This window comes from Amblyraja radiata, chromosome 22, assembly GCF_010909765.2.
Source record: "Amblyraja radiata isolate CabotCenter1 chromosome 22, sAmbRad1.1.pri, whole genome shotgun sequence".
Lineage (NCBI taxonomy): Eukaryota > Metazoa > Chordata > Chondrichthyes > Rajiformes > Rajidae > Amblyraja > Amblyraja radiata.
Genome location: NC_045977.1, coordinates 15,770,611 through 16,058,968, shown reverse-complemented (window position 1 = coordinate 16,058,968; position 288,358 = coordinate 15,770,611). Strand labels below are relative to the sequence as shown.

Here is a 288,358-nt window from a genome sequence, read left to right as displayed (position 1 = left end):
TATGAAAATGAACATAAAATAAAGGCTAATCTTTGTTTCATAGGTGAAATCCATTTGATCCTCCGACAAAGAGATGGCAAAGTTGGATCATGCTGAACTTTGGCTGAGTGCTGATATTCATATCTCTGAGTCAGATGGAGCCCTGCCTGACACCAACATCTCTGATGCCTCTCAGTCAGACGGTTGTGTGTTCAGAGATAGACACAAAGAGTCCCTTGGGTTAAAAAAGCTTACAAGGTGCTTTCCTTTATTAGCTAAAGCATAGAATATAAGAGTTGGGAGTTAATTTAGTTTATTGTCACGTGAACCAGTACAGTGAAAAGCTTTGAAATAGGAGGTAATGGAATCACTGCAAACAAAACCACTTGTACACTTGTACAAAACTACAATTTGTGTTTATAACGATGGTAGACACAAAATGCTGGAGTAACTCTGCGGGTCAGGCAACATCTCTGGAGAAAAGTCCTCCATGTTCTCCAGGGATGCTGCCTGACCTTCTGACATACTCTGGCACTTTGTGTCTTTCTGGTGTCGACAAATGTCGTGGCTAACAAAGCAGTGACGTTCTAAATTACTACATGAAAGAGAAACGCTTCCAAACTGTAAGAATTGAAAGAAATAATTTGAAAAGTGAATTACCTTTTTTTTAAAAATAAGTACAATTAATAAAAAAACATTAAACAGACTTCTTTAAAAAAATAACCTTCTCAAGAGTCACGAGTGTTTAATTGACGTATACATACGACAATGGAACAATGCAAATCCTGCTTGCAGTAGCATAACATACCTTTATTAGTAAGATTAAACGAGAACTTACCAGTTCGAAGTTTGATCGTTATTTTATGAAGAGTACGTTGAGGGTATACGTGCCAGGACGCATGCGTGTCATTCTTCAAAGCAGCGGTGTGAAATCACAGATAACTGTAATGACTAAACATAGTAAGATTAGAGAAGAAGATACCAGTTGAGTATATGATCAAGGGTGGGAGCGGAGGGCACGTATTCCCTCAACGTACTCCTCATAAAATAACAATCAAACTTCGAAATGGTAAGTTCTCGTTTAATCTTACTATTTTACTTCGGAGTCACGCGAGTGACTACATGAAGATTTTAAAGCTCTGTGATTTAATGCCATGGAAACGAGTCCATGCATCACATCTGCCTTGATGATTATGGGAAGAATAGTGTTAACAACATGAATTCGACGTTGAAATCAACGATAAATTTATTAACACCAAATTATAGCCCCTATTCATGGGGTAAAATTATATTACAGAACTTAAAATTGTTTTTGCAAACGTTCCAGCTTTAATAGATAGATAGATAGATAGATAGATAGATAGATAGATAGATAGATAGATAGATAGATAGATAGATAGATAGATAGCCTTTATTGTCATTCAGACCGAAGTCTGAACAAAATTGCAGCAGTCATACATATAATACAATAAAAACAACAATAAACACATATTAACATCCACCACAGTGAGTCCACCCAGCATCTCCTCACTGTGATGGAGGCAAAAGTCTTAGGTCTGCAGTCTCTTCCCTCCTCTTCTCCCTCTGCGCTGAGGCGATACCCCCCGGGCGATGTTATAAATCAGTCCCGCGGCTCAAACACCGCGGCCCGGGGTGGTCGAAGCTGCCGCCCACCAGTCCTACAGACGCAGCCGCTGGCCCGCGGCCGAACCCCGGACTCAGGCCACCACCGCCAGAACACCGTCCCAGCCACCCTCACGTGAGTACCGTACCGTCTTCAGCCTCGGGCTGGGCCGCCCCCGACATGGGCGCCGAACCTCCCCCGGGCCGGGCCGCCCCGACATGGGCGTCGCTTCTTCCCCGGGCCGGGCTGCCCCGACTTGGGCGTCGCTTCTCCCTCTGGCCGGGCCGCCCCGACTTGGGCGTCGCTTCTCCCTCTGGCCGGGCTGCCCCGACTTGGGTGTCGCTTCTCCCTCTGGCCGGGCCGCCCCGACTTGGGCGTCGCTTCTCCCTCGGGCCGGGCTGCCCCGACATGGGCGCCGAACCTCCCTCGGGCTGCGAGCGCCGGTTTACTGGTTTGTGATAAAATCGTTGGAAAGTTTTCTCCGTTGTCCATCCTGCTGTCTTGAGGATTTGGTCCATCGGAACATCCAACTGCATAGCTGCCGATGTAGCTGCAGCCCTGGTGGAGTGAGATTTAAAAATGTTAGTATCCACTCCAGCCTTTATTAGAACCTGTTTCAGCCATCTCGAGATGGTCTGGACTGTCACTTTTTTGTGTGGTTGTTTGTGGCTGATTAAAAGTGCCATTTCTTTGCATCTGATGATTTTTGTATACTCCATATATAATAGTAAGTGTCTTACTATACAGAGACGATCATCTGTCGGGTAGGCCCTAAATTCTTTTTTTAGGCCTGCTGACCCCTGTCTGTTCTGCTTGACTAATTCATTGATGTGAAAAGTTAAGTTTCCAGATGAAGAAGTCATGTTGTCCAGTCTTAATTTATGTAGCGACTGTACCCTTTGTGCCGTGACCAAGACCATCAGCATGACTGTTTTCAGTGTCAGTTTCTGTAGGGACAGAGCTGTAGCTGGAGACCAGTTCCTTAGCATGGTCAGTACAATGCTCACATCCCATATTTGGGAGTACCTGGTTCTCGGGGGATTGACATTAAAAATTCCCCTCATACGTTTAGTTACCAGGGGGTGTGGCCCAACAGAATGCTGCTCTGTTGCTTGCCATAGGTATGTTGACAGAGCACTTCTGGCGCAGTTGATGGCACTATAATTGAGCTCCTCATCGTAATGGAGGCCTGCCAGGAATTCCAGAACAGACGGGATGTTCATTGATCTGTGGTTGATGTTGTTGTTGTGACAGTACATTCCCCATTTCCTGATGTACACCAGGTACTGTTTTTTGGTGGACTGTCTGTGGGCCGCTGAAATAATGTCCACTGTTCGGTCCGTCAGTCCCAGATGCAGTAGAGGTGCTTTTAAACTCTACAAATTAATAAGTTCATATGGTTATGACATGGGTGGCTTTCCCTTGTTACGGGATGAACCAGTAAATTTGGTCTATGCCGGATGGTGATGCATGGTTCTAATACCATGTCGAGTATCACAGGGAACCATGGTTGAGTAGGCCAATCGGGTACTACCAAAATACCAGACGCAGAGTCTTGCTGTATTTTCCTTAATACCCGACTGATGAGGCAGAAAGGAGGGAATGCATAAATAAACAATCTCCCCCAATGCAGCGAAAATGTATCTGTCGCCGCTGCCCCAGGGTCTGGTTCCCATGAAACATAGTTTGATAACTGGTGATTAAGCCTCGATGCGAATAGATCGATATCTGGTGTTCCATACCGTGCTGCAATATCAGCAAATACTTTTTTATCCAACATCCATTCGGTGTTTTCATTAAATTTGCATGACCTGGTGTCTGCCACTAAATTTAGTTTACCTGGTAGGTAGGTAGCTGATATCCAAATATTTTTCTGGATACACCATTGCCAAATTGTGTTGGCCAGATTGTCATATGATGTCGATTTGTTTCCACCCATGTGGTTGATATATGCTACCACGGTGGTATTGTCAATTTGTAATCTAACATGCTGGTGATATAACCCAGAACAATATGACTTAAGGCCATGGAATGCACCCAACATTTCCAGGTAGTTTATGCCCAGTTTTGTAATAATGATGCCTCCTGTGCATTCCATCTACCTCCACAGCTGGAGATGGAATTGGTAGCACCCCAACCAAGTGCACTGGCAGTTTGTAGTACCATAGACGGGTTGCTGATAATGATTGGGTTGGAACAATGCCGAATGTTATCTTTCCACCATTTTAGTTCCATTATGGCCTCGGTTGGTAGCTTCATTGGTCTGTCAAAATGACCACTATTAATTTTGAGTGCTCGTATTTTTGCCTTCTGTAAATTTTGATAATGTAAAGGTCCAAATTGTGTGGCTGGAAAGGCAGCCACTATTTTGCCAATTATTCTTGCTACCAATCTGATGGATGGTTTACTGATGTCAATGAGGTTACTGCAAGCCTCTGTTAAGGCTGTAACCTTTTCCTTAGGCAAAGTCACTGACATGTGAACTGAGTTAATGGTGAACCCCAGATAATCCATTGTGGTAGAAGGCGTTAATTTAGATTTAACTGGATGGATGATAAAACCCAGTTTTTCAAATAATTGTTTTGTGGCTGTTACCGTTTGTTTAGCCAATTCCAAAGTTTTGCCCTCAATAAGTATGTCGTCTAGATATGCCATCACCATGTGTTTTTGTTTCCGCAGAAACGCTAGGGCTGGTTTCAAAATTTTTGTGAACAGCCTGGGGGCTGATGTTAGTTCATTAGGTAGTGCTCTGTACTGCCAAAGCTGACCCATCCAGTTGAATTTTAAATAACATCTGTGGTCACCTCGTATAGGTACTGAATAGTAAGCATCTTTTAAATCGATGCTTGCCATGTAGTAACCTTTGGAAATCAATTGCTTAGCAGTAACAAAGGTTTCCATCTTGAAATGAATATATTGTACGAAAGTATTCAAATTAGTCAAATCTATGATGATGCGACAACCACCATCTTTTTTGTATTTGATAAAGATATTGGACACGAATTCCATTGATTCGTGTTGGGTTTTTTCAATTACCCCTTTTTCATAAAGCCGCTCCAGTTCAGCGTGTGCTTTTGATTTTTCTTTGCCTGAAAGCACGAACTTTCGTTTCGGTACATGCTGAACTGGAGGGTTATGTTTATGTATGAATTCTATGGTATATCCCTGGATACTGCTTAAAATATAAGTGTCGGTAGTTAACTTATTCCATGCATCCAGATAGAAGTGTAATCTCCCACCAACCTCCATGCTCCCTTTAATTCGTAAGGAACCAGACCCACCTACCTCCATGGTTACCAGTGGTAGGTTTACTTCTTTCTCGGTATCCTTCGTGGACGTTGAGGCGCCGGTGTCTGGGTCTGTGGTTGGGTTGGTATTGGGGGTTTGCGCATTTTCCAGGAAGGCCGGTCTGGGCCATGGCCTAAAAAAGACCGATGTTCAGTGTACCTTCGAGCTTTCACCAGTTTGTTTTGTTCGACTGGTGAGTGCGTAAGGGTGCTGTTTGTGGCCTAAGTAGGTTTTAGCTGATGTTGCTTTGATGAGCCCCAGGGTTTTTGCCTCCTCATCGAGTTCTTTCACTTGTTTGGATAAATTACCTCCAAATAGTAGAATTGGTGGTTTAGGGGTTCCAGGTTTGCACAGACCTGCAAATTTAGGGTCTAAAGCGGGTTGGATGGCACTCTTCCTAATACTGTTTATTTCGTATTGGGTGTTACAGAATAAAGCAAGTGCATCCTGTTGATCCTGTGACATGTCTTTTTCATCTATTGTGCGGGCAAAAGCTGTAATTCCCGTTGTTAGGACCTTCAGTACTTTTTGGAGTTTCAAGTCCCTGGCTCTAATTGCTACTCCAACGTGTTTCCATATGCACTGGTTTACAACGGGAACATTCAGTGATGTACAGTTCCCTGGTGGTAAATGTCTTGTCGTGGTGTCCATTAATGCCTGTCCTTGTAGCTGCTTAAATGATATATAGTCAATACTGGCAGCTAGTTTTGGTTCCAGGTTTTGGCCAGTTAGGTCTGGTTGTATGAATTGGGACACCATGTCCAGTAAATATTCGTTTTCTTGCACCCCTCGCACACTTGATGATTGTTCTGCAAACCCCTCTTCAGGGTCAGCCCAGAAGTGACCCCCAGTACTCCCCTCTGACGAGGGAGAAGCACTGTGCAGCCCTACAAGAGGTACTGCCGTAGGACTTACAAATTGCCCACAGTGACTAGCCTCCATCTCCCGGAGCCTGTCACGTTGGAGCATTTGCTCCATCAGCCGCTCAAACCGGCTCCAATGCTCATGGTCACTGGCCGCTCGCGGCTGCTCCCTAAGCCGCTCCAACCGGCTCCAATGCTCTCGGTCACTGGCCGCTCGCGGCTGCTGAAAGTCGGACTCATCGGAGTCAACGACTCTATCAGATTTTTGCTTTGCCTTACCGCCCGGCCGCGGTGTAGATCTGGCCGGTGCGGGGGCGAAGTCGGGCACAGCTGTTCCCATTACGGGCGATTCGTGTGCCGTTGGCCACTGCTGGCTGCCCGCATCTCCGCGGTCCTCCCTCGCCAGCTTTGTCGCAGCCTTCTTATTTCTCTTTGTCCTGTCCATTGGCTCCACCTGTAACACAGTAAGTGGAACAAAAAGAACGCAGAGTATTTCTTACCTGCAGTTTCCGGCTTTTAAATTCTGCCGTTGAGGGGGAACGTCATTCCACCTGCATGACTGTTTCGCAATGCGTGTAGCGATATGACATGCATGTGTCCTGGCGGGGTTCTTCATGTAGTCACTCACGTGACTCCGAAGTAAAATCAGTATTCAGTATTTATTTAATATCATTTTAACTGAGTACTTGCATACACAGAGGAAACGAAAAAACGTTGCTCGATCAGTTTCCATTCAGTGTAGTTAATAAAAAAGGATAAATACATAGAGCTTTAAAAACAAATTAAAATTACCATGTCTAAAAGTAGGCCTAAAATTTACAATAGAATAAAAACAGACATTCCGACCGACAGTGGCTTTACTTTAACAGGTGCCTAGCTGTAAAAGTATGGACGAGGTTGAATGTTTTGGTGGGCGATATTTGGGGAGGGGACACAGTCCGTTAATCAGTCTAATTGCCTTTGGGAAGAAGCTGTGGAGCATCCTGCTGGTTTTGCAGCTGATGCTCCTGTACCTCTTCCCAGATGGCAGAATGGAGAAGATGTGGTGTGATGGATGGTAGGGGTCCTGGATGATGGAGATGGCTCTGCTGATGCTCCGCTTCTTGTAGATCTCCAACAGGAAAGTGAGTGGGGCACCAATGATCCTGCTGGCTGTCTTCACTATCCTGTTGAGTTGATGTTGTTCGTAAGCCTTGCAGCTCCCAAACCAGGAAGTGATGCCGTAGGTCATTATGCTTTCGATGGTGCCCCTGTAGAAGGTTCTTAGATGAGCAGTAGGGAGACCTGCTTTCCTTAGTCTCCGGAGAGGGTGGAGCCGCTGCTGGGCTCTTTTGACCACTGCTGTGGTGTTGGTCGTAGAGGTCAGGTCATCCGCCAGGTGGAGTCCTAGGAACTTCACACTGCTGACCCTCTCCACAGCAGCTCCATCAATATGCAGCGGAGTGTGATGTTGTTTTCCAGCCCTCCTGAAGTCGATCACCATCTCCTTAGATTTTTCCACATTGAGAGTGAGGTTGTGGGATCTGCACCATTCTGTGAGCAGCTCCACCTCCATCCTGTACGCCGACTCATTATTGTTGCTGATGAGACCCACCACTGTTGTGCCATCAGCGAACTTGTTGATATAGTTGTTGCTGAGTCTAGCAGTACAGTCATGTGTAAGCAGACTAAACAGCAGGGGGCTTAGGACACAGCCTTGCGGTGAGCCAGTGCTCACAGCGATGGTTCTTGATGTCCGACTGCCCACCCTGACTGTCTGCTGCCGTTGTGATAAAAAGTTAAGGACCCAGTTGCAAGTGCCAGTATCCACCTTTAATAGCTTCAGCTTCTCCACCAGCTGCTGTGGGATGATTGTATTAAAAGCGGAGCTGAAGTCTATAAAGAGGATCCTGGCATAGGTATTCTTCCGGTCGAGATGTGATAGTGCGAGGTTGAGTATTGTGGAGACTGCGTCCTCTGTGGACCGGTTGGCTCTGTAAGCGAACTGCTGTGGGTCTAGGGCGGCAGGGAGACAATTTTTAATATGCTGCATAAACAGCCGCTCAAAACACTTCATTAATATGGGTGTGAGAGCCATTGGACGAAAGTAATTGAGACAGACTGGGTTGGGTTTCTTCGGGACAGGAACGATGGTGGCACTTTTAAGACAGTTGGGCACTACTGCCTGGCTGAGTGAGATGTTAAAAATGTCTGTAAAGACATCTTTTAGTTGCTCAGCACAGTCCCTTAAAACGCATCCAGGGGTGTTATTCGGCCCTGCAGCTTTGTGTGGATTGATGCTGGCAAAGGCCTTTTTAACTCCGGCTGTGGACAGCCTGAGTGACTGGTCGCTGGGTGATGGCAGGAGTGCTTGTATCTGGGTGGTATTTTTAACCTCAAACCGTGCGTAAAACTCGTTCAGTTCATCTGGTAGAGAGGGGTCGTTTTGGCTTATCCGCAACGGGGGGGGGGGGGGGGGGGGGGGGGGGTAGCATAACATACCTTTAAACAAAATACATAGAGGTAATATATAATAAACTAAAATATCAATTAATTAATGACGCCCAATTACCAATTCAAATTAGCCCAAAGTTTTTAGTGCATCCAAGGATAGTCCATGGTTCATCGGTTTGTGTAGGAAGGGACTGCAGATGCTGGTTTAAACCGACGATAGACACAAAAAGCTGGAGTAACTCAGCGGGACAGATAGCATCTCTGGAGAAAAGGAATAGTGACATTTCGAAGAGTCTCGACCCGAAACGTCACCTATTCCTTTTCTCCAGAGACACTGTCTGAACCGTTGAGTTACTCCAGCTTTTTGTGTCTATCGTCGGTTAGTGTTGTGTAACGTACAACAGCCTGATGGTTGTTGGGAAGAAGCTGTCCTTGAAGCAGGTAGTCATGGTTTTCAGACTCCTGTGCCTTCTTCCAGATAGCAGGAGCAAAATGAAGGCATGGCCAGGGTGAGGTGGGTCTTAGATGACAACACCATTGTGGTTCCTCCTTTCCTTTCCCCCATCAGTCCTGAATCAGCTGGGTTACACATCCTGAAGACACAAGGAAAGGCAGTTGGTGGGTTACAAAAAATACAAAGTGCTAGAGTAACTCAAAGGTCAGGTAGCATCTCTGGAGAAAATGGATAGGTGACTTTTCTTAGGACCCTTCCTCAATTACCGAAATTGGTTTGCCCAACTCTCTCCCTTCCCCATTATACATCCAGAGGTATTTCTGCATAATTAATCTCCAGCGCCATATTGCATGGGGTAAACTGATTCATAATGTGCTCACTCTATTTTGCTACCAACATGGAGAATTCCACAAATTTACCAGAAAAAAATTGAATTAGTATGTTCCTGCTAATTTATAAAGTTTCATTCAGGGCGGCACAGTGGTAGAGTTGCTGCCTCACAGTGCCAGAGACCCGGGTTTGAGGTGCTGACCTCAGGTGCTGTCTGTACAGAGTTTGTACCTTCTCCCTGTGACCACGTGGGGTTTCTCCGAGTGCTCTGCTTTCCTCCCACACTCCAAAGACGAGCAGGTTTGCAGATTAAAGATATGCAGGTTTGTAGGTTAAATGGCCTCTGTAAATTGCCCCTGGTGTGTAGGATGAAACTAGTGTATGAGTGATCATTGGTCGGCGCGGACTTTGTGGGCCAAAGGGCCTGTTTCCACCCTGCATCTGCATGAAACTAAAAAGTGAATACTTGGAGACACCAGTGCTGCTACAACCCTGAAAGGGTTAAGAAAGATTTATTCCTGTAGTTCATGTCATGAAACTCCTGAACCAGTTCACCCAGTAACAAGGCAAGCAGATGTGTAAATAACACGAGAGAGGCTTACAGCTTAAACTGCATCACTTAGCAGATTGGCAGTGTTATCAAGTCATCCACATAGCAACCGAACTTCGCCCAGTTCAATGAGAAATGGTGCAAAAAGCCTTTAGATCAACAGGCTGCCCGTGTACCTCTGTATAATGAGGCTCATTCAAGGGATTGACATCAGTGGAAGATCGGGAAATGACTGGTGTCTCGGAATAAAGGCAGAATCCGTCTGCATTTTAAAAAGGAATTTGCACCTTATGTAGCAGAGTGTGACATCCCATTTGTAGCAAGAAAATAAATTCAGCACACAAGTCAGAATCTTCCTTGAGTTAATAACAAGAAGTTACTGAATATAATAGGGGCCCAAGTCTATAAAGCACTGTTTATATAAATAATTTTAAAAGAAAATTGGAATACTGTAAAATTGTAACAGGGATTATGTTCCTAAACAAAATAATTTTTCTTTCCATCAGACGAGGCGCTGACTTACAAGTATTTCTGAAAACATCTAATACTCAAAGGAAAGACTGCAGGCACAGTGGTGCGATTGGTAGGGCTGCTGCCTCATAGCATTAAGGACCCAGGTTCTGATCGGGGATACTATCTGTGTGGAGTTTGCACGTTCCCGTGTGGAGTTTGCACGTTCTCCCTGTGACCGCATGGGATTCCTCCAGGTGTTCTGGTTTCCTCCCACTTCCCAAAACCATGGAGGTTTGTAGGTTAATCAGCCTTTGTAAAATTACCCCTAGGGAGTGGACGACAAAGTGGGATAACATAGAATGAGTGCGAACGGTTGATCGATGGTCGGTGTGGACTCAGTGGGCTGAAGGGCTTGTTTCCATGCTGTGTCTCTAAACTAAGCATAAAACCAGACTGTGCTGGAAATAACCATCAGGTCAGGAATCGTCTATCGAAAGAGAAGTAGAAATTAACAGTTTCAGTTAAAAGGACATCAGTCCTGGGAACAAATGAAAATAATTGGTCTTATATTGCAGAGAGATTTGGGGTGGATGGATGGAGTCGAGCAAGATCTACCCTCTCCACAACTTAAAGCTACTCTGTTTCCCTATTGCAAAAATAAACTGCTGGAGGAGCAGTTCAGCTCAGTGGGCCACGCAGGGTCTTTGGGGGAAAAGTATTGTTGATGTTTCAGGTCGAAACCTTGCAAATTCCTTTACCACACACAATGAAGGGGGAACCCGATGGAGGGGGATGGGATGGGGGTGCCAAGATCGAAGGGGGGGGGGACTCGGTGGGGGGAGGGGGCTGCTGAGATCGAAGAGGGGACCCAGCGGGGTGCTGTCCGCTGCCACGTGCAGCGGCAGGCTTGGTTCACCGCTACTAGCAGAAGACAAGACTGTTTGATGAGCTCTTTGTAACTTTGTCAGCGCCAGAAAAGTGGCGACTATGGTGTACTGCCTAGCTTAGGTCTGCTGTATGATTCTACCAGGTCGTATGCAAAACAAAGCATTTCATTGTACCTAGTATCATTGAATCATTGAATCATTCAGCTGCGCCACTGAGTTCCTCCAACATAGGAGCAGAATTATGCCATTCGGCCCATCATGTCTTCTCCGCCATTCAATCATGGCTGATCTATCCTTCTCCCTCAAACACACTCTCCTGCCTTCACCCCATGACCCCTGACACTGGTACAAATCTAGAATCTATCTATCTCCATTCATTGGCCTCCACAGCCGTCTGTGGCAATGAATGCCACAGATTCACCACCCTAAATAAGCAGTCAGGGGCATGAATGGAACTATTGAGTCCAAGAACTTGAGTGAAAGAGTTACTTGTAGGAAGGAACTGCAGATGCTGATTTATACCAAGGATAGACACAAAATGCTGGAGTAACTCAGTGGGTGAGGTAGCATCTCTGGGGAGAAAAAAAAAAGGTCAGAAGAAGGGTTCCAACCCAAAACATCACCTATTCCTTTTCTCCAGAGATGTTGCCTGAGTTACTCCAGCATTTTGTGTCTATCTTGATAGTAACTGTCTGTGAAGATGAGGAAATAAACCTTCCGTTCCTGTTGTAGTAGAAATGACTGCAGATGCTGGTTTATACAAAAGATAGACAGGATTAACTCAGCGGGTCAGGCAGTATCTCTGGAGAAATTATTTCATATTCACATTTTCTCCAGAGATACTGCCTGACATATTGAGTTACTCCTGCGCTAAGTGTCTACCTCTCATTCCTATTGTTGAGTGAGTGCGATAGAATATGTAATGGACTGGGTATTGTGTGCATTTAGCAGGTGCGAGTCATGACAGCTTATTGTGGAATCAAATATATGTTCATTTCCTGATGAGAAGTTATTATCAGGACTCAGCAGAATAATAGACATATCACTATTTTTTCCCACTGGAGTGCAGCGATCTGTTCCAATTGCTGTAGGAAACAGATTAGAGGCAATAAAAAGATTACCTGCACAGCAATACATTTTCTTTCTTCGAGGAACGGTGCTGGTGAGCGGGCTGTGGGCTCACCTCTCGTGCCCACACTGACCTTTCTGTACTGGGCTTCCTCCATTGTCCGAGTGAGGCCACACGCAAACTGGATGGGAACAGCACATATTCCGCTTGAGTAGCTTGCAACCAAAGTTATGAACATTGAATTCTCCAATTTGAACAACCACCCCCCCCCCCCCACACCTTTCTTCCCCCACACTTGCCCTGTGCCTTACCTAGATTTGCATCTTTCTCCCCTCCCCTTTCCCCTCCATCTACATTCCTTCCTCTGACTTCACAATTAATAACTACTCAATCCTTTTGTCTCATACTTTTTAGTTCCTGCCAAGCCTTGTCCTGCCTCTCCCCTCCTCTCCTCCAGCTTTCATCCCTCCATACAATGTCTGAAGAAGGGTCCCGACCCGAAATGTCACCTACTCCAGAGATGTTGCCTGACCCATTGAGACCCAGCACTTTGTTTTTTTTTTTTTTGTGTCAGAATGGCAGGTAGTGACTAGTGGGGTACCGCAAGGATCGGTGCTGGGACAGCAGCTATTTACAATATACATCGATGATTTGGATGAAGGGATTCAAAGTAACATTAGCAAATTTGCAGATGACACAAAGCTGGGTGGCAGTGTGAACTGTGAGGATGCTATGAGAATGCAGGGTGACTTGGACAGGTTGGGGGAGTGGGCAGATGCATGACAGATGAACTTTAATGCGGATAAATGTGAGGGTTGGTAGCAAAAACAGGAAGGCAGATTACTATCTAAATGGCGTCAAGTTGGGAAAAGGGGAAGCACAACGGGATCTGGGGGTCCTTGTACATCAGTCTATGAAAGTAAGCATGCAGGTACAGCAGGCAGTGAAGAAAGCGAATGGCATGTTGGCCTTTCTAACAAGAGGAATCGAATATAGGAGCTAAGAGGTCCTTCTGCAGTTGTTCAGAGCCCTAGTGAGACCACACCTGGAGTATTGTGTGCAGTTTTGGTCCCCTAATTTGAGGAAGGACATTCTTGCTATTGAGGGAGTGCAGCGTAGGTTTACAAGGTTAATTCCCGGGATGGCGGGACTGTCATATGCTGAGAGAATGGAGCAGCTGGGCTTGTACACTCTGGAGTTTAGAAGGATGAGAGGGATTCTCATTGAAACATATAAGATTGTTAAGGGTTTGGACACGCTAGAGGCAAGCAACATGTTCCTGATGTTGGGGGTGTCCAGAACCAGGGGCCACAGTTTAAGAATAAGGAGTAAGCCATTTAGAACGTAGACAAGGAAACACTTTTTCTCACAGAAAGTTGTGAGTCTGTGGAATTCTCTGCCTCAGAGGGCGGTGGAGGCAGGTTCTCTGGATGCTTTCAAGAGAGAGCTAGATAGGGCTCTTAAAAATAGCGGAGTCAGGGGATATGGGGAGAAGGCAGGAACGGGGTACTGATTGGGGATGATCAGCCATGATCACATTGAATGTCGGTGCTGGCTCGAAGGGCCGAATGGCCTACTCCTGCACCTAATGTCTATTGTCTATATAGTCCCGGCTATATAGTTGGGTATCAAGCTGCTACATCACCTATCCGTGTCCTCCAGAGATGCTGTCTGACCAGCTGAGTTACTCCAGCACTCAGTGTGTTCTATTCTGCTTCTGATATCCACCCATTTGCTTCAATTTCAGTGGCCGAGTACAACACACCTGAGTCATAGAGTCATAGAGTCATAAAGCATGGAAACGGCCCAACTTGGCCACACTGGCCAACATATCCCATCTACACTAGTCCCACCTGCCTGAGTTTGGCCCATATCCCTCTAAAACCATCCTATTCATGTACCTGCCTAAATGTTTTTTAAATGTTATACCCGTCTCAATTATCTCCTTCGGCAGCTCGTTCCATACACACACCACCCTTTGTGTGAAAAAGTTACCTCTCATGTTCCTATTAAATCTTTCCCCCCTCATCGTTAATGTTGTCTATTCTTGATCCCCTTACTCTGGGCAAGAGACTCTGTGCGTATTTCCGATTTATTCCTCTCATGATTTTGTACACCTCTATAAGATCACCCCTCATCACCCTGCAATCCAAGGTATAGAGTCCTAGCCTGCACAACCTCCTCCTATAGCTCAGGACTTCGAGTCCTGGCAACATCCTCATAAATCTTCTCCGCACCCTTTCCAGCTTGACAACATTTTTCCTATGACATGGTGCCCAAAATTGAACATAATATTCTAAATGCGGTCTCACAATCATCTTATACAACTGCATGAACATCTTTGACCCACAGCATTACATTTGATATCCCCGTACATGCACAGTTTAACCTGTGTCTGGCCCACTGAATATTCCTAGGATTGTCTGTTTTTGTTTAGGTTTCCTGCATTTGCAGCATTTTCCTCCTCAAACAATGATTATGAGAGGATTCGATCAGGTAAATGCACAGTATTTTACCCACAGCGGGGGAACCATGGGTTTAAGATGAGGGGGGAAAGATTTGATATGAATCTGAGTGGAAGGTTTTTTTTACACAAAGAATAGTAAGTATATGGAACAAGCTGCCAGAGGAAGCATTTGAAGCAAGTACTATCACAACGTTTAAAAAACATCTGGAGAGGTGCGTTGATAGGATATGTTTTGAGGGATATGGGCCAAACGCAGGCATTTGGGACTAGTGTAGATGAGGCGTGTTGGTCGGCTTAGGCAACTTGGGCCAAATGACCGATTTCAAATCTGTATGACTGATTAAGTCTCCATTGTTTAATTGGGTAGGATGGAAGAGTAACTAGTTCACCGGGATCAGGCAGCAGCTAACACTAAATAAACTAAAGAAGTAGAAATCAAAGAAGGATTAAGAGTATTTGAGTAATGTTTTTTAATTATATTCAAATGTTTGCAAGACTTTGCATGTGGACAATTTATCAGTTGTTTGAAAGTAAAATAACAGGGGTTTAGGTAACAAGATAAATGAGAAGCACAAACGCACACTGCAATGGATGTAAATGGAAGTTATTAAAGAATGAGCAGCACTGCTTTCCTGCTTGAACTGTATCTACCACTTCATCCTAACTTGAATCATAACTTACAGAATTGTTAAAATTCTAACCTGGCTACTCAACCCATTGTCTCTCTGCTTGTCATAGTTGACCCCCTGAGATAATCCCACATCCCAACATTAGGTCTGTGGTCCTGCAGGCGACCTGAGAACATTGTCTCTCTCACCCACCCATCTTTCGCCCATGTTGGTACCATGACGACATTTCAAAGACATTTGGACAGGTACATGGATAGGAAAGCTTTAGAGGGACACGGGCCTAACACTGGCAGGTGTAGATTGGGCACCTTGGCTGGCATAGGCAAGCTGGGCCGAAGGGCCTGCTTCCGTGCTGTATGACTCCATGACTCTATGCCATTGATAGGTGTGCATTTACGAAGGCCGGCAAGGTAAGGATGGCTGAAGGATATAAGTCAACTCAATGAGTATATGGCCCATTCTTAGTCACGTGTGTGACCAAACAAATAAGAAAAATTGTGGAATTCATCTCTTCTAATTCTGGAAGCATCACAGGTGTATTGTTTTGTACTGTATATATGATTTATGATATGATATATTTTTTTCAAAGTTTATCAAGTGAAATTTTTATGTTATGCTGACAATGTCACAAATGTGACTGGTCACGTTTGTGACGTCACACGGAAGCATTTTTTTCATCTCAGTTTTATCTTACAAACTCAGCCTGTGAATGCGGAGCAGAACAACAGACAGCCAACCATGTCATCTCTGGGTGCCCGCTCTACCACCCACCAAATGGAGCTCAGGGCCTGGCAGACATTGACGCAGAGTCAACAACCTGGCTGCTCATCACCCGGCTTGAGATCTAACTATTCCTTTGGTTTATGTTTCATTCGCAAGAAGAAGAGATCTTACAAACTGTGAATATAAAAAGCTAGAATATTCATATCTTTAGCAGACATGCATTATAGTTCTGTAGGTAGGAAAAGAGCAATGAATAAGATTAATCTCTTACAATAATTTTTTAATGTATTGAAGTGATTTTGGTTCACTTTCCAAAGAATGGCCCTTGTACAACAGACTAGTAGTTCTGCAGTCTTAATTATTGCTGAACTATTCTTTTTTTTTGGTCAAATTCCAGATTCATAAATGAATTTAAATTCTACAGCTGCCATGGTAGGATGTGAGCTAATGTCTCTGCAAAGTTGGAGCAGATAACCAGTGCAATCTAATTAGTAAGTTGAAATTTAAATGTTTTAGGTTCACGAGTTGGTCTATTTTGATGATACTTCGTCTGTTGTAATTGATAAGCTGGGAACTGAGAATTGTTTGAATTTCTGGTACACAGAGTCAGCTGTTAAAACTAATGAGCAACTTGCTGGGTGATGTATGGGGCAGATCAAGAGCCTGGCTTCATTTCTATTTAAAGTTTCTCAAATATGTAGAAAATGCATGGTTAAAATGTAAACAGAATTCATCTTCCCCAGATTGAGAAATAAATCTACCTGCTTTTTGTCACTCGCGCTTTACTTTCATTATTTTTTCCTTTCTTTCTTTTGCTTTTTCCCCCCCACGGTTTTCGTTACAATTGGGGTTGCTGGACACATAATGTTTACAAGACTTCCTCAGGTTCACTTTCCCTTGCAGTATTTTTTATATCAATTGGCATATTGATGGAGTTGCTCACAACTGTACAGCACCTGCAGGAATGTGCACTTTTTCAACATCAGCAGAAACGGAAAGTGTTGCATGTTTGAAGCTGTCTGTGATGGATGCATGCAGCTTTCTGTCTTGGGGCCTTTGGTTGGTATTGTTCTGCTATCTGAAGTGTGAGACTTCCAGCTTGTCTCTGAGCTCAAACTGTGCTCTCTCGCTCTCTCACTCTCTCGCTCTCTCTTTCTCTCGCTCTCTCTTACTCTCGCTCTCTTTCTCTCTCTCTCTGTCTCGCTTTCTCTCTCCATCTCCCCCTCTCCCCCTCTCCCCCTCTCCCCCTCTCCATCTCTCCCTCCCTCTCTCCCTCTCTCCATCTCTCTTTCCCCCTCTCCCCTATCCCCCTCTCCCCCTCTCCCTCCCCCTCTCCACCTCTCCCTCCCTCTCTCTCACTCTCTCTCCCTCCCTCTCTCCCCTTCTCCCTCTCTCCCCCTCTCCCCCTCTCCCCCTCCCTCTCCCTCCCTCTCTCCTTCCCTCCCTCTCTTCCCCTCTCTCTCCCTCCCTCTCTCTCTCCATCCCTCCCTCTCCCCCTCTCTCCATCTCTCTGCCTCCCTCACTCTCTCCCTCTCTCCCTCTCTCCCTCTCTCCCTCTCTCCCTCTCTCCCTCTCTCCCTCTCTCCCTCTCTCCCTCTCTCCCTCTCTCCCTCTCTCTCTCTCCCTCTCTTCCTCTCTCCCTCTCTCCCTCTCTCCCTCTCTCTCTCCCTCACTCGATTTCTCTGTCTCTCTCTGATTATCGTTCTCTCTTTCTCCCTTTCTTTTTCTCGATATCACTATCCCTTTCGGTCTCTCTATCTCTCTCATTCCTTCTCTCTTTCTTACTCTCACTCTCACTCGCTCTGTCTCTCCCTCTCTCCCTCTGTCTCTCCCTCTATCTCTCCCTCTGTCTCTCCCTCTGTCTCTCCCTCTGTCTCTCCCTCTATCTCTCCCTCTGTCTCTCCCTCTATCTCTCCCTCTGTCTCTCCCTCTGTCTCTCCCTCTGTCTCTCCCTCTGTCTCTCCCTCTGTCTCTCCCTCTGTCTCTCCCTCTGTCTCTCCCTCTGTCTCTCCCTCTGTCTCTCCCTCTCTCTCCCACTCTGTCTCTTCCACTCTGTCTCTCCCACTCTGTCTCTCTCTCTCTCTGTCTCTCCCTCTCTGTCTCTGCCTCTGCCTCTCTCTCTCTCTCTCTTTTTCGATCTCTCTGTCTCTCTCTCTCTCGCTCTCTCTCTATCTCCCTTTCTCACTCACTCTCTTTCGTTGTATCTCTCTCTCCCTCTCTTACACACACACACACACACACACACACACACACACACACACACACACACACACACACACACACACACACACACACACACACAAGCAAGGAATTGTCTAGCTTGTCTGGGTAGGCAGCTTAAAACAAAAACCCGACTCGGTGGCCCAAGCTATAGAGACAGGTTGAGCGGGCTAGGACTTCGTTCCCTGAAGTGCAGGAGGATGAGGAGTGATCTTATGGAGGTGTACAAAATCATGAGAGAAATAGATCAGGTAAATGTGCAGAGTCTTTTGCCCAGAGTAGGGGAATTGAGAACCAGAGGATATAGGGGGAAGGGGAAAGATTTAATAGAAACCTGAAGGGTAATTTTATTTTACACAAAGGGTCGTGGGTGTATGGAACGAGCTGCCAGAAAAGGTAGTTGAGGCAGGTTCTATTGCAACATTTAAGAACCATTTAGACAGGCACATGGATAGGCTTAGAGAGATATGGGCCAAACGCAGGCAGATGGGACTAGTGTAGAAGGAGCATGTTGGCCAGCATGAGCAATTCGGGCTGAAGGGCCTGTTCCCACGTTGTAAAACTCTATGACTCCATGACTCTATAACAGGCCCTTCCGCCCTCACTGTGTGTGCTGAACATAAGTCCTCTACATGATCCACACCCCTCCATACCCTGCATATCCACATGCCCATCTAAAAACCTATAAAACACCACTGACATATCTGCCTTCTCCACCACCGCTGGCAGCACGTTCCAGGCACCAACCACCCTCTCTATATAAAAAAACTTGCCCCACACATTTTCTTTAAACGTAACCCGTTTCTGTAGGTAAACCAGATTCAATTGTGTTTACTATGTAGCCTCTGGAACATAAGCTGCAGGTAATGAAACTACCGGATTGTCTTAATAACCCATTCGATTCAGCCATGAACTTTTAACGTGCTTTTCTTACCTGCTTTGAGCAAATCAAAACTCAGAGCAGTGTGGTTGATTTAAATATCATTTGAAATGGCCAGTAAGTCACAGAGTTCATAAGTTATGGGAGCAGAATTAGGCCACTCAGTCCATCACGTCTACTCCACCATTCCATCATGGCTGATCTATTGTTCCATCTCAACCCCATTCTCCTGCCTTCTCCCATAACCCCTGACACCTGTACTAATCAAGAATCTGTCAATCTCAAACTTAAATATACCTATTGAATTGGCCTCCACCGACGTCAATGAATTCCACAGATTAACCATATAACATATAACATATAACAATTACAGCACGGAAACAGGCCATCTCGGCCCTACAAGTCCGTGCCGAACAACTTTTTCCCCTTAGTCCCACCTGCCTGCACTCATACCATAACCCTCCATTCCCTTCTCATCCATATGCCTATCCAATTTATTTTTAAATGATACCAACGAACCTGCCGCCACCACTTCCACTGGATGCTCATTCCACACCGCTACCACTCTCTGAGTAAAGAGGTTCCCCCTCATGTTACCCCTAAACTTCTGTCCCTTAATTCTGAAGTCATGTCCTCTTGTTTGAATCTTCCCTATTCTCAAAGGGAAAAGCTTGATCACGTCAACTCTGTCTATCCCTCTCATCATTTTAAAGACCTCTATCAAGTCCCCCCTTAACCTTCTGCGCTCCAGAGAATAAAGACCTAACTTATTCAACCTATCTCTGTAACTTAGTTGTTGAAACCCAGGCAACATTCTAGTAAATCTCCTCTGTACTCTCTCTATTTTGTTGACATCCTTCCTATAATTGGGCGACCAAAATTGTACACCATACTCCAGATTTGGTCTCACCAATGCCTTGTACAATTTTAACATTACATCCCAGCTTCTATACTCAGATTCACCACCCTCTGACCAGAGAAATTCCTCCTCATCACCTTTCCTTTCTAAAGGTACATCCTTTTATTCTGAGGCTGTGCCCTCTGGTCCTACACTCTCCCACTAGTGGAAACATCATATCCACTCCATCCAGGCCTTTCACTATTCAGTAAGTTTCATTGAGTTGAAGGGTAACGAGGAACAAGCAATAAATGCATATTCACATCTGTTAGATTCTGTGCAGGAGTCTAAATAAAAATGTTATAATCTTATCTCACACGCATGTCCTGTTTACAAAACTGGGGGATGATGTAAAAGTGACGCATAGCAGCAACACCACTTCTGAGACGGTAGTAGCCTCCATTTAAAGTTAACAAGGCAGCTGCCATTATAAATGTGGATGTCGGAATTTGCAAGGGAAAGTCAGCAGCATGACGCAAGATTGTAGAGAGAGGAAATGCGTGCAGAATTAAATTGCGATTACCTCTCTCGTAAATCTCCTATAGAGCTGCAAACAGGAATTCAAATCCAAGTGAGAAATGGATTAGGAAGTAAGGGATTTGCCAGTCCCCATGTTATCCAGTCCCCAAGTTTGAAGGTATCCCTTCTACCTCAGCTTTCACTCTTAATCCCTGTGTCCGCATTTGTGATAGAATTGCTTCTGTAATTTTGTTGCAGCAGGATTACGTCTTTACAGTTTAAGGGTTGCTCCAACAGTACTGGTGGAGATAATGTACATGCACAATACAGAGTTTGCACTGCCCATTCCCATTGACAAATGTGGCCGTTGAAACCGGCAATGTTGCAGTCTTACAACACAGAAACAGGCACTTCAGCCCAACTTACCCATGCTGACCAATATGCCCTATCTACACTAAACCCACCTGTCGCTGTTTGGCCCATATCCCTCTACACCTTTCCTATCCACATACCTGTCCAAATGTATTTTAAATGCTGTTATAGTACCCGCCTCAGCTACCTTCGGAGGTAAAAAAGTAGCCACTCAGGTTCATATTTGGCAGCACATCAGCATAGCGGTAGAGCTACTGCCTTACAGCATCAGACACCCGGGTTCGATGCTGACTATGGGTTTGTACGAGTTTGCGTGGGTCTTCTTCGAGATCTCCAGTTTCCTCCCACACTCCAAAGACGTACAGGTTTGTAGGTTAATTGGCTTGGTATACATGTAAAATTGTCCCTATTATGTGTAGGATAGTTTTATTATGCGGGGATCGCTGGTCGGTGCGGATTTGGTAGGGCGAATGGCCTGCTTCCATGCTGTATCTCTAAACTAAACTAAAACTAAAATCTTTTCCCTCTCACCTTAAACATATGAACTGTGGTTCTGGATCACCCTATACTGAGTAAAATGTTCACAGTTAGAAGTGCAAATATTTAACTTATTCTATGTGGATCAATCTTGGACATGAAGAAAATTAGAGAATGTCTTTCTGTCTCTTCAATTTATCTTCCTTATCCTTCTTTCCCTCTATAACAACAGCCTTTTCTTGTTTTATACACCAAGGCACAGAAATCGTTCCATATTTCACGAGTGGAACAGCACATGAAATTAGTGGTCCTAAGTAGTCTTTATAACGATGGGTGACACAAGCAACAGTTGGTAAAGCTGCTGCCTCTCAACGCCAGAGACCCTGGTTTAATCATGACCTCGGGTGCTGTCTGTGTGCAGTTTGCATGTTCTCTCTGTGACTGTGTGGGTTTCTTCCCGGATCAAAAGACATGCGAGGTGGTAGGTTAATAGCAGATGGTGCGTAATCTGGTGTCGATGAATGGCAGAATCTGGGAGGAGTTGATAAGAATGTGGGGAAAAGAAATGGGATTAATGTAGGATTAAAGCAAATGGCTGACTGTCAGCACAGACCTCACCAAACGGAGTGCATGATTCCATGGTGTATCTCTCCACCTGCCTCAACTACATTCTCTGGCAGCTTGGTCCATATACCATATACTGTGTTTGGGGCGGCATGGTGGACTTGTGGTTGAATTGCTGCCTCACAGCCCCAGAGACCCAGGTTCGATCGTGACTAAGGGTGCTGTCTGTACGGAGTTTGCATGTTCTCCCTATGACCGCATGGGTCTTCTCCGTGTGCTCCAGTTTCCTCCCACACTCCAAAGACGTACGGGTTTGTAGGTTAATTGGCTTCTGTAAATTGTCCCTAGTGCGTAGGATAGAACTTGTGTACGGTGAACATTGGCTGGCACGGACTTGGTGGACTGAAGAGCCTGTCTCCCCGCTGTATCTCCCTGTATCTGTAACGTTGTAAACTAAAATAAAATCTGTGAACGTACCAGTTTTATTGGATCAAATGTCCTCAGGTCTGACATGCCAAAGATTCATCTGTTCTGTTTTCCACTTTGCCCTACCGTTTCCCTGCCTCTAAGATCAAATGTCTTCATCATTACGAGCTATAAATGCATGGGAGAAAAAAGAAAACAGAGCGGGGGGACTTTTGGTTAATAAATTTCATTTGCCAACGCCATATTTACGTTTGCAGGAATTATCTGCAGGAACAATGCACAGGAAAATGAAACAGATCAGGTCAACCTTTCACTTCACATTCATTTCACACAAGTCTGCAAGAAGAGCTTTGTCCTGTTGGAACAGTTCTAGTTTTCATTAAGTGAAATCAAAGCCCAAGGGCAATATTCCTTTCAATTTGCACTGCTGCTAAGCGGAGCTTGTGGCTCGGCGGATGGTGTGAATTGTTTTTGGTGGTGTTGCCATGATTAGGAACCACACCGCTCTGTCAGCAACAAGGAGCTAGCTGTGGGCTGCACAGGGGGAGATAGTTTAGTTTAGTTTACTTTAGTTTAGTTTAGTTTATTGTCACGTGTATCGGGGTACAGTGCAAAATCTTTGTTGCGTACTAACCAGTCAGCGGAAAGACTATACACGCTTACAATCTAGCCATCCATGGAGTACAGATACATGACAAAGGGAATAACATGAATAACGTTGAGTGCAAGGTAAAGCCAGCAAAGTCTGATCAAAGACAGTCTGAGGGTCTCCAATGAGGTAGATACTACTTCAGGACTGCTGCCTCGTTGTGGCAGGATGGTTCAGTTGCCTGATAACAGCTGGGAAGAAACTGTCTCTGAATCTGGAACTGTGCGTTTTCACACTTCTATACGTTTGCTCAATGGGAGAGGGGTGAAAGAGGGAGTGGCCAGGGTGCGACTCGTCCTTGATTATGCTGCTGGCCTTGCCAAGGCAGCGTGAGGTATAAATGAAGTTAATAGAAATGAGGGTACACAAAATTGCTGGGGAAACTCAGCGGGTGCAGCAGCATCTATGGAGCGAAGGAAATAGGCGACGTTTCGGGCCGAAACCCTTCTTCAGACGGTTGGTTTGTGTGATGTGTAGGAAGGAACTGCAGATGCTGGTTTAAACCGAAGATAGACACAAAAATGCTGGAGTAACTCAGTGGGACAGGCAGCATCTCGCGGGAGAAGGAATGGATGTTTCAGATCACGACCCTTCTTCAGTCTGGAGAAGGGTCTCGACCCGAAGCGTCAACCATTCCTTCTCTCCGGAGATGGTTTGTGTGATGGTCTGGACTGTGTCCACAATTCTCTGCAATTTCTTGCGGTCTTGGATGGAGCAATTCCCAAACCATGCTGTGAAGCATCCTGATAAAATGCGTTCCACGGCGCATGTGTAGAGGTTGGTGAGAGTTATAGGGGACATGCCGAACTTCCTAAACCTTCTAAGGAACTAGAGGCATTGGTGAGCTTTAGTGGCCGTTGCTTCAATATGTGTGTTCCAGGAGAAGTTGTTGGTGATAGGCACTGGGATCCATGCATTCATCAACTGTGCCACACTGCACGTACCGCTAGTGCAACAAATGCAGCTTGCAGCACATGCACTGTTGGCTGTCAACAGAAAATGTTACTTTAAGGACATGATCACACTGTGTCAAACAACTAATAATTTTCTGGGCTGCGGTACTACTTGTAAAAAGTTAGATGGAGTAATCGAGGAACACAGAGTGTGGGAGGAAACCGAAGATCTCAGAGCAAACCCACGCCGTCATGCGAAGATCGTACAAACTCCGTACAGACAGCACCCGTATTCGGGATCGAACTCAGGTCAGAGGAAATCAGAGGAAATCTACACGGAGACAGGGAGAATGGGAAAACTCCACACAGACAGCAACCAAGGTCAGGATCAAGCAGGGGTCTCTGGCGTTATAGGGAGCAGCTCTACCCGCTGCACCACTGTGCCGCCCACTGCTGCACTGAAAGGAGGAACGAGATATAGAGTCAATGTTCCAGGTTGATTATGACTTGCGCAGGCTAGTTAAAAGGTAACATTTCTTTGTCGAAGCTGTCTCACTGTTCATTTGGAGTTTATGCCACACTGCTGCCTACATCTTCCTTAAGGCAATGGATAATGGAGAAGTGGAATTGAGGGGGGTGGAGGAGGTGCCGTGGTGATTGAACCATCAGGAGGCACAGTCTTGTTTTGAAATCTCACCTGAAGCACCTACAAAAATATGTGATATTTGTTTTGGGTTGCTGAGCTTCAGTGCACAATCTTTGTGCCTCCGATCCGTGAACACCACCAGCTATTAAAAATAAACATTTCTTTTGTCAAGCTTTAGACATTAAGATACAGCGCAGAAACAGGCCCTTTGTCCCACTAAGTCCGCGCCAACCTGCGATCACTCCATACATTAACACTATCCTATACACTATGGACAATTTACAATTTTACCGCAGCCAGTTAACCTACAAACCTCTACAAACCTTTAGAGTGTGGGAGAAAACCGGAGCATCCGGGGAAAACCCACTAGGTCACAGGGAAAATATGCATACTTCCTAAAGATAGCACCCGTAGTCAGGATCGAACCCGCAACTCTGGCACTGTGAGGCAGCAACTCTACCGCTGCGCCTGTTAACTGAAGCAATGTGACTGAACTATTTACCATGAGCCTGACTCTTAATGTAAGTTACTGAGAGAAACGGCAGTCATCACTCAAAGATTCAAGGTTGTACTGCGGCAATCAAAGCTCCCCAGTGTCGATGTGCCTCGCCTACGTGTTTATCGAAAACATTTCCACCTTCAGTGGAAAATGTAGAAACTGTAGGTTAATAAAGGAGCAAGCTGGACAAATGATAATCACCAGGAGGAATAGCTCATTCTAAGTAATAGAGAGAGAATAACTCTAAGGGGGAAGATGAATCGGATAGAACTGTATATATGTTGCAATTAATCCAGATATCGTATTTACAGTGGACAGGGATAAACGAGGGTGTTTGCACGTTTTTTGTGCTGTGTGTTCTTTAAGCCATTGCACTGAATGCTGTTTATACATATCCCCTTAAATCAGAATATTACGTTAGCAGACGAGAGAATGAAGAATGTTTAGCACATTCACATGTTAATAACATGGCTGATTTTTATTTTTCCCCAGAAAATTGCCAAAAAGAAACATAAATCAGTTGAGTTGAGACGTAAGATCTCCAGGTGGATTTTGCCTAATTTAATAATGAGAGGATTGGGGAGAAAGAGGTTTGCACTTTATCATGGGGACTAAATGAAACAGAGTAATATGTATAATTCACTCAGCACGCCATCCTTTGAATTGCTCTGCCATCTTTAATCATGCCTTGTCACAAAGACAATTCTTATATTTTTTTAATTAATTGAATCCTTCATAAATCCAAATATTCCTTCACACAGGCTTCCCAAAGAATTAAGATTCACCTTCTCCGTTCAATGTAATTTCTAAGCAGGATTGTTTTGGGGTCTTTGAAATGATAAAATGCCCTGCTTGTGTCTGGAGCCATTATGACAACCATGCGTTGTCTTATATTATTGTGTTCTTTCTCTCTTGTCAAAAATTGATTTGTAACATCAGCCTTTTCTCAAGGTAGATTTTTTTTAATTTTAGCCAGTAAACCGCAAAAAAGAAACTATCAGAATTACGTTAAAATGAATATTCAGTATGGAAAGCAAGACTTTGTTTCTGGTAGATGAAAGGAGTGTCAGTGTGTAAGATATAAAACCTTAGCTTTTCTCCAGAGATGTTAGTCAGAAAATTCATGCAAGAAATCAAGGCTATGAGTACTGAGGTCAGCAAAAATCAAGCATAAACTCAAACTAACTTCAGAATAAAGCTGTTTGTTCTATCTCGCTTACAGTTAGTACTAAATTCTATAAATGGCAAGCATTAATATCTATACACCATAGCAGAAATAGTAGCCTTCTAATAATCAGCCGTGCTGTAAAGTCACCTCTGTCAGACCAAGCTGTGTGTAAGAGCAGGAAATGGTTAAGCCATGTCACACATAGGGCTTGCACTTCTAAGGAGAACAAGGATCCTTAACCTTGAAGGGGATGCTGGTAACAAGCCAGAAAATAGACAGCCAACACTGGAGGGAATATGCTTAATTATTCCTCAGGCATTACTGAAGCTCTCGATACAGGTTGATTTGCCATTTCCCGGGCCTGTCACAGTGCCATAGCATTTTGTCCAAATTGACAATTTAAAAAAATAACGTGAAGCAAGTCACCTCATATCTGACTTGCTATTTCTTTCATGCTTTACTAGCCGCTGTTATCCCACTCTGCAAATTATGAAATGTGTTCTGGCTGAAATGCAAAAGGTTGGAACTGCCTTGCCTAATCCATGCTGTTGAATGTGGTTGTGTTAATCTGCCCCCATTCTGACAGGGGAACCAGGGGCCTATCTGAATAGAACAACCCACTCTGTATCCTGGATGGAATTATAATTCAGATAATATTGCCAGCCGCTGCTTAGTTACACTACAGCCTTCCTCCTCAAAAACTGGATTAAATGATATTTATGTCAGCATGATATTTATGTCAAGGTAAAGTTGGTTTATTTGGAAATCCAAGTATTGTGTTGGGATTCACAGCATCTGACTTTCATTTGAATATTGTAGTGGTTTCAGCATAACTCCTGAATATTATGAAGAACCATGGCCTTTATTATTATTTCAATATGTTATTCAAGAGCACGTTTTTCTTTTGCATTATATTGTGAACCATTTTCTGTACTCTGATCTTTATTGCTTTTTAATGCTTTCACTGTATTTTGGCTGCGTGACTGTGCACCAAAAGCTTCATTGCAGAGAATTGTGGATGTAGCCCCTACCATCACACAAGCTAACCTCCATTCCATTGACTCCATTTACACCTCACGCTGCCTCGGCTAGGCCACCAGCGTAATCAAGGTCGAGTCTCACCCTGGCCACTCACACATCTCCCCCCTCCCATCAGGAAAAAGGTACAGAAGTGTGAAAACGCACACCTCCAGATTCAGGGACAGTTTCTTCCCAGTTGTTATCAGGCAACTGAACCGTCCTTCCAATAACAAGAGAGTGGTCCTGAGCTACTATCTATCTTATTGGAGACCCTCGGACTATCTTTGATCAGACTTCATTGGATTTTATCTTGCACTAAACGTTATTCACATTGTTCTCTTTATCATATATCTGTACAATGTGCATGGCTTGATTATAATCATGTGTTGTCTTTCTGCTGACTGGTTAGCACACACAAGCTTTTCACTGTACCTCAGTACGATAAACTAAACTCAACCCGACTCCATTTAGCAGTTGCAAAGAATTTCATAACAATGACTGTTCACCCATCTGTTCCATACAAGCTTTCTCTCCTCACCCCCATCGTGCTTCATTGAATCCTGTTAATCTATCCTTCTGTTCCTCTCCCCCAGTCACGTTATGTGGCTTCCTGTTAAACATACGAGAAGATAATAATAATAATAATAATTTTATTTATAAAGCACTTTAAACAACTGCAGTTGCCACAAATTGCTGTACATGAGAACTCATGAACAAAAAGCTATTACAAACAATTAAAAACCATTAAAAACCGTAAAACGAAGGACTATAAAAAACACACTAAAAATTAAAAGACATTAAAAGCACTAAAAACAGGAGCAATGCCTCAGCCAGTGTCGAAAGCCAAAGAATAAAAATGTGTTTTTAGGGAGGATTTGAAGATGGACAGTGAGGGGGCCTGTCTGATGTGCAGTGGCAAGGTGTTCCAGAGTGCCGGAGCAGCAACAGAAAAGGCTCTATCCCCTCTGAGCTTCCGCTTAGACCTTGGTACCTCAAGGAGCAGCTGATCAGCTGACCTGAGGCACCGGGCAGGAGCATATAGGTGGAGCAGCTCAGAGATATCTTAGGCTTACAGGATAGAGACATACAGCACAATAAAGCAGCGGTGGAATTGCCACCGTATAGCACCAGAGAACCAGGTTCGATCCTGTGGCTTTTCTCCGGGTGCTCCGGTTTCCTCCCACACTCGAAAGACATAGAGGCTTTCAGGCTTTTGTAAATTGTCCCTAGTGAGCAGGGTAGTGCTAGTGTACGGGGTGATCACTAGTTGGCGCAGATGTAGTGGGCCAAAGATGTATCTCTAAAGTCTCAAGCACAGAAACAGGCCCTCTAGCCCACCGAGCTAACATTGACTATCAAGAACCCATTGGACATTAGTCCTACTCTAATCCCATTTTATTCTCCCCACATTCCCGTCAACTCCCTTCTCCATCAAATTCTACCATTCATGACTCTCCAGAGGCAATTTACAGTGACCGGTTAACCTTGTAACCCACGAAGAAAGCAGAGGACCCAGAGGAAACCCACACGGTCACAGGGAGAACGGAGGATATGCAAACTCCACACAAACTGCTCAAGGGGTTAGGGTTGGACGGGGACAGTCTGTTGGACTTCAGCAACAGACTGGTTCCGCCAAGATGCAGCACAGAATACCACAGGAGATTCTTTTTCCCTGTGGCTATCAAACTGTACAACTCTTCCCCCTTCTGTCGTGTGGTAGAGGAGATTGCTATTCCCGGTAGGTTATTAATGAGATTACTTTGATATATTGGTAGATCTATAGGAAGATACTTGCACAACCGTTCAAGACCACAACTGTCTGTGGAATTCTCCGCCTCAGAGGGCAGTGGAGGCGAGTTCTCTGGATGCTTTCAAGAGAGAGCTAGATAGGGCTCTTAAAAATAGGGGAGTCCGGGGATATGGGGAGAAGGCAGGAACAGGGTACTGAATGGGGATGATCAGCCATGATCACATTGAATGGCGGTGCTGGCTCGAAGGGCCGAATGGCCTCCTCCTGCACCTATTGTCTATTGATATTCACATTGCAATCTCCAGTGCAGAAACCTCCCTCGTATTAAAACATATGCACAAAAAGCTGGAGTAACTCAGCCGGACAGGCAGCATCTCTGGAGAGAAGGAATGGATAATGTTTCGGGTCGAGACCCTTCTTTATATGCTGCGTTTTTGGCATAGGAAAGAACTGCAAATGCTGGTTTACACCAAAAATAGACACAAAATGCTGGAGTAAGTGGCTCAGGCAGCATCTCTGGGGAAAGGGAATAGATGATGTTTTGGGCCATTTCTGAAGAAGGGTCTCGACCCAAAACATCACCTATTCTTTTTCTTCAGAGATGCTGCCTGACCCACTGAGTTACTCCAGCATTTTGTGTCTATCTTCGCTGTGAACCAGCATCTACAGTTCCTTTCTATGCGTGCAGGTAATTGCAGGTTAGTTGGCTTCTGTAAATTACCCTCCAGTATCTTGCGTGTTTCAATGTTCTATGGCCTGGTGTACATAGAAGTAGCAGGGAAATAACTAAGGCAAATGGATTTTTAATTTATTTTACAGTCACTTTCCTTTTTCAAAGTTCTAACTCACCCATCATGTTGATGACACGGATTATGTAACTTGAATAATTGCTCTCCCTCCTTCATTCTCCACAATTTAAACACATCACTGTACACACATTCATGGAACCAGAAATCAAAATCATTATGAGTGCAGATTGCTTCTCAACTTATACAGCAACTAATGGTTGATTTGAAAATGAATTTGAGACATGGAGTGGCGGTACAGTGATGTAGCGGAAGAGTCGATGCCTTACAGCGCCAGAAACCAGCGTTCGATTCTGACTACGGGTGCTGTCTGTACGGAGCTTGTACATTCTCCCTATGATCACGCGGGTTTTCTCAGAATGCACCGGTTTCCTCCCACACTCCAAAGACGTATAGGCTTGTAGGTTAATTGGCTTTGGTAAAAATAGTAAGATTAAACGAGAACTTACCAGTTTGAAGTTTGATCGTTATTTTATGAGGAGTAACGTTGAGGGATTACGTGAAGAACCCCGCCAGGACGCATGCGTGTCATTCTTCAAAGCAGCGGTGTGAAATCACAGATAACTGTAATGACTAAACATAGTAAGATTAGAGAAGAAATACCAGTTAAGTATATGATCAAGGGTGGGAGCGGAGGGCACGTAATCCCTCAACGTTACTCCTCATTAAATAACGATCAAACTTCAAACTGGTAAATTCTCGTTTAATCTTACTATTTTACTTCGGAGTCACGTGAGTGACTACGTGAAGATTTTAAAGCTCTGTGATTTCATGCCGTGGAAACGACTCCATACATCACATCTGCCTTGATGACTGTAGGAGGAATTGTGTCAACATATTTTAGACATGAATCCGACATTGAAATCCATGAATTTATTAACACAAATTATAACCCCTATTTATGGGGTAATGAAATTACAGAACTTAAAATGTTTCTGCAAATGTTCCGGGTTTAATGACTGGTTTATGATAAAATAGTTGGAATGTTTTTTCCCCTGACCATCCTGCTGCCTTGAGGGTTTGGTCCATTGGTACATCCAACTGCATAGCTGCCGATGTAGCTGCAGCCCTGGTGGAATGAGATTTAAAATATTAGTATCCACCCCAGCCTGTGTTAGAACCTGTTTCAGCCATCTTGAGATGGTCTGGACCGACACTTTTTTGTGTGGTTGCTTATGGCTGACTAAAAGTGCCTTCTCATTGCCTCTGATGATTTTCGTTTTCTCCATATATAACGACAAATGTTTTACTATACAGAGACGACCATCTGTTAGGTAAGACCTAAATTCGATATTGAGGCCCGCTGATCCCTGTCTGTTCTGTTTCACTAATTCATAAATATGAACCGTAACGTTTTTAGATGAAGAAGTCATGTTGTCCAGTCTTAATTTATGTAATGACTGTACCCTTTGTGCCGTGACCAATGCCATTAGCATGACTGTTTTTAATGTCAGTCTATGTAGGGACAGAGCTGTTGCTGGAGACCAATTCCTGAGCATCTTCAGGACAATACTCACATCCCATATTTGGGAGTACCTGGTTCTTGGGGGATTGGTATTAAAAATTCCCCTCATAAGTTTTGTTACCAGTGGGTGAGTTCCAACAGAGTGACGCTCTGTTCCTTGCCATAGATAAGTCGATAAGGCACTTCTGGCACAGTTGATGGCACTATAACTGAGCCCCTCATCATAATGGAGGCCTGCCAGGTATTCCAGAACAGACGGGGTGTTCATATCTCTGTAGGTGATGCTGTTTTTGTTACAATACATCTCCCACTTCCTGATATAGACCAGATACTGTTTGTTTTTTTTGGGTTTTTTTGGGTTTTTTTGGTGGACTGTCTTTGGGCCGCCGAAATCATGTTCACTGTTCGGTCCGTCAGTCCCAGCTGTAGTAGAGGTATTTTTAAACTCTACAAATTAATCAATTCAAATAGTTATGGCATGGGTGGCTATCCCTTGTTACGGGATGAACCAACAAGTCTGGTCTATTCGGGATGGTGATACATGGTTCTAATACCATGTTCATTATCACTGGGAACCATGGTTGAGTAGGCCAATCGGGTACTACCAAAATACCAGACGCAGAGTCCTGCTGTATTTTCCTTAATACCCGACTGATGAGGCAGAAAGGAGGGAATGCATAAATAAACAATTTCCCCCCAATGCAGCGAAAATGCATCTGTCGCCGCTGCCCCAGGGTCTGGTTCCCATGAAACATAACTTGATAACTGGTGATTAAGCCTGGATGCGAATAGATCGATATCTGGTGTTCCATATCGTGCTGTAATATCAGCAAATACTTTTTATTCAACATCCATTCGGTGTTTTCATTAAATTTGCATGACCTGGTGTCTGCCACTAAATTTAGTTTACCTGGTAGGCAAGTAGCTGATATCCAAATATCTCTCTGGATACACCACTGCCAAATTGTATTAGCCAGATTGTCACATGATGTCGATTTGTTTCCACCCATGTGGTTGATATATGCTACCACGGTGGTATTGTCAATCTGTAGTCTAACATGCTGGTGATATGACCCAGTACAATATGACTTTAGGCCATAGAATGCACCCAACATTTCCAGGTAGTTTATGCCCAGTGTTAGTAATAATGATGCCTCCTGAGCAGTCCATCTACATCCACAGCTGGTGATGGTATTGGTGGCTCCCCACCCAAGTGCACTGGCATCAGTTTGTAGCACCATAGAAGGGTTACTGACAATGATTGGATTGAAACAAAGCCAAATGTTATCTATCCACCATTTTGGTTCCATTATAGCTTTGATTGGTAGCTGAATTGGTCTGTCAAAATGACCAGCATTGATTTTGAGTGCTTGTATTTTTGCTCTCTGTAAATTTTGGTAATGTAAAGGTCCAAATTGTGTGGCTGGAAAAGCAGCCACCATTTTGTCAATTATTTTTGCTACCAATCTGATGGACGGTTACTGATGTCAATGAGGTTATTGCAAGCCTCTATTAAGTCTATAGCCTTTCCCTTTGGCAAAGTCACCGACATGTGAACTGAGTCAATTGTGAACCCCAAATAGTCCATAGTAGTGGAAGGCGTTAATTTAGATTTAACTGGATGGATAATAAACCCCAGTTTCAAATAACTGTTTTGTGGCTGTTACAGTTTGTTTGGCCAATTACAAAGTTTTGCCCACAATAAGTATGTCATCTAGATATGCCATGACCATGTGTTTTTGTTTCCGTAGAAACGCTAGGGCTGGTTCCAAAATTTTTGTGAACAGCCTGGGGCTGATGATAATCCATTTGGTAGTGCTGTATACTGCCAGAGCTGTCCCATCCAGTTGAATTTTAAGTAACATCTGTGGTCACCTCGTATAGGCACTGAATAGTAAGCATCTTTTAAATCGATGCTGGCCATGAAGTAACCTTTGGAAATTAATTGTTTAGCAGTAACAAAGGTTTCCATTTTGAAATGAATATATTGTACAAATGTATTCAATTTGGTCAGATCTATGATGATGCGACAACCATCATCTTTTTGTTTTTGGTAAATATATTGGACACGAATTCTAGTGTTTCGTGTTGGGTTTTTTCAATTACACCTTTGCTCCATGCATTCAGAAAGGAGTGTATTCTCCCCCCCAACCTCCATGCTCCCTGTATTTTGTAGGGAACCAGACCCACCTACCTCCATAGTTACCAGTGGCAGGTTTACTTCTTTTTGTAAGTTCTTCGCTGATGTTGATGCGCTGGTGTCTAGATTTGTGGTTTGGTTGACGTTGGAGGTCCGCGTATTTTCCAGGAAGGCCAGCCTGGGCCATGTCCTAAAAAAGACATGTTTTGTGTGCCGGGCCTTCGAGCTTTCACCAGTCGGTCTTGCTCTACTGGTGGGTGCATAGGGGTGCTGTCTATGGCTGTAGTGGGTTTTTGATGGAGTCCCTTTTATAAGTCCCAGGGTTTTTGCTTCCTCATCGAACTCTTTGACTTGCTTCGATAGGTTGCCTCCAAATAGTAGTATCGGTGTCTTGATGTGGTGTCCAGTACAGCCTGTTCTTGTAGCTGGTTTAGAGACATATAGTCTATACTGGCAGCTAGCCTTTGCTCCAGGTTTTGGCCAGTCTGGTCTGGCTGTATGAAGTTGGACACCATGTCCAGTAGGTGTTCTTGTTCCTGCACCCCCTGCACACTTGACTTTTCTTCTGCGAACCCCTCTTCCAGATCAGCCCAGAACTGACCCGCAGTGCTCCCCTCTGATGAGGTAGAAGCACTGTGCAGCCCTTCAAGAGGTACTGCTGTGGGTTTGCCATAGAGCCCACAGTGACTCGACTCCATCTCCCGGAGCCTGTCATGTTGGAGCAAATGCTCCACACACCGCTCCATCCGGCTCCAGCGCTCACGGTCGCTGGCCGCCCGCGGCTGCTCAAAGTCGGACTCCTCTGAGTCCACGACTTTGATGGGTTTTTTTTTTGTCTTGCCTTACCGCCCGGCCGTGGAGTGGATCTGGCCGGTGCGGAGGCGACATCGGGCACAGCTGATCCCATTATAGGTGATTCAAGTGCCGCTGGCCGCTGCTAGTCCACCAGCTTTGTCGCAGCCCGTTGGTTTCTCCACCTGTAATCAGCATAGGAAAACACAAAAAGACCGCAGCTCTTACCTGCAGGTCCTGTTTAAATTGTCGCTACGGGGGAACGTCGTTCCACCCCACCTCCTGCCGTTTTCGACTTGTCAAAAGTCGACGGCCCCATTCTGAATAGTCTCCCGCCCGGCCGTGGTGTTCTGGCCGGCGCGGGACCAAAAGTCGGCACAGCTGATCCCTTACGGGGCTTGTGCCTTCAGCTGCTGCTGGCTCCCGCAACTTCACGGTCCTCCCCAGCCAGCTTCACTCGCAGCACTTGTGGACACTATTTTGTCCAGCTTCCCCCCCTGTGTAAAAACAGCGCGGGGACAAAAACTACCGCAGAGTAAATCACTTACCTGCAGGTCGCGGTTTCAAACTTACCGCTGCGGGGGAACGCTCCACCCCGCCTGTCGTTTCACAAGCGTGAAAGCGATATGACACGCATGCGTCCTGGCGGGGTTCTTCACATAGTCACTCACGTGACTCTGAAGTAAAATTGGAGTTTGTCCCCAGTGTGTAGGATAGTGCTAATGTGTGGGGTGATCGCTGGTATTTCAAATGTTGTTATTGCAACTATTTCAACTACCTCCTCTGGCAGCTCGTTCCATACACACACCACCCACTGAAATCTCCAGTATGGGAACCTCCCTAATATTAGAACATTTAAATCTCGGTAGACGTGACAATATTAAACTAAACGTATCTAAACTAAAACTAAACTAATCTTGAAAAAGTTGCTCAAGCTCCTATCTTGCCCCTCTCACCATAACCTACGACTTTAGACTTTAGAGATGCAGCGCAGAAACAGGCCCTTCGGCCCGCTGAGTTCACACAGATCAGCGATCACCAAATACATTAGCACTATCCTACACACTAGGGACAATTTACAGAAGCCATTTAACCTACACACCTGCACATTTTTGAAGTGCGGGAAGAGATCGGAGCACCCGGAGAAAACCCACACGGTCACAGGGAGAACATGCAAACTCTATACAGACAGCACCCCTTGTCAGGATTGAACCAATGTCTCTGGCGCTGTAATACAGCAACTCTACCACTGCGACACTGTGCTGCCCTATGTCCTCTAATCCACAACGGTTACATTAGAACTATAGATATATTGTATATTGAGCCAGCATTTTTACAATTGGATTGGCATTTGGAGCGTTCACTAGAACTATTCCCAATATATTTATTGTGACCGTAGTTCGCAATATTAACATTTATAGTCCATTCCTAATTCTCCTTGAATCAAAGAAGCAATTAAGAGCTAACATTGATGGGCTTGGAGTCAAACATGAGCCAAACGAAGTAACAGCAACAGACTTCTTCTCAGAAAGATGTAAATGAACCAGATAGGACTTTTAAGGCAATCTGTTAGTGTCATTTTGACTTTACTTATTCATTCATGATTGGTTTGAATTTAACATCCCCAGCTGCTATGAAAGGATTCAAACTCATATCTCTAGTTGAATTAGACTTTAGAGATACAGTGTGGAAACAGGCCGTTCGTTCCACTGAGTAAGTGCCGACCAATGATCACCGGTGCTCTAGCACAATCCTACACATTAGGGACAATTCACAATTTACTGAAGTCAATTAGCCGACAAAGCTGTGTGTCTTTGGAGTGTGGGATGAAACCAGAGCACCTGGAGAAAACTGACGGGATCACAGGGAGAACGTACAATCCGTACAGACTGCACCCATAGTCAAGATCGAACCTGGGTCTCTGGCGCTGTAATGCAGCAACTCTACCACTGTGCTGACTGATTGTTCAATTCATTCTTTCGTATTCAGCTTGAATTTGTTCCAACAACAACTCAAAGTTAAAATTCTCACCTTAATTTTCAATTTTGTCCATGACTTCCTAGCTTTTTTCTTAAGATCATAAGGATGAGGAGCAGAATTAGGCCATTCGGCCCATCAAGTCTACTCCACCATTTAATCATGGCTGATCTATCTTTCCCTCTCAACCCCATTCACCTGCCTTCTCCCCGAAACCTCTGACACCAGTACTGATCAAATCAGATAATACTATACATCAATACAACCAAGCCGTACACAAGTATAACAGGCAGATTGAAGAGAAAATTACCAGAATGCAGATGTAGATTTTCAGCATTGTAGCATTGCATTTCCTGAGAAATTTCTTGCAATGAGGTAGGTTGGGCTATGACCTAGCTTATGGCAGGACCCATCATAAGTCTCATAATAGAGGGATGAAACTATTCCTGAGAATGGTGGTAGTTGCTTTAAGCTTTTGTTTCTTCTTTCTGATGGTAGCGGGGAGAAGAGGGAATGGACGGAGTGAAAAATGATCCTTGATTATGTCTGAAGAAGGGTATCGACCCAATATATAGATAGACACAAAATGCTGGAGTAACTCAGCGGGACAGGCAGCATCTCTGGAGCGAAGAAATGGGTGACATTTCGGGTCAAGACCCTTCCATGTTCTCCAGATGCTGCCTTGCCCGCTGAGTTACTCCAGCACTTTGTGTCCTCTTGATTATGTGGGCAGCTTTCCGAGGCAGCGTGAAGTGCAGATTGAGTCAATGGTCGGGAGTCTGGTCTGTGTGATGGAGTGGGCTGCATCCATAATTCTCTGTAATTCTCTGCAATGCGTAGCTGAATAAAACATTACTGAGTTTTACTTACATTGTCCTTCCTGTATTTCTAAAATTGGATGCATAACTCACTAAGATCTGTCTTGCCCTGCCCCTCTTTGCGTATGCAAAATAACCTAATAATCTTTGAAGTAGAATGCAGTGAATGGTGGCCTTCTCCCTTGCTGTCTGTAAATTTTCCCGCGCTATCCCTGCTCAGTAAATCCTGGAATGTCTTGCCAAGACCTGCACAGCATCTTGGAAGAACTGGTCAAAGAGTCTAGTTATTTTCCCAGAACCTTCAACAAGCATCTCAATGCACTGGAGAAGTATTAGCTCCACAAAGTCCCGCCGATAGGCTTGGTGAACAAACAACAATGACTGGGGTATTAGTAGTAGAACGGCACGGTGATGCAGCGGCAGAGTTGCTGCCTTACAGCTCCAGAGTCCCAGGTTCAATCCCGACTTTGTACGTTCTCTCGGGTGGGTTTTCTCCCGCTGCTCTGGTTTCCTCCCACACTCCAAAGATGTACCGGTTTGCAGGTTAATTGGTTTCAGTAAAATTATAAATTGCCCATATTGTGTATGTAAGATAGTGCTAGTGTATGGGGATCACTAGACGGCCCGGATTTGGTGGGCTGAAGGGCCTGTTTCTGCGCTGTATCTCTAGTCTAAAGTCTAGTACAATGGTTGTGTTACTAGATTAGCAACCATATGGGTTTTCATCTCATTTCTCTGGCCCACAGTGCCACACATCTTTTTTACACATATCCTTCACTGAAGGAAATCAGTTGCACTAGTTTCACCAGACCAAGCCAAGAGTTCAATTTAGCTTAGTTTAGTTCTGAGATACAGCATGAAAACGGACCCTTTGGCCCATCGAGTCAACGTCAACAATCCATCAATGTTCACACTAGTTCTATGTTATCCCACTTTGTCATCCACTCCCTACAAACTAGAGGCAATGTACAGAGGGCCAATTCATCTACAAACCCGCACGTCATTGGGATGTGGAAGGAAACTGGAGCACCTGGAGAAAACCCATGCGGTCACAGGGAGAACATACAAACACCATCCAGAGAGCACCCATGGTCAGGATCGAACCCGGGTCTCTGCCGCTGTAAGGCAACAACTCTACCTGTAAGAGGTTGACTCTTAACGGCTTCATCTATTCGGGCTTACCACAAATAGCAGCCTTGCATATCACATTTCTTAAGCCAATAATTAGAAATATTGTTAGTATCGTACCTTTGCTTGGATGATCCTAAAGTGAGCAACTTATGGGGCTTCAGCTTCCTTAGGCTGGAGGCAGCAATTTCCTCTCTCTCTCTCTCTCAGCAAAACAACAGCCAATTCCTGGAAAGCAAAACCTCCTGAAAATCCCGAAGCAGAATTCCGGTTTCGTGGAAGCCCCCAGGTTTTCTTCAAGTTGGCCTTTGCCTCAGTGACCGCAGAAATAGGCTGGAGGGACCGAATGGCCCACTCCTCTTCGCTGGGTCCTAAATGATGTTTCCTGGCCATTGATACTACTTCTCCAGCCATTAAAATACAATACGATCCTTTAATCACAAGCGCAAGGCAGCTTCCCTTAGGATTTACTTGTGAATAGTAAATGGAGTTCAAGCCTTGTCCGATTGTACAGAAAATATCATGCTAATCCAGTTATATCCTCTATCACAGTTAAACAAAGGCACAGTTGATCTTTATTTTTGGCTTGGGAAGACTACTGTGTGTCGGCTCTTGAAAAGCTCCCTGCGCCAGACATTAGTACTCTGCTTAGCCACGTGGCTGTGAGCCCAGATTCCTAATATCCCACACTTGCATTACACCTGCCCTTTCAGCTTGACTGGAAGCCTCCCCCTTCCATACTCTTAGGAAACGTCCTCAGGATGGAGACTGGAGCGGGAGGTGGCAGACCAGCGTCAGATCCACGAGCCACAAAAGGAAGTCATTAACGATGGTGTGGGGTGTGATCATTTGGAAAGGGGATTTGAGAGTGCGGAGATATATTAGTTGATTAATGATTGCAAACACTTCCTCCGCTCCATATGTTCCCAGGCGCATGATCCATTTTAAGTCCCCCTGTGAGATCCCCAGAAGCTAGTCTTCAGCCAGCTTGATTCATGAAATAGTTGGATAGAGCAACGTACTCGGGAACAGGCAATATCAGGGCTGGAGTGATTGAAGACGTGTTGCAGAATTGGCTGTGCTTCTTTCAAAGCTGCTCCATATCATTACAGCATCAGCGTCAACCCAACAAAGTTGTGTAGGAAGGAACTGCAGATGCTGGTTTACCCTGAAGACAGATGCAAAGTGCTGGAGTAACTCAGCGGGTCAGGCAGCATCTCTGGAGAAAAAGAACAGGTGACGTTTTGGGTCAGAACCCTTCTTCAGCTTCTTAAGGCAGTGTATAAGATGACAGGATTAGTTTAGTTTAGTTTAGTTATACACCACGGTAACAGGCCCTTCGGCCCACCGAGTCTGCACTGACCAGCGATCCCTACACATTAACACTGCCCTACACACATTAGGGACAGTTGCACCAAGCCAATTAACCTACAAACATGTACGTCTTTGGAATGTGGGAGGAAACCGAGGATTTCAATAAATCAAAAAACTCAATATCGTGCGAAAACAAAAACAAATCTCAGAGTGCAACCCAAGCAGTTCATAGTTCGCATTTTAGTTGGAAGGTGTAGTGTATAATAGCCTGATGTTTATATGGAAGAAGTTGAACCTAGACGTTACAGGTATCCGCCTCCTACACCTTCTTCCCTATGGCAGGAGTGAAATGAGAGCGTTGCCAAGGTGGTGTGGGTCTCTGGTGATGCTGGCTGCCTTTTATAGACACCCCCTCTTTTATAGATCCCTTCAATGGTGTGTACGTGTTGAAGGACCTTAGCGCAATAAATCTCAGATTAAATTGATTCTCTATAAGTTCTGGAAAGTACTGTCACTGCGATAGATGGATTGCTGGGACTGTTAAATTTACTGTAGCTTTTAGCAGACAGATTATCTGCTGTATTCCGACAGTACATTTGCCACTTCAAAGGTGCATCATTGACTGCATCATGCTTTCAAAGATATTTGAAGAGTGAAATGGAAAAGCAAATCCCTCCCCTTTACCTTTCTGTCTTTCCCAAGTGGTTTTCATTCTCTTTTTTCTTCCTCTGTACCACGGACATGTTGAAAGATCAAAGCTTTAGCCAATTTGCAGCTATTAGTTTGGTTTTAACTTTTTCCTGATTCCCCGAACTTCCTCTTTGTTGCAATGGTTCAACGGTGCTTTTTATTGTCACATGTGCAAAGTGCTAACACAGTGAAATTCTTTATCTTACAAACTGTCCAGTAGAATATTGCCATACCCCCAATCCTCGATTATCAAGTGTACAGAAATAGTCCAGTGAGCCCGCATGCAAGAGAAGCCATGTTTTTGCCACATGTTCAAAGTCCACACTGCGGTTCTTATGAGCGGTACCTGTTCCAGGCAAGTCCCAGGCTGTTGCGGGGGCCTCCAGCCATCGCCTTCCTTGGACACCATGTCCCTCTCCTCGCCCGTCCACCTTTATTCCCCGGGGACACCTCCCGCAGCTGACCTCGAGGGCGCGGTAGGCCAGAGCCTGGTTCCCTCTCCTCTCCTACCAGCCTCGCTCCTCGCCCATCGCATTTATCGTCGTCACCTTGCTCCATCCTCCCGGTCTCTGGTCCTCAGGGGACGAGCAGGGTCTGGCACGTGGGCTCCCCCTCCCAGGCCGCCAGTCGGCCGGGTCCAGCGGGCAGGGGACCGGCTCAGCGGCTTCCTCCGTGATCCGCCGTGATCTGCCGGGTCTATCAAAGATGAACATGCCGATGATCACATAGGCCCAGAGACCCAGCTTCCATTTCTCCCTCTATCCTGCCTCCCTCCCTTTCCCCTCCCACCTATATCTCTTTCTCTGGCTTCACATTCCACTCCTCTTCTCTCCTTATCTTACACCATTTTGTCTCCATTATATCACTAACCTTTGTCCACCGATCTGCCTATCAGCCCGTCACCCCCTTTCACCTGTATCCACCTATCACTTGCCAGGCTTTGTCCAGCTCCACCACTTTCCCACTTTTCTCCCTCCTCTGTACAAACAATCTGAAGAAGGGTCTCAACCTGAAACATCACCTGCAACGTCCTCCACGGTTGCTGTCTGACCTGCAGAGTTACTCGGGCATTTTGTGGGATTTTTTCAACAGTATCTAACATATTTTAGATCAGTAAGGGCCCTAAAAACTTTCAGAAGCAAGGAGTTAAGATACAGATCGACCTCTACTTTCAGTAAGAAGTCTTCCAACCCGAAACGTCGCCTAAACGTTTCTCCAGAGATGCTGCCTGACCTGCTGAGTTACTCCAGCATTTTGTGTCTATCTTCAGTATCAACCAGCATCTGCAGTTCCTTCCTACACAGATGAACCATGGTGTATGCTGATGGTAGATCAAGTTCAAGAAGCCAAATGACCAATTTTTCTATTGCCCCACTGATATAAGTATCTGTTTGGAAAGGTTGTCATTCATGGTATTCAAACACAATGATTAGCTTGACAATAGAACATGTTAAGTGTTTCATTCACCTATCATCTCTGATCTTCCACTCTATGATCCATATTAATGTACACTATGCTGCCACCAATATGAATGCCCAGCCCAGTTTAGAGATTTATTTTAGAGATTCAGTGGAGAAACAGGCCCTTCGGCCCACCGAGTCTGCACCGACCAGTGATCACCGTACACTGGCACTATCCCACACGCTAGGGACAATTTATTTCACCAAAGCTAATTAACCTGCATACCTATACGTCTTTGGAGTGTGGGAGGAAACCGGAGCACCCGGAGAAAAGCCACGCAGGTCACGTGGGGAATGTACAAACTCCATACAGACAGCACCCGTAGTCAGGATCGAACCCGAGTCTCTGGCTCCGTAAGGCAGCAACTCTACCGCCGTGCCGCCCAAAATGCCATCGGGCTGTGAAGTGTACGTTTCCACTGATTCTGAAGCTGAAACCGATCGGATTCCCACAGCCCTGTGTCACCACATGGGGGCAGTTAGCCCGGATTTGCACTTGTCGGAAAGGCTTAATGCCTTATTCCACGTGCCCTCCCTAAAACGTAACAGCCTGCACGATCACACAAGGCTTTTGTGCTGAGACTTGATTTGACTCATTTTTCCCAAATCTTCCTCGGTATGAGAAGCCGCATCCGTCATCCCACGTTCAGTCGGCGAACAGTGGACAGCGGGAATGGGAATTCCTCTCCGGACATCCCCCCTTTGTGCCAGTCTCATATCAGTCGCGTGAAATGTGTAAGAGACTCAACCAGAGGTGAAACCATCTGATTACACGTAGCCCACATTGATTGGCAAGCGTGTAAAGCAGACTTACTTTCAGAATGTACTGCTGCTTCTTTCTGTCATTGTTCGAATTTTTGGAGCAAGACCCCAACGGCATGAGTTGAGAAAACAATCTGTCCGTCCACAGCTCATGATCCCCATAACCTATCTCTTTTACTTCAATGTCCACTTTGCCAGTGGATATAATAATCATGTTAATTAAACTCGAGTGAGTAGCACAAAACCTGGTCACACTTCGAATTCCCATTCTCTCCGTCATCAATGACTGTGCAGATGGTCTCATGCTTCCAAGGTACATTGTTTACTTCTTGAGCATCCGTTCCTAAGTTATTTTCGCGTCCTTTTGCGAGTGTTTCTGCCAGGGGTCTGGCTAAGTAGAGGTTTGCTCATCGCTTGACGATCGGACGAACTGGGGAAATCAATAACACTTTCGCTCGCTCTCGCCGTCACGATACAAATGTTCAGCAACGAAGGGGTTAAGCGGAGAATTAAATATCCATCGCCGCTCGCTGTTTGGTCCAAATCAAAGAATCGTTGACTGGGCAAATTTACAGGGAGCGCAGTACTCCCGCCAGCTACTGTACACTTTCTACAAAGCAGGCGGAACCACTACAAAGAGCGACCCCCAGCTAAGCTGTTCTCTCCACTCAGTTGCCTGCTTCTTGATTAAAGTTAGAGTGACCATAGTGGATTCTAATCCTCTGCGAGTCTCAAATAATTGAGATGAATCAAATCAGTGCACAAAAGGAATACATAACAGAACGAGGCAGGGCAGCGATACTCCGGGAAGAAGCCAGAAGCCGGGGAAGTGAGGCGAGCGACAAGTGCAAATCCCAATCAGCTGCCCCCATGTGGTGAGGCAAAGCTGGAGGAATCTGCGGCTCTTTGCGTCCAGCGCGGTGGCATGCAAAATCAGCAACCCATTTGGCTCTCAACTCCAGTCCTCTTGTTCTTACTTGTTGTGGAAATTATAAGCTTTGCGATTAATGTAATTTGGCATTTACGTCGTCCATTACAATAAATGACGGAACTTGACTTTCAGTTCTTGTCAATCCCTTGAAGTATGCATTTTTTAGATACATCACATGGTTATTTGTAGACATGCCAGGGTCACAACCCGAAACATCACCTATCCATGTTCTCAGGTTGCTGCCTGACTCTCCGAGTTACTCCAACACTTTCTGTCTTTTTTTCAAACTAATCTCATATCCTGCACACGATCCATTTCCCTCTATATCCATGTGCCTATCTAAAAGCCTCTTGATCACCATTATCTTATCTGCTTTCTCCACCAACCCTGGCAGTGTGTTTCAGAATATAAAAAATGTCAAAAGGTTTTTGCTTTGTTTGTAAACCAGCATCTGCAGTTCCTCCTGGTTTGTACTTGGATCATAAGACACAGGAGCAGAATTAGGCCATTCGGCCCTTAATTATGTTGGCTACTTTCCTGAGGCAGTGTGAAGCATTGATAAGATCTGGGTGGAGAAGGTTGGTTTGCACTGAAGATAGACACAAAAAGCTGGAATAATTCAGAGGGACAGGCAGCATCTCTGGAGAGAAGGAATGGGTGACGTTTCAGGTCGAGGCCCTTCTTCAGCGGGCTGACTGCGTTTATAATTCTCTGCAATTACGGTAATTTGGCCAAACATGAAGCAATTGTTTCCTTACGATTCATTTTATCATTAGATTCTGTGTTCATTATTGTATGGAATTATAAGACATAGGAGCAGAATTAGGCCATTCAGCCCATCGAGTCTGCTCCATTGTTTGATCATGGCTGATCTATTTTTCCATCTCAATCCTATTCTCCTGCCTCCTCCCTGTAACGTTTGATGCCCTCAAGAACCTAACAATCTCTGCATTAAAAATACCCAATGACTTTGATGTTTTGACATTGCTATTTCACTGGTTCAGGGATTTCCATGTTTAATTTGCTTTGGAAATAAGGTGTATGCAGCCTTAAGACGGGTGTTGGTCATGTAATGTGCAAGCAAACTTTTGGAAACTGTCAAAGTTCCAGGTACAAAGTGAGTGACAAAATAGTTGGATCAGAGAGGATGTCCCTCCTCCTCTTCCCTCTATACATATCACACTATCAACCTAGTTCAAAATGAGAACTTTATCCCACCATCTGCCTACCAACCCCTCCCCCCCCCCCCGTATTCATCTAGTACCTGTCACACTTTGCCCTGCCCCTCCTCGCTTCCCCCCCACCCCCCACCCCTCACTACAATCAGTCTGAAGAAGTGCCCCAACCCAAAATGTCACCACTCCACGTTCACCGGGACTACTGTCTGACCCGCTGAGTTACTCCAGCACTTTGTGTCTTTTTTTGTCAACCAATATCTGCAGTTTCTCGTTTCTTTAAAATGAGAACTGATTGCTAAAGAAAATTGCTTTTTTAAAACAAAGTATATATACATTTACACACACATATATATATATATTCATTTTATAAAATGATTAGTGTGACTAAGATATTAGGAATGATAAATACCGTTGATAATAAATCAAACAGTGTCATAGGAGACAATTAAAGTGTTTTTTTCCATTTCATTAAACTTTGTAGTTTAAATTTAAGACAACTTCAGTCTGAAGAAGGGTTCTGACCCGAAATGTCACCCACCCATTTTTTCCAGAAATGCTGCCTGACCCACTGAGTTACTCCATCACTTTGTGTCTATCACCTATGATACTACTGATTTATAAACAAAGGCAGCTACCATCTTTAATATCTTAACCTCCCTGATGATTTTTATTAAAATACTAGTCGTTGGGTCCCTGTTACATGGGAGAACTGGTCCCCCAACGCAACCCGTTCCCCCAACGCAATATTCCACCACTCACCCATGCCTCCTACGGGAAGCCTATTCCACCACTCACCCATTCCCCCAACGCAACCTTCCACCACTCACCCATAGCCCTCAACTATGCAGGAGCGGCTCATTTCCCCTTATTCAATCGGATATTACTTGCTGCCAGGACTCAGTATCCTGTGATTGCAACATTGTTGCAGGCAGGGCCAACAATTGGGTTTGGATTATTCACAGAGAAGTTGTGAAAAGTAACTTTTTGAAAGTTTTAAATGTGAATAACTTGTACAATTTACCATCAGTCTGAACGAAACTTGATACACCACACCACAGGACAATGGTGAGTAAGGTGGTCCAAACATCGTAGCGTTATTGTGTACCATTTTGCCATTGTTCAGGCCATGAAAAGCACGAGCACAAACAAACATGCAAACTCACTCACAGACAAGCTGAGAGCTTGAGTAATATATAGATAGATATATACTTGAAGGTGCCATTCCTTTTGGCAATGAGTTCTCATTTTGAGTTTGGTCAATAGCGTGATATCCAGGGCAACACACACACACACACACACACACACACACCCCCCCCCCCCCCCCCCCCCAAGTGGGACCCTGTCACACGGTCCCTCAATGCAAGCCGTTCCCCCAACGCAATATTCGATCACTCACTCATAGCCCCCACGAGAGGCCTGGTCCCCCTACGCAACCCGTTCCCCAAGGCAATATTCCACCACTCATCCATAGCCCCCAACTGCGCAGGGGCTGCTCATTTCCCCTTATTCAACCTCCCTCATTTTCAACTTTAAAAAAATGCAATTGCACTTGGTAGGGCTGGCAGGATTCAGTGTCCTGGGATTGCAACATTGTAGCGGGCAGGGCTACAATCCCATTGTGATGTCATAGCTGTAAATGCCAGTGCAGAGGGAATAAATTTCCTCAAATCTGGATTTTGTAAAGTTAAAAATGTGAATAACTTGTAAAATATGACATCAATCTGAACGAAATTTGATACACCACACCACAGGACAACGGTGAGTAAGTTGGTCCAAACATCGTAGCGTTATTGTGTATCATTTTACCGTAGTTCAGGCCATGAAAAGCACGAGCACAAACAAACACGCAAACTTACTCACAGACAAGCTGAGAGCTTTAAGGTGCCATTCCTTTTGGCAATCAGTTCTCATTTTGAGTTTGGTAAATAGCATGATGTTTGTCGATCTAAAAATTTTTTTTTTATTAAAGTTTATTGGAAGATGAGCAAAAATATTCTCACCAAAAGAATAGTGAGGGTCTGGAGATCATTGGTTCGGAGGGCCATGGGAATAGATATAATTGAATGAAGAGTTGAAGTGCTGTAACCTATAAGGCTATTGCCTAGATGCTAAGATGATGGGGATAATCAAAATAATCCTTTTTGTCTGTCTGGATATGATGGACTGAATGGCCTCATTGTGTGCCATAAATTTCCGTAACGTCATGTTCAATATTTTCTGCTTTATTTAAAATCAAACACGTCAGGATGACACACAAATTTGGCAGCACAGTAGTAGAGTGGTTGCCTTACAGCACCAGAGACCCAGGCACGACCCTGACTACAGGTGGTGTCTGCACGTAGTTTGTACGTTTTCCCTGTAGGTTTTCTCCAGGTGCTCCAGTTTCCTCGTACATTTCAAAGACATGCAAGTTTGTAGGTCAATTGGCTTCTGTAAATTGTCCCTGGTGTGTCAGATAGAACTAGTGTACAGGCGATCGTTGGTCAGTGTGGACTCGGTGGGCTGAAGGACCTGTTTCCACGCTGTATTTCTAAAACTAAAACTAAAACATATATGCAGTGCAGCTCTCTTTAGTAAATCTCAAGTTTCCTGCATGAGAAAGAGAAAACAATATATTTAATTTTCCTCAGAACAAACACAATGGATATCTTTAGTACACATATTAGATTTGGCATTAGAAACAAGGAAACAGAATGCCTACTTGATCCTTCTTATTATAACTGACAGAGAAACAATCAATTAGACAACTCCTTGTTATGTAATATCCCTTATTCATTTTATGGATGTCATCGCCAATTGTTCACACTGGGATTCTTGAATCCAGATCTATTGAAAAGCCCAACTTCTTTTCACATCACCAAGTACTAGGTGCACATCAAGTTAACCCAGCTATGATAATGACTTATATCTGAAGGGTTTTAATTAGCTCATTCAGAACTAATCAGTTGGAGAATTGAAAGACAATTATATCTGATTTTCTGCTGCAGAGGAAGTTTTCTCAAATGATTTTTATAATTATTTTGATCACCGTTCTCACGACTCATTACTGCTTCATTTCAACATTCCCATCTCCACCCACTCCCCCCTCCAGACTTGATGAGATCTTGTACCAGCGGGTCTTCTTGTTTCACAAGTGCCCATTTCTTTTCTTTTCTAGATCTCCAACAACTGTTTCAAATACTTGTAATGTGTCTGAAAGAACTGCAGATGCTGGTTTAAATCTAAGGTAGACTCAAAGTGCTGGAGTAACTCAGCGGGTGAGTCAGCATCTCTGGAGAGAAGGAATGGGCGACGCTTCGGGTCTGAAGAAGGGCCTCGACCCGAAACGTTGCCCATTCTTTCTCTCCAGAGATGCTGCCTCACCCGCTGAGTTACTCCAGCGTTTTGTGTCTATCTTCAAATACTTGTAACTCGTGTTTGTTTAGCAAGGTAAGAGAAGATTGTATTGCAGGTTTAAACTCTGCCCTACATCGCTCTCCTATTACTAACAGTTGTCCGGTTCATTATCATTAATAAGGCTGAATTCTTTATGACAGGTGACAGAACATATCAAATCCTAGACAATAATGGCGGCTGCCAATGATAATATCGGCAAGGGCAATTTTATCTCAAAATCCAGGAGGAACAGAGGTAGAGTTGCTTTCGAACAGCACAAGAGACCCGGGTTCGATCCTGACTACAGGTGCTGACTGTATGGAGTTTGTATGTTCTCCCTGTGACTGCCTGGGTTTTCTCCAGGTGCTCTGGTTTCCTCCCACATTCCAAAGACATGCAGGTTTGTAGGTTAATTGACTTCTGTAAATTGCCCCTAGTGTGAAGGATAGGGTATGGGTGCTCATTGGTCAGCGCGGACTCAAACACGTTGTATCTCTAAATTAGACTAATCTACCTGTCCAGCATGTTGATGGATCTGGTATAGCATAGACCTTCCACCGCACCTGAAAATGCTCACTATTATAATCAAAGGGGTTAAGTATTGGAGGGTAAGTGTTGGGCAAGAATGATGGGGAGCATGCGTGAAGAAAATCAATCCTATGGAATCCTCTCCTTGACAAACTGGGTTAAAATCCCTCTCATCTCAGTACACTAAGTCTCACCAAAGAACTCTGCTGGCAGGAAATGTAAGAAATAGACATGCAGAGTCTCTTAAAGGGCTTTCTCACGGTGCGACCTGAAGCAAGACTTAACAAGAGTTTAAGATCGTGAGAACCTTCTGCGATAGCAGTACGGCATTCGTGGACCACCGAGGACCTCCGTGGCGCTAACGGCAGGTAGTTGTGTAACTTTGTACGGTCGGGAGAAAATTCAAAAAATTTTGAATTTCTCCAAGAGTGACTTGAGCAACGTTGCAACATTGTATGAACGCAGATGCCAGTGCGATATCCGTGCGATATCCGTAATGACTCTTGCGGGTACCGTGGGAACTCCTGCGAACGGTAAACCCGGAAGCTTGACAGAGGGGACATAAGGTGAGTAAAAAAGGTGGTCTCAATATCGCCAATGGACCATGTGTCCATCGAGGACGTCCCACCTAATTGTCATTGTTTGAGAATCTTTTTCACAGTAAGACTTGCAGAGATGCCTCTCAGAAAAGCGCAAAGAAAGGGGTCAAAGAAAGTCAGAAAGTTTTTAGCCATGCAGGTAAATGAGGAGGAGACTCAGCAAGAGAGACAGATGGAGAGGCAAGAGGAGATGCCAGAGATACCACTGCCTGTGGGCTCCTTGGAGCAGGGAGAGGGTGATCAAGGTGGATTTGAGATTGCCTCCCCAGTAGCTGTTGCCTCCCCAATAGCCTCAGCAGACAATAACATAAAGGGAAGATGGCAGAAGGTAAGGCCATATAACTTCAACAGGGAACAAGAGGGGGAACTGGTGGAGTGGTACCAATGCAATGAGATTCTCTATGACAAATCCAGAGAGGATTATAGAAATAGGGAGAGAAAGCGCAACCTGCTGGAGACGAAGGCTGCGGAGTATCCCGGGTGCTCATGTGAGTGGTGATGTGATGCTCATGTTGGTGGCTCCACATTTTATTATATCCTGAAGTGTGATAAAGCTTTTACCTCAGCATTTTGATTGTCATTGCTTGTTTACCTCACTGCTAAATAAATTTATTTTTTACTATCAGCTTGATGGCTGCAAATCGTCATTAATACATCACTACAAGATGAATGTCTCTAATGTTATAATCCCTCTCATGCTGAAACACAAAATACCTTAATGGAGGTGATATAATCACATTTTCACTCATTTACATTTTTGAGTGTGCAGGACCCTGAAATGTTCAGCTATTTAAACGTGTTCTTCACCTCTTGGTAGAAAATGAAATAAGACAATCAGCACGGTAAATGTGATACAAAGTCTTTATTCCTATTTGACAATATAAGAAGACGCATTCTGTCACATAGTGAGAGGAGATGCATCACACAAAACATTTGTCTGTAAAAGGGCCTCGCAAACACGAAATACAACAAATGAGGCACGCGAGATTATTTAAAACACATTATATCCATCAACCTCCGCTACAAGCGTGAACTCAGGCATTTAAAGGGACAATGCAATGTTCTAAACGGCAGGTTTTGCGGACGATCATCTTATAGGAAGCACTTTTCAGAGGACAACACTAGGAAGTCAGCTTATAACATGCAGTAGTGTTCCTGTGGTCGGCTACCCATCAATATAGCTGTCCTGCCACGGCACACTCCCCAATTGTGAATTGTAGTAAGCGCAGAGATGGTCTCTTTGCTCTTTTACACTGGATGTGCCCGAGTTACCTTTCAAACGCTGCAGTGAGACCATTTTCAACTTGTTCGCACCACTTCTCCAAGCACCTAGTGTTACTTCCCCTGTGTCACTGTCCACTATGTCACCGTCCTGGATGGATGTTGCTGATCCAGCAGCTGCACCTCTCATTCGGATCAGGTTGTGCAGAACACATGCTGCATATACTATACTCTCCACATTCTTGGGCCTCTGCTCCATTGTCTTGAGCAAGCATCTAAATCTGTTTGCCAAGATGCCAAAAGAATTTTCTACTACCCTCCTGGCCCTTGACAGCCTGTAATTGAAGATCCTCTGTTCCCTAGTTAGATTCCTCTGTGGATATGGCTTCATAATCCAGGGCCGTAGTGCAAAGGCTTCATCAGCAACCATCGCATATGGGATGTCCGGGCTGTCTTCTCCTGACAGAGGTTCTGGATCAGGCATGCCTGCTGTTCCACCTTCCATTTTCTTTCCAAGCCAGGTTTCTTTCCAAATCCGGCCATCACCAACACTTCCAGGTGTGCCCACATCCACATACAGGAAGTTGTAGTTATAATCAACCACCGCCATGAGTACAATTGAGTGGAATTTCTTGTAATTGAAATAATTTGAGCCACCTCCGGGTGGTTTACGAATTGCCACATGCTTGCCATCCAAAGCCCCACATGTGTGAGCAAAGTTCCACTTGTTTTCAAACCCCAGTGCAACTCTCTTCCACTCATCTAGTGTACTGGGGCATTCCATCACTTCAGCTGAATAAAATTGGATGATCGCCTCACAGGTTTCTCGGACAATACCACAGATGCTGTTGGTGGCGACAAGAAAGTTGTAAGACAGACTTTTATAAGAATCGCCTGAGGCCAAGTAGCGGAGGGTGATTGCTATGCGCAACCCTGGTTCCAGTGCCTTTCTCATTACAGTGTCAGTCTTCTTCAGCAGAGGTCCCAAATTATTCTTTAACTCATTAAAGAGCTCGGGTGAAATTCTGACAAAGTTTTTGAATGCACTTTTATCCTCTTCGCACTGCACATTAAGCAGTTGCTCATATTGTCCAAATTGAGGTCTCCCTTGAAACATGGGCTTAACCCAGTGAGACTTCCTCTTAATTCTCTTTTTAATTAATCTCACCCTTCTGCCTTCACGCAAGCGTTTTCGATGCACATGTTGAGCTAATGCATACAGCGCGTCAATGAAAATAACAACCAGCCTGTACTCGAACCAACTTTGTATAGGCATGTCTGCAAATGAGCCAATTCTACGAACGGAGGATATTTATATAGTGTGTGAAAAAAAGTGACATCATTTGTGCCACGTGATTAACTACACTACAGTCCACGATGTTCATTCACGATTAACGGGAAAGATCGGGAGACGGACAAGTCACTCGCACAAATGACAGAATTGCCGAGTACCGTGGGAACTCTTTATCTACCCCCCGTTATATCGTGCGGAACTCGTGCTGGACCACGACCACTTCACTCTTGTGACATCTTGCGTCAGGTCGCACCGTGAGAACCGGCCATTACTCAGAGTAGTGGTCGAGAACCAGAGGGCATAAGTTTAAAGTGAAGGTGGAAAGATTTTATAGGAATCTGAGGGGTAACTTTTTCACATAAATGGTGGTGGGTGTATGGAGCAAGCTGCCGGAGGAGGTAGTTGAGGCTGGGACTATCACAATATTTAAGAAGCAATTAGAAAGCTACATTGATAGGACAGATTTAGAGGGATATGGGCCAAACGCAGGCAAGTGGGACTAGTGCAGATGAGACATGTTGGTTGATGTGGGCGTTGGGTTGAAGGGCCTGCTTCCACACTGTGTAACTATGATGCTATGACTAAGTCAGCGTATTCTTTGGTCACATTCTTTTGGGGAGTCTCTTACTCAAAACAAGTGGAGATAAAAAATACAAGTGGCACATCCCTACAAACCATGTGGTTTCTATTGGAATGAATGAATCGGTACTTGGTAAATGGTCCCTTTGAGAGACTCTCTAGGTAATAGGGTGATTTCACGAAAGGTCACTGGAGCGTAGATCCCCACTCACGTGACCACAAAATTTAACTGGAGGACATATGTCACTTCCGGTACATGTTAGTGAATGGGAAAACACGCACTTTCACACCCGTTAAAAACATGGAAAACGGCCGATTATTGAGCTGAAATTTTCTGTGCTAGTCGGGGTGACCGTGAAGCACAGCGACCTAAATTTTCAGTCCAAAAAAAAGATAGAAAGTAAGGTAAATTCAAGAGGGAGTTGAAGGTGCAAAAAGAGCGGAAGTGCTTAGCAGACATTTGCCGTGGAGATTTAAAGATCCAAAATATCGGGAATTATCGCGTTTGCTCGCTGCATTTCATCAAAAGTAAGGCATTATTGACTTTTTATCTTTATTCATTTGTTATATGAAAAGTTTTAAAAGTGAAAAATCTGTCATTAAAATTGCTAAATCGAGGAGAATTCCCTGCTATTGATTTGCACTAATTATGCTGATATCTCGGTTTGATGGCGTGTCTGATTGAAAGTCCAGGAACCTGAGTTTGGAGTTGCCTGGCCGCCTGTTACCGAGCCCTGGGGCGGTGTCATCTCCCTCTAATCTCTACACCTCTAATGTGTGTGTGACCAGCCTTGCTCACCCGACTCCCCCGCTGGGAATTCTGCGTGTGTGGAATAAACCCTAGACTGTCAGTGAGGGGTTGTTTACATTGGCATTGGGGACGGGGGGAAGATGCCAGACAGACAGTCCCACTGCAGAGTACATACAGCCCTGTAGTCTGAGTCCGGCCACCGCCGCGGCTCTCACTCAACTCACGCTGAAAGATCTCGCCAGCCCTTTGGCTCGCTTCCACCGCCCTCGCTGCAACAACCAACTCACTCTTGGCGTTTTTGTCCAGTGCTCTGGTATCACCCGCCCGGCAGCCTCACATACAGAGCGACAACTGACATTCTTCACCATCCCTCAGGTTCCTTGACTTTCAATCAGACACGCCACCCAACCGAGATATCAGCATAATTAGTGCAAATCAATAGCAGGGAATTCTCCTCGATTTAGCAATTTTAATGACAGATTTTTCACTTTTAAAACTTTTCATATAACAAATGAATAAAGATAAAAAGTCAATAATGCCTTACTTTTGATGAAATGCAGCGAGCAAACGCGATAATTCCCGATATTTTGGATCTTTAAATCTCCACGGCAAATGTCTGCTAAGCACTTCCGCTCTTTTTGCACCTTCAACTCCCTCTTGAATTTACCTTACTTTCTATCTTTTTTTTGGACTGAAAATTTAGGTCGCTGTGCTTCACGGTCACCCCGACTAGCACAGAAAATTTCAGCTCAATAATCGGCCGTTTTCCATGTTTTTAACGGGTGTGAAAGTGCGTGTTTTCCCATTCACTAACATGTACCGGAAGTGACATATGTCCTCCAGTTAAATTTTGCGGTCACGTGAGTGGGGATCTACGCTCCAGTGACCTTTCGTGAAATCACCCTATAGTAAATTTTTTGTTAGCAAAGTTTCATTGGCATCTTATTCCATGGTGATAGACAGGGCCTTATGTTCAATGACTCACCTCCACGGCGCAGACTGTTGATGGCACCGTTTCAGCTTTGCAAGGTTACTTGGAAAAGAATGTTGCTTTGTGAATTTGAGTTGCTGATTTGCCTCGCTATCTTACATGAAAAACCTTTCTCCTCTCAGTGATGAACTGCTGATGAAATGTTTGCGTCAATGGTGCATTGTGCTCCATTCACAATAACCTGCTATTGCATAAAAGGTAGAACTCATAAACACAGCCACAACAAGAAGGATGGAACAGGTGCTAGTGGATCACATCATCTCCACCTACTAAATTACTATTATAACTTATCCATAATAATATTTGGAGAATTGCAAATGTCTCTATTCCATCCTGTAATTATTTGCAGAATTTTATAGGAATCTAAGTGGTAACTTTTTCACACAAAAGGTGGAATCACCTACATTTGATTCTAACGTAAAATTTGTTCCTGCCGTTTCCATAAGGATTTATTGTGTTTAAGACTCAGGAAGAAAATCCTCACCACCTTTCCAAAGATTTCACATCAATATGAACATTCACATTTACCATGAAAAGTTGCAGGTCCATTAATAAACACTGATAAACCACTGCAAAGACCTACTTTAAGATTAGCATTATAATAGCCCCTGCCCATTATATTTGTTTTGTTACGTCAAATTTACTTTGATTTTAATAATGAGTATTTGTTAACGAGGGGACTTGCTGGAGGACCTGTCGAGCTGGTAACAGAGTTGGCATATGTTTAATATTAATATGCAGTTTGAAAGTACAGGTGATTTAATCATTACTAATACAGGGCAGCAGAGTGGCACAATGGTAGAATTGCTGCCTTTTTGTGCCAGAGACACGGGTTCGATCCTGAGTCTGGATGCTGTCTGTATGGAGTTTGCACGTTCTCCCTGTGACTGCATGGGTTTTCTCCGGTTGCTCCGGAAGTGCAGGTTTGTAGGTTACTTGGCTTCTGTAACTTGTAAATTATCCCTAGTGTGTAACATAGATCTAGTGTACGGGATGATCGCTGGTCAGCATGTACTCGGTGGGCCGAAGGGCCTGTTTCCACACTGTATCTCTAAACTAAACTAAACTAAACTAAATTATTGGGTAGGTAACATTGGATAACACCACATAAACTTAGGCTTGTATGGTGCATTTATGCAGTTTCAAGAAGTTTCTCCACGCTGTTCTTGAAGGTGCCAGTTGTTGGTGAGCATGGTGTGGTCCATGAGGAGGGGACATGAAGGCCTCTACTTCCTTAGTAGTCCAAGGAAATTCGGCATGTCTCCAATGGCTTACAATCTTTCACAGATGCACCATAGAGGGCTGAGTATAGAAGTTGGGAGGTCATGTTGCAGTTGTGTAAGACGTTGATGAGACTGCATTTGTGTTGAGTTCTGGGCACCGTGTTATAGGAAAGATATTGTCAAGCTTGAAAGGGTTCAGAAAAGATTTACGAGGATGTTGAGGGTGTGAGCTATAGGGAGAGGTTGAGTAAGCTGGGTCTCTATTCCATGGAGTGCAGGAGGATGAGGGGAGATCTTATAGAGGTGTAAAACGTCATGAGAGGAACAGATCAGGTAGATGCACAGTCTCTTGCCCCCAGAGTAGGGGAATCGAGGACCAGAGGACATAGATGAAGGAGAAAAGATTTAATAGGAATCCGAGGGGTAACTTTTTCACACAAAGGGTGGTGGATGTATGGAACAAGCTGCCAGATGAGGTAGTTGAGGCTGGAGCTATCCCAACGTTTAATAGACAGTTAGACAGGTACATGGATAGGACAGGTTTGGAGGGATATGGACCAAGCGCAGGCAAGTGGGACTAATGTAGCTGGGACATTGCTGGCCAGTGTGGGGAAGTTGGGCCGAAGGACCCGTTTCCACACTGTATCTCTCCATGACTCTATAGTGTTGGGTTGGGTCACACAGACATAACTCCCCACAACTCACTCCAAATTCCCTTCACGATGTCTCAAAAAAGCACCCAATATAATCCCATCCTGGTCATTCCTTCTTCTCCCCGCTCCCATTAGGCAGAAGATACGGAAGGTTGAAAGAGCACACCACCAGACTCAGGAACAGCTTCTTCCCGTCTGCTATTGGGCTACTGAATGGTCCTTGCATAGGCTAGGCTACTGTCCGATTCCCTTGTATTTTGTCTCTGGAAATAATGTGCAACAATGCTGAGAACTATATTCTGCACTCTTTATCTTTCCCTTTGCTTTACCAATTGTCCTTGAGTTTGACTTGTATTATGTATAGTATCATCCAAGGAGATTGGACAGCATTCAAAACCAAGCTTTTCACTGTACCTCAGCACACGTGACAATAATAAACCTACACCTACACCTAATGCATGCCTGAAAACTGTGTATAGGTTTTCTCCAGCATTACCTCAGTCGCCGGTGGAAAATCAACTTGGAGAGTTGGCGGTTCCCATGCACATAATTCCACTGCACATTACTGGGCATCCCAGGTAGTGAACATTTCATTATCCTGCCCCTTGAGGTAAATGTAAATAATTCTCTACTCACATTTGGCGAAGATGTAAGGCGTTGCCCCAAATGTTCAAGCCAATGTTTATCAAATAATAACAGGGCGCAGTGGTAGACCGTAAGATCATGTGATAAGAGTAGAATTAGGCCATTCGGCCCATCTCATCTACTCTGTCAATCAATCATGGCTGATCTATCTCTCTCTCCTAACCCCATTCTCCTGCCTTCTCCCCATAACCTTTGACACCAGTACTAATCAAGAATCTATCTATCTCTGCCTTAAATATATCCACTGACTTTGCCTCCACAGCCTTCTGTGGCAAAGAATTCCACAGATTCACCACCATCTGACAACTAAATAAATTCCTCCTCATCTCCTTCCTAAAAGAACATCCTTTAATTCTGAGGCTGCAACCTCTAGTACAAGACTCTCCCTTTAGTGGAAACATCCTCTCCATATCCATTCTATCCAACCCTAATGCCAGAGATGCTGTTTTTCAGCGCCAAAGACCCACAATTGATCCTGACTATGGGTGCTATCTATATGGAGTTTGTATGTTCTCTGCATGACCTTCATGGGTTTTTTCCGAGTGCTCCGGTTTCCTCCTGCACTCCAATGACGTACAGATTTGTAGGCTAATTGGCTTGGTATAATTGTAAATTGGCCCTAGTGTGTGTTGGATAGTTGGCGTGTGGGGATTGCTGGTCGGCGCGGACTCAGTGGGCCGAATGGCCTGTTTCTGTGCTGTATCTCTAAACTAAGCTAAACTAAAAATAAGCATTTCATTTGGTTATTGGCTCGATTGTCACCATGTGTTGTCTTTCCGGTGACTGTGGTTTTACACTCAACAAAAGCTTTTCACTGTTCCTTGGTGCACATGACAATAAACTAAACTATGCTATACTAGTTATATAAGTGTTCTTTCTGGGATCATGCATTACACAAATTGTCCATCACATTTAATACAATGCTCAGTGACTGTGTTTGAAGAACAAATACTTAATTTGATGTAAAGTGATTTGGGAATCATAAGAGCATGTAAGGAGCTAAAACAAAATGCATGTTCTTATTCTTTTTTTGTGTAGACACTGCACTGCAGTGAAGATAATTAACATTACATCCATAATGATGGAGCATGATGCCAAAGCAGTGCAGTGCAATAAATGTACGTTTTTTTAATTCATTCAGGGGATGTGGGATTCACAAAGCTGATCGAGTGCTTAATTACCATTCTTCTTCATTGTTCTTGAGAAGATGGTGGGGAGATGCCTTTTTGATCCAGTGCAGTCCTTCAGCAGTAGTGATGGTAGTAGTTACTCTATTGTCACATGTACCTCGATACAGTGAAATGTTGTGTTTTCCATGCAATCCAGTAAAATCCTACTGTACATAAGCACAATCATAGAAACATAGAAAAATAGGTGCAGGAGTAGGCCATTCGGCCCTTGGAGCCAGCTGATCAGTACCTTGTTCCTGCCTTTTCCCCATATCCCTTGATTCCTTTAGCCCTAAGAGTTAAATCTAACACTCTCTTGAAAACATCCAGTACTTAAGTAAAAGGGTGCAGCTATTGGGAAGGTTTGTTGTGAGGCAGTACACAAAGAGTCACCATGTTTCCGGTGCAATGTGTGGGTGTGGGGACCCTAATAATTGAGACATACTGTGTGTGGGTGGGGGGGACACAATGACTGGGACACACTGTGTGTGGGTGGGGGGGACACAATGACTGGGACACACTGTGTGTGGGTGTGGACCCAGTGACTAGGACACACACTGTGTGTGGGTGTGGGGACACAATGACTGGGACACACTGTGTGTGGGTGTGGACCCAGTGACTAGGACACACACTGTGTGTGGGTAGGGGGACACAATGACTGGGACGTGCTGTGTGTGGGGGCAGGAACCCCAACGCCATCTTGTCACTTTCAAGTATCAAGTTGAGAAAATACCCATAATGCTGTATAGGGTGGGAGTTCCAGGATTTTGACCCAACGATTATATTTCCAGAAAAGAACACCAAGTGCTGGAGTAACTCAACGGGTCAGGGCAGCATCTCTGGAGAACATGGATGGGTGATGTTTCGGGTTGAGACCCTTCTTCAGACTGAATGTCGTGGGAGGGGGGAGCTGGGATAGAGGAAGGGGAAAGAAAACTGAGGGAGACCAGAGCTCTCCTCTCTCCCAGCTTTCTCCCCACCCGAATCGTCACCTATCCATGTTCTCCAGGGATGCAGCCTGACCCGCTGAGTTACTCCTGCACTTGGTGTCCATTTGTGTAAACCAGCATCTGCAGTTGCCTGTTTCTACATTATATTTCCAAGTCAGCCTAACGTGTGGTTTAAAGAGCAACTTCCAGCTGGTGGTGTTTCCATGCTGTTCAAGTTAAGTTCATTGTCGTCTGCACAAGTATGGTAAGGTACGATTAGGGGCTTGTACATTCCACCAGTGACGCCTGGGTTCTCTCCTCGGTTTTCGGTTTTTCTCCCAGAGAAAGGACTGTGCAAAATAATGTTCTACGTTCGTTTAAGACGGCACAGTGGTACAGATGGTGGAGCTGCTGCCTCACAGCGCCAGAAACCTGAGTATAATCCTGACCTCGGGTGCTCTCCGTGTGAAGTTTGCATGTGGGTTTCCTCCAGGCACTCGGGTATCCTCCCACATCCCAAAGATGTGGCGAGCTGGTAGGTTATTGGCCTCTGTAAATTGCCCCTATTGTGTAGGGATTGGATGCGAAAGAGGGATAACATAGAACTAGCGTGAACGGGTTATGGTGGTTGCAGTAGATTCAATGGGCTGAAGGGCCTGTCCCCATGCCGTATCTCTAAACTAAAACTGAACTAGGACATCAGTTTAAAGAGACAACGGTTCGATCCCGACTATGGGTGCTGTCTGTATGGAGTTTGCATGTTCTCACCCTGACCGCATGGGTTTTCTCTAGGTGATCCAGTTTCCTCCCACACACCAAAGATGTACAGGTTTGTAGTGTAGGTTAATCTGGCTTTGATAAAAAGTGTAAATTGTCCCGAATGCTAATAGTAAATAGTCCCAAGGATAGTGCATGGGGTGATTGCTGGTCGGCACGGATTCGATGGGCCAAAGGGCCTGTTTCCCCCTTGTATCTCCAAAATAAACTAAGTCCATGGTAATGCAAGAGGCGGTCAATAATGTTCCGTCACCAAGGTGGGATTAGGGTTGTGCTTTTGCTGCCCTTGACCTTGTAGCTGGTAGAGGTGATGCAACTGGAAGGTGTCATGTGAGGCATCTTGGTCAGATACTGCAGTGTATCCTGTAGAACTGCTATCAGTGTGCCTCAGTGGTGGAGTGAGTGGTGGAGTGGTGGTGGATCAAGCAGGAAGCTATGTCCTGTATTGTGTCGAGTGTTGTTGAAGCTACACTCATGCGGGCAAGTGGGGAGGATTCTATCACTCCCGACTTGAACCTTGTCGATGGTGGACAGGCCATTGGATAGTCGCTGACTATGTTAAGCATGTACATCAGATGCCCACTCAGATACTTTTGTGTCTTTACACAGGAACACAAGCTGACTGGTTTGCCCCTGAAACTGGTATCACTGCTGTATGCATGAGGGAATGAACTGTGGTATAATTTATTTCTGCTTGGTATCAAGAACCTATTATACTTAGAATGTAATACTATGTTACATAAAATTAAAGCCCTGTCCCACGGTACGAGTTCATTTAAAGAGCTCTCCCGAGTTTAAAAAAAATCAAACTTGAGGTAAGCACGGAGAATGAACGTAGCGGGTACGTCGGAGCTCGGGGACGTCCCCTAAATTGAGGGAGTTAGATGTGGCCCTTGTGGCTAAAGGGATCAGGGGGTATGGAGAGAAGGCAGGTATGGGATATTGATTTGGATGATCAGCCATGATCATATTGAATGGCGGTGCAGGCTCGAAGGGCCGAATGGCCTACTCCACCTATTTTCTATGTTTCTATGTTTCTATGTCACTTAGCGGCTCGTAACGCTAACGGCAGGTAAGTTCGGGAAGACTCGTGAAGATTTTTCAACATGTTGAAAAATGTCCACGAGAGCCCCGAATACCGACGAGTGGCCATTACCGTAAATCTCCAAGTTCGAATCAGGGCAAACTCGGGAGAGCTCTTGGAATGAACTCGTACCGTGGGACAGGGCTATTAAACGTGAGGAGTTTCACTTACTTCCAGGTATCTGAAGAAGGTCCCGACCCGAAACATCACCCATCCTTTTTCTCTAAAGATGCTCCCTAACCCGTTGAGTTACTCCAGCACTTTGGTATAAACCAGCATCTAAACTTCTTTGTTTCCACATTTTGAATGTAATGCCTTTGCCATGTTTGGCTCAATAAGTAACAGAACATAGAACAGTAAAGCACAAGAACAGGGTCTGAAGAAGGGTCTTGACGCAAAACGTCACCTATTCCTTTTCTCCAGAGATGCTGTCTGACCTGCTGAGTTGCTCCAGCTTTTTGTGTCTATCTTTGGTTCAAATCAGCATCAAGAACAGGCCATTTGGCCCATAATGTCTGTGCTGAACATGATGCAAAGACCAACTCTCACAGGCCTGCACATAATCCGTAGTCCTCCAATCCCTGCACAACCATGCAGCTATCCAAAAGTATCGTTAATGCCACTTTCATGTCTACCTCCACCACCACCCTATCGGCACCCTATCACACGTCACCCTCTGTGTGAAAAATTCACAACCATTCACAATTTTGTAAACTTCCGCCAAATCTCCTCTCAGCCTTCTTTGCTCCAAGGAGAACAACCTCCAAGAGTGGTTGCTTCAGTCTAAGTTTCTAATTGAAATCTCTCATCACTTGGAGACTGTTTAAAGGGGAGGGGGTTGGAGAGGGGCTGCTTTGCTTCCTGTTAAACTAATGAAAGGAATATTTAATTCCCAATACTTCCTTGTTATGTGAAGACAAACAGGATTTACCATTATGAGAAAATGGTGTGATCAACTGAAAATACATCTCGTTTGTATTGGGAAAATAGTCGTTAAATTGTTGACCTTTGTCTTCATCGGATTTAAGGCTTTAAATAACACGTTGTGAGTTTTCAGCCTTTAGCTCTTTTGCCTTACAAGAGGAGCGAGTAAAAAAGTTTTAAGCCTGCAGAGACTTCTTAACTACACTCAACATTACCATTTAGTTGTTCGGCAAACACACAATTAAAAATTGTCAAGCAGCGTGATGGGTTTAGTAGAATATTTGAAGGTTTGCATTCGAAAAGCAAAGCAAAAGTGTTCCTTACTTTGTTGTGGGTAGCTGGAGGATATATTCCAATGCCTGCTTTGCTGGGTTAGGAGTTTTTGCGCTAATAATAACAATCTCATCGTCTGCTTAATAATTATAGTACAAAGCATGTTGGAATCTTTAATCACTGCTGTGAGTCGGAGAGACAGAGAGTCGTACAGTCATACAGCACGGAACCAGGCCCTTCATAAGTGCACAAGTTACAGGAGTAGAATTAGACCATTCGGCCCATCGAGTCTACTCTGCCTTTCAATCATGGCTGATCTCTGCCTCCTAATCCCATTTTCCTGCCTTCTCCCCATAAACCTTGACACCCGTTCTAATCAAGAACGTGTCTATCTCTGCCTTAAAAATATCCACTGACTTGGCCTCCACAGCCCTCTGTGGCAATGAGTTCCACAGATTAACTACCCTCCGACTAGATGTAGGGGTTTAGTTTCCCTTTGCTCCACTTCGGGCCCAACTGCCAGAGTTATTCTCTCCCTTGTCGGAGGGTCAAACGGCCACCACTCCACTCGAGCGGTTTCCAAGAGAGAGAATTCAACAAAAGGGATTCCCCTAGGTTCTAGACCTCGGAATTATGGTGGGATATGATAAAAGGTTGAATTGATCCCAGAGTGTGCTGATGAGAGAAAACAGAAACCAAGATGGACTCAAAGCAAGTCTAAAATTTACAGGCTTTATTAAACAATGAGAAATCGTAACTCACCAACACTACATAATACGTGGCTAAACTTATGCTTTAAGCTAAGACTATGGACGGAACTCTATCGGGCACGTCGTAAAACTTACTTTACACAATTTTACTTGCAAGTATACTCCCCCTTTCCCTTTTGTCTCTCAACTATCCTATTTCGGGAACTTCACCAGGTCACTGGGATACTTACAGCTAGGTCGATCAGTTGGGCTCATGAGCCGTCCAGCAGAGCAGAAAGAGAGCGAGTTCTGGCTTGACTCCGGCTTTTATACCTGAGTTTCCTTTGAAACCCCCAGGTGGTCCTCTGGATAAAAAGGTTCTTTTGATGATTCCCAGTTTCGACCTGGCATGAACAATAGGCTTCCGATGATAAGGGGTTTGCTGATGTCATGATCCCTCAGCCTGATCGTTATCCCATCGCCAGGATGGGCTCCCATTGTCCCGATGGATGGGTCATCCACGATGGTGATTGTGCTTGCTGCTGGCCTGTTTACCACCGTCTGCTGAGGCTCGGTTCCTTCCTTTGTGTATCCAAGATAATCTCGTTATCTCCGTCTCAGCCTTTCCTGCCCACACCATCCGCTTGGTTGTGTGATGCCCAAGTCCACAGGCCAGACAGGTTTGAAACTTGAAACTGATTCTTTCTTTGTGGATTGGGGTTTTTTCCGTTGCAGCCAGCAAATCTGTCTTTTTAAAATGTCCATGTCCTTATCCGAGTTCTTCCATAATTTTGGAGGATTTGCTCCAATAACTTACATAGAGAAGTTCCTCCTCATCTCCTTTCTAAAAGGACGCCCTTTAATTCTGAGGCTATGACCTCTGGTTCTTGATTCTCCCACCAGTGGAAACATCCTTTCCGCATCCATTCTGTGCCTTTCATTATTCTGGAAGTGTCAATGAGTTCCCCCCTCAATCTTCTAAACTCCAGTGAGTATAGGCCCAGTGCTGTCATACGCTCATCATATGCTAATCCACTCATTCCTGAAATCATTCTTGGAAACCTCCTCTGGACCCTCCCCAGAGCCAACACATCCTTCCTCAGAGATGGGGCCCAAATTTGCTCCCAGTGCTCCAAATGATGCCTGACCAGTGCCTGATAGAGCCTCAGCATCTGTTTATGTATTCCAGTCCTCTTGATATAAATGCGAGCATTAAATTTGCCCTCCGTGCCTAACTTGCCCCATCCATGCTAGTCCCACCTGCCCGCTTTTGGCCCATATCCCTCTAAACCTTGCCTGGCCATGTACCTGCCCAAATGTCTTTCAAATGTTAGACGCAATGTGCTGGAGTAACTCAACGGGCCAGGCAGAAACTCTGGAGAAAATGCATGAGTGATGTTTCGGGTCAGACCCTTCTTCAGACTGAAGGTAAGTGGCAGGGGGGGGGGGGGGGTGTTTTTTCACCTCCAGTTCTTCCCCCAACCCCCACCCCACTTTCAGTCTGAAGAAGGGTTGCAACTCAAAATCCATTCAACCTATCCATTTTCCCAATAGATGCTGCCTGACCCGCTGAGTTACTCCAGTATATAAGCATCTGCAGTTCCTTCTTATTACATTTTGTTGTTTAAATGTCGTTACCCTACCTATGCCCCTTGTGATTTTATACACTGAAATAATTTTATATGATTTTAGTGAGTGTACTACAAGACTGTGAAACGTTTGTGGAGTTTGGGTGACAACATCACTCACATGAGCAATGTTTGTGTTGTTTATTTGATTGATTAAATGCCATGTGTAAGAGAGATGGCTCTGGGTGCATCTTTAAGTCACTGCTTCTATTTTCCCCTGTGTCCTGCAGACTGAACACATACAAAAACAGAAGAGAAATTGAGTTGGAGGATGATCGATGTTTCTGTGAACACCTTTTTTGAGATTTTCAGAGTGGTTCTGATGTTCTGAAAGTTTGATATTGTTGTGAATGTGGTACCATGCTACCATATGCAGATCAATTTCCCTCGCCAACGAAGGGTCTCAGGCAGGCAGGCAGGCAGGCAGCATCTGTATAGGGAAATGGATGATCAAGACCCTATATCTGGGTGGCGCAGCGGTGGACTTCCTGCCTTACAACGCCAAAGAGACCCGGATTCAATCCTGACTACGATAGCTGTCTCTGTATACGGAGTTTGTACATTTTCTCTGTGACCAGGTTTTCTCTGGGTGTTCTCCAAAGAAGTGCAGGTTTGTAGGTTAATTGACTTCTGTAACTTGTCCCTTGTGTGTAGGATAGTGAAATTCTTTGTTTTTGCACACAGTCTAGTTAAATTATACAGCAGATCTCACCGAGGCAGAACATACAGAGTCGCCACGATTCTGGCACCGACAAAGTTTCAAAGGTTCTTAGTATGGTCTTACCTTCTCGCAGCGGCAAACCAGGCCTGTCGCCACACATGGCCGCAAGCAGCCCACCACCGGGTCCCCCTTTGCTCCCTGCGGCCCCCCCACCACGTCCCTCTCTGCTCTCGGCAGCCCCCTCCGCTGGGTCATAGAAACATAGAAAATAGAGGCTCTGACATTGTGAGGCAGCAACCCTAGTGCTGCACAGCTGTGCCTCCTGTGGTTTTTTTTTTCTGTTATCTATACCAATCGATATTTAGAAACATAGAAAATAGGTATAGGAGTATCAGGGTGAAGAAGGGTTTTGGCCCGAAACGTTGCCTATTTCCTTCGCTCCATAGATGCTGCCGCACCCGCTGAGTTTCTCCAGCATTTTTGTCAGTCCTAATTGACCCACCCTTTATTCTTAAACTGTGACCCCTGGTTCTGGACTCCCCCAACATCGGGAACATTTCTCCTGCATTTAGCCTGTCCAATCCTCTAAGAATTTTATATGTTTCTATAAGATATCCTCTCATCCTTCTAAATTCCAGCGAATACAAGCTCAGTCGACCATACTTTCATCATATGTCAGTCCTACCATCCCGGGAATTAACCTGGTGACCCTACGCTGCACTCCCTCAATAACAATAATGTCCTTCCTCAAATTAGGAGACCAAAATTGCACACAATACTCCAGGTGCGGTCTCACGGGGGGCCCTGTACAACTGCAGTAGGACCTCCTTGCTCCTAAACTCAAATCCTCTCACAATGAAGGCCAACATGGCATTAGCTTTCTTCATTGCCTGCTGTCCCTGCATGTTTACTTTCCCTCTTTGCTCTCTGCAGACCCCCCACCGGGTCTCCCTTTGCTCTCTGTGCCCCCCCCCACCCCCCCCCCCCCCTCCCCACCGGGTCCTTCTTTGCGCCCTGCGGCCCCCCCCCACCGCGTTCCTCTTTGTTCTTGGCCTTTGAACTCAGCCAAAACATCAACCATGCCTTTCCCACCACAGATGTTGCCTAACCTGTTGAATTCAGCTTTTTTATGTTTGCTTTGTCATACATTGTCCTGTTGTGGATGAACCATCAGATTCCTGTCACTAAAACTGTCAGGAGAGGGTTCTCTGAACATGGTGCCAACAGCTAGGAGAAAAGTACTTCTATCTGAGAAACAAAAGATCAGCTTGGCCTTGTATGATATTTCTTTTCTTTTTTCGCTCATGGGATGAGGACATTGCCAGTAATTAAGGAGAGAGACACCGAGACATTTCTTCACCACAAAGGCAGTGAATCTTTGGAATTGTCTTCCCACGAGGGCTATGGGAGCTCAGTCACTGAGTTTGTTCAAGGCAGTGTTGATAGAATTTTAGATACTAAGGGAATTGCGGGATGTAGTGTTTGAGCAGAAGTATTGTTTTTAGGGCAAATTATTTAGTTTAGTTTTAGTTTTAGAGATACAGCATGGAAACAGGCTCTTCAGTCCACCGTGTCCGCGCCGATCAATGATCACCAGTACACTAGTTCTATCCTACACACTAGGAACAGTTTACAGAAGCCAATTAACCTACAAACTTGCACGTCTTTGGGATGTGGGAGGAAACCGGAGCACCCGGAGGAAACCACGTGGTCACGGGGAAAACGATACAAACTCCTTACAGACAGCACCCATAGTCAGGATTGAACCCGGGTCTCTGGCGCTGTAAGGCAGCAGCTCTACCTCTGCATCACTGTGCTGCCCATCTGATATTTATTGATTGGCAGAGTTGACTTGAGGATTGAATCATCTACACCTGCTTTCTTTCCTAATAGGTTATTGGTCAATGTTTATTCCGAACTGACTGAAAGGAGAAGATGTAATTAATAGTCAAATACTTTGATGAGCATGGAGTCATATGAAGGCCAGACCACACAAGGTTGGCAGATATCATGGGGAGGCACAGTGGCACATTGCTAGAGTTGCTGCCTTATAGCTCCAGAGACCCGGGTTCGATCCTGACAATGGGTGCTGTCTGTACAGAGTTTGTACATTTTCCCTGTAACTGCTTGGGTTTTCCCCGGGTGTTCCGGATTCTTCCCACACTCCAAAGATGTAAAGGTTTGTAGGTTAATTGGCTTCGGTAAAATTGTAAATTATTCCTAGTTTGTAGGATAGTGCCAGTGTACGCGCTGATAGCTGGTCGGCATGGACTCGGTGGGACAAAGAGTCTGTTTCCGTGCTGTTTCTCTGAGTATTAGTCTAAATCCATTCCTTGCTGGACACTCACGGAAAAGAAACATTTATCTCATAGTTCCATGGTTCCTGTTCAATAGACCAGATTTTCCTTAAAATTCAGGTTTGCTTATTTGAATTTACAGCTGACGTTGATGCCTGTGGTCCAGAACATAGGCCACTTAGCATTAACCTAACCACCACCCCCGATTGTGCCTCTTGGGTGGCACTCTGGTAGAGTTGCTGCCTCACAGCGGCAGAGACCCCGGTTCGATCCTGACCTCGGGTGCTGTCTGCCTGTGGGGTTTGCATGTATTGCCTGTAACCTATTGCATGTGTTTCCTCCGAGTGCACCGGTTTCCTCCCGCATCACAAAGATATGCCGGTTTGTGGGCTACTTGGCCTTTGTAAAATTGTCCCTAATGTATAGGGAATGGATGAGAAAGTGGGATAACATAGAACCAGCATGAACGGGCGATCGATGGTCGGTGTGGACTCAGTCGGGCCGAAGGGACCAAGAGTCAAGAGTGTTTTATCGTCATATGTCCCGAAACAGAAGAACAAAATTCTTACTTGCTGCTGTACAATCCATGCTGAATCTCTAAACTAAACAGAACATGAAGATTCCGTCTGTGGAGGACGGGACTGCAGATGCTGGCGTACACCGAAGATAAAATGCTGGAGTAACTCAGCGGGTCAGGCAGCATCTCTGGAGAAAAGGAATAGGGTCGAAACCCTTCTTCAGACGAGAGTCAGGGGAGAGAGAGAAACTAGAGATATGGAAAAGTAGGAAGAAGAAATGAATGAAAGGTATGCAAAGAACAAATCAAAGCCAGCAACGATGATCAAGCATTCAGTCAGTTGCTGCATTTCTCTCCAGATTTAGATTCATACACATCTTTCACACATTTATTCTATATTTCACAATGTCACCGTCTATATCTCTCGTTTCCCTTTCCCCAGTGCAATGGCAAGGCCTGAATGTCTGACTGAGCACCGGGTGCGACACTGAAGTAGAGCTATCGAGCCATCTGTGTTTGCAAACATTTTTTAATTAATCTAATGACATTGAACAAATACGTACAGAGTAGAAACCAAGATGTATGAAGGCGGGAGGGAATAGGTGACGTTTCAAGGTGAGATCCTTCTTCAAACTCAACCTGAAACATCACCTACATTTTTCTCCAGAGATGCTGCCTGTCCCGCTGAGTTACTCCAGCATTTTGTGCCTATCTTCACTGTAAACCAGCATCTGCAGTTCCTTCCTACACATATTTAAAGGCAAGGTATTAAAACAAAAAATCTGAATTATGAAACACCCGAAACGCACACGTAATTTTACCTGAGAGCAATGAGGATTAATATTCGGCACAAAACCTGAAAACTATTTCCTCAGCCTTCCTGTATTACAGGGAATCTGCACACAGGCACGGGTTGGTTGTGCCTTTTGAAAGACCCCAGACTGATGCCTTCAGTAAAATCTTTCGGAGACTATTTTTATCTGCCAAGACTTCAATCACAGACACTCCAGCCCATTAAAGCAAATGCTACCTGCTTCTGAAATATTTATTTGATTGACTGGTAATTCTGCGAGTGCTTTTCATGAATTTTGATTGAGGTGTAGAAGTGCTATGGCTGGAACACCACATGGGGGATGAGTGTGAAGCAAAACACCTCCAACCTATTTTCTGATTTGCAACCCTTGCGGTTTTTAGAGAATTTTTAATGCCGTAAGAAGAGGATTGCAGCAGGTGGGGCTGGGAGTTTGAACGCACTGCACTGCAGAACAGCAGGGTATGGATCTGCAGATGGTTGCAGGATGGAAAAGACTGCAGTGTTTCAGCAGCCGTTCCTACTCCTTCTCAACCTGCCTCCGCTTCAGAAACCAAGCTTGCCACTACTTAGCCCCTGCTTCCTGACTTATCTCATCCGCGCTTTGCTTTGTTAACGAGCTGCCACATTTATTCCCACTGCAACTATAAGGCCAATATAAGCAAAGACCGAGAATAGCTCCGTCGGTTGCTATTTAAAATATTTGGGAATATTTTTGTCGAAGGCGGACAAAAAGATGCTGGTCCCGGTAATCCTAGCTCACTGCCTGAATGAAGGTCATAGAGGCCTGTCTATGGACTCGCCTGCCAAGCTGAAGCATATACAGCGCATGAAGTACATTATGGAGAATAAAACAGAAGCATTTTGCCTGTGTGTACATGTGTGTGTACATGCATATGTGTACGTGTGTGTGCTTATGTGCGTGCATGTGTGTATGTGTGTGCATGAAATGTTATTCCCTTTATCATGTATCTGTACACTGTGGAAGGCTTGATTGTAATCATGTATGGTCTCGTTGATGACTGGTTAGCATGCAACAGAAGCTTTTCACTGTACCTCAGTACACGTGGCCATGAACTGAACTAAACTAACGTGTGTTTGTGCTTGTGTTTGTGCGTATGTGTGTGTGCGTGTGCGTGCGCATGCATGTGTGTGAATGATTTCTGATCATCTCAATCATATTAGTTCACTGGAAATATATCCCCAGAAATATCACTGAGATTCCAGTCTTCCATCTTAACTGGGAACGGTTAGACAAAACATCTTCCAACCTCTCCCCCCCCACCAAACCAGATAAATCTCTCACACAGCTTGGTCAGCAGATGGAGTCAGGTGAGAGAGGGGCAGGTGGAGAGAGCGACACAGGCTGCCGTGCAATGTGGAGTCAGCCCAGGGCTGAAGATAAGAAAGGACGAGTGCAAGCAAATAATGGGCAGATTGTGTAGGTGGAGGTCGGGGAAAGAAACAGTGGAGGTGGCTGGGGGGGATGGAGGAGTTGTGTGAGAGGACCTGCGTGGATTAGAAGGAGAGAGCAAGAGATAAAGAGGAAGATGGACACAAAATGCTGGAGCAACTCAGCGGGTCAGGCAGCATCTCTGGTGAAAAGGAATAGGTGACGTTTTGGAACAAAACCTTTCCTCAGACTGTGAATCAGGGGAGAGGGAAACGAGAGGTATGAAAAGGTGTGAAGAACAAATGAATGAATGAATGGTATGAAAAGAACAAATCAAAGCAGGTACCGATGATCATAGGTGGAGCCCACAATGGCCCATTGTTGGCTGTGGAATAGATGATAACGAGGGGATACAAACAGTGAATCTCAGCGGGATGGCAATGAAACTAGTAGGGTGACTAGTGTGGGGGAGGGACAGAGAGGGAGGGAATACAAGGGTTACTTGAAATTAGAGAAATCATACCTGAAATTACCAAATTACTGTTGGCCCACTGAGGAGTTTGCAGTTTATTTAATGTGCCAGGCATAAAGGCTGAAGATTCTGGAATATGGAATGGAAAATTCCATCCATTCTGAGGCTTCCCTACTTAAATGTTTGTCTAAATGATTGGCGTAGATAGGGTAGACAGTCAGAAACTTTTTCCCAATGTGGAAATGTCCAATGCTAGAGGGCACAGCTATAAGGTGAGAGGGGGAATGTTTAATGGAGATGTGCGGGGCACGTCTTCTGCACAGGGAGTAGTGGGGGCCTGGAGTGCACTGCCCGGGGTGGTGGTGGTGGAGGCAGAGACGATAGTGTTGGTTACAAGGCTTGGGGATAGGCACATGGAAGTGCAGGGAATAGAGAAATATGGATCACGTACAGGCAGATGGGATCAGTTTAACTTGGCATCATATTTGGCACAAATATGGTGGTTCGAAGGGCCCGCTCCTGTGCAGTACTGTTCTGTATTAAATGTCTCTAAAATATAGAGATTTCACATGATCCTGCCAACTGTACTAGCAGTGTATTCCAGGTATCAGTCACACTCCATGTAAAAAGAAAACTTTCTCCTCAAATCCTCTTTAAAACTTCCCTTCTCCCACCTTAAACCCATACCCTCTTGCTTTTGAAACTCCCACCATGGGAAAAGGATTTGTGCTCCCTGCACCATCTACAAAACCATGGCGAAGCAGTAAGAATGTAGAAACAAGGAACTGCAGATGCTGGTTTACCAAGGAAAAGCACAAATGTTGGAGTAACTCAGCGGGTCAGGCAGCATCTCTGGAGAACATGGATAGATGATGTTTCAGGTTTGGGTCCTTCTTCAGACTGACTGCAGGGAAGGGGGAGAAAGAAAGCTAGTAGAACTAAGCAGTAAGAACTATGTCACGTCTTGGTGGAATTTCCAGGCCTCCACTCTCCGCGTAACTCTGTGGAACAAAGTACTGATACCGCAAATTTAATGGGCCAGGTCCAATCGCCATAACCTGTGATAAAATCCATTAAAAAAATCGTCTCCAAGCCCACCATGCACAGGCTTTCATCAATCAATCAATCAATCAATCAATCAATCAATCAATCAATCAATCAATCAATCAATCAATCAATCAATCAATCAGTTTTATTCATCACATACATATATAAGTGCAGTGAAATGAATTCATCACATTAACCTAACCGTAATTAGTAGGCCGTACTATCTGCATGCCCCCGATCAATCTCCCAGAAGCAACTCCCCCAAGCCCCAACCCCCTCTCTCACCTCCCTCACCCTAGTCATCCCATCAGTTCCACCATTCACATCCTTGTATCCCTGTCGTTATCACACCTTCCCCAGCCAACAATGGGCCATTATGGACTCCACCCGTCCTGAGGTCATCCATTGCAGGCCCTGTTTTGTTCTGGCCTTCTCTATCTTTCAGTTTGTAGATGGGTTTCGACCTGAAATGTCACCTATTCCTTTTCTTCAGAGATGCTGCCTGACCCACTGAGTTACACATGCATTTTGTGTCTATCTTCCCAAAGCAACCTTCAGGCTACTGAATACTATGAATTTCAACCAAACCCTGAACAGCAAACTGCTTTGATTGCATTAGGGACTTGGGGCTTTATTTTTGTTTTGGCCCCATATTGTTTTCGTTCTGCTTTTATGTATTATACTTCTTTTATCTACCATAGTACTATGTTTACATATCTGTTGTGCTGCTGCAAGTAAGAATTTCATTGTTCCGTTCTAGGACATATGACAATAAAACACTCTTGACCCTTGAGCTCCATCAGAGCAAGACATTAGTAGATCAACAGAGAAAATGTTTCAATGATGTTCCCAAAGCTTCTTTCGAAAAAATGTAACCAATTCCCAGGAACGCAAACTCTGTGACTTTACTTTACAGATACAGCGCGGAAACAGGCCCTTCAGCTCACCGAGTCTGCGCCGACCTGCTATCACCCTGTACACTAGCACTATCCTGGGGACAATTTACCATTTTTTATTACCAAAGCCAACTAATCTACAAACCTGTACATTTTTGGATAGTGGAAGGAAACCGGAGAGCCCGGAGAAAACCCACGCAGTCACGGGGAGAACGTACAAACTCCGTACAGACAGCACCCGTAATCAGGATGGAACCTGGGTCTCTGGCGCTGTAAGGCAGCAACTCTACCGCTGCGCCACCGTGCCGCATCTCCTATGCTGGTCTGTGGAACAAAACTACAATCACTCTACATATTTATTTCTCATTGTTTTACTTTAAATGGAGCATGCATACTGAACAGTTAGTGATATCCCATGACCTACAATGACCTACTGATTTATAAGAGACAAAATTATGAATGAATTATAATCAGTATTAGGAATGGAATATGATTGATTCCCATAGCTGCTTATGTATTCCGTCTATACCATCATTAGAATAACTATTTGAAATTATACAACTTAGAAGTCAGTTTTATTTTGAAATGGGAACAGATCTGATTCACAGCTTTCCCGTTCTCTTTGAACCTTACTGCAGCATGCTGTTCTATTCTCCATTTGACATCACCTGTAAGAAATGAGCCATTTTGAAAGCATTTTTCAAAAATCGGCAGGAGAGAGAGAAGGAATAGTTTTTTTATGATTGAAAAGCAGCTTTTTTTATTTCAAGGGAGGGTAGGACATTAAAAAAAGCAGGTGTTTGATTTGCTTGAGGAAGAGGCACAGCAGCCAATAAAAGGAAGGAGCCATTTGGGTGAGTGGCCTTTTGGGAGTGGCTGTATTGAGGGTAAGTAAACTAAAGCGTTGGCTCAAGAGGCTTTGGCAAGAAGGCTGAGGATAGGGTAACAGCAGATCAAGGTATGGTCTATATTCCTGTGTGATTCTTCCTAGGCTTTGGTGTTGTTAAGATAGAAACATAGAAAATAGGTGCAGGAGTAGGCCATTCGGCCCTTCGAGTCTGCACCGCCATTCAATATGATCATGGCTATCATCCAGCTCAGTATCCTGTACCTGCCATCTCTCCGTACCCCCTGATCCCTTTAGCCACAAGGGCCACATCTAAACATTGTAGATTGCTCTTCCTGCCAGGTTTGGGAAGTCAAGGGGATTCCCAGTGCCCTTGAGGACTACACCTGCAGTAAGTGCATTCAGCTGCAGCTCCTTAGGGATTGCATTATTAAGGAACTATAGTTGCAGCTGGATAACAGGGTTATCTGGGGGTGAGCAAGCATCATAGATAGGCATTACAGTGAGGTGGTTACAACCTAAGGTACAGACTGGAAGGGAGCAGACAGAGAGTGTGGGAACCCTCTGGGGTGTCTGCTTGATGACAGGTGAGCTCCTTTGAATGCTGTTATGGGGAAGGACTAGTCAAGGGAGAGCAGCAGTGGTCTGGTCTGTGGTATCGGCCCAGCTCTGAGACAACCAGGAAGGAAACAGTCAGACAGAGCCAACATTTTGTGTGGGAACATTTTGTTTTAAAAACACGGAATGTGCTGCTGGGGTTTGTGGTTGAGGCGGATATGATTTATGAGACTCTAGGAATGGAGGGATATGGATTATGTGCAGGGTAGATAAGAGATGATCCTGGCATCATTTATGGCACAGACGTTGTGGGCTGAAGGGTGTAGAAAGGAACTGCAGATGCTAGTTTACACTGCAGATAGACACAAAGTGCTGGAGCAACCCAGCGGGTCAGGCAGCATCTCTGGAGAAAATGGATCATCCAGAGATGCTGCCTGACCTGAAAGTTACTCCAGCACTTTATGTCCATCTAGTGAGCTGAAGGACCTGTTCTTGTGCTGTACTGTTTTAGGTTCTATGTTCTATGTAAATATAGAACATGTTTCAAAATAGTGAACAATGTAGAGAAGCCATTTTGGTATTGCTGTTGGCCTTGTTAGAAATAGTTCCACAAAGTTAGGCTGCAAGTCAATTAAATCTACTCGCGTTCATTGACCAAAGCTTTAAATATCATGTTAATCATTTTATTATATGGTAATTTTATTGATGGTTTACCAATAGGTTTGCATTGACAAAGCAAGTTTGTTGCATTTATCTGAAAATATGGACATATTGGATAACTTGATTACTCGCTTTCAGCTGTTGTGGTAAATCAGAAAAATCTTGTCTCCCACACTCGAATAGAACTATCAAGTTCAGTGCCAGTGACCCGGGTTATCAAGTTTAGTTACCAGTTTCTCCAACTAATTGATTGTCGTCAGTTTTACCACCCGATAATCTTGAAAAGACCATCAATTCACCAATGACCACCAAGATTTAGAAAATTCTGTGACTGACACCACCAAAAGGGTGGCATGGTAGCGCAGCGGTAGAGTTGCTACCTTACAGTGCCAGTGACCCGGGTTTGATCCTGACTACGGGTGCTGTCTGTACAGAGTTTGTACGCTTTCCCCAAGACTGGGTGGGTTTTCTCCAGGTGCTTCGGTTTCCTCCCACACTCCAAAGACGTGCAGGTTTGTAGGTTAATTGGTTTTGGTAAAAATTGTAAATTGTCCCTAGTGTGATCGTGCTAGTGTATGGGGATTGCGGGACTCGGTGGACCGAAGGGCCTGTTTCTGCGCTGTTCTCTAAACTAAACTAAAAATGTTTGTACATGCATTAAAAAAATTGTGCTTAAATTTTAATTTTAATGATTAATTTAATGAAAACATTTTAACCTCGTGTACCAAATGATCTTTTGACCCTCGATGAAAACCAATGCTTCTGTCAAGAAGTTATCATTCTAATGACATTTTTAAATGTGGTACAATGCATAAAGGGTGACAGAAAAAAGATACTCCATTTTATTTTAATATTGACATTTCAACTTTGGTTATCCAACGCGGTTAGATATTCAAGGGGAAGGGTAAAGCCAAACTAGTCTGCTCAATAATAACATCTTGTAAGATCTATTGCAAAATGTATTTAATTGACACTATTTTAAATAAATTTAGCAGATAACTATTTAAATTGGTTTTAGTAACGTCAATTTATGGTAAGTATTTCTTTCACCTGACTGATTCAAATTGGAAAGTAGGTGTGAAGCCTTCAGCGAGTGACAGTCAAGTGAGATAACGGTGCCTGGACTATGAGGGAAGTAAACCACTGTACAAGAGTCACTGAAATGTTTGACTTATTTGAGAGTATAATTAAGTCTAATAATTACCATAAAATCCAGGTTGTGTCATTGCTGACAACCACTTATTCGTATTCATTTACGCCATTGCCCCGAGGCCTTCATTAGCCTCCCACCTGGATTTATAGCAAGAAAAAACCAGGAGATTGCAGCTTGAAATTTGGGCCCCATCAGATATGTATTTTTGCAGCAGCCAGGCTCCATGAGTAACTTGGCCTTATAGCCATGGGCACTAAGCATAGGCAATCGAGTTGACCATTGGGACATAAAGGGTCTCGACCCAAAACGTCACCTATTCCTTTTCCCCAGAGATGCTGCCTGACCTGCTGTGTTACTCCAGCGTTTTGTGTCTATCCAAATAGACGCGATCATTTTCAACACTTCGACTTTCCCTCGATGAATAATAACCAGGAGTGGGAATCATGTAGGAGCCCACAGATGGATCCAATAAAAAAGACATAACCGACTGGGGCGACACAGTGGCACAGGGGTAGAGCTGCTGCCTTTCAGCGCCAGAGAACTGGGTTTGATCCTGACTACAGGTGCTGTCTGTACAGAGTTAGTACATTCTCCCTATGACCACGTTGGGTTTTTTCCAGGTGGTCATGTTTCCTCTCACGTGCCAAAGAGGTTTGTAGGATAATTGGCTACGGTAAAAATTGTAAATTGTCTCTAGTATGATTGTGCTAGTGTATGGGGTGATTGTGGTTGGCATGGACTCGGTTGGCCAAAGAGCCTGTTTCTGCGTTGTATCTCTAAAGTCTAATGACTATGTAGTTATGGTAGATCAATGGAGAACTGAAAGTGTAAGTTTGTTTGAAGAAGGGTCTCGACCCGAAACGTCGCCTATTCCTTTTCTCCAGCGATGCTGTCCGACCCACTGACTTATTTCAGCTTTTTGTGTCTATCTTCGGTTTAAACGAGCATCTGCAGTTCCTTCCTACACAGTTTCCAATCAGTGTTGGGCCTCTCGCTTAGGAGCGGAGAAGGAAGTAAAAGCTGGGATTGGATTTTAATGATGAGCGTTTACCATCATTACATTTTGAAACCAGTAGCAACACTAGCAATTTCCCTGCCTGTGCAGCTTGCAGTAAAAAATCCATAGGTTGCTGCCTGGGAAACTGCATTCCTCCATTGAATCCTTTTCCACTGTAATCAATTGGTATCACAAAACAAAATCATGTATTTGTAAACTGGAGTCCCCCAAAATTTACATTAATGCTGCTTCAATGTAAGGGACATATATATAGATATTTTAACATGGATATTTATGCAATTGAAAGTCCCTTACATTGAAGCAGGGTTTTCTCATCACGCAAATCCATTGACCACCTTCACTCTGCCTCGGCAAGGCCACCAGCATAATCAAGGACAAGTCTTACCCTAGTCACTCCCTCTTCTCCCTTCTCCCATCAGACAAGAGATACTGTAGACTGAAAACTCACACCTCCAGATTCAAGAATAGTTTCTTCCCGGCTGTTATCAGGCAATTGAATCCTCCTCTCACCAACTAGAGAACAGTCCTGTCCTACAGCAGCCTCATTGAAGACCCTCAGAATCTTTATTTGGCCTTTACTGGACTTTACCTTGCACAAAACGTTACACCCTTTGTCCTGTATCTGTACACTGTGGTAATTGTGTATAGTCTTTCCGCTGACTAAATAATACACAAGAAAAACAATTCCCACTACACCTCGATACACCTGACAATAAACTAAACTAAACGAGTGTGCAGACTTGGGGAAGAAATCTCAAACTCTGGACAATAGAGAAGGAAAGCAATCGGTGTGCACCTGACAGTTATTCACTTGCTCCTTTCAAGAAGTGCGTGTGCTTATGTGTTCTGCGTGGATACTTAATTAAACCAAGCTGTGACATTGCATCAACCCCACCAGCCCCAGCTTCCAACACTTGCTGCGTCACAAATCACCACTCTTCCCTTCTGCTCAGGAGTCAGGGTTTCAAGTCACAGTCCAGAGAGAGAGAGAGAGAGAGTCATAGAGTGTGGAAACAGGTCCTTTCCCATGCTGACCAAGACGCCCCATCTACGCTGGTCCCACCTGCCATATCCTTCTAAACCTTTCCTATCCATGTACCTGTCCAAATGGCCTTTAAATGTTGCTGTAGTGCCTGCCTCAACTGCCACCTGTGGACTTTAGATATACAGCACAGAAACAGGCCTTTTGGCTTGCTGAGTCTGTGCCGACGGAGCTCTTAAAGATAGCGGAGTCAGTGGTGGTGGATGATCAGCCATAATCACATTGAATGACGGTGCTGGCTCGTGGGGCCGAATGGCCTACTCCTGCACCTATTGTCTATTATCAATTGTCTATTGACCAGCCTTCATCCCGTATACCAACACTATCCTATACACTTGGGACAATTTACAATTTTACCAAATCCAATTAACCTACAAACCTGCACATCTTTGGAGTGTGGGAGGAAACCGAAGCAACCAGAGAAAATCCACCTGGTCACAGGAAGAATGTACAAACACCGCACAGACAGCACCTGTAGTCAGGATGGAACCTGGGTCTCTGGCGCTGTAAGGCAACAACTCTACCGCTGCGCCAACGCCCCTCTATGTTGTGACAGGGCTTTTTGAAATATTCTTTAATTATGACGACTTTTTTTCTCTCACCTTGTAATCAGTTTTTAGAGCCATTATTGTTTACTGTGGCTTTAGAACGAGTACAAAAATAAATTAACGTGTACAAAAAAACTGGGAGAAAAATAATCATGTGGGAGAATCTGGATATGGGTGTGAGGGAAGGAAAAGGAACAAGAGGGTAGGCTGTAACATGCTGTTTTATACCAAAGATAGACACAAAATGCTGGACTAATTCAGTGTTAGTTATCTAGTTGTCTCAGTGTTAGGCAGCTTATCTGGAGAAAATTAATAGATGACATTTTGGGTCAGGACCCTTCTTCAGTTTAGAAGGTGCTCCGGTTTCCTCCTACATCCCAACAATGTGCAGATAATTGTCAGTTAATTGGGCTCTGTAAATGACCCCCTAGTTTGTAGAGAATGGGATAACATAGAAATGGGTGATCTACAGTCAGCATGGACTCAGTGGGCCAAAGGACCTACAGTATTTCTATGCTGTATCTCTGCACTAAATTGAACTAAACTAACTGAAGATGGACACAAAAAGCTGGAATAACTCAGAATAACTGGAGTAAGAGGCAGCATCTCCAGATAGAAAGAATGGGTGATGTTTCGGGTCGAGACCCTTCTTCAGTCTGAGAGTCAGAGGGACTAACTCTCTCCCGACTCTGTCTGAAGAAGGGTCTCGTCCCGAAACGGCACCCATTCCTTAAACTAAGATAAGGCTTTGACCTCCATCTGCGCCACATGTTTCTTTGGCTGTCTGTATTTAGTGTTAAATGTTTTCGTGAACACAGAAAAATCCCGAAAGGATCCACACTGAAATGAGAAAAGCTTTGATAACTTGTAAATTCGCTAAACTGCAATAATTTGTCCCATTTCTGATTTAGCAAGACATGCTCAAGATGCAATGATGGGACCTTCATCTGCAGTCAGCTCAGTCTTTTCAAAGCTGCATTTTTCTGCTGATAGGAGGTAAACTGCTTTGCTTTCAGGATGAGAGCTTCTCGTTTCAAAAGCCTTTTTGCAGAATAAAAGATGACAAGAGGGTCTCGTTCTTAATTTCAGGCCTGAAAGGGAATGAACTGAATGCAATCATGTACTTGGCAGCTAATAAAGCCCCGTTTTGAATAGATAAAAAGAGAAAGTGTTTCCTGACCTTTCCTTTTAACCAGAACCATTTTTGAAGTGGCATATTCCTGATCAATCGGATTATTTTGTAATAGATCGCGAGCAAGAATTAAGAATTAAGCGCAGGTTTCAGTTCATTGATGTTATCACTGAATGTCGTGCTACAGTGGCTTCAGTAAAACTGAACAGCCTTCATAGACTGCGCGATGAGCTTTTCCAAGACAAAAGCACAAAAGAGCAAAGATTTCATTAAAAGAAATTGGTTCAAATTTCAGATCTTATTTGCCAAGGACATCAAAGCCTAATTTATTTGCATCCAAAATGGAACTGCATGAGTACTTGGATATAAAAGTGTACATTGTGTTGAAGTAATTACTTAATGCCCTCTTTCACTATTTTTCTTCACTAAAAGATAAAATAAAATTTCTTAATATTCTTTATAATTTGAAAACTAAACTGTTAATCTTTTGCGGGGTTTGATTCAGCTTTGTTCGAAAATCTACACCCAAATGACCACTTTGGTTGTAAGTCGGGCACCAGCAGATCATTTCGTCATGTACAACTCCATAGGGTATACAGCTTGGAAACAGGCCATTCAGCCCAACAAGTCCATGCTAGCATTTATGCTCCACTCAAACTTTCTCCTTTCTTTCTTCATTTACATCTACCAGCATTATCCTCAAATCCCCTCTTCCTCAAATGCTTGTTCAGTCTCCTATTTGCTGTACATTCACTTCAACTAGTCCCCGTGATACCCAGTTGCAGATTGTTATAATTCTTCAGGCAAAGACGCTTCCTCTGAATTCTCCACAGAATTTCTTGGTGACTTTCGTATAATAGTGCCCTCTAGTTATCCTTTAACCAACAAGTGGAACCATTTCATCGGCATCTATTGCATCCAAAACCTTTCATGGTTTTAAAAGCCTCTGTTAAGTTATCGCTCAGCCTATTGTTCTCAAGGGAAAAGAAGACGACCCGGTCTAGAGTTTGAAGATCCAGTATGGAATCAAACACTTAGACCCATTGTGTCCATGCCGACCATTGATCACCTGTTCACACGAGTTCTACGTTATTCCACTTTCTCATCCACTCCCTACACTCCGGGGACAATCTATACAGAGGCCAATTAATCTACAAACCCACACGTCGTTGAGATGTGGGAGGCAACTGGACCACCCGGATTAAACTCACGTGGTCACAAGGAGAACGTGCAAACTTCACACAGACAGCAGCCAAGGTCAGTATTGAACCTGGGGCTCTAACATTGTGAGGCAGCAACTCAACCACTGCATCACTGTGCCACCTGTGGTTTATTTTTTGTTTCTGTTATCTATACCAATCGACATTTAGAAACATAGACAATAGGTGCAGGAGTAGGCCATTCGGCCCTTCGAGCCAGCACCGCCATTCAATATGATCATGGCTGATCATCCAAAATCAGTACCCCGTTCCTGCTTTCTCCACATATCCTTTGATTCCCTTAGCCCAAAGATCTATATCTAACTCTCTCTTGAAAACATCTAGTGAATTGGCCACCGCTGCCTTCTGTGGCACAGAATTCCACAGAATCACAAGTCTCTGGCTGAAAAGGTTTTTCCTCATCTCAGTCCTAAATGGCCTACCCCTTATTCTTAAACTGACCCCTGGTGCTGGCCTCCCGTATCATGAGGAACATTGTTTCTACATCAATCCTGTCCAATACCTTAAGAATGTTATATGTTTCTATAAGAATACCTCTCATCCTTCTGAATTCCAGTGAATATAAGCCCAGTCGCACCATTCTTTCATCATATATCAGTCCTGCTATCCCTGGAATTAACCTGGTGAACCTATGCTGCACTCCCTCAATAGCAAGTATGTCCTTCCATAAATTAGGAGACCAAAACTGCACACACTACTCCAGGTGTGGTCTCACCAGGGCCCTGTACAACGGCAGTAGGACCTCCTTGCTCCTATACTCAAATCATCTCGCTAAGAAAGCCAACAAACCATTTGCTTTCTTCACTGCCTGCTGAAACTGCATGCTTACTCTCAGTGACTGATGTACAAGGACACCTAGTTCTTGTTACACCTCCCCTTTTCCTAATCTGACACAATTCAGATAATAATCTGCCTTCTTGTTCTTGCCACCAAAGTGAATATCCTCACATTTATCCACATTATACTACATCTGCCCACTCACCCAACCTATCCAAGTCACCCTGTGGCCTCATAGCATCCTCCTCACAGCTCGCACTGCCACCCAGCTTTGTGCCATCCACGAACTTGGAGATGTTACATTTAATTCCTTTGTCTATTTCTGGTTTAATTCTTGTAAATGTTAGCTCGAGCCTGCCCAGATTTTCTCCTTCATGATTCAACCCTGCCATCTACATTATGGCTCAGCCGAGAATTCATATTCAATTCAAACTTTATGACTCAACTCCATTATTCACCTTTTCTGAAGAACAGACATTTTGAAAAACCAGAAGAAAAATACTGAAATAATCACCTAAAAAGTATTTTTTATTTAATCTGAAGGGCCCCGACCCAAAATGTCACATTGATGTTCTCCTGGAATGTCTGAAGAAGGGTTACCACCCCTGAAACATCACCTATTTGTTTTCTCCAGAGATGCCTCCTGAGTTACTCCAGTATTTTGTGTCTATGCTGCCTAAAGGGCCTCTCCAATTTACGCAAATTTTTTTTTTCGCCGACTTGCCGGCACCCATCATAGTCGCAGCAAGGCGGCGAAAATTTTCAAAATGTTGAAACTCCAGCGGCGCCCAGAGAAAGGTACAACACTTTGGTCGACTACTCACGACCGTACATGTGTCACCCCGCGACATGTGAGTAGTCGCCCAAAGAGTCGTACCTTTTTCTGGTCGCCGCTGGATTTTCAACTTTTTTTAAATTTTCGGCGACCTGCTGCGACTATGACGAGTGCTGGCAAGACCCTAAAAAAATTGCGTAAGTGGGACAGGACCTTAACCTGCTGAGTTACCTCAGTATGTTGTGTCTTTCTTTTTGTAACCCAGTATCTGTCGGTCGTTGTTTCTACATTTAAAATTAGTACTTTTATTAGTAACCACTTTCAAGTAAGATTAATGAAAATAAACTGATATAAATTAACTTTACTTCCATCTGACCACATGTGTTTTCTCCGGGTGCTCCAAATTTCCTCTCACATTCCTGAGGGGCATCAGATACACGCGGTACATCTATGAAGAGCAACAAGTCCCTCATCTCAGTGTGATGCAGGATTGGCCTGGAATCAGTGCTGAGTCCAAGAAGTTGGGCTTACCAAGAAAAATCACAAAATGCAGGAGTAACTCAGCGGATCAGGCAACATCCTTCGAGAACATGGATGGGTGACGTTTTGGGCTGGGACCCCTCTTCAGACAGGTTTAATAAGCATAATCTGATCTCCAGCATCTTTATACTGCCGTACAGCAGACCACTCTCACAGATGTTTTGGGTGCATAGTGCAACTAAAAAGTATCTTTAATAAAAGTACTAGTTGACCATTAGGACGGCCCAGCCAATTGACCCAATGTCTTGTCTGTTATCTGCCAGTATTGGTTTGGTTAAAATGAAAGGTCTCAAGTGTTATTCAATGACCCAGAGTCTTGTCTCTCAGACCAATGGTTCAGTTGAATAAAAGGTCTCCAGTCTTATTCAAAGAATGGCAAAGTGTTCTCCATGTATCTTGGCTAAACATTCCTCCCTCAGTCATTCATCTTGTTGCCATTTGAAGGACCTTGCCAAGTACTACAGTAACTTCGTTAAATTGCTCACTTATATAACAGATGCACTAACATCCATTACGTACCAATCCCTTATATAAATCCACTATCCTGGCAATGTCATCGACTACTAATTGTCCTCTAAAATTGCTGAGAAAACAAAGTTTATTTGAATAACCAAACAAACCAAAGGTGAAGAAGACTCCAGCCAGGTACCAACAGGATAATTTCTCCAGAAAAATGCAGTGTGGGGAAATGCAGTGAAAGGCTAGTCAAATGCGTGAACAAAGTCATTCTCCGCAGCTTGTCACCAGATTTAATTGACAAGGAAATTGCTCAATCATCTCCACTCAGTCCTGGTTTATTCACCTCCAACAAGCCCTGGAAAAGCAAGATCCATTAGCGTGCCAGTTTTTTCCTGAACAATCACATCTGAAAATAATTTTGTCTGAGTTAAATCATGCTGCCTATCACTCCTGGGTGAAAACACATCCATTTGGAAAAAGATGTCTGGGTCCTTTCATAAACAACTTGCTTTTGAATTGTACACAAAATGGCCCAAACCAATATCCCTGCATCAGTCACCAAACCTAATTTATTTTTAGGTACACAAAAATGCTGTAGAAACTCAGCGGGTGCAGCAGCATCTATGGAGCGAAGGAAATATGCAGCGTTTCGGGCTGAAACCCTTCTTCAGACTAATAATAACTAATAAAATTAAAATGTTTTTTTATTCACTCTTTCACAAGATGCAGATGTTACTGATAACATGGGCATTTATTGTTCATCCCAAATAGTCCCTGGACTCCAGAGCAGTTAGGAAGCAACATTGGTGGGTCTGGACTGGTATATAAGCTAGACTAGGCCAGTAAATTGATTAGTAAGGGTTATGGGGACAAAAGCAGGTGAATGGGGTATAGTGGTAAAGATCGGCCAGCCATGATTGAATGGCGGAGTAGACTCGATGGGCTGAATGGCCTCATTCTGCTCCTAGAATGTATGAACTTATAAACAAATTTCACTTGTTGAATTTTACAACAATCCAGAAGTTTTGTGCGTATTGTTCCTGCAATGAGCTTATATTTTAATTCCACATTTATTGAATGCTCCAAACCTCTAGACTTTAGAGATACAGGCCCTTCGGCTCACCGTCTGTGCCGACCACTGATCCCCTCATGCACTAACACTATCCTAAACACTAGGGACAATTTACAATATTACCAAAGCCAATTAACTTACAAACCTGTCTTCAGAGTGTGGAAATGCAGACCTGCAGATTTGCAGGTTAATGGACCTCTGTAAATTGCCCCTAGTGTGTAGGGATGGATGACAAACTGGGATAACATAGAACTGGTGTGAACGGGTGCTCAATGGTCGCATGGACTCGGTAGGCCGAAGGGCCTGTTTCCATGAAGTATCTCTAAAGTAAATTTAGACTATACATGAATACAACCAAGCCAAACTCATGTACAAGAGGCAGAGTGAAGAGAAAGATATCAGAGTATAGAATGTAGCATTGTAATGTAACATTACCGGAGGAAAAAGTCCAAAGTCCACAATGCAATAGGTTGGAAAATCGGGAATGCACCCTAACTTGTTTAGTTTAGTTTGGAGATACAGCATGGAAATAGGCCCTTTGGCCCACCAAGTCCACTCCGACCAACAATCAGCCATACACTAGAGCTATCCTACACACTAGGGACAATTTACAGAAGCCAATTAACCTACAAACCTGCACATCTTAGGAATGTGAGAGGAAATTTGGAGCACCCGGAGAAAACACATGTGGTCACAGGGAGAATATGCAAACTCCGTGCAGACAGTACCCATGGCCAGGATCGAACTTGGGTTTCTGGCCCTGTGAGGCAGCAAATCTAGGTTACTTTTTAGTACATAATTCTGTGGGCAAACTCCCGTGGCATGTCCAGTATTCAAGATTCGAGATTCAAGAGTGTTTATTGTCATGTGTCCCAGATAGGATAATTAAATTATTGCTTTGCTTCATCACAACAGAATATAGTAGGCACGAATAATACAGAACAGAACAGATCAGTGTGACCATATGCCAATGAATTTATATATACACACATAAATAAACAGATAAAGTGCAATGGGCTATTAATGATCAGAGTTTTGTTTGAGTTGAGTTTAATAGCCTGATGGCTGTGGGGGAGCAGCTATTCCTGAACCTGGATGTTGCAGATTTCAGGCTCCTGTACCTTCTACCTGAAGTCAGCGGGGAGATGAGTGAGTGGCCAGGATGGTGTGGGTCTTTGATGATGCTGGCAGCCTTTTTGAGGCAGCGACTCCGATAGATCCCCTCAATGGTAGGGAGGTCAGAGCCGATGATGCACTGGGCAGTGTTGACAACTTTTTGCAGCCTTTTCCGCTCCTGGGCGCTCAAGTTGCCGAACCAAGCCACGATGCAACCTGTCAGCATGCTCTCTACTGTGCACCTGTAGAAGTTCGAGAGAGTCCTCCTTGACAATCCGACTCTCCGTAATCTTCTCAGGAAGTAGAGGCGCTGATGTGCTTTCTTTATAATGGCATCAGTGTTCTCGGACCAGGAGAGATCTTCAGAGACAGGAATTTGAAGCTCTTGACCCATTGATATAAACGGGACTATGGGTCCCCATCCTACCCCTTCCAAAGTCCACAATCAGTTCCTTCGTTTTGCTTGTGTTGAGAGCCAGGTTATTGTGCTGGCACCATTTGGTCAAACAGTCGATCTCAATTCTATACTCTGACTCATCTCCATCAATGATACGTCCCACAACATTGGTGTCGTCAGCAAACTTGATGATGGAATTCGCACTATGACTGGCTACGCAGTCATGAGTATAGAGTGAGTATAGCAGGGGGCTGAGCAAGCAGCCTTGAGGTGCTCCCGTGCTGATTGTTATCGAGGATGACACATTTCCACCAATACCAACAGACTGTGGTCTGTGAATGAGGAAGTCGAGGATCCAATTGCAGAGGGATGCGCACAGACCCAGTTCTGCGAGTTTGGTAACCAGTTTGGAGGGGATGATTGTGTTAAATGCCAAGCTGTAGTCAATGAATAACAGCCTGACATATGAGTTTTTGTTGTCCAAGTGGTCCAGAGCGGAGAGGAGAGCCAGCGGGACGCATCCACCGTTGATCTGTTGTGGCGGTAAGCGAACTGCAGTTTGTCTATGTTTTTGTCGAGGTTGGAGTTAATTTGCGCCATGATCAACCTCTCAAAGCACTTCATCACCACCGACGTTAGTGCTACGTCGCCAATCATTGAGGCACGTCACTTTGCTCTTCTTGGGCCCTTTTTTGATGCCCTTTTAAAGCAGGTGGGAACATCAGACCTCAGAAGTGAGAGGTTGAAAATGTCCATTAAAAACTCCAAAAAATTATTAAGCTGCATAACATAGTTGCTTTTAAAAGCTGTTTAGTCAACCTCAATATTTGCAAGGGATTGGAATGGCTATAGGCAGCGCGAGACTGGAGTGGGAAAAGTTCTAAATCAATTTTCTAAGCATATGTAATGTATTGGTATTTCCAGAGATATTAAAAGGTACCTGTATATAAAACATAGCGTATTGTAAGCAACTGGATTCTTAAGAGAGTTCTGTGTCACCTCCTATCAGCTCTCAGCAGTTAATTTGCAAGTAAAACACAGTGTTGTAGTAACTTAGCAGATCAGTTTAGTTTGGTTTAGAGATGCTGTGTGGAAGTGGGCCCTTCGGCCCGCCAAGTCTGTGCCAACCAACGATCCCCGCACACTAACACTATCCTACACACACTAGTGACAATCTACAATTTTACCAAGCCGATTAGCCTACAAATCTGTACGTCTTTGCATTGGCAGCATCTGTGCAGGGAATGGACAGTTGACGGCCCTGGTCAGGATCCATCTTTAGTCCTGACCCGAAACGTCACCTGTCGGTTCCCTCCACAGATGCTGCCTGACCTGCTGAGTTAGTCTAGCACTTTTTGTTTTCCTCAAGATTCCAACATCTGCAGTTCCATGTGCATCTGTGTTCATTTGCAAGAATAATTTTTAAAGATAACCGGTCAGAAGTGATCAGCGGTAATTTTGAGAGGCAATTTGCAAGTCGCTACTCAGTAAATCCAATAGTTAACACACCAGAACTTTCACAAAGCAGTGGGAAGCATCAGATTGTTTGCTGATAGTCAGTCTAACCCATGGTTGGAACAGTGGGAGACTAGTCTCTGATATCTACAACTTATTTAATTGTGGGCTGCATGTGAGCAAGGTGCTGACCTCCGGTGCAGTAATCTGAACACTTTTCCTGTTGAATCCATTTTGAGCCTTTAATGAAACAAACAAATGGATGGCATGACAGATGAAAGCACATCTTCAAAGGACTTAGCACATGCCAGAAGCTAGATCCAAAACCTTGCGATGGATTTGTTTAATTGGTCTGAATATTGTGGATGCACTGAGATCAACGGCTTGCAAAACTGACTGGAATCCATCTCTCTTCCACAAGTGCCTTAGGCAAACTTCTAGCTCGTATGAACCCAATGGGACCGTCTTGTTTCAGGTGCGTGCTTTCAGTCTTGCCATCCCCCAACCCCTGCCTGTGCCACTAGTCCCAGCACCTCCAAGCCCTGACAAGGGAAGCTGTTCCTGAGTTTCCTAGGAGGCTGCATCTGTTGGTTAAGGTCGGTGGTGATCTCTCTTTGTTCATCCCGCCGCATCTCTGTAAGGTGTACACTCGCACCACAAAGCTGAGGGCATATGCTGTACTGTACAGGTGACATTTCCCCCGGCTTAGTCTTGTTTTTATTAAAAGCAAAACAACAACGGTGCCACATAAGTGGCAATTTGGTGCAATCCTGCTTTGCGTATTGTGTATTTATTCAGAAGCCTGCAATCCTTGTGTAGTGCATCACGGTGGTCTGCCTGTGAGAGCGAGGGGGAATTGGAACTAATCTGTATGGGGATAAAACTCGTATAGGTTGTTATTTACTGATCGAATGTGAAATGTCAAATTTATAATCTAAAAATTGCATTGCCGAGTGATTGCGTTGGTAAATTACCAAATTGCATTAGTAAAAAAATCACTACATTCAATAGAACTGGCACTACATGTTATAAGTCCAACCACATTGCAGTGAGGATGCAGATAATGGTAATAGCTTTTTGCTTCAGTGATTTACCCTTACACAGTTATATAAATTTTTTTACATATATGTATAAATAAATATAACATTTGGGTTCTGTGGATTGTGACTTCATTATATGTATAATATATATATATAGCCAATAGATCTAATTTACTGTGTGTGTGTGTGTGTGTGTGTATATATGTATAAATGTATATATGTGTGTGAGTGTGTGTGTATATATATGTATACACACAATAAATGAGATCTAATGGCTATATAGTGAAGCCACAATCCACAGAACCCGAACATTTGTGAACCTGAAATAAATCTCATTTACTGTGGTTAGAGCACAACTGTGATTAGGAAATGTTCGTAACCTTGCGTGTGAGCAGTGCCAGCGATATTAGAGGATGTATCACCATCCTATAGCTCAGAGCTGGCAGGTGTTATGAGGGGCTCTAAAGGGGGAAAGGTGAAGGGAAGAAATAAACAATAAATAGTGGTCGTAATCTTTGATCAGTGTTTTGTCTGCAGAGGGTTAGAGAGGAGATGGTACTAAAATACCAAGCACATGATCGGTGGCATTTCACTTGGTTTGTAACACTAATGTATTGGGATGTCAGTAACGTTGTATTTCACGGCAATATCATCCATCATCAAATGATCAATTCCACAAACAGCACAACAACAGTAAAATGGAGCAGCACCTCATATTCCACTTGGGTAGTTTACAGCTTAATATGAGCATTGAATTCACCAATTGTAAGTAACACCCTTCCCACTCCCACCCTCCACACCCCCGTCCACACCCCCGCCCCCCACTCTCTGTCCTGTGCCCCTCCTACCCTATTGCACACTCATTACTTCCCTTGGTAGATCAGCCATGATTGAATGGCGGAGAGACTTGATGGGCCGAATGGCCTAATTCTGCTCCTGTCACTTATGGACGTGAACTATAACACCCCTCTTGCCTTTTCCTATAGGGCACTCAGCAGTTATAGAACTGGGGATCTAGCCATAGCCAGATTCGGGTAACTGAACGAACAAAATAATGCGCCTCCACCCCTTCATCCACTTCCAAGATGCAACAGAACTGAGACAGGAAAATAAAACCGTGGTGAGGGACAATTTGCAGCCCCAGTCTCTTCAAAGGACTTAGTGCAACAGGAACAAATTAACTGTAATAATGAGCAGTCCGCAGACGTTCATATCATCCTTTAGCTCAATGATTCATGCATCTTCCCTGGCTTTGTGGAACCGAATGAATACAGTGACCCATTTCCTATAGGGGATGGGGAGAGTGAGAGGAAGGTGAGGCCCAAGGGAGTTCACATCATCGTGAAGCCTCGGGCAATGAGTGTTCCATAAACGTAAGGTGCTCCTGGCCACTGGAACAAATTTTGTAAACCAGCATCTGCAGTTCCTTGTGTCCTACGTAATTGAAATATTGTCACAGCGACATCAGGTAGTTTTTTTTTAGTTTCGAGATACAGCGTGGAAACAGGCCCCTTCGGTGCACCAAGTCCGCGCCGACCAGCGATCACCCCGCACAATAGCACTATCCTACACGAGAGACAATTTACAATTTTACCGAAGCCAAATTTACCTACAAACCTGTACGTCTTTGCAGGGCTGCCAACTCTCACGCATTTTGTGCAATTCTCATGCTCTCACGCTGATCACAAATTTCTCACTCTCTGTGTGAGAAATTCTGTGATCAACGAGAATTTCAAATAATACCAACTGCGTGTGTGCATGCCTGTTGACAAGACAGCAGCATTCTTATTCTCTCTGTTATTCTCACTTGACTGACAACCGTCACACACCTCCAAACCATGTCCCCATGCAAATTTACATTGAAAGACACGGACCGGGCAGTGTCACCCAGCGCAGCAAGTGAGGCCATGTCCTGCTCCCGGCGGCAGTCAGAATTTAAGGATTTGCGGGAAGCGGCTGACATGAGCGAGGCCGGCGAGCAGCAGGAGAGAGGTGTTCAGACAGAGTGCACTGCCAGACTTGAGCGGGGAACTGAGGCCAGTTGTCCGTGATGTCCGGATCCCAATGCTCAGCTTCGGAGTTGGCTAATGTTATTGATTTGTAATTAGCCTGATTTGTAATTAGTTGACAAAACCTTAATTTATTAATCCGGAATATCCAGGGGGATCGGATAAGTGTAATATTAAAATTACATGCAAGGTGTCCAGCTGTCTGTCACAACATATAGCCCGGATAATCCATTCTTTCCTTCTGTTAAATATTTGGAAGGTAGCACTATTGTCATTTACCACTCAATTATTATGTTTGTATACCTCACTGCCTATTTCTAACCCCCCCCCCCCCCCCCCCCAAATTCCTTTGACAGGTTGAATAGGAATGTCCCCAATCTCATTGTTTTATTAATTGAACACATAATGAACATCCTCAAGGAGTTGGAAACTGATTCAGATGTGATGTTTAAGAGCATGTTTAAAGAAGGGGCATATTGTAAAGGAGTGACAGAGATACTTGCAGGGGAATGTGTGAGGAGGTTATTTTTTGTCTTTAGTTTTAGCTTGAACCAGGACATCTGAAGATTCAAAGTTTGATATAATAATTGTGCTGAAACTGACTCCAACCAACCATGTAATGAATATCATCCATTCCGGAGGTTTTATTTTTCTGATGCCATTTAAACTTCACTTGGATTTCAATCACTTCAATGTAAAAGTAATTGGGAATGGGGAGCATTGGAACAAAAATTTGCCCTCAGTACATATTAACTGTAATATAATAATGTATGCATGTGATAGGTGCAATCAAAACAAAGATCTTTTTTATCTTTTTATCATTGTTGCGTTATGAATACCATGGAAAATATTATGTATTGGATAACAAGGAAGCCAATGGATGTAGCAAATTTTGTTGTACAAAATTTGGTCCGTGAAGTACCCCATTAAAGATTACCGCATTATATAAGCACCCGTGGACTTAAACGTAATACGTTAAGTCCAGGGGGTCAGATATGGGGTTTTATGTGTGGGCCAGATATATTGTCAGAGCAGAGAGGCCAGGGGAAAGGCCAAGTGTGCATTCAGAGTCAAGGTCTGGAATAGTACTAGATGTGCAGTCAAAGCTGGGACAATGGGAGTGTTCAGCACTGGGAACCTAAGCAGGTAAGCAGCTATGATCACGGTCGAATAGGGGGCCAGGTTTAAGGCTGGACTCGGGGTCAGGAATGAGAGAAGGTATGCAACTGGAGTGGGGGCAGGAGTAATACCAGGTGTGCAATGAGACCCAGGTTGGTCAACATGGGCCAAGTACTTGATTATAATCTGATTTCCATACATGAATATACTAAGGTCATTCATGTGCTACACGTGTTGATCAGAGCCTGGCTCTACTGTGTAATGTAATTAGGAATGTAATTTAGCCTAACCTTATTCATAGCTAATTCAATTTAAAGCATAAATGTTGCATTTAAGTGTAAGTTAAAATACTCGCTACAGTATGCACCAGATTGCACAATTTCAAGCTGAAAAATGGAAAAGCTCCATACCATGGGAGGGGTTTCACCCCCCTCCCACACCCTCCCCTCGGGCTTGGTCTCTCACAATTTCTCACTCCCAACTCTCACCCAATGTTGGCAGCCCTGTCTTTAGAGTGTGGGAGGAAAACGGAGCATCAGGGGAAAACTCACACAGTCACAGGGAGAACATACAAATTCCGCACAAATAGCACCCATAATCAGGATCTGGCGCTGTGAGGCAGCAACTCTACCACTGCGCCACCACAACAGAAAAGAATACCTAATTTTGTTTTTAAAAGAACAAACTTTCAAATGTCACATGTGCCCTCTCAAATCTCATTCCCTGACCCCTATCACACATGCCTGAATACAAATTTCCTTTGCATATTCCTCTGCTTTCAAATATATATTTAAAACAAAATATATGGTTCCATATATTAACCTTGCAGAGATACAGCGGTATTAATCGGTGGAATTAATTGCCACAGACGGCAGTGGAGGCCAAGTCATTGGTATTTTTAAAGTGGAGGTTGATAGGTTTGTGATTAGTAAAGGTTACGGAGTGAAGGCCGGAGAATGGGGTTAAGAGGAAAAAAACAATCTCTGCCTGTGATTGAGTGGGCTGAATGGCCTAATTCTATTCCTATGCCATGAGTTGCTGAAATGTCTTGTGGACAGTCCACATTACAGTCGATGAGTTGCTAAATGTTCTTAAACATATGAAGGTAGATAAATCTCCTGGGCCTGATCGACTATATCCAAAGACATGTGAGAATCTAGAGAATAAAATGCAGAGATATATGAATCATCATTAGACACCAGTGAGGAGCTGAAAGACTGTCGGGTGGCTAATGTTGTGCCTCTCTTTAATGGCAGAGCAGACTTGATGGGCCGAATGCCCTATTTCTGCTCCAGTCTTATGTATTATGGTCTTATATTGATTTGTTTGTGAAATATTTATTTTAGTGTACAGAAATAAAACATCATAGGAATTATGTTATAACAATAAAAAAACAGCTCTCCAATCATGTCCAAACACCAAAACTATGTCTCTTTAGAGTGTACAAAGAGACTGGATGAGGAAAATGTTTGTATCTTTCAGAGGCATCCCCAAACAAAGATAGACAATGTTCATAGGTCTTAGAAGCAGAATTAGGCCATTTGGCCCATTGAGTTTACTCCAACATTCAATCATGGCTGATCTATCTTTCCCTCTCAACCCCATACTCCCTCCTTTCCCCATTACTCTTGACACACTTACTAATCAAGAATCTGTCCAATGAATAATCTGTCCAATCTGTCCCGAAACGTCACCTATTCCTTCGCTCCATTGATGCTGCCTCACCCGTTGAGTTTCTCCAGCATTTTTGTCCACGTCCAATATAAGTGTAAGTTTTGCCTCAAGCCATGGGTTCAGATCTGGTATAGAATCATTAAGCTGGGACTTGACCTGCTGAAGGGTTGTGGAGGCAGCTCGGGTGTCTTAGCTACTCTATCCCTCCAAACCCCTTCTGAAAGCTAATTATCCAAACTGATACCTATACCTATGCTGTTCCCAGATCCAAAGTCTATGAGCCATGACTGCGTCTGAAGAAGGGTTTCGGCCCGAAACGTCGCCTATTTCCTTCGCTCCATAGATGCTGCTGCACCCGCTGAGTTCCTCCAGCAATTTTGTGTACCTGCCACATCTTCGTTTGATTGGTAACAGGTTTGAGTTTAGTTTAGTGTCACGTGTAGCGAGGTACAAAGCTTTTATTGCGTGCTAACCAGTCAGCGGAAAGACAATACATGATTACAGTCAAGTTATCCACACTGTACAAATACTAGATAAAGGGAATAACGTGATTAATGTTTAGTGCAAGATAAAGTCCAGTAAAATCTGATCAAGAATGGTCTGAGGGTCTCCAGCGAGGTAGATAGTAGGTCAGGGCTGCTCTCTAGTTGTTGGTAGGATGGTTCTGTTGCCTGATATGAGGTCTGGAGTTCAATACCGCTATTTTCCAGAGGACATCCCACATAACTTTGTGTCATGATCTGATGATGCAGTTGGTGTCTGGTGTCCTGCACTTGCCTCAGAAGTGTTTAATCAACAATGGAACAATGGCATCCTTATTTGCAGCAGCATAACAGGCTGTAACCACAATACATATTGATAATATATAATGAACAACAATTTGCTCAATTAATATCTCCAATACTAGTGCAGAAAAAAGAAACCCAAGTGTACAGTTCATAGTTGAAATTAGTCTTGTGTAGAGTTCAAGATCTTGATGGTTGTTGAGAAGAAGCTATTCTGGAACCTGGTGGCCTTGGCTTTCAGGCTCCTGTTTCTTCTTCCCGATGGTAGAAGGGGAATGAGAGCTTTGCCAGGATGGTGTGGGTCTTTGATGATACTTAGTTTAGTTTTTAGTTTAGAGATACAGCATGGAAACGGGCCCTTCGGCCCACCGAGCCCGCACCAGCCAGTGATCCCCGCACACAAACACTATGCTATACATACTAGGGACAATTTACAATTTTACCAAGCAAATTACCCTACAAACCTGTACGGCTTTTGAATGTGGGAGGAAACCAGAGCACCTGGAGAAAACCCACGCAGGTCACAGGGTGAATGTACAAACTCCGTACAGACACCACCCGTAGTCAGGATCGAACCCAGGTGTTCTGGCACTATCAGGCAGCAACTCTACTACTGCGTCTCCTTTTTGAGACAACGCCTCCAAAAGATCTCTCTGCTACCCCTCTGCTTGGCTGACCCGACTCCCCAGATGCCACTGACTCCTCTGATGCCACTTGTCCAGTGAGGATATACAAGTTGTTGATCTTGACAGATCAAATGTATCCTGTGATGATTCTGCAACTGTCTTTCAGCTTCGGCTAAACATCCAGGAAACAGCCTGTGAAAACAAATTGGCTCCTTTATAACCAACATGATAAAACACTGGAGCATTGCCTGCTTGATAACTAGTATTTGCTCCTTTGAATCTCAGTAAACGTTAAAAGTCATAACAGGATTGGTATCAAAAAGAGATCAGAGATTGTCTGTGAGCTTTTCCCTTTAGATTGTCTCTGAACTCTTCCCTTTAGAAATTTGCATTTAAATCGCATCCTTACCGTTGTAAACATGTTCCATGATTTTTTTTTCCCAAGCATTTTATCAGACCAAACATGATACTGGGATGCATGGCGATATAGATCAGGCAATCGAATGCCTAGACAAAGAAGAGGCAAAGGATTAAATCCAGGCCCATCGTTTGATTAGGATGACACTCTAGAGACATATGGTACTGGTATAATCCACAATATCATTCAAATGACCATAAGTGATAGGAGAAGAATTAGGCCATTCGGACCCATCAAATCTACCCTGCCATTTCATCATTGGTGATCTTTCTCCCTTCTAACCCCATTCTCCTGCCTTATCCCCATAACCCTTGACACCTGTACTAATCATGAATATATCTATCTCTGCCTTAAAAATATTCATTGACGTGGCCTTCTGTGGCAAAGAATTCCACAGATTCACCACCCTCTAACTAAAGAAATATCTTCTCATCTCCTTCCTATAAGGAATGTCTTTTAATTCTGAGGCTATGACCTCTAGTCCTAGACTCTCCTCGACCAGAAGCCCTCCAAAATAACAATACAACTTCTAATTTTCTAAGAGTCATCGATTACAGGTATTGTAATTTCATATCAAAATAACAGGAAATAGGATGTGAAAGACTTATCTGAAATTAGGTCTCTACAATGCAGTTAACCATTTGCATGATCTGTGATCTAAGCTCTGCAACCATACAACGCCTGATAAGGCCACATAACAAGGCCATGTTGCAACATAAACTAAACATTATTCCCTTTTTCCTGTGTCTGTGCACTGGGTGGCTTGATTGTAATCATGGCATAGTCTTTTCGCTGACTGGATAGCACACAACTAGAAAAGCTTTTCATTGTACCTCTCTTCACGTGACAATAATAATGATCTAAACTAAATTAAACTAAACTGTAGACACAAAATGCTGGAATAACTCAGCGGGCCAGGCGGTCTTTTCATATCTTTCATTCATTTGTTCTTTGCACCTTTTCATACCTCTCGTTTCCTTCTCCACTGACTCTCAGTCTGAAGAACTGTTGTGATCCGAAACGTTACCTATTCCCTTTACTCCAGAGATGCTGTCTGACCCGCTACAGGATTTTGTGTTTATCTTCAAACTAAACTGTGGTATTTTGACGGATGTAGGTTAAAAGTTAAGGCCCTGTCCCACTTTCCCGAGTTACCCACGAACTCTCCCGAGTTTTTCCCTTGATTCGAAGTCGGAGAATTACGGTAATAGCCGTTCGTAGGTATTCGGGGCTATTTTTTTAACTCGTGGACATTTTTCAACATGTTGAAAAAACGTCCCGACTTACCTGATGACCCGAGTTCCTACGGCTGGCATTACGAGCCGCTACGAAACATCTGCGGACTCCTACGGGCTCCTACGAGCTCGCTACCGAAATTACTCGACATTCCCCGAGTTCGAATCAAGGGGAAAACTTGGGAGAGTTCGTGAGTAACTCGAGAAAGTGGGACAGGGCCTTAACAATATTAGCCAAAAGCATTTTGATGTGGAAACAATAGCTAGATTAGCATTTCTTACGCACGTGTCACTGATCTTGTAAATGTTAAATAATTATGACTGATATATTCTTTCTTTGTATCTATACGATCTAACATACTTACAATTAATTCGCCTCGAGGCAAAGTCATTTCATACCAATCCATTATTTTTGGTAAAATCTGTAACTGCTTCAATCAGGGGAGGTGTAGCAGTAGAGCTACTGCCTTACAGCGCCAGAGACCCGGATTCGATCCTGATTACGGGTGGTTGTCAGTACGGAGTTTGTATTTTCTCCCCGTGACCTGCGTGGGTTTTCTCCGAGATCTTCGGTTCCTCCCACACTCCAAAGACATACAGGTTTGTAGGTTAATTGGCTTGGCATAAGTGTAAATTGTCCCTAGTGTGGAGGGCAGTGCTAATGTATGGGGATCGTTGGTCGGTGCGGACTCGGTGGAACGAAGGGCCTGTTTCTGCACTGTATCTCTAAAACTCAAACTAAAATGAAACCATCTTAATATAGCTCCAATGATTTAGGCATTTTGTCTCCATCTCTCATGTAAACACACACACTGATATGAAAGGATACAAACTAACTTTTATCTATGCAGCAGCTATCATAAACTCAGGACATTGTCCAGCACCTGACAACCTGGTGTGCCAACAATAACCTCGTCCTCAACTCCAAGAAGACGAAGGAAATTATTGTTGACTTCAGGAAGAACAGAGGGGGCAGACATACCCCCATCCATATAAACGGGACTGAGGTGGAGCGCGTCTCCAACTACAAGATCCTCGGGGTACACATCTCGGAGGATCTGTCCTGGTCCTTCGCAGCAGCGCCTTTACTTCCTGAGGAGGCTCAAGAAAGCTCACCTGTCCCCCCAGATCCTGACCAACTTTTACCGCTGTACCATCGAAAGCATCCTGACCACCTGCTTCACGGTATGGTACAGCAGTTGCACCGTAGCGGACAGGAAGGCACTACAACGGGTGGTGAAAACCGCTCAGTACATCATCGGTGCCCCGCTCCCTGCCATGGATGCCCTCCACCGAAAACGGTGTCTGAGACGGGCCGGGAAGATCATCAAAGACCCCTCCCACCCTAACCATGGACTGTTTGCCCTCCTCCCATCAGGGAGGCGGTACAGGAGCCTCAGGTCTCGTACTAGTAGGATGAGGAACAGCTTCTACAACAACACTATCACATTGCTGAACTCGGAGTCCTGCCGATAGATTTCTCCAGTCTCTCCGTCCACATTGTTTGTTTATTCTGTATTTTTATTTCTATATTGCACTATTACTACGGACTGACGCTAAACTGCATTTCGTTGTACCCATACTTGTATCTGTGCAATGACATTAAAGTTGAATTGAATTGAATTTCCAGCGTGTTTTACAGCCAATTAAACACTATCTGCTGCTTTGAAGTGAGGTCGCCATCATAAAATGAATTGTTTCAGGATATGGACACAGGCAAGGACCATCCCTGACTACAGCTGTGAAATTGGTGTGAACCACTAAAGCCCATGTAGCACAGGTACTCCTAGGGTTTTAATGAGTGGGGAAGTTCCACAACTTTAAAACAGCAACAATGGAGGAACAGCAATTTATTTGTCAAACATTAGTTGCATTTTTGATGGATAAACAACTGGAGAAAATACAAGCAAGATTGAATTGTCTCAACAGAATCTACAGATTAGAACATGATTTTTGTCATAGGTTGATTGAGTTAATTACCATTAGCAGATGTGTAAGAAAGTACTGCAGATGCTGGTTTAAACCGAAGATAGACACAAAAGAGCTGGAGTAACTCAGCCGGTCTGACAACATCTCTGGAGAAGAGCCATTCTTTGGAAAGTGAACCAAAATGTCACACACGTGCCCAGATGGCATCACATAAAGTAATACATTAAGAAATTCTTGTAAGAGAATAATCTTATTCATTGCTATTTTCCTACCTACAGAACTATAATGCAGGTCTGCTAAAGATATGAACATTCTAGGCTTTTTAAAATTCACAGAGTTTGTGAGATAAAACTGTTGTGGAAAAAAATGCTTCCGTGTGAGGTCACACACGTGACCAGACCTCTGACCCGAAACAAACATTGTCAGCATAACATCAAAATTTCAGTTTATAAACTTCAGAAAAGATATGAATCATATAAACAGTACAAAATAAAATACCTGTAATGCTTTCAGAATTAGAAGAGATGGATTCCACAATTTCCCCCATATATTTGGTCACACACGTGACTAAGAATGGTCCAGAAAAGGAATAAGTGATGTTTTGGGTCGAGACCCTTCTTCAGACTCATTATCAGATGTTTGATTAACTGATTTCAATTGGAGATGTACATTTATCTGGCAATTAAGGAAATTGAGGATTAATCGACTTTGTGAATAAGATCCAGTCCCTTTAGTATTGTCTATGATGAAATTAACCTTTATATTTAAATTAATGTTTGTGATTTTACTCAATGATATTCTGAAGTCGAGAAATTCCCTGACAGGAAACGGCGCTCCACGCCCGCTGGTAGGCCACGAGGACGGGTCGACGGGGCAGCCCGGAGAAAAAGCTGCCTCACCGACCAGGTAGGGACCTAGAAGTATAATTACCTCCTTCCCCCCACATTAAAAAGTCCATTCTCCAACAGACAAAGGACAGGACTTACTAAAAACTCCAAAAAAAAAGTGAGTTAAACGGACGGCTGCTGGTTAGCAGCCGTTCCCCAAGATGGCTCCTCCTCCTCCTATGGATAAGTTTTGTAGGAAGATAACAGAAGCTTAAGTTTTACATGCAAGAAAGAAGATAGTTAAAAGTGCCCTCATTGAAGTGTTTAAAATATTCAATAATATGGATACAGAGTAAAGCTAGATTATTACTTCAAAGTAAACCACAAATGTCAGAGCAGAAAACACAAATAACAATTCCTGAAAAATAAATGATTGGACTGGCCTGAAATCAGATCGCTTTAGGCAGAGTACAGTGCCAAGATTTAAACCACTGTCTGGGTGAAAAATGGTTGGTGATTTGCTCTGTACATCAAGCCTCACAAATGCGTTGAGTTCACAAAGAGTGTGAATGACCCAACGTGTTTCTAATCTGGACCTCCTAAAATGGCACTCAACAGCTCTATAGGAAAAGACAAAATATAAATGTGGAAAGAATAGATTATCATTGTAAATGCAACTGACAATAGTTATTAAATCCACAGAGAGGATGAAAGGATTTAATTTTTATGCTGTGCGTTTAAAGCAACATATCAGTATGCAAACCCCTCCTGCAATGTCATAGTTTTTGTTTTAGAGATTCATCGTGGAAGCATGTCCTTCGGCCCACCGAATTTATGCCATCGATCACCCGTTCAATTTTCTCCCGCTTTCCCGTCCACTCTACACACTAGGGGTAATTTACAGAGATCAATTGTACAAACCTGCACAAACTTTGGGACGTGGGAGGAAATTAGAGTACCCTGGGGAAACCGACCCATTCGCAGGGAGAACGTGCAAACTCTGCACCGACAACACCTGAGGTCAGGATTAAATACGGGTCTCTGACGCTGTGAGGTTGCAGCTCTACCAACTGTGCCACCCATAGCTGGGGTAGAGTCTACCACCATTGTGGACATTGGATTTTGTCTCTGGAACAATTGTGCGACCACGTTAATAACTATATTTCGCACTCTGTTTCTTTTCCTTTCCTCTATCTATTGTACATGAGTTTGGATTGATTGTTTGAGATGTTCTTTGCAGTACACTAGTTTGAAATAATGCTCTTTTGGACCAGAGGAGTGTAGAAGATTTCTGGAAAGGTCTTTTTAAAGCCTGCTCACGATTGTCCTAGCTGGCATCTCGTTGAGTCAGATTATGCTCCAGGAATACTTTGGTGCTATTATGCCTGTTGGAGGCTGCATGTTTTGCATGTTTATGCTTTTACTTACTTGGAGAAGCGTTTTGGCCAAAAAACTGGGCCAGTAATTGGGAGCCAAATAATATGTACCATCAGGAATACAGGAAACAGATGCTCAGTTCCAACAGGGGGCCTGAAATCTCTATGATTAAAAATCATTGCAGCTGGTAGAGCTGCTGCCTCACAGCACCAGAGACACGGGTTCGAACCTGACCTCGGGCACTGTCTGCATGGAGTTTGCACGTTCTCTCCGTGACCTTGTGGGTTTCCTCTGGGCACTCAGATTTCCTCCCACATCCCAAAGTTGAGGCCTTCATAATTTCTCTTTCCTGGTTATATCTTATGGGTTTCCAAGAATACTAAAAATCAGTGTTAAATTGTGGATGATGATGATCTCAAAAGGGAGCACTTAGAGGCATACAGTGAGGAAACAAGCCCTTCGGCCCAACATGCCCACGCTGACCATCATGCCCCCATCTACACGAGCCTCATCTGCCTGCGTTTGGCTTATATCCCTCTAATCCAAATGTTTCTTAAATATTGCAATAGTACATGCGGCAGCAAAGCACTTGTGAGAGAGTTCCAGAGCCCTGGCCACAGGGGACAAATTCGACCGCCGTTCTGCCGCGGAGGTCCCGATGGGGTCGAGATCGGCCGCCTCACCCGGCCTAGGTACCACATTTTGGGGGGAACTTCCAAAGGGGATTTCAAGGGCACTCTGGTAATTTTGTCTGGATCAAAGATGGTGCCAGGCCACCAGTTGCCGGAAAATATGTGTAATCAAAATATGAATATTAGCTTGTCCACCCAATAACTAGGCAGTCACACCTCTACCCACAAAGAGCTGGAGTCCCTGTGAAAACATAGATTTTGTTACTCCTTTCATCATTGCCAACAAGGTTCATTAACAGGCCCTCGAGCGATTGCCAGCTTTATCAAGAGTCAAGAGTGTTTTATTGTCATATGTCCCGGACGGGACAATGACATTGTTACTTGCTGCAGCACAACAGAATATGTGAATATGTAAACATTGTATATAATGGGGAAAAAAAGAAAAAGTTCAAGAAATAACAAATATAGTGTAAATAACATATAATAATATAGTCTTTTGCAGTTCAGAGCTCATAGCTTATTCGTTGTGATTAATAGCCTGATGGCTGTGGGGAAGTAGCTGTTCCTGAACCTGGACGTTACAGTCTTCAGGCTCCTGTACCTTCTTCCTGATGGCAGTGGTGAGATGTGTAGCCAGGATGGTGTGGGTCTTTGATGATTTTGGCTGCCTTTTTGAGGCAGTGACTATGATAAATCCCTTCGACGGTGGTGAGGTCAAAGCCGGTGATGGACTGGGTAGTGGTCTCAACTTTATGTAGTCTTTTTCGCTCCTGGATGTTCAAGTTGCCGAACCAGGCCACGATGCAACCAGTCAGAATACTCTCTACCGTGCACCTGTAGAGTGAGATCAACCAACTGACCAAATGGCACCATTTGGTCAGTCGGTCGATCTCACTTCTATACTCTGACTCGTCCCCATCTGTGATTCGTCCAACCACACTGGTGTTATCGGCGAACTTGGTAATGGATTTTGCACTATGACCAGCTACACAGTCATGGGTATAGAGTGAGTAAAGCAGGGGGCTGAGCATGCAGCCTTGAGGTGCTCCCATACTAATTGTTACTGAGGATGAAGTGGTTCCTCCAATTCGAACATACTGTGGTCTGTGGATGAGGATGTAGAGAATCCAATTGCAGAGGGATGCGCAGAGGCCCAGTTCCGTGAGCTTGGTAACCAGCTTTTTTTATTTTTTTTTTATTTTTTTTTAATCAAAAATATTTATTCAAATATTAAAATAGTATTGACAATACAATAAAACAAAACACCACCATAATACAAGACGAACAAATATGCTCAGCAACTGCTAAACAATTATATTGCAATCCTTGTCAAGGATACATTCAACCCCCCTCGGTGCCCAGCAGTCCCAGAACTCCCTCAGGGTGCCCGTAGACAGGGCGTATTCCCTTTCCATCCGCACCCGGGCACGGACGTATCCCCGGAAAAGGGGCAGGCAGCTGGCTCGGGTAGAGCCCTCCACCGTCTGGCGCCGTGACTCGCGGATGGCCAGCTGGAAACCAGCTTTTTTTTTTTTTTTTTTTTTAACAAAAAATTTATTCAATTATTAAAAATAATATTTACATTACAATAAAACAAGCCAGAACCCACCACCATAATACAATACAAACATGTAATAACCTACTATACAACTATGATACAATCCTTATTGAGGATACATTCAACACCCTGCGGAGCCCAGCGGTCCCGGAACTCCCTCAGGGTGCCCGTAGACAGGGCGTATTCCCTTTCTAATCCCACCCGGGCACGGACGTAACCCCGGAAAAGGGGCAGGCAGCCGGCTCGGGTAGAGCCCTCCACCGTCTGGCGCCGTGACTCGCGGATGGCCAGCTTGGCCAGGCCCAGGAGCAACCCAACCAGGACATCTTCAGCCCTACCCTCTCCCCTACGCACAGGGTGTCCAAAGATGAGGATGGTGGGTGAAAAATGCAGCCAGAAGGCAAGGAGCAGCCCCTTTAGATATTCAAACAGTGGCTGCAGCCTCACGCACTCCATGTACACGTGGTACACAGACTCTTCCAGCCCACAAAAGTGGCAGGCGGCTGGCGAGTCTGTGAACCGCGAGAGAAACAGGTTGCAGGGAACACCTCGGTGCAATACCCTCCACCCCAGGTCCCCAATGTAGAGGGGGAGAATCCCTGCGTAGAGGGACCCCCACCGGGGGCCCCCCTCGCGACCGGAAGGGAACACCGACCGCCACTTGGTGTCCGGACGGTGGACCAGGGCGAGGAAGTGCAGGGTGTGGTAACCAGCTTGGAAGGGATGATGATGGTATTAAACGCCGAGCTGTAGTCTATAAACAACAGCCTGACGTAGGTGTTTTTATTGTCCAAGTGGTCCAGCGCGGAGTGGAGAGCCAGTAAAATTGCATCTACCGTTATGTCTACTTTGTGGAGACTAATGGTCGATTTGGTTGTCATTTTTTCCCAATTAGTGTTAATTGTGACAAACATCAAAACATTGAATTTCCCAGAAAAGACATGAACAGAAATGTAAAGTGGTAAGAAACAATAATAAATATGCCAAGAACTCCTCTTCGGGGTGGAAACTTGGAGATTACTTTTATTTTAATTTCCAACACATCTCTAATAATTATCTTCCCACTTCTACAATTGTTACCTTTATTGGACAGTCAGTGGACCTATTTCACTCAATGCTTTCAATGGCTGAATTTCAAAGTATTCAAAGGTTCAAAGGTTTTTATTAGTCACATTCACATACACTGAGGTGTAATGAAGTGAAATGCTTTTTGCCATTTTGCAGTACACAAAAGAATACAGACATAACACCAATGAGAGTCTTAAACACAAAGAACATCCCCCCACAATGACTCCCACCATGAGGGAAGGCACAAAGTCCAGTCCCCAACCCCAGTTCACCCATAGTCGGGCCTATTGAGGCCTCCACAGTTGCCTCTACGGAGGCCCGATGTTCCTGGCCGTTCTCGCCGGGTGGTGGTGCTCCGGCGTCGGGAGAGTCCTCACAGCAGCATGGGAACCCTGGAACGGCCGCCTCCGTACTGGAGGCCGCGGCTTCCGAAGCCGACAAGGCCGCGCCGGTTGAAGATACAAGATACAAGATAGATTTATTCATCACATGTGCCAGATGGCACAGTGAAATGAAATTCCCATACAGCCATACAATAAAAATAAGGGACACAACACACTATAGGGTTTGACATAAAACATCCCCACACAGCAGAATCAAAGTTTCCCACTGTGTGGGAAGGCACCAAAGTCAGTCTCTTCCTCCATTGTTCCCCGTGGTCAGGGCCTCCCCGTGCCCTCCGCAGTTGCCGCTACGGGCGGCCCGATGTCCAGGACCGCTCGCCGGGGCGATACAAGTCCGACGTCGGGGCTGCGGGACGTCCTCAGCGGCGTGGACACAGAGTCGGCCCCCTCCTACCAGAGTCGGCGGCTTCCAAAGTCCGCAGGCCACGCCGGGTGGATATTGCTGCTGTAGACCCTCTGCAAGGCGCCCCAGGACTCCACGATGCCGTTCAGCGCCGCCCGCGTTGGAAGCTCTCCGCACCAGAGCTCCACGATGTTGGAGCAGCGGCTCAACGCTTCGGTGCTCCAAACGGCGACCCGGGTAGGTATCGCCCGCTCCGCGGTGACTCCAGCGCTGCGTCGCCGCTGTAGCAGCCCCGGTCCGGTGCTCGGTCCCCGGCAGGAAAGGCCGCTCCGATCCAGCTGGTAGGCCGCGAGGTGGGGGGGCGAGGACGCGACTCGGAGAAATAGTCGTGTCCCCGCCCGGAAGAGACTGGGAAACGGTTTCCCTCTTACCCTGCCCCCCTCCCCCACATAGAAAAGTTAAAGTTTCCCCCAACACAAAACTTTAGACTAACTAAAAATAATAAAAAAGATAGAAATAACAGACAGGCTGTAGGCAGAGGCTGCTGCCAGTGCAGCGCCCCTAGAATGGTGCCACAACTGGCGATCTCGTCGCGAGATCCCAGGCTCCCGGTGTAAAGTTCGGCGCCGCCGCCCGCAACTGGCCGCTCCACAGTCCCGCAGTTCCGCGATGTTGTTCCCGGGAATTTGAGCTCCAATGGTCTATTTGCTTTTGGATTCAGGCTTGTACACTGAAGGCTGGAACATCAAAAACACCGAGGCTCCATTCACTGACCAAATATTAAGACAATCGTAGAGTAATGACAATTATTGGTCTTGGTATATTGGTATCGGCCGGTGTCATTGTGAGGTGTACTGATACAATGAAAAACTTTGTTTTTGCGCACTCTGGACAAATCATATACATCAGTTAGTGAAGAAGAGAAAATAAGTAAAATGCAAAGCATAGTTTTACAGATGAAAAGAAATTGCAGATAAAAAAAGTGCGAGTGCCACAATTAGATAGATTGAAGATCAGGGATCCATCCTTAGCATATGAGGAAAATTGTGAATACATTCTTAGCATTTCATTGTGATTGACTTAGATTTAAGCTTGAAGGGCAAGTCTGACATTTTTCTTTTTGTTGAAATGAATTCGGTTCGTGCTGATCACACCTTGATGACCAGACCCTACCGGGAACCAGAAATTGTGGCTGGTAATACTGGCAGAAACTGCTTTAAAATTAGTTGGCAATAGTTATTCAATAATGGTAAAGTTGAAACTTTTTGTGTCAGAAACCTTTTCCCTTTGTAGGGCCAGGCTTTATTGCAATTGACGTCCATCTCAGTAAGAGGTAAGTTGTAGGAGTGGAGCAATACCGACAATACCTCAGTGAGGAGCATCTTCCTCCTGTTCGGCCAAGACCTGCTGTGACATGCCTGAGACAAGCAGCTTTACGACTTGTACTTGAAGCCTTCAGATTACGAGTCCGGTCGCTTCCCTCTACGGTCATCATTTAATCGAAGTATCGACGTTAAACAGTTGGAATGTATTTTGATCATGATATCAAACATATTGGATTATATCAGCAGGACAACGTATTTATAACATTAGAATTTAGTTCAGAGAAACGGCATGGAATCCACACCGACCATCGATCACCCATTCATACTGGTTCTATCTTCTACACTACAAACCCGCATGTCTTTGGAATGGGAGAGGAATCTGGAGCACTGGGAGGTCACAGGGAGAAGGTGCAAACTCCACACAGACAGCACCCAAGGTCAAGATCAAACCTGGGTCTCTGGTGCTGTGAGGCCACAACTGTACTGACAGCCCCACTGTGCCGTCCTTACATTAACAAGAATATTGTTAGTACAGCTAGAAATAGTGATAACTTAACAGGTGGAAAAGAGATTTAAGAGTGTGGAGATTGATCAGATGATGGTAGATCCTCCTCTGGGAATACAGGCAAAGAGACGCCAAGCTCTCACGCCATATTTTTTAGTTTAGTTTAGTTTATTATTGTCACATGTACGGAGGTACAGTGAAAAGCTTTTGTTTCCATGCTAACTAGTTTTAAAAAAAAGACTATACATGAATCCATTCAAGCCGTCCACAGTACACTGATAAAGGACACAGGGGACATTTAGTGTAGGAAGGACCAAAGATAGGCACAAGATAAAGTCCAATAAAGATCCCAAGGATGAGATACCAAAGGCCTAGTTGTTTGTCTGGAGTTCATTCTACCTCTGACCCTTCAGACTTTAGACTCTTGAGATACAGCACGGAAACAGGACCTTCAGCCGCAAAAACCAGCGACCACCTCGTACACTAGCACTATCCTACACACAAGGGACGATTCACAATTTTACGAAATCCAATTAACCTACAAACCCGCACGTCTTTGGAATGTGGGAGGAAACCGGAGCACCCGGAGAGGGAGAGGGAGACAGGGAGAACAGATAAACACCGCACACACAGCACCGGTAGTCAGGATCGCACCCGGGCCTCTGGTGCTGTTAGGCAACAACTCAACCGCTGCGCCACTGTTTCAGTTTCAGTTCAGTTTTCCTTTATTGTCACGTGTACAGTGAAAAGCTATTGTTGTGTGCTATCCAGTCAGCAGAAAGACAATACATGATTACAATCGAGCCATTCAAAGTGTACATGATAGGGGAATAACGTTTAGTGCAAGTTAAGGCGGTAAATTCCGATCAAAGTCCGATCAAGGGTCCCCAATGTGGTAGATAGTAGTTCAGGACTGCTCTCTAGTTGTGGTAAGATTGTTCCAATGGTTCACTGTGCCGCCCCAATAGCAATTGGACCACCCAACTCCAGTGGAGGGTCGGGGGTGGGATCGCTCAGCATTCTCACATCTGGAAGAAGTATGAATGGGCAGACAACAGGCTTCTTAAGCCAGAATAATCCAGCCCATTGCCCACCAGATGTGTTCACCAAGGTTCCAAATCCCTAGTCATTCCCCGTCATCAGCTGGCACCAACAATTCATTATTTACAGATGAAAAATAAAGTTTATTCTCAATTGAAAAAACTTTTTTTTTAAATTAAGATGCTCCATGTAGCAAATTTGGACTGTTATATATTTTCTCTTTTTGGGAAATAACACAGCTCTTAGATATTTTTGACACTACTTTTATTTTACTTTTCCAGCTTTTTTTCTTTAACTCTATTTTAAAATCTTACTGTGACTGCTGTCATTTATTTTGGGTGAATGATGTACTCGGATCAAATGGCATGACTATTAAGAGGGGAGTGCTTTAATCCACCTGTTGTGCAGAACTCTGCTCCAGTAACACCTGATCAGCTCAACTGGCTCTCCTAGAATCTAACTGGAGGAAGAAAATGGTACGACGTACAGTTTGAATATGACCGCCCTCATTCAAACCAGCTTTCTCCTTCCCCACCCCCAATCTAGGTATTCATCTCTTTGCGGTCACATACTTCAGTTGTTTTACGCCATTCATTATATTTTACTTAAAAGTGGTCACTTAAATGCAAACACAAAGAAGGTGCTGCATGGTTTCAGTGTCAACATGATTTCCAATTTTAAATCAAAGGAAAAAGAAAAAAAAAACAAAATTCGAGGACTTTTTTGTTTAGTTTAGTTTATTGTCACGTGTACTGAGGTACAGTGAAAAGCCTTTTGTTGCATGGCAACTAGTCAGCGGAAAGACTATACATGATTACAATCAATCCGTCCACTGTGTACAGATACATGATAAAGGGAATAACGTTTAATGCATGATAAAATCCAGTAAAGATAGTCTAAGGGTCTTCAATGAGGTAGATGGTAGCTTTGGACCGCTCTTATTATAAAATATGGTAAAAATTCCAGACCACATTGTCACCAGATTCCATCCACTATTTGCCATTGACGGTAACACAAATCAAATAAAAGTTAGCATTTGCCATAGCAATAAAAACAAGAACTTCAAAAGTCCTAGAGTCGTGGTCCAAATTAAACGATGAATTATGCTGCAGAAGTACCAACACAAGAAGTAATTTTGGGTGCTAGAATAACAATGAAGGGCTCTGGCAACGCATGATAATTTAAACTGGTTTTACCCCTTTAAGGGAATGAAATGTTCAGGATTTATTTAAGATTGAAGCTTATTAGAGAATGTGGTTGTGGTTTGCCTACTACATTCCAAAAGTGACTACATTATCCAACCATTTTGGGATATAGTGGGGCCAAAATAGGTGCTATATAAATGTCTAAGAAGGAACTGCACATGCTGGTTTAAATCGAAGACAGACACAAAAAGCTGGAGTAACTCAGTGGGACAGGCAGCATTGCTGGAGAGAAGGAATGGGTGATGTTTCGGATCGAGACCAATGTCAATGTTTTAACCTGTCACATCTGAATTTTTATAATCACTGTTCTATAACCTTGTATGGTTTATATAAACTGCTGGATTTCAAAAACACATACGTTCCACAATTTCTTTGTTAAAATAGAATTCCAGCTACTCATCCCTAAGTTCTCTAATTCCTTCCCAAAACCCTTTACCCTCTCTATCCCTTTCTCCTCTTTCCTAAAACGTAATCTTTAACCAAACTCCTGTCTTAATACTGTATCTCCGAATGTTGCTTGGTGTTGAATTATGTTTCAATATGTTTCTGTGAAATAGTTTAAGATGGTTTTCACTGCTAAAGAAGTTATAAGCAAGATGTAGTTACTGAAGGATAAAAAATATCCTTCCTATCTACTCACTGTCTTACTCCTGTTACTAAAATATTGGGTGGAAAACAACGGTTTTAATTGGGATTCCTCCAAACAATGTAGCCAAGTGTAAAAGTTCACAGTTTCAGGCTCAAACTCATGTCCATCTCTTTCACAGTACAAAACACGAGTTATTTTGACTCCTACTTTCCTCCGTGTATCTTCAGGCATCTCTGCTGAGATCAGAAACAGTCTTATTGAAATATTCCTCACAGTAACAACCTAGTCTCTTCTGTATACCAATTAAGCTTGAAGTTGAGTGAAAGGACCTTTTTCTAAGATCAATAGACTCCAGTCTCTCCAGATCCTCTTTCGTCACAGTCAATCATATTATAATGGAGAAGCCGTGTTGTGCAAGCTCCTGTACCACGGTGATATCACAAACAGATTATTTTCATTTTCTCGGTAGAGATGTTATATTTTTAAAGGACATTAATCAACTTTGCTGACCATTGTTGAAGTGAGCTCATGTAGCATTTCCTGCACATTGAATCACAGAAATCTTATAGACCATAATGCGTGACAGCAGACTTCCATCTGTGTGAAATCTCTCTGTCAAGTGAAAAGTTTTTTGGTTTTTTTTTGGCACTTCAATAGAATTGATTCTTTGAGAAAGGAACAACGAAAGTCTAAAGAATGCAAAACTGGCAGGGGTAACATTTCCATGCCAGTAACCTGTGGTAAACAAATGCTTACAGTTCTTGCCTTGTTCCATGTATATCTGCCAATCTTATTGCATTAGCAGGGTGAGACTCTGCGATCACAAGCAATGAGGCAGACATAACTGGAAAACTGAGCAACTCAAAATTCTCATTGCAAAGATCAGTGATAAAGAATATCCTGGAAAGAATTCAAAAAAGTAGTCGCAATATGAGACGAGCAAATGACAGAATATACTGAAAATATACCAACTATATGTGTCAGTGGTTTGCTTTTATTAAGTCTTGAAGTGCTTTGTTTGTCAATGCACCATTTGAAACTTTCTTCCACCTGATAAAAAAGTTAGATGTAGAAATTTGTCCTTGCTTGCTTTCATCGTGGAGGTGTAGCACCAACTGTGTGTTGCACTCGGGTTATAGAATTCACTTGAGTGGATGTCAGTGGTCTGGAGTATGTCATAGTGATCATCAACGGTGAGCTATTGGCTTTTACTATCATTACCATGCAAATGCTAGCAAGTATGGAAAACGCACACCTCCAGATTCAGGGACAATTTCTTCCCAGCTGTTCTCAGGAAACAGAACCATCCTCTCACCAATTACAGTGGGTCCTAATCTCCCACCAAATGATTGAATCTTGAACTATCTTCAATCAGAATTTATCAGTTTTTATCATCCTCTAAATGTTATTATTCCCTTTATCCTGAATATGTGCACTGCGGATGGCTTGATTGTAATTGTGTCTAATCTTTTCGCTGACTGGATAGCATGCAACAAAAACCTTTTCACTGTACCTTGCTACACGTGACAATAGTTTAGTTTAGAGATACAACGCGGAAACAGGCCCTTAGGCCCACCGAATCCACGCCAACCAATCATGCACTAGCACTATCCTACACAATAGGGACAATTTACAATTTTATCAAAGCCAATTTACTTACAAACCCGTACATCTTTGGAAAGTGGGAGGAAACCGGAGCACTCGGAGAAAACCTATGTGGTCACGGAGAAAATGTACAAACGCCATACAGACAGCACTCGTAGTCAGAATTGAACCTGGGTCTCTGGAGCTGTAAGGCAGCAATGTTATCGCTGTGCCACCGTGCTGCCCAGAAAATAATCTAAACTAAACTAAAATCTTTGGATACTTACTTCAATGCAGACATCCCAAACTTGATAGTAAAGTTTCCTTGTGCCTACATGGGCAGTGTTATTTGCAGCCCTCCCCGATGCAATCAGCTAAAATCACTTGAACAGGTGAGAATTTAGGCTTCTTACAAACTCGTCCAACCTGAACAAATCCTGAAAGTCTTGCACTTGTTTACATGTAGTCCAAGTGAATTTTAATGATGTACAAAATGATAATTGCTGTTTTGCAAACTAATTTTCCTAATGGTAACTAGTTTTAGGTAACTAGTTTTAGGTAGGTATATTCTAATTATCTTTTGCGAAAATATTTTGCGTTTAAATTTCATCGCCTTTAATCATATTTTTTAATTTAGTTTTGTTTGGAGATACAGCATGAAACCAGGCGCTTTGGCCCAAGTCCACGCCGGCCATTGATCACCCATTCACACTAGTTCTATATGATCCCACTTTCACATCCTATATATTGGCAATTTACAGAAGCCAATTAACCTATAAATCTGCACGTCAAATCAGAGCACCCAGAGAAAACCCTTGCGGTCACGGGGACAACTTATATCGACATAGACAGCACCAGTAGTCAGGATCGAACCCGGGTATCTGACCTTGTGAAGCGGCAGCTCTCCGCTACACCACTCTGCCACCCATAAGTTCAATTCTTTTTTAACGATTAGAATTTAAAAACTACTTACTTTTTTGTGTGTGTAAGAGTTAATTAATGTGAATGATTCTTCAGCTGCTTGATGACATCACAGCTGCTGAATACCAACAATTTTCTCTTCTATTATCAACCAACACAAGAAAGGGAAATCAGAGATGCCGTAAACCTGAAATAAAAAGAGAAAATGCCAAAAACACTCAGCAGATCAGGCAACAAAAACAAAGTTATTATTTCAGGATTGATACCCTTAAACAGAACTAGGAAAAAGAGTCCTTGCAAAATACTCACTTTATCTTTATATATAGCTTCTTTCCCCAGATTAATTGATTGAAGCAGGCCACAGAGTCCACACTGACCATAAATCACCATTTCACACTAGTTCTATGTTATACCACTTTTGCATTCGCTCCTTACACACTAGGGGCAATTTACAGAGGCCAATTAACCTACAAACCCGCCCTTCTTTCGGATGTGGGAATAAATCGGAGCACTCGGAGAAAATCCATGTGATCTCAAGGAGGACATGCAAACTTCACACAGACAGCACCCGAGGTCAGAGTTGAACCTAGGTCTCTGGCACTGTGAGACAGCAGGTCTACCACTGTGCCACCCTTTGCTGATGGCAAATTCATTGCCAATGGAACGGAGTTTTGGAAGTGGAATGCAATGTATAAATGTCAATTTACGTGAGCATACAAGCATATATATTTCTACTTCAAAGTTATTTAAAAATAACAAGCAATATTGATACAATTGTATGACCCCAATACACTATTCATCAGTGCCATTCTTGTTATCCCCATCCACACTCTCTCCTGTAAAGACAACATAAATGCAGACTCAATCCTGAAGTTTTGCCGTAAGGCTAAGTCTTTATCTTGAAACATGTAAGAGCAGCAAGCCTGTTAGTTTGAATATTGGCAAACTGTATCCATCACAACCCTACCTAATAGTTCAGCATTGCCCTTAGGCAAGTGACCGTAATCTTTTGTGCATCATTCCTTGAATCTAACTCAAAAGAGACATCTGAGTTTCCCTGCTGCATAGGCATTATGTTCCCCCTCCCTCTGTTCCCCTACCTGTCTCTCCAGCTACACCTCCACCAACCTCTCTGCACTTCTAAGATATCCGTTAAAACCTTTCTCTCTGGCCAGGTTTTGGGCCACTGCCACTGATATCTTATCTTTGGTTCAGTTTCGAGTTATACACAAAATGTTGAAGTAACTCAGCGGGTCAGGCAGAATCTCTGGAGAAAAGGAATAGGTGACATTTTGGGTCGAGACCCTTCTTCAGACCCAGGTTCAGCTTAATTTTGTGCCTGAATATGACACCCTGAGCCAGCCCATTTTCTATACATCATATATCATGTGAATTTGAAACATGGTTACTATACATTAGGCTGATGCACAGGTCCATCATTAGGGTTATGTTCTGGCATTGGTGGTGTTTTGCCTGCTTGCTTCAGTGGACATTAAAGACTGTGCTTTAATTTCTCTGGAGCCGAGAGAAATCGGAAATATTACAGAACACAAAAGAATCTAACATTAAGAAGTGGAGGACAAAATAACAATGTATCATCCACTGAGTCAGTAATTACAGAGGAGCAAAACTGAAAAAGAAATAGATGGAAGAATGACAAAGCAAGATGCCGGGTTGCAAAAGAAAATTCATGAAAAGAACCACACAATCAGAAATCAGTTGCAACAGTCTATTTCTGCGCAGACAAAGAGCTCAGTCCCAAATGTAAAGGTGAAATCAGCAGGTGTTCACAGAAAACAATAAAGAGAAATGTGTTTCATTTGTGGCAGTGACTAACGTTTTCATCTTGACTACCTGCCTGGTATGTTATTCAGGATTTAAGTAATGCAAAGGACTCTGGTGGTTGCAGGCTTGATCAGTTCCTATATGTCAATATCTTGCCGAGACTGAGAGCCTTGTTGGTTACCTAAGTTACAGTATGTATTTGAGTTGAAACTGCAGTCTTTGTGCACAACAATATAATGATAAGCCACTGTTGCACTTGCAAAGGTATTTTGGAGAATGCAGAATAATCCAGTCCATTTTTCAATAATTATTTACCTCCATGAAATAGAACTACGTAACATTGGCATTAAAAAGTATTAGCTATTTGAGCCTATGATTAACAGAAAACTGACTACATCGAGGCTCTTTATCAGCCACCAGCAGTGGGATGTGGTGGGGAAACGGTGGCATTTCCATGTGCCTGCCGCCCTTCATTTTCTCGGCGGTTTTGGAAGGCGGAGGTGAGGACTTTGCTGCCAAATGGCATGAGGGGAGACTGCACAATGGAGCAAGCGTCTGAGCATGATCTGTCGACTCACAGCTACCCACAGGCACAGTGGTTTGAATTGATGCAGCAGAAACATTTGGAGACATCTGTTTGAAATCCAGCTACAGTTTCTGCTGCTGGGTCACCACGTTGCTGTCTGTAGTTAACTGTGCAACTAGATGCCAGAGGTTGCCATGAGAAAAAAAAAGCATTTTACTAGCAAAATAAGAATTGTGGCATCCACAATGGTTGGAGTCTTCTGACAGTACTGAGCATCGCACTGATCACAAAATAGTATGGTTAACCCTTGCTGATCATGCTCCTGTTATATAGAAACATGTAGAACAAGGGACATAGAAACATAGAAAAATAAGTGCAGGAGTAGGCCATTCGGCCCTTCGAGCCAGCACCACCATTTAATATGATCATGGCTGATCATCTAAAATCTGTACCCCGTTCCTGCTTTTTCCCCATATCCCTTGATTCCTTTATCCCTAATAACTCTCTCTTGAAAACATCCAGTGAATTGGCCTCCACTGCCTTCTGTGGCAGAGAATTCCACAGATTCACAACTCTCTGTGTGAAGAAGCTTTCCCTCATCTCAGCCCTAAATGGCCTACCCCTTATTCTTAAACTGTGACCCCTGATTCTGTACTCCCCCCCCACATCGGGAACTTTTGTCCTGCATCTAGCCTGCCCAATCCATTAAAAATGTTATGTTTCAGAAGATTCCCTCTCATCCATCTAAATTCCAGTGATTACAAGCCCAGTCGACCCATTCTTTCATCATATGTCAGTCCCGCCATCCCGGGAATTAACCTGGTGAACCTACGCTGCACTCCATCAATAGCAATAATGTCCTTCCTCAAATTAGGAGACCAAAATTGCACACAATACTCCAGCTGCGGTCTCACCAGGGCACTGTAGAACAGCAGTAGGACCTCCTTGCTCCTGAACTCAAATCCTCCTGCAATGAGGCCAACATGCCATTAGCTTTTTTCACTACCTGCTGTAACTGCTTTCTTGCTTACAGTGACTGATGTACAAGCACACCCAGATCTCGTTGCACCTCCCCTTTTCCTAATTACGGTGGTGCAGCGGTAGAGGCCCTGTTCAATCCTGACCACAGGTGCTGTCTGTACAGAGTTTGTACGTTCTCCCTGTGACATGCTTGTAGGTTAGTTGGCTTCCGTAAATAGTCCCTAGTGTGTAGGGTAGAACTAGTTCAATGGTTCTTTATTGTCACGTATGCACGGCACAGTGAAATTCTTTTGCACAATCTACAGATGCGCAGTCGCCATATTTTGGCGCCATTTACAAGTGTACGGGTGATTGATAGATGGCACGGACTCGGTGGGCCAAAGGACCTGTTTCAAGGCTGTATCTCTAAATTAAACTAAACTAAAAACAAAAGGGTTAACGAAGACAAGCAATTGGGAATTCCACCCGCTGCAAGTTCACCTTTAAGGCCCATCAATATTCGGAAATATATAGCATTTCCTTCATCTTCACGGGATCATAAATTCAGGAATTCTGTAATCTATCAGCATGGTAGAATAACTCTCACCAGAAAGACTGCAGCAGTTCAAGCCAGCAGCTCTCTGTCACTTTCTCAAGGGTAATTAGTGATGAATGATAAATGCTGTCCTTGCCAGTGGTGTCCACATCCCATGAAAGAATTATAATCTATCCGCAGCCCTTTCACTGTTCACCCGTTCCTTATCTAATGATTTTTTTTTTGCTTCCAATGTCAGTTCATTCTGAGCACCGATAATGTTTTATAGGATGACAAAATCTCAGATTTTGATCTTAAATTTGCCTTTGCTAATTGGAACGTGTTATAATATCGTGCTTGACTAATTTTCTACAAGGTGACACCAGTCCTTCCTTTTCTTCAGTATTTGCATTGGTTTATTATTGTCACCTGTAGTCAGATACAGTAAAAAACATTTTGAATGCTACCCGGTCAAATCGTTCAGCAGTCTGATAATCATGTGAGTATAATAAAACCTTACACAAGTACAAGTAGTACGAAGAGAAAAATACCTGAGTTCAGAATATAGTGTTATGGCTTTACAGTGTTAGATACAGAGAAAGTACAGACAAAAAAAAAGTGCAAAGGCTGCAATGAGGTTGGTTGGGAGATTGGGACTACACCTTTAGTTAATGAGAGGACCATTCAGTAGTCTGATAATAGCGGGAAGAAGCTGTTCTTGAAACTGGTGGTATTTGGTTTCAAGCTCTTGCTCGATGGGAGTGGGGAGAGGAGAGGATGACTGAGTAAATGGTCCTTGATTATGTTCCCTGAAGCAGCGTGAAGTTATGAACCAAAGCAGATTAATATTTACTTATTTTAGTCCCAGTTATTCCAAACTTCCTTGGGTTTGCCAAATTGATCCAGTCCTTACTTAATAATATGATTTGTGTTATAAATGTATTCTTGTAAATGAACTTGTCCAAAGAAAATATGATAAATCGCTACGTTACTGAGCACCATATAACAAATATGTAATGTAAACTGGGACTTGATCTTGGGTTCATCTCTATGCTACATGTATTTTTACAAACCCGAAGACATTGATATGAATCATTGTGTTCCTATTGTGGAAATTTGGCTCCAAAGGAACAATGTACCAACACGTGTTAAGAGTAAGGCATTGAGTTCCAGCTCAGAATGCAATGTTATTTAGACCATTTTACCATTTATTTGCAATTCATGTACAGGTTTGCTTTACATTTTCAACGAGTCCAGCACCATATGAATCCTTTGCCCAATAGCCTTCTGAACTTGGCATGGAATGTGCCACTGTTACCATGAGAAGGAGCCACTTTACCTCAAATGACATGAGTTTTATTTGGTGTACCTGCAGGAGGGACAGCATTGTTCTTTGCTTTGTAGACCATGGGCACATCTTTTGCCAGTGTATAGATCTGTTTCATCACGGCAATAAACACCATCAATCATCAGTAGAGGGTAGGCTATTTTTTTGGTTTCGAAGACCACGTTTATAGCCAGTATAAACAGCTTTGCATCACAATCTTCCAGGCTGCACCAGTCTGCCTGAGAATCCAAGATGGAGGATATAAATAGGCCATATATTAATCAATGAATATAGGATTAATGCACCAGTCAAGCATTTTGTATTTTTTCAGAGGACACTAGGTTCAATTCATTGTCCTCTCTCCTGCACTCGTTTCTTACTAAAGATTAACATTCTGCTTTGCATTCATAACAGCAGAGCAATATGCTGGCAAGTAAATATGATACATACATTTAAGATAAAATTGAATTTTTAAATGACATGTTTTAAGCTTAGTTTTAGCATAATCTAATCCTCCTATTAGAGGCTGCTGCTGTTACCAACAGCCGCTAATAACATTAAAGTGAATTCATGTACCCTTAAATACATCTTCTTAACACACTGGTGAACGAGTAATTTAGCATTCTGCAATGCTGCAGAGTAGCAGGATATATCTGACTCAAATCTACAAAGGGCTTGAAAACAGCAGTGCACCATATAACAGCATATGTGTATCTTACACTGCTGCCTAATGCTGCTCCACCTCTGTAAAACCAAGCAAGTAATGAAAATAATAATTCAAACCATCAAAAAATGTAGTAAACTTTCCAGTTTTAAAACACTTTCACTGGCTATAAAAACATGTGGACAGGCCATAAAATAGTCACTTTGAAAACATTTTCTACATTCCTTGGTCCCTTGCCAGATATGCTTTATTAGATTATTAATGAAGTGTCACTAACTATTGTTGTAAACATCAACCTATTTGATACCCAGAATTATTCCACATTTCCCCTTTATTTCCACGTTAGCATGGATCAAAGATTTTAATTGAAATTATCTTTGCATATGCCAGATTTTTCCAGAATCTCATTAATTCTGCAAACATAAGTAATTAAATAAACACTATGTCAAAGTTGAAACTTTGCTGTACTGCTGGCAGAGAAGCCTGTGAAGTAATGAGAAGAAATCACTGCCGACGTTAGTAAGATAAAAACAGCGACATTTAAGTACTGTGAACAGAATTTGGAACTGTAATTTTCAAAGAATATATCAAAACCATTAAGTGATAAATGAATTACCCTTCTGTGTTATTGCAAACTGTTTCTAAACCTGATATTGCAAATACTTGTGAAAAAAATTAAATGTAGTCCTCCCGTAACACAATACAAAATTCCAAGATTTTTTTAATGTGATTTCAAAGGAGAGCAAAATATATATTTGCAAGGATTTTTGTTTAGATTACAGAAAACATGTCTCAGCTGGTTGGTATTTACTTTGTTGATGTATGAAAAATACTTTATGATAAATTGCTAAAATAAATGTGCATAATTTACCATATACAAATCTAAAGTTCTCCGTATAGTAATCACTACTGACAGTGCACCATATACTAATCACTACCAACAGTACACCTTAAACCGATTACTATCAAGAGCATGTCTTAAATTAGTTACTTCCAAAAGTGTACCATATACATGAATTATTACTAAATGAACATAGATTAATCAGCAATAACCAGGCATCAATATGCAGTGTCTTTGAATACCCTCAAAAATGTTACAATAAAATCAGGCCTCTAAAAACACTTTAATTTACTTTAGAGCTACAGCATGGAAACCGGCCGCTCGGCCCACAGAGTCCATGCTGACAATCTATCACCCATTCACGCTACTTCTATGTTTTCCCATTTTCTCATCCACTCCCTACACGCTGGAGGCAATTTCCAGTGGCCAATTGACCTACACACCCACATGTCTTTAGGAGGAAACCAGAGCCCCTGAAGGAAACCCATAGGGACAACGTGCAAACTCCACACAGACAGCACACGAGGCCAGGATCGAACCCGGGTCTCTGGCGCTGTGAGGCAGCAGCTCTACCAAGTGAGCCACTGTGCTGCCCTATGGTAGGCCAGGCAGATTAAATAGGGTAAGAATTGCAGTAATAATCTAAAATATCAGAACCTCAAGATGTCAGAAATGTACAGCTTTGATGCAAGAATAAAACACTGCTGGGCAACATATGATGAAAAGGAAAACAGTGGGAGATCACTTTAAGGGTGGAAAGGAAAAGTGATTATATAATAAAAAATAAAGAAGGTACAAGACAAAAGATGATAGTGAAAGAAATATATCAATACATAAATAAATTAAAGGTGCTGGGGAGTAATAACTTGGGGTGCACAGTGTTGCTGCAGTAGAGTTGTTATCTTACAATGCCAGAGACCCAGGTTCGCTCCTGATTACGGGTGCTGTCTGTACTGACTATGGGTGGAGTCTGTACGATCTCCCTGTGACCGTGTGGGTTTTCTCTGGGAGCTCCGGTTTCCTCCCACACTCCAAAGACGTACAGGTTTGTATGTTAATTGGATTCTGTAAATTGTAAATTGCCCGTAGTGTGTAAGATAGTGCAAGTGTACGGGGTGATTGCAGGTCGGCACAGACTTGGTGGGTCGAAAGGCCTGTTTCCACACTGTGTGTCTAAAGTCTAAATGGTTATGGCAGAATAGTAGAGGGGGCAGGACACATAGTAAGTCGAACTTCCATGAACTGGGAATTTGTTTGGAGAGTCAGTTCCCTGGCGGGCGGCGGCCAGCACTTTTAATACTATATAACCATATAACCATATAACAATTACAGCACGGAAACAGGCCATCTCGACCCTTCTAGTCCGTGCTGAACACATAATCTCCCCTAGTCCCATATACCTGCGCTCAGACCATAACCCTCCATTCCTTTCCCATCCATATAACTATCCAATTTATTTTTAAATGATAAAAACGAACCTGCCTCCACCACCTTCACTGGAAGCTCATTCCACACAGCTACCACTCTCTGAGTAAAGACGTTCCCCCTCATGTTACCCCTAAACTTCAGTCCCTTAATTCTCAAGTCATGTCCCCTTGTTTGAATCTTCCCTACTCTCAGTGGGAAAAGCTTTTCCACGTCAACTCTGTCTATCCCTCTCATCATTTAAAAAACCTCTATCAAGTCCCCCCTTAACCTTCTGCGCTCCAAAGAATAAAGCCCTAACTTGTTCAACCTTTCTCTGTAACTTAGTTGCTGAAACCCAGGCAACATTCTAGTAAATCTCCTCTGTACTCTCTCTATTTTTTTTACTGATAGGGATGTCCATTCTAACACCAGTCTAACCTCTTCCCCGTCAATAAATCTGGCTTAAACATCCTCTACTCCTGGCACTGGCTGTCTGAACATTAATCGTAACAGTGGCTTTGGTCAAATGGAGGCACCAGGAACTGCAGGTGTTGAAATCTAGTGCAAAACACAAAGTGCTGGAGGAACTCAGTGGTCAGGCAGCATCTGTGAAGGGAATTGACTCAGGTTTGAAAGTTGAAGGCAACCTGTTTAGTTGAGTGATGCTGCTGCTTGATTTAAACCAGCATTCGGTTTAAACAAAAGATAATGCTGACCTCACATCTGTTCTTCTGCCAGTTGCTTGTATATTGTGGTAAGAGGTGAAAAGTTTGAAAGTAAATTAAATCCAGCAAACTATCCAGCTTAATGTCTCAAACAAAATAACTTGATGTCATGAGAGCTGTTGATTTCAACAGAACACAAAGTACCATTTTTGTTTTCTAAGACATAAGCTTTAAGTTATTTCCCAAATATACTAAACTTCTGTTAAACCAAAAATTTCATCAGGTGACTTTTTTTAACCTAGCTTATATATTTTCTATATAAAGGAAAATAAAACGAGTCGTGTAAAATTCTAAGTGTCAAATCCAAACATCAATGTAGTACAGCTAGGATTTTTGTAAATTGTAATATGATGGTAGACTGTAATCTATTGAATATCCGTGACTCGGTAAGATTGTACAGATTATTGCCTGTGCACTTTTTATGTTAACTGTCCATGAAAGTGTACCTTTGAAAAACATGCCAGGACAATTTATATAATACGCAATCATAATACAACTAGGTGCGGCACGGTGGCACAGCGGTAGAGTTGTTGCCTTACAGCGCTAGAGACCCGGGTTTCATGTATAGAGTTTGTACGTTCTCCCCGTGACTCCGAGATCTTCTGTTTCCTCCCACACTCCAAAGACGTTGTACATTAATTAGCTTGGTGTAAATCTAAAATTGTCCCTAGTGTGTGTGCAGGATGGTGTTAATGTGCGGGGATCGCTGGTCGGTGCGGACTCGGTGGGCCATAGGGCCTGTTTCCACACTGTATCTCTAAATTAAACTAAGCTAAAAACTAGTTAAAAAATATGACAGCAACAATCATTTACTGCAGTCATAGTTAATAGAGGCAAATACAGAAAAATATGTTAGATTAGATTAGGTTTATTATCATGTGTACTGAGGTACAAAAATTGCTTTGTTTTGCATGGTATTCAATTAAATAAGATAATACTATACATAAATACAATTAAGGCAAACTCAAGTACAATAGGTAGAGCAAAGGGGAAGATGCAGCAGAGTGCATGATATAGTTCTCAGTATTGTAATGCACCCGTTCCCTAGACAAATTCCAATGTCCACGATAGGATATAGGTGAATCGGACAGTACCCAAGCTTATGGATGGACCATTCAGAATCCTGATAGCAAAGGGGAGTAAGCTGTTTCGGTTTCGGAGTGTGTGGTTTCAAGCTTCTGTACCTTTTGCCTGATGTGTGCGGGGAGAAGAAGGGATGACCGAGATATAACCAGGTTATGTTAGCTACTTTTTGAGGCAGCATAGTGTAGATGGATTCTGCAATACCAGAATGAATTTAATATTGATAAATGCTGTAACGCAGTGATGAATGTCAGATACCAGTAGATGTTTATCACCACCCTATGGTTTCTTTGACTAACATTATAAGATGAAAATTGGATTGACACAAATAAGATCATGACTATTCAAAATAGGGACTAGGATGACTAAATGTGCGAATAAGTGGGATTAAGAATTTTGGGGCGGTACAGTGGCACAGCAGTATGGTTGCTGCCTTATAGCACCAGAGACTGGGTTTGATCCTGACTACGGATGCTGTCTGTGCGGAGTTTGCACGTTTTCCCTGTGACCACGTGGGTTTCCTCCAGGTGCTCCGGTTTCCTCCTACGTCCCAAAGACGTGCAGGTTTGTAGGTTAGTTGGCTTCTGTGAATAGTGTGTTACGAGTGAACACAAAAGTTTGATAACATAGAACTAGTGTGAATGGATGATCAGTGGTCTGCATGGACTTAATTGGGTCAAAGGGTCTGTTACCATGCTGTATCTCTAAACTAAACTTTAACCACTCTCAGTCACTCGGTTCCTTAATGTACTTATATTAATTGATTGTACTAGTTTTGTGCTTTCTCTCATTACAGTACAGTGGCTTTAATCACAGCATGGTCCCTGTGGTTTCGTTCTCTTTAAGCATTGTATTGATACCAAATGGTTGAGACCTTGAAACCATTCCAATAGCCCCATATCTAACTTCAGTATGCATTTCAGCTTTTTTTTTAACTCAAAGCATTTGTCCTTGGCTACACGTGTTCATTTTAATTCAGCCTTTGAAATTCTGTCCTTCTAAAGCCCATGTTCACAGAAGATGTGATTACAATGTAAGAATGTAGCATGAAACCATCAAAAACAAATATACACAACATGTGCCTAACGACATTCTGATTTCATGAAGAATTCCTTTCTGTTAGTTTTGTGAGGCATATCTTCCACCTCCAGCACACATTCTCACGATCTGATAACAATAAAGTGCAAGTATTTTGAGGAGACTACTCTCATTAGTGTAGAAACAAGGACTGCAGATGTGGGTTTACAAAAAAGGACGCAAAGTGCTGTAAATTGAAGTCAATGGATGGCGTTTCAGAGGCAGAATATAACACATTATTTCTACCACTGACTGCTGGATCCTCAGTGGGTCAGACAGCATCTCTGGAGGACATGGATAGGCAATGTAACGGCTTGGGATCCAACTATATAGTCGTGACAAAATAACATACAAAAAAAAAAGACACAAAGTGCTGGAGTAACTCAGCAGGTGAGGCAGCAATTCTGGAGAACATGGACCGGCGATGTTTCGGGTTAAGGCCCTTCTTCCTATACAAAGTGCTGGAGTAACTCAGCAGGTCAGGCAGCATCTCTGGAGAACATGGACAGGTGATGTTTTGGGTCAGGATCCTTCTTCAGACGGGACCATTCTTCATTAGTGTGAATTTGTTACCAAAGAATTGGTTTAATAAAAAACAATATCCCTCATCCATGCAACACGTATTTTTTTTTATTAAGAACCATCTGCATAGGACAGGTTTACAGGTTATTGCTGATGCATTCAGTCAAGCCTGTCTAATTTAAAATAAAATTAAAATAAATCTGCTATCTTTTCTCCAGTCGCATCGATGCCAGTTACCAAAAATGCAAACCTTAAAACTTAAGAAACAAAGTACATGGGCAGAAAAATACATTAAAAATGTAAATCTAATGTTAAGCCTAAAATCTGGGCCTCATCTTGGGGTTGCCATGGTGTCAATTTTAAGTAATTGATGGTTCTTCATACATTCTGCTTGGTTAAGTGTTGGAGCTCCGTGTAATGTTTTAGTTTAGTTTAATTTAGTTTGGATATACAGCATGGAAATAGGCCCTTCGGCAAACCAGTCTGATCATCCATTCACTCTAGTTCTGTATCCCACAGTCTGATCCACTCCCTACACACTAGGAGGGGAATTTACAGAGGCCAATTAAACTACAAACCTGCACATCTTTGGTATATGGGAGGAAACCAGAGCACCTGGAGGAAACCCACGTGATCACAGGGAGAAGATGAAAATTCCACACAAGGTCAGGGTCGAACCCGGGTTTCTGAGGTTGTGAGGCAGCAGCTCTACCACCTGCGCCACTGTGCTGCCTTATCACTTGTCTTAAGAATACATTCATAGTTTTTATTTCCGAAATATATTTATAAGTGTCCATGATGGTTTAGCTTGAGTCACAAAGGCAACAGGATGTAGAGCTGAAGAAGGTATGTATGAAAAATAATGTAAAGTTTGCATGGCATTAGGATCAGTTAATGGACAACTGCAGGCTGTGGAGGGGAAATGGCTCCACTAAAATTCTGGCATAAATAATGTTGTGGATGATTATTCGAATGATGGGAGGGGGTTGAGTTATATTAGAGTACATAAGGGAGACAAAAACATAGTTGATCATATGAAGAGAAAGCAAAATAAAAGGGCAGCACAGAGGCGCAGTTAGTAGAGCACAGCGCCAGAGATCAGGGTTTGATCCTTGTCTGTGTGGAGTTTGCACGTTCTCTCTGTGTGACTCTCTGTGGGGTTCCTCTTGGTGTTCCGGTTTCCCCCCACATCCCAACAACCTGCAGCTCATTGTAGGGTTAATTGGCCTCTGTGAATTACTCCCTAGTTTGCAGGGAATGGGATAACATAGAACCGGGTGATCTATGGTCAGGGCCGAAGGGCCTGTTTCCGTGCAGTATCATTAAACCAGAACAATAAAGTAACGATGGAAGAGGCTTTATTACACGTGTATTAAGCATTAGGGATAACATCAGAAAACTAGAAACAGCAATTACTCTCTAATTACGGACGTTCAAAGTTTGACAGAAACGGTCTCGTTTGGGTCTGTTCTAAGAACCAAACATTGCTGGCTGTAAAATGTTCAGACGAGATAGGGAAAGGAAACAGGGCGTGGGATTGTAGCGCCAACCACGCAGGCAATTACAGCATTAGAAAGAATATCATCAAAGTTCCCGTTCAAACTGTCTCTCACTGGACTGGGCTGAGAAATAATGGGGACTGTGAAACAATGCTGTGCGTTGCATTCACCGTGGGCAGCCAAAGGACGTGAAAGATAGAGGGAAACGGTACCAAAAAAAAAATTTCAAAGAGATTTGCGGAAGTAATAGGGCTGTAAGACTGTGAAACTTGAGGTAATTTGCAGATGGCCTCGAGCTAAAGGGGAGACAAGGGGCTTGCTAATGACAGCGATGGGGGAGAGGAGAGGGCTGGTCTGGGGAGCTCACTGGGGCTGCCGCGCTCATCATGGCCCCCGAGGAGCTCCAAGCCAAATAAAGTTCTGAAACTTCTCGTCGCTTCTGGACAGGCGGTTCTTCCTGCTCCGTTGTTGTTATGTTGAATGCAGAATGTAACGGGGTTTAAAATAAAATCGGTGCACGGCTTTAGCGATATTATCTTGCTCTTAGCGAGGAAATTCATTCGAGACCCGGCCGGCCGTTGTAAGCTATAGGATCTTTGGTTGTAAGTACCACACTCGGGACAGGAGAAAGTGCAGATGTTGGAATCTTGAGCAGAACACAAAGTGCTGGAGGAACTCAGAAGCTGGGTGGGGGAGAGAGGTCAGGCAGCATCTGTGAGGTGAGGGGGAGGGGTAGACACAAAATGCTGGAGTGATTCAGCGGGACAGACAGCATCTCTGGAGATACAGAATGGGTGACGTTTCGGGGGAGGTGGGAAATGGGCAAGCGACGTTTCGGCTCGGGACCCTTCTTCAGACCAGTCGGGTTATGTGATTCTCGAATTTCAATCGCCAAGCACCCGTTGATTGGGAAGGGTTAATAATCGAGACCCAAGTGTCCCCATATCAGTGGAGTGGTATCAAGGGAACATAGATTTGAATTAGTATTGGAAGGATGAAGGGGAATGTTGAAAAATATTGCGTTCATTTCCTAGCAACTGACATGTAATCCCATTGAAAAGGGGATGTTATCAGTTAACTTTGTAAAGGGCTGGAGACTTCAATCCTGCCAAAGACAAGAATGAAACCGCGCACAGTAAAAGGGCATTTCGTTTATTGAGATCCACTCTCACTACAGTAACGACGGATAAAGGGATCACAACCATCGCTGTAAAATATACCAGCAGTGCAAAAAAACGATAACGCACTGTGGCGGCTGTTGTTTGCTCAAATCATTTTTTTTTTTGGAAGTAACAGAGAATTTGTACTGAAACGGCATCTCGGGGTTGCCTGGCTACCCGGCTTCAACACAGAACTCTGAGCAGCTGCTGTTGACAATGTAGGTACAATGTGTGTCGCGATAGCTTCTGATTGTCTTTTTCCCTGTGAAAATTGTTCCAGATAAAGCGCTGGGGTGAGATGATCATTTATGTTGTTCACGTGAATTGCTGTTATGAAAATGCTATTTTTTTCCCAGGGAAACATGTCAGATGGGGTGTTATTTGATGGATGTCTTCAAACTTAACAAAAGGATAAATAATGTTGGTATTTCATTTCTCCCCCCGTACTGTTCAAGTCATGCATTATTCCGTAGGCAAGAAAGCGAGCTGCGCGAAAGTTGGTCCCAATTTGGTTGAAATGTGGAACCGCACTTTGAAGCGACACCTTGCAATTTAATTCCCCCTCTTTCCATGTGGGAAAGTGTGTGCGACATAGTCAGGAGGCACTTTCAAGATTCAGAGCCTCACATTTTTTTTTAAATGGTTTAATCAAATCTGCGTGTTGCTGTTATAGCGCAGAAGGGTTTCCATTTTTCGGCCTGAAAAAAATATTTGGGAATATTACGTTTTCTGCAAATAATTGTAGACCTTCCTCAAATAGAATTCCACCTCTTTTCCTCCGAGGGCGTAGCCATCAGCTCGCCAAAATCTTGAAGATACGAAGCCAGGCAAATTTCCCCAGTTGCAATGAACCGTAAAGCAGGAATCCTCCAACTCGGCACGCGTCAATGTATTGCCTAGTAAATCGCGAAGCGGCACAAGGAGGCAGGCTGTCTATCCTCCAATTCCTGCGAGGTATAAACATTTAGACACTCCAATTTCATAAGACAGTGGGAACGTGCTCGACAAGAGAGGGTGTCGAGAAACGATGCAGCGTTCTGGGAAAGATTCAGAGGAACGGAACCAATGAGATAGTAACCCTTGCATCCCCTCTCTCTCTCTCCGTCCCTCCCCCACCCTAGTCACTGTCTGTATAACCCGCTACCACTTAGTCTACACCCAACAATGGATCATTGTGGGCTCCACCTTTCCTTAATCATCGTTACCTTTTGCATATCTTTCATTCATTTGATCAACCCGCTATATCTCTCGTTTCCCTTTCCCCTGACTCTCAGTCTGAAGAAGAGTCTCGACCCGAAACGTCACCTGTTCCTCTTATCCAGAGATGCTGCCTGACCCGCTGAGTTACTCCAGCATTCTGTGTCCATCTTTAGCCCTTTCAAAGAGCGAGCACGGGTTGATAGGTTGAGTGCCCTGTTTCTGTGCGCCCTCCACCGATCCTTGATTACAAAACACTTGGATTGCATGCAACACACATCCAAAACAATGCAGGTATAATTACAGGGCTGTAATGTAATTGAGGATATTCACATGACAACAGAAACCTTGAAGGAATAAATCCCTGTGGTTTTTGCATCACTCCCTTCAAAGTGTTCTTTCTAAAAGCTGTCAGACCCTTTTTTTTTGTTTTTGTCAGTACTTTTGGTTTTATTGTTTATGGCTCTGGTTCCATGTCTGGAAACCGTGGACATGTTTCCTGTCAACAGTTAACAGGTTTTTCTTCCCAACAAAAGCTGAGAGCGTGCATAGCCCTTGTGTTGTTGCATTGAAACGGTTCTCCCATCCTCAGTAGCAATATTTAAAAAAGAAGTGGGTTGACAGATCCCGAGCTTTGTATTCCCCCGAAGCTTTCTAAGATGCTGCTGTTTTCGTTCTCCGCCGGTTTCTGACAGCTGAGGAGCGGTGTGATTTATACGGAAGGATGTGCAAGCGTTTCTGCCATTAATGCAATAAGTATCTAGTTTGAAGAAAATAATGATAATTGCACCTTGTGGACTAAACCAGGAGTAAGTCTGAAGAAGGGTCTCGACCCGAAACGTCACCCATTCCTTCTCCCCAGAGATGCTGCCTGTCCCGCTGAGTTCTACAGCATTTTGAGTCTAAATCAGGTTTGCGAGCAGCTGATGGTCGACTACACTTAGTCTTGAACATTGAATAATAATATCTAATAGGGGGATCGAATAGTCTTAAAATCATTGTATCTTCAATGTGACCATAAAATACAATGCCTTCCATAATGTTTGGGACAAAGACCCATCATTTATTTATTTGCCTCTGTGCTCCACAATTTGACATTTGTAATAGAAGTGGTTGAAGTGCACATTGTCAGATTTTAATTAAGGCCATTTTTATACATTTTGGTTTCACCATGTAGAAATTACAGCAGTGTTAATACATAGTCCCCCCCATTTCAGGGCACCATAATGTTTCGGACACGTGGCTTCACAGGTGTTTGTAATTGCTCAGGTATGTTTAAATTTCTCCTTAATGCGGGTATAAGAAAGCTCTCAGCATCTAGTCTTTCCATCACCTTTGGAAACTTTTATTGCTGTTTATCAACACGAGGACCAAAGTTGTGTCAATGAAAGTCAAAGAAGCCATTATGAGACTGAGAAGCAAGAATAAAGCTGTTAGAGACATCAGCCAAACCTTAGGCTTACCAAAATCAACTGCTTGGAACATCATCAAGAAGAAAGAGAGCACTGGTGAGCTTATTAATCGCAAAGGGACTGGCAGGCCAAGGAAGACCTCCACAGCTGATGACAAAAAAATTATCTCTATAATAAAGAAAAATCCCCAAACACCTGTCGGACAGATCAGAAACACTCTTCAGGAGTCAGGTGTGGATTTGTCAATGACCACTGTCCACAGAAGACTTCATGAACAGAAATACAGAGGCTACACTGCAAGATGCAAACCACTGGTTAGCTGCAATACTAGGAATGCCAGGTTACAGTTTGCCAAGAAGTACTTAAAAGAGCAACCACAGTTCTGGAAAAAGGTATTATGGACAGATGAGACGAAGATTAACTTATATCAAAGTGATGGCAAGAGCAAGTATGGAGGAGAGAAGGAACTGCCCAAAATCCAAAGAATACCACCTCATCTGTGAAACACAATGGTGGGGGTGTCATGGTCTGGGCATGTTTGGCTGCTGAAGGTACTGGCTCACTTATCTCCACTGCTGATACAAATGCTGATGGTAGTAGCATAATGAATTCTGAAGTGTATAGACACAAGTCAAGTCAAGTCAAGTTTATTTGTCACATACACATACGAGATGTGCAGTGAAATGAAAGTGGCAATGCTCGCGGACTTTTGTGCAAAAGACAAACAACCAAACAAACTATAAACACAATCATAACACACATATTCTTTTACATAATAAATAATGGAAGGAAAATCGTTCAGTAGAGTTAGTCCATGGTGAGATAGGCGTTTACAGTCTGAATGGCCTCTGGGAAGAAACTCCTTCTCAACCTCTCCGTTCTCACCGCATGGCAACGGAGGCGTTTGCCTGACCGTAGCAGCTGGAACAGTCCGTTGCAGGGGTGCAAGGGGTCTCTCATGATATTGTTGGCTCTGGAGTTGCACCTCCTGATGTATAGTTCCTGCAGGGGGGCAAGTGAAGTTCCCATAGTGCGTTCGGCCAAACGCACTACTCTCTGCAGAGCCTTCTTGTCCTTGGCAGAGCAATTCCCAAACCAGATGGTAATGTTCCCGGACAAGATGCTTTCCACCGCCGCTGCGTAGAAGCACTGGAGGATCCTCGGAGACACTCTGAATTTCCTCAATTGCCTGAGGTGGTAAAGGCGCTGCCTTGCCTTACTCACGAGCGCTGAGGCGTGTGATGCCCATGTCATATCCTCGGAGATGTGGACTCCCAGATATTTAAAACAGTTCACCCTATCCACAGGATCCCCATTTATCCTCAATGGAGTGTCTGCTCAATCTGCTATCTGCCTATCTGCTCAAGTTCAAACAAATGCCTCAAAACTCATTGGCTGGCAGTTCATTCTACAGCAAGACATATAAAAGGCATGCTCAATTGGGTTCAGATCGGGTGATTGACTTATTTGATCATTATCCCAAACATACTGCTAAAGCAACAAATAAGTTTTTAAAAGCTAAAAAATTGTCAATTCTTGAGTGGCCAAGTCAATCACCCGATCTGAACCCAATTGAGCATGCCTTTTATATGTTGAAGAGAAAACTGAAGGGGACTAGCCCCCAAAACAAGCATTAGCTTAAGATGGCTGCAATACAAGTCTGGCAGAGCATCGCCAGAGAAGACACCCAGCAACTGGTGATGTCCATGAATCGCAGACTTCAAGCAGTCATTGCATGCAAAGTATATGCAACAAAATACTAAACATGACCAGTTTCATTTACATGATATTGCTGCGACCCAAACATTATGGTGCCCTGAAATGGGGGGACTATGTATAAGCACTGCTGTAATTTCTACATGGTGAAACCAAATGTATAAAAATGGCCTTTATTAAAATCTGACAATGTGCACTTTAACCACATGTGATTTTTTAAATTATTTTACAAATCTCAAATTGTGGAGTACAGAGGCAAATAAATAAATGATGGGTCTTTGTCCCAAACATTATGGAGGGCACTGTATTAATAGTATTAATCTGTTATGTGATAGAGAATACCTTTTAATAACCTCTCACTACTAATGCTTTTCATATTTGGAACTTTTGAAAGCAGGTTCCCTTTATGAGATGACCGGATGAATTTATGCAAATGGTATTCAGATCAACAGAAATTTTAAATTAAAGTCAAGATATGTATTATTATCTCTAACGTCAAAATAAAAAGATTTAATGTAAGCAGGCACTAATGAACCTCATTTCTACATAAAGTTGGTGATGTTGTCCAACCCAATAAGCAGACCCTTTCAATCATGCTCTGATGTCTTAGGTTGAGCATAAACGTTTAAAATGCTTGTGGATTTTTTTTTTAATCCCCCCCCCCCCCCCCACGAGTTATCCCTTGGAGCTCAATTTATTATTTTAGCGATTTGGAAGGGTTGTGTTGACTCTGAAATTGATTGGGATCAGATGCAAAATATGCGATTGTAGGCTCCATGCACTCAGCACTTCACCGACGCAAATGAAAGACCTGATGTCGCGTTCACACCGCACAAATAAATAGTAGGTTTGAAATGTCAGGAAGGCGTGCGCTCTCCTCCTTGAGATTCAGCAGCAGGCATAGAACAGCTGAGGCAGTTTCCAACAGGAGACATCACCCGCTGTAGGAACTTGTACGCTCTGGTTAGCTTTGTATGTGAATGGATGGCGCTGAAACCCAGCAAGGACCTTGTCCAAGATAGACACAAAATGCTGGGCCAGGCAGCATTTCTGGAGAAAAGGAATAGGTAACATTTCTGGTCGAGACCTTTCATCAGACTGTCAGGGGAGAGGGAAACTTGAAATGTGAAGAGGTACAAAGAACGAATGAACGAAAGGTAAGCAAAAGGACAATTCAAAGCCAGCAACGATAATCAAGGGAAGGTGGAGCCCACAATGGTCCATTGTTGGCTGTGGAGAAGGTGATAACGAGTGGAACTCACAAGTGAAACTAAGCAGGAGCCCAATGAAACAAGTAGGATGACTAGAGTGGGGAAGGGACAGAGAGAGAGGGAATGCAAGAGTTACTTGCATCTCAGCCGATTGAGCTGTTGACAAACACGTTGTTTTGGCCATGGATGTGATGTGTAATTTTACAAATGGACGATCATTTTTAATTGATGGCATAACTGGCAGTCAATGGGATTGGCAGGTAGAGGCAATTATGTTTTTAACTAGAAATGTACTTTTGGAGGCTTTCAGGAATCGAATGTGAAAACTGTTCAAAATGTCATATTTGTTTAAAAAAAAAACATCCAACTCACTTTGATCATTTCTTTTTTGATCCAAATTAATAAATTGTATTTGCCATCATAAAGCTAGCACAATATCTTCACACCCTTTTGAGTTTAGAACAATCATACAATATTTACCTATTGTTCAATGAATCAATATTAATTCACAGGTTGTTGATTTCTCTAATTTCAGGTAACCCCTGCATTTCCACTCCCCCACCCTAGTCGTTCTACTGGTTCCACTATTCCCATCCTTGTATCCCTCTTGTTAACACATCTTCCCCAGCCACCAATGGGCCATTACGGGCTCCACCCTTCCCTTAGTCATCTGTTTGCTGACCCTGATTTGTGTCTGACCTTTTCCTACTTCCAATCACCCATCCCTGCCTCTACTTTCAGGCTGAATAAGGGTTCCATCCCGAAACGTCACCCGTCCTTTTTTTTCCAGAGAAGCTGCCTGGTTAGGAAGGAACTGAAGATGCTGATTTTTTTCAGGTCCTTTCAGGTTAGGCAGAGGTTTATTGCACCTCCTCCAAAGTCGTTGTTCTCGGTGTGGTCTCCTATATATCGGCGAGACCAAGTGCAGACTGGGCGATCGTTTCGCTGAACACTTGCGCTCAGTCCACTGTTGGCCAACATGATCTCTCGTTTGCCAAACATTTTAACTCCCCTTCCCATACTGACCTTTCTGTCCTGGGCTTCCTCCACTGCCGTAGAGAGGAAACACACAAATTGGACGAACAGCACCTTGTATTTCACTTGGGCAGCTAACAACCCAGCAGTGTGAACGTTGATTTCAAGTAACCCTTGCATTCCCTCCCTCCCCCACCCTAATCCTTTTACTAGTTCCATTGTTCGCATCTTTGTATCCCTCTCCGTATCACCTCTTCCCCAGACAATAATTGGCCAATGTGGGGTCCACCTTTCCTTTGTCATCTGTTGTTGGTCCTGTTTTGTTCTGGCCTTTTCCTATCTCCAGTCCCCCCTCCCTTTACTTTCAGTCTGAAGAAGGGTTCCAACTCCAAAGATGCTGCCTGAGTTACTAAGTTACTCCAGCATTTTGTGTCTATCTTCGGTATAAACCAGCATCTGCAGTTCCTTCCTACACTTAATTGATTTCCTATTTTTAAAAATGAACTTGTATCTAATTATATCAGGTCCATCGTTCTTTAGTGAAATAAGAAGAATTTGAAGTCGTCGTACCAACTTCGTCCATTTTTTCATATAGGTTTTAAGATGGTAACCAGTCAGTGTGGTGGGATGTGAGGCATAGTTCAGGAGAGGTTAATGTGCTATTTTAAATCACTCTCCATGTAGGACCAGGTGAATATAGACTCACGCTAAACCTGCAATTGTTCTACTAATTGAATGATGTGGTAATCTTAATGTATAAATTAAATCTAAATTAACATTCTGAAACAATTTGAACCACAGGGGCATCAGAAATAGAATACATCATTTAAGGAAGTGGTATGATAAGCGTACGGAATCAGTAGGTAATTGACCTCGGAATTGCAAGCACTATAGAAATATAACTTTGCCTATCCAAATAGGATATCTTCAATTTACTACAGGTCTATGGTGCACTAACCGTGAAATTAGCATCATAGGTCTCCGGGATAGTGTTATAGAGTCATACAGTGTGGAAACAGGCCCTTCCGCCCAACCTGCCCGCACAGACCATCTACACTAGTCCCATCACTTGCCTATGCTTGGCCCATATCCCGCAAACCCTATCCTATTCATGTACCTGTCCAAATGTCTCTAAAATGTCATGATAGTACCTACCTCAACTACCTCCTCCGGCAGCTCGTTCCACACACCCACCACCCTTTGTGTATAAAAGTCACCTCTCAGTTGTTTGTTAAATCTCTCCCTCCTCACCTTAAACCTGTGTCCTCTGGTTCTCGATTCCCCTACTGTAGGCAAAAGACTCTGTGCATTTACCCAACCTATTCCTCTGATGATTTTGTATACCTCTATAAGATCACCCCTTATCCTCCTGCGCTGACCAAAATCTTAAAATAACAATTAGACATAACAACATTGATAGATCTCGGGACCACCAATGAAAGCATTGTGGAAGCACCCATTCTGTAATCATTATTTAATTGGCATTTATGTCTGGCCTTCTCAGTTGAATCTTCTGAGACTTTGAAAATAGACATTTAATTTTCCTGTCATTGGCAGTAGGTTAGAAAAATTAAGGTATTTGATCTCAGTTTATAGAAGATTTCATGTGGCTCTTTTGGGATATTAGAAGTTGTTTGTTCATGAGTCATGGTTCAAGCTTCTAGATGGATTACCCGACAGATTATAAAGGATGATTATATTGAGTTTGGTAGAATAAAATTATAAATATATTTTCAGCAATTGTCTCATAAAACATAACATTTGCGAATAAAGGAGATAACTTATTTTAATCAAGATCTAATCATTTTTAAATTACTCAATTTGGTTTACAAGCTACATTAAATATATACATTTTAGATAACTTGCAGCTTTTATGAAGGTGGACAGCTCTTCATTAAAATTCGATATTCTTGGAGCTGCTTCCTAGCTCAATCAAATATTTGCCCACAATAGTTATAAAAAGTTGTTAGTGGAAATAATATACATTTTAGCTGGCCACATCCATTTATAAATGTGTTATTATCATCGACTTGTTTAGATAGCAACGTGAAAAACTTAGTTAGGAAATTATTGATTCCTTGGCTTGGCATGTTTTTCATCTTATGCATTGTAATATAGAGTCATAGAAACATTCAGCACTGAAACAGGCACATGCCAAACAAATTGACCCATCTAAGGTAGTTCCATTGGCCCACATTTGGTCCATATTCCTTTAAACCTTTCCTATACATGTACCTGTCCAGGCATCTTTTAAATGTTGTTATAGTACTTGCTGTGTGTCCCTTAACTAATTAAGTTGTTCGGCCTGTTTTTTTATTATCCTCTGGCAAACAATTAGCCTTGAAGTGAACAACAGAAGGAAACTATTTAACACCTTACTTATCTGCATCAGGCTTAGAATGAGAACTATCTACATAAAGAGAACAATTCAATTATGGTGTCAGTGAAGGAACAAAGATAAATGAAAAAGAAAACAAACACAAAGTGCTTAAGTATTTATCATTTCCGACACTTCCCTACCATTCCTTGACCTCACCATCTCCATCGCAGGGGACAGACTCCTGACCGACATACATTACAAACCCACTGACTCACATGGCTATCTGGACTACACGTCTTCCCACCCTGCCCCCTGTAAAGACTCCATCCCCTACTCCCAATTCCTCCACGTACGCCGCATCTGTGCCCAGGATGAGACATTCCATACTAGGGCATCGGAAATGTCCTCGTTCTTCAGGGAACGGGGATTCCCCTCCGCCACCATAGATGAAGCTCACACCAGGGTCTCATCCATACCCCGTAACACTGCTCTCTCTCCCCATCCCCGCACTCGCAACAAGGGCAGAGTCCCTCTGGTCCTCACCTTTCACCCCACCAGCCGGCAAATAGAACACATAATCCTCCGCCATTTCCGCCACCTCCAACGTGACCCCACCACTCGCCACATCTTCCCATCTCCCCCCATGTCTGCCTTCCGCAAAGACCGCTCCCTCCGCAACTCCCTCGTCAATTCTTCCCTTCCTCCCGCACCACCCCCTCCCCGGGCACTTTCCGTTGCAACCGCAAGAAATGCAACACCTGTCCCTTCACCTCCCCCCTCGACTCCATTCAAGGACCCAAGCAGTCGTTCCAGGTGCGACAAAGGTTCACCTGTATCTCCTCCAACCTCATCTACTGCATCCGCTGCTCTAGATGTCAGCTGATTTACATCGGTGAGATTAAGCGGAGGTTGGGCGATCGTTTCGCCGAATACCTCCGCTCAGTCCGCAATAACCTACCTGAACTCCCGGTGGCTCAGCACTTCAACTCCACCTCCCATGCCCAATCTGACCTCTCTGTCCTGGGTCTCCTCCATTGCCAGAGTGAGCAACAGCGGAAATTGGAGGAACAGCACCTCATATTCCGTCTGGGGACCTTGCGTCCGGATGGCATTAACATTGAATTCTCCCAATTTTGCTAGCCCTTGCTGTCTCCTCCCCTTCCTTAACCCTCTAGCTGTCTCCTCCCACCCTCCCATCCGCCCGCCCTCGGGCTCCTCCTCCTCCTCCCCTTTTCCTTCCTTCTCCCCCCCACCCCCCATCAGTCTGAAGAAGGGTTTCAGCCCGAAACGTCGCCTATTTCCTTCGCTCCATAGATGCTGCTGCACCCGCTGAGTTTCTCCAGCAATTTTGTGTACCTTCGATCTTCCAGCATCTGCAGTTCCTTCTTGAATGCTTAAGTAACTCAGCTGGTTAGGTAGCATCTCTGGAAAGTGAAGTTCGGGTTGGGACCCTTCTTCAAATGAATTGTAGTAGGGAGGGAGAAAGCTGGAAACTGAGGCAGGGCAAAGTCTGGCAAGTGACAGTTGGATAGACACAAAAAGCTGAAGTAACTCAGCAGCTCAGCCAGCATCTCTGGAGAAAAGGAATGGGTGATGTTTCGGGTCGAGACAGGTGGATACAGGTGAGTGGCGCTTTCAATGGTGGATGGGTGAACAAAGGCCAGAATTGAAAATGACAAAAGGCTGTAAAAAAAAAAAAGGAAAGGAAAGGAGTGAAATGTGTAGCCAAAGGAAGGAATATAGGTGGAAGGGGGAGGGGGGGAAGGAAAAAGAATTCCCTCAACTATTGGCCTTGTTGCACAGTAGGATTGAACAGAAAATAACAAATATGCTAAGGTGGAAATAAATTAAGAGTGGCTAAAAATAGTACATTAATGTATGAATTGGTGTGATCTTCTACAATTAATTGGATTCAAGAATGGTTCTCAAAGTTTAGCAGGAAGTGAATAAAATCCCACTATTTAATAAAGAAGGGAAGGAGAAAACCAAAGAGAAGACCAGTTAGTCTGACATCAGTAGTAGGGGAAAAAAATTTGGAACAGCATAATTAGAACATAATAACAGGATGCGGCAGATCAACTTGGATTTACAAAGGGGAAATTGAGTTTCACAAACCTGTTGAGAATTTGTTTTAAGGTTGCAACCCTCAGAATAGATGATGGGAAATCAATGGAAATCAGATATTCAGTAAGCTTTTGATAAGATGCCAGACAAGAGGCTATTAACTATCTGCATTGGGGCAATATATTGACATAGATTGAGGATTGGTTAAAATATACAAAACAGAGAGTGGGAACAAACATTTCATTTTTGGTTAGGGAGATTGTCACTAATTAGGTGCCACATTGGTGAGATTGGTACTGCGCCCCCAGTTATTCACAATATTTATCAATGTTTGCATAAAAGAACCAAATATTGTTTACTGATGATACAAAACTGGTGAGCAAGATGCAGAGAATCTTCAAAGGAAAAAAGGGCAATTTAACTGGGTGAGGACATGGCAAATAGTGCACAGGTATCACGTGGGAAAATATTAAGCAGAAACCGTAGCATTGTGGAGTATTTGTAAATTGTGAGAGACTGAAAAGGGTTGGTATTCAGAGGGATCTGGGCATCTTCTTATATTAATACCTGGAAATTCAAATACAGCTGTAGCAAGTGGTTAGGAAGGTAAGTGGTACATAGGTCTTCAATACAATATTTACATAAGAGTAAAGATTGCAATTTATATAAAGCTCCAGTGTATATGAATAACTGAAAGTTAAAATGCAGTATTAATGAGTGGTTAGGACGGCAAATGGTACCTAGGCCATTAAAGTAGTATTTATATAAAATAATAAATATTGCAATTATATAACTCATCCGTGAGACTGCAATTTCAATGTTGTGTACACGTTTGGCATCGCTACCCGCGAAAGGTTATACTTGTAATGGTGGAAATAGGTCAAATGTTCGCCAGATTCCCAGGATGGGAGGATTGTCCTGGACAGCGAGATTCATACTGGGCATATTAGAGTTCAGACGACTGAGAGGTGATCTCATTGAAATGCAGAAATTTCTTACTGCATTTGTCAAGGAACGCCTTTACCCGAGGACAGTATGGAGTTCACTATCCATGAAAGTTGTGGAGGCTCATTGTTGAGTTCAAGTAAGAGATTGGAGACACAATGATGTGCAGCTGCTAAACTCTGGCATAGAACACAAAGTGTTATAATAACTCAGCGGGTGTGGGCAACAGCAGCATCTCTGGAGGACTTGAATAGGTGACATTTTGGGTCGAGGCCCTTCTTCAGACTGGGTCTAGACCCTTTTTCAGTCAGAGATTGATAGATTTTTGGAAAAGGAATTCAAAAGATATGTATAAATGATGCTGAGGTACAATATTAGCCATAATCTTCATTGAATGGTGGCACAAAAGGGAGTGTCTGAATGCTCTACTCCTGCTTCTAATTCTCATGTTCTTATTAATAAAACTGTCATCAGTATCTTTTCAGCCCACCTGAAGTAAATTGGTCTCTGTAGTTCTCACAGAAGAGCAGGCAGAAACATTTATTTCATGCCAGTAACCATTCAGATTAGCACATAGGCATCCCATCTTTCACTACCAATTTCAGAATTTTGGGAAGTTTCTCCCCAATTCCTTACATTAAAATATTTACCCATTAGAAATCTAGTTATCACCTATCATGTGCATTCTGCATGTCCACTGCATATTCATCCTTATTTGTTATCAATGCACAACACAGTAGCAAACCCTCCTAACTAACCCTTGCCCCTCCTCCATGGCTCAACGTGGAGTGACATAGTCTGTCAAAGTGGTAGTGAAATGGTTATGGTCATACAGCACAAAGACAGCCTTTGGTCCTTTGGCCCAGCTTGGCCATGCCGACCAAGGTGCCCCATCTACGCTAGTCTCACCTGCCTGTGATCGTTCCATATCCTTTTAAAGCTTTTATAACAATGTACTTGTCCAAATTTATTTTAAATGTTGTTAAAGTTTCTTGCTCAACTACCTCCTTTCACAGCTCATTCTATATACCCGGCACCCTGTGTGAAAAAGTTGCCCCCTCAGATTCCTATTAAATCTTTCCCCTCTCACCTTAAACCTATGGTGCAAGAGATCCTCAAAACACTGAACAGTTGTGTTGATTGATTGGTGGAAAGATATTGCATGGAAACAGGCCTATTCGGCACAACAAGTCCACACCATTCACCGATCACTGGTTCACAGTAGTTCTACGTTACACATGTGGGGCAATTTACAGAGACCCATTAACCTACACCAACGTCCAAGGTGCCCCATCTACACTAGTCTCACCTGCATATCCTTCATTCCATCCATATCCTTTTAAAGATTTCGTAACAATGTACTTGTCTCATTTTATTTTAAATGTGGTTAACGTTTCTTGCATGTTTTTTTGGATGTGGGAGGAAACCAAAGCTCCTGGAAGAAGCCCACTCGCTCACAACGGCAATGTGCAAACTCCATACAGACAGCACCCAAGGTTAGGGATTTACTCAGTTCCCTGGCACCGTGAGACAGCTGCTCTACCAGCTGTACCAGTGTGTGGTGTTCCTCAGTTTGGTCACAGCTGCTTACCAAGTACAACTTCGATTATAACTTCCAGTATAGTGAATAGCTTTACATAACAAAGCCAAACTGGAAGGGTTTGAGGAGAAGCAATATTGTTTGCAAAAGTTATGTCATCAGATATCACATGGCGAGGTGTTAGAAGTCCAAACAGTTGGACATTTTATGATAAAATCTCCAGCAATGCCTAGAACTAGAAAAACCCTCCCTTCACCAGGCAGAGATCAAAACAGGAAAAATCAATGGCTTTGCCCTCCTGGGAGAAATCAGGCCACCTTTAACACCTCTGTAGCTGAATGGATACAGTAGTCAAGCACAAACTGATAATGAAACTCGGACTTCAGATGATTGTACATTTTCTAACAGATAAGAAAGTCCATATTTGTTTTCATCAAGCAGCAGTATCCTAAACATTTTATTTGTTCTTTTTTTTAATTAAACAGATTTTTGCTGCCTCTACTCTACCTGTAAATTCATTCCATGGATTTAATATATGTCCAAAAATATATATTTTATTCACCTGAGCACCTCCATGTTCTTCTATCTCTTTAATTTAGGTTTAAATATATTTTTGGATTTATATTTTCCATAATGTTCACATAAATCATTCACCAATTAATTAGTCTGGCAGTGATGGCAAATTGTTAGATTATGTCAAGTGATTGTGAAATATTTAATATATTGTAGAAATGGCATTAATTAGACAGAAACATTTGTGTTTTCAAAGAGTCTCCAAAACTATTCGTTCAAATTTTCAAAACTTAAATGGATTATAAAGCATCACTATATATAAGTGGAGTAGACAAAGTGCTTTTGAACACTATATATAAGTGTCGGTATGGCAACTGCTCTGCCCAAAACTGCAAGAAACCGCAGAGAGTCATGGACGCAGCCCAGTCCATCCCACAAATGAACCTCCCCTCCCATTGATTTCTCATACTGCCAAGGAAAACCAGCCAAAATTATCACTCACACCCCGGTCGTTCTCTCTTCTCCCCTCTCCTGTCAGGCAAAAATTACAAAAGCTTGAAAGCATGTACCACCAGATTCGAGAACAGCTTCTTCCCCTCAGTTATCAGACTCTTCAACAGACCTCTCATATGCTACGCATGTGATCTTGATCATCCAATGAATCTTATTGCATCTCTTGCACTTTTTCCCTGCACTTTCTCTGTAGCTGTAACACTATTGCAGAAGAGTTGGGTGGGGGAGGGGCACAGTGGCGCACTGGTAGAGCTACTACCTTACAGTGCCAGAGACCCGGGTTCAATCCCGACTTCGGGGGCTGTATGTGTTTATATGTTCTCCCTGTGACCTGCATGGGTTTTCTCCGGGTACTTCCACTTCCTCCCACACTCCAAAGACGTACAGATTTGTAGGTTAATTGACTTCGGTAAATTGTAAATTGTCCCTAGTGCATCGGATAGTGCTAGTGTACAGGTTGGCACGGTCTCCATGGGGCAAAGGACCTGTTTCCACGCTTTATCTCTAAAGTCTAAAAGTCTAAAGTCTACCTGCTGTACTAATATATGGTATGATATGCTTGGATAGTATATAAAGTTTTACACTGTATCTCATTACATGTGACAATAATAAATCAATGCCAATATCAATGAGGCCAAAGTTAGTGCCTTGCCTGCGTCAGAAGGATTAAAGTCCTACAGGCAGATTTGGACAATGATGGAGAATGCACTGCTTTTCAACTGAAATTTTAAAATTAGGCCCCATCCATTCTTTCAGATAGAAGTAAAATAACTCATGACATTATATTGAAGAATTTCAGTTCTGTCCCTCCAGTCCTAGCCAATATATGTTTCATAATAAACCTCACAAAAAACTTGTTCATATCACACTGTTGCTTGCAGGAATTTGCTGCATACAGGTTACCTGTCTGTTCCAAAATAAGGCTGTTTCTCCATCTTGAAAGGGTCACAGAACTAAAAGGACATACCTTTGGAAAGGAGATGAGGAAGAATTTCTTTGGTCGGAGGGTGGTGAATCTGTGGAATTAATTGCCACAGATGGCGGTGGAGGCCGAGACATAGTGTATTTTTGCAGAAATTGAGATACTTGATTGGTAAGGGTTGCGGGGAGAAGGCAGGAGAATGGGGTTGAGAGGGATAGATCAGCCATGATCGAATGGCGGAGTAGACTTGATGGGCCGAATGGCCTAATGTTGCTCCTATGACATGAACTTCCTTTCTCCATCACAGCAAAGATGCTGAAATTGTGAACCTTTTGCCTACTCGGTCCTCTCCCCACCCCACCCCATTGTCACCCTTCTTCTAAAATAGTTTGGAGACATCATCAACTAATATTCTCCCTCTCGCTCCCTGAGTGAACAGTTCACTTTCTACCCCAAAATATTTTAAGAGAAATTTGGAACTCTTCCTCCTCTAACTCACTCTCCCTAAAAGGCTAATAAAAATGCAACTCTTTTACATGGATAATGTTGGGACACATATGGAGTACTGTGTTTAGTACTGCTCTCCTTATTTAAGAACGTGAGTGTACTAGCAAATTGAGAGAAGGTTTAATAGAGTAATGCCTTCAATTGGTGGAAAGGATGGATAGCCTAAGCTTATATCTGTTGTAGTTTGGTAAAATGAGGGGTGACTTGATTGAAACATTTAAAATCCCTGATGGTTCACCACAGGGTGGATGTGGAGGTTTCTTGCTGGAGGACAATGTAATAATAATAATAATACATTTTATTTGTGGGCGCCTTTCAAAAGTCTCAAGGACACCTTACAGAATTTAACAAGAGTAAAAAACATATAATCGGAGTAAAATAAATAATAAAGATATCACCAATACACAAATTAAAGACAGAATTCGATCTATTTCAATGTAGAATTCGATGTAGAACATGTTTAAAATTGTGGAGTCATCCATTCAAGGCAGAGGAAAAATAATTTTCTCCACAGGGTTGCAAGCATTTCCCAATATTCTTCCTTACATGGCTGTGGAAATGAGACCATGGAAAACTTTTAAAGGAGAGCTAAATAGATACTTGCTAGGGGAGGGGGTAAAGGGTAACTAGGGAAAGGCCATAATGAAGAAATGAAGTTACAATTAGATCCGATTTGATCTTAAGAGTCCTATAGCATGGAAACAGACCCTTTGGCCCAACTTGCCCATGCTTACCAGGATGCCCCATCTACACTAGCTTGCACTAGTCCTACCTGCTTGCATTAGGCCCATATCCCTCTAAACCTTTCCTAATCATGTACCTGTCCAAATGCCTTTTAAATCTTTAAATCTTATTCAATAGCTGGTTCAGGCAGCATCTCTGGAGAACACTGATAGGTGACATTTTGGGTCGGGACTCTTTTTCAAACTGTTTATTGCCCTGTCAGATAGAAGACCTGGCCTATTCTGATACAGAGAAAACAATTTACCTGAATTTGTACAATTCATTATTATATCTGGTAGGACTCGACATAACCAGGGAGGTTATGAGGTGATGTTCATCAAACTTGGACCTCCTCATGCAAGGGGCCACTAACAGCTAGGTAGGTGTGGGAGTGGTTGGTGGAGATGGAAGAGAGTGGACAGCAAGCAAAATGCTCGCTTGGAAATGCTGAAAGGGGTGAGGTGATTGGCGATGGAATCCTACGAAATTGAAAAAAATAATCAATTGAATGCATACTCGTGGCGAAGAGGGGAGCTCTATCCTTGCCCTGTCCATGAGAGAAGGGGCGATAGCCGAAATATGGGAAATAAATAAGATGCAGACAAGGGCACTGTTAACGATGGTGGAGGGAAACCCATGATTCAGAAGGAGGATAACTGAGAATGTAGTTATGTGGAAAATCTCATCATCAGAGCAAATGTGATGGAACAGAGGCTCATAAGTTTATGTCATAGGAGCAGAAGTAGGCCATTCAGCCTGTCGAGTCTACTCCGCCATTCAATCATGGCTGATCTACCTTTCTCTCTCAACCCCATTATCTGGCCTTCTCACAACCCTTGACACCCATTTTAATCAAGAATCTGTCAATCTCCACCTTAAAAATACCCAAGGATTTGGCCTCCACAACTGTCTGTGGTAATGAATTCCAGATTCACCATCCTCAGACTAAAGAAATTCCTCCTCATCTCTCTAAAGGTGCGCCCTTTCATTCTGAGGCTATGCCCTCTGGTCCTAGACTCTCCCACTAGTGGAAACATTTTCTGCATCCACTCGATCCAGGCCTTTTACTATTCTGTAAGTTTCAATGAGGTCCCACCTCATCCTTATGACCTCCAGTGAGTGAAGGCCCTGTGCCGTCAAATGTTTATCATGAGTTAATCCAATTATCCCGGGTGATTCACAGAGTAGAATCCATGCAGGAATCAGGGTAGCACAAACAGTAGATGACATAGTTGCGGGGATACAAGTCACTGCAGATGCTGGAATCTTTCATAAATACAAAGAGCTGAAGGAACTCAGCTGATCAGGCAGCATTTATGGAGAGAAATGACAGACACCATTTTAGGTCAGGATGCTTCTTGATATAGCTGTGAGAGTCTGCAGGTTTGTACTGGATCTTAGTTGCTAGCTTATTCCCCAAGATGGAGATAGAGATTTGGAAAGAGAAGCAAAAGACAGAGAACGACCATGAGAAGGTCAGAGCTGGGTGGAAATTTGTAGCAAAATAATGAAGTTTTGAATTCTGCAGGAGTACAGGATATACTGAAAAATTAGTTGAGATAGGGTGCTAAAGAACCAAAACAAAAGCCATTCCATGTAATCCACAAAGAGGAAGGGTTATATGGGCCTATGCAATTTTCCATAGAGACACCTTTGATTGGTGAAGTCACTGGAGTTTAGAAGGATGAGGGGCAAATCTTATAGAAACATATAAAATTATGAAAGGACTGGACAAGCTAGATGCAGGAAAAATGTTCCCAATGTTGGGCGAGTCCAGAACCAGGGGCCACAGTCTTAGAATAAAGGGGAGGTCATTTAATACTGAGGTGCGAAAAAACTTTTTCACGCAGAGTTGTGAATTTATGGAATTCCCTGCCAGAGGGCAGTGGAGGCCAAGTCACTGGATGGATTTAAGCGAGTTAGATAGAGCTCTAGGGGCTAGTGGAGTCAAGGGATATGGGGAGAAGGCAGGCACGGGTTATTAATAGGGGACGATCAGCCATGATCACAATGAATGGCGGTGCTGGCTCGAAGGGCCGAATGACTTCCTCCTGCACCTATTTTCTATGTTTCTATGTCTATGTTTCTATGTGAAAGTGGGAGGAGTTGAAGAAGTTATTCAAAGCATGATCAGGCAAATAATTGCATTGGTAGGGAACTGATGAGGTTTCTGTACACAGACGAGGCGGACGGTGTGAGGAGGACTATAGGAACTGGATGTCCATGATTAAGGTAGGCCAGAAGATGGGTTCTGTCTCAAAATAGTGTGCCCATTCCCTCCAGAGATTACTGCTCAGTTGATTACACCAACACTGAGTTACTCCAGTACTTTGCGTTTCACTCACAATTCCAATATTTAAATTTCCTTGTGTCTCCATAGAGATAGGCCATTTGGGACCAAGGAATTGGAAGCTGCCTGTGGCAGAAGGTATCAGATGTTTACAGATAAGTGGGACAGCGCTGAAGAAGAAGGCAAGAGGAAATAAGTTCAGTAGAGCGGGAGTGGAAACAATGGGTCTGCTTGTGGACCTTGGACAGGAGGTGTAAGCATGCTGTGTAGAGTAATCAAAGTCAAGAGTTGAGGAAAGATCTCCAGGAGATTGGGGAAAATGACTGCAGAGCTGAAAGAGTTTTAAGGGTAGCATAAGCTAGGGTGGTGTCCGATTCACCTCTATCCACATTGCCTGACATTGGACTTTGTTGCCGAGAACTATATTTTGCATTCTATCTTTTCTTTCGCTCTACTTGTGTTTGGCATGATTGTATCGCTGAATGGTATTATCTGATTTAATTGGCTAGCACGTAAAACAAAGTTTTTCTCTGCACCTCGGTACACGTGATAATAATTAACCTAAACGGGGAGGAGAAATATTGCCTTTATATTGTTGGAAAGGAATGTGCGTCGGTGGATGGGCCTGGGCCGTTCTCATATATACATTATCACATTATATATATTATCTCTATTATTCTTTCATCTAGTTTATAATTACCTAGAGTCAAACGTTCAACCTGTGCGGTGGGTATGTATGCTCTTGGGGGAAGGGGCAGGGAGTGAGCCGGCTAAATCCAACATAATCACTACCTGGGCTCCAAGATCAACTATGCCAACTCTTCTCAAGACGCCGCCGTTCCAATGCGCTTGCGCCCAATTCGCAGTGCTCGCTGGAAGCTTTCGTCCCCCCCGTTCCTCCCTGCGTCGTGAACAACATTCACCGGGAACTACATCTCCCAGCATGCCCCTCCGCCCCTCCTGCGTCGTGAACAACATTCACCGGGAACTACATCTCCCAGCATGCCCCTCCACCCCGACCGGCCAATCAGCAACCTGGGAACCGCAGGGCGTCGATGAGGTAATGGGTCGCCGAGCGCTTTCAGTGAGAGAATGCTTTGATGAGGTCCGACCTGATGAACAGATGGAATTTTATTCGGGGAGGAGGGAGAGTGGATAGAGGAGGGAAACTTCTCTTCCGCTTCACCCCTTTTCCGGCTGTTGCTGGAATATAGACGCCTGTGTGATATATATATATATATATATATATGTTTTTGTTTTTTCCTGGAGCATGGGGGGGAAGCAGAGAGAGGAGGGAAAGGGAAGTAGTGAGTGAGGTGTGCGCTGAGCTGCCAGGACCTGGTGCTGCTGGCGGCGGCGGCGGCGCGCTTTGATGTCGGCTCGCGGTGCAGGGGCTTCGAGTTAAATCGTTGGAGGCGGTTAGTCGCGAGCGGGCGGGAGGGCGGGCGGCGACGGCAACGGGAGGCAGAGGCGTCGACATTTTTCCTCGGCTCCAGGCAAAGGAAAAAAAAGCTCCCAACTCCCACCCACCCCCCCATCAAAAAAAAAACCCCCTCTCTTCTTCAAGATTAACGCCGTTCCGGGAGGGTGTTTTAGAAAAAAATCTGCTCGGGTCTTTTGTTCATTTTTTTAGTTAATCGAGGAGGAGGCGGGGGGGGGGGGGGGGGGGGGGGGGGAGAGGGTGTTTGATAAAATATAAATATATATCTGTACACTAAGTATCATGCAAGAGCCGGGGCGGAGGCGGCCGACGCCGCCGTTTCTACCCGGCCGTCGCGGCGGATCGTCGTCCTGGAAGAAACTTTGCAACAGATTCGGCTGGATCGAGGAGTTGCTGCTGCTCGCCGCCGTACATGTGTAGGACGGGGAGGGTGAGAGTGAACAGGTAAATCCGACCCTTTCTGTGTTTGTTTGTCTAGGTACGTGCGTGTGCGAGAGAAAACATAGAAGGGAGAGGAGCTGTGAAAGTGGCTCAGCCACTCTGCGGCAAACTATTTTTTGGTGGTGGCGTGGGGTGGAGGGAGGGAGGTGAGGTTAAAACAACTGCAAAAGTAGTTATACTGCTGAAAAGTCTTGGATTTACACTTTGGAGAAAAAAATGGAACTTGCACTTTACCGGGGAGAACATTTTGTCACTTGCACTTTGGGGAGAGCATTTTGAGACGTACACTTTGATGAGCAGATCATTTTGAGACTTGCACTTTGTTGGGGAGAAAAATCTGGGACTTGCAACTTTCTTGATCGGTTTACATGGATCTGGTTTGAAATGCACTTTTTTTTTCCTGACGAGCAATCTTGCGCCATATGCCAGATCTTTCTACTTTATAGCAACAAAAGAGGAAAGCTGCAGTTCTTCCATAAAGGAAATATTAGGGGTTTTGGAAGGCGAACGGCAAATAATCCAGTTATTTAATGGCTGGAAACTTTGCCCAACTTCACAGTTGTTGGTCCAAATAGTAGTGACATCTGTTCGCGTTCCTGAGCTGAATTAGCTGTTACATTGCATACAAAAACATTAGCTGAACACAAAAGTGGTGCTTCAGCGTTTGTTCATTGGTCTTAACGTTACTCTTCGTTGACAACTAAACATAAAACCATTGACCTGTATATATTTAGCTTTTCAACGGCAGTTTTGGCAGGTGCTCTCCGTTTTTTTTTTTTGCACTGATCAGTCTGCATATTGCCTATATTTTAGCTCCTCATCAAAAAATTTTAATTACAATTTAGTATGTATTCAAAACATTGGCTTTCCTTCTCTCAAACCCTCCCCTCCACCCGACGTCTGTTTGGACCATTTTCGGGGCGGTGGTGTGGGGGGGGGGGGGGGGGGGGGGAAGCGTAACAATTTTTTTAATGAAAATAGATTGCTAAAGATATTTCATTTGTAATCAAGTAGTTCAATACAATTATTTCACTGACAGGCGAGTACTGGAAGTATTAAGAATTGAACCTGTTGCAAACAAGGTGTAGTTACGATTTGATTTTTTGGCGTGGTTTAAGCATTAGTAGGACATTTGACCTCGGCTGACCTTTGAACTTCGAATATAAACTACTCCTTTGCCTAACAAGTCGATCCAGAAATCATTATAGCCCCATGAACATAGACACATTAAAATGAGGTATCTTGAGTTCTTAATTCAATTGTTATTAAAAACTATATACAGAGGATGAAGTGGACACGTTTAGGGTATGAAAATCAAATATCTGGAACATTTTGCCTTTGAGTAAGGTTTTTATACAGAACGCATTAATGCCCACGCTAGAAGGGGTAACTTGAATCTCGTGTAAATATGTACGGTCTCTATAACGGGTTAAATTAAATATTGTATGTGCTCACCCATATTGTAATTAATTCTGAAGAGGGATACTTTATGTTTGGATGGTACTAATTGGTTCAAAGTACTGATTGTTTAAAGGATAACAAGTACCAATGTGTGTAAAAATGCTCCAGTGACATGAACGATAAAACATCTGAGGACTGCTGATGGTATTTCGAGATAACTGCAATTTTTATTTGATAGTTAAGAGATTTTAACACATGTTCACTATTTCTAATCAGATATAATTACACACGAAGACCTTTTAAGTTGTTTTGCATTCCGGGATTTGACTTTCTTACAGACTCTGCTGAATGCCTTGCGCCCTTAATCATTGTATTTTGGTATACCAACATGAAAATCTCAAATCCAATGCAGTTCGGATGTTGCAATTTTGGTAAATAAATATTGTTACTTCCCCTAGAGTGAGTTGGTGTAAACCCCAGTTTATACATTGTAGCATTTGGCATGGCGATGGGAAATTATTTGTATCTACCAATGATCCATACCTGTTTTCTTTGGGAATATAAATGTTTTGTGTTTTAACCCTGTCTAGTATTTAAATCATTTTTTTGCGCAAATTGGTTTGATTGCGAGAATGACATCGTGTGGAATACAAAGGCATTCTACTAAAGGTGATTGACATTCGCGGGAGCATTGAGACTTTGCTTTGTTCTAAATACATATCACGATCAACAGAAAAAGTTGAATTTATAATCTTTAGATTTTTTTTTGCCGGGTACAATTAGTGGATTAGGCCAAAGGATTTTCGGTATGTACGATGTACGTATCTGGATGTTTGGTGAACTCCATGCAGTATCTGTACTAAGGCAGGGGGCGCTCTCTGGACCGTCTTAGAGGGGGCCAGGGAATGTGTATGTCTCCTGAGTGTGCGAGAGATTGAAAATAACAAAGAAAGTGTTTAAATATTTTCTTGTTGTTATTAATATTTGGGCGTTTGGACTTTAAAGATCCCCGATGCACACGTCAGCTGAGCACAGATTTTTAAAGGCAGGACGCGAAGCCAGGAGCGTGTTTAATTGCAGTGTGAGGTAGCTGTGCCTGAAAATGTGCAAAGGGTGAGTTGAATTGTGCTTGGATTTTATGCCAATCATTTCTAGATCAAGTTTAGATGAGATTTGTTTCTAGCGAGATCTTCGTAGATTGGTTAACGCTATGATATTCGATATTGGAAAGTCGTACAACATGTAGCGTGTTTAAAACGGAGAGCTTGGACCGTTTCTATTAGAAACAAACGAGAACAAGTAGCTTAAAGGGGTCTCGTTTGCACTTTCCCATCCCCCCACGTTGTTCGAGAGGCCAAGAAATGAATGTGATGCGGGCTGCAGATGCATCAGTCAGATCGAGAGGACTTGTGCAGAAACATCTCGCAAGTGCAAGGTATAGCGATTCTGTTCCAACCTGATCTGCAATCGCTGCAACTAGCACGTTTAGATATATCTATTTAACTATAGTTTGAAGGTGGACGAATAAAGATTTGCCCTTCAGGAAAGGATTCAGTAGTAAAAGTATCTAAGGAATAATAGCTTAAACATTGCAGCAGATTAAACGGCGATTGTAGGTGGTTTCAAAACATCAAACGGGGAGGCTGCTTTTAAATGAAGGTCGATGCCTGCGAGGAAAGAGTATCGTTTGATTATTTTTATATTCGGTATATGCCAGTGGAATCGGGGTTTTTTTAAAACTATTTTAATGGCTCTTTAATTTTAAATATTGCCTAAATATATCTGGATTTTTTTCGAGTCGTGATGGGTGTTTAATTTTTTTCATGGATTCATTCTGCAACACAAAATATGTTTTCAAGCAGGATTTAAAAAAACAGAAAATGAATATATTTATCAGCAGTTGGTTCCCCCATGGAGTGCATCATTGAAAAGTAGGCCACTCTAAGATCTAATGTAGATTGTTTTTTTAAAATCCTGATATTCAGGTCTTCCCAATTAGCACAATGCAACATCTTTAATCAGATAAATTAATTCTGCAGAAATGCACCAAATTTGAATTGTATTTTGTTGGAAATTTGCACCAATTCAAGTCTGTGCCCACAGTTTAATTTGAGATTAATGGGATTGACACCGTTGCAAAAAGTATTGTGTTATGTCATCACAATTGCAAAGTTTACTTTAGATTATCAAACTGATTGTGAGGTGCCTGGGGTGGGATTTCCCAGCAAAATGTTGGGGCTTTCATCTGAGATGCACCTCCACACTTGTGGGAGGCAGAATGTTACAGCCGCTCATTATACTTATGGTTCTCTCATTTTCATTTAATGTCTTTTGCTTCCCTAAAGAGATCCCGTTAAGTATTGTAAGGTGTTCATTAATGTTGTACATTTATGTTGGTTAATGTTCAATTTAGTCTTTGATTCCATTATACATTAAACACTGGTTTAGTTTGAGTTGACAGCCAGCTTTTAGGAAATTTTGATTTGCAATTCTGTCATCTTGGAGACAATTTCAGTCTTAAAAGAGCTCTCCGTTGGGGTTTATTTGGTACCTTTCACAATTTTGTGATAAAGGAATTGCAGTAGTCATTTTGCACGTGGCAAGTTCTTGCAATCAGCAAAGCAAATGTATACAGAAATAGCAGGAGAAATAATCATGTCGCATCTAATGTTGAGAGTTGATGTATAGTTCTGAGTACAGGGAAGTGTAAACAATGTTTAGAGTTTGAACAGAATGGGTATCGCTTTAGCAAGTAGCAAATCTGCGGGGGGGGGGGGGATGTCATTTATGAGTAAATGGGACAGTTTGACTGACAGTTTGGATTTCTATTTCTGTGGATGTTATGCAGCAACCACTGATTTATATTGTTGAAAATCTTTTTTTAATGGATGATGGAGCCGAGAAGTATTCTAGTCACCCTGAGAAATTTAACAAATAATCAATGATAGGTTTACATTTTCATCAAAGGTAGGATTTCAGTTCATCTATAGGTGAAAATTGTGATAGAAGGTATCAAGATACAAAGGATAGAAGCAATCATTTAAAAAAAATCATATTTGTCATTTGGATCATTGTGCATTGAAAATTTGAGTTGTGATTTAAAATACTGACAGACCATAGCTTTAAAAAAATTGCAAGCAATATCTTCCATTGGAGAAAAATGCTTAAAGAAAATTTGATCAATAAGCCCACACCTCCTGTAATACCATATCTCAATGTACTTTGGGCCATATCATTTTTCAGGTGTAGTCATAATTCTAATGTGAGTAATTAAGCTGCAATTTGCATATAATCTACAGTCAAACATTTTGTTATCATATGCTCTACAACAGAACAATGAAATTATTACTTGGAGTAGCAGCCCACAGATTTGTAAACATAGTATTCAATAGATAATATAATAAACAGAAAAACAACTTCAATAAATTTAAAGAAATCAAATGTAGTACAAAGCAAAGCCTGAACACTCTAGGATCTAATGTAGATTGTTGTTTTTTTTTTAAATCCTGATATTCAGGTCTTCCCAATTAGCACAATGCAACATCTTTAATCAGATAAATTAATTCTGCAGAAATGCAAACCCAGGAAATGCACACCCATGCAACCCAGGCAATTCATAGCTCAGTTTAGTTGGAGTTCCTAGTATTTAATAGGCTGATGGTTGCTGGGCTGCTCCTGAACCTGGACGTTACTGTTTTCAGGCTCCTATATGACCGTCTTGAGAGCTTGACCAAAGTGGTGTGTGTCTTTAATGATATTGGTTGCTTTTTGAAACGCCGCTCTTCTAGATCCCTTCGGTGGAGAGGCCAGTACCTGTGATGGATTGAGCAGTGTTCATTGTTTTTTGTAACCTTCGTTCCTGGCATTCAAGTTATATATAGTTAGAATGGAGGAACTGCAGTGAATCGGATCTGTGCAGCATGGAAACAAGCCCCTCAACGCAACTTATCTATGCCAACCAAGTTTGCATTCTGGGCCAGATGCATTTGCCAACATTTGACCAACATCTCTCTGAACCCTTCCTATCCACATATCGGTCCAAAATCTTTTCAAAGTTGTTATAGTATCCGCTTCTGTAGCCTCCTCTGGCTCAAGTGAATTGTGTGATACATTTTGTTTTACTGATCGTAGTTGAACAGTTAATGTTGCTAGAGTCGAGGAGAATATCACCCCTCTAGATTTTTTAATATGCACCTGATAAATCGGGGTTTAATGGCATTTTTGAAATTTTACACCTTGGTCTTCTGAAACAGTTTGTGTCCACTATTTTATAATGCGTGTGTGAAGCAAAGCATATTGGATTGATTTTGTTTTACTTTTACTAAATTGTAAACACAAATCTTTGTTCATTGATAAATTAAGTTTCTGCCAACGTCTGAAGAAGGGTCTGGACCAAAAATGACTCCAATCTCTTCCCTCCAGAGATGCTGCCTGGCCCGCTGAGTTACTGTAGCATTTTGTGTCTACCTTTGATTTAAACCAGCATCTGTAGTTCTTTCCTACACTTTCTGCCAGAAATATCTGACTTAAATATTGCTGCAGTTTCTCAAACTACGTCTCAACCAAAAGAACTGACACTTAATAGTACCTCCCTAGACTAAGGGTTGGATCAGTTGTATATGTAGTCTGACTCTCCTGGGACAATATAATTTAACATTGCTATTTTACAATTCATTAGCTGTTCTTTGCACCTTTTATAGTATTTCAATGCAAAATTAGAAAATATCTTGCTTTAACATTGATAATTTGTGCTATTCCTTTTTAGGGAAAATTGGTCATGTTAAGTGTAAGCTTTATCGAATTATCAGAAGTTTCATCTTTCAGAGTGCAAAGTATTTTTCAATTGAAGTAATGTTTGCTTGTAATTCAATAATAGGATATGAATTTTAAAGAAAGGGGTGAGGTGATGTTGAAATGACATAGTAGGTGATGGACCCTCATCCGTTGTTTTCATTTGTACATTTTGTTATGGGGGATAGGGGATCGGAAAATAATATTTTAGCCTAATGCTGTGATTTATAGCTTAAGTAATTTCCTCCTGATCTACAATAGCTTTGAATTAAAGCACATTATATTTGCTGTTTTAAAATTGCAGAATTTAACTTTTTGTCTTTGATTACAGGAAGAATACAATACTACCGATAATTGTTTTCTGCTTGAATATTTGACCTTGCGAAGAATTGTGATTGCACTGGATTTGGTGCTGTGTATGTGGTTGCTACAAAAATGAGTGCAAGAGGAAAGGCATATTTGGCAGACCTAGGGGGAAGCTTCACAGAAGATGCACCAAGGCCACCTGTCCCAGGTGAAGAGGGCGAACTGGCATCCACAGACAGTAGGCAATTAAACCACTGTTTCTACCCCATAAAAAATGATGGGCTTAAAAGTGAGGCTTCCACAGCAACCCCACGGAGACCAGATTTGGATTTGGGTTATGAACCAGAGGGGAGTGCTTCACCAACACCCCCATACCTGAAATGGGCTGAGTCATTACACTCTTTGCTGGATGATCAGGATGGAATAAATTTATTCAGGACTTTCTTAAAACAAGAAGAATGTGTGGACCTGCTGGATTTTTGGTTCGCATGCAGTGGATTCAGGAAACTGGAACCTAATGATTCTAATGAAGAAAAGAGGCTTAAATTGGCAAAAGCCATATACAAGAAATACATTTTGGACAACAATGGTATTGTGTCCAGGCAGATCAAGCCAGCCACAAAATGTTTCATAAAGGATTGTGTTATGAAGCAACAGATAGACCCTGCTATGTTTGACCAGGCACAAACTGAAATTCAGACAATGATGGAGGAGAACACCTACCCTGTATTCCTGAAGTCTGATATTTATTTGGAATATACAAGGACAGGTGGCGAAAGTCCAAAGTTATATAGCGATCAGAGCTCGGGATCTGGGACAGGAAAAGCATTATTAGGATATTTACCTACTTTGAATGAGGACGAGGAATGGAAATGTGACCAAGACACAGATGAACAAAAAGGGAGAGATTTGGCTACTGTAAATAGGCTTACACAGAAATTGCTCATGGAAACAGCACCACAACGTGCTGGTCCAACCAGGCGATTCGATGAGGCTCGGGAATACAGGTAAATGATGTAGTATTAAATCAATTGTGAAATATTGAATGAAGCAAAATTCACTATTGTCGGTGTAATTTGTGATAATGCAACATTGAGCAGAAGTAGGCCTTTAATGTTTTTAAGCGTTCTGTTATTCAGTAAGATCTTAGTTATAATTTGTTATTGTTTCAGTGGAAGTTTTCATCTTTTTGTCTCTTTAAAACTTTAGCTATATTTTACTTGCTGGAATGCTCCTTTATGAACTTTGTTTCCTCCATTACAGCAATGATAATAGTTGTTTTCTTGTTTACTCATCATTTAACTTACTGGACTTGAAATTAATGTATACTTTGCTGTTGAAAAATGTGTTAATCAATCAAAGATATTTGGTGTATAAAATCAGTTTGTGGTGACTCTTATGCAGTCACAGTATGGGATTAAATTCATCAATTTAAGTTATCGAGTTTAGATTTAACATCTCCAAACCATTGGTGTAATTAAACTATTGCTTTGCATTTTGTTCTTGCAACTCAATGAAAACTTTGCTCAGTCTAGTCTGTTTATAATAATGTAATATGGACAGGAAAATAATATTTCTCTGAATTTGGTTAGATTGGTTGCAGTCCAGAGCAGCCTTGCAGTAAGAGACATGCTTTAACATTTTTGGAATTATTAGCCTTGCAAGCAATAATCACCAGAAAAGATAGCATGGATTACAAAATAATACATTTGAACTAGTTTATTTATCAGATTTTAAATGTTCCTTTTTATTGAGAGATATGTTACTGAATGAACTATCTAATCAATAAGGTAAGCATCTTTTTTATTTTTATGATTGTAGTGTTGGAGGAAAGGGGGAATTACATGGGGGGGGGGGGGGGCAGTGAGAGGAGGTTGTTAAACTGTCTTTGGAGAGAGGAGGAGAATTTCTTCAAAGTAGGCATACCTTGAGGAGATTTCGCAGTGGAGTAGACAAAATGTTTAAGAAGGAACTGCAGATGTTGGAAAATCAAAGGTAGACAAAAATGCTGGAGAAACTCAGCGGGTGAGGCAGCATCTATGGAGCGAAGGAAATAGGCACAATTACTTGTAAATTCTAAGACCTTGAGCCAATTTTATGTTTGTGGTATGTAATTGCAGATGTGCATTTCAAATAGAATGTGCTTTTTTTAAAGTTGGAAATTTTGGATTTAAGATGTCCTTTATTCTATTTTTTAAGAATTATCCAGTCCTCTTTACAATGTCATATTTGTTACTAAGGATGAATTGGGAGCAAACATTGTGAAAGTTTACTGTGGATTTTTCAAGAAGTTATCCTGTCATTGAAGACAGAAGGTGTTGGGGAGACTCTTGAGGTCATGGGTTGACATACACCTGGCTTTCTGCTGGATGTGAAATTGATTGAATAAATGGACAAAATCTGTATTCTCTTGCATCACGCAAACGTTTTGATAGGAAGCCAATCTGAATAAAAGGGAATGCAAAAGTATAAATATTTCAGGAAACTGCTGAAAGTACCAAGTTTGCATTGGTCAATGCATTGGTTCATAGTTGGCAGATTAATGAGGGCAATACTGAAACAAACAAAATTGTTGACTTTAATATTGAGTCCCAAAGGCTTCCCCTCTGACTGAATGAAAGTGCTTCACCCAACTAGGTGTGGTTTGCCAATGTGAAGGAGATTTTTTTAAATTAATCTCTAATTTCCATCATTAATCAATCAAACTGATGGCTTTGTAATCAACATATTGCCCTGGCCTTGCTGCATCGTAGCAATTCTCTTTCCGTTGTCACTTCTGCAATTGGAAACTTTAATTTGGAAAATAAGACAGTCATGATATTTTCGTTTTTTTTCTCTTGTGAGTCTGTGACCAGAATAATTATTACTGTCCACACATTCTGGTTGATCACTTTCATTTTGTTTCAAATTTATTTTTACATGTAAAGTAATTTGAGTTGGATCATTTACTCAACATTTCCCAACACTAATATAAATGTGTACACCATCCTTGCCGTCAAGGGTGGGGGGGGGGGTGGAAGATTGCAACCTTCACCTGTTTCGACGAATGCAATCAACCTGGCGTGCACAATCAAATAAGATCAAATAGAACAAGTTGTCCTACAACTTTAGGCTGTGCACGCCATACGCAAGAAGAAGCTGTCAAAGGGAACAGGTTTAAAAGTCAATACTCTTTCGTCTTGATTCCTGCTGCTAGTTAGGTGCCTGTATAAAATGTTATCTTTTCCTAGTCATGAGCAATTGGCAAAATGGGCAAAATAAAGAACTTTGTGCACAATATGTGTGAACATATTATTTTGAGGAATATGTTAGAGGTGTTCCAACTGTTGAAACTTTAATTGTTTTGAGACTATTGGATTAAATAATTCATTCAGATTAACCCTATTTTACTAAAGGGCTGAAGTGATTGTGTGTTGACACAAGCCAACTTCAAGAACATGGTTCAAATAAAGCAAAGAAAAATCGGATTTAATTCATTAGTTGTATACATACTTTCGACCAACAAGCACTGTTCATGTGGCGGTAACATTATGCAACCACATGCTCCTTAAATGCCTTTTCAAAACAAGCCATTAAATCAAGCAAAAAATAATTTGAGAATAGGCTCAATGCACATTTTGTTTAAGCCATTGAGTATATGCCATAACAGCTAATGTAGCATTGGCCTAGCAGTAGGCAATGGACTGCCTGTGACAAACTACCCAGCTGGGGCAGTAAACAACACCAATCCTCGCAAATGTATACTGCCTGGAGTATTTTTATTTTAAAATTGTCAATTTAATTTTTTTTGCAAATGGTGTCCAGATAGATCCTTGTTAGTTCCCAACTGATACTTGTGGTTTGAATGATGGAAGCATTTATTTATGAACTCCTTTCATCAAATAAGAACTTGACGGAGAAGGTCCATATCAATCGTATACCTTAGGACAAAGTGCAGTTTTTCTTTTTAAAACACAACAAAACATGCATGTAGAAAATTGTTTTTTTTGTAATAGTTAAGATTATTTGCTCATGCAATGTTTTTAAAAATAATTATTTGGTTCCTCAAGCCTGCATTTATAATATATAAGCAACCTCTGTGTTGCAGTATTTTGGTGATGGCAATTCACCCTTGCAAAATTCTCAAATCATTGTAACTGTGGTACACAATAAAAATTGCTCTGTAAGCAGGCTTGAAGTTACTGCAGGCTTGAAGTTAATGTGGAAAAAGGTGAATACAATTTATTTCAACTAATTTCCTGATGCACACACAGATGTCATGACTTTGAGCGGCAGAAAATCACAAAAAGGACCGTTTTCTGGGAATGTAATCTGCCCATAATGTAGAGGTAGGTCTCTAAAGATTAGGCGCAAGCTTAATTACGAAACAATCTCACATGTTATGAACACGCTTTTCATATCCGTGTGATATTCCACAATGTATCAAAGTTGAAAAAAAAAGACACTCCATTGATATTTGAACAGGGCCCACCCTATTCAGTAATGTGAATTGATCTAGTGGCTGGGGAACACCAGCCATGAGTGCTTCACTAGCTGAAATTCACTGTCATTTCACAGAAGTAGTTATACAATGTAATGAAAAAGATTAGATACTAATGTATTAAAGTTGCAGGACAGATTTTAGACCGTTGGTGGCAGAAGAGAAACGTGCATGTGCACAACATTTAAAAAAAATGCCTGTGATTAGTGGAACCAGTTTTTGAATTGGTGGCATAGAATTTAGTCTGGGGGATGGAATTGACCTAAATTGGATTCTGTTCATTTTCAGCAGTTGTATACAAATGTTCATTGTGTCTTGCATCTTGTATCTTCCATTTGTGTTTCTATATTTTGTCCTTTGTCCAATTTTCACCAATGACATTGGTGGACTGGATTATAGTGGAAGACTGTTTTGCTACATTGTGGAGCTTTTAGTAGAAATAGAACTTTATCATGTAGGTCAAAATAAGTTCAGGAAAATTCTACACTCTAGAAATTAGGAAGTGCTTAACATGTTAGACTTTTGTTTCATAAAGATTAGAATCAGATTATATTGTGTTAAAGGATTTTACAGATGTTTGCAGCAAGCAACTGATAAATCTGGAAGGTTTTGAAATGGATTAATTTAGTTGGATAGTTTCATGATCTGTAATGTATCTAAAATAACTGCACTGGGCTCAATTCCTAATTTTTGGCTTGAGCAACTGACTATTACTCGAACAAAATATTGTTATTTATTAAATATATAGAATGTTAAAACTATATGTAAAGCTGTAGAATATGTAGTCGGTGGCCAGACTACAGTGGTCAGTTTTGAGCACTGCACATTTGTAGTTATAAAGAAAAATGCAAAACAAGTTAGAATTATAATACACTAGACAACCCGTTGGGACCCCGTTGTGATGCCAGAGATCCTTGAGACGTTCAGTTATTTCAAATCCCGTCAACTGCGTATGCGCAGATACTGGGCCCGGCAACCCTCCCCCAACTGTGCAGGCTTGGCTGACGGGCCGGGCAAGTGGCTCCGCACTGCATCTTGTTTGTCTGCATGCATGCGTGTGAGTGAGCTCAAGGAACTACACCAAAACAGTACTCAATAGCGTGAAAAAATTTGCTCTGCCTTCTCACCTTTGTCCCGTGGTCATTTGTATAGTTACATACAGATTGATATATTTCACGTTATTGACATTTAAATGTTTAAAAAAGCCCACTTTGAGAAGAATAACTGTGACTGGGCTGTGAGAATGTTCTGGTAGTTGCAGCTATGATGTCACAATGCCATCTCACAGTAGTACAATCACAATGGGATCTCATTTACATACGCTGCCCTGAACATTCCGCCACCCGACAATGACATCGCACTGGGATCTCAGCTGCCACCCACCTCGCTCATCTTTGTACCTAGTGAGTGGTATTAGAGAACAGCATTATATTCATTCCAACTCCAGCCCGTCAGTGTGGGTGTGGGCTCGTGCGGGCAGGCGTGGACTCGTGAGGACGCGCGCGGGCTAGTGTGCATGGGATAGTGTGTGTGTGTGAGGGCATGTGCGTTGTCTAGTGTGTGGGCGTGTGTGTGGGCATGGGCTAGTGTGGGTGCGGGCGTGGGCTAGTGTGTGGGCTTGTGTGTGTGTGTGCGTGGGGTGGTAGGGGCTAGTGTGCGTCGGGGAGGTTTTTTTATCGCGATTTTCATTGGGGGGGGGTGGGATACGGGAGCTTTCATTTAAAAAAACGTCGCAAATTTCATCGTGGGGGTGTAAGTTGGGGGGTGGTGAGGAGTGGGGGAGCAGGGGGATAGAGGGTGAGGAGTGGGGGAGCAGGGGGATAGAGGGAGAGGAGGGTGGTAAGGAAGGGAAAGTTGTGGGGGAGGAGGAGGGCAGTTGGGAGGTCAGGACGGAGAGTGGCGGGGTGGGATAGGGAGCAGGGAGATAGAGGGAGAGGGAGCAGGGAGATAGAGGGAGAGGAGCTGGGTTATGGAGGAAGGTAGTGACTGAGGGTCGGGAAGGGAGTGGGGAGGAGAGGACGAGAGCGTAATGAAGGGGGGGGGGGTGAAGAGGAGGGGGTGGGTGTGTTGGATGAGGGAGAATGGAGGAGGATAGGGGTAGGAAGAGGGATGGCGAGGCGCAGTTGGGGAGGGTTGCCCTGACTCGCATTGCAACTGGGATCTCTGGCATCACAGCGGGAACCCGTCAGCTGTGCCTGAGCAGTTGGGGGCTATGGGTGAGTGGTGGAATATTGCATTGGGGGAACGGGGCCCGACGGGTCCCACTTGGTCTGGTATAATTACTAAAACTCTCATCTTGTTTGTACCTACTTACATACATACCTATATTTGTATATACCTATATTTGTTTCTGAAACTGCGCAAAAACGGTACACGATACTGCGACAATTTTATGCCCACCATACTCACCATTGTCCTCGGATGTGCAGTAGCAATTTTCGTTCAGATTGATGTTATATTCTATAAGTTATTGACGTTTAAAACGTAAAAAATTAAAACAGCGCCTCCACTTGCCGTCTTCACTTGACTGGCGTCACAAAGGGTACCCAACGGGTCCTCAGTTGCGCCTGCACAGTTGGGACCTTTTCCCATTTTCAGATTGCCATATTTTTCCTTCATGTTTATCAGCCTGGCCTCACAATGGGGATCCAACGGCTACAAGGGTAAGTTTCCTTTTATTTTACAAACGCCTTCACGGGTCCTTTCTACCCCCCCCCCCCCCCCCCCCCGGTCCCTTGAGCTGATCCGGGGGCAGGGAGAGGCCGCGCAGTGGGCGGCGGTATAAGATGGGCGGCGGAGGGAGAGGGGAGGGACCCGGGGCAAAGACTAGGCCGCAGCCTCAGTCTCTCACTCCCCCGTCTCCAGGCCGCTCGGGGCGTGGTGGAATATGACGTTGGGTGACGGGGCCCAGCGGGCCCTCTCTTGGTCTAGTATATATAGATAAGCAGTGCAGGCAGGAACTCTGTGGAGCAGGCAGCATCTATGCAAGGAAATGGGCAGACGACATTTCAAGTAGGAACCCTTCAAACTGGGAACAAATTGGACAAACCTTGGGCTTTTCAAACGGAAATAGTGGTGTTGGTGAAGGAAATACTTGTACAAGTATAATAAAATAGGAGCTGGGCTAGGTCACTTTGGTTTATAATGCTGCCCTGTACTTCGCGATGATTATGACTGATCAACCTCTGACCTCCTTTGCTGTTCCAGTTTCCTATAGTCCTCAGTAGTGATGTACACAAGGTAATAGAGATGGTAAATCGATGGTACTTCAAATTCAGTTGTCAGATGCATGCCGCAGTTAAGGTTCATACAAAAGATACAATCTTTCCATGCGAAGATTCATAATACACCTAAGTTGGCTATGTCTACCAGCTGGATTAAAGGAAATTGAATATATAGATTGCAAGAAGGGACATTTAGAGTCTTCCTGAACATTTCACACCATTACAATATACTTTATTAATTCTATTTGTTCCTCAAACACAGAAACAGGCAAGTAGCGTAGAGCTGCTGCCTCAGTGCTGGAAACCTGGGTTGGATCCTGACCTCGGATATTGTCTGTGCAGGGCTTTCACATTCTCCCTGTGACCCCATGAGTTTTCTGACTGTTACGGATTCCTCCCACGCCCCAAAGGCGTGCATGTTTGTAGGTTTATTAGCTACATTGGGTTACCATTTGCTCTTACTGTGCATGAAATGGATGAGAAAGTGGGATAACATAGAACTACTGTGATCGGTGGTCTGCGTAGACAATGGGCTGAAGAGCCTGTTTACATGCTGGATACCTAAAATAGAAAACCTGATCACCTTCACTTTGTGTGGGCTTGCTGCATGGTAATAAGCTAGAATGAGTACAGCAGGATAATCCGTGGCAAGACCAGTGCATTAGCATCCACAAGTATTTGAGAGATTTCAGCAGGTCCTCATCTTGAACCTGTGGGATGATTCTGGTCCAGAATATGCAACGAGAATTGGTTTTGTATTTTAACTCAATGTTCTTTGACTATCAGGTTTTATCTCTAGCAGGGTCTCGACCCGAAACGTCACCTTTCTCTCCAGAGATGCTGCCTGTCCTGCTGAGTAACTCCAGCTTTTTGTATCTTTCTTAGGTTTAAACCAGCATCTGCAGTTCCTTCCTACACATTTATCTCTAGTTCTGATAGAAGGAAATCAATCTGAAATATTAACTGGAGGCTGCCTGACTGAGTGCTGGCATTTTCTAATTTTTCATATTTCCAGTTTCCATTTACTTGGTTTTGACATAAAGACTAAAGTGCGTGTAGAATGTCCAAGAGGTGTAAATGGTACCAAGGATATTCTCCACGTGTGAACTTGTATGGGAGTGAATTTTGGAATTATTAGCTTGCAAGCAATTATCACCAGAAAAGATAGTCTGGATTACAAAATAATACATTTGAACGTTTATTTATCAGATTTTATATGTTCCTTTTTATTGAGAAATATGTTACTGCATGAACTATCTAATCAATAAGGTAAGCATCTTTTTTATTTTTATCGTCGTAGAGTTGGAGGGAAGGGTGAATTACAGAGGGGGGGGGGGGGGGGGTGCAGTGAGAGGAGGTTGTTAAACTGTCTTCGGAGAGAGGAGGAGAACTTCTTCAAAGTAGGCAGACCTTGAAGAGATTTCGTAGTGGAGTAGACAAAATGTTTAAGAAGGAACTGCAGATGCTGGTAAATCGAAGGTAGATAAAAATGCTGGAGAAACTCAGTGGGTGAGGCAGCATCTATGGAGCGAAGGAAATAGGCAACGTTTCGGTTATTGTTGAAAAATGTTTAAGCTGTTTCTCGCTAAAAACCCCTTCTGTTGAATTTGTTGTCTGGCCATTGAATCGGTACAATTGCAACCATAGTTTTACCCTTTAACATTGTTTTTGCGAACCTGTTGCTTGCAGCTATCATTTGCCAAAATGTAAAAGCATGCATGTCACAGCCAAGAAGTCCATGCACAATTTCGAAAACTTTCCCAGGTAGTGTTTTTTCTCTGAACACATTTTTCTCAACTATTGTCTGTACTAGCAAGAACGTTGTGATGGATTCAGAATCTGTTTTGACATGAACTCTGACAAATGAGAATTTACTTTAAAGGGAAATCTCATTTTTAAGTTCTTGATAAGACATTTGTAATCTCCTCAAAAATAGAGAATGTTTCACAGTAGCTCATGATCTCAACTAATTTAGTATTGAAACTTCTTTCAATATTAAGTTATTCAATATTTGTCAGTATCAAAGTTAGTGAACATTATGCAATACAAGATTTTACTTTCTGAAAACTTAATTGAGGGCTAATTCAAAATACATGAAATGTTCACCTTTCCATTCTAATCTTATAGAGAATTGTATATTAATCTGAAGGTACACAAAAATGCTGGAGAAACTCAGCGGGTGCAGCAGCATCTATGGAGCGAAGGAAATAGGCGACGTTTCGGGCCAAAACCCTTCTTCAGACTGATGGGGGGTGGGGGGGAGAAGGAAGGAAAAAGGGAGGAGGAGGAGGAGCCCGAGGGCGGGGGGATGGGAGGAGACAGCTCGAGGGTTAAGGAAGGGGAGGAGACAGCAGGGGCTAGCAAAACTGGGAGAATTCAACGTTCATGCCATCCGGACGCAAGCAACCCAGGCGGAATATGAGGGGCTGTTCCTCCAATTTCCGGTGTTGCTCACTCTGGCAATGGAGGAGACCCAGGACAGAGAGGTCGGATTGGGAATGGGAGGGGGAGTTGAAGTGCTGAGCCACCGGGAGTTCAGGTAGGTGGTACGGGAGGGAAGGGAAGAATTGACAAGGGAGTTGCGGAGGGAGCGGTCTTTGCGAAAGGCAGACATAGGGGGAGATGGGAAGATGTGGCGAGTGGTGGGGTCACGTTGGAGGTGGCGGAAATGGCGGAGGATTATTTGTTGTATTTGCCGGCTGGTGGGGTGAAAGGTGAGGACTAGGGGGACTCTGCTCTTGTTGCGAGTGCGGGGATGGGGGAGAGAGAGCAGTGTTGCGGGGTATGGATGAGACCCTGGTGCGAGCCTCGTCTATGGTGGCGGAGGGGAATCCCCGTTCCCTGAAGAACGAGGACATTTCCGATGCCCTGGTGTGGAACGTCTCATCCTGGGAGCAGATGCGGCGTAGCGGAGGAATTGGAAGTAGGGGATGGAGTCTTTACAGGGGGCAGGGTGGGAAGACGTGTAGTCCAGATAGCCATGTGAGTCAGTTGGTTTGTAGTGTATGTCGGTCAGAAGTCTGTCCCCTGCGATGGAGATGGTGAGGTCAAGGAATGGTAGGGAAGTGTCGGAAATGGTCCAGGTGTATTGGAGTGCCGGATGGAAGTTGGTGGTGAAGTGGATGAAGTCAGTCAATATTAATCTGGTTGAGGTGATGGTGCTCTGACTTCACGACTCTGAAGTAAACTAGTGGAACCCAGTTCCTAGTGTGAGCATGCAATTTGGTCTATTGGGTAATATATTTAACCATTTTTTTCCCTGCAGGGTTTAATGTTTTTGGAGAATCAACTCTTGTAGGAATTTCTCTTTGTCCAGGGTGACATTTATCCCTTGTGCCTTTGGGGCATACTCTACTGTTTATCTACATTACATCCAAAAGTAACTAGTAATATGTGAAGCACTATAAAAGCAGAAGACTCGTCTTCTAAGCCCTTTTGTCCCGATTGCTTTTCAGGCAATGAAAAACTTTTGAGATCTAATTTGGGGGATTTTTCAAGGAATGTGCCATGGTATTATTTCCAAATACCTTTTCAATTTCCTAGTCTGTGTTCGTAGTATTAAGGGAATCTAAAAATGGTGTGATCAATTCACTTAAACTGTGGATGACACATGTCGTCTTCAAGGTTGTTTTATGTGAAACAATAGCGCCTATTTTAAAGTCCATTGATGAGTTCTTGTGCAATGTTCAATACCAGTACTTTACATCCACTCTTTCTTTGACCCTGGTTTCTAATATCTGAAAGAGTTCAAATAAGTTCTAAAGATTACTGAATTCTATCGGTTCAATTATTTCAAAACTAAAGTTTTTTAGCACCTAGTCCCAGATATGTGATATTTTGGTCCAGAACGTTCGCTTATTTGGATGGCGTAGTTAATTTATGCTCAGTAAGCATCAGTGCAACATTTTTGACCATCTTTTAGAAATGTCTGCTTAGAATTATATTGGATAATAGACTGCATCTTTTATTTTCTACTATCTTTTTCATCATTGTAATTTCTTAATACTTTTCTAACATTTTGGTTTTGTTATTAATTCCAAACTATTTCATTCATTCCTGCTAAATGGTATAAGAACCCGGAGGAAACCCGCAAGGTCAACCTGGATCTCTGGCACTATAAGGCAGCAGCTCTACCAAGTACCTCTGCCAATTACATACATACTGACAAGTGGGAGATTTACAAGATGAATTTTCTGGCTGTTGCGGAGCTGCAACCATCTTCTGCCTTGTTTGAACTCTGGTTACAGCCACATTTCTGACTGGCAGGCTATTTGGGTTGCAGACCATTCTTGGGAATGGAATCCTGCTGAGAAGCGGGAATGACCTGTAATCTTGTCTATGGTATGTTGAAATTACTAGATGCAAGTCTTCATTACATATTTAATAACTTACGAGAATAATCTGGTTAAGGTCCATACTTAAGAAAGGATGTACTAGCCCTGGAGGCAGTGCAGCGAAGGTTTACAAGATTAATTCCTGCAATGAGGGGATTGACATATGAGGAAAGGTTAAGTAGGCTGGAACTCTACTCTTTGGAGTTTAGAAGAATGAGAGGCGATCTCATTGAAACATATAAGATCGTGAGGGGCCTTGATCGGGTGGATGCACCGAGGATGTTCCCAATGATCGGGGAAACTAGAACTAGAGGACATAGTTGCAGAATAAGGGGGGGCTCTTTTAAAACTGAGATGAGGAAGAACTTCTTCACCCAGAGGGTGGTTAATTTATGGAATTCACTGCCCCAGGGAGCAGTGGAAGCAGAAACTTTAAATATATTTAAGACTAAAATAGATGGTTTTTTAGCTGCCAAGGGGATAAGGGGCTACGGGGAGAGGGCAGGGATATGGACCTAGGTATGGTTAGTATAGTAAGACCTGAGTGATCTCCTGGACAAGTGTCGATCGCCTGGATTGGGGTCGGAGAGGAATTTCCCGGATTTTTTCCCCGAATTGGACCTGGGTTTTTATCCGGTTTTTTGCCTCCCCCAGGAGATCACGAGGTTCTTGGGGTGGAGAGGGGTGATAGCGGTATAAAGGGGAGGGTAGTGTCTTGTGTTCTGTGTCTTGTGTCTACTGTTTGTGGGTAAGTGTGTCTTTTTAGTGTTCAGCCATGAGCGAATGGCGGTGCGGGCTCGACGGACCTGGTGGTCTACTCTCGCACCTAATTTCTATGTTTCTAATATTTGTGGCTCATTGGAGAAGTAAATGTACCTCCTTTGTGGAAGTGACTAAACCTCCCACCCCCTCCAGTTTACCCAACCTATTCTATGAACCCCAGTTTGATATTCCTCAGCTAGGTGAAAAAATGTCTTACGATACAATAGAACTTTATTTACCCCAGGAGAGAAATTGATCTGCCAACAGTCATAAAAAAACACAAAATACATGAAACGTGAAATAGTTTCCTTGAAACATGAAATCCTTGCTAGGATCTATGCTGTCAAGCCCCTTAAGATTAAAATGAAATTAAATTCCCTGTTGTTTGCATAAACTGTGGGAACAAAGGCCTTTGTTTCTTCTACCATCTCCTTCATATAAAAACGATCTAATGTACCTTGTGTACTCAAAGACAAAATAATTTTGGTCACTTAAGTAGCATGGTCCAAATATGATTTTCGTTGTCATTGCATTGTTTATGAAATCCCTTAAAGGGTTAAAAAAAATTCCAATAGATTGTCCCATAAGAAAATCCAGATATTTCTGAATGCTTGAAATTGTCTTTTTTTAAATCTTATTTCCCTCGTAGATGACATTTCCAATTCAAGTACATCTATTGTATTTGTATTATGTCACTTTACTTCTCCTAAATCTCATTGCATCTTTGTCACGGATTAGTTTTCAACCAAACCTTTATGTCAAGAAACTTGTATACATTATGAACGGTCCCGGGATCCTTTATCTGAATGATTTAACATGGACTGTAAATTATGAGGTCCGAATACATATTTGTGTAGTGTCGTGAGTTAACTAATGGTTAATCCTTTCTAATGTAATGCCTGCAATTCAATGAGTTCTAACTTGATGTAGGGGTCCACAAGAATCTATTGTGTATATCACAATTAAATCTTGTTTGCCCTATATCTACTTTGCTAGGTAAAGACTCCATCAAACTTTTTTCTTAGATCTTTGGCTCTGCTTAATGTTTGAGTGCTCTAATACTGTCCTGAATAATCAGTAGCGATTGCTGCTGGTGCTGTCAGGCTAATTGCTTATTTGCTCTCTCCTAGAACAGCGGGCATATGTTTACATCTTTCAGTGTGAAGTCTATTCTAAAATCATACTTAACCCAGCCTTGGGTTTTCATTTGGGTAACAAGGCTAATTGTTTTGGTATATGATAACTAATTGTATATTGATCTTGTGGACCATTTGATTTTTCAAGCAATTTTAAGTATGGCTTCAGGAATCATTTGTATATTTAGATTTGTGGTTTACTGATTCATTCATCTATGGACCTACAGGCAATCTTGAAGATTTCAGTTACCCTGGCCTTGACATTCAGAGAATCTATCAGATTATTGCAAATAAATCCAATTGTAGCTTTATTGGTGTGTATTGTAAAATTGTTAATGATTAAACTGTTTCCCCACAAAGCAAATTCTAAGCATGGAATAGAAAGGTAGAACATTTAGTATTTCTAGATTTCTTTAATGTACGTTTAAAATATACAGCCTGGTTTAATGTAACATTTCTCCATTCTAACCGTAAATTGAAATATTTTCTGAATGAGAGTTTGCTGAAGGATGAGCTGATACAAATATGGTATCTGCACATCTAGGATCTAAGGAAGATATTGTCTATATTGTCAATCATACATTGAAAAATGGCTAAATTAACAGCATAGGGCTAGATTGAAGTGTAAAACTCTGGTGAATTTCATGTAAAAAAACCTGGATCAATAGGAATTGGACAGAGCAAAAATAAATAGTTGGGATGGAACATGGTTTAAAAAAAAAACAAGACACAATCTGCTGGAGTAACTGGTCAGGCAGCATCTCTGGAGAACGTGGATAGGTGACATATTGGGCTGGGGCCTTTCAGATTGTGGTGATGGGGGAAGAAAGCTAGAAGAGAGGAGGGGCAAGACAAAGCCTGACAGGTAATAGATTGATGCAGGTGAAGGAGGGGCTGGGGGGGTTGGTAGGCAGATGGTTGAACAAAGGCTGCGGACGGACGAAAATAGGAGGTATAAAAGTAAACAATCCCAGATCAAACTCCAACAGTTAAAATGGGAAGAATGAGTATTAGTGGCAAATTGACGAGTCGATACAGTGCCCTCCATAATGTTTGGGACAAAGACACATTTATTTATTAGCTTCTGTACTCCAGAATTTGAGATTTGTAATAGAAAAAATCACGTGGTTAAAGTGTGCATTGTCAGATTTTATTGAAGGTGTTATTATACATTTTGGTTTCATCATGTTGAAATTACAGCAGTGTTTATACATAGTCCCCCCATTTCAGGGCATCCTTAATGATTGGGACACGTGGCTTCACAGGTGTTTGTAATTGCTCAGGTGTGTTTAAAATTCTCCTTAATGCAGGTATAAGAGAGCTCTCAGCGCCTAGTCTTTCCTCCAGTCTTTCCATTACCTTTGGAAACTTTTATTGCTGTTTATCAACATGAGGACCAAAGTTGTGCCAAAGAAAGTCAAAGAAGCCATTATGAGACTGAGAAACAAGAGTAAAACTGTTAGAGACATCAGCCAAACCTTAGGCTTACCAAAATGAACTGTTTGGAACATCATTAAGAAGAAAGAGAGCACTGGTGAGCTTACTAATCACAAAGGGACTGGCAGGCCAAGGAAGACCTCGACAGCTGATGACAGAATAATTCTCTCTCTTTCATAAAGAAAAAATCCCCAAACACCTATCCGACAGATCAGAAACACACTTCAGGAGTCGGGTATGAATCCGCAGAATACTTCATGAACATAAATACAGAGGCTACACTGCAAGATGCAAACCACTGGTTAGTCACAAAACTAGGATGGCAAGGTTACAGTTTGCCTCGAAGTACTTAAAAGAGCAACCACAGTTCTGGAAAAAAAGGTCTTGTGGACAGATGAGATGAAGATTAACTTATATCAGAGTGATGGCAAGTGCAAAGTATGGAGGAGAGAAGGAACTGCCCAAGATCCAAAGCATATTACCTCATCAGTGAAACACGGTGGTGGGGGTGTTATGGCCTGGGCATGTGTGGCTGCTGAAGGTACAGGCTCACTTATTGTTATTGATGATACAACTGCTGATGGTAGTAGCATAATGAATTGTGAAGTATAGACACATCCTATCTGCTCGAGTTCAAACAAATGCCTCAAAACTCATTGGCCGGCGGTTCATTCTACAGCAAGACAATGATCCCAAACATACTGTTAAAGCAACAAAGGAGTTAATCAAAGCCAAAAAATGTTAAATTCTTGAGTCGCCAAGCCAATCACCCGATCTGAACTCAATTGAGCATACCTTTTATATGCTGAAGAGAAAACTGAAAGGGACTAGCCTCCAAAACAAGCATAAGCTAAAGATAGGTGCAAAACAGGCCTGGCAGAGCATCACCAAAGAAGGTGCTGTCCTCACCAGAGAAGGTGCTGTCCATGAATCGCAGACTCAAGCAGTCATTGCATGCAAAGGATATGCAACAAAATACTAAACTCCTCCCCTTTCTTTCAAAAACCCTGGAGCGTATCGTTGCGTCGCAACTTCATTCCCACCTCCTTGCGTATAACCTACTTGAACCCCTCCAATCTGGCTTTCGCCCCCTCCATAGCACAGAAACTGCTCTCCTCAAAGTCCTCAACGACCTCCTCACCTCTGCTGACACTGGTTCCCTCAACATCCTCATCCTCCTCGACCTGAGCGCAGCCTTCGTTACAGTGAACCACAACATCCTGCTCACCAGACTCAAAGACCTCGGCATTGAAGGCTCTGTACTCAGCTGGCTCCATTCCTACCTTTCCGCCGATGACACCCAGATCTACCTCGGCACCAAATCCCCCCACACCCCCCCCCCCCCCCCCCCACCCCCCCCCCCCCCTCTCCCATATCAACTCCTGTTTGTCAGCTATAAAAATCTGGATGCAACATAACTTCCTCAAACTCAACAGCGATAAGACAGAATTCCTCCTCATAGGCTCCAAAGCCACACTCAGCAAAATCAATAACCCCACTCTCACCATCGACGGCACCACTGTCTCCCCATCTCCCAAGGCCTGCAATCTTGGCGTGACCTTTGATTCCACCCTCTCCCTTGAGCCTCACATCCGCCATGTCATTAAAACCTCCATTCATCTCCGCAACATCGCCAAACTCAGACCCTCTCTCACACCTCCCGCTGCTGAAAGACTCATCCATGCCTTCATCTCCTCCCGACTGGACTATTGCAACTCACTTCTCCTTGGCATCAGCTCCACCTACATCAACTGACTCCAACTGGTCCAGAACGCAGCCGCCCGACTCATCACCCACACCAAATCCTGGCATCACATCACTCCAGTCCTCAAACAACTTCACTGGCTTCCCATCTCCCACCGGATCACCTACATAATCCTGATCCTCACCTACAAAGCCCTCCACCATCTGGCCCCCCCATATCTCACTGACCTCCTCTCCCCCTACCAACCCTCACGGTCCCTCTGATCCACATCAGCCGGTCTCCTCTCCATCCACAAGTCCAACCTCTGCAGTTTTGGGGACAGCCTTCTCCAGGATAGCTCCCAGGCTCTGGAACTCCCTCCCCCAACTGATCCGCAATTCCGTGTCCCTCACCATCTTCCAGTCCCGCCTCAAGACCCATCTCTTCACCTCTGCCTATCCTTAGCCCCACGTCCCCCTCCCTTTTCATCTGTGCATTAATTGTCTCATATTGTGTTTTGAATTGTATTCTGTCTTTACTTTGTGTACTAGTCATGTCTCTACTATTTATTTCATTCCCCTTGCATGTTTTTCCTCTACCTGCTAAATTTTTGTAAGGTGTCCTTGAGACTCTTGAAAGGCGCCCATAAATAAAATTTATTATTATTATTATTACTTTCATTTACATGACATTGCTGTGTCCCAAAAGTTATGGTGCCTTGAAATGGGGGGACTATGTATGAACACTGCTGTAATTTCTACATGGTGAAACCAAAATGTATCAAAATGGCCTTTATTAAAATCTGACAACGTGCACTTTAACCACGTGATTTTTTTTCTATTACAAATCTTAAATTGTGGAATACAGAGGCAAATAAATGATGGGTCTTTGACCCAAACATTATGGTGGGCACTATTGAGCATGTCACTCAAATAATGCTCAGACTCAAAAGAATACCATTATGGTGAAGTACATGAGCTGCCCATGCAATACAAAAATCTCACTCTTTCCGTGCATTTCAGTGGTGAGGTGGACTGTGTCATTTTCACAACAGTAAAGGCAGGGCCGTCTTAACAGCATTATAGGCCCCCGGGCAAAGCAGTGCACTGGGGCCCCTACACTTCCAGTTTCTTTATGCCGAATCAAGTATGCCGTCTTGCACTTGGGATGTTCTTCTCTGTTTTCATGTTCTACAATAACATTCCACAATACCTATGCTCGTGGGGCCCCGGGCAACTGCCAAGTGTGCCCATGCGTTAAGACGGCCCTGAGTAAAGGTACACTTTGGATATCATGCTTAATTGTATTTGCCTTTGCATGATGTTTCTACTGCATTTTCACATAACAGAATCTTTACCTTAATGTATGTTAGTTAATAGATTAGTGGTGTTGAGACTCGAATGATCAGTCACAAATTTAGGCCATGTGCAGTTTATTATTTAAGTTTATTTGGTGATTTGAATGTTAAAAAAACTACGGCTTCACCCTATTTGATATTAAATTATAAAATATTTTGATATCGAATAAGGTAGACACAATGCTGGAATAACTCAGCTGGCCAGGCAGCATCTCTGGAGAGAAGAAATAGTATAGAATAAGTTTGTTGGTATTTTAACGTGCGTCTGGGAATATGGATACTTTTAAAATTGTAAATTATATAAAACATTTGGTGGATATCTCAGAGTTTCTTGGATTTGGAACATGAACAGTAATTGTTTTGTCTGAGCAAAAACTAAAAAATGTAACTTGTTTGAAGCAGATTTCAATTTTTTTAAATGAGATTTAATTAACAATGAGTGCAATTATCAATGAATATTCTGCTACAGTCCTGCTTGAGTCCTCCAATATTTTGAACTAAAATGTTTGTATTTTTAACATTGTGGAATGTGTTCAAGAATTAGCACCAGGTGAGAATGGAGCTGTAATGTATTTTTTAAGTTGAGATAGAATGTGACTTGGAGGGGAACCTGGACTTGGGATGATTGCCTGATGCTCCTTTCTTTAGTAATTGGGCAAGGTTAATGTAGTCTATGTAAACAACTTCAGTGTATTTTGTAGACGGTGCTTACTGCAGCTACGTTTTGATGGTGGAGGAGGAAATAAATATTTAGTGTGGGGATTGAGATATCAGTCCAGTGAACTGTTTTGTTCTGACAAGTCGGCACAAGATTACACAACTAACATGTAAATTGTGCATGTAAAAAGCCTTTAAAAGTATCAGAGGACGAGTCATACTGCAGATTTTCCAGCCTGCTATCCTTTCTACCCCTTGGTTTCATGCTGTTCTCCCTTCTATCTGCAGTGTCAAGGGTGAGTGGTTACTGATCATCAGTAGAGGTGGTCATTGCCTGATACTTTGCAGTGTAATTTGGTGTGGCATCCAGTTCACCAGGCTTGGTTTCCTGTGCTTGCTTTAAATCAGGGGACGGCAACCTACGGCTCCCGGGCCAAATGTGGCCTGTAACCCGAAATTATCTGGCCCGCAGGCGGATTTTTTTTCCCGTAATCATCCGGCCCGCCCCGAGTGTAGCCGAGCGCCCACCCCGAGAGCGCGGCCGAGCTCTGGCTGTACCGCATCCCGTGCAAAGCTGTCAGCATGGCCTCGCACCTTTTGTGAACACACTTAAGAAAGAACTGCAGATGCTGGAAAACTCGAAGGTAGACAAAAATGCTGGAGAAACTCAGGGGGTGAGACATGCAAGGATTGACTTGACTATTGACTGCATACATTCAGTGACTTCAACATGGCAATGCTACTTGCAGATAATTCCAAGGTAACCATTGTTTGGTGTCATGAGTTCAATGCTGGTAAACTGTTTTAATTTCAGTAGCTATAGTAGTTTAATAGCAGCTATAAATAAATCAATTCTCTCGGAGCAATAACTTTCATCATTCCCATGGAATAGCACACAAATCTGTTTACATTAAATGCATTTGGATATCTTAAGATGCATTTGGTACTAACAGTAAGCTACCAGAGGGTAGGTTTGGTATAAAATCTATTGACACTGCTCTATTGCACTTTAATGATCATATACCTCTGCTGTCCAAAAGCCATGAAATTGAATGCTTACCTCCAGATTTGCAGACTTTTAAGTTTTGACAATCAACTGGCACAATGAGGCTGATGTATATTTTGGATCACTGTATCTGAGAATCATGGGAAAGAAATAGGCCTACAGGAGTCTATGAGCATTATTTTCAAGATGTCTTTATGGTTGGGAGATATACTAGAGGGCAGATATGGGAAATATAACAACACTGCAAATTGGGACACACGGAACTGGTGTGATGGTCAATATGGACGAGGTGGGTTAAAGACCTGTTTCCACGCTGTATCTTTCAATTCAATCAAAACATGGATCTTCGGTTAAGCCAGACAATTTTTGGAGTAGTTTGTTACAAGACTATTAAATGTAATGAAATTGCTTAAACCTCGGACCTCATTTACGTACATTTTGAGAGGATATTTGAGTTTAATATTGTCGAATGGTGAGAGAAGAACTTTTCTTATTCCATTTTGGCTATCCCAAGAGTAATATGGCCAGGCCCAGTCACTGACTTTTGCTCTAGCCCTGACTTTTTTCAGTTACTGATCCAGTTCCCTTTTGATGCAAGAATGAATTCACCATCTGTCTGGTGTTTTCTCAATGTTACTTTTGTGAGTCGCCTTAAATGTCTCTTAATTGTTGGCCCTTCAACCGTAGAAAAAACATTCCCTCTGTTCACTTTGTCTATGATTCCAACTTTTTTTGCACATCAATCTTGGCTTGGAGCAGGGAGGCGGTGGCGAGGAATTCCCAACGACCAAGGCAGCGGGCGATGTTGTCCGAGGAGCGCTGACCTTCCTTCCTCCCCACCTCGCCCCTTTTTTCTCTCTCTCTCTCTCTCTCTCTCTCTCTCTTGTACTCCCCCTCCACCCCTTATCCTGGGACCCCTTATCCTGGGACCCCTCTACATCCCGCACCGATCCCCATTCCCGCCTCTATTCAGTTCTCACTGACATCCCCTGTGCTCCCCTCCCCATCTTCCCTCCCCCCCCCCCCAATGTATTCATCCTGCGCTGATCACCCTATCCACCTCGGATTAATTATCCTGCCGCCATACCCCCCCCATCCATCCTACACTGGTTTCTCAATTCACCCTGTACTTACCCCTTTCCCATCCATCCTGCACCTCCTCCATCCATCCTGTACTGATTCCCCCATCCATCCTGTACTAATCCACGCATTTATCCAGTACTGACCCAGCCTCCATTTACCCTGCACCTTCCCCCATTCATCCTGTAGTGATTTCCCATTCATCCGGCACAGACCCTCTGATCCACACTGTACTGACCCCCCCCCCCAATTCATCCTGCGCTGATCTCCCCCCCCCCCCCATCCATCCTGTACTGATCCTCCCATTCAAGAAGAATGGGGGAAACAGTCTGAAGAAGGGTCTCGACCCGAAACGTTGCCTATTTCCTTTGCTCCATAGATGCTGCCTCACCCGCTGAGTTTCTCCAGCACTTTTGTCTACCCCCATCCATCCCGTACTGAACCCCCCCCATTCAACACCACTGACATCCCCCATGCTCTCCCCTCACAATTTTAGCTACTCCAACGAACACGTACTAATTCACCTGCCTCAATCCATTCATTCTGCACCGACTGCCTTCTTAAACCCCCCCCCCCCCCCCCCCGCCATCCCTCACACACCCCTCCCTGACCCTATTGTCCTGGAAATGTCTTCAGAACGAATATTGACTATGTTTGATAACGGAATGCAATCAAATGTGTTTTAATTCCCAATGTTATTATTTGTTTTAATCCATAAAGATGGATTAATTAAATTGTGAACACGTGAAACATTAAAACCGCAGTGTTCGATTGTCACTGCTATGGTTGACACGTTATTACAGAATTCATTTTAACGGCAAATCAATGCTCTTAATATGGAGTATCAGTACTGTAGTTATTTAATGAGCAACATTCACAACTATACGTACGCATATATGTTACCATGGTCCAGGATCTATTGACACAGGTTGATCATACGCTGAATAATCCAACCACATTTTTGTTTGGAAGTGGAAAGAACTAATAGAAATTGCATTCATTGCAATGTGTAAAAAGAGTTGAGATACTGTCTTATAATTTTGCTGCATGTCATTGTGGTATATATCATGTCTTGATTGGTGAATGTTTAGTTTGTGACTTTATTTGAAGCAGAAATAATATGTGAATGCTTAATTGAGTATAATTCCGACTGGTAACTACACGCTTCGTCCGAGCACATTATCGCACGCGTCATGCAAGCCATCTTAAATGACCACCTAAACTGTCATTGGCAACCTAAAAAGCTGCCAAGGTTGCCCGGCTGGCAACAGGGAAAAAAAGTTAAGCGAGAACCCTGTAGTATCAGTGAAAGAGGTATTATTTCTACGGAGGGATGGTGCATGACTTGAGGGCATTATGTAGATGCTGATATTTCCAAAATACGAAACCCAAGTCGTCTTCAGTGGTCGAGGTTGAGAGTTTGGGAGTGCTGTTGGTGCTTCTATCAAGTCACATCTGGTCCTCCTTCAGTACAGGGAAAAGAAGCCTGGTGTCCTTGTAACAAAAGTCTTCCAATATAGGAAAAATCTTCATGAATCTCCTCTGCAGCCCCTCTAGCCAACTGCATTATTCCTATAATTGCAGTGACTAGAATTGCACACTAAGTTAATTACAATCTAATTGATGTTTTGTAAAGTTACAGTAAATGTACGTACAGCATAACATCCCAACCTTTGTATTCTATTCCCTGACCTTTGAAAGTAAGCATGTCATATGCTTTCTTCACCCTATATACCTGTATTGCCATTGGCAGGGAATTAGTAACTTTAAACTAATGTCTTGCTGTTCATCATCATTGCTTAGTGCCTTACCATTTACACTATATACCTACCCCTATTTGGCTGTAGAAAGTGCATCGCGTCTCTCGTAACAGAGTTGTGTTTTGGAATTCTTGACATTTCATTGTGATCTATCAAGGCAATGCATAATTTATATTTGAAAGCTTACCATTTGAATTTTACATTCAAATAAGATAAAATAAACTTAACAGGTGAACAGCATTTCAATTGTATTCACTCTTAATTTTACCTTCAGTCCAAAGGTGAAAGTTCATTTGAAACATCTAAGTGCTTAAATTTAAAACTTAACAGAATTTTTCAGATTAAAACATTTAAAGTTTGGAATTTGAAATCCTGTATTTCTGGTATTCATGGGATTTGTTTGATTTCTAACGAGGCTAGTGAATAACAGCAAGACGTCTTTCTATGTTATGCGGAGGAAGGCTTTCAGCATAAGAATCTGCCATTTTAATGATAAAACAGGCATTTCATTAATCTGATAGCAGAGCTCCAAGCAAGTGACAAAAGCAAATCACATTACAGGTGCACAACCTTTTATCCGAAAGCCTTGGGACCAGACACTTTTCGTAATTCGGAATTTGTCGGCCTTCGGAATGGAAATTTTTTAGCGTAGATTTTAATGGCTGGCTCAGTGGTAGAGTGCTCGGCTCATATCCGCAAGGTCGCGAGTTTGCGCCTTGATCCCGGCAGTTCCTCGGTCGCGAGTTTGAGTCTTCAATGTAGTTTTTTCTTGCAGAATAAATGTCTGTATGAAATGCAGTGTGTTGAATGAATTCCTGAATTTGTAAATGTGACCGCAGCATTGAATCACCTCTCGCACTCATGTCACCCTAGCGGGGCTACATGCCCTTAGGCGGGCAAAGGCGACATTTTCACACTCTTATATCCGTGTGCAGCAGAGGCGACGTGCGTTTGGCGCCAAACGTGAGCTTTGGTGAGCGTTGGTGTGCAGACGACATCCTGGAAAAAATGTCCGGTTTCTTCCAGGTAGGCGATATACCCTCCCGGGCAATATACCCTCCACTTCTCTGTTATGAAGGGGATTTAGTTCCCCTTTCTTCCAGGACCGACCGGAGGTTCCACTGTCACCTCTGCGGGCTGTCCTCGGTGAACGTCCTGTCTCCCTGTCCCTGGGATAGTAGGGGGCGATCAAACAGCACAATACCCCCCTCCCCCTCCAACTCCAAAGGAATCCGCTCCCCGATGGGCCGCTACGGCGACAAGAGGCAGTTCGCCCACAGCCCGAGCTGCGCCACCCCAAGAACAAGACGTACCTTGCACACCATCAGCTTCTGCCCCTACGGGGAGCGTGTTCCTCTGGAGTTGGAGCGGGGCTGGGCTGGAGTTGCTGATCTGGGATCTCCGTGCTTGCAGTGGGCCTGGGGGTCGGTGTCTCGATGAGGGGGCGCAGCTCGGGCTGTGGGCGAACTGCCACTTGTCGCCGTAGCGGCCCATCGGGGAGCGGCTTCTGGTGGTCCTGACGTCTCCGGGCAGTTTGCAGTTTTCCTCTGGAGTTGGAACGGGGCTGGGCTGCTGCTGGCTGTGGGTCTCTGGGATCTCCGTGCTTGCAGTGGGCCTGGGGGTCGGTGTCCCGTTGGTCCTGACGTCTCCAGTGACTGGCATCGCCGACGTGAAGACAGTGCAAAGCCCCCGCGCCGGTGCAATGGGCGGGGGGATGGAGAGGGGAGGGAAGGGGTCACACATATGGCCGGGAAGCAGAGGGGTGTAGGTGGGGTGAATTTGAAGGGAGCGACAATCTGCTGCTGCCTGCCCGCTGAGTTAAAAAGTTCCCACGCAAGACGTGTATCGTGAGTCTACCGTGGGAACTTTTTAACTCAGCGGGCAGGCAGCAGCATATTGTCAATTATTAACCCTCCCGCGCAATATACCCTCACCTTCTCTTTTATGAATGGGGATTTAGTTCCCCTTTCTTCGAGGACCGACCGGAGGTTCCGCTGTCACCTCTGCGGGCCGCCCTCGGTGAACGTTTTCAAGGACCTTTCTTCAAGGACCGAAAAAATGTCCGCTATTCGGAGGTTTTCGTTATTTGGATCTTCGGATAAAAGGTTGTGCACCTGTATTAGTTTCTACCTCTTATTGGGCCAAAATCTATTTTGCATTTGTGAATTAAGATTTATAAGCAAAGCATTGGTATGAATGACCCACGGAAAAATGTGCCAAACATTCAAGGCAGAAATTAAAATATGTTTCCACAAAAAGTATTAAGACAGCAAATCTTTGAGGAACGTGAGCAGGCATGACAAAGGAGTAATTATTAATAACGGAATCCTGGAATAATTCATCTTGAATCCTACTCCCTAAGTGTTTTACAACAATATAGCAATCTAATTTTGCAGTTTTTTTCAATCAATACCTCCACCTATTCGTAACTTTTTAAGTTAAAATTGTTTCCACAGTGTGGTAAATTATCAAAAAAATTTAAGTTATGGATGCTGCCAAAGCAAATATTAGCCCCCAGGATAAATGTTGAAAACAACCCACCACCTGGTGAGGGCTGCTTTGCCAAAGCCTCCTTAGGAGTAAAATGCAACTGTGGCCAACACTCTAGCCAACTTCCGAGTTCTTATTAACCTCCACCAAGATGGTGTTGCTGTTTGAACATTCTGAACACGAACTCAAACTTTGTTTTGAACCTCTTCCAGCTACCTTTTTACTATTCCTGGGCTTGAGTGCACGGTCCATTTAATATTTAAAATAGTTGCTCTCTGCAATTAGTACATCAAATGGAAAGTTTGAAATTCTGCATAATATATACAAATAGCATATTAATTTTTAAATGAACAGCAAGAATTTACTTGTATTAATGAACATATGTTGTGTTTCCCCTCAAACTGAAATATGAAGTGTCACATGAAATTTTAAACATCAGCTACTTAAACCATTTTATGTGTTAAGAACCAGGTTTTTTAGTTAGCGTTTATTCTTGCTGGGTGTCCGTGGGCTCTAAAACCAGCTAGGTCAGTTTTATGGGAATCTTGTCAGTACAGTTTTTAACAATTTGTAGTTCAAGTGCATTGGCTACCTTTTTGTAAAATAAAATCCATGTCTGACTGAGGAAGTTTAAATCTCCAGAAAAGTGTAGTGAATTCCTTCATTATAAATACATTGCATTGTCAAACTGAAATGATTGGATCTTTAAATGTTTGGAGTTTCCCCTTTGTCTCTCTAAAGTCAATTTTTGGGAGAAGGCTCGGACAGTTAATCCAAGTGCTTACACAACAGTCTTTCCGACACAGATAGCCAAAGATCCATTTAGGCAGGAACCAATTCATCGGGAATCTGAATTACAGGAAATAGTTTTGGGTCACTAGTCTACATTTCAATTGTATCCTTATACTTGTGTGAGGGGAGATGGTCAGATAGATGACAAGATACAGGATTTAAAAAAAATTACGATCTAAGTTTTTCAATTGATTCATCAAAACCATACTCCTGAACAAATGTTTGAGACCATAGATCTGCAGCCTGGTAATCAAAGTTGCTGTTGATTTTTATCTCTAGCATTAGTGCTACAATCTTCTACGTAACACAAATGAATGTGCATACCACCAGCATCTTGTAACTGTTGGTTTGTGAACACATGGTATACTTTGCAAGGAAGGGTGCAGTTTTCTACTAATCATCAATATCAGCAATAATTTTTTTCAAAATATTAATCCATATTTATGGGCATTAGTCCTCATCAACTTGTGACACTTGTTTCTGAGAAAGCCTGGTGGGTGAAATAGAGATAATGAACTGCCTATCCACCAAGAACCTGTTTACAATCATAGAGCCATACAGCATGCCAAATTGCCATTCTGACCAAGTTGCCTAACTGAGCAAGTCATACTATCACATCCCTGCCCAAGTAAATGGTGGAAAATTAATCCATTCTTTATAGAATTGCTATGTATATAAATATGCACGGGAGCTCCTCAAGGCTGCGTGCTCAGCCCCCTGCTGTACTCACTCTATACCCATGACTGCGTAGCGAACCACAGTGTGAACTCCATCATCAAGTTCGCTGACGACACCACTATTGTGGGGCGTATCACTGATGGGGATGAGTCAGAGTACAGAAGAGAGATCGAGCAACTGTCCATATGGTGCCAGCGCAATAACCTGGCCCTCAACACCAGCAAAACCAAGGAACTGATTGTGGACTTTGGAAGGAGTAGGAGGGGGACCCACAGCCCCATTTATATCAACGGGTCGATGGTTGAAAGGGTCAAGAGCTTCAAATTCCTGGGCGTGCACATCTCTGAAGATCTTTCCTGGTCCGAGAACACTAATGCAATCATCAAAAAAGCACATCAGCGCCTCTACTTCCTGAGAAGATTACGGAGAGTCGGATTGTCAAGGAAGACTCTCTCTAACTTCTACAGGTGCACAGTCGAGAGCATGCTGACCGGTTGCATCGTGGCTTGGTTCGGCAATTTGAGCGCCCTGGAAAGGAAAAGACTACAAAAAGTAGTAAACACTGCCCAGTCCATCATCGGCTCTGACCTTCCTTCCATCGAGGGGATTTATCGCAGTCGCTGCCTCAAAAAGGCTGGCAGTATCATCAAAGACCCACACCATCCTGGCCACACACTCATCTCCCTGCTACCTTCAGGTAGAAGGTACAGGAGCCTGAAGACTGCAACAACCAGGTTCAGGAATAGTTACTTCCCCTCAGCCATCAGGCTATTAAACCTGGCTCGGACAAAACTCTGATTATTACCAACCACTTTCTGTTATTTGCACTATCAGTTTATTTATTCATGTGTGTATATATTTATATCATGGTATATGGACACATTTATCTGTTTTGTAGTAAATGCCTACTATTTTCTGTGTGCTTAAGCAAAGCAAGAATTTCATTGTCCTATACAGGGACACATGACAATAAACTCACTTGAACTTGAACTATGGAAAGTGTCCTATATGAATGCATCAAACTTGGTGAGACGGCTGCACTCCCCAACATAGCAAGAAATTGCAAGAGTTGTGAATGTAGGTATGTTACAATACTTACCTTCAGCGGCGCTGCAATTCTGCCACTGGCCGTGTGCACGATTTTGGCGCCTTTGAGGGGGGGGGGGGGGGCGGGGTTTAAATGCGTTTTTTTTCCTACCTTGTCCTGGATTATATTTGGTTGGAGTGCAAGCTTTTGCTGATGAATCATTCCGACGGGCGTTCTGTATATATTTTTTATAATCGCCTGACTCGTTCAGCGCTGGAGTCATTTTAAAATCAGCTTCTAAAGCCTTCAATGGGGACGGATTTCATGTAGGTGACAGGTTAAAAAAAAAGCTGTTTATTTTTATGTATAAAAGTGGTCCTTAAGATGCCTTTAGTTCACATTTTAAGTTGCGAAACGGTGATTTAGTCCCCATACCAACCGGCAGTGTTTTACATGCCGATATGAGGGTATAAATCACTGCAAACCGCAACGTTCCAAATGGTCGCGTTCCAGAAAAACCCACTCGCAAGTTGATTTAAATGGCCATTAATTTACAGGTATTAAACATTAAATTCCTTCCATTTGGCCTATAAATCCATGACAATGAGATTTAAAAATTATGTTATATTGTGAATTCTTGTTTGAATGTTATTTGAACACTTAGGCTATTTAAAAATGTTAATCTATTCTTAAGAAATTGATAGATGTTTAGATCTAGTAATTGAATTTTATAATTAGCTCCAATTAGGTAACTAACTAATTATATGCTTTAATTTCAAGTCATCTAAGTAAGATTGTTTCATATTTGTTTCAGAATGCTTCATACTATAATAACTGAACATTTATTTTAGTTCTCTTAATTTTTAAGAAAGTTTTGGCCATTTGATTGTCCTCGATCACAGCTTTTGTGTTAAGTCAATGGAAAAGCAATAGGGAACAAGATGCTAATTTCCGAGTATGAAAATGGCCAAAACTATTTTAATACTTAAGATATGAAAGTGAATTAGGTGACAAATTAAACTTCTTTTTATGCTTTATCTGATGGGATAAATTATAGACTTGACTTTTAAAATCTCAAAATTTTGTAACATTGCTAGTGAATGCAGCTTAATCCATGATTCAAGCCAGCCTCAACCCCCATTGACTTGATCTATACTTCACAATGCCACGAAAGCAGCCAGTATGATGAAGGACCACTAATACCCCAGTCATTGCCTCTTCCCTCTCATTGAGCAGAAGATATAAAGCTTGAAAGCATATACGACCATGTTCAAGGCCAGCTTCCTCCTCACAATTATCAGCTCTTGTCGGATCTTTTGTATGCTAGGGATATGTTTCCTGATATTACAATCTACCTCGCGGTGTCCCTTGCACTCTTTCTGTAATTGCACTTTCTTTGTAGATGTAAGACTATATTCTATAAACTCTTTTTCTCTCTGCACCACTTGATGTACTTGAGTATAGTATAATTTGCCTGGACAGTACACAAAGTTTTTCACTAACTTGGTACAAGTAACGATAAACCAACACCTGTTTTCTGTATTTGTGGGAGTGTGGGGAGGGATATATCAGCTGTATATGGAGTTTGATGAAATGGCAAGTGATCGAAGCAAATTGTTGGTCAATTGATTAGAATACCAACTTAATGGCCTATTTTTAAACTAAAAGAAATACTAAGGCATGATTGGGATTTGTAGACTTGAAGATTCATATAGCTGTAAATAAAGGTGACACAATATCTGTCCAAAAATTCTGAGTATTCTAATATATGGTTAATGGAATGTAATACTGCATGTGAGTGATGAAACATTTTTGTGAATGCTATATTAAGTACTCGAGTGCTAGCATTATCCTTAGTTATGTGTTAATGTTTGTACTTAGTACAGCATTCTGTATTCAACTATTTCAAGTGCTTCACATCCAATGAAACACTTGATGTCTGGAGGTCATGGTAGGAGCTATATTATTTCAATTTTATTCAATTTATATGTAGCCCTACACAAGTGAATTGATGATTCTCAAATGGTATGGTTATTTTTTTGAAAATAGCACTTTTCTCCGTTTTGAAAAAATGCTCTTAAGTAATTTTGATGGTATAGTTGCTAATTATTGAGTAAATGGCAGCTATTTTTAAAATTTGATAGAAATTCCATAGTGCTCGTAGTTATATACAGCACAGAATCGGGCACTTCGGCCCATCTTGTTGGCTTATAGGGCTGACCAAGTTGGCTTATAGGGTTGGTCCCATTTGCCTGCATTTGGCCCACAGCCTTCTGAACACCACCCATCTGTCCAAATATCTGTCAAGTATCAAGTATCCTTTATTGTCATTCAGACTTTTCAGTCTGAACGAAATTTCGTGCCTTGCAGTCATAACATAGAGTAAAATAACAAAACACACAATAAACACAGATTTAACATCCACCACAGTGAGTCCACCAGGCACCTCCTCACTGTGATGGAAGACAAAAGTCTTAAAGTCCTTGTCTCTTCCCTCCTTGTTCTCCCTTTGCGCTGAGGCGATCCAGGCCTCCGATGTTGTGACCCCGCCGGGTGATGGTAAACAAGTCCCGCGGCTGAATCCGAGCTCCGTGAACGGGCTGGTTCAAACTCTGCGGCCTGGGGCGGTCGAAGCTGCCGCCTTCCAGTCCAGCAGACGAAGCTGTTGTTGGGGGAGCTCCAGAAAAACAGGTCACCAACCTGTAACTTGCGAGCTCCCGACGATGTCGTCCACTGGGCCGGCGGCCGAGCCTCTGAGGCTCCAAAGTCAGGTCACCGCCGTCACAGCCCTGAAGTCGGGTCCTGGCTGGCTCTGCCTCCGGAGCCTCGAGGTCGGTCCCAGTTGGAGGCGACCAGCTCCGCCATTAGGCCTCAGCGCAGACGGAGACGGGGGATATGACAAGAAAAGGTTGCATCCCCCGAAGGAAGAGACCAAAAACATGTTTCTCCCCCGCCCCCCCCCCCCCCACACATACACAACCTAAATAAACTAAAATTAACTAAAACAGGACAAGAAAACAAAAAAAAAAGAAAAAACTGACGGACTTCAGGCGAGCCGCAGCTGCTAGGCCTCTTCCGGAATCCATGGTCGTTTACTGGATAATGTATGTACATGAGATCATTATCCTATTGCTTTTACAGGAAAGCTTGCTCTGCACAAATTAAATAGTTCAATAGTTCAACGGCTACAAAGTATTGATTTGTAAACGACTTGGGGGTGATCTGACACGGAAAGACATCATATAAAGGCAAATCTTTAAACATTTGTAATGGAAATGCACACTGGGGCCCTTAAAATAGCATTTTGCAATAGTTTTGCATTAAGCTGAGGTGCAATATTGCAGAATGTTTAAAATAAAATAGTGATGTTTAAAAGTGCATAGTAAATTTACTGCAGGTTAGATTCATTTGCTCAAAGCTGAGAAATTAGTACTATGTACATGTGGGTATTGTGAAAGGACAATGTAGGCACTGTAAGGAAAGCGGTTGTAAAGGGCTGAGAAGCTACAAAGTAATAGAAATGTGTGCATCAACTAAATGAGATCAGTAAAGGGCCTGTCCAACTTTCACGACCTTTTTTATTCGTGGACATTTTTCATCGGGATAGAAAAACGCCCCGACCTACGTGATGCCACGAGTACCTACGACCTACCTATGACCTCCTACGACCATGCTGCGAGTACGAGTCAAGGGTAAACTTGGCAGAGGTCGTGAAAGTGGGACAGGTCCTTAACTTGTAGCAATGTGATTTCAATGTACCTGTTTTGTTCAATCTTTTTTTGTTATGTTTCTTCAAAATGCAAGAAATAGTAATTATGGTGCCATTTCTCATTGTTTCTTTAAATTAAGTGCATTTGTTAATTGTGCTATATATTACAAATAGTATAATCAGTTGAAGCAATTCACAAGTTATCAAGCTGTAGTATTTAGATTTCTGAAAAATTGTTGAAAATTATAGTAGAATAAAAATAATAGACTTGCCCACGGTCTCAATTTTACCACTGGCTGAAGTAACATGGACAGTTTCATGGTGAATTTTACTGTATATTTCTTTGAGTGGGACATTTTAATTTGGAGATTTTACAAAGCACCAAATTTGCATTTGTTGATAACTAAGGTTTTGATAGTGTTCTAATTTTATGGCCTTTTGCTACCTTTGGTTTTGCATCAATTGAAGATTTACTTTGAAGCCCATACTGCAGTGATGTTCAAGATATGTCCGACAGGCAGTATGCAGACTGCAAGTTGCTTTGCAGTCTGCAAATCTCCTGTCTGTTTCTTTCTTAAAGCCTTAAAGTTATGTACAGCTCTTGGGACTGAAGTAGTGGAAACTGTTGCTCTCTGGGCACATCAGGAGTAACCTTTATAAATTGCCAGGTCTGGCACTTTTTAAGAGCTGAGACATTTGCTCTGTTGTCTCAAACTTCTTTAGTGGACCCAGCCAGATCTCTCCTGCTGTTCATGTACACGGGGCAAATTTCTTTTGAAGCAGGGATTAAATTCTTGGAAGATGAACTCTTTAAAGCAATATTGTGGCTTAGAAGTGCTGGGGTGGAGCACAGGACACTGCTGTGAGGGAAAGAGAGAGTACTATTAGGATCCTGGTAAAGGACAAAAAGAGAACTAAGCTTCAAAGGAGTATGGTAATGAGACCAAAACACAGTAGGAGCCTTGAGCTAATTTTGAATATAGAAGCTTTTATTGTGATATAATTATTCACAGCTCTTATTGGGCTTAATATGTACATCTAGATGTTGTTTAAAGAGATGGATATCTGCTCTGTTACTCATGTTTTTTAAAAACAGTTCAATATATCACTTGGGATTCTATCTACCCAAGTAATGCTTGGCTTACTCCATGGTGCCTTTCTCACAGCAATTTGGTTGTTATCAGAAACCATAGCAGAATTGGAAGAGTTGTACATCCTACAATTCTGTAGCATCTTGCATTTGGTTCCAGTGTGCTATACCATCCAACAAAAATGTGTGCTGCATTTGAGGATTGAGCTAGTCATAAATACATAGTTACATGCAGATTCCAGAAACTGGTGTGCAAAGTCCTAAATTTCATGACCTTTGCATAATTCAAATCTAACCCCATTCTCTTGCCTTCTCCCAATAACCTCTGACACCCGAACTAATCAAATTTGACGGCATGTTCAAAATTTGTGCTCAAAGCCCTGTAAGCCTTGGAATATGGTGTGAGAAAAATAATGGCCTGACTCATTTAAATGCCACGTTATTGTTGCTTTTATTGTATAAATTATTTTGGGTATGTTGACCTCCGAACATTCTGTAGAATTGTACATTTAGCAAGTTAAAATCTCTCATTAATCCATTAGCAGATTTTTCTAATGTTTGTGTTGAATGGACAAAATCAAGATTACTTAATAGCCTTTCAAATTTGTTGCATTTGTATCACATTTGCCTTTGTCTGCTTGCAATTCTTTTAATGTCTTTCATCTACTGGTTTGTATATTCCAAATCTGAATGTAACATGGGTAATAAAGTGATAATTGGGGCCTGGGTGCTTGCAAATTTCTTTTTTTAAAGGGGAAATTTGAATGGCATGCAGATGAGTAAATATCTCCATTTCACCTTCTCTCTGAAGTTTACAGACCATTTGAAAGTTGACATTTGAAAGTTCACTTTAATTGCCATCAAGATAAATTATTAGAATGTTAGACCGCAAGAAAGGGGGAAGTTGAAACCAATCATAAAAAAATACCACATGCCCGTGTTCATTTGACATGTTTGTAGCATCATTAGTTTGAAGACTTCAGGCAATTCCAAATTATTAGTCGAAGCTCACTACTCAAGAACTCTCGTCAACTCCTGTACCTTGACGCGGGTGTCGAGGACAAATGGATCATGGTAACAGCATCATAATTAACTTTTTGGCAATAAAATTAAGCAGTATTGTCATTGCACATTATATAATGTGTTAACAAAACTATCTATTTATATGACGGGTCCATTGACAGCAAGATGTACTTGTATATTCCATCACAAGCAAATTTCCTACCAACGACTTGATAACACAGCAACCAAAACCTTTGGGTTTTAATGTTGTATAAGCTGATTGGTGTGCAAGGCTGGCCAAGCAATTACTCAAGATGGTTTTTGTTTTCGTCATCTCTTTCAGATGAAATTTCCAATTAATAAACCTTTTTTGTATGGCACTCGGAAATGTGTTGCATTCGCTTTTAATATTTGATGTTTTATTTTTCAATGACCATCCAGGCTCAAAAACATACCTCTCAGCTGTGAATGTTTTCCTAGCATGATTAAGGGTTTGCTAATCACATCTAATGTGGTCTAACTAACGTGGTCTAAATAAACACTTTTTTTGCATAGGGGTAATTTTCATTGCTGTTCTTTAGAAGTGCATTATTCCAAAATAAACGTTATTATTTTTTTTGAGAACTCTAGTTTTGATGGCACTGATTCTGAAGCATTCATTTCTGATTTTGTGATCAAGTGTAAATGCACTGAATCCAATTCAGCAGAATTTAAAGGTTATACATATCTTGAGGTCTCAACTTCCAGCAGAAAAATTACAAATGTTTATGAAGTACAGTTGAAAGTTAAATTTTGCCAAAGATATAAATTCCATATTTCATTCCTGATAAAGTTGTGGCTCATTTGAGCATCTGAACCTTGAGAGGTGGATTTGTGAGCCATTTGAACTTAATCTGTAAAATGCTTGTAACGATTGTACAAGACTTGCCTTACTGGCTGTTTTTTCTTGAAGGTATAAATACTCTTTATTTACTCGGAAAATAAGTTTAGTAATGCAATTGTGACATTAACTATATTCAAGACACTATCTCACTGACGACTGTTACTTGCGTTCCCAGGATGTAGGTGATTATTTCCAGCTTTAACATGATTTTGCCTAATTTATGTTTCTTTTTTTATCCAGACATAGTTCATGGCGGGAACCAGTCAATCCTTACTACGTGAACACAGGGTATGCCTTGGCACCAGCAACAAGTGCTAATGACAGTGAGCAACAGAGTATGTCAAGTGATGCAGATACCATGTCACTGACAGACAGTAGTGTGTAAGTATATTCACATGGCAAAATGCTATTTAAATGTTTTACTGTGCAATTATTGAAGGATATTCATTTGTGCAATATTGAATTTAACAAAAATATAGCTTTTTACTAGGGTTCTTTTAAATGTGACTTAATTTCCTACCTTTATAGTCAATTAATTGTGAATGTTTTCTTTGGATCTTATATTGTTTTGCTGAGTAATAAATAGTATTAACACATTTTGGTGCTGTTATGCAGCATTAAGCTTGTTAGACAGGTATTGCAGGTTTGATTCAGATGCTGGAAGCTGAAGATACTGAAGTAAATTCCATATGATGAAAAGTACAATTTGGTTTAATTTTTTAGAGAGTTGTTGGGAGTATATTTTAGATTTTTTTTGCCAAATCACTATTCAGTCTGTTGAAATGTGCATAGAACTTTGTTCTAACCTTTTCCATTGTATCATGTATGTAGAAGTATGGAAGAAATATGCATCTTGTGTAGAAGTGTTTTTTTCCTTTTTTATATCATCAGTGCCCTGCTTGTTGTTCAACCTCTAACAACAGTGGTTAGGTGTACTGGTTATAGGTGGTAATAACTCTGTTTTAAAATTTGAATTAAATTTCAAAAACAATAAATTTCATTTGTATGGAACTTCAATGCTCTGTTAAGTTTTGTATTCTTTGACTCTATTTAAGGACGTACCCAAGCATGCAGTTTACCTAAAAGCACACTTGGGTTATATCCATCTTGTTTATTCGGTATGAATGTGTACAGATGAAAAAAATGGGGGCCAATGGTCAGAAGCTTAAGTCACATGGGGTCCACAGTAAGTTGGTAATTTGGCTTGGTCATAGACGGCATGTTTTTCGGACTGGAGTTCCCTGACCAGTGGTGTTCACAAGATTCACCATAAAGGCCTCTTGTTTGTAAATATGTAATGTATTTTGCTCATTATATAAATGATTTGGTTGATTAGTAACTTTGCAGATGAGACAAAAATGGTACATCAGGATAGATCAGCTAGAAATTTAGGTGGCAAAATGGCACATGGAGTTTAATGTGAGGTGAAGTGTTTTGGAAGGCAAATGCATGAGATTTGACCAATAAAGAATAGAAGTTTTAACACTGTGGTACAGTGGGATCTTGGGGTTTTGGTCCATGTTGCCTCAAGTGACAACATGAGTGGATCAGGTGGTAATAATGTCATGCAGTATAAGCCTTCATTGGTTGAGGTATTGAATATAAAGTTGGCAAGTCACATTGCACCTGTGTAAAATTTTGGTTAGGGCACATTTGGAGCGTCGTGTGCTATTCTGGTTGTCGCACTATATGAAGAACGGGGAGTGTTTAGAGAAGGTGCAGAAGATGTTCATAAGAATTTTGTATGAATTGGAGATTATTAACTACATGGAGAATATGGACTATTTGGATTGTTTTCTCTGAAGGGTCGAAGGCCGAGGGGCAGTCTGATAGTGTATACAATTGAGCCATAGATGAAGTAGTCTTTTTCCCCAGGGTGGAAATGTCAAACGCCAGACAGCAGAGGTTTCATGTGAGAGGGGGGAGGGGGGCAGGGGGGCAGGTTTAAGATGACTTAAGAAGCAAGTATTTTGAGAGGTCCCTGAAATGCCCTGGTTGGAGAGGTGGTAGACGCAGGTATGGTAGACACTGGAATGATGGAAGCATATATTTAAGAGGCATTTAGATGGACACGTAAAGGCAGAGAATGGATGTGAACCATGCAGATGGGATTAGTTTGATTGATATCAAGGTTAGGATGATGTCTTCAGTGGGCCAAAGAGCCTGTTTCCATGCTGTATCTCTAAACTAAAAATAAACATGATGACCTGAAGGGCCTGTTCCCTTGCAGTACTGTTCTGCTCTGTTCCTCCATACATATGTCTATGCAATATTTTATATATTTTTTATATATACATGCAGCACAGTTGCCATTTACTTGTCAGCTCATCAGGACAATTGATCTTAATGTGTAGGCCATTGTTTAATGTCCAGCAAGTAATGTCCGATAGTTAGGTAGATAGATATATAACTTTATTTGATCTCTTGTGCTGTAGCATTCACCCTCCGCACAGCATCTATATCCTTTTGAATATATCTCTTAAGCTATTTTTGAAATTTGTTTGTGCTATTCATTTCCGACAGTATATTCTTGTAAGTTACAAAGATAGTAAATTCAGGGATAGCAAATTAATCGGAAAGCAGAAAAGGCAGAGATGGTAAGATGTGGCCAGTAGAAAATGCTGGAGGATTATATGCTGTATGTGATGGCTGATGTAGGCAAGGACAAGGGGGCTCAGTCCTTGTTACGAATGGAGGGAGGGGTAGCAAGAGCGGTGTTGCAGGATATCGAGGAGACCCTAGTGAGAGCCTCATCTATAATGGAAGAGGGGAATCCCTGTTTCCTAAAGAATGAGGACATCTCCGATGACCTGATATGGGAAAACCTCATCCTGGGCGCAGATGCGGCAGAGATGGAGGAATTAGTAGTCGGGGATAGAGTCTTTACAGGAAGCAGGGTGGGAAGAGGTCTCGATGGCTATGGGAATCGGTGGGTTTGTAATAGATGTTGGACAATAGTCCGTCTCCTGTGATGGAGATGGTGAGATCTGGAAACGGTAGGGAGATAGTTCAAGTGAATTTGTTTGCAGGGTGGAAATTAGTCTTGGTTGATGGTCAGTGAGTTCTGCATGGGTGCAGGAAGTAGCACCGATGCAGTTGTCAATGTAGCAGCGGTAGAGTTCGGTGATTGGTCCAGTGTACGTCTGGAACAGTGATTGTTCGACGTACCCTATGAAGAGGCAGGCATACCTTGGATTTAGAGGAAGTGGGAAGAGTCGAAGAAGTTGTTGAGGGTAAGGACCAGCTCTGCTAGGCGGTGGAGAGTATTAGTAGACTGAAATTAGCTGGTTCTGCGGTTGAGGATGAAACTGAGGGTTTTAAGACCTTCCTGGTGGGGGATAGATGTAGAGTGACTGGACATCCATAGTAATGATGAGGGAGTGGGGGCCTGGAAAACAGAAGTCATTGAAGAGATGAAGAGTGTGTGAAGTGTCTTCGACATAGGTAGGGAGGGATTGGACCAAGAGGGATAGAGTGTGGAAATTGATTTGGTGGGACATGAACAAGCAGAAACAATGGATCTGCCAGGACAGTTCTGTTTGTGGATTTTGGGGAGAAGATAAAATCGGGCCGTGCGGTGCTTGGGATCGATAAGGTTGGAGGCTTTAGAGGGCAGAGAACCCGAAATAATTAAATCAGAAATTAAGGTCTGGTGCTTGTCTGTGGGATCCTGGTCCAAGGATAAGCAGAAGGAGATGTCGATGAGAGTTGTCGCCTGGCCTCGGCCCCCGGTAGAGGTCAGCGTGCCAGACTTAAGCGGCACCTCCCTTGTCGGCGGGTTTGGTTATCTCGCTCGGTTACTGCAGAGTGAGCGGAGGGGCTGTACGTTCAGGTGGGGAGAGGTTAGAATAAGTAAGGGGAGTGGAAAAGTTGAGGCAAGATAATCCCAGGAAAAGTGGGTTAACATATGATGAGTGTTTGATGGCGCTGGGCTTCTACGCGCTGGAGTTTTGAAGGTTGAGGGAGGAACCTCTTTGAAACTTACTGAATCGTGAAAAGCTTGGATAGAGTGGATGTGGAGAGGATGTTTCCAGGCAGAAGGTGGTGAATCTTTGGAATTCATTGCCACAGAAGGCGGTGGAGGTCGTCAATGGATATATTTAATGCTGAGATAGATTCTTGATAAGTACGGGTGTCAGGGGTTATGGGGAGCAGGCAGGAGAATGGTTTGAGAGGGGCAGATGGATCAGCCATGATTAAATGTCGGAGTAGACTTGATGGGCCAAATTACCTAATTCTATCACGTATGAACATGATGTGGAGGTAATTTATGAAAATGTTGCTGTGAGAAAGGGGATTAGTTATGAGGAAAGATTGGCTAACGTGGGATGTTGGTTTGGAATAAAATAAAGCTGTGGGGGATTAAGAGACTTGAATGAAGTGGATAGGAATTGCCAAATTGGTGACTAGAAACAAAGATTTACAATCACTTGGAAGAAAAAAATTAGAAGGGAGTTGACACACTGTTGCTTGACCTGGAGAATGGTTGGTGTCCCACACTACCTGAAAATCGGATAGCTGCAGAATCCCTCTTCACCTTTAAATTACATTTGGATACTTGATATGATGTGACCGACAAGGCTATAGACCAAGAGCTGGAATGAGTAGGAAAGAACTGCAGGTGCTGCTTTAAATCGAAGGTAGGCAAAATGCTGGAGTAACTCAGCGGGACAGCATTTCTGGAGAGAAAGAATGGGTGACATTTTGGTTCGAGACCCTTCTTCAGACTGGAATGAGCCTGGGGAACTTATTTTTGACCAGCATTAATTTCTGCTGCTTTATTCAGGTCCCTACTAAGTTACTACCATCCCTACCATAGACCAACATATCTTTCCTTTTCGAAGAAAATAGCATATTGCTGTACAGTGAATTTCTATAAATAAAACTTGTTGAACAATTTTTTTCCCCCACAAGTTATCTGCTTGCATCTTTCAACTAATTACCTTTCTGGGGGAAGTTTATCATTTATTCCACTGAAACCTTTCAAGAAAGTTGGCAAGCTGGATCCAAAATTGGTGAGATGATGGGAGGTAGAGGGTCGTGCTGGGTGGGTGTTTCTCTGACAGGAAATCTCCAACAAGTAGTGTACTACAGGGATTGGTGCTGTAATCTTTGCTTGCAATATATTTAAATGACTTGGATGAGAATGGAGGTTTTGATTAACAAGTTTGCAAATTATACAAAAATTGGTGGTTGCAGATAGTGGAGGTTGTTTAAGAATACAGCAGGGCACAGATCACATGGAAAGTTAGGTGGTGAGTTGGTTGATTGAAACCAGAAGAGTGTGAGGTAATATATTTTGGGATGTCAAATCCTGGTAGAAAGTAGAGGAAATGGTAAGAATCTTGCTGTTGAATTGTAGCAGTGCCTTGGGGTGCAAGTGCATAGTTCTCTGAAAGTGGTGAAGAAGGTGGATAGGGGAGCAAAAGAGGTATTTGGTATATTTGCCTTCATAGATCAAGGCATGGAGTATAAGAATTGGAACCTCGAGGTTCAATTGCAAAGAAGTTGGTTAAACTGTATTTAGAGTATTGTGTACAATTCTGGTTGATGCACATAAAGTACAGAAGAGACTCAGCAGGATATTGCAAGTAATGAGGACCATAGTGATCTGATTGGCTGGGTTTATTCTTGGAATATAGAAATCTGAGTTTTATTGTGGGGGAGTAGGGGGTGGATAGATAAAAGAAACATAAATTAGGCAAAATCATGCTAAAGTTGGCAAGTTAGGTAGTTGCAGTCTTTTTTTCCCCCAAGACGAAGGAAAATATTTGACGGCCATTGAAGGGTTAAGTTTTTCCACACTAGCTATTTTGAATGAGTTGCCAGGGTAGGTGCCAGAGGCAGATATAATCGCAATGTTTAAAAGCTGTTTGGATAGGTACTTAAAAAGGAAAGGTGTAAGACGATAAAAGCCTAAGGTGGACAAATAGACTTGGCGTAGGTCAGCATCACAGCCAGTGTGGGTGGAGTGATGTACATTTTGATGACTATGAATACCTCGAACAAATCTCATCTTGTACACCCTGGTTGTAAGGTAAACAACCTCGGCTTTACTTTGAAGAAGTCTGAAGAAGGGTCTCGACCTGAAATGTCACCCATTCCTTCTATCCAGAGATGCTGCCTGTCCTGCTGAGTTACTCCAGCATTTTGTGTCTATCTTCATCTTTAGTTTCTCTACCTGTTGCTGTACATCATTTCTGGTGTAATTCTGATCAATCCCTCGTACATCCTGTTGAATATTTCATGGAGGAAGATGCCTAGAATTGGCCAGGACTGGCTTGCGAAGCAAAAAGGGCTGTTGGGCCAAAACAAAAGAGGCAACGCCATTGTAGTTGGAGACTCCATTGTGAGGGGTACAGACAGGGGTTTCTGCGGGAACAGACGGGATTCGAGGATGGTGTGCTGCCTTCCTGGTGTCAGGATCCAGGATGTCACGGACAGAGTGCAGAAAATCCTCAAGGGCGAAGGTGAACAGCCGGAAGTGGTAGTGCATGTCGGCACAAACTATGTCGGAAAGAAGGGGATGAATATTCTGCCGCGTGATTTTAGAGAGCTCGGAAAAATGCTGAAAAGCAGGACCTCCAGGGTCGTTATCTCCGGTTTGCTTCCATTTCCTCGTGCTGGCGAGAGCAGGAACAGGGATATACGGGTCCTGAATGTGTGGCTGAGGAACTGGTGCAGGGGGCAGGGATTTAGATTCTTAGATCACTGGGATCTGTTTTGGAGTAGGGGGGAACTGTACAAAAGGGACAGATTGCATCTTAACAGGTGAGGGACCAGCATTCTGGCAGGCAGGTTTGCCACTGCTACACGGATGGTTTTAAACTGAATAAGGGGGGTGGGGTGTCAAATGGGATAGTCGAGGACAGAGTTAAGGGGAAAGAGAGTAAAGGGATGGTTAATGACCCCAGAATTAACGGGAAAGGAAGCTCACAAAGGGATAGGAGCGTATGGCCAAGTGTAATAAGGATCGATGTGAAAGTATTGTATATGAATGCGCGAAGTATAAGAAGTAAAGTAGATGAGCTTGAGGCTCAGTTAGAGGTTGGTAGATATGACATTGTGGGGATTACTGAGACATGGCTGCAGGAGGATCGGGCCTGGGAACTTAATGTTCAGGGTTATGCATCCTATAGAAAGGACAGGCAGGTGGCAGATGAGGGGGGGGGGGGGGGGTAGCTCTGCTGGTGAGTGATGGAATTCAGTCCCTTGCGAGGGAAGACATAGGGACTGATGAGGTAGAGTCACTGTGGATTGAGTTGAGGAATTGTAAAAGCGTGAAGGCACTAATGGGTGTTATCTACAGACCCCCAAATAGTAATCCGGATGTAGGGTGTACGTTGGAGCAGGAGTTAAAACTGGCATGGTAATGCCACTGTGGTGATGGGAGATTTCAATATGCAGGTAGACTGGGAAAATCAGGTTGGTTCAGGACCCCAAGAAAGAGAGTTGTAGAATGCCTCCGAGATGGATTCTTAGAGCAGCTTGTAATGGAGCCGACCAGAGAAAAGGCAATTCTGGGTTTAGTGTTGTCCAATGAACGAGATATGTTAAGAGAACTCGATGTAAAGGAGGTAGTGATCATAATATGATTAGTTTTAATCTGCAATTTGAGAAGGAGAACGTTAAAGTGTCAGTGATGCAGTTGAACAAAGGGGACTATGAAGGCATGAGAGGGGAGCTGGCCAAGGTAGACTGGAAAGGGATCCTAGCAGGAATGACGGTGGAACAGCAATGGCAGGAATTTCTGGGCATAATCTGGAAGACGCAGGATCATTTCATTCCATAAAGGAATAAAGATTCTAAGGGGAGTAGGAGGCAACCGTGGCTGACAAGAGAAGTTAGGGATAGAATAAAACTAAAAGAAAAGATGTATAACACAGCAAAGAATAGCCGGAAGCCAGAGGATTGGGAAACTTTCATAGGACAACAGGCAATACAAAACGGGCAATACGGGCTGAAAAGATGAAGTACGAAGGGAAGCTGGCCAGGAATATAAAGAAGGACAGTAAAAGTTTCTTTAGATAGGTTTAGGGAAAAATAGTAGCAAAGTCAAATGTGGTTCCCTTGAAGGCAGACACGGGTGAAATTATTATGGGCAACAAGGAAATGGCAGAAGAGTTGAATAGGTACTTCGGATCTGTCTTCACTAAGGAAGACACAAACAATCTCCCAGATGTACTGGAGGACAGGGGATCTAAGGGGGGTAGAGGAACTAAAATACATTTTCATTGTGCGTGAAATAGTATTGGGTAGGCTAATGGGACTGAAGGATGATAAATCCCCTGGACCTGATGGTCTGCATCCCAGGGTCCTCGGGAAGGTGGCTTTAGAAATAGTGAACGCATAGGTGATCATTTTCCAATGTTCAATGATTCAGGATCAGTTCCTGTGGATTGGAGGATAGCTAATGTTATCCCACTTTTCAAGAAAGGAGCGAGAGAGAAAACAGGGAATTACAGACCAGTTAGCCTGACTTCGGTGGTGGGAAAGATGCTGGAGTCAATTATTAAAGAGGTAATAATGGGGCATTTGGATAGCAGTAAAAGGATTAGTCCAAGTCAACATGGATTTATGAAAGGGAAATCATGCTTGACTAATCTTCTGGAATTTTTTGAGGATGTGACAAGTAAAATGGATGAAGGGGTGCCCGTGGATGTAGTGTATCTAGACTTTCAGAAAGCCTTTGATACGGTCCCGCACGGGAGACTGGTGACTAAAATTAGAGCACATGGTTTTGGGGGTAGGATGTTGACAGGGACAGAAAATTGGTTGGCAGACCGGAAGAAAAGAGTAGGAGTGAACGGGTCCTTTTCAGAATGGCAGGCAGTGGCGAGTGGAGTGCCGCAAGGCTCGGTGTTGGGGTCACAACTGTTTACCATATATATTAATGAATAAAGGGAATTAGGTGCAACACTAGCAAGTTTGCGGATGACACAAAGTTGGGTGGCAGTGTGAGCTGTGAAGAGGATGTTAGGAGGTTGCAGGGTGACCTGGACAGGTTGAGTGAGTGGGCAAATGCGTGGCACATGCAGTATAATATAGATAAATGTGAGGTTATCCACTTTGGCGGCAAAAACAAGGGGACAGATTATTATCTCAATGGGGTTGGGTAAAGGGGAGGTGTAGCGAGACCTGGGCGTCCTTGTCACTGAAATTTGGATTACGGGTACAGCAGGCAATGAAGAAAGCTAATGGAATGTTGGCCTTCATAACAAGAGGATTTCAGTATAGGAGTAAAGAGGTTCTTCTGCAGTTGTATAGGGTTCTGGTGAGACCACATCTGGAGTATTGTGTACAGTTTTGGTCTAATTTGAGGGAGGACATCCTTGTGATTGAGGCAGTACAGCGTAGGTTCACGAGATTGATCCCTGCGATGGCAGGACTGTCATACGAGGAAAGATTGAAAAGACTAGGCTTGTATTCACTGGAGTTTAGAAGGATGAGGGGGAATTGTATAGAACCATATAAAACTATAAAAGGACTGGACAAGCTAGATGCAGGAAAAATGTTCTCAATGTTGGGCGAGTCCAGAACCAGGGGCCACATTCTTAGAATAAAGGGGAGGTCATTTAAGACTGAGGTGAGAAACTTTTTCACCCAGAGAGTTGTGAATTTATGGAATTCCCTGCCACAGAGGGCAGTGGAGGCCAAATCACTGGATGGATTTAAGAGAGAGTTAGATAGAGCTCTGGGGGCTAGTGGAGTCAAGGGATATGGGGAGAAGGCAGGCACGGGTTATTGATAGGGGACGATCAGCCATGATCACAATGCATGGCGGTGCTGGCTTGAAGGGCCGAACGGCCTCCTCCTGCACCTATTTTCTATGTTTCTAACACTCCAGCTCTGTTCTCTTTTTTTGTAAAGATTACACATTTACACAATCATGCCTGTATTTGTAGTTAAAAATGCCATATGCTTGTTTACCAGCCTTTAATGTCGCCTCGCCTTCAAACAGCTTCAATTCATCTTGCATCCCAGTGTGAATCACTGGCATGGCTCGTATTTTGCTTAATCCTGTTGACCTTAAGGTGGTGGTGATTTGGAAATAAACTGGATATAATTAGTGTATTTTTAAATTGATTTACAATTTTTGAATTATTTCCTATTGGGTATTTTGGCACCTGGCTGTAGAATTTCTATATTTGTGAGCCTAGTCATTGAAGATGTTTCCTCAAATGCTTTCAATTATTAATTTGTCACAATTTGTGTTATTGTGGAAAGGATCCTTTCATTAGATTTGTTGCACATCCATTTTGTGGTGTCAGTGGGGGATGGGGTGCATTAGGACAGTGGCTAGTTAGCACTTTAAACATAACCGCTGGTTCAATGACTGAGGAAATCGGAGTCAGCCAATCGTGTCTCCACATCCTGTGGTCAGATGTAACAAAATGAGAAAATACTATGTTCGGTGTCAGTCACTTGGTGGTCTACTTTGTCAGATTAATGTCAATCAAACAAACCTTTATCAATTCAACTGATCAATTGTAGTCTCTTCTATCCCACACAGGCAGGCAAAGAAACTTCTTGTAAATGCATGGATCTGAAATAAGTAGAAAGTGAGCTTAAATATTTGTACATTGCAGGCAACATAAGTGGCAACTTAAACTGAAAGTATTAATTATATCTCTGGATTTTTTTGGCTCTTTTTACATTTCTGAATGGACTTAATTCTACAAAGTACAATTTCTCATTTGTTTTTGTTTCAACTTTTATCAAGTTGTACTACAAATTTAGTTGCTTCCCACTATATTTTATGTAATTACTGTTTGTTTTAAATTTCATTGAAGGAATTGACTTGATCATTTTGCGTTTGGTTGTTAAGAACAAAAACATAAAGAACCTATTTTACACCATGATTCAACTTTTATGTGCAAGTCAAGATGTGCTGTTTGGCTGTTCTAAATGCAATTTGCTTTAACTGTGAATTGATTTTGGTTTTAAAATGTGGCACTTTTACATATATGATTTGTTTAGGCCTTCTCTTGTATTCTCTACCTAATTAGTTCACTCAATTTGATTTACTCAACTGGATATAATGACCCTGAGCAATACAAGAAATCTATTTATAACCTTCAAAGCCATCAGGGATGGCAAGACAGAATTCCGGATCAAGCTTGAGTCCAGAGACAGCGACACGGACGGCCGTTGATTGTCCTGCGTGTTATAACGCACTATAAAATGAAGTCGGACAGTATGACTGGCAACAACTTGTCTCTCAGTGATGAGCTCATGCATTCTATGTTTGGTTTAAACAGAACATCGATGGAGAGATGTCACCCATGCATTAGCCTTGGGTGCACATGTACCAATGGACATTGTGCCAGATGTAAGACTAGCTTTTCTAGGAGTGAATCTCCGGAAAGCAACTAGCACAGGAGGAGTCCTCGGCCCTCGAGGACCAGCTTGCAGATGTAGTGATCGATATCTTCAACCTCCCCGACTCCATTCTGTGGTCCCTACCTGCTTTAAGATGATCACTGTAATCCCTGTGCCAAAGGAAAGGATGGAAGCATGCCTTAACTTTCCATCCAGTGCCCCTGACATCCACCATCATGAAGTGCTTTGACTTGTGATGGCGCACATCAACTCAGCTCCCAGTCTGTCTTGATCTACTGCAGTTTGCCTACCTTCGCAACAGGTCCTCAGCAGATGCTGTATCCCTAGCCCTACACTCATCTCTAACACCTACATAACAAGAATATCTACATCAGATTCTTATTTGTTGACTACACCTTTGCCTTCAACTCCTTAAGCCCATCCAAACTCCTGGACATAGGAGTCAACACCTAGGAGCCAGTTATCAACTTCTGGAAGTATGGTGGTGTACAAACCCCAATCAGCATCGATGGTGCTGAAGTGGAAATGGCTCAAAGCTTCACATTCCTTGACATAGGTAATATCAACAATCTGTCCTGGACCGACCACATTGAAGCTACAGCCAAAAAAGCAAACCCACGTCTCAACTTCCTCAAGAGACTGGGAAAATTTGTCTTGTCTCCAATGTCTCTTACCAACCTCTATAGGTGCTCTGTTGAAAACATGCCGTCACATTGAATCGCTGCAAAGGTTGGGCACAGCTCAGTCCAAGATCAAAGAAATTGCTGAAAATTGTAGATATAGCCCAGTCCATCACACACACCAAACTCCCCACCATTGGCTCCATCTACTCTTCACTCTGCCTCGGGAAAGCGACCATAATTAAGGACTTTTTTCACTCGGGTCATTCCTTCTACCTGTTCCCGTCAACACTTTTCAAAAGTTTGAAAGTGGGTACCACCAGACTCTGGAATAACTACATCCTCTCTGTTACCAGATTTCTGAACAGTCATTCCATAAGCTAGGGTACAGTTCAGATTTTCCAGCCTACCCCGTGTTGAGAAACTCTATTGTGCACACAGGTATTTTTTGTTTGTTCTACATGTTGCTTTTGTGTTCAGCTGGATTATATGTGTATAGTATTATCCGGTAGGCGGCGCGACTCTCGTCTGCAGCGGCCTCTGCAGTCCGTCTGCGTTTTTATTATTTTATGTCTATGTTTTAATGTAGTTTTTGTTATTTTTGTTGGGGTATGTGTGTGGGGGGGTGGGGGTGGTGTGGGGGGGTTGGGGGTAACTTTTAAATCTCTCCCTGCACGGGAGACCCGACCTTTTCTTTGTCGGGTCTCCGTTGTCGTTGGGGCTGCAACGAGGAGCGGCCTCCAACAGGAAAACCGGGGGCTCTGGTGCTGACTACTCACCTCACCGTCGCGGAGCTGGCCGAGTCCAGAGCGGGTGGAGCTGTGGTGGACGCTGCTGCGGCCCGACCCCCGGAGATTCGGAGGCTGCAACTGCGGGTTTGGCGGACGGCACCAGGAGCCCGCGGGTCCCTGGAGGGAGACCGCTTTTCGGGGCTTCCGCAGCGGCGACTTCTCCTGCCCGAGTTGCGGGGTTGAAGAGCACCTGGAGCGGGGCCTACATCACCGCCCCGCGCGGCTTGGAATGGCCGCGGGAGTTTGCGAGCGCACGCCGGGGGCTCTAACACCAAGACCCGGTGTGCGGCCTTGCATCACCCGACGTGGCTTAAATGGCCACGGGACAATTCGCCATCGCCCGCCGGGGGCTTTGACTTTGACTCTGACATGGGGGGGGAGAGTGCAGTGGAGAGAAAAGTTTTTTTGGCCTTCCATCACAGCAATGTGATGGATGTTTATGTAAAATATGTTGTGTCTTGGGTCTATTTGTTTGTAATGTATGGTTGCAGAAACGGCATTTCGTTTGGACCTCAAGGGGTCCAAATGACAATAAATTGAATTGTATTGTATTGTATTGTATTGTATCCAATTTGACTGGATAGCATGCAAACAAAAGCTTTTCACTTCATCTTGGTGCACACTACAATAATAAACCTAAACCGATAAAGAACCAGATGCAGCAAAAATTGAGCCATGACAGCATGCTTCTGTGATTGAAAACCTGCCTTATAGTCACCACCTGTATCATTACAGTACAACATTGGTATCTACCCAGCAATGTCAAAGAGAATAAAAGGAAATATTCTCCAGTGGTTGGAATTGTATGTGAAGACTGCTGATAGTTTGGGGACGACCATGACTGCTCAGGGTATTTCTGCAGGAGTTTCTTGGGGCAATGTTCTAAGCTCCAACTGCTGCTTCATTGAGCTCCCATCATTAAAAGGAAAAAATATAGGGATGTTTGTTCTATACTATTCTTCCAGATATGTAACAGTAGCTGAGAAGGGCAGCAAAGCCTGGAAGAATAATAATAATAATAATAATAATATCTTTTAATGTCATTGCACGTCAGTGCAACGAGATTTAGTATGCAGCTTCTAACCGATGTAAAAGAAAATCATATATTTGCAGTTGCACATCAAGTAATATTTTGTATCTTATAATTACTACATAATGACCATTTCGATAAAGAGTCTTAACATCCCTCTTTAACATTCAGTAGCATTACCGTTGCCAAATGAGCCTTCATTGACATCTTAAATGGGATGGAGGGTGGATTTGGAGTGATGTTACTGTCACCACTGACCAAGGGATTCATTAAATTAATGGGACCACATACTGGAATGACGGTAGAAAGTGGGCACTCCTGCTTATTGAAAGCTTTTCCATAATCTTCAAGTTGTATGTTGTGAATATAAAATACTGTCCATTTGCAAGGAAGAATGTAATTCTACCACTTGGGTAATCATCAGCATCAATGATCACTTGAAGTACAAGTTCAAGTTCAAGTGAGTTTATTGTCATGTGTCCCTGTATAGGACAATGAAATTCTTGCTTTGCTTAAGCACACAGAAAATAGTAGGCATTTACTACAAAACAGATAAATGTGTCCATATACCATGATATAAATATATACACACATGAATAAATAAACTGATAGTGCAAATAACAGAAAGTGGTTGGTAATAATCAGTTTTGTCCGAGCCAGGTTTAATAGCCTGATGGCTGAGGGGAAGTAACTATTCCTGAACCTGGTTGTTGCAGTCTTCAGGCTCCTGTACCTTCTACCTGAAGGTAGCAGGGAGATGAGTGTGTGGCCAGGATGGTGTGGGTCTTTGATGATACTGCCAGCCTTTTTGAGGCAGCGACTGCGATAAATCCCCTCGATGGAAGGAAGGTCAGAGCCGATGATGGACTGGGCAGTGTTTACTACTTTTTGTAGTCTTTTCCTTTCCAGGGCGCTCAAATTGCCGAACCAAGCCACGATGCAACCGGTCAGCATGCTCTCGACTGTGCACCTGTAGAAGTTAGAGAGAGTCTTCCTTGACAATCCGACTCTCCGTAATCTTCTCAGGAAGTAGAGGCGCTGATGTGCTTTTTGATGATTGCATTAGTGTTCTCGGACCAGGAAAGATCTTCAGAGATGTGCACGCCCAGGAATTTGAAGCTCTTGACCCTTTCAACCATCGACCCGTTGATATAAATGGGGCTGTGGGTCCCCCTCCTACTCCTTCCAAAGTCCACAATCAGTTCCTTGGTTTTGCTGGTGTTGAGGGCCAGGTTATTGCGCTGGCACCATATGGACAGTTGCTCGATCTCTCTTCTGTACTCTGACTCATCCCCATCAGTGATACGCCCCACAATAGTGGTGTCGTCAGCGAACTTGATGATGGAGTTCGCACTGTGGTTCGCTACGCAGTCATGGGTATAGAGTGAGTACAGCAGGGGGCTGAGCACGCAGCCTTGAGGTGCTCCCGTGCTGATTGTTATTGAGGCTGACACATTTCCACCAATACGAACAGACTGTGGTCTGTGGACGAGGAAGTCAAGGATCCAGTTGCAGAGGGATGCACAGAGACCCAGTTCTGCGAGTTTGGTAACCAGTTTGGAGGGGATGATTGTGTTAAATGCCGAGCTGTAATCAATGAATAACAGCCTGACATATGAGTTTTTGTTGTCCAAGTGGTCCAGTGCGGAGTGGAGGGCCAGCGAGATCGCATCCACCGTTGATCTGTTGTGGCGGTACGCGAACTGCAGTGGGTCCAGGTTTTTGTCGATGTAGGAGTTGATTTGCTCCATGATCAACCTCTCAAAGCACTTCATCACCACCGGCGTTAGTGCCACTGGTCGATAGTCATTGAGGCATGTCACCTTACTCTTCTTGGGCACCGGTATAATTGATGCCCTTTTAAAGCAGGTGGGGACCTCAGACCTCAGAAGTGAGAGGTTGAAAATGTCCGTAAAAACTCCCGCCAGTTGGTCCGCACAGGTTTTTAGAACACGACCGGGTATACCATCAGGACCAGGTGCTTTTCGGGGGTTCACCCCTCTGAAGGATTTCCTGACATCGGCCTCTGTGACTGAGACTGAAATGCCATCATAGCGAATGGGGGATCGGGAAGGCACATCAGTATTCTCCCTGTCAAAGCGTGCGTAAAACGCATTGAGCTCGTCAGAGAGCATGAATGTCCCCCTGTGGGTCTTAAGATGGTTCAAAAAGCCAATCTTGTAGCCACTTTATTCCAGGATAGCAGATGTTATGTCCCTTCAGGTGGATGGCTCTGCGTGACATCTTTTAATGTGGGGAGGCTTGCGCTTGGAGAGCCACCGAAAGGTCCTTTCCAAAGTCAGACCTGGGCTCAATGGCATGAATTCCACGATGGTTGGAAGTCTCTCCCTTCCACCTTCTCAGATGTTGTGGTGCTCCACCTGCTGCCCAGCCACCATTCTCCACCTGTTTCACCATAGAGGTTGTCACCTTATGCAGGGCTTTGACAAGGATTTCCCTCTAATCCTACCCAATACAGGAGGTCCTGCCAGGCCCATTGCTCCTGACATTAACCTTTCAGGATCTTGGATAAAATCTTCAACGTGGTGATCCTCAAAGAAGACTTGAGTGATACACCATCTAGTACACCCTTACTAATCAAGAACCTATTGATCTCTGCTTTAAAAATACCCCATAACTTGGCCTCTATCACTGTCCATCAGTTGGAGTCATTGTGTGTGGCAGCCTCGCCAGCAGCTGTTCGTCCTTTCACCCTTTTTGTTATTTTTACTATGTAAAAAAGTATGTTTTAAAGGTTTCTTAGTCTTTTATATGTGGGGGGAATAGGGGGAAACCGTTTCCTAGTCACTTACCTGGACGGAGATGCGTCTTTTCTCCGAGTTGCATCATCGCCCCCTCCCCCCGCAGCCTACCAACTGGATTGGCGCGGCCTTTCCTGCCGGAGACCGCGGTGCCAGAGTTTCAGCAGCGGCACAGAACTGAATTCCATCGCAGAACGGGACGATACCTTACCGGGGATCGCCTGTTGAAGCTCCGGAGTGTTGGGCCTGCTGAATTTAACACCGTGGAGCTGTGGCTTGCGGAGCTTCCAGGCGCGGGCGGTGCTGACTTTAACATTGCAGAAACCTGGACCTACTTTGCCATGGGTCGCCAGTGTTGAATCTCCGCCCAGCTCGGCCTATGGACTTCGGGAACCGCGGTCTCCTGTAGGATACGGCCGATTCGGAAACTTCAAGCCGCTGAGTGTGTTCTTCCGTTCCGATGCCGGAGCCCCGATCAACCGGAGGGTGGGCCTGATCATCGGGCCGCCCGTAGCGGCGACTGCGGAGGGCTCAAAGGTCCCGACCATGGGTGAACAATTGAATTGAATTGAATTGAATCCTTTATTTGTCATTCAGACCTTTCGGTCTGAACGAAATGCTGTTGCCTGCAGCCATACATGTAATAATAACAAAACACAATAAACACAAATTAACATCCACCACAGTGAGTTCACCAAACACCTCCTCACTGTGATGGAGGCAAAAGTCTTAGAGTTACTGTCTCTTCCCTCCTCTTCTCCCTCTGCGCCGAGGCGATACCCCACCGGGCGATGGCGGCCCGGGGGGTGGTCGAAGCTGCCCGCAGCTGTTGCAACGGGTGCTCCGGAAAACAGGCACCAGCCTGTGACCTGCGAGCTCCCGACATTGTCCTCCACCGGCCCGCGGCCGAGCCCAGGATCCAGGTCGCCGCCGCCTCAGCCGCCGTAGCACCGTCTCCGCCCCGCACCGGGCCGCCCACAAGGCAGCGTCTCAGCCCCGCACCGGGCTGCTCACACGGGAGCGCCTTCCAGCCGGTAGCCGTGCTGGCCGCACAGGAGTGTCTCAGCTCCGCACCGTCCGCCCTCACCGGAGCGCCGAGTCGTGCCGCTACCCGGACGTCGCCACAGCTCGAAGACAGCCAGCCTCGCGTTGGTGAGTCCTGGCTGGCTCTACCTCCGGACCCTCGAGGTCGGTCGCAGGTTGGAGGCCGCCAGCTCCGCCATTAGGCCTCAGCGCAGACAGGGGAAGAGAAGGGGGATACGACAAAAAGTCGCATTCCCCCGAAGGGAGAGACAGAAAGCTCTGTTTCACCCTCCCCCCACACACATAACACCACCTAATAACCAAAAAAATGACTAAACTAGACAAAAAAAACCGACATAAAAAGTAAAAACAGAGACTGCAGGCGAGCCGCAGCTGTATCACAGCGCCGCCACTTCCGGAAAGAGGAAGATGACTGAACTTTAGTGCCTTCCCTCACAGTGGGAAATGTTGATTCTGCTGTGTGGGGTTCATGTTAAATTCTATTGTGTATTGTGCTCTTTTTAGGCTGTATGTTAACTCAAATCTCACTTTACCAATTGGTGCATGTAACAATAAATGTAACTTGAACCTGAACTTGTCTGGCAATGAATTCCACAGATTCACCACCCTCTCGCTAAAGAAATTCCTCCTCTTCTCCATTCTCAAGTAAGTCCTTTTAATCTGAGGCTGTGCTCTCTGGTCCTTGACTTTCCCACTGCTGGAAACTTTCTCGCCACACCCACAAAATGCTGGAGTAACCAGTGGGACAGGCAGCATCTCTGGAGAGAAAGAATGGGTGACATTTCGGGTTGAGACCCTTCAGACTGAAGAAATGTCTCGACCCGAAGCCACCACGTTCGATTTAAACCAGCAGCTGCAGTTCTTTCCTACACTCTCCACAGCCACTCTGTCCAGGCCTTTTATTATTCAGCAGGTTTCAATGAGTTCCCCCGCCACATCCTTCTAAATTCCAGCAAGTACAGGCCCAGAACCATCAAACGCTCCTCGTATGTTAACCCAATATTCCCCAGTTTCATTCTTGTATAGGAAAGAATTAAACCTTTCTTGTAAACCTCCACTGGACTCTCTCCAATACATCCTTCCTCAGATATGGGGCCCCAAACTATGGTGATCGTAAAACCAATAATGTGTCTAAATTTAAGTATCAAAGTATTAAGTATCAAGCTGTGGTTTGGATATTGTCCTTGATCATAAAAAATGAGAAACCATAGTCCTTAATGCAGCATGTAAATATTTAAAAGATTTAAGAAAGATAACCCAAGTTTTTTTCATAAAGCAAACTTTTTGGTTTTGCTCTGCCAGTGTGCTCAATTGATATCAAAGTTTGGAGGAATGACTTGTTCGAATGTTTGTATTTCTGCTACACCTACTCCATGGATGTAGATCGTGCAAAGTAATTGTCAGAGAAAGCTAGTTATCTCTAAATGCGAAATGAATGAAAAGCTCAACGACCTAGATTAATATATGATGTAGTATTACACTAACATGACATTAAAAGTATTAACTGAAGCTAAAATTCTGAGAAATCGCAGGGATCCCGTGAAAGTAATGAAATGTATGCCAGTTAAACCATATATAACCAGTATAACCATATTTGTATGTCATCACGAAAATGTTTGAAGCTATAATTAATGGCTTTGGGGCACTTGGACAATGCAAAATAACAGGCAAAGTCATTGTGATATGGTGTTAAGATGTAGAAACAAGGAATTCTAACCAGAATCCTGTCCATTCCAGGTACTGATGTATTGAATCTCTCAATTGCTTCCAATGGACTTGCATCATTCCGTAGGACCAATCATGTACTTAATGCCTCTGAATTGCTCTCACCAATGACCTGTATAAATGAAGCACAATCTGCCAAATTTATATCCAATTTCCAAGTATAAATGGTAGTTAGCTTTCCTAATTTCTTGTTAGCCCTTTTCAAATGCAATAGGGCACCTAAATCTCTCTGCAGCTCATATCTGTGCAATCTTATACCTATTATTGTTCTTGCCAAAACGAAGAATTTCAAAATTTCCCACTTAATTTGCCAGATCTTTGTGCACTTGATTAATCTAGACCCCTTTGCAGCTCATTTTATCTTCATATCCTGTTTTCCTTCCTTGGCCATCACCAAAATCAGCAATCATATGTTTGATTATCTTGTCTTCAAAAATAATGGCAATAGGTCTGTAGATTGGTCATTGCATGTGAACCAATCATAGTAGAATAGCATAATTAACCCCACCTTACTATATACTTTATGTTAACGCCCACTTCCTACATTAGGTAGTCTTGGAAGCGGTAGTGATGAACTAACAACCTGCTGTACCGCTATACTATGTATTACAATTAAAGATGACAAACTCTAGATATGTGTTATATCAATCATTTACATGGTGTCAGACAGCGTGAAGTGACCCACTGCATCTGTATATCGGGTTTTATTTGCGTTTTATCAGTTTTTATTTGTATCACCATGGCTCACTCGTGCCGCAAGCCAGCGCAGCTCATCTTCGATTTGGACATCGGAGGATGATGGAGGCTCTTCGAGATCGACTACGAACACTATATCAACATCGTTGCGGTGTATGTAATAGAAATGGTGTTACCTGCCTCCAAGTTAAAGGGGGAGGAGTGTTGGGTATGTGATATAATTAGCATGTTTGATGTCTTGTGCAAGGACGCATGTGCAAAGGAGACTCAAGGTGGCGTCCTGGAATAAAGAAGCTTGTTAGTGTACTCCCGTGTCTGTGTTATTTTAAGTCTGTTCCAAGCACCCAAATACACAACAATCGTCCATCACAATGAACCAGATGCGGTCAAAGCTTCGCTTCTACTAAACGTGGTGGAGGCCAGAGGCTCTGATGAGAGCGCAGACTTTCGACTTCGCGCAAGCCGTTCTTGACAACAACGACCAGGTAGTTGTACCTGCTGAGACTGCGCGTGACCCCAATGTCTTACTGCGTAAATTCCAGGAACTATGCGACCTACCCTCAAACCGTATCTTAGAAAGAGCAAAATTCTTCGCGAGACATCAGCTTCCCGATGAGCCTGTTGAAAGATTTATCTGTGATTTGAAATATGGCTCAGCGATACCGCTTCGGGGTTATGTCCGACGAATTAATCCGGGACAAACATGTCAGTGGCATGACCGATCAAAAGCTAAAGACTGAGTTATTACGGAATGCTGACTTAACCCTGAACAAGCTGTGCATGTCTGCCGCACGTCTGAGATTGTGGCTCCACTAAGTGACCAGTTTGACACTCAGAGTATAAACTTGACTGGTTTCAACAAACAAGCCACGCCGACAGCTAACAGAAGATTTATGAATGAACCGCAGCAAACGGCTTATCGGGGATTTATCAATGAGCCGTCACAAAGGTGTCCGAACTGTAACTATTTCCACAAGGGATGGATGTTCTGTACAGCAAACGGCAAACCATGTAATTACTGCAAGAAGATGAATCATTTCGCCGTTTGCTGCAGGTTCCGTGGGAACAGATCTTCCAGCTCGGCGTCTAATCTGCACCTGGTGCAACAAGACCAAGCATTTTCAAACTCGCAGGACCTGCTCGAAGCTGCCCACGAGGACGTTCCAATTAGCTCGTATGAAGAGTCCACTGTGCATTCACTCCTACACACAGCTGGTAAGCTTTTGGATCCCTCTGTGTCCATGCTAATTAACAACAAGCCTGTGAAGGCCAAATTGGATACTGGGGCTCGCGTGAATGTAATGTCTCTGCATGTCTACAACACGATAAAAAATAATGAGACCTTGACTAGAGATGGCTCTACCTTACATGCTTATGGGGGGGAGATACTGCATCCTCGCGGAAGAACTAACTTTAAATGTGTGCTGCAAAACACCACAAGAAATCTGACTTTCTATATCCTAAAATCGGACTCTGTGACTCTACTGGGCATCTGTGTGTTTATTCGACTGAAGTTACTTGCATCTGAGGACCCGATAAAAAGCTACCCTGATCTGTTCGATGGCAAGCTGCCTGCGACCTATAAGATCGACATTGACCCCACCGTCGACCCAACGGTCCGTGCCCCCCACCGCGTGCCACATGCCATGCGAGACATAATCGTGGTTGAATTTAAAAAACTTGGTCTCCATAGGTGTACTAGCCGAAATCAGCGAACCCACAGACTTGGTCTCCACCATGGTTGTCACACAAAAGAAAGACAAAAACGAACTCCGCGTGTGCATCAATCCAAGAGACCTAAACACTGCCATCAAGCGCCCACACTATCCGATGAGGACTGTCGAGGACGTCGCGGCACAAATCGGGCGCGCGACAGTGTTTTCTGCATTGGATGCAAAAAGCTCGTTCTGGCAGATACCCCTAGATGACGAGTCCTCGAACCTCACTACGTTTGCTACACCATTTGGCAGATTCAAATTTCTTAGATTGCCATACGGCATCAACTCGGCCAGCGAGGTTTTTCAAAGAACCATGGAGCAGCTATTAACAGGCCTCCTGTGTGCCATCATCGTAGATGACATCCTGGTTTATGGCAAGGACACGACAACAACCTCAACTGTATTCTGGACAGGGCACAGTAAACACTACCTAGTCCTAGTTGACTCCTACTCCAACTGGTTCAAACTCGATTTACTGCCCACCATCACATCCGACATGGTTATTCAAAAGCTACAGAGACACTTTTCCATATTCGGCGCACCAGTTCACCTGCAAACTGACAACGGAAGACAATTTACCAGTCACTCATTCAAACACTTTGCCAACCGATGGAACTTCCACCGTGTCACAAGCAGCCCTGAATACCCTCAAAGTAACGGGCTCGCTGAACGTCCTATCAGGAGCGCAAAACAACTAATGGAACGCTTTAGTCAGATGTTTATCTCGACCTTTTAAACCTTAGAAACATCTCCAGAGACGGGGTCCTAGGCTCACCAGCTCAACGCCTGATGTCTCGGACAACACTATCTCTGATACCAATTGCCCAGCGGAAACTGATGCCACAGGTGTTTAAGCCAGCCGCGATCCAGAAGCGCATTCAGGAGAAACACAACATCCAGAAACGCTCTTATGACAAGTCCAGTAAACCACTGAAGCCGCTACTGCAGGGCCAAGTCGTCCGTTTGCAGACTGTTGTGGGACATTCCCATCTGGGTTTCATTGTCGGCTCGTCTAAGCAACCCCGCTCCTACCTTGTCAACGCCGATGGTGTCCTGTACAGACGGAGCCGCCAACACTTGCTGCCTGTAAAAGAACCTCGTCCACCTCCAGCCGATCCGTTTGCTCCACCCCTGCTGTTTAAACCCTCTGCTGCTGCTGCTATCACTAGTCCCAGCATGTCCCGTTCTCCGCCACGGTCGGAGACCCCATCTAACAACAACATAACCTCTCCCGCATGCTCACCCTACCGGTTGCCTGAAGTGTCCCCAGCTGCTTTCTCCCTTCCGGCTTCACTGTCTCCCTCCCCCACTAACTTTCCTGGTACGGAGGGAGAGGGGTTTGTCCGTACGCGTTCGGGTCGTATTAGTAGACCGCCTGACAGATACGTGAGTATGTTTAAATCCACGTGTTTTACCTTTGCCTAACCATCTTTACTCTTTACGGGGAAGGATGTAGATTGGTTATTGCATGTGAACCAATCATAGTAGAGTAGCATCATTAACCCCACCTTACTGTATACTTTATATTAACACCCACTTCCTACATTAGGTAGTCTTGGAAGCGGTAGTGATAAACTAACAACCTGCTGTACCGCTATACTATGTGTTTTAATTAAAGATGACAAACTCTAGATCTGTGTTGTATCAATCATTTACAAGGTCAATCACCATATTACTCTGCTCTCTATCCCCTTCCTGTAATCCATCTAATCTTATTTTTGAGATATGGCCAACTCAATGGAGGTAGAGCAGAATTTGGCCCGCAGTTGTGAGTTGATTGGTAGATTAGTAAAGTACTGAGAACGCAACCTTGCAGGGCACCATTGTTGAGAATTATTGTGGAGGATGTTTTGTTGCCTGTCCTTACTGAATGTCTGTGGGTCAGGAAATCAACGATTCAGGTGCAGAGGGAGAAATCAAAGTATTGTTGAAAGGCAGATCTCTTGTCTTTGGTACTGTCACATATATTGTTGGTCAATATAAATTTAAATGGGTCAATCCTGGTGCAACTTGGCAGAATCATATTTGATTTTAGCTGTTTGAGATTTTAGTGTATTCTGAATTTTTTTGATTGAGCCAAGCTCAATCTGGACAATTAAGACATGGGATAGTTTCTTAATTATGTGATATATCTGAATGATGAAATGGATATAACAATCATGAATTGAGTTTTGAAAGAAAACAATGACTCGGCTTCCATTGTCTTCCAGGGTTGAGGAGATTCATTACCCTTCATTGAAGAAATCTGTTAAAATATGGGATTGGAGATTGTGTACCCTGGTTCTGGACTCTTCCTCTGTCAAGCTGGTTAAGCATTCTATAAGCTTGGTCAAGATCTCAATATTTTAAACTCTTAATAAAGTCCCAGTTTACTCAATCTCTCATTTTACAGTGAATCCACCATCCCTGGAACCAGTGTAATGAATCTTCACCCACCTGTCTATTGCACGAAAGACGAAAAATGTAATTGCCAGACCTGTCTTACCAGAGCTCTGTTTTTGAAGTTAAACATTTTAGTCTTGAACTCTCCTCATAATAAATGTCAACATGCTGCTTTCCTCCTTGGTGCATCTACTTTGGATTTCAGTGTATAGTTATCAAGGTTATTTCAAAATCAACTTTATCCAATCTCTCACTATTTAACAAAAATAATTATTTTTAAATCTTGCCCATCAGTGAGTAACTTCACATTTGCCTTATTCAATCTGCCTATTCACACAGCTTGTCTATATTACATTGAAGTTCATTTGAAACCCACTGCATTTGTATCATCAGCAAAGATGTGAAGGTTCCAGGATCTGAAACATTAACTTTCTCTTACTTGTTGCTGTGCTCTTCCAACAGGAAGAGCTGAGAGTTTAAAATAGAAGATTATTCCAAATGAGAAAGTTGCATATCTTTAAAGTTCTTTTTTTTTCTCCAGTTAATTCTGAAGATCCATTTGGGCACTAGCATGTATAACATTGCACACTTTGAGTGGTTATTCTGATTGATCTTACCAAAACATTGAACAAGCATCAAGTATCGATCAGGCTGATGGCAAAATATGTCTCTGGATCATATTCTGTTTTTTCATTTAATGGACATGAGGGGGAGCAAAAAGCAGAAATTTTAATAGAAAAAAAAATAGCCTGGCTGTAGCATTAGTCTAGAGGACTGGTACTTTTTTCAGTCTCTCTAGATAAACAGCAGCAGGACACTATTGTGTACATTTGGGCAATTTGCCATCAGAGTTACCACATTGAGAGAGCTGCAGATTGCACCCCATCTGTTAAGTACAGTGGCACTTTAATGCAATGGCAAATTTAGTAAGTTGGGCCCTGTTCTTCTGATTGTTTAATCCTTTCAGCATCCCACTTAGCTTGAAGGCATTGTGGCTTTCTTTGAAGTAAGGCACAAAGCTTTTAATAGGGGGGAGTTTAAGAGAACATCTGCTGAATGTTTGCTGTAAGTGATCATTGAGGATAACAGATCTATGCAGCAAATGGATAAAAAATGAAAGTGTTCACCAAAATTGTTTTTGTGTTAATAGTCTAATAACTGGTCAAAAAATAATTATTGAACAATGCTGTTCTTGGGTATGACTGCTTTATTGGCTAATGTAAAACTATATAGCGCATTAATAATATCAAAGTATGTTTGATCCTGGTGAAGCTCAGGTTATGTACAAGTTAAATCATAACAGTTTAACATTGGACTTTTAGAAAGCTTTATTTGATTACAAATGCTTATTATTTCCAGAGTAAAAAAAACAAGCAAGTTTGTATCAATTATTCTCTGAGTTTTAGATTCTTCTGTGAATGTACTTCGGTGTTAATTTTAATACTCTTCACAGAGAAATCTGTAATCTATCAATAGTCATGGTTGTGCAGATGTTATGAGCTACATTTGTTGTCCTGGAGAAATTATTGTTCCCAATTCTTGCCTGCACTTGTAATTGAGTTAGGAAAGACAAAGCCTGGCTAACAGGCCAGGTCTTCGTGGCTGTGACCTCTGGTCTAAATTGAATTGCCAGCTTTCAGCCATTTAAACATCCATGAGTATGTAATCTATCTATCTTCTATATCTATATTACTAAAAGTCTGATCTTGACCACTTCCTGTTGTTCTGTATATTGATTATAGAAAAAACGCTGCCACTTACGGCTGTGATTTTTGGCCATCTTACTCAGAGTCCCCCTCCGCTGTGCAGGACAAGAGGATTTTATCCATTGATTAAAAATAAAAGAGTTATTGGTGTTTAAAAATGTTTGAGATTCTCTCTCCTGAAGGCCACGCCCCTTCCGGAGGTACTATAAAACCCGGAAGTGTTGAGTGCCTCAGTCAGTCTCTGCAAGATGGGGGAGCGAGAGGTCACGTCTCTCAGTCTGAGCTGTGAATAACACTGAACACATGTCTGTGAGTGTGGATTAACTGACCTTGAGTGCCCTTAATGTGGTTTGAAAATGAAAATGTGGTTGGTTTGAAATAAAGCACAGCAAATGGTTGGTGGTGGTTGGTTTGAAATAAAGCATAGCAAATGGTTGGTGGTGGTTGGTTTGAAATAAAGCACGGCAAATACTTGGTGGTAGTTGGTTTGAAATAAAGCACAGCAAATGGTTGGTGGTGGTTGGTTTGAAATGGCAAACGATTAAAATTCTAAACTTGACAACTTCCTGTTTGCACTGTATATTGATTTTAGATAAAACGCTACCACTTACGGCTGTGATTTTTGGCCATCTTACTCAGTCCCCCTCCGCTCATCAGGTGCAGAGGATTCTTCCCATCAATGAAAAATAAAAGTGTTATTAGTGTCTAAAAAATGTTGAGAATCTCTCTCCTGTCAATCACGCCATGAAGGCCACGCCCCTTCCAGTGGGAGGAGGGAGGGATTATAAAACCCGGAAGTGTGGGTGTGGCTCAGTCTCCGCAAGATGGGGAGGGAGAGGTCACGACTGTCTGAGCTGTGAATCAACTGCAAAAACATTACGTTAATTATTTAGTTTATTATTTTTAATTATTTGTAGGTGCTTTTAGTTTAAGAATATTTAAACATTTATCTTTAAAATGAACATGTTATGTTTTAAATGCTTTTGAATATCATAAAATATAAATTCAACAATTTTGACGTGAGACTGAGTTTTACTCTCATCTTTGCCTTCTGTTTAAACTCAAACAGATGGTCTTTCTGCTGTAAAGGATGTGAAGTCAAACTTGGCTGAAGATCAAGTAAGGTGCAAATGTGAACATTTAAGTTGAGAGATTGGTCAAGCAGAAGGATGGATTCTATGCCTTTGGCAATGGAGGTTGGAAATGATCTTTCCAGTTTAATTGGTAGTAATTTTAGTGTAGATAGTGTGGGGTAAGATGAGGCAGCTGGGGATGACTGTTGCGTTGAAAACATCTCTTTGGGAAGACTGCTAAAGGACCACGGCTTTGGAAGGGGGCAAAAATTAATTGTGGCTCCAAAAGATAGAATTATCAGGATGGGAAGAGTTCCTATTTCTGTGGGTATTCTAATTGTAATTTAATGGATGAGCAGAAAGAAGGTAGATAAGCAATAACAAAGAATTTATGACTGACAAAGTGGTTATATTGTCTTGGCTAACAATATACTTTGCCAATGCCAATGTTTTGTCAATGGCATTTGACATTTGGCAATTGTCTCATGGTGCTTGATGTGCATTTTTAATTAAAGAATTACAGATTGTTACTTGATTAAAATGATTAAATATGTGTCTTGAATGTAGTAAAACACAAAATGATGATTTATTGGAAGGGGGAAAATGTTGATATTGTAGGTTGTGAATTTGTATGGTACTATTGGAGTAGACCATGTGAAATTGCATTTTGATGGTTGACTGCAACTGTGGGATGCTAGTGGTGAGAGAAATTAACATTCAAGGCAATGAATGTTTTGTCATTGTGGAGTGGCTTGTGTTGAAGCTGTGCTCGTCATTCAAGTGAAAATAGTATATATCACTCTTGACGTGTACCTTGTAGATTGTTGGAAGGCTTTGGGTTGTCAGGGGCTCCATTAGTTGACACAATCCCTGCTTTTTTGTATCTTTTGTTTGGTTGGTCCAGTTGAGGTTCTATTTACAAGTGGCACCTGGATTCTGTGGGGGCATTAGGCCCTGTATCATCGTGGTAAGAACATCTCTTACATTAAAACCATTTACCACCTTGCCTGCTTGCAACACTTGAATGGCAATACAAACAACTTCAAATGTTGGATCTTGAGCAAAACAAAGTGCTGGAGTAACTTTGTACCATTCACACTGGGGCGACATCACCCTGAAATCTCATTGCATACAAATACTCAATTCCATTCAATTTTATTTAATTGGCAAATTTAGAAATATTATTACATTTGGTTCATCCATCCGTCCAGATCATTGATCAGCTGATCACAAGCATGAATCACAACAATATCCCACTATTTACCACCTGACATATACTGGAGCCATATGTATATAACATCGAAATGGGTCCTTTGGCATGCTAAGACCATGATGACCAACCAGCAGCTAACGCAATTTTACACATTCTACCCGAATCCATTTTATTCATCACTCCTCCTGTATTCCCCTCATCTCTACCCCAGATTCTACCACCCATCTCCACATTGTCAATATAATGGCCAATTAGCCTACCAATCAGTAAACATTTTTTGATATGATGAGGAAATCCACACAATCACGGGGAGAATTTGCAAACTCCGCGCACACAGCAGCCGAGGTCAGATTGAACCCAGGTTGCTAGAGTTGAGGCAGCAGGTTTACTGGCTGCACTTCTGTGATGCCCAGTTGTTTCCTGTCTGCCAACCAATTTTCGATCTGTGCCAACATTACCTTCAATCCAATGTGCTTTAATTTTACACACTAATCTCTCATTTGAAATGTTATCAAATAATTTGTGACAATCCAAATACATGGCATCAACAGATTCTCCCTTATTTATTCTACTATTTGAACTTCTGCTTCAATAGTTTGTTTTTTTAAGAGTGTGATTACTTTAGTCACCCTTCAATCTATAGGGACTATTCAATAATCCAAAGAAATTAGTACGAATGTGTTGGTTCATGAAGAGAATATCGATTCTTCATGAGTAGGTTTAATCTGTAGAAGAATAACTTTGAAATTTGGTAAACTGTTGACCCCAATGACATGAATTAACCATTTACCTCTTGGTTCGTTTGGTGTTGTGGTATTCAATGAGTTGATCAGTGGTGATAAAATGTTTCTCAGATTGGCAAACATTTATTAGCCATCCACAATTACCTTTGACAAGATGGCGAACTGTCTGGAGCTGCTGCAGTCTGCCTGGTGAAAGTGCTTCCTCAGTAGCATCAGTTAATAGATTACTGAAAATAGACCCAGTGACAATGAAGACATTATGTTATGTTTCTAAATCAAGGTGTTGTGCAGCTTGGAACACAAAGTTGATAATGTTACTGTAGTACCTGCTTTCCTTGTCATCCTCAGTATTATACTAGTTGATTTGGGAGATGTTGGAACAGCCTGGGTGAATAACCTATATGCAGACACTGAATGAAAAGATAGTGCATGGTGTACCAACCAAGCAGGCTATTTTGACCTGGATGGTGTCAAACATTTTGTGTTGCTGATGCTGCCATCATCCAGTCAACTGGACCATATTTAGTGCCTTGTGGAGTGTGGAAAGGCTTTGGATTTTTACATATTTTGGATTCACCATGTAGAAATTACAGTAATGTTTATACATAGTTCCCCAATTTCTGGGCACCATAATGTTTGGGACACAGCAATGTCCTGTAAATGAAAGTAGTCATGTTTAGTATTTTGTTGCATATCCTTTGCATGCAATGATTGCTTGAAGTCTGCGATTCATGGACATCTGGTGATGCTCTGCCAGGCCTGTATTGCAGCCAACTTTGGCTTATGCTTGTTTTGGGGGCTAGTCCCTTTTAGTTTTCTCTTCAGCATATATAAAGTTCAAGTTCAAGTGAGTTTATTGTCATGTGTCCCTGTATAGGACAATGAAATTCTTGCTTTGCTTCAGCACACAGAACATAGTAGGCATTTACTGCAGAACAGATAAGTGTGTCCATATACCATGATATAAATATATACACACATAAATAAATAAACTGATAAAGTGCAAATAACAGAAAATGGGTTATTAATAATCAGAGTTTTGTCCGAGCCAGGTTTAATAGCCTGATGGCTGTGGGGAAGTAGCTATTCCTGAACCTGGTTGTTGCAGTCTTCAGGTAGCAGGGAGATGAGTGTGTGACCAGGATGGTGTGGGTCTTTGATGATACTGCCAGCCTTTTTGAGGCAGCGACTGCGATAAATCCCCTCGATGGAAGGAAGGTCAGAGCCGATGATGGACTGGGCAGTGTTTACTACTTTTTGAAGTCTTTTCCTCTCCAGGGCGCTCAAATTGCCGAACCAAGCCACGATGCAACCGGTCAGCATGCTCTCTACTATGCACCTGTAGAAGTTAGAGAGAGTCTTCCTTGACAAACCGACTCTCCGTAATCTTCTCAGGAAGTAGTGGCGCTGATGAGCTTTCTTGATTATTGCATTAGTGTTCTCGGACCAAGAAAGATCTTCAGAGATGTGCACGCCCAGAAATTTGAAGCTCTTGACCCTTTCAACCATCGACCCGTTGATATAAATGGGGCTGTGGGTCCCCCTCCTACTCCTTCCAAAGTCCACAATCAGTTCCTTGGTTTTGCTGGTGTTGAGGGCCAGGTTATTGCGCTGGCACAATATGGACAGTTGCTCGATCTCTCTTCTATACTCTGACTCATCCCCATCAGTGATACGCCCCACAACAGTGGTGTCGTCAGCGAACTTGATGATGGAGTTCGCACTGTGATTGGCTACGCAGTCATGGGTATAGAGTGAGTACAGCAGGGGGCTGAGCACGCAGCCTTGAGGTGCTCCCGTGCTGATTGTTATCGAGGCTGACACATTTCCACCAATACGAACAGACTGTGATCTGTGAATGAGGAAGTCGAGGATCCAATTGCAGACGGGATGCGCAGAGACCCAGTTCTGCGAGTTTGGTAACCAGCTTGGAGGGGATGATTGTGTTAAATGCCGAGCTGTAATCGATGAATAACAGCCAGACATATGAGTTTTTGTTGTCCAAGTGGTCCAGAGCGGAGTGGAGGGCCAGCGAGATCGCATCCACCATTGATCTGTTGTGGTGGTAAGCGAACTGCAGTGGGTCCAGGTTTTTGGTAGGAGGTAGGAGGTGATTTGGTCGAGGTAGGAGGTGGTTTGCTCCATGATCAACCTCTCAAAGCACTTCATCACCACCGGCATTAGTGCCACTGGTCGATCGTCATTGAGGCACGTCACCTTACTCTTCTTGGGCACTGGTATAATTGATGCCCTTTTAAAGCAGGTGGGGACCTCAGACCTCAGAAGTGAGAGGTTGAAAATGTCCGTAAAAACGGCAGCCAGTTGGTCCGCACAGGTTTTTAGAACACGACCGGGTATACCATCAGGTCCAGGTGCTTTTCGGGGGTTCACCCCTCTGAAGGATTTCCTGACGTCGGCCTCTGTGACTGAGACTGAAATACCATCACAGCGAATGGGGGCTTGGGAAGGCACATCAGTATTCTCCCTATCAAAGGCATGCTCAATTGGGTTCAGATCTGGTGATTGACTTGGCCACTCAAGAATTGAGCATTTTTTAGCTTTGAAAAACTGCTTTGTTGCTTTAGCAGTACGTTTGGGATCATTGTCTTGCTGTAGAATGAACCGCCGGCCAATAAGTTTTGAGGCAATTGTTTGAACTTGAGCAGATAGGATGTGTCTATACACTTCAGAATTCATTATGCTGCTACCATCAGTAGTTGTATCATCAATGACGTTAAGTGAGCTAGTACCTTCAGCAGCCATTAATGCCCAGGCCATAACATCCCCACCACCGTGTTTGACAGATGAGGTGGTATGCTTTGGATTTTGGGCAGTTCCTTCTCTCCTCCATACTTTGCTCTTTCCATCACTCTGATATAAGTTAATCTTCTTCTCATCTGTCCACAAGACCTTTTTTTCTAGAACTGTGGTTGCTCTTTTAAGTACTTCGAGGCAAACTGTAACCTGGCCATCCTATTTTTGCGACTAACCAGTGGTTTGCATCTTGCAGTGTAGCCTCTGTATTTCTGTTCATGAAGTCTTCTGTGGACAGTGGTCATTGACAAATCCACACCTGACTCCTGAAGAGTGTTTCTGATCTGTCGGATAGGTGTTTGGGGATTTTTCTTTATGAAGGAGAGAGAATTATTCTGTCACCAGCTGTGGAGGTCTTCCTTGGCCTGCCAGTCCCTTTGCGATTAGTAAGCTCACCAGTGCTTTCTTTCTTCTTAATGATGTTCCAAACGGTTCATTTTGGTAAGCCTAAGGTTTGGCTGATTTCTCTAACAGTTTTATTCTTGTTTCTCATTCTTGTAATGGCTCTTTGACTTTCATTGGCACAACTTTGGCCCTCATGTTGATAAACAGCAATAAAAGTTTCCAACGGTGATGGAAAGACTGGAGGAAAGACTGTGTGCTGAGTGCTCTCTTATACCTGCATTAAGGAGGCAATTAAACACACCTGAGCAATTAAACACACCTGTGAAGCCATGTATCCCAAACTTATGGTGCCCTGAAATGGGGGAGGGGGGGGGGGGGGGGGGGGGGGGGGGGGGGGGGGGGGGGGGCTATAAACACAGCTGTAATTTCTACACGGTGAAACCAAAATGTATAAAAATACCTTTGAATAAAATCTGACAATGTGCACTTTAACCACATGTGATGTTTTCTATTACAAATCTCATTGTGGAGTACAGAGGCAAATAAATAATGATGAGTCTGTCCCAAACATTATAGAGTGCACTGTATGTAAAAGACGCAGTAAAGGGCCTGTCCCACTTGGGAGTCATTTGCGCGTCACGCAGGTGGTGCGCAAAGATTTTGTGAATCCCAAAATCCTCGGGCACCGCGTGCGACCTTGCCTACGCTACCACGCGCGCGTAATGCACGCCATCCGCGCATCACATGCACGTCGTGACACGTAAATGTTGCCCAAGTGGGACAGGCCCTTAACTCTCTGGTGGAGGGTTGAATACATATATGCATGTGTTTCATCTACATTAGGAAAATATGTGAAATGTATTAGTCTAAAATTATTCCTTTATCACAGGCAATACCATGAAGGATCCATTTGCAATGTATTTACAAATCATTGTGCAAACATAAATGAAAATCAAAAAGCTATATTGCGAATCTCAACAAGCACAAGCAGACATCAATCATGCTCAGTAAAGGGCCTGTCCCACTTGCATGCAATTGCGTGCGTTTGGCGCGACCAACCGGAAGCGGAGTTCACGAGTGACATCATTTACGTCATGCTTACAAATCAGCTGGGCAGGAGGCGGGCCAACTGAATTTGGGCGTCGGGCGGTGATGTCATCACGCAATGCCACTCTGGGCGTTGACATCATCACGTAACGCCACGCGCTAGGCATACGCCATCAAGACGCTGCGTACGACGTCAAGACGCTGCGTACCATCGCAATGCGCCTGCGTTGGCACGCGAAGATTTCGGTCACTGCAGGAATTTTGGAGCCCCGCGCGATGTCGGGACCAGCCCCGCACAACTCCGCGCTTCTAAGTGGGAACGGCCCCACGCGGCCATACGGTGCCCATACGCCTCAAGCGGCCACGAGGTCGCATAATTTGCGAGCCAAGGTCGCGTAAGTGGGACAGGCCCTTCACCTGAGACACTGTTTCATTTTGAACAGTTTTTTAACCAAGCAAATACTAACCTTTGTCTATTCTTAGACTTGGGTTTACTTCGTTTCCATCTATAAAAGTTCACACATTTGAATTTGCACACAGCTACATTGAATGGTCCAATGGCGTGGTTTTTGCAATCATGACTTACAGGTGAACTTAATATAATAAACCTTTTTGATCAGCTTCTGTTATTGATATCTTATAGGGGATGGCAATTTGTACAGGGAATGTGGGACCTAAGAGAATAGTGACTGCATGTCTTGTTCAGCCAACTAGATCAAAGAATAATCATAACCATGATGTCTGATGTGCATGTTTGGTTATTTAATTTATTTAAAAATAAGAAAATAAAAATCTATTAACTATTAAAACTCTGATCTTGTGTATGGATGTGTTTGTGTGTGTGTGTGTGTGTGTGTGTATAATCACATCTTCTCAAAAAAATGATGCGCTAACGGTAAAATGTTTACATATTCTGGTAGCGATTTTCCCCAAAATCGCCTTTTCTGAAAAATTCATGATTTATTTCTGGAGTTATTAATGAAAATGTTCACAAATCCGATAAAACTGAAATAAAAATGCCTCTTTCGCTGATGACGTCACAATGGATCTGCGTGCTCGCGCTGCGCGTGACGCCCACCTCCACCTCTCCCTCCTCCTCATTATTCAAAAGACGCAGCCCTCTCAACCCCCGACCTCTCCCTCCTCCCCCCCGACCTCTCCCACCTCCTCCCCCCCCCCGACCTCTCCCTCCTCCCCTCCCGTCATTCAAAAGACGAGCAAGTCGGCTACTGGATTGATGCTGCTGAACACGGAGTCCTTTGGTCGATGCCAGCTGCCCACCTCTCCCTCCTCCCCGACTTCTCCCTCCACCCCCCCCCCCCCCCCCCGTTATTCAAAAGATGCAACTCTCTTACACACCCCCCACCTCCTTTCTCCACCACATCCTCTCCTCCTCCTCTCCCCTCCCCCCCCACACCTCTCTCTTCCCCCCCCGGCCTCCCCCCCCCCCCCCCCCCCCCGGCCTCCCCCCCCCCCGGCCTCCCCCCCCCCCCCCCCCGGGCCTCTCTCCCCCCCCCTGCCTCTTAATTAGGCAAGGCAGCTTTAATTAGGCATGGCAGCTTCAGCATTTTCAAACCAAAGCCAACACAGCTTTAGCATTTTCAAACCAAAGGCTACACAGCTTTAGCACTTTCAAACCAAAGGCAACACAGCTTTAGCACTTTCAAACTACATTTGCAAAGCACATTAAGGGCACTGACAGGTCAGTAAAACCACTCACAGTTTAGTAGACATGTGTTCAGTGTTATTCACAGCTCAGACTGAGAATTGTGACCTCTCGCTCCCCCATCTTGCAGAGAACTGAGGCACCTCCACTTCTCCGGGTTTTATAGTCCCTCCGGAAGAGGCGTGGCATTCAGGAGTGAGAATCTCAATATTTTTTAAACACTAATAACTGTTTTATTTTTCATCGATGGGAAAAATCCTCTTGTCCTGTGCAGCGGAGGGGGACTGAGTAAGATAGCCAAAAATCACCACCGATAGTGGCAGCGTTTTTTCTAAAATCAATATACAGAACAACAGGAAGTGGTCAAGATGAGACTTTTAGTAATATAGATATCAAGGGGGGGGGGGGGTTAGTGTGTGTGCGTGGGGAGTGGTTAGTGTGTGATGTTGCAGGCCGCCCCTCCCCCCCCCCCCCCCCGCAACCCACGTTGAGGGGACGACCCAACGGGTCCCACTTGGTCTAGTAATATATAAGCAACACACGGGAGGGCTGGTCCCACAACGCAATATTCCACCTCTCCACCAATTGATGGCCTGCGGCGAGGGTGGGGGGCTTTCTGGAGCACTAGTATGGGTGTTGTGGGCTGAAGGGACTGGTTTCCAGAGGGTTAGTATGGACATTGTGGGCCGAATGGATTCTTGGGCTGGCGGCTCAGTCACTCAAGCCTGTTGTGCTGGCAGCTCATTCACTCACGGCTGGTGGGCTGGCAGTTGACTCACGGCTATTCCTTGAAATTCCATTTCAAGCAGGGTGCAAGGCCGCCAAATTCAAGTGCAGTTTCTTACCACTTCAAGCAGGGTGCAAGGCCACCAAATTCAAGTGCAGTTTCATACCATTTCAAGCAGGGTGCAAGGCCACTAAAGACAGCGAGTCGTGACCTCTCCCTCCTCCATCATGCAGAGACTGAGCCATGCCCACACTTCTGGGTTTTATAGTCCCTCTCCTCCCCCCCCACCCACCAGAAGGGGCGTGGCCTTCATGGCGTGATTGACAGGAGAGAGAATCTCAACATTTTTTAAACACTAATAATTAGAGCCAGGATGTTTAGGCCCTAAAAATCTCTGAAATAGTCAGGCAAAAAGGCAAAATAAAATTACAAAAAAGGCACGAAAAGGGCATTTATTAGCGCAAAAAAAAAAAGGCATAAAAAGGCATGTGTTTCCACCACCAAAATATGGTTAAAAATGATAATTATAAAGGTATACTACATTATTGCCTGGTTGCACATAACTACTAGCATTTTTTTCAAATTATCTGGTGTTAAACTATGCTGTCTTTCAGACAGAATATGCTTCAGTTGTGAAAAACGTTTTTCTACCCCAGCTGAGGTCACTGGTGCATTCCTGAAACAAGCTACAACCTCTACATTCATGTTGATATCTTGTGCATTACAACTACCTTTGAGAAATTTAGCTATGTTTTGTACTTCAAGATCTTTGTTAGCTGAAGTACCCCTCTCACATTTACCTTGTATTTCTTTACCTACATCGCCAGGAACTTTAAGTACAAAGTACAGCAAGTGAAGATGTAAACAACTGAGCAATAGTTGAGCTGTTTGACTTCTCCAATAGATCCGATGTCAACAAATACTCCTTTGATGGTTGACCTGCCTCCAAGTGTACCAATGACCACATTGGCAACATTTTTCCCCACAGCATCGATTGTCTCGTCTATTGAGATCCATATTTTGTTGCGTGCAACTTCATCTCTAATTTTCTGCACAACAATGTTGAAGTTGCTATCATCATAATTTTTCCGTAATGATGACTCGCTCGGTATATCTTCCTCTATGTATTTCTCTAAAAAAACCTCTGAGAGATTTGTTTTCCAATTTCTACAGTGGAATTCCAGCATCAATGAATGCTTTGTACAGGACACATGAAAACTCAGATTTGCGACTGGAGCCAGCAGTAAATGTTGTGAGGAGACAAGCTTGCGTATTTCCCGCCTTCAGTTTCTCTGCCGCCCGACTTGTGTTTAGCTGTCTGTACATGCTGGGAAACGAAATATTTCTTCTCATGATTCACTGCTTTCTCACATGCTTTGCAAAACAGCACACAGTTGTCTGTAGAGAATATATCACTCCCGTACACTCTCACCAAATCGTTCAGTTTTTTACAAGGCGTTGACTTGACTTTAGGCCTTTTGACATTTGCAGGGGTAGATCCCACAGGAACGGGGATGCAGACCTCTACAGGCAGGCCAAGTACAAGCTGAGAAGCGGAATCAGAGCTGCCAAGGAAAGGTACTCTGAGAAGTTGAGGAGCAAGTTCTCAGCAAATGACTTCTTCAGTGTGGAAGGGCTTGCGAGTAATCACAAGCTACAAGGGAAAAAAACCTCGCTCCTTGGACCAACTACCTGAACGAGTTCTACTGCCGTTTCGATAAACAGAAACTTGGGGAGGGGGTGTGTGGTACCCCCACACCCCCTCCCCAACCACCACTTCACACCTACTCACAGCCTGACCCCAGTTTGAAAAGGCTAGATCCTTCCCCATCTACACCTCCCCAATCACCACTTCACACCTACTTAAGGCATGACTCCAGTCTGCAAAGACTGGACCCTTTCCCACGCACCCTTTTCCAATCACCACTTAACACCTACTTACAGCCGGGTTTCACCCCAGTAGTGTAAATTTTCTTGTAAGTTACGTTAAAATGGCAAAAAAAGGCTGATTTTAGGCACTCAATCGTGAAAAAGGCATTATCTTCCTGAAATCATCAAAAAAGGCATGAAAAGGCACATGGCATTGATGGCAAAATCCTGGCTCTACTAATAACTCTTTTATCTTTCATCGATAGGAAAAACCTCAGCACCTGATGAGCGGAGGGGGACTCTCTGATTAAGATGGCCAAAAATCACAGCCGTACGTGGTAGCGTTTTCTAAAATCAATATAAAGCGCAAACAGGAAGTGGACAAGATTAGACTTTTAATTATATAGAAAGCAAGGCAACTTTAATTAGGCAAGACAACTTTAATTAGGCAAGACAACTTTAATTAGGCAACACAGCTTTAGCATTTCCAAACCAAAGGCAACACAGCTTTAGCATTTCCAAACCAAAGGCAACACAGCTTTAGCATTTCCAAAGCAAAGGCAACTTAGCTTTAGCATTTCCAAACCAAAGGCAACACAGCTATAGCATTTCCAAACTATATTTTCAAACCACATTAAGGCCACTGACAGGTCTGTAAAACCACTCAGTTAGTTGACATGTGTTCAGTGTTATTCACAGCTCAGACTGAGAGACGTGACCCTCTCACTCCCCTATCTTGCAGAGACTGACTGAGGCACTCAACACTTCCAAGTTTTATAGTCCCTCCGGAAGGGGCGTGGCCTCCAGGAGAGAGAATCTCAACATTTTATAAACACTAATAACTCTTTTATTTTTAATCGATGGGAAAAATCCTCTTGTCCTGCGCAGCGGAGGGGGACTTTGAGTAAGATGGCCAAAAATCACAGCAATAAGTGGCACCGTTTAAAAAAAAAATCAATATACAGAACAACAGGAAGTGGTCAAGATCAGACATTTAGTAATATAGATAGATGTGCAGGTTGTGAAAGACACTAAATTAAATATGGGGTAAGATGCTTTCAAAAATTTGATTTTGGTATTGGGGTGTTTGGTAGTCAAAAAGACTTGCACACTTATTTATTCACACGAATGGACAAGACTTTATCAGACTAGTTAATAATTAGTCAATGTTAGAACCTATGGTATTTGTTGGTGCTCGATCACTCAATGAAATATGATCCGGGCAAGGCTTCGGCAGAAGCAGGGAAGCTACCTGATTTCTCATTTCACTGGCTGTAAAGACTCGTGCTAACTCAGCCATTTAATTAGATCATGGCTGATCTGATTTTTGGCCTCAACACATTTCTGTTCAATCCCCATAACCATTGATACCTCTCAACTGAAAATTTATCTTGCAGCTTTGAATATACTAAATACTTAAAACCCAGCCTATTACTTTTGAATTGGCTTATCAACAGGAATGCTGCATGAAATTTCATGCCATGAAAAGAAATTCACAATCACTTAATAGTAACCATCAAGATTACGTATTTTCTAAACTAATTTTGAATTAATACTTGCTGCATTTTTATTTTTATTTGGATGAATCTCTGTGCTGCCAGCTCTTCAGGGTTAATGTGAGAAGCAGAAACCAGCATAAAATTAGTTTGGGATTCTTCACAGACTGGGGCACAGCATATCTGGATCTACGGGGAGCTTTCGTTCTTTTTTTTAATATGGAGATTAAGGGGAAAGGGCCTATGTAATGAGCAGATAAAAGCAAGAGATGGAAAAATATTCATTGCACAAGGCTCTTAGCGTTCTAGGTGGAGGTTTACACCCAAAAAAAAAGGAAGTTTGATGTTCCTTCGTTGTGTTCATTCAGTGAACTGTAAAATACTTTGAAGAAGCTTATCTGTGGTTTAAGGGTTTCCTGGGAGAGTTGCTGGCTGACTGGCAAGGAAGGCGCTGATTGACATAACTGATTTTAATGCCAGGGCTTTAGACTGGAGCAAAGCCATTGATACTAGATTGCAAACAATTTTGCTGAATTCTCAGTTTGGGAATTGGAAAGTATTACTGAAAGAAAGGAATGGCTTTAATTAAGTATTAATGGCTGTCACACGCTTAAAGTTCTTGTAATTATATTGTTTTATATTTGGATTAAATTATCCAAACTAATCTATTTAACATGAGTGGTTTTCTGAAAATTTGAAATATTTTCTCTTTTCCTTTGTTAGCACTTAACCCATCTTATTGTCGTCTCTATAGTTTGGCATTGGCAGAGATGGGAATTTTGGTCAGCATCGATGAGTTGGGTGGAAGGGCTGGTTTCCCTGCTGGAGGATGTTGACTCTACATGGGAACGGTTATGCAAATATGAAATTTCATCAATTTAATTATAGAATATTTAAAATTCTTGATAATCCATGAACAGAAAATCATTTTAACTTAACAAAACGTGTATTGTATTTGTGACAACATGTTCAGTGGCGGTGGTTTTGGAGAACAAACTTAAAATCAATGAAAAATCAAAGGTGAAAACAGGAGGGCCACATTTATTTGTGACTTCCATCCTTATATAACTATAAAACTTTGATTGTGTGTGTATGTGGGTGTTTATTTGTTTGTGTGTGATCACATCTACTCGAAGAAACTAGGTGCTAACGGTAAAAAATGTACTCAATCCGGTAGAGATTTATTCCGTGAAATTAAAAATCGCCTTATCTGAAAAATTCATGCATTATTTCTCGAGTTATTAATCAAAATGTTCACAAATCAATCTGGAGGAAAAAAAGAATTGCTTATTCCCTGATGACGTCCCAATAGATCTGCCTGCCTGATGACGTCACAATGGATCTGCCTGCTCTCCCTTCCCCCCGGCTCTCTCTTCCCCCGGCTCTCTCTTCCCCCTTGGGCTCTCTCTTCCCCCCGGGCTCTCTCTTCCCCCCGGGCTCTCTCTTCCCCCCGGGCTCTCTCTTCCCCCCGGGCTCTCTCTTCCCCCCGGGCTCTGAAGAACGAGCAAGTCGGGCCCTGTACTGGAGCTCTCTGGTTGGGTCTGTCTCTGGTCGGGCCGTCTCGGGTCGGGTCCCTCTTCCCCCTCCTCCTCTCTACCCCCCCCCCCACCCCCCTCCTCTCTATCCCCCATCCTCTCTCCCCCCCATCCTCTCCCCTCCTCCTCCTCCTCTCCTCCTTTCCTCCTCCCCCGCTCCCTCCCCCTCTTCTCACCCTCCCCTCTCCCACCCTGTCTCCCTCTCCCCCCCCCCTTCCCCCCAGCCTGTGTGTTTGGGGGGTGGTTAGTGTGAGTGTGATGCTGCAGCTCCAACCCCCCCCCCCCCCCCCCCGCAAATACGTTGGGGAAACAGACCCAGCGGGTCTGCACTTGGTCCAGTATATAACTATAAAACTCTGATCGTGTGTGTGTGGGGGTGTTTATTTGTTTGCGCGCGATCACATCTACTCGAAGAAACTAGGTGCTAACGGTAAAATTTTTACTTATTCCGGTAGAGATTTATTCTGTGAAATTAAAAACCGCCTTATCTGAAAAATTCATGCATTATTTCTCGAGTTATTAAACAAAATGTTCATAAATCAATCTGAAGAGGGAAAAAAGGAACTGCTTATTCCCTGATGACGTCACAATGGATCTGCCTGCTCTCACTTACCCCCGGCTCTCTCTTCCCCCAGCTCTCTCTTCCCCCCGGCTCTCTCTTCCCCCGCTCTCTCTTCCCCCGGCTCTCTCTTCCCCCAGCTCTCTCTTCCCCCCGGGCTCTGAAGAACGAGCAAGTCGGGCCCTGTACTGGAGCTCTCTGGTTGGGTCTGTCTCTGGTCGGGCCGTCTCGGGTCGGGTCCCTCTTCCCCCTCCTCCTCCTCTCCCACCTCCTCCTCTCTACCCCCCCTCCTCTCTACCTCCCTCCTCTCTCCCCTCCTCCTCCCCCTCCTCTTCCACTCCCCCTCTGCCCTCTCTCCCCCCCCCCCCTCTGCCCTCCCTCTCCCCCCTGCTGCCCTCCCTCTCCCCCCCCTCGCCCCTCTCTACTCTATTCTCTCCCCCCTGCCCCTCTCTCTCTCCCCCCTTCCCTCCCTCTCCCTCTCTCTCCCCCCTCTCTCCTCTCCCCCTCTCTCTCTCTCCCCTCTCTCCTCTCCCCCTCGCTCTCTCCCCCTCTCTCCCCCCTCCTCTCTCCCCCCTCCCCTCTCCCCCCCTCCCCTCTCTCCCCCCTCCCCTCTCTCCCCCCTCCCCTCTCTCCCCCCCTCACCTCTCTCCCCCCTCCCCTCCCCTCCCTCCCTTTCTGTGTCCCTATTTGTGCTTTGTGTCCCTCTCCGTGCCCCCTCTCTCTCTCTCGAGCCGCGTCTGCGAGTTGGGGGCTATACGTGAGTGGATAGGGCAGGGGATGGTGTAAAAGGAGTGAATGAATAATATTAATATAATATCAATATGTGTGTGAGGGGTTGGTTTGTGTGTGTGTGTGACGCCGCAAGCCGCCCCCTCCCACCGCAACTGCGCGTTGACGGGACCCGACGGGTCCCACTTGGTCTAGTTTCCTCTAAAATTCTCTAGTCATTTTTTCCTCTTCCTGGTGGCATTTGTTTCCCCATAAGAGAAAAAAAATGCTTTTGCTATCTGAAATCAGCAGCAAATGTTAGAAATGTAGGATCAGTTGATCACCATCCATGTGAAAAAGTAGCTTTGAGTTTTAAGTAAAATCTTTCAACTGTGCCACTCATTCTTGCAGGAGAATCTGCAGCTACTCAGACAAAAGAATAGCCCACACATACCCTCCTCATCCCAACTAACCAATCAACTCCATCTTTACTTAACGCTGCCTCAGGAAAGCAGCCAACATAATCAAGGACTGAAACACTGGTCATTCTCTCCTCTCCCCTTTCCCACCAGCCAGAAGATACAAAAGCTCAAGCATTTATCACCAGATTCAACAAGCGCTTGCTTCTTCCCCATTGATCTCATACTCTTGAATTGACCTCTTGAATGCTAGGGGTGAATCCTGATTTTTCCAATCTACCTAGGTATAGCCTTTTAACTTTATCTGCACTTTTTCTATAGCTATGACACAATGCTGTGCTGTTTTATTTTCTCCTTGCACTAATTTGATGTACTCGTGGGTAGAACGCAAAACAAAGCTTTTCACAATGTCTCGGTACTGTGTCAATAAAGCAATACGGAGATTCTACAACATCAAATATTAATGGTTAATATACAAAGGGATGGAAAACGTGACTAGCACTGTATATTAAACCAGAGATATAGGCCAGAAAACTCGAAGGAAACTGAACATAACACAGATGAGCATGCCCAATGGATCTGTGGCATGATGAAAACAAAAAATGTGCGAAATAGATGTATTCAAGGGAGCAATGAATAAAGATAAACAAGAATGGACATTATTAATGGAAAACAAAACAGCAGAGATGCTGGAATCTGAATCAAAAATGGACAGTACTGAAAGACCTTAACCAATAAACCAGGATCTGTGGAAAGAGAAACCAGTAAACATTTCAAGTCATAAACTCTTCCTCATAACTGAGGGAAGAATAAATGGGTGCGTTTATCTGACTTTTTGAAAATTAACTCTTCCAAAATACAGGTTAGTAACATAAATAAATAGAAGGGCAAAGGAGTCTGAAGATGAGATGGATTGATCCAGCTGAGGGATGGCACTAGGAGTTGGAGGAAGATGTGCATGACAGAAGCCTTTGCAGAGCCCAGATTTGCAACATTGACTCATTTTAAAGAGAAGAGTAAACAAGGAATGTGATAAAAAGGAACTGCAAATGCTGGTTTGTACCAAAGATGGACACAAAACACAAGAGCAACTCAGTGGGTCAGGCAGCATCTCTGGCAAACGTGGACAGGTGACGTTTTGGACAATTACAGGTTGCATTTTAAGTTTCTGATTAATTTCCACTTTGAAGGTTCCAAGAGTAAATGGCATAATTGCCGATAGAAATGTATCTAGAACGAGGCAGGAGTTTGGGGTTGGGAATGCAAAAGCAGAATACTTGGATCTATCATTAATATAAACTTATCATGATTTACAGTACTATGGCAGAGTTTTCTGAATTACCAACTCTGGGCAATATCTTTTATTTCCAAATATTAATATCTGCATAATATGGAAACCTAATGTTACATCTTTAAATTTCAACTGCTCAGCCTCACTATAATGGGAATTGAGTTGCACTCTATATTATTGTTCTGACTTGTAATCAATTGCCATGGATAATTTGGTTTACCTGTGATGCACTTTCCTGGTTTGAGGTTGAAGCTGCAAGCCCAATTCGTAATGACTGGCCATCGGTAGTTTATCATGCAAGCAAGACTGTAATACAAAGACAGTTAATGTTGGCCATTCTTTAAAGTTTGAGTTCTGCAGCAACTATGTTAGTAGAAATACTAGAATTAGTAGAACTCTATTTTCAGAAACGTTTGAATTTGATATTCCACATAAGGAAGGAACAGGATACATTAAAACCACCTGTAATTATTGAAATGCAATTTTCAAATCCTTTCAACTTCAGATAATCTGCATTCATCCTGTATACTTTAAGTTATCAAACACTTTTTTAATTTGGCTGACAATTCAAAATTGAATAGAAAACCTTTTATAAAGTAGAATTTAAGAAGGATCCTTTATATGAATTTTCTCAAACCTCGGCTTTGTTACTAATAAATTATGATACATTTATTTATATTTCTTGATGTATGTACATTCCATTCTTTAATCAAGAGTGTGACCCCAAACACACATACTGAAATGTTAATGCTGTTCTTCATTGAAGAGGAGGGCCAAGATAAAATTTATGAATCAGAATGTGGCTTTGTTTGAACCTGCTGCTAATGGATGAGTTGGCAAATAACGCCAAGAAAAAAGTCAAACCTTTCAAGTTCAGAGGTGGCACCAGGGAATCGAGCCAAGGGAACTTCAAAGCCAGCACAGCAAGACGGAACATGTGTTTGAGACTGAATAGATTAGAGACCATTATCAGTCATTTGCCATGATGTGGTGAACAAAAGCATGTTGGGGGTGGGGTTAGTAAATGTTTTTTCAAATAATGTAACTTGCCAATGCTCTACCTGGTACCCATACATTGTTTTACCCTGGGAATACAAGGTAATAAGAATCATAATTTTGCCACTACTTATCTACATTGTTACTAATCGTGAGATAGCTGTGTATTAGACTGAGATTCCCTTCTGAGCAATACAGATTCTGAAGGAGTATTAATGGTTTATGAAAGTGACACTTGTTTAGTTTCCTTTTATGGCTTTGTTTATTGGGCCACATCTTGCTGTCCCCAGGACTGACATCGCTGTTCATTTTCCTCCACATCCACTAAATCTTACCGTGAAGCTGCCTCACCCCACACTGACCTGACAGTCTTTGTCAGGAGGCAAAACTAGTCTTGGGCTTTGTCTTCTGTCAAAGCTGTCATCACATTTGAGTTTTTTAAATATTTTTCTCATTTAGCAATAAACTAGTCAACTGAAAATACCCTAAGCAATAAAATAATGTTTTACTTTTCCCCACCATCCTTATTGAAATGGATAGTGTCCAGAATATTGTGCAGGATGTGAAGTAAGTTTTATTCATACCCTTCCCTGCCTCCAAGACTGGAGCAAACAAAAGTGGAGCAAACTGACAGGTTTGGCCTTTCAAACCTGTCTAAATCCTACGTTTCCGCATTTGATAGGGAATGCGAGGTAGTCCAGGACTTTAAACTGTTCAATGCCAGCAATTCCAGTGGAAGCTGCTGGCATTGTACAGCGTATTTTTTTTTATTGTGATGCATGTTGTCAGCAAACTTAAGAGCACAACATTTTAGCCTGAGGTACTGTTTTTGTTTAATGCTTCCTTTTTCAGTATACTATGTAGATGAAAATAATTCCAATTAAAGCAATGTTCATGGAGTATTGACTACAATATGTAGAGATTTGCATTTTTTCCTCAGTTTGTATTTTGATACCGTTGGTCTCTTCTGTAGTTCGGTTGGGTCTACAGAGTGTAACCTTCAAGTGTCCTGGTTAAATAACTGCATTTTGTCTACTTAATCAGGCAGCATACAATAATAGGGTAGATTTGTCATGCAAACTTCTCCCATTGCATAAGAAAACAAAACCTTTCAAATGAGGATGACAGAAAACAAGTGCCACTTTGGTTGCACTACTCCATTTTTTAATTTTTTTTTGTAATGAAAGTAGCCACTCTTGTCAGGTAAATAGGCTGGCCAAATTCTATCTTTAGATTTTTAACTTCAACAGAAGAAAGATAGACCAGTTTGTTATTGTGAGTTTTAAGGATTATACAAATCAGGAATGTGGGGGAAAGTAATTTATCACTGCTTTAAAAGGTTTATGTCAAAATATAAATAGAGTATCCATAATTCAGTAAATTGCAAATCATAACTTCTTGACAAAGTTGAATTTTTGTATTGATGATACTCCGCACAAACCGCACAATGCAAACTGATGGCTTGTTTATGCTTCAGAAATCCACTAATTATTTTTTGTCTTTTCATAATTTAATGTTTTTGGCAGCTGAATTTACTCTATTGTTACAGTGATAGGACTTTTTCCAATACAAGTTCTCAGAGCTCGGCACACTTGACAGTTCACAGCAGAGCTGGGAAAAGATTAGATAGACATGGTTGTAATATCTTCATACCACTTCCACAAGTGTATCATTATTTTAGCTTTCCATTGGTTTAGTGAGTTCTGGAGATTGCTTGTGGAAATTGGAGTCTAATGTTGAGGAGGGCACACTTAATTTTGACACTGTTTTGGTTTTCCTTATCTTTAACATATTAATTGATGCATCAATTAATGAAATATGCACCTGAAAATTTCACTCTAGTTTCACTTTGTCAAGGCAAAACATCTTTCTATTACACAGGTTTCAACGTGTTTTGCTCAAAGATGCTCATGTTCGCTATTACTTTGGTTCCTAATGATGAAGCTGTTAATTTGGAAATTAGTGCACAATTATAAAACTAAAATATCACCTTTTTTGGACAGAGATGGAATTCCCCCTTATCGAATCAGAAAGCAACATCGACGGGAAATGCATGAAAGTGCCAAAGCGAATGGACGAGTGCCACTACCTCACATTCCGGTAAGCATTTCTTCTGTGAACGTATAGATATGAAAGCAAACTTATCTGTGTGGCTGTTTTAATGGACAAATTTTCACTTGGTTTTAAGCACATGCTTATTCATTGCTTTTTTTTGCTTTCTTAATATTTAGTTACCAGCTGTTTTAAAACTGCATAGATAACCGATGACTTAGTTGCATTTTTTATTACATTTCACTGTTGTGAATACTATGTACTTAAAGCAGAATCCAAGAGCGCCGATGTTCAAAATATGAATCACAAAGGGAATGTTAAAACACTTTCTGGGTCTGATAGCATCTGGAGTTGATGTGTCAGTTGAAATATTTAAACGCTGTTACAGAGAAAATATGTATTCGCTGTGAAGCTGCTTATATATTGCCATGGTCAATGATTAGCTAATTCTATAGTTTGCTGCTCTGCTATTGTGAATTGTTTCTCTATAGGATAGTGTTTTGTTTACATTCTTGCCAAAAACTTGCACTCAAGTTGTGATTGAACTTAACACCTCGCATTTTCTACAATATTAAGCACAATTATTTGCTCACATTAAACAAAAATAAAATTATATTCAGTGTTATTCTCCTTGAGTAAGGCCTCTTGAGGCATTTCTTTCATGTTTAGCTTTTATCTTTTCATTCTTTTAACAGAGCAATAGGAGTGCCTGGTAAACAAAACAAATCATGGCCTAAACAAAGTCAATTAAATAACACATGAAAGAGATTTGGATATCCTCAAGGCCCTATTTATTAGAACTTATTCCAGAGTATAGTTTAACATGTTTTGCCAATGTGATTCAATTTTTCCAAGCATCTCATGCTATAACACTTTAATGAAATGCAAATCAGTAAGACATTAAACTGAATGTAAACTAATAAATTGGGATCACAGGGAATTGCAGAAGCTAAAATCTTGAGCAAAATATAGTGTTGGAGGTACTTAGTGAGTCAGGCACCATCTATAGAGGGGATAGGTGACATTGTGGGTTGGGACCCTTCAAACTGGACGCTTTGGATCGATTCTCTTTGATCTAAAGAAGGGACAAGGACCCAAGACATCACCTACACAGATGCTGACTGACCATAGTTCCTCCAGCACTGTTTTGCTAATGCATTGGGATACCACCTGGTAATATTTCCTGATTATCATTCTTGGATCACAAAGGGTTAATAAAAGAATTATGTAAATAGGAGAAAAGCTTTGAGGAAGACTTGTTTTTCCCTATTTTGAGTACTAACTTCTATTATGATCTTCCTAGTGATGTTTATGGCTGAGCCCTTTAATATCGTTTTACTGCAGGGTCAAGTTTAAAGTTCAAGCATTAATACAATTTTTTATGGAAGGTGTAGTTTCCATTTCTGCAATGAAGGGTGAAAAGAACTTGTTAGTGGCAGTTGAGGCAATTTTTAAAAAAAGATTCAGAAATCCCTTTTTTCAGGAAAGGTTGTTTTGGATTGCATAATAGCAAATATAACTTTATTCAAGAAAAATAAAGTAGGAGACTGCAAACTTGTTAGCTTGCCTGTTATTGGGAACACTTGAAGCTGTTATTCAAGTTGTTATAATAGGACATGTGCAGAGAGAGTGTTCTCTGCATAAAGTGGGGTAGTGTCGGGATCCGGTTGGAAATGCAAAAGATAATATTTTGAATGTCGAAGCCAGTGGGATGAAAGATGAGGACCAGCGGATATTTCTCTCCTTTCTGGGGATGGGAGACTGGATAGTGTCAAGTTATGCAAAGAGTTTAGTGGGGCAAGAGAAGGCATAAACAATAGGCCTACAACGGCAGTCCTGTTTGTGAATCTTGAAGAGATGGAAGCGGATTATGCGTGATTAGGACATCAAACTTTAGGCTGTTGAGGCTGTCAGTTGAAAATGGAAAAAGCCAAGAGAGTGGCAGGGCCAGAAGTGGGATTTCAGGGGAATGAAGTGTGCTGGAGACGTGAGAAAGGGTAGTTATGGGATGCGAAGTGGGTATGGAGGAGGAGGCGGCATTAGGAAAAGAACTCGACATGTTGGGCCCAGTATTCACTGAGGAACAAGATAGCATGAAATGGGGGTGGGCTGTCAAATGATGGATGGTTGGGCAGGCTTCATTTGTATCTGTTGGAGTGGACAGAGCCTTGATACAACAAAGATCCTAAGGGACTTTGACATGGATTTTTCCTCTTATATGAAACCTAAAGGTCACTGTTCATAGGTGGATGGCCATTAAGGTATGGATATTATGAAATATTTTGAGTGCTACTAACTTTCCCAAAGGGCAGTGGAAGCAGAACCTTTGAATATATTTAGGACAAAGTCAGATTCATTATAAACAAAGGAATGAAAGATTATGACAGAAATCATAATTGAGATTAAAATCAGGTCAACAGTGATATTATTCAATGGCAGTGCAGGCTTGATGGACCAGATGGTCTACTATTTTCTGTTTGAATATGTAGATGCTGCAAAATGTTCAGTGAGCCCCATGTGTTGTAATAAATAGTTTGCTTTAAGCCGTGTTAGTATGAAAAGTTAACATCGAGTCAGATGGAAGCATGCATGCAAGATTAGCTATATTATCTAACAATTAAGGCAGTGCAAGCTGGTCAGTGCTCTACATTTCCCCAACTTAAATTTCCAGCTGATTAAAAATTAAAGACTGGCAAGGTGTTAAGGAAGGCTTTTTTTTTTAGGAAATAATGCTCATTAAAATATCTTCAAAGCCAGAACAAATCAAAGGAGCGTGCTGGCCAATGAACCTGAACTAATTCTGATATGCATTATTTACCAATTGAAGAAGCCCATTCCAATTATTATTTTTCTGGATTGGTAATCAAAACTTATCAATAAGATGATTTATATTAGAAGTAGTCACGAAATTTTACAGAGCCTATATTTGACTAAATCTTTATACCTTGCATTTCACAAATTGTAAAATGTAGGGAAGGGAGGAATTTTTAATCTCTAGCTAGGTCACTCTTTAAAGTTGTATTAGAATTACAAATTTAGTACACTTGCATCATTCTCTTCAGACTATTTCAGTTGCTTGTATACAGACGAATGGACGCAGTGATCCCCGTATTCTGCACAGGCAGGAGTTAAAACATGATAGATGAAATTAGGCACTTTTGCACCCCTATTTGTTCTCTATAGTTATAAAGGGAAAGCTCATCAATATTTTTTGAATTGCATGGCTTTCCAATGAAATTACTGAAACAATGGTTGAACACCGCTACAAATAGCTACTAATTAATGTTAATTTTAATCTAAATAGGTGCAAAATACATTTCAAGAATGTTCTTTCCATGAGGATTGTGTTGTAATTGAATGCTATCAAATAATGTGAATAGGTTGGATAGGGCCTGGATGTTGTATTCATAGCATTCCATATGGTGTCAGTTTTTGCTGAAATGATTTGCATTAGCCCCCCAGTGTGTGCATCAAATATCCGTTTTGGGGATGCTATTAGCGTTTTGCATGTGCTTTTTGTGTAATGGCTACAGAACAAACTTCACACTAAGTTCGGAGAAAATTCTGATCAACTAAATAGGCCGTGGGCCGAGCATCGAAATAGCGTCTAGAATTTAACTTTCGTGATCCATGTCTGGTATCTACCTGAAAAGTAGGGCGGGGAGTGGAGGAAGGGAGCGGGCAGCGGTGCACGCGTCAACAAACTTACTGCGTGTTCAGTGGTTTCAATCCAGAGCCGGGGGGGGGGGGGGGGAATAGGGCGGCTGGGCTGCGGGTGGGGCGGGGCGGATCGCCGGCCAAGAGCGAGTCGACTGTGAACGGGCGGGGACCAAATGACTGCGAGTCGGGTGGGGGGGGGTGATATAACTCGCCGCGCGTGGAAAACAGTGCGCAGCAGGCGGCGCGTGGAAGACCCATTGTGATGTCATCAGCTCAAGATATTTGAAATATTTGAACATTTTCATAAACAACTCAAGAAATAAAGCTCGAAATTTTCTGGTAAGCCGATTTTTGACCACAGAATAAATCTCTGCAGGAGTATGTTAAAATTTACCGTCAGAGCGTCGTTTTTTCGAGCAGTATTAATTCACACGCGCACGCACGATGTACGAAAGAAAACACTACAATCTCATGATAATAATCATGTCTTGGAGAACATTGTTACTTCAGTACAGTTGGGTATTACTCAAAGTTGAACTCTTTCAAACGTATGTGTGCACAGTAATCTGCAGTTCACTCTCTTGCAAAAACTAAAACAACTTGCTGCAAGTTCACAGTATTCATTAATCATACTGTCATGGTTTATTATGGTGTACGATAATCATGTGAGGTTATTTGTATTATTGTTTTGACAGTTAAGACCTCTTACACTAACCTTCCTCTCAGTCATGATCCCAGTGTGCTCGCTGCCTAGCAAGCCTGAAACAAAGCGTGTGCTTGGTCAATTTGTGACTGACTCAAAATCAAACGTGCTTTGATTGGACAATTACTACTCCGAGAATTGTTGTTTTTTTCCATATTTTAAAAATATATGCAGGTTTTGTTCTTGACGAGTTTCAGATATGATTTCTATAATATTTTTACACAATATGTTATAAATACAGGTAGATATGGGATGTGGGTCACGAAATGAAATGAAAAAACACCTCTGCCCATGGTCTAAAAGTTACTGCTCATGGAATGCACAGCATTATTTATGTATAATTGTAAACTTGTAATTGAAACAAATGAATCTATAATGTTTAGTTGCACTACAGCTATTGACGTATGCTCTATTTTTATGCTCCATAATTAACAAATAACACCACTTGTTTTATTATCTAGATATAGGCAGAATCTTTTCTCTCTGCTCCTTAAATCCCTTAAATGAAAGTGCACCACTACTGAAGTGAGAAATCTCAGCCACTGGCATAATAGGGAGGTGGTTTCTAACTGTTCTGATGCAAGATAGCTTTGCAGTGAGATAATCAGATTGGGTTTAATTCCATCAGTACAGTCAGAAGTTCTTCACCAGAAACAGCTTGGGTTCTCAGAAGCTCCATTCTGTTTGTTCACATCCAATAAGGCAAAAGCAAATCCACCATCAAACTAATCCTATTAAGGGAGTTCAGTTAGCTTTGGTTTTAAATTAAATTATTTTCATCCTCAAGCTGCACAAGACCTGGTTTTTGGCTTTGATCATTTGGCTGTGAATAGCTGCACCGATAGGCTAGTGACTATTCCCAGCTGCACAGCATACTTACTATTCATTAACATTATAGCAACTACAGAGTGAGAACAGAAATGTAGCCTGATGAACCCTATCTGGATATGGTTTTGCTTGATTCATCATTTCTTAAGTAGGAGAAAATTGATGGTTTTTCCACCAGATAGATACAGAGTAAAACTTGTACCTGAAGTGGCCAAGATATTTTGGTTTTGTTCAGCAATAAAATGTTAAATTGTATCATATCCATGGTATCCTTTATGTAACTAAATAATTTTGGGTGCACATCTATTGAAATTTTAAACATAGTTTGAGATATTTTGAAACTTTGGCATAAAAGCTGAGCTTGGCGTAAAGAGGTATAAAAGTTCATTTTGAAAATAAGGTGTGAAGCAAATATCTTTTTCATCCTCACAATGTGATCTTTTCAAATAGCATTTAGCTTAGAAGTGAAGAATGAGCAGGATTATAAAGAAAGTATCTGTATAAAAGTTAAATGTAATATTTGGAGCAGAAGGAAATAGTCACCATTTGTGCAATAAGATATGCTAATTTATATTGTTTTGGCCGTGGGGGGATTTTGAGGAAAAACATCTGTACTTTCAACATAACCCACCTGACAAGTATCAAGGTCTTATTTTATGTTCATATAGCTTTTCCATAGAATATTTAGTACAATTTAGAGTTCAGTTATCAATGAATGCATCAGGTAGCATTGTTCCAACTTATGTTAAATTGTTTAATGTAAAAATTAACCCAATGAGTTTTGAAAGAAGGAATGTTATTGTCCAGTTTAATTCTGGTTTGGTATAAATACATTTGTCAACCAGTTTAATTTTACGGGATAATTTTGCATACATTTACATAATGTGCAATACAATTTCACTGTGTCGAATAATTTTGTAGTAAATTTAGGCACAAAATGCTGGAGTAATTCAGCAGGTGAGGCAACATCTATGGAGAGAAGGAATTGGCGAAGTTTCGGGTCTCGATCCGAAAGGCTGCCAATTCCTTCTCTCCATAGATGCTGCCTCACCCGCTGAGTTACTCCAACATTTTGTGTTTACCTTTGATTTTACCAGCATCTGCAGTTCTTTCTTAAAAATTTTGTAGTAAACCTTTGATTATCCCAGCATATTTTTAACTGAGCTTAAACAAGTGCAGTGATTTATTTTTCCCTTCAAGGCCGCACCTGGAGTTTCATTTCCCCTGAAGTTGTCATTCAACTATAGATAGGTACAAAATGCTGGAGTAACTCAACGGGACAGGCAGCATCTTTGGAGAGAAGAAACGGGTGACGTTTCGGGTCGAGACCCTTCTGACTGATGAAGAACGATCTCTACCCAAAATGTCACCCATTCATTCTCTCCAGAGATGCTGCCTGTCCCGCTGAGTTGCTCCAGCATTTTGTGTCTATCTTCGGTTTAAACCAGCATCTGCAGTTCCTTCCTATACATTTTGTCATTCAACTGTAACAGTTTTAACTTAAATATGTGGATGTACATTTTATTAAAATAATTGATTCCTGTTTGTGAAAGCTCGTTGAAATTTAGTGATCTCAGTTTGGTTGTAAAACCAAATAACTGACACTAGGATGTAGCTTTGAAATTAAATTGACATTTTCATATCTTTCCATCTTTGAATTGTATTTCTACCAATGAAAATAATCTTTGCAAAACTCTAGTAATAAAATTATAATAATATAGCTAGAAAAAGATGCCCTGTTAAAGTGCATTCATGGTGAATCAAACATTCGGCTGCATAGTTGAAAATAGATTACCTTTAATGCTGTTCAAGCATCTCACCAATGGAAAGATCTCAACAGCCGCTCTATCATGTCGTCTCAAGATCTGAAAACAGAATAGTACACCATAGAAAACGAACCCTTGATCATGATGCCAAATTAAACTAACCCCTCCTTCCTGCACAGTCACATGATCCATATACATCCATTCCCTGCATGTTCATGTGGCTGATTAAATTCCTCTTATTGTGTCTGCTTCCACCATCTTCCCTCTCCCACGCCCAGCAGGGTGTTCCAGGAACCCAGAAATCTGCAAAATAATCTTGCCCTGCACATGTTCATGAACGTTTCCACTCTGTCCTTGAACCTATGCTCTCTAGTGTTTGGCATTTCCACCTGTGGAAAGAGATGCTGACTGTCTACCCTTATCTATGCCTCATAATTTTATATACTTCTATCAGAATTCCATTCAGCCTTCAATGCTCAGAGGAACCAAGATTTTCAGCTTCCTCAAGCTAAAGCGGCTTTTTCACGGGGCGACTTGACGCAAGAGTTAACCAGAGTTTAACATCGTGGGAACCTCGTGCGATAACAGTACGGCATTCGTGGACCACCGTGGACCACCGTGGCGCTAACGGCAGGTAATCGTGTAACTTGGTGACTCGGGAGAAAATTCAAGCAAGTTTGAATTTCTCCAAGAGTGACTTGTACACTTGTGGTTGAGCATTGCAACATTATATGAACGTAGTGGCCAGTGCGATATCCGTGCGATATCCGTAATAACTCTTGCGGTTACCGTGGGAACTCCTGCGAACGGTGAACCCGGAAGCTGGACAGAGGGGACAGAAGGTGAGTAAAAATTGTCTTCTGTGGGATTAAATTTAAAAAATAAAGATTTGCATCCGCATATGGACATCAACTTATTCATGAGTTATGTTAATGAGATTCAAGAAAATAACTATAATCTTTAAAAGGGACTTTAAAAGGGACTTTACTGAAAGGTCCCGCATTTTTATGGTCCGTGAGGAATTTTTCACATGTACTTCTTTGAGAGATACAGCTCGGAGTCCTCGCCGACTAGCGATCGATGCCTTTCCGAAGCAGGGTCCGGAACGCTACCAATCAATGTTCTCCAGAGACCCGTGTAAGGAGTGAACTGCACATGCTGGTTTAAACCGAAGACAGACACAAAAAGCTGGAGTAACTCAGCGAGTCAAGCAGCATCTCTGGAGAAAAATAGCTGATGTTTCGGGACGAGACACATCTTCAGACTCAATTCCGATTAGGCTGTCTGAAGAAGGGTTCCGATTCGAATTGCCACCAATTCTTTTTCTCCAGAGATGCTGCCTGACCCGCTGACTTACTCCAGCTTTTTATGTTTTTCTTCCCAGATCTGACTTACCTGCTGAGTTACACCAACATTTTGTGTCCTTTTGTGCGTATTAGCCAGCATCTGCAGTTCCTTTAGACATTACCTAACTTCAGATTTTAGAGATATAGCGCGGAAACAGGCCCTTCGGCCCACCGCGTCCGCGCCGACCACCTATTCTTATCCGGCTTCAGAACGGTTCTTCCTTCCATTCGTTTGGGCACTGACCCGACCTACCAACCTACCTCAATGCGGACATTGGACTTTTTCCCCCTGGAACTGTCCTGAAAACATATATTCGGAACTCTGGTATTTTCCTCTTCGCTCTACCTGGTGTTCTTGTGCATGTGTCGGAGGGAACAGCAGATGCCGGTTTAAAGAGAATGCTGGAGTAACTCGACGGTTCAAAATGCTGGAGTAACTCAACGGGACATGCAGCATCTCTAAAGAGAAGGAACGGGTGATGTTTCGGGTCGAGGCCCTTCTTCAGACTGTACGTGGCTTGGTTATATTCATGTATAGCATTATCTGATATGATTGTATAGCACGCAAACAAAAGTTTATTCTCTCCATAGAATCATACAGCGTAGAAACAGGCCCTTCGACCCAACTTGCCCACACCGACCAATATGTCCCATCTACACTAGTCCCACTTGCCCGCGTTTGGCCCATAACCATCTAAACCTATCCTATCCATGCTTCAGTCTAATGCGTCTTAAACATTGCGACAGTACCTGCCTCAACTACCTTAACGGATAGCTCATTCCATACACCCACCACCCTTTGCGTAAAACAGTTACCCCTTAGGCTCTCATTAAATCATTCCCCCCGAACCTAAACCTGTATCTGCTGGTTCTCGATATGAGACAATAATAACAAACCAAAGCGAGTTAGGACATCAACGGGGAGATCCTGGATAAACCCAAGGTAGCCACAAAATGGAGGAACTCAGCGCAACAGGCAGCATCTCTGGGGAGAAGGAATGGGTGACATTTCGGGTCGAGACCCTTCTGATATGCTGCCTGTCCCGCTGAGCTACATGTTGTGTCTATCTTCGTTTTAATCCAGCATCTGCAGTTTCTTCCTGGCCGAACCCGATTGAAAGATGAGAGGCTGGGCGATAGAGCACTGGGTGTGACAAGGATCAGGCTTCAGTAAGCAAAGTAAAGAGAGGTGGCAACGTTATGGAAATGAAGCGGGTAATCCGAGTGATGGCGAGACGGTATCCTCTAATGTGTCGGAAAGAACTGTAGATGTTGGTTTGCGCCGATGATAGACACAGTAATACTGGAGACAGACATAAAATACTGGACGGGCAGCATCTGGATAAAAGGAATGGGTGACGTTTCGGGACGAGACTCTGAAGAAGGGTCTCGAACCGAAACGTCACACATTCCTTTTCTCCAGAGATGCTGCCCGTCCCGCTGTGTTACTCCAGCATTTCGTGTCTATCTTCCGTATGTTCTGTGATGGTCATCTCGGAGTCAAGTGGCAACTCTGGTCTGTAGACACGAGGAACTGCAGACGCAGGAATCACGAGCAAAACACAGAGCGTTGGACGAGCGTGACCCTTTGAGTTCCTCCATCACTTTGTGTTGAAGTCAGGTCTGGACATTGCTTGGCTCAGTCTCAGGCGCCAGCTAACTAGGAAGGTCGAGTCAAAGTCCAGCACTAACACTCAAGAAATAATGTTTGCGGCCTGATGTTCCCAATATTTAATTGAAATCATTAATAAAGTAAATAAATAGATACCGGTCTAATCAGTATCTACGGGATTGGACAGGCTAGATGCAGGAAGAATGTTCCCAATGTTGGGGGAGTCCAGAACAAGGGTCCCAGTTTTACAGTCTACCGTGGGGAACTCTTTAACTCAGTAAAGTAAAGTAAAGTAGCCTTTATTGTCATATCAGCGCACAGGCAACAGTTGATTGTTGCTCTATTCAGTTTCCCAGGGGGTCGGGACGGGACTGGAGTTGGGAGGGAAAGGTGGGGGAGTCGAGGGAGAGGAGGGGGAGACAGATGGGGGTGTCTTCATTTACTGGCGGCGGGTGTCTGTCACTGAAACAGGCAGGTGAGATTTCACATCCACCTTGTGTGTGCCTCTCTCTCTCTCTCCCTCCCTCCCTCTTACACAGGCTGAGAGACTCTGCCTCTGTGAGTGTACGTCTCTTTCTCCCCCTCTCCCACACACAGTAAGACCGAGGTACTGTGCTCAGTCCATCTGTGTCTCCCACATACACAGTAAAACATGTCTCCAAATGAGCCAATTCAACCAAGGGAGGATATTTATAGTGTGTGAAAAAAAAGTGACATCATTTGTGCCACGTGAGGATTTAACAACACTTCACAATGTTCATTCAAGATTTAACGGGAAAGCTCGGGAGACGGACAAGTCACTCGCACAAATAACAGAAATGCCGAGTACCGTGGGAACTCTATCTACCCCCCGTTATATCGTGTGATATCGTGCTAGACCACGACCACTTCACTCTGGTTACATCTTGCGTCAAGTCGCCCCGTGAAAAAGCCCCATAATACTCTATAATCCAGCATGACATCATAGTGAAGGTCTTATGCCCTATCTGCATATGTCACCACTCTTAGGGAATTAGGGACTTGTATCCCAGGATTCCTCGGTTCATCAATGCTTAGACGGGTCCTCTCACATACAGTATACTCTTCCCTTTCATTTGACTGCCAGCCTTTTATGTGGCAATTTCTCAAATGTAACCCAGAAATTCAAATACAGTATCAGCTTTTATATCCTTGAACACTAGCAGATTTGCCAAATGTGATTCACCTGCTAGAAATAAAGTTCCTGTATTTTATTTGAAAAACAATTGAACAACGTGTAATCAGATTGACAAAATGTTTCCGGTCATATAAAGAAAAAGTAGTGCAGATGCTGGAAATCTACAATATAATGTGCAGGTCAAGTGGCATTTCCAAAAGAAACAAGAGAAAACTGCACGTATAGAGAGGAAAGCTGTTGCAGAAGATTCTTTGGTCATGACTGGGCATAAATGAAATAGTGCCGGTGATCCCTTCTAAAAGGACACCAATGTATATATGTTGTAGGTCCACTGTCATAAATAGCAGAGGGAGAAGGAAGATGAGAAGGTGGAGTAACTTTGTGATCATCACATTTGAGTATGTAGTGATTTTACCAATAGTTGTTTAGTTTAGAGATACAGTGCGGAAAACAGGCCCTTCGGCCCACCGAGTCCGCACCGACCAGCGATCCCCGTACATTAACACTATCCTACACACACTAGGGACAATTTACATTTATACCAAGCCAATTAAATTACAAACCTATATGTCATTGGAGTGTGGGAGGAAACCGAAGATCTCTGAAAAAACCCATGAGGTCACGGGGAGAACGTACAAACTCTGTACAGGCAACACCCGTAGTCGGGATCGAACCGGGGTCTCCGGCACTGCAAACGCTGTAAGGCAGCAACTCTATGCAGCTCTTTATTTAATTCAGCAACACGTGTTGAGCTCATCACTCTACATTTGTTCCACATAAAATTTGTGATTTTTCTGTCCACTTGACATTCTGTGGTATTTTTAGTTCTATCTTTAATCTTTAAATCCATAAACACTTCTCTTTTAGCGACATTTGGTTGTTTTACCACTGCATATTAACCAGCTACCTGCTGTGATAAAATCCAAGTAACAATTTTTTAATTGATGATGATTGATCATAAAAGCTACTGTTTAACTCTGCTTTTCTCATTTTAACTTCACCAAAATAAGTATTAAAATGTATTAAATCACTTGTAATAATTAATTGTTTGAACAGAATTTCACAGATCATATTTGCATTCCTCTGATGTGTCTCTTGATTTATGTAGCGCACGTATCGGATGCCAAAGGATATTCACGTTGAACCAGGAAAGTTTGCTGCAGCACTCATCAGTCGGCTGGAGAGTGTATTGCGAGAACGAGAAGCAGAGGAGAAATTGGAAGAACGGCTTAAACGTGTGAGAGCGGTATGTTTTGTAATATTAATGCACAATTAAATGTTATATGATCTGAAGGGTTATGGCGTGCCTTCAGCTGCTATGAGGCATGATTTACCTTTAATCTGTCATATTGTCTTTGTCTAATTTTGAGTACAGACCAGACTTCCCACCATTGACACTATGTGCACTTCACGGCCATGGGAAAAGCAGCCAAGATAATCAAAGACATCCCATCCTAGTCGTTCATGTCCAGCAGAATGTACAGAAGTTTGAAAGCATGCACCACAAGACTCCAGAAACGGCTTCTATCCTCTGGTATCAGGCTTAATCGTGGACATTGCACTTTGTCTCTGGAACTGGTGTGCGGCAATGCTGAGAACTATATTCTGCACTCTGTATCTTCCCCATTGCTCTAGAGTACTTGAGTTAACTTGATTGTATTTATGTACAGTATATCTGATCGGTTTGGTTAGCATACAGAGCAACGCTTTGCACTGTACCTCAATACACATGACAATAATACACCTAAACCTAAAATGGTGACATGGTTAACAGGAATCCAGAGATGACTAAATATAATGCAAACAGTACTCTTTGTAGTATTGCACAGTTAATTAGAATGGTACAGTTTATTCAGAAAGTATTCAGACCCCTTCACTTTTTCCACATTTTGTTATGTTGCAGCCTTATTCTAAAATGGATCAAATTCTTTTTTTTTTATCATCAATCTACACACTAAACCCCATAATAAAAGAGCGAAACAGGTGTTTAGAAATGTTTGCAAAGTAATTAAAAAGAAATAACTAAAATATCACATTTATATAAGTATTCAGACCCTTTACTCAGTACTTTGTTGAGGCACCTTTGGCAGCGATTACAGCCTCAAGGCTTCTTGGGTATGACGCTATAAGCTTGGCACACCTGTATTTGGGTAATTTCTCCCATTCTTCTCTGCAGTTCCGCTCAAGCTCTGTTAAGTTGGATGGGGATCGTCGATGCACAGCCATTTTCAGGTCCCTCCAGAGATGTTCGATCGGGTTCAAGTCCGGGCTCTGGCAGGGCCACTCAAGGACATTCACAGACTTGTCACAAAGCCACTCCTGCATTGTCTTGGCTGTGTGCTTAGGGTCGTTGTCCTGTTGGAAGGTGAACCTCCGCCCCAGTCTGAGGTCCAGAACGCTCTAGAACAGGTTTTCATCAAGGATCTCTCTACTTTGCTCCGTTAATCTTTCCCTCGATCCTGACTAGTCTGCCAGTTCCTGCCGCTGAAAAATATTCCCACACATGATGCTGCCACCACCATGCTTCACCATAGGTATGGTATTGGCCAGGTGATGAGCGGTGCCTGGTTTCCTCCAGACGTGATGCTTGGCATTCAGGCCAAAGAGTTCAATCTTGGTTTCATCAGACCAGAGAATCTTGGTTCTCATGATCTGAGAGTCCTTTAGGTGCCTTTTGGCAAACTCCAAGTGGGCTGACATGTGCCTTTTACTGAGAGGTGGCTTCCGTCTGGCCACTCTACCATAAAGGCCTGATTGGTGGAGTGCTGCAGATATAGTTGTCCTTCTGGAAGGTTCTCCCATCTCCACAGAGGAACTCTGGAGCTCTGTCAGAGTGACCATCGGGTTCTTGGTCACCTCCCTGACTAAGGCCCTTCTCCCCCGATTGCTCAGTTTGGCCGGGCGGCCAGCTCTGTGAAGAGTCCTGGTGGTTCCAAAGTTCTTCCATTTAAGAATGGCGGAGGACACTGTGCTCTTTGGGACCTGCATTGCTGCAGAAATTATTTTATACCCTTTCCCAGATCTGTGTCTTGACACAATCCTGTCTCGGAGGTCTACAGACTATTCCTTCATCCTCATGGCCTCGATTTTGCTCTGACATGCACTGTCAAATGTGGGACCTTATGTAGACAGGTGTGTGTCTTTACAAATCATGTCCAATCAATTTAATTTATCACTTTGGACTCCAATCAAGTTGTAGAAATATCTCAAGGATAATCAATGGAAACAGGATGAACCTAAGCTCCATTTTAAGTGTCATTCCAAAGGGTCTGAATACTTATGTAAATGTGATATTTCAGTTATTTCTTTATTTACTTTGCAAAAATTTCTAAACACCTGTTTTCGCTTCTTCATTCTGGGGTGTGTGTAGATTGATGATTAAAAAAAAGAATTTAATCCATTTTAAAATAAGGCTGTAACGTAACAAAATGTGGAAAAAGTGAAGGGGTCTGAATACTTTCTGAATTAACTGTATATCCATTAGGCACATCTTTAATATTTCTCATTGCCTTTGAATATATGCTTATTTGTACATCTTTAGTTCAGTTAATTGGCAAATGTGGATTTATTAAATGTATGTACTGAAACGTAGCCATAATTATGTTTATGTTATGAAATCGGAAGTGTATCTCATTTCAATGGTACTGTGGTGTGTAGGTCCTGAAATGAAAGCGAGGAGCCAGGTATTTCGGGAGGCACCTTTATTTATGTCCTTCCAGGTTGTAGGGAAGTCCACGAGACAAAGGTGGCACCCAAACCCTTGCCTTCAAACCCACTGGGACTGAACCATTCCCGTGTCGAGGGGTTTGACAGTTAGATTGGCCCGACCCTTGGGAGCCGCCACAGTACAATTGATAATCCAATACAATCAGTACTTTGATGCGAGACTATAGTTTCTGGACTATTAGACATTATTCCTTTGATACTTCAATTCAAGTTTTTTCAAATGCTGCACAGTGCTATCATTTTCCAACATACCCAGTACATTGAAATGAATGTAATAAACATCACCTGTGAGCCAGTTCAAGAACCACTTGTATTTCCAAAGATTTGGGTAGCAGATCATCAGTTTTATTGTATTTTCTAGAACAAAGGCCATCTTTATATTTAGTATTGTGCCAAATTTTGTCTTAATCAGTATTAATATTTATCTGGTAGTGATCAAAATCACATTCGGTAAAATATATGAAAGCAAGAAATGCAAAACATCTGTTTAAGATTCTTGATTGATGAAAGACTGACTTTAAGTGAGACAACGCCTGTGACAGCAAAATGAAAAAATTTCCAGAGGATATTGTTTAAAAAAAAATTGGGATTAGGCCTAAAATAAAAGCCCTAGTAGACAAGAGGTAAAAAGATACAATGTAAAGTTGAAACAGAAACATGCATGAAAATAAAACCTTATGATCATGTTCACTGGGAGAGATACAAAGAACACAAATGATAAAATTGGGAAAGAATTAGCAAGAAAAAATTATCATGGATACATAGAAACATAGAAAATAGGTGCAGGAGTAGGCCATTCGGCCCTACGAGTCTGCACCGCCATTCAATATGATCATGGCTGATCATCCAACTCAGTATCCTGTACCTGCCTTCTCTCCATACCCCCTGATCACTTTAGCCACAAGGACCACATCTAACTCCCTCTTAAATATAGCGAATGAACTGGCCTCAACTACCTTCTGTGGCAGAGAGTTCCAGAGATTCACCACTCTCTGTGTGAAAAATGTTTTTCTCATCTCGGTCCTAAAGGATTTCCCCTTTATCCTTAAACTGTGACCCCCTGTCCTGGACTTCCCCAACACCTGGAACAATCTTCCTGCATCTAGCCTGTCCAACCCCTTAAGAATTTTGTACGTTTCTATAAGATCCCCCCTCAATCTTCTAAATTCTAGCGAGTACAATCCAAGTCTATCCAGTCTTTCTTCATATGAAAGTCCTGACATCCCAGGAATCAGTCTGGTGAACCTTCTCTGTACTCCCTCTATGGCAAGAATGTCTTTCCTCAGATTTGGAGACCAAAACTGTACGCAATACTCCAGGTGTGGTCTCACCAAGACCCTGTACAACTGCAATAGAACCTCCCTGCTCCTATACTCAAATCCTTTTGCTATGAATGCTAACATACCACTCGCTTTCTTCATGGCCTGCTGCACCTACATGCCTACTTTCAATGACTGGTGTACCATGACACCCAGGTCTCGTTGCATCTTCCCTTTTCCTAATCGGCCACCATTTAGATAATAGTCTACTTTCCTGTTTTTGCCACCAAAGTGGATAACCTCACATTTATCCACATTATACTGCATCTGCCATGCATTTGCCCACTCACCCAGCCTATCCAAGTTACCTTGCAGCCTCCTAGCATCCTCCTCACAGCTAACACTGCTCCCCAGCTTCGTGTCATCCGCAAACCTGGAGATGTTGCATTCAATTCCCTCATCCAAATCATTAATATATATTGTAAATAGCTGGGGTCCCAGCACTGAGCCTTGCGGTACCCCACTAGTCACTACCTGCCATTGTGAAAAGGACCCGTTTACTCCTACTCTTTGCTTCCTGTCTGCCAGCCAGTTCTCTATCCACATCAATACTGAACCCCCAATACCGTGTGCTTTAAGTTTGTATACTAATCTCTTATGTGGGACCTTGTCGAAAGCCTTCTGAAAGTCCAGATATAATACATCCACTGGTTTTCCCTTATCCACTCTACTAGTTGCATCCTCGAAAAATTCTATAAGATTCGTCAGACATGATTTACCTTTCGTAAATCCATGCTGACTTTGTCCAATGATTTCACCACTTTCCAAATGTGCTGCTATCCCATCTTTAATAACTGACTCTAGCAGTTTCCCCATTACCGATGTTAGACTAACTGGTCTGTAATTCCCCGTTTTCTCTCTCCCTCCCTTTTTAAAAAGTGGGGTTACATTTGATAAACTATCAAAATCCTTACCTTTACAATTAGAGAGAAGGCTAGGGGAAAAATTAGATTAGGTGATTACGGATACATTAATGCTTATGGAATAAAAAGTTAGCTTCCTTTATGGATATCAATAAAAAGTATACATTTACAATCTCACCTATACCTATTGGACCCACTCAGATTGCCCTTGTTGACCTGAATGGGCAGGTTCACGTATACTTGTCTTTTACCCTTGCAGGAAATTGTGGCCTTGCCTCTTGCTATTTCTAGACTTACCTGCAAGTGAATGCTCCCAATCTACCTTTGCCAGGTCTTCCCTTGTGTTAATGAAATTGGCCGTGTCCCAATTTAAGTCCTTACAAATTCCTGGTCCACCTCTATCCTTTTTCATAATCACTTTAAAAGATACATAAATGTCTGTCTCCAAAATAACTCCCTACTGACACTCAAGACTTGACCAGTTACATTGCCCTCTCTAGGTCCAGCAATCTCCTCCTCTCATGACACTGACAACATACTGTGTTAAAAAGCTCTCCTGGGAGCTTTCAAACTTTGACCCTCGATTGAGCCTTTAACGCAATGGCAATCACAGTGAATATTTGAAAAATTGAAATTGCCCAGTGCAATAATCCTATTTTTATTGTATCTCTCTATCTACCTAAATATCTGTTGCTCCATCTCCTGCTGACTCTAGGTACACCCAGCAAAACAACTTATTTATTGTTTCAGCATGTTCACAAACATTGAAGCAGAAATACAAAGAATGTAGAAATAACCTGCAACGTTCAAATATTAACACCAAACATAAATTTTTTTGTCCGCAAACCTGGAGTGTGAGAAAGGAGGGATATGCGAAGGAAGCAAAATGCTCTGACTTCATGTTCTATATTTTTCATTTACATTAAAACCAGTTGCAAAGCTTGCAAACCTCTTCCATAATCATTTGTGGTGTTCAGATCATTTGTGAAGGGGTAATATTGAAACAGATAATAACCTGTTATCAGAGCATGTAATAACATGTAATAATTGTCACATCTGATTAGAAAGTAGCTCTAAAACTATTAATTAGCAAATTAAAGTAAAATAAGAAAATACCTAATTAGAAGGTGCAAGACTAGTCCAAAGTGTTTTCATAGTTTCAAAACCAATTCAGTAGTGCCACCTGCAGGTTGAATGCAGTAATTTAGTAAAGTTTATTGTCACAATCAATACGCGAGTCGAATGAAAATACCAAAATTATACATACATGAAAGCTTTTTATTTTTTAGATTGCTTCAGTTTTTAACGTCAATGTTCAAATTTCAAATGCAGCATCTTTGTGGCATTATATGCAAAAAATACACACAATCAGGTAGCAATTAACAACTGGCATCTGCAACAATTGAGATTTATGTCACTAGTCTCTATTACACACAGCCTGCCATTACACTCAAGATTACATAAATCCCAGGTTAATAGAGTGCAGAAGGACATGTCAGGAGTGTGTCCACGTGTACCAAAAATGAGACGCTAACCTCGTCAAGCGGCAACACGCACCAATAAAACTAAATTATATCACAACCAATGAATTGGATCAGTCGGCAATCCTGTTGCACCCAGTCATGAAGAGTGGGCTTCAACTAAATGACTAATTAGTGGAGGAGCCATTAGAGCATCTCCAACCATTGTGGTGGCGAAATTTAGCATGAAACGTTAACATGCTAAAGACAGAGCTCTAGCATTCAGTGTTAAGTTCCAAGTCAGTGATCCCTCCCAGTTCCCTCCTGAGATTCCTGCCACCACTGGGATCAGTTCAATTCACTCAAGCCTACTGCGAGTACCAGAAACTGCAAAAGCAGTGGGTACTGGTGACATTCTCAGGCTGTCCCATATCCTCCTATTTTCATTTGCTTCATCAATGATCATCCATTTATGTTAGGAAATGTTCAGTTCTACTTGCTGCAATTCAGTAGATGAAGCTATTAATTTGCATCGAGATTAATACGTGATACGGTGCATAACCTTTTTTCTACAATTGCCAGGCTGTGACCAACTCCAACAGGACAGGGATTAATTTGCGTATCCTTCACATGCAATGGCATAAACATTGATTCCCCACCTTCAACAACCTGAGGCTGAGTATTAACTAGAAATTCAGCTGGACTAGTCATTATATACAATGTTCACCATATACAAATACTTTCAGCTTATTTTACTGAATGCAAGTCCAACAATATTCAAAGCACAACTCCATGTAAAGCAGCTCAGGTGCACAGTGATCTTTGTGTGTACCATTCACAAAATGCATCACCTAGGCTACTCTGAAATCACCTTCAAAATATGGCCCTTTAAATTTTATATTTTTTAAACACGGAATGGAATACTGTCCCTGCAAACCTTCCCCCACCCAAAATCATGTCAAACTGCTGGATCTCCAGCATAATGGGGAGGAAAATGGTAAAATAAAAACACAGCATCTCCTATGGTTTATTGGGGAAACGTAATGAAAAGGGAAGTGATTGGAAGAGCAGATCTGAGGATTGTGAAGGGAACAGTCCCTTTGGAACACAAAAGAGTGATTGGTGGTGGCTGCGATGTATAAGATTAAATGATTAAACTTGGATCACAGTGTAGATAAAAAACAATTTTATGGAATTGTGCTATTGGTAAATATTAAACTATTTTAATGAGGATCCTGTGCAGTTGATGTGAACATAATCGTTGAAGCAGTACTTAAGCACTAAGGAGTACAGCGATATTAGTTAAATTAATCCTGAGATTTTTTTTCTCTTTAGGAGGAAGAAGGAGAGGATGCAGATGCTTCATCAGGTCCCTCTGCTGTTAGCCACAAACTGCCACCTGCCCAAGCTATGCACCACTTCAATTCTCGTTACTCTGAGATGGGCTGCAGTGGATTGCAAATGCTTGATGCTCACGAGGAGAATCCAGAATCGATTCTTGATGAACATGTCCAGCGCGTAATGAAGACTCCTGGCTGCCAGTCTCCAGGACCTGGACGGCATTCTCCAAAGTCCCGCTCTCCAGACGGCTTATCCAGTGGAAAGGCGGCAGCATTAGCTGGGTCGTTGCAACCTTCAGGTCATAAACATGTGTCTAAGACAGGTGTGAAAGTTGAGACTCCCAATATGTACCATCACAAACATGTTTACCACCATATTCATCATCATAATGGGATGAAACCAAAAGAACAAATTGAGGCAGAAGCCACACAAAGGGTCCAGAGTAACTTCTGGAATGCTGACTCTCACCACTATGCAACAAAATCACGGAATTGTGCAGAAAGCACGAACATGGTACCTAATCCAGCTGAGTCGTCGAATTATGGGTAAGTAATCATGTCCAATCCTGTAGCACTTTGTGCCACGTTACATGGTCATTTTATGCTCAATGTTCAATGTCATCGCATGTAGTTCTGAAGCCAGTTTTAAAATATTTTCTTGAATTTGCTGTTCTTTATTTGATAATGGAAGTAATGTGTGGTGCAGTTGGCATCAATACATGAAAGAGGGAAACATTAGAAATGTAACTAAAGAGTTTCCTCCGATGCATCTGAAGTGGATGTGCATATACAATGAGTTTAAGCTTCAGGATTATACTCTGGTCCTTTTGGGTGGCACAGCTGGTAGAGCTGCTGCTTCACAGGTCAGAGATCCAGGTTCGATCCTGATCTTGGGTGCTGTCTGTATGGAGTTTGTACATTCTTCAAGTGACCATGTGGGTTTCCTCCAGGTGCTCAGTTTCCTTCCACATCTCAAAGATATGTAGATTTCTCTCTGCAAATTGCTCCCAGTGTGTCGGGAGTTGATGAGAAAGTGAGATAACAGAAGTAGTGTGGAAGTGGGGGGGGGGTTAATGGTCAGCATGGATGCAGTGGGCCGAAGGACCTGTTTCCATGCTGTACCTCTAGACTTCTAACCTAACTTATCCTGGGTCATCCATCCTATAGATGAGGTCCAAAATTGCTTGCATGGCACAGGAGAGAGCAATTTTGAAAGTGGAATGCAAAGTTAGAAAATGGTCACCAAAGAGATGTTTGTTTTCAAATTGTACAAGAGTTCAGAGTATGTGAAATTTAAAAATTGCTTGACATAATCTTGCAGCTTATTCCATGAGTACATCACTCATGGACTCTCAGAGATTACCTGATTTCTGTTAGATTTTAACCTACTCTATGAATAGTCTGCCAACACTCCTCTGTCCTTGCAGCAGTACAGTCTTGAAAGTTATCCTCTCTTTTGTAACTAGGTAAGCCTCTAGATACCTTTTGATTACTTCAAGTAAATAGAATCATTATTTGCTTCTCCTTGTTTCTTGCACCTGAAACCTGCTTTGTAGAATCACCCATTGAGCCTATTGGGCTTTTGGAGCACATTTACATTGTTGCAGAAGGTCTATAGGGGAGGTGAAGGGCAACCATATCTATATTTTATTCCATTGCAAAATTGCTTCATATGGTTCCAACAAGGTTCTTTCTAGTTGTTAATATTAAACTACGATCAATTTCCCTCCTGGGATAAATAAAGTTCTATCGTATCGTAACATGTTGGTGAACCTGCCTTTTCAATTCTGCAATTTGTCATTTACAACAGGATTTCCATCAACTCACTCTCTGCCCACTGCGCTGTGTACATCAAATCTTAATGGTCACCTTGAATATTGTCCTTTTGTTCCTCTGTACTTACTCTGCTCTCTATCATAACATCATACAACACGGATCATATTATTTGGTCCACAAATCGCCATATTCCCATCAACACCGCCACCCATTCTACCACTTAAGCACTATTGATAATTTACAATTAACCAGTTAAACTGCCAACTTGCATGGATTTTGGTTGTGGAAGAAGATTAAGAAAACCCGCTGGGGGAAGTGTAAATGCCACATGTGCAATCATTGAGGGCAGGATTGGAGCCATGCTATCACTTGGCTCCAGCAACAGTTCCAATAGTCACATCCCCATATTTTTTGAATCTTTGGGTAACCTCGATTACCTTGCACTGTCAATCTTAAGCAGTATGTTTTGTACATTTTTGTTTTAGACATCACAGCCCTGATTAATTTCTGAATCCTATCTCCAATCACTGTCCATTCTTTCTCACCTAGTGTGCACTGAAAAAAATTCCGACGATTACACCGCCTACCCCTATCTCATAAAACTTTCTTGGGCCCAACTCTGTGCAGTCTAAATAGCTTTGTGTTCATCTCTTCAAGCAGTTATTTTCCTGGTACAATATTCCGTGGTTTGGAATATTGCCTGATTTAGAATCATTTCTTCTTGTTGCCATTTGTCTCAAAGTAAAGTCATGCACAAGCTGAATGTTACCAATCCTTCTGAAAATAAATTTGAATTCATGTTTTATAAAGCCAATTGAAATTCCATAAATTTAGTTAGATTGTTTGATTTCTAACTTTTCTCTTTCTGATTAAAAAAAGTCTGACCTGAAATGTTAAAATTGTCTTTTGCTCCACATATTCTACTTGATCTGTTGAGCATATCCAGTGTTTTGTATTTCTGTAACTTTATTCAGGTTGTGTGTGATGCTACCACAAATGCTATAATTACTCTAACAATGATCACAATCTGTGTCTTTCCCGTCTAAAACTATTTTGCTCACAGATCCATACTTTAGTTGTTTTTTAAAAACATTCCTCAGTTAATTAGACCCAATATAGTTTTTCAAGTTCTTGGTTGGATTGGCAACAATTCCAATTGCAGTTGACTGAAGCAGGACCAAAGGATTAGTAACATTCAGCTCTTGTGGACTATGGTAGGACTATGGTTCGAGACAATGGCAACTTTCAAATCTCCTGCTGCTCTTTAGCTCCATCATCCACTGCTCTGGGTATGTAGTCAACTTTGTGATTAGTTCCTGATTTAGCCTTCTAGTTCAAGATTACCTGACTATTTGGTCATCTGCATCGTGTTTTCAATGCTTTCTTGGTGTTTACGCTTAGGCTGCTATCTTCCAATGTGAACAGCTTATCCTATGGCAAGATTTATCAAATCTGCTATTGGTCTAATGTGGTCATGATCTTGTGCATGATTAAATCTCTTCAGTCCTGTTTCCTTCAAGTGAAATAACCCTGCTTTCTATTTTAAATGAATAACTGATTTCCTCCATCTTCGGAACAATTCTAATAGATGTTTTAAGGTCCTTGAGATAAAACAGATTCTTACCTCAATACAAGTCAGATAGACTGATTGGATACAATGTTTACATGTTCAATGTTACCTGCTTACTTTATGCACCCCATTTATTGAACGGTCTCATCATGCCCTGTAAGATTGCAGGATTTATGCACTTGTTACACAATACTCTTTACGAATGGGATTTGGTCTGTTATCTTTGCTTATTCTTTGTGCCAAAGTGTAACTGCCAAGTCTAGAATCCCCAGGAGATGATACTCTTAGCGAGTAAGATAAGGTGAAAAAGGAAATTTTATGTCAGGCATCAAGGGTTTAATAGCTTGGAGAGGACTATGAAAACTAGGGATAAAATTAAGAAAGAAGGGAACATGAAAAAATATGACGCAGAAAATCAAAAGGAAATCTGAAGGAAAAGATGTTTTAGAATTAACAGCAGACAACCAAGAGCTGGGCTGATTAGGGACCTGAAAATGTCACCTATTCATGTAGGATGCAGGTGCAAAGTATTGATAAAGAATCCATTTGCCACTGCCCTCAAAAGACCACGATGCTGATGGTATAACAGAAAGGGAAGTGTGTAAAATATTGTTTAGGCAAACATGAGACTGAAAGATCTAGTATCATTAAAGTGGATAAATTGATATGTTCAGGTGAAATTCCTCTCATGCTGTTAAGAAGGGGTAAAAACACCAGAGACGCTTTCTAAGCATCCCTGGCATTAACAATGATGCCAGAAGACCGGAGAGATAGTGAAATGTAACTGTTATGCAAAAAAAGGGATAATCTGAGGGATTGGGGGTCAGTTTAACTTTGGACAAATTATTGGAATTAATTGAGAAGACCAGAATAAACCTTCAATTAGAAGATTCAAGAGATTCAAGAGAGTTTATTGTCATGTGTCCCAGATAGGACAATGAAATTCTTGCTTTGCTTCAGCACAACAGAATATAGTAGGCATGAATAATACAGAACAGATCAGTGTGTCCATATACCATTATATAAATATATACACACATGAATAAATAAACAGATAAAGTACAAATAAACAGATAATGAGCTATGAATGTTCAGAGTTTTGTATGAGTCGAGTTTAATAGCCTGATGGCTGTGGGGAAGTAGCTATTCCTGAAACTGGACGTTGCAGTCTTCAGGCTCCTGTATCTTCTACCTGAAGGTAGCAGGGAGATGTGTGTGTGGCCAGGATGGTGTGGGTCCTTGATGATGCTGCCAGCCATTTTGAGGCAGCGACTGCGATAGATCCCCTCGCTGGTAGGGAGGTCAGAGCCGATGATGGACTGTGCAGTGTTTACTACTTTTTGTGGTCTTTTCTGCTCCTGGGCACTCAAGTTGCCGAACCAAGCCATGATGCAACTGGTCAGCATGCTCTCTACTGTGCACTTGTAGAAGTTAGAGAGAGTCCTCCTTGACATACCGACTCTCCGTAATCTTCTCAGGAAGTAGAGGCAATGATGAGCTTTCTTTATAATTGCATCAGTGTTCTTGGACAAGGAGAGATCTTCAGAGATGTGCACGCCCAGGAATTTGAAGCTCTTGCCCCTTTCCACCGTTGATATAAACGGGATTGTGGGTCCCCATCCTACCCCTTCCAAAGTCCACAATCAGTTCCTTGGTTTTGCTGGTGTTGAGGGTCAGGTTATTGTGCTGGTACCATTTGGTCAGTCGGTCGATCTCTCTTATATACTCTGACTCATCTCCATCAGTGATACGTCCCACAACAGTGGCGCCGTCAGCGAACTTGATGATGGTGTTCGCACTATGACCGGCTACGCAGTCATGAGTATAGAGTGAGTACAGCAGGGGGCTGAGCACGCAGCCTTGAGGTGCTCCCATGCTGATTGTTATCGAGGCTGACACCTTTCCACCAATTCGAACAGTCTGTGGATTGTGAATGAGGAAGTCTAGGATCCAATTGTAGAGGGATGCGCAGAGACCCAGTTCTGCGAGTTTGGTAACCAGCTTGGAGGGGATGATTGTATTAAATGCCGAGCTGTAAGCAATGAATAACAGCCTGACATATGAGTTTCTGTTGTCCAAGTGGCCCAGAGCGGAGTGGAGAGCCAGCAAGATCGCATCCACCGTTGATCTGTTGTGGCGGTAGGCGAACTGCAGTGGGTCCAGGTTTTTGTCGAGGTAGGAGTTGATTTGCGCCATGATCAACTTCTCAAAGCACTTCATCACCACCGGCGTTAGTGCCACTGGTCGATAGTCATTGAGGCACGTCACCTTATTCTTCTTGGGCACTGGTATAATTGATGCCCTTTTAAAGCAGGTGGGAACCTCAGACCTCAGAAGTGAGAGGTTGAAAATGTTTGTAAAAACGCCAGCCAATTGGTCTGCCCAGGTTTTTAGAACACGACCGGGTATACCATCAGGTCCAGGCGCTTTTCGAGGGTCCGCCCCTCTGAAGGATTTTCTGACGTCGGTCTCTGTGACTGTGACTGAAATACCATCACAGCGAATGGGGGCTCGAGAAGGCACATCAGTGTTCTCCCTATCAAAGCGTGCGTCAAATGCATTGAGCTCGTCAGGGAGTGATGCTACGCTGACATTCGAACTACCTCCTGATTTCGCCTTTTAGGAGGAGATTGCATTCCGGCCCCGCCACAGCTGCCGAACATCTGTCTCATCCTCTAGCTTGGAGCAGGTCCCTTTTGGCCTTTTTGATGGCCTTACCAAGGTCATATCTTGGCTTCTTGTAGACCACTGTATCAACAGACATGAATGTCTGGTCTTCAGAAGAGTGCGGATCTCAAAGTTCATCCAAGGTTTCTGATTGGGAAACACTCGGAAGGTTTTTGTAGGGATTCAGTCCTCCACACATATCTTTATGCAGTCTGTAACGACTGTGGCGTATTCATTCAGGTCCGTTGCCGAGTCCCTGAACATTGCCCAGTCTACAGACTCCAAACAAGGCATAGATAGAGGAAGCTGTCTGTTTGCCTCCATTGCAAAGGGGTTTGGAGTGTAAAAATGGGGAGGATGTGTTGCAATTGTAGTCAAGTCAAGTTTATTTGTCACATGCACATACAAGATGTGCAGTGAAATGAAAGTGGCAATGCCTGCAGATTATGCAAAAACAACAGAACAACAGAATAAACAGAACCAGTATTTACAATTTAGAAAAATAAAATAAAAAAAGACAACACACAACAGTAAATTAGTCCCTGGTGAGATAAGAATTTACAGTCCTGATAGCCTGTGGGAAGAAACTCCGTCTCATGCTCTCTGTTTTCACAGCGTGACAGCGGAGGCGTTTGCCTGACCGTAGCAGCTGGAGCAGTCCGGTGCTGGGGTGGTAGGGGTCCCTCATTATGTTGCTGGCTCTGGATCTGCACCTCCTGGTGTATAGGTCCTGCAGGGGGATGAGTGTCGTTCCCATAGTGTGTTTGGCCGAACGCACTGCTCTCTGCAGAGCCTTCCTGTCCTGGGCTGGGCTGTTCCCAAACCAGATTGTGATGTTGCCGAACAAGATGCTTTCTACAGCCCCACAGTAGAAGCACTGAAGGATCCTCAGAGAGACTCTGAATTTCCTCAGCTTCCTGAGGTGGTAAAGGCGCTGTGTTGCCTTATTCACCAGTGCGGCAGTGTGTGTTGTCCATGTCAGATCCTCTGTGATGTGGACTCCCAGGTATTTGAAGCTGCTCACCCAATCCACAGTTGTCCCATTTATCTCCAGTGGCGTGTACGTCGTCGGATGTTGAGCCCTTCTAAAGTCCACAATCAGCTCCTTAGTTTTTTTGACATTCAAGAGGAGACTGTTGTCCTGACACCAGAATACCAGATCAGCCACCTCCTCCCGGTAGGCCTTCTCATCGTTATCGGAGATTAGGCCCACCACCACAGTGTCATCAGCAAACATGATGATGGAGTTGGAGCTGAACCTGGCCACGCAGTCATGTGTGTACAGGGAGTACAGTAGGGGGTTAAGGACGCAACCCTGGGGGTATCCTGTGTTCAGGGTGAGGGGGTTGGAGGTATGTTCCCCATCTTGACCACCTGGGGCCTGGCTATGAGAAAGTCCAAGACCCAGGCACACAGGGGAGTGTTCAGCCCCAGTTCCAGCAGCTTCTCAGCAAGTCTGGTGGGGACTATGATATGGAAAGCCGAACTGAAATCAATGAACAACATCCTCACATAGCCCCCCCTTCTGGCTATCAAGATGAGAGAGAGTGGTGTGCAGAACCTGGGAGACCGTATCATCCGTGGATCTGTTCGGACGGTATGCAAACTGCTGCGGGTCCATGGTGCGAGGGAGGAAGGCGCAGATGTAGTTCTTGATCAGTCTCTCAAAGCATTTCATGACTACCGAGGTGAGGGCCACCGGTCGGTAGTCATTCAAGCAGGCTGGAGAGGCATTCTTTGGCACTGGTACAATGGTGGATCTTTTGAAACAGGCAGGGACCACGGACTTGGCCAGGGAGAGGTTGAATATTATGATGAGCACTGGAGCAAGCTGAGTAGCACAGGACAATAGTACTCGCCGAGATATACCATCTGGGCCCACAACTTTCCTCGTGTTCACACTAGTCAGAGCCTTTCTCAAGTGGTGCTCGAGCTAGGGGTGATGTAGCCCGTCTCGAATCGTGCATAAAAAGAGTTCAGGTCATCAACTAGGGAGGTGCCAGCACCCCTGGTTGACGAGGCGGTGCTCTGGTGTGATGAAGGGTACAGGGTGTGATGAAGCCTCACCTAGAAACCTCATACAGTTGTGGTCTCCCTGCCTAAGTAAAAATAAAGTAATATTGGAGGTCGTCCAAACGAAATTCACCAGGCTAATTCTAAGAATGAGGAGGTTGTCCTATCAAGAGAGACTAAATAATTTGGGCCTGTATTCCTTGGAGTTTACAAGAAATTTGGCTATCGTATTCAAGCAGACAAAATCCAAAGTGGGCTTGACAGGATACATTTTTAAAAAGCATTCATAGTGCTGAAATAATCCAATGGGTCAAGCAGCAATCCTGGAGAACATGGAGAGGTGATGTTTCAGGCCAGGCCCCTTCTTCACACAGGATAAATGTTAGGTTATTTTCACTCTTGGGAGAGCCTTGAACAAGGAACAAGATAACGTGGGAGAATTGAGGTACACAGAAATTTCCTCTTGCAGAGGGTGATGGATCTCTGGAATTCTCTGCCATGGTTGGTAGTGAAAGCTACAATAATAGAACTATTCAAAATTGAATTGGATAAATATTTGATTAATTTTAAGACTAGAAGGGCATGGAGGAATGACAGAAGAGGAATTGAGGCCTGCATACATCAAATTGTATTACATGGTGGGGCAGGCTTGAAGAGCCAAATGGCCACTCCTGCTATGTTGTGTTTTTGTGATGAGTCAAGAGCAATCAACATGCATTTGGAAAGAATGCATTCTACCTAAAACGTTTGAGGAGATAAGAAATGTCAATGAATATTTAAATGGATTTTAGCAAGATTTTTGACAGCATCTCATGTGGTATGCTGATCACGAAAGTAAAGGAATATAGATCCAAGGGAGAATGGCAAATGTGATTAGAATTGACTAAGTATCAGTAAGCAAAGGGTAACTGTCGACAAGTGTGTATTCTTTGCAATTGGAAGACTATTTCAAGTGGATTCAAGAGGTTTTACTTGATCCTTTGCTGTTTGTATTAATGTTTGTATTTATAAAACTTCAAAATGGGGGGGTATAACAATTTTTCAGATACAAAAATTATGTATGTGTTTGACAATGGGAAAGATTTATGAGCATGTCATTGGGTTGGTCATTTAGGTGAAGAAGGGCAAATGGTTTTGCATTTAATTAAATATAATGAGATGAAGTGCTTGAAGAAGTGCCACACGTGTGGAGGCACCAGAGGACTTGATCCACAAATCTTGAAAGACGGCAAGACATGTCCTTAAGGTGTTTTAAAAGCAATTTGACGAGACTTAAAATGTACAGGCAGGGGGATTATGGTTTATCGCCATTACCTCTTTAGTTTTCAGTCATATTAAACCCATTTTGGAATCTAGTAGATGACATGCACTGTATTGCCTTCATTATTTTTGTTATGTTAGCTCTTTGAAAAGATTAATCAGGTTACCCTTAAGGGCTTGTTCCACCAGCATGCGATTGCATGCGTCTAGCGCGAACAAACGTGGTCGCTTGAGGTGTACGGCCGCGCGGGGCCGGTCCCGGTCCCACTTCAAAGCGTGGAGGCGTATGGAGTTGTGCGGGGCTGGTCCCGACATCGTGCGGGGCTGGTCCCGACATCGTGCGGGGCTGGTCCCGACATCGCGTGGGGCTCCAAAAATCTTGCACTGTCCGAAAATCCTGCGTGCCAACGGCCTGTCGGCCCGCAGGCGCATTGAGGGCGTACGCAGCATCTCGACGGGCGCACGCAATGTCTTGACATCGTACGCAGCGTCTTGACGCGTATGCCTAGCGAGTGGCGTTGCGCGATGACGTCACCGACCGGCATGCCGTTGCGTGATGACGTCACCGCCCGATGCCATGCGACGTCCAAATTCAGTCGGCCCGCCTCCTGCCCAGCTGATTGATGAGTATGAAGTCGGGACCAGCCCCGCACAACTCCATACACCTCCGCGGTTCGAAGTGGGACCGGCCCCGCGCGGCCGTACGCCTCAAGCGACCACGTTTGGTCGCGCTAGACGCATTCAATCGCATGCTGGTGGGACAGGCCCTTTATGATTTGGTTTCAACAGATTTTTACTGGCTCTACATTCATTCAAACTTCCTTGACCTGTTAATGTTTTCCCTGGTAATTAGTTCTGAAAGCTTCACCACAATAAATGTTTATTGGCATGTCTTTATAAACAAGGGAAGCAATCCTGTCTGAATTTGTGGACCCTTAAGAAACAATATAATTATGCTAACACAAGGAACTGTAGATACTGGTTTACAAAAAAAGACAAAGTGCTGAAGTCAGCAGGTCAGGTAGTATCTCTGGAAGAAATGGATAAGCAAGGTTTTAGAGCTGGATCCTTCTTCAGACAAATTGTAGCGGGGGGGGGGGGGGGTAAGATGGTTTGTGGAAAAAGCTGTAAGAGGTGGGGGCGGAATAAGGTCTGGCAAGTGATGTGGATGCAGTAATGTAAGAAATTGAGAGAAGAGAAATGGTGCGGCCAGAGGAGAGGATTTAAATGGAAAGGGACATGGGTATAGTGAGCGGGATAGTGGGAGAAAGGCATACACGTCCAGGTGGGGCACAGAGAAGGGGGGGAGGGGGCATTATAAAGCAAACCATGGCAGGAACACCAAATGCAGTAGATGAGGTTAGAGGAGATGTATGTGAACTTGTGTCACCTGAAAGGATCGATGGGATCCCTGGATTGACATGAGGGAGCAGGTTAGGGACTCCTTCTGCAACTCCTTGGTTCACTCATCCCTTCCCACACAAACCACCCCTTCCCCATTCTCCAGGTACTTTCCCCTGCAAGCACAGAAGATATTAACCTGTCCCTACACCACATCCCTCTGGCTTTCCAGGTGGTGACAGATGATTGGAGAACTGTCAATATTATAAAAGGAGCAAGTAATTATGTGTGTTTAGCTGTGGCAGGCAAGTTATTATGACAATTCTGAGGGCCTGACTTAAATTTTCATATGAAACAGCACTGATTAATCAAGAACAGTAAGTGTAGATTTGAGGGATCCAATATCTGACTGATGATTGAATTAAACCAACATGTGATGTACCCAACCAAGACTCCAGCAAGGCTTTTGCCACATACACATGGTAGATGGTCAAAAAATGAAAATCCCAGGGAAACGGCAAATTGGCTCAACAACAGTAAAAAAAATGTAGTGGTTGATCGGTGAAGGCTTTGGTTATTGACTAGATTTTTTTTCTTGGAGTGGAGAAGTCTCAGGGGAATACCCGACTGAGGTATACAAATTTGTAAATTGGGTAGAGAGTACAAAACTTCTCTTCGTTAACTAAGGTGCCATTAAGCAAAGAGCATAGATTTACGGTTAGGATGGAAAGGAGATTTGAGAGAGAACGTCGTCCACGATTGTTGGAATCAGGCACGCATTACCTGGATGATGGTGCGGATACTCGCCACATATAAATATATGATCATTTGAATTGCGATGACATAACAGGCTGTATGTAGTCCAATGCTGGAAATTGTGTATGGATGGGTACTTCATGATCAACATGGGCACGGGCAAAGTAACTTGTTTGAATGCTGTATGACTTGCTAAATTACTAAATTGCTTGAATACTGTTGTGCAGGAGTAAAGTCAACACACTGTCGAAACGAAATACCAAGAAGACTGAGCCAGGAAAAGCAGATGCTGGGAACTACGAAACCCCTGCCCCTCCCGAGGACATGGAGCGGAATCAGAAGATACTACAATGGATAATTGAAGGAGAGAAGGAAATTCACAGGCACAAGAAGGCTCCACATAAGTAAGAAAACATGATTTTCTGACCATGATATAAATTGCTGTTAATGAATTGTATATATGAAATTATAGTGACTGTTTCCTAATATTAGAGTCATAGAGACATCGAGTGATACAGTGTGGAAACAGGCCCTTAGGTCCAACTCGCCCACACTGGCCAACAATGTCCCAGCTACCCTAGTCCCACCTTCCTGCGCTTGGTCCATAACCCTCCAAACCTGTCCTATCCATGTTCCTGTCCAACTTTTTCTTAAACGATGGGATAGTCCCAGCCTCAACTACCTCTTCTGGCAGTTTGTTCCATACACCCACCACCCTACGTGTGAAAAAGTTACCCCTCGGAAAATCTTTTCCCCTTCACCCTCATGATTTTGTATACCTCTATAAGATCTCCCCTCATGCTCCTACGCTCCATGGAATAGATACCCGACCTACTTAACCTCTCCCGATACCTCACACCCTCTAGTCCTGGCAACATCCTCGTAAATCTTTTCTGAACCCTTTCAAGCTTGACAATATCTTTCCTATAACATGGTGTTGCCATGTTGTATGCCATGTCATAACTTTACAAGTGATTAAAAAAAAACTTTTGCTTTGATCCTTTGTCAAATTTTCCATGGGAATAAGAATCCAAAGCCAATGAAAGCATGTACCGAAGGGATCTCTCTTGTAACAAATGTTTAATATGCTGTAATCTAATTCCAACCATTATGGTCAATTAACTGGCTTCTTGGTCAACACACATACAATGACCTCCCAAAATGTTTGGGACAAAGACCCATCATTTATTTATTTGCCTCTGTACTCCACAATTTGAGATTTGTAATAGAAAAAAATCACGTGGTTAAAGTGCACATTGTCAGATTTTATTAAAGGGTGTTTTTGGTTTCACCATGTAGAAATTACAGCAGTGTTTATACATAGTCCCCCCCATTTCAGGGCACCATAATGTTTGGGACACATGGCTTCACAGGTGTTTAATTGCTGAGGTATGTTTAAATGCCTCCCTAATGCGGGTATACGAGAGCTCTCAGCACCTAGTCTTTCCTCCAGTCTTTTCATCACCCTTGGAAACTTTTAATGCTGTTTATCAACATGAGGACCAAATTTGTGCCAATGAAAGTTAAAGAAGCCATTATGAGACTGAGAAACAAGAATAAAACTGTTAGAGACATCAGCCAAACTTTAGGCTTACCAAAATCAACTGTTTGGAACATCATTAAGAAGAAAGAGTGCACTGGTGAGCTTACTAATCGCAAAGGAACTGGCAGGCCAAGGAAGACCTCCACAGCTGATGGCAGAAAAATTCTCACTATAATAAAGAAAAATCCCAAATACCTGTCCGACAGATTAGAAACACTCTTCAGGAGTCAGGTGTGGATTTGTCAATGACCACTGAAGACTTCATGAACAGAAATACAGAGGCTACACTGCACGATGCAAACCACTGGTTAGCTGCAAAAATAGGATGGCCAGGTTACAGTTTGCCAAGAAGTACTTAAAAGAGCAACCACAGTTCAGGAAAAATGTCTTGTGGACAGATGAGACTAAGATTAACATATCAGAGTGATGACAAGAGCAAAGTATGTAGGAGAGAAGGAACTGCCAAAGATCAAAAGCATACCCCCTCATCTGTGAAACACGGTGGTGGGGGTGTTATGGCCTGGGCATGTATAGCTGAAGGTACTGGCTCACTTATCTTCGATGATGATACAACTGCTGATGGTAGTAGCATAATGAATTGTGAAGTGTATAGACCATCCTATCTGCTCAAGAAGTTCAAAACAAATGCCTCAAAACTCATTGGCCAGCGGTTCATTCTACAGCAAGACAATGATCCCAAACATACTGCTAAAGCAACAAAGCAGTTTTTCAAAGCTAAAAAATTGTCGTCTTGAGTGGCCAAGTCAATCACCCGATCTGAACCCAATTGAGCATGCTTTTATATGCTGAAGAGAAAACTAAAGGGGACTAGCCCCCAAAACAAGTATAAGCTAAAGATGGCTGCAATACAGGCCTGGCAGTGCATCACCAGAGAGGACAGCCAATAACAGGTGATGTCCATGAATCGCAGACTTCAAGCAGTCATTGCATGCAAAGGATATGCAACAAAATACTAAACATGACTACTTTCATTTACATGACATTGCTGTGGCCCAAACATTATGGTGCCCTGAAATGGGACTAGGTATAAACACTGCTGTAATTTCTACATGGTGAAACCAAAATGTATAAAAATTGTCTTTATTAAAATCTGATAATGTGCACTTTAACCACATGTGTTTTTTTTCTATTACAACTCTCCAATTGTGGAGTACAGAGGCAAATAAATAAATGATGTGTCTTTGTCCCAAACATTATGAAGGGCACTGTAATTTGTTTGTGAAGCAGATATTTAATATTTATATGCATAGAAACCCCACACACAAATTAAAATAGAAGATAGACACAAACTGCTGGAGTAACTCAGCGGGTCGGGCAACATCTCTGTAGAAAAGGAATAAATGACATTTTGGGTCAGAACCCTTCTTCAGACCTGAAGAAAGTCTGAAGCAGTCTCAAGGGATCTGACAGGAAACATCTATGCCATTTCTCCAGAGATGCTGCCTGACCTGCTGAGTTACTCCACCACTTTGTGTCTAGCATTGGTATAAACCTGTATCTGCAGTTGCTTCCTACACAACATTAAAATGGATTTTGGACGTGTCCTCAACCTAAACCTTTTTGAACTTTTCTGAAAAGCTGCTATACACCTCGATTGTAAAGCAATTTTAATTAATCTAAGCTTTACAATCTACTTTGATTGTTATTTTACCATTTTGTTACTTATAAAGTTGCATCTTTTATACTTACGCTGTTTATGAGCAGGATTTTTGCAAACCTGCACTAATTACTCATTACATTTGCCTTGTTTTGCAGTTTGACTGGGGCCAAGAAACAACCTAGCCATGATACTTCTAGACCAAGTTCAATTGAGAGGCCAGGAACTGTTCATCCATGGGTCAGTGCTCAGTTGCGAAATCCTGTCCAACCGTCGCATCCATTCATTCAGGATCCAACCATGCCACCCAACCCTGCACCTAACCCTCTGACTCAACTGGAAGAGGCACGCAGACGGCTTGAGGAGGAGGAGAAGAAGAGTGGCAAACTACAGTCCAAGCAGAGGTAACAGAAATTAATATTTCATACTTGATTTGAAAAAATAATTCATACGTTGTTTAATTCGTGCTTTAAGTGGTGGATCAGTAAGTGTAATTGGAGGTTCTACAGATGGATTTTACATTATTATCCATTTAAAACATATTGCACTTGTAAAATATAAGATGTGCATTTGATCTGATTAGTTGCTTAGATCATACATGCATACTGAAAGATACATCATGACAGCTTGCAGCAGGATCATACAATTTTAGAATATAAAAATTGTTGATTTCCTCCTCATTTTGTGCATTTTTTATTTGTCATTGGAGCAACCCATGTTGAATTGTGAATTTCAGATATTGTTTCCTTTGTAATAGCCTAACCTCTGCTTAGAAGCTTGCAAAGTACTTTAACCTCTGCTTTGTAATCTTGCCAATTGAATTTTGTTTCTTGAAACTATAACATAATGTAGGATTTTGGTGACAGGTCTGAGCTTTTAACATTCTATCTTTCACTTTGTGTTAATATGGTGGAGGAGGAACATTCAGTAAGGGATTTAGAAAACACTGCACGCTCCTTAGTCTTAACTTCATTACCAAAATTTCCCTTATTTTTAATTTGGAAGCATTATACCCAGATTTTATTAATATTTAATTTATTTTTCTCACAAATTAGACATTTTAAAGTGTGATAAATAGGCATGTTATATTTAGCCTCAATATGCAAATAACTCAAAAGCACTTTGGTTCTCTTGGTCTCCTAATTCTTATTCTTAATGGCATTTGGTTAAATTGAGACTGGTTATCTTTCAAACTACTTGAACTTTCAAATTATCATTAATCTGGAAAACATTGCTACGTATTGATATGTGTTGCCCACCTGATCTTCTGGAGAAGATTTGTCCAAGGTCAGACCTGAAAAAACTGACAAATGTGTTAAATTAACATTGTAAAAATGTAATTTGATCTTTATTTAGCTCATTGATCATAGACAGCAGTGCAAATAATCAGCTGTTGTCAGTATTTTGTACCATTGAATCATTTCTACCTTAACTTTAATTTATTGTAAAGGATTAGACCAATAGTTTTAATAAATAGCTTGGCAAAATCATCCACTGATCTTCATTAAAATAGCTTTATTCTTTTGTCTCCCTCAAGCCTGGGTAAAATGTCAATCATTATATTCAAGCAAATATTGACATTGATGTCAATCAATTGTATTCTTGATATTCCTTCAACAGAGATGCCTTCAACCCCTAACCATTCCCTTAATGGCATAATTAAAACTGACATCTTGTCATTTGGCGAAACAGCATCATAAATCTATTGATTCACCAAAGTACTAAAATATACTGAGCTTTATTTTTAAATATAGGAAAATAACTGCTGCTTCAAAGTTATTTTAATTCAAATGGTGCTTTGTTTAGATTTAAAATCTTGCGTTTTGTCTAATTTGTATATTTTGAGCAGGCAAAAGATTGAGATCGATCATTGCAGATTTAGAAAAAGTAATTAAAATTTCAGTCTAACAATTTGACTTTTTAATCTAATAATCCTCAGTCAAATTTACAAGCCAAAATTAGATAATTGACTTTAAATATTAAAGACTTTACTAAATGTAATAAATTACAATAGACAATAGGTGCAGGAGTAGGCCATTTGAGCCAGCACCGCCATTCAATGGGATCATGGCTGATCATCCCCAATCAATACCCCATTCCTGCCTTCTCCCCATCTCCCCTGACTCCACTATCTTTAAGAGCCCTATCTAGCTCTCTCTTGAAAGTATCCAGAGAACCGGCCTCCACCGCCCTCTGAGGCAGAGAATTCCACACTCACAACTCTGTGAGAAAAAGTGTTTCCTCGTCTCCGTTCTAAATGGCATACTCCTTATTCTTAAACTGTGGCCCCTGGTTCTGGACTCCCCCAACATCGGGAACATGTTTCCTGCCTCTAGCGTGTCCAAACCCTTAGCAATCTTATATGCTTCAATAAGATCTCCTCTCATCCTTCTAAACTCCTCCAGAGTGTACAAGCCCAGCCACTCCATTCTCTCAGCATATGACAGTCCTGCCATCCCAGGAATTAACCTTGTAAACCTACGCTGCACTCCCTCAATAGCAAGAATGTCCGTCTTCAAATTAGGGGACCAAAACTGCACACAATACTCCAGGTGTGGTCTCACTAAGGCCCTATACAACTGCAGAAGGACCTATTTGCTCCTATACTCGACTCCTCTTGTTATAAAGGCCAACATGCCATTCGCTTTCTTCACTGCCTGCTGTACCAGCATGCTTACTTTCTTAGACTGATGAACAAGGACCCCCCAGATCCCGTTGTACTTCCCCTTTTCCCAACTTGATGCCATTTAGATAGTAATCTGCCTTCCTGTTTTTTATTCCAAAGTGGATAACCTCACATTTATCCACATTAAACTTCATCTGTCATGCATCTGCCCACTCCCCCAACCTGTCCAAGTCACCCTGCATTCTCATAGCATCCTCCTCACAGTTCACACTGCCACCCAGCTTTGTGTCATCTGCAAATTTGCTAATGTTACTTTGAATCCCTTCATCCAAATCAATTGATGTATATTGTAAATGGCTGCGGTCCCAGCACCGAGCCTTGCAGAACCCCACTAGTCACTGCCTGCCATTCTGAAATGGACCCGTTAATCCCTACTCTTTGTTTCCTGTCTGCCAACCAATTTTCTATCCATGTCAGCACTCTACCCCTAATACCATGTGCCCTAATTTTGCCCACTAATCTCCTATGTGGGACCGTATCAAATTACGTTATTAAATGTTGTGTCTACCTTGTTTGAATTTAGAATAGATCTGTAAAAATGCAATATTTTAAGTATGACTAGAATTATTAATTCACAGAAATCAACATGGATGCTTCCATGCAAAAATTAACAATCCATCACATAGTGGGTTGCCCATGTTCTCATAGACTCTGTTCCTCATTTAAGAGCATGAGAAAAATGTTGGGGCCTGTTAGTAGTTCAAAGGTTTCAGAGGTCTTTTATTGTCACATGTATCAATTGAGGTACCATGATATTCGAATTACCATACTGCCATACTAAAAAAAAAGCAATAAGACACACAACTACATAAGAGTTAACATAAACATCCACCAGGGCGGATTCCCCACATTCCTCACTGTGATGGAAGGCAGTAAAGTCCAATCTTCTTCCCTCTTTATTCTCCCGCAGTCGGGGCGATCGAACCCCTCGCGTCGAGGCGGTCGAAGCTCCCGCATCGGAGCAGTCGAAGCTTCCGCATCGGAGCAGTCGAAGCTCCCGAAATCGTTTAACCAGGGACCGCGAGCTCCACAATGTTAAAGTCCGCAGACTCCTGCTGTTGGAGCTCCCATAGTTAATCCCCGACGGGATTCCAAATCGATCTCCAGCAAGAGGCCGGCAACTACTTGATGTCAGGCCGCAGTGTGGACAGAGATATGATACGAAAAAAAATCGCATCTCCGTCAGCGTAAGAGATTTAAAAAGTTTCCCCCAACTCCCACCCCCCATATAAAACAACCTAAAGAACTCTAAAACATACATTTAACACATACTATTAAAACAACAAAGAAGTGTCAGACAGACCATGGGCAAGGCAGCCATTGCTGGCGACACCTGATGGTTGATATTTATGTGCATCATGGGGAAAGATATCCATCTATCTATCTATCTTTTGTACATAGGGGGGAGCTTTCATTTAAAAAAAAATGCGATTATCATTGTGGGAGTGTGGGATAGGGGGGGAGGTTTCGTTTTTTTTTTTTTAAATCTTGATTTTCATTTTGGGGGTTGGGATAGGGGGGAGGTTTAATTTTTAAACAAAAACATTGCGATTTTCACTGGGGGGTGGGATGGGGGGAGGTGAGGAGTGGGGGAGCAGGGGGATTGAGGGAGAGGAGGGGGTAGAGAGGGAAGGAAAAGTGGGGGAAGCGAGGTGGGAGAGTGGGGGAGGAGGAGGGATACAGGGAGACGAGGGCAGTGGGGAGGTCGGGAGGAAGAATGGGGAGGGGTGGGATAGGGGAGAGGTGAGGAGTGGGGGAGCAGGGGGATAGAGAGATAGACAATAGACAGTAGGTGCAGGAGTAGGCCATTCGGCCCTTCGAGCCAGCACCACCATTCATTGTGATCATGGCTGATCATCCACAATCAGTACCCCGTTTCTGCCTTCTCTCCATATCCCTTAACTCCGCTATCCATAAGAGCTCTACCTAACTCTCTCTTGAAAGCATCCAGAGAACCAGCCTCCATTGCTTTCTGAGGCAGAGAATTCCACACACTCACAACTCTTTGTACAAAAAAGTTTTTCCTCATCTCCGTTCTAAATGGCTTACCACTTATTCTTAAACTATGGCCCCTGGTTCTGGACTCCCCCAACATTGGGAACATGCTTCCTGCCTCTAGCATGTCCAAACCTTTAATAATCTTATATGTTTCAATAAGATATCCTCTCATCCTTCTAAATTCCAGAGTATACAAGCCCAGCCGCTCCAATCTATCAACATATGACAGTCCCGCCATTCCGGGAATTAACCTTGTGAACCTACGCTGCACTCCCTCAATAGCAAGAATGTTCTTCCTCAAGTTTGGAGACCAAAACTGCACACAATACTCCAGGTGTGGTATCACTAGGGCCCTGTACAACTGCAGGAGGACCTCTTTGCTCCTATACTCAACTCCTCTTGTTATGAAGGCTAACATGCCATTTGCTTTCTTCACTGCCTGCTGTACCTGCATGCTTACTTTCAGTGACTTATGAACAAGGACCCCCAGATCCCATTGTACTCGCCCTTTTCCCAACTTGACACCATTTAGATAATAATCTGCCTTCCTGTTTTTGCCACCAAAGTGGATGACATCACATTTACCCACATTAAACTGCAACTGGGATGCCTCTGCCCTCTCACCCAACCTGTCCAAATCACCCTGCATCCTTATAGCATCCTCCTCACAGTTCACATTGCCACCCAGCTTTGTGTCATCTAACAAATTTGCTAATGTTACTTTTAATCCCTTCATCCAAATCATTCATATATATTGAAGAGGGGGGTAGGGAGGGGTGAGGGGTTATGGAGGGAGGGAGGAAGGGAGTGACTGAGGGTAGAGGGAGGGAGAGGTGAGGGAGGAAGTGGGGGAGGGGAGGAGGAGAGCGGAAAGAAGAGGGAGGGTGAAGAGGAGGGGGAGGGAGTGCTGGGGGATGAGGGGGAATGGAGGAGGATAGGGGTAGGAAGACGGGTGGCGAAGTGTCGTTGGGGGAGGGCTGCCGTGACTCGCGTCACAACGGGGATCTCTGGCGTCACAACAGGAACCCCTCAGCCGCGCCTGCGCAGTTGGGGGCTATGAGTGAGTGCTGGAATATTGTGTTGGGGGAACTTGGTCTAGCAGCTTTTAAAATGAGAAAGAAGTTCTGTGAATAAGGCAAAAGATTAACACTGATAGCAGTAAAGGCTGTTTCTGAGAAAGGAGGTAGGCAGATGGAATGGAGTATTCTAATTCCTAGGATTATTCTCCATGACACTGCAGGTATGTGCAAGAGGTTATCCAACGGGGTCGCACTTCTCTCAGGCCTGCATGTATTCCAGTGCTGAATGTGGTACCAGCCGTCTCCGACATGGATCTCTCTGAGTCAGAGTACGTGCCACTGCTGTTGATGTATTCTCTGTGATCCTAGGTTTAGTTATTAGTTTGTACATAGGCATTTAAATTCTTTTGTATTAGCAAAACAGATGTTAATTTTTTCTAGATGTTTTTGTTGTATATTTAGTTTTGTACCAGCTCCTTGAGCTTCAGATTGAGTTTGACTATATTGCTAAAAAACACCATTGGAGTTAATTGCTTGATTTAGTAACTGCACGTGAGAAAATGGAATGAGATTTATTTGTAGCATTCTCATTTATAGTGCTTCTTGCGAAAATCGTTTGGCTGTCATATACTAATTTTAGTGGCGAATCAAAGTGCTTCCAGATCTAGTGGCTTAGAACTTCTGTTTTTTTTAAATCTTAAACTGCATTTGGGAACCTTTTGAGCAATCTATTGGGACCTGTATTTGAAGTGAAATTATTGTTTCTTGGGGAAAAATTCCAGATCCTCAAAAAACTGTCAACATTTTAATTTCAAAATATATTTTGCTCATAAAATAATCAAATACATGCAATGGAAGACATTTGTTAATATTTTCATCTTAAGTCATGTTAATTCAATTAACATTAGGCACATAATCAATTGCTATTTTATAAGCAAGCCATTGTCAAATAATTTTAACACCAATTTAGCTAATTTTAGTGTGGTTCGGGTAGGGGCGGGTCTTGGGGGGGTGGAAGAACTGGCTGAAGAAGGGCCTCGACCCGAAACATCACTCATTCCTTCCATCCAGAGATGATGTCTATCCCGCCGAGTTACTCCAGCGTTTTGGTCTATCTCTCCTGGATCTTTTCCAGACTATCAAAAAATTATTGAAAACAGCGTGCGGTGTCAATATTCGAACCATATATGGTTCACTTATCACTTATCCAATTACAGATTTCTCTCACAAAAAAACATTTTAAGGAGCATATATGTCATACGATATACTGTCAAAGCTGACTGGGCAAATGTCCACCTTCCTGTCTACCGCTTGTTTCAGTGATGAAATTATTTCCCTGCTAAGGAATACTCAGGCCTAAGAAATACTGCCAATGGTTGCTGCCACGCAGTAGGTGGAATTGCAAAAATAATAGGACAACTTTGATCTGGGCACGGTAACCTAATGTTACAAAACATTGTGTTGTGCTTTTGCCATCTTTAAAGCCCTTTTTAACGATGAGAAATGCACTTTAAACTCATTCAGTGGTTATTCCAGCATGCCTACAGCAGCACCTGCAGCATGCGTAATCTACTGCACTTGTCCAGGACTGGGATATAGGCTTTCATCTGCTTGGGCTGCTGATTCCACTGTGGAGAAGCAGGCAATGTTATTAGGTGAGGATCCATTGGATTGAAAATCAAACTGTAGTTCTGGAAATCTAGAAAAGGCTAGAAATATTCAGTTGGTCAAATTGCATCGATGGGAAGATAAATGGTTATGTTTCAAGTCAGAAGCACTTCATCAGATCTGAAAAAGAGACAAAAGATTGTACAGCTGCAGGGAGGGTGGGGGTATGGGATGTCACTGACAGAGTAAAACCGGGTTGCCCACAGGGATAAGCTGTACATTTATTGGTCAATGAATGAACACGAGCATTTAGAGAGAAAGAACAGTGTGGCAACTACCAATAGTTGCCAAATGTAACTGCCAGTATCAGTGACCCTCATGCAATGGCTGTTTGGGTTATGGAAATGAGCTTTTACAGAGTTCACAAATCACTCCTCAAAAACGTGTGATATGGAATAGAATTTACTCTCACGAAATCTGTCCGGAGGATAATTCATAAACCAACACACTTTGTTTCCATTAGTGTTTCTCGATGGGTAGACAATGCGACTTTGTGTTATGGAAAATTAGGATGGAGTCCAAGATTTACTACATAGTAAAGAGTCCAAGATTAAAAATGAGTTGTTTAGAACAAGGGAATTAGAAATGGTCAAAATGTCAGAACTGCAGCGATGGTGTTATGGAAATATGTGAAAAGGGACAGGATCAGAGAAGAAAGGATGAAAACATGGTAGGAAGAAATAGGTTTAAGGTAACAACCAGCTGAAACAATGGATCTACCAGGCAGTCCTACGTGTGGATTTTGGGTAGGCTATAGAAGAGGGCCGCATGAGACTCGGATGAGACTGGAAGTTGTGGAGGAAAGATGACTTGAGCAAATTAGTTTTATGACTGGCTGGGTAGCAACAGCTGTTTTTTGCCAAATTGAGTGATGTCAATGATGGGGGCATGAACCAAAGGGAGAGTTGCCACCCGGCCTTGGCAAGGTAGAGGTCAGTTTTCCAGACATTAGATCCACCTTTGTCAGCGAGTTTAATATTGGGGTGGTATTTATGAAAGGGAAGTCCTTGTATCAGTGATGATATATTTTTGATTCTGGGAAGGTGAGTGTTTGTGGGGATCCCATCATTAGCATAGGGTATTAATTATGTAAACATGATGAAACTGATTATTTTATCATTCAAGGAACTTAAATTTTCAATGTTAATGGTTTAGGTCCTAACATTTAACTGAAAATTGTGAAAATCTCAGTTTTTGAGAAGCAGTTTTACAGTGGGAAATGATTTTGCAGCAATTGTCTGGCAATAAATCAATTTGCAATAAATGACAAATAACTACCGTTCAGTGATTGTCAAACTCAATTTTGTCTGAATCCAAAGCAAATTAAATTTGAGAGGCATTTTGATAAGCTAGTAATTTTGATTAACATCTTTTATATCTCATTATTTAAGCAATTTTCTAGTTGGTTTCTTTGGCTAATAATATACGTTGTCACCTTTTTGAGCTCTGCTACTTGCCTTGTTGCTGTAGATGCTTTACCAATGTTTTATAACATGGATGAGTGAAAGAAAGCTCACTGATCTTTTTCTCCCATTAAAGGCATAAACCGCAGAAGAAGTCAGCGAATGGTGTTTCTCAGCCTGGTGACAACATTGTGGTGGCCTACTACTTCTGTGGGGAACCAATTCCATACAGAACATCTGTTAAAGGGCGTGTGGTCACATTAGGACAGTTTAAGGAGCTGTTGACTAAGAAAGGGAATTACAGGTATGTTTTCCAAATCTGAGATTTTTGCAGCATTGAAGGTAAATTGCCGACTAATTATCCCAATGGAAGTACCTTAACAATTTCAGTTAAAGTATGTGGGGAGGAATGAATGGTTACTGAAGAATGACAATTGGCTTTCTCAAAAAAAGAACTTTTGAAAATCATAGCTATAGGAATTTGGGTGTTTTGAATATATCCCTTCAGAAAATTATCTGCCTGGATTTGCAGATCAAGGGTCCTGGTGTCAATGATGTTAGCCATATCTTTTGTGCATTTGATTTTAAGTAACACCATTACTGCTAATAGAACAGTACAGTCAATTGGTTCCTGACGTCTGTAGTGAATGTGATACCAAATTAATCTCCTTCACATGCTCCATATCTCTCCATTCCCTGATATTCATGTCTAAGAGCCTCTTAAATCTTATTGTATCTGCCTCCACCACTAACCCTGGCAGCGTGTTCCTGGCACTGATTGTATGTGCGTGTGTAAAAAATCATTGCCACAGCATATCTTTTGCACATGCCCCCCTCTGATCAAAATGCTATGCGCTCTTTTTTTTGACATTTTCACCTTATGGTAAATGGTTCTGACTACCCTGTCTGTCTCATGCTTTCCTCATCTTCTGCTCCAGAGAAAATAATCCAAGTTTGACCAACCTCTCCTTATATCTATTACCCTCTAATCCAGGCTGCATCCTGGTAAATCTCTTCTGTACACCTTCTACAAGAGCCTCTACATCCTCCTGTCTTGGTAAACAAGATCTGCAGGCAATATTCCAAATGTGGCCTAACCAAAGTTTTATAAAGCTGCAACATGACTTACTCACTCAATGCTTTGACTAATGAAGGAAAGCATACCACAGTGCATTCTTTATCACTCTATCTATTTGTGTTGCTACTTTCAAGAAGCTATAGGCTCGGACACCAAGATCCCTCTGTATATCAATGCAGTTAATAGTCTTGTCATTAACCCTATACTCCTTGCATACAACCTTGGAAAGTGCAACACCACATACTTGTCTGGATTAAGGTCCATCTGCCCTTTCTCCACCCAGATCTGTAACTGATGTATCTTGCTACATACGTTGACAGCCATCTCTGCTGTTAGCAAATCCACTAATCTTTGTGTTGTCTGCCAACTTACTAACCAAGCCATCTACATTTTATTTTTTCCTAGGCTGCCCAACCCTTTACATGACTCAGGCCCACTGTCCATCCAGCCAAAGCATCTTAATTGGCTGCTTTATTGTGTTTGAACTTCATATAACTGGAAGTCTTGAAAACATAATTAAGCCTATTTCTTCAAGAGATAAATTGCAAATAAAATAACTCCTCAATATGTACAATTGTATGCAAATTTATGTACCATTAATTTTATAAGAACCATTGTCAGGATCTCTGTCTTCATCAATTGGACTATGAAAATCAAAAGCTTCATTATTTCTTATCTGGCCATTAAATATACTTTTTGCAATTGCAATATTTCATGCTCTTTAGCGTGTTGTCCGTGTGCCAACACATCAAAAGTCCTTTAGAAGTCTGTGATGAAGTATAATATTCTAAATAGTAAGCTGATGTGAATCAATTAGCCTTGAAAGCTTTTATGATGGTGGCAGCACATGTACCACTGACAGAATACATTACATTGCCTGCAATCGAGAGCATAATCCAGTCTGAGAGTTAGCTGGTCATGCTAAAACCACTGCTATTGATGGATTCAACTCCATTTGGTCGAACCTCTTCCACCTCTGCAGAATTTTAACAAACAGATCAAGTGGGCCCCGGAATCTCCAGAGAATGTTTAATTTGTTTTAGTAATGTAGTCGTGAAGTTGGATAATTTGTCTTATGTATATACGCCATGATGTAGAAAATAGCATTGTTTAGAGGAAGAAAATTACAAAAGTAAAATCAACCCTTGACATTTGTAAACTGCTGTCTCTTATTTCTAGTCTAAGGATTTGCACTTGAAATTGTCTGATTATAAATTGCTAACCATGGCATTTAATTGATTTGCTTGCTGTGCAGGTATTATTTCAAGAAAGTAAGTGATGAATTTGACTGTGGGGTGGTGTTTGAAGAGGTTCGTGATGAGGAAGCAATTCTGCCAATTTTTGAGGAGAAAATTATTGGAAAAGTAGAAAAAATCGACTAAATGCAAGCCAGCCATGAAGAAGAGTATGTAATGGTACAAGAGAACATTCAGCTGCTTGGAGTATTTGAAAATGCATTACTGGAGGTCACAGTGGTTAACTGTGGAAAATGCATCAACCTGATATATTAAGGCTTCCAACTCTCCACAGGGATATTTTACAACTGCTCGTTACAGCAGAAAAAAATGGTGCTTTCAACACCAAGGTCTGCCAGTGCAGTCCTTTCAAGGGGAATGTTTGCAGCATTATCAGTATATTTCAAACACTAAGTGTAATGTAGCATTGTAAAATTGTATTAGAAATTGTAATATGAAACTGTTTACTAAAGCTGCATATTTTTGATATAATGTAATCTGAGGAAAATAGCATTTTTAATGTAACAGTGCTCTTATGTTATTTTAAAACATACATACAGGTACTTGAGCTCACCAAATGTGTACAGCCATGTATTAATAGATATTTTGTCCATATTTCAAACCATTGGTAGGTGTTTCTCTACTTGTAGAATTGTTGATTATCACTAATTCTACTGGCTTGTCAGGATGATGCCCATCAAGAAAGTTTACATAGAACCTTTGAAATTACTGCTGTATCGGCCTTTTTCACAGGGGTATGTTCTACTGTTTTGCACGACCCAATCGGAATGTGTATGCCAGGGAGCAATTGACTGGGAGCATTCCCCCACTTCCCTTTCTAATGAGTTGCTAGTACCAGGCATTAATGGCTTTGGTACTTTCTAATTTCTGCACGTTTTGGTTCACAGCTGTATTTTGAAAGTAAAAACTGAAATCTAGCTCATTTGTCCCAAATTCTCTCTACGAACAGCTTGAATGGATTAAATTTCTGTTTTATTTATTGGGTTTCAGCATGAATTAGAAGAACACTGGTATTGATTTTGTTTGCTGACTCTAGCACGGGTTAAATTGGTTGCAATATTTTGATGTTTATTATTGTCATGTGTACCGAGATGCAGTGAAAAATGTTGTGTGCTATCCAGGCAAATCATACCATACATGAGTACATCAGGTAGTGCAAAGGAGAAAATGAAATGCAGAATATAGTGTTCCAACTCCATAGAAAACAGATAAATTGCTAGGGCCACAATGAGTTAGATTAAAAGATGGGGAATTCATCCTTGGCCTACAAGAAGTCCATTCAAGAGTCTCAAAACAGTGGGGAAGAAGCTGTTATTGAATCTGGTGGTACATGCTTTCAAGCTTTTGTATTTTAAGCCTGGCGGGAGAGAGGAAAAGAGAAAATGACCTGTGTGTGAATGGAACCTTAATTATATTGGCTACTTTCCTGAGGCAACGTGAAATATTAATGGAGTCGGTGGGGTGGGTAGGTGGGTTTGTGTGATGAACTGGGCTGCCTACACGACTCTCTGCAATTTTTGCAGTGTTGGGCGTAACAGTTGCCATAGCAACTGTGATGCATCTGGAGAAGATGATTTCTTTTGAGCCTCTGTAGAAATTAAGTCATTGGAGGCATGCCAAATTTCTTTAGCCTTCTGAGGAAGTAGAGGCATTGGTATGGGTTCGCAGCCATCGTGTCAATGTGGTTAGACCAGATCATATTATTGGTGATATTTACACCTTGGATCTAAGCTCTCAACCATTTCAGCACCATTGATACGCTTTTTAAAAAAAAGTCCCCAATCTTCATTTCCAGCGTGAAACTGGTAATACATCCTGACAGTCGTCATTTAGTTTTTCTTTAAACCACCTACCATGCTGTCAGCACTGAATTCACAGATTGCAATGTGATGTGCGGCTTTGCTGCCCCTGTTGCCATGCTGACACAAGTGCTTGAAGTTGGCCAAATTAGTACAGCAATCAGTTCAAAGTATCTGGGAAAAGCTTAAAATATGACATTCTGTAAAAGAAGACATTGTATTTAATTTATTCTTGGCATACACAATCTTAACAGTTTAATAAATTGCAAGTTAGTGTCTGGAATATATTTGATTGTCTTTAAACTGGCAACAAACAGCTGTGAAATAACACACATTCTTTTCATCTGGGCTCTTGCTCTACTATTGAAAGATTTAAACTGCCCTCAGCCAAAATTTAAGATACTGCTCTTGGGAACAAAATGAAAAACTAGCCAAGCTGTTATTTTTTTTGATGTTCAGTAATCATTCTTCTGTAACTTTGGTACTTAAGGAGTCACTTTCTTCCCCATAGTAAATATTATGCTATAGTTCATTGGTGCCCAATTTCAATTGTGCATTGTCGCTGCCTTTTTTCAAATTGTTTATGAATAAAGTTTGTCTGTGAGACAGTTTGTCCCAGGAAATGAAAAGGCCTATACAGTAAAGGTTACTGTAAATGTGATTTATCAGGTTATTGAGACTAGGAATTGCGAGTAAAATTGTCTTTTCACCTGTCAAGTCTCATTCTGTGTTGGCTGATTTAGGACAGAACACCCGGAGGGAGGAATCCCTGTTTCTCCTCTCACAATGGTCAAAAGGGCATGAATTATGATTTTAAATCTTCATACTGCAAGTTGGGCTTTTACCACCTATGCTTATTTATAGATGTAATCAATTTGTCATGCTGTTGTCTCGCCCACATCCATCCCCTCAGTTCAATTTACTGCCATTTGGCTGTCTAAATTTATAGAAACTACGTTTAAAACTAATGAGGGATATTCATTCTGTTGCACAGAAATGATGATCAGTTACAAATTTTCCCAAAATCAACTAAGTCTAAGGAACAGTCTAAAACATCATACTTGTGTTTCTGAAAGGTATTGTGTAAATAAAAGTACATCACAGAGTGCCTTTTATATTCAATGCTGTTACCTGTCTGACGCTATGTGACACCCCCCCGGCCCCCCCCCCCCCCCGCCTCCCCCCAATGACGAGGAATAGCTCTCCTCATCCAGGGATTTGCAGTATGATTTTCTCCTGCATTTGGTGTCCAGCGGGATTTTTAAGTGGCCCTGCATTCACGGGTTTTGCATTTCCCTTTTTTCTAAGGGTTTCCATTGTAAATATGTACATTTTCTAAAGATGTCTTCAAGTAGCAGCACGTCAGAAGATTTAGTTACCTGGTTTCAGTCATCTTTCAGTGTGCTGACTTGTACAATTATCTTTTAAAAGGTACTTGGACAATAAAGAAAAAATAAGTGAATTCTGTGTTTGTTGTATCTGTATCTTCTGTGCTTGATTGGAGCATATTGATCATAATTTTGCTTTTTTAAACACCAATAGATAACATTTGACCAACAGTCCAGAAACCTGGATTAATGATCTGAAGCCGCAAGTTAAAATCTCATCATGTCGGCTAGGAAATTTAAATTTGCCATTAAACAATTCTGGAATAATAATGATGGCATTAGTAATAGTGATAGTGAAGCAGGGTAAATAGTGTAAATAGGCATGTAGTTCAAAAGTCAAATTCTCTACTTGGCACAGGCTATGTAACACTGTCTGGTCGGACAGCAGGTAGGGATGGACAACAAATGTTTTTGCCTTGCCTTTGAGCAGATTATAGGTAATAAAACATTACGTGACCTGATATGGAACTATTCCCACAATGCAATTCCATCGGGCTTGGATCATATGAACTAGAGAGACTGGACTTCAAAACATGGCGTCTCTTGCATGTGGGCTCAATGGACTATTTCTGTACACTTGCTAATTGAGGATGTGCTTGGGTATGGAATACTGTACTGGACCATATGTAAGAGAATTATTTTGCTACGCATATGGACATGTGACAGTAAAAGCACCAATGAACCATTGAGATGTAGCCTGATGATGATCATCATCATCATATTATTATTATTATTATTATTGGAGGAAATGAGCCAGTGACTTTTTACTACTTTTAAAGAAAGCAAAATGTCAATTTAACGTGGTGCAAATTGCAATAAAATTGGCGTAAAGTAAAGCAGAATATATGGGTGATGTTAGTGCATTATTGCTGATATCACTACATATCAGCTTTAGACAAGTTAGAAAATTAAGCACAAAATTTAGTATTTAGGTTCTTTTCCCCCTCACTATGTATTGTCATTATGAATATTGCTGATATTATTGACATTTTTTGATCCCTCAGGCTTTTCAAATAGTGTAGTATTACTATATAACTGAGGAAATTTCCACTCTTAACCACTTCTAAGATAAGTTCAGTAGCAACAAACTGGTGTGGAACTAAAATTGCGTAAACCAGCCCAAGAAGTACAGCAGGTTGCTCTCTGAAGCGTGTTATAAGGTTGAAGCACATCACAAAACAAATTGCTATGCTGCCTTTAACAACAATTGAATACATCCATCACTAAGAACTTGCTTTTTAACAGTTTTAATAGCCAATGTATTTGAAGAGTAGTTTAGTTTAGAGATACAGCCGGGAACAGGCCCTTCGGGCCCACCGATTCCACGCCGACTAGCCATCACTAACACTATTACTGTACACTGGGAACAATTTATAATTCTTACTGATTAACGTACAAACCTGTACGTCTTTGGACTGTGCAAGGAAACCGGAGCACCCGGAGAAAACCCACAGTCATGGGGATATCATACAAACTCCATACCCAGGATCGAACCCAGGTCTCTGGATCTGTAAGGCTTCAACTCTACCGCTGCACCACTGCTACCCTTTACACTAAATGAATACTGTAATCTCAGCAACAAACCAAGTGGAGATATACTATATCCAGGTGATTTTAGAAATCATTTCTACAAATTTCTCATCACTTCCGTTTGGACCTGGATCTAACCGACTGCTTGTCCCTACCAACCTGTTATAGATACGGAAGACTGAACAAGCTGACATTTCATAACCGTGTTCTATGATTGTGCCACAGGCACTTTATCCTATGATTGCATTTTGGCCTTTAATTTGTTTTGCTTTTTAGATACAGCATGAAAACAGGACCTTTGGCCCACCAAGTCCATGCCGGCCATCAATCACTTGTTCACATTAGTTCTATCTTATCCCACTATCTCATCCATTCACTACACACTGGGGGCAGTTCACAGAGGTCAATTAACTCACAAACCTGCTATGAGACGTCGGAGAAAACCTGAGCATACGGAGGAAACCCATGCGGTCGCAGGGAGAAAGTACGAACTCCACACACGCAACTCCATCCAGTATTGAACTCTGGTCTCTGGTGCTATGAGGCAGTGACTCTACCAGTTGCACCATTGTGCTGTCCCATTTCTATGATGTATGCAAAAGTAGGAAGCAACAACTAATCTGAACACATCAAACATTTATAAAATTAGACAAGAAAAAAAATTAAGTTATATAATTTCCTCTTTAAAAACTAGGTTCTTTTCTTCACTATCATGGGATCATCAGCTTGAGACGGTTTTGTATTTCAATACGGTTGAAATTCATTATCCACCAACTTGGGCAGTGTGAATGCATATTAATAGATTGGATGACTGGACAAAGTTGGGATAATGAATCCACTAGAAGTTATTTATTTACTGTAATTTGCTCTCAAAAGAAGAAAATCGTGTGCTTACTACATGGAAAAGTAGAGATAGTCAAAGTTCCATAAAGATGTGGGCCACAGCCATTTTGGAGAATATAAAGAAAACCCAACTGAATGCTGTCCTTTGTAGCCAGAGAACTTAAGTTAAATTCTGCAATAATTACACAAAGTCCTCCTAACCAGTCAACAGAAAGACAATACATGATTACAATCGAGCCATTTACAGTGTATAGATAACAAAACAAACTGCTACACTGTAGCCTTTAACAAGTCATACCTTACATATAAAATTACTTCCTCAGTGTGTCCTGCAAATGTCTTAGACAACATTATATTGGAAAGGGTGCAAGGTAAAATAGAAAAGATTAGCATTTAAGTTACAGCAAAATGCAGTGCAATTACTGCATTGCCTTTTATTCCAAAACCATGGTCATTGGAAGCAGATAAAGGTGAAAACCATGAAAATGCTCATGTGTTTTGTCACCAGAACAAGTTCAAAACTAATTGCTATGATAAGTGAGAGCTACACTATGCTTACCTTTAGGCAGCAGTTTCTGACCAACCACTCGATTGTCAACCCTAATAGTGGTTCATAGATGTCCTTAGTTGTGGGACCAGTGCACTTTACATCCAGGCCAACAAGCTAATGCAAGCATCATGACCCTCTTTGTTTGAATTGGGTTGCCGATGAAGTAAGGTTACGAACAGGTAAGTTATTTACCTTTTGTTTCTAAATTAATTCTAAAAGTCGTCCGCAGGGTTGTTTTAAAACTTTGATAATAGGAGATTTAAAACGAGAGTGGGTCAGCTGGTAGAGCCGCTGCCTCACAGCGCCAGAGACCCTGGGTCTCCTGACTTCGGGTACTGTCTGTGTGGAGTTTGCATGTTCTCCCTGTGATCATGCGGGTTTGCAGGTTAATTGGCCTCCATAAATTGCCCCTAGTGTGTAGGAGTGGATGTGAAAGCGGGATTACATAGAACTAGTGTGAAAGGGCAATAAATGGTCGGCTTGGACTCGGTGGGCTGAAGGGCCTGTTTCTAACGCAGTATTTAAGTACCAAGAACAAAATGAATGAATAGACAATTTGGCCCTTGCAGTTTTTGCTGCCATTTACCAAGCGTCACTGCTTAAAATGTATTCTTTGCTTTTGCGTTCTGCTTGCACTATTGGTTGCTACTCTGGAGTGGCTGGATTTTGCATTTAGTTACTCAAACCGAGATGCCACACACCATCGTACAATGTTCTTGTATTCTTGCAATACTTAACATCTGCCACTAAGTGGCAGGGCATTTCCATCAATAATCCAGAATCTGATATCAAAATCCTGTGCTACAGCAATTATTCTGGGTTTGTATGTTTTGATTCATTAATATGCCGGTGATCCTTTTTAAACAAAAAGATCACAAATCCTAGAACATTTTAAAGGGAAAAAAAAAACTTTGTTGGCTTATGTGTTCAGATCAGTAAGTACTAGACGCAGTATGTAGAACAGTACAGAACAGGATAAGCCCTTCGGCCAACAATGACTGCGCCAAGTAATCTCCTCAAAAATCTTGATCAATTTATTAAGATATGAGTTGCCGCACACAATGCCATGCTGAATATCCCTAATTATCCTATCCAAATGCGATTAACTTGTCCACACTGACCGACATGTCCCATCTACACTAGATATGGGCCAAACGCACACAAGTGGGACATCTACATGGGACATGTTGGTCGGTGTGGGCAAGTTGGGTCATAGACTCTATGACGCTACATCCCGTCCCAAAGAATTCTCTCCAATAGTTTCCCTACCACTGAAGGCGAGGCTCACCGACCTACAGTTCCCTGGATTCTCTCTACTTCCCTTCTTAAATAAAGGAACAAAGGTTCTTGAGTCTTCCCAAGCCTCACCTGTGGTTTGAGATAGTAAATGTACAGATGATGGTCTCCCGGCAAGAGATCCAGCCATCTTAAATTAAGGAGATCGATATTTCAGGACAAATATGAAAAGGAATTTCACCGAGAGGATAGCAGATCTTCCTTGTCCAAAAGGGCTGTGAAGGTTCAGTTGCTGGGTATATTCACCACATGGATAATTCCACCATCAATTTTCCAGCAACTGATGTTCCGAACCTTCTTTAATCCAGACAAAATTATGAGAGCGCACTTGAAATCTCCCCTGGAAGTCCCCCTGAAAATGTTGTGCCTAGGCCGGGTGAGGTGGCCGATCTCAACTTCATCAGAACTTCTATGGCCGATCGGAGGGTCGAATTTGCCCCCTGTGACTGCGATTCTGGAACTCCGGCCTGGCTGGAGCCGGCAAATCTATTCCCATTGGCTTGATAAATGTAAAAATTGTCCAGTATAAAATTGTCCAAGTTCCAGTACAGTCCTTGGTGGACTGTTCGGAAGGTATATGGTAAAAGGTCCAAGGAACTACAGATACTAGTTTAAACCAAAGATATCAGGGCTGCCAACTCTCACGCTTTGAGCATGAGACTCACGCCCTCAAGCAAACTCTCACGCCCTCACGCTGATCAGAAATTTCTCACGCTCTGTGGTGAGAAATTCTGTGATCAACAAAAATGTCAAAACTCGGATAAACTGCATGGTCCGCGGGTGTTGGAGAGCCGGGGCTGAGGGAGGGATGGAAGCAGCGGGCGGACACAGATGCGGGGAGCTGGGGCTGGTGAGTTTGCACGGCTGACGAGTATTTGCGCGGCTAGCGGATCGCTCGCTGCAGCTTCGGCCATGGAGCGCTCCGGACAGTGCGAGTGTCCCGGGCCGTCGGAGGCGTAGGAAGCGTTGTGCCGCTGCCGCGAGTCTCTGTGCCGAAGGAACAGACTCTCAAAGGGAGGGGAGGTGGAGAGAGAGAGAGGGGAAGGAGACAGTGGGGGAGAGAGGGGTGAGAGGGGAGAGACAGAGGGGGGGGTGAATGGGGAGAGGGGGAAAGAGGTAGGGGGGAGAGTGAGGTGGGAGAGGGGGAAAGATAAGGGCAGGGGGACGAGAGGTGTAGTAAAAGAGAGTAGGCAAGATGAAACGGAAGATATATGGTGTGGCCCACGCTACCCGGCGGAGGAAGTCTGTACGATGAGAGTTTGTCCTCTCTCGTTGCTCTCCCTCGCTTGGATTGTTTGCTGGGTAGCGTGTCTCTCGAGTGGTTCGTTCTCTGTTTTGGCCTCTCGGAGAGGGGGGTTAATGAGGAGAGACAGTGCATTCCTGGAAGACAACCGGTTGGCTGCTGGAAAGTAATACCAAGCACTGGCGTAGATACGGTGGAAGATTGTGGACTTCAAATGGGGTGGGTTGGCGCAAGCATCCTGCTTGCCTGTTAGATTTTCACTTACTTTAACTGCAGGAAAATGTTTCCCGATGTTGGGGGCGTCAGAACCATGGGTCACAGTTTAAGAATAAAGGGGGGGGCCAGTTAGGACTGAGATGGAGGACAAACTTTCTTCACGCAGAGAGTTGTGAATCTGTGGAATTCTCTGCCACAGAAGGCAGTGCAGGCCAATTCACGGGATGTTTTCAAGAGAGAGTTAGATTTAGTTCTTGGGGCTAACGACATCAAGGGATATGGGGAAAAAACAGGAAAGAGGTACTGATTTTAGATGAATAGCCATGATCATATTGAATGGCAGTGCTGGCTCGAAGGGCCGATGGCCTATTCCTGCACCTATTTTCTATGTTTCTATGCTTGAGTATATGGCAATAAAACTCGATCACTTGATTTTGAAGCATTCATGCATGGTGGAGGTATAATGTAGTCATAGAGTGATACAGTGTGAAAACAGGCCCTTTGGCGCAACTTGCCCACACCCGCCAACATGTCCCAGCTACACCACCTGCTTTTGGTCCATACCTCCAAACCTGTCCTATCCATGTATCAGTCTAACTTTTTCTTAAATGTTGGGATGGTCCCTGCCTCAACTACCTCCTCTGGCAGCTTGTTCCATACACCCATCACCCTTTGTGTGGATAAAGTTACTCCTTAAAAAGTTACCTCTTAAAAATACTTCATAAAAAAAACATTGAAATCATACTTCTACAGTGCACTAAAACATGATTTTAATACATCAAATTAAAAAAAGTTCCTACCCTTGGAGGGGGGACCCCCTTCTTCCACACCCTCTCCCCACTCGGTTGCTCCACTCCCTCACCGGGTACCCCCAAGGCCAGTGATCAGTGATCGCACAGCCTCCCCCCCCTTTCAAAAACGCTCCAATCCAATTTAAAGCATATATATTGTATTCAAGTGTAAGTTAAAAGACTCGCTGCAGTATGCTCCATATTGCACAATTCCACCCCCCTTCCACCCCCCCTTCCACCCCCCCCCCCCCCCCCCCCCCCCCGGTCACTACGCTCCCTCGGGCTTGTTCTCGCAATTTCTCACTCCCAACAATGTTGGCAGCCCTGAGATATAGACACAAAAAGCTGGAGTAAATCAGCAGGACAGGCAGTATCTCTGGAGAGGAATGGGTGAAAAAATGTGACCCATTCCTTTCTCCAGAGATGCTGCCTGT

General features: G+C 42.8%; 1 protein-coding gene and 1 long non-coding RNA gene across 4 annotated transcripts; one reads left to right on the top strand and one right to left on the bottom strand.

Annotated features, from left to right (window-relative positions):
* Positions 1 to 115,536: 115,536 nt before the first annotated feature.
* On the bottom strand, positions 115,537 to 144,341 carry LOC116985626. 2 transcript variants are annotated; one of them, XR_004415316.1, is made up of 3 exons: positions 144,292 to 144,337; positions 140,025 to 140,073; positions 115,537 to 115,912 (listed from the first exon to the last, which is right to left on the bottom strand). It is a non-coding gene; the product is annotated as an uncharacterized LOC116985626 (long non-coding RNA). The 2 variants fall into 2 exon arrangements; XR_004415317.1 differs by lacking the exon at positions 140,025 to 140,073 and having other exon boundaries at positions 144,200 to 144,341.
* A 242-nt stretch (positions 144,342 to 144,583) lies between these two features.
* Positions 144,584 to 281,529, top strand: axin1 (axin 1). 2 transcript variants are annotated; one of them, XM_033040475.1, is made up of 11 exons: positions 144,584 to 145,384; positions 151,905 to 152,886; positions 186,708 to 186,848; positions 232,789 to 232,885; positions 245,017 to 245,154; positions 252,612 to 253,162; positions 264,227 to 264,403; positions 267,319 to 267,564; positions 273,085 to 273,192; positions 276,071 to 276,238; positions 278,268 to 281,529. In XM_033040475.1, exons 2-11 carry the CDS (start codon positions 152,009 to 152,011, stop codon positions 278,392 to 278,394), a joined length of 2,631 nt encoding a protein of 876 aa, XP_032896366.1. In that variant the 5' UTR covers positions 144,584 to 145,384; positions 151,905 to 152,008; the 3' UTR covers positions 278,395 to 281,529. The 2 variants fall into 2 exon arrangements, with proteins under 2 accessions (XP_032896366.1, XP_032896367.1); XM_033040476.1 differs by lacking the exon at positions 273,085 to 273,192 and having other exon boundaries at positions 144,585 to 145,384.
* Positions 281,530 to 288,358: the final 6,829 nt, after the last annotated feature.

Bases quoted from the DNA above. Each gene is read 5' to 3' on its own strand.
- axin1 (XM_033040475.1), top strand. From the start codon at position 152,009: ATGAGTGCAAGAGGAAAGGCATATTTGGCAGACCTAGGGGGAAGCTTC. The intron at 152,887-186,707 runs GTAAATGATGTA...TTTTTTATCCAG, and splicing joins GATGAGGCTCGGGAATACAG to ACATAGTTCATGGCGGGAAC. The intron at 267,565-273,084 runs GTAACAGAAATT...ATGACACTGCAG, and splicing joins AAACTACAGTCCAAGCAGAG to GTATGTGCAAGAGGTTATCC.